Here is a 221,409-nt window from a genome sequence, read left to right on the forward strand (position 1 = left end):
GTCAGAAGAAAACCCTCTCAGAATGTGCTGGAGAAGTAACAGCGTTCCAATGTTATCACCACATTAAGTGACACATGTCAGATGAGATTTCCAAAATTTGGCCTGGGCAGGAAGGTGACAAATGGCTCAGTACTGAAGGGGTTAACCTATTCATCCAGACCTGAGGGGGCGCCACAGCCTGTCAGTCTACCTCACGCCTCTGGAGTCTCCATTACTGAGGATATTCCACCACTGAGAGCCTCTATTCTGTCCACAGCCAGGAAGGAGTTAACAGGGCTGTGACAGACAGCCGTCTCCTCCAATCAGGCGCAGGGGGCGGGCGTGGGTGTGATGTATCCTCGCTCCTGGGCCTGGTGATGAGCACATAGCCGCCGTGTGTGGATGTGAGGCTGGTTCTACACGGGAGAGAGGTGAGTGCCCGCCCTGTATGGCTGTGCCAGCTGTGCACTGAACATGAGACTGGCAGTGGCTGTGGTATGAATGGCCGTTGTGGGGCTGGGTGGGTTCGGACTGGCACTGTCTGTGTGTGTCACCTGTATGCGCGCTGTGTGCACGTCATTGTGTGTACGCTGCGGTTCTTGTGCGATACTGACTCTCGCTCTTTTGAAGGTTTCAGCACCTACCTACTGTCCACCGAGTGCGAAGAGGTGACCATAGCCCCCTCTCTGGCCGTGCCGGGTACTGCAGCCCCTGCCGGGATCAGGTAGGATGCTGGGTTTTCTCCATCCTCTGCACATCATACATAGAAAGCAGGGGAATGATGGAAATGCTTGGCTTTTCTATCTGCCAATACAGTCATAAGGAGCCCAGCAGGGGCCACACCAGCTGAATGAATCCTGCATATTACTCCCCAGCGCAGGTCTGTGGAGGCGGGTACCTGTAGGTGTGAGGGGGAAGGAAAAATGGCTGGCCCCAGTCTTCGCTGCTGTATCCCACATGTACTCTGGGCGGACTGGGAACTTAAAGTGATGTTGTGGGCGGGTCCAAACTGACAGAAGTAGGCAGGGCCAATAGAAGTGGGCGGGGTCAGCAGTACCTTCTGCAGCACAAAAGTACCGCCCGAGCAGAACCAAATACCACAGCTCAACACAAAATACCGCCCCAGCAGAGCCAAATACCAAAGTGCAGCACAAAATACCGCCCCAGCAGAACCAAATACCACAGCGCAGCACAAAATACCGCCCCAGCAGAACCAAATACCACAGCGCAACACAAAATACCGCCCCAGCAGAGCCAAATACCAAAGTGCAGCACAAAATACCGCCCCAGCAGAACCAAATACCACAGCGCAGCACAAAATACCGCCCCAGCAGAACCAAATACCACAGCGCAACACAAAATACCGCCCCAGCAGAACCAAATACCACAGCGCAACACAAAATACCGCCCCAGCAGAGCCAAATACCAAAGTGCAGCACAAAATACCGCCCCAGCAGAACCAAATACCACAGCGCAGCACAAAATACCGCCCCAGCAGAACCAAATACCACAGCGCAACACAAAATACCGCCCCAGCAGAACCAAATACTACAGCGCAACACAAAATACCGCCCCAGCAGAACCAAATACAACAATGCAGCACAAAATACCGCCCCAGCAGAACCAAATACCACAGCGCAGCACAAAATACCGCCCCAGCAGAACCAAATACCACAGCGCAGCACAAAATACTGCCCCAGCAGAACCAAATACCACAGCGCAACACAAAATACCGCCCCAGCAGAACCAAATACCACAGCGCAACACAAAATACCGCCCCAGCAGAACCAAATACAACAATGCAGCACAAAATACCGCCCCAGCAGAACCAAATACCACAGCGCAGCACAAAATACCGCCCCAGCAGAACCAAATACCACAATGCAGCACAAAATACCGCCCCAGCAGAACCAAATACCACAGCGCAGCACAAAATACCGCCCCAGCAGAACCAAATACCACAGCGCAACACAAAATACCATCCAAGCAGAACCAAATACCACAGCGCAGCACAAAATACCGCCCCAGCAGAACCAAATACCACAATGCAGCACAAAATACCGCCCCAGCAGAACCAAATACCACAGCGCAGCACAAAATACCGCCCCAGCAGAACCAAATACCACAGCGCAACACAAAATACCATCCAAGCAGAACCAAATACCACAGCGCAGCACAAAATACTGTCCCATCAGAACCAAATACCACAGTGCAGCACAAAGTACCGCCCCAGCAGAACCAAATACCACAGCGCAACACTAAATACTGCCCCAGCAGAACCAAATACCACAATGCAGCACAAAATACCGCCCCAGCAGAACCAAATACCACAGCGCAACACTAAATACTGCCCCAGCAGAACCAAATACCACAATGCAGCACAAAATACCGCCCCAGCAGAACCAAATACCACAATGCAGCACAAAATACTCCCCAGCAGAACAGAACCAAATACCACAGTGCAGCACAAAATACTCCCCAGCAGAACCAAATACCACAGCGCAACACTAAATACTGCCCCAGCAGAACCAGATACCACAGTGCAGCACAAAATACTCCCCAGCAGAACAGAACCAAATACCGCAATGCAGCACAAAATACCATCCGAGCAGAACCAACTATCGCAATGCAGCACAAAATACTCCCCAGCAGAAATGAACCAAATACCACAGTGCAGCACAAAATACCCCCCAGCAGAACCAGATACCACAGTGCAGCACAAAATACCTCCTAGCAGAAACAAATACCACAGTGCAACACAAAATACTGTCCCATCAGAACCAAATACCACAGCGCAACACTAAATACTGCCCCAGCAGAACCAAATACCACAGTGCAGCACAAAATACCGCCCCAGCAGAACCAAATACCACAGTGCAGCACAAAATACCGCCCCAGCAGAACCAAATACCACAGCGCAACACTAAATACTGCCCCAGCAGAACCAAATACCACAATGCAGCACTAAATACCGCCCCAGCAGAACCAAATACCACAATGCAGTACAAAATACTCCCCAGCAGAACCAAATACCACAGCGCAACACTAAATACCGCCCCAGCAGAACCAAATACCACAGTGCAGCACAAAATACCCCCCAGCAGAAACAAATACCACAGTGCAGCACAAAATACCCCCCAGCAGAAACAAATACCACAGTGCAACACAAAATACTGTCCCAGTAGAACATAATACCACAGTGCAGAACATAATACTGCCCCAAAAGAACCAAATACCATATTGCAGCAGAAAATATCACACTAGGACAGGCATCCTCAAACTGCGGCCCTCCAGCTGTTGTAAAACTACAACTCCCACAATGCCCTGCTGTAGGCTGATACCTGTAGGCTGTTCGGGCATGCTGGGAGTTGTAGTTTCGCAACAGCTGGAGGGCCGCAGTTTGAGGATGCCTGCACTAGGAGAACCAAATACCACAATGCAGCACAAAATACTATCCCAGCAGAACATAATACCACAATGCAGCAGAAAATACTGCCCCAACAGAACCAAACAATGCAGCAGAAAATATCACCCTAGCAGAACAAAATACCACAGTGCAGCACAAAATACTGCCCCAACAGAACCAAATACCACAGTGCAGCACAAAGTACTCCACCAGCAGAACGAAATACCACAGTGCAACACAAAGTACCCCACCAGCAGAACCAGATACCACAGTGCAGCAGAAAATACCGCTCCAACAGAACCAAATACCACAGTGCAGCACAAAGTACTGCTCCAACAGAACCAAATACCACAGTGCAGCACAAAATAACCCCCAGCAGAACCAGATACCACAGTACAGCACAAAATACCCCCCAGCAGAACATAATACCACAGTGCAGCACAAAATACTGCCCCAACAGAACCAAATACCACATTGCGGCAGAAAATATCACATGAGCAGAACCAAATACCACAGTAGCTGTCAGTCACTGATTGCTGTACACAGGGGAGGTGTTATCAGCGATTGATAGCATTCTCTGTGTAAGTGTGTATACAGAGATAGCTGTCAGTCACTGATAGTTGTACACAGGGGAGGTGTTATCAGTGATTGATAGCATTCTCTGTGTAAGTGTGTATACATACAGTAGGTGTTTCTGACATTGTGTTTTTAGCACGACAGCGTCGCGCTGATACTCGGCGACATGGTGCCGAGATCTCGCACTCACTGGGATAGTGACAGCACATCCCAGCAAGCGCGTCATAGAAGCGACGGGAGATCCGACTTGGATTCCCGCCAATTCTACACGTGTGCGGCGTTTGTTATGAATCCTGAGGGGAAAGTCCCCGCCGGATTTTAAATAAAAATCCGGCCTGGGTCCCGCCCTCAGGAGCATACCGGGCCCTTAGGTCTGTTATGGGTTGTAAGGAGAGCCCCCCCTACGCCGAAAAAAACGGCGTAGGGGGTCCCCCTACAACCCATACCAGACCTGTATCCAAAGCACGCTACCCGGCCAGCCAGGAAGGGAGTGGGGACGAGCGAGCGCCCCCCCCCCCCCCCCCCCCTCCTGAGCCGTACCAGGCTGCATGCCCTCAACATGGGGGGTTGGGTGCTCTGGGGCAGGGGGCGCACTGCGGCCCCCCCACCTCAGAGCACCCTGTCCCCATGTTGATGAGGACAGGGCCCCTTCCCGACAACCCTGGCCGTTGGTTGTCGGGGTATGCGGGCGGGAGGCTTATCGGAATCTGGGAGCCCCCTTTAATAAGGGGGCCCCCAGATACCGGCCCCCCACCCTAAGTGAATGAGTATGGGGTACATCGTACCCCTACCCATTCACCTGCAAGAAAAGTGGTAAAAACACAAATAAACCACACAGTGTATTAAAATATTTTATTTTTCTGCTCCGGAGGCCGCCCCCTGTCTTCTTTATTAGCTCTTTTACCAGGGGGGGGCTCTTCTTCTTCCGATATCCCGACGGGTCTTCTCCGCTATCCGGGGGGTCTTCTCAACTCTCCGGGGTTCTCCTTCTGTCTTCTCCTTCTGTCTTCTCCTTCTGTCTTGTTGTCTCCTTCTGTCTTCTGTCTCCGGGGTTCTCCTTCTGTCTTCTCCGCTATCCGGGGGGGTCTTCTCAACTCTCCGGGGTTCTCCTTCTGTCTTCTCCTTCTGTCTTGTTGTCTCCTTCTGTCTTCTCCTTCTGTCTTGTTGTCTCCTTCTGTCTTCTGGGTTCTCCTTCTGTTTTCGCCTCTCTCTGTTGTTGACTCGGCGCACCCCGGTTCTTCGTCTCGCGAGACTCGGCGCACCCCGATTCTTCGTCTCGCGAGACGTCTCGCGAGACGAAGAATCGGGGTGCGCCGAGTCTCGCGAGACGAAGAACCGGGGTGCGCCGAGTCAACAACAGAGAGAGGCGAAAACAGAAGGAGAACCCCGAAGACAGAAGACAGAAGGAGACAACAAGACAGAAGGAGAAGACAGAAGGAGACAACAAGACAGAAGGAGAACCCCGGAGAGTTGAGAAGACCCCCCCGGATAGCGGAGAAGACAGAAGGAGAACCCCGGAGACAGAAGACAGAAGGAGACAACAAGACAGAAGGAGAAGACAGAAGGAGAACCCCGGAGAGTTGAGAAGACCCCCCGGATAGCGGAGAAGACCCGTCGGGATAGCGGAAGAAGAAGAGCCCCCCCCTGGTAAAAGAGCTAATAAAGAAGACAGGGGGCGGCCTCCGGAGCAGAAAAATAAAATATTTTAATACACTGTGTGGTTTATTTGTGTTTTTACCACTTTTCTTGCAGGTGAATGGGTAGGGGTACGATGTACCCCATACTCATTCACTTAGGGTGGGGGGCCGGTATCTGGGGGCCCCCTTATTAAAGGGGGCTCCCAGATTCCGATAAGCCTCCCGCCCGCATACCCCGACAACCAACGGCCAGGGTTGTCGGGAAGGGGCCCTGTCCTCATCAACATGGGGACAGGGTGCTCTGAGGTGGGGGGGCCGCAGTGCGCCCCCTGCCCCAGAGCACCCAACCCCCCATGTTGAGGGCATGCAGCCTGGTACGGCTCAGGAGGGGGGGGGGGGGCGCCCGCCCGTCCCCACTCCCTTCCTGGCTGGCCGGGTAGCGTGCTTTGGATACGGGTCTGGTATGGATTGTAGGGGGACCCCCTACGCCGTTTTTTTCGGCGTAGGGGGGGCTCTCCTTACAACCCATAACAGACCTAAGGGCCCGGTATGCTCCTGAGGGCGGGACCCAGGCCGGATTTTTATTTAAAATCCGGAGGGGACTTCCCCCTCAGGATTCATAACAAACGCCGCACACGTGTAGAATTGGCGGGAATCCAAGTCGGATCTCCCGTCGCTTCTATGACGGCTCTGTCTCCATCGCGGCAAGCCAGCTCGGCGCTGGCTCCCGCGATGGGGCTCGTATGTGCTCAATCTCGCCGAGAAATACAGCGAGATTGACACAAAATCGGGTTCACCTACTGTAGATACTGTAGCTGTCAGTCACTGATAACACATCCCCCATGAGCAATGAAATCAGAAAAAGCAGACTTTTAAATATATAAATTGCAAGTTTTAGAAAAGATTATATTGCATTTTGCTGTGACAGGTTCCATTTAACCACAATGAAAAAGCCTATGTTGGCCTTGCATTATTAATGTACAAGTGTCTGAGGACAGTACTAAAACATTGTTATGCCTATGAAGCACAAGGGATTTTAATGGTACTCTTATGTTTTGTTCACATGGCAAGTAATTATTGTAATGAGTCTCTAGAGTATTCTTTGCTCTTAGGAATTTTGATTGATTGCTGTGCTCAACCATTCCCAATCTGATGATGACTATTAATCACAACCTTTTTGGCCATAACTATAAATCTCTTTTTAGTCATGTTTCTTTTACATTTTGGATCGCTGTATGGCAGTTCACAGAAGGTTCTGCACGTCTTGTGTGCAGAGCCCAAAGCATATGCAAAGCACCGCTACGCTATGACCATTTAGCATGTCCATTGTATATGGTATGTTCATTACATACTGACATTTCAGTATGGTTTTCATTGAGGATTGCCATATATGTTGTTTTAAGTTGAAATCAAAGCAAGTTAAAAAAAATGTGTATTATTTTGGATTAGGAGGAGTACATAATAAAGAAATAACTGGGTATGTCATAAAAGTCTGGATCCGTGGGCGATCATCCAGTTCCCACACAACAGCTAAATGTTATTTGAACCAGCGTATTAGGTAACGGTACTTTCACACTTGCGGCACAGTGATCCGGCAATCTGCATGCAAACGGACAGCATTTGTAGACGGACGCGGCTCCGTCTTACAAATGCATTGCAAGAATGGATCCGTCTCTGCATATGTCATCCGGGGAAACTGATCCGTTATATATTTTTTTCACATTTTTACCGGTCTGCGCATGCGCAGACAGGAAGCATGGATCCAGCGTACATTTCAATGTAAATTAATGCCAACAACTGATCCGGAATTTTGGATGGAGAAAATACTGCAGCATGCTGCGGAATTTACTCAGTCTAAAACGCTGACATTGACTGAACTGAAGACATCCTGATGCGTCCTGAACGGATTTCTCTCCATTCAGAATGCATGGGGATGAAACTGATCAGTTCTTTTCCGGTATAGAGCCCCTAGGACGGAACTCTATGCCGGAAAAGAAAAACGCAAGTGTGAAAGTACCCTAAGGCGTACCATTTATGCGCTTTTCATAGATTGTGCTGCCTGACATCAGAGATTATATTGCTAGACCTGAACTTTCATTGATTCCCCAATCCAATTGGAGGAAGACTTGCACAATTTTAAAGGGAACCTGTCACCAGGATTTTGTGTATAGAGCTGAGGACATGGGCTGCTAGATGGCCGCTAGCACATCCGCAATACCCAGTCCCCATAGCTCTGTGTGCTTTTATTGTGTAAAAAAACCGATTTGATACATATGCAAATTACCCTGAGATGTGTCCTGTACGTGTGATGAATCAGGGACAGGACTCATCTCAGGTTAAGGCCTCATGCACACGACAGTATTTTTTCACGGTCCGCAAAAGGGGGTTCTGTTGGTCCATGATCCGTGACCGTGTTTTCGTCCGTGGGTCTTCCTTGATTTTTGGAGGATGCACGGCCGTGCGGAGCCAAACGGATCCGTCCTGAATTACAATGCAAGTCAATGTGGACGGATCCGTTTGACGTTGACACAATATGGTGCAATTGCAAACGGATCCGTCCCCCATTGACTTTCAATGTAAAGTCAGGAGTTAATATACCATAGGATCTGAGTTTTCTCCAATCCGATGGTATATTTTAACTTGAAGCGTCCCCATCACCATGGGAACTCCTCTATGTTAGAATATACCATCGGATTTGAGTTAGATCGTGAAACTCATATCCGACAGTATATTCTAACACAGAGGCGTTCCCATAGTGATGGGGACGCTTCAAGTTAGAATATCCTACGAACTGTGTACATGACTGCCCCCTGCTGCCTGGCAGCACCAAATCTCTTACAGGGGGCTGTGATCCGCACAATTAACCCCTCAGGTGCCGCACCTAAAGGGTTAATTGTGCGTATCATAGCCACCTGTAAGAGATCGGGTGCTGCCAGGCAGGAGGGGGCAGACCCGCTCCCTCCCCAATATTATATTCATTGGTGGCCAGTGAGGCCTCCCCTCCCCCCCCCCCTAGTTAAAATCACGTTTCGAATCCCCCATCATTGGTGGCCAGTGCGGCCTCACATCTCCCCCCCCCCCTAGTTAAAATCACATTCCGAATCCTGATCTCTTACAGGGGGCTATGATACGCACAATTAACCCTTTAGGTGCGGCACCTGAGGGGTTAATTGTGCGGATCACAGCCCCCTGTAAAAGATCGGGTGCTGCCAGGCAGCAGGGTGCAGTCATGTACACAGTTCTCAGTATATTCTAACTTGAAGCGTCCCCATCACTATGGGAGCGCCTCTGTGTTAGAATATACTGTCGGATAAGAGTTTTCACGAAATGAAAACTGATATCTGAAAAAGCTTTTATGCAGACGGATCTGCGATACGTCTGCGTGAAAGTTGCCAACGGCCACGTTTTTTCACGGACCCATTGACTTGAATGGGTCCGTTAACCGTTGTCCGTCAAAAAAATAGGACAGGTCATATTTTTTTGACGGGCAGGAAACACGGATCACGACCGCGGATGAACAACGGTGCATTTTCCAAGTTTTCAACGGACCCATTGAAAGTCAATGGGTCCGCAGAAAATCACGGGAAACGGAACAACGGACACGGATGCACACAACGGTCGTGTGCATGAGGCCTAATTTGCATATGTATCAACTCGGTTTTTTACACAATAAAAGCATACAGAGCTATGGGGACTGGGTATTGCGGATATGCTAGCGGCCATCTAGCAGCCCATGTTCTCAGCTCTATAGACAAAATCCCGGTGACAGGTTCCCTTTAAGTCTAGGACAGTTTCTTTCTTCACTTGCCACCATGATCATGGCTCCCAGCGGTGCTGTCACACAGGGCACCTACATCATGCAAAGGGGACCTTAGTGTTCCCATGCTAAGCTCCCTATAATCCTACCTGAGCATCTCAGCTACTACCAGCACCTCACTGCACACTTCTCAGCTGCTTTGCCAGTGTAATCTTCTATCCTTAAAGAAGCCCTCCAGGATTTATATTTCTTTGCGTATATAATGCAGGATGTGCCGTTATTAATTAAGATAGAGGCTCTTGTTTTGCCTTGTGTATGCCCGTTTTATTTGATGTGTAATTTGTGGGTTATCAGCCATCTTGATTCTTTCTCCCTCCAGAATGAACCCTACATTCCCCATCATGCCTGGCTTTGCAGAGACCACACTGCACTGCTTTGAGTCCTCTGAGGGCAGCCATGGAAGATTAGGGACAAAATGTAAATGGTATGGTGTAACAGGCAACTCAACCATCCAGAACTGCACCGATATGAGACATAATAGGCAAGATATCATAAGAAAATGTGTATCACTGTAACCAATTGATTGTCTTACAATCACTTATTGATTATCTCAAATACTGTGTAAATTCATATATCATTTCAATAAAAAATTGTAGGATTTTATTAAGATATTGTATTCTTAAATAAATATATATTAGGCCTCATGCACTCGACCGTATTTTGTTTCCGTATCCGTTCAGTTTTTTTTGCGGATAGGATGCCGACCCATTCATTTCAATGGGTCCGCAAAAAACGCAGACAGCACACCGTGTGCTGTCCGCATCAGTATGTCCGTTCCGTTGCTCCGCAAAAAAAATAGTGCATGTCCTATTTTTTTCTAGTTTGCGGACAAGGATAGGCATTATTACAATGGATCCGCAAAAAAAAACGGATCCGCAAAAAAAAACAGATACCATACGGGACGTCATCCGTTTTTCTTGCGGATCCATTGTAATAATGCCTATCCTTGTCCGCAAGCTAGAAAAAAATAGGACATGCACTATTTTTTTTTGCGGAGCAACGGAACGGACATACTGATGCGGACAGCACACTGTGTGCTGTCCACGTTTTTTGCTGACCCATTGAAATAAATGGGTCCGCATCCTACCCGCAAAAAAAAAAACGGAACGGACACGGAAACAAAATACGGTCGTGTGCATGAGGCCTAATATATATTTATATAAGAATACAATATCTTAATAAAATCCTACAATTTTTTATTGAAATGATATATGAATTTACACAGTATTTGAGATAATCAATAAGTGATTGTAACACAATCAATTGATTACAGTGATACACATTTTCTTATGAGACATAATAGGCAAGATATCATATCGGTGCAGTTCTGGATGGTTGAGTTGCCTGTTATAAAATACCATTTACATTTTATTCTACTGGGTTTTCAGGGAAAACTCTTTTAACAGAGCACCAGAACCATTTGCCACAACAGGTGAGCAACCATATACCCTCTATAGCTTAGTGACAAAGCTGCTGTCCCCTCACACTGCAAGGGACAGTGTTTTCCATGTTTTCCTATGTCATACAGTTTCAGCTCTTATATGTTACATGTCGGGAGACCAATGTGAAGCTGCTTCCCATAGAAGTAGACTGCAGAGTCAGCACCCACAGATAGTACAGGCGGTGTGAGTCAGAAGGTTTATATAACTGCAGATAATATGCACTAACCTACAGTATATCTGCATTTCTGGTCCTTTACTAAGGGGGGATAATTCTATCTTGAGCAGAATACAGGGATGTACATAAGAACATGGAGGGAGGGAGGGGAGGGGCCTTAGAGTTTAGAGGAGGGATTTGAATAGTTTTGATTTCATCCTGTAGTTCACAAGAAGTCTGCCACAAGGAAAGAAGGTCGCATGACCAGATTCCCATAACCAAAAGGTTCAAAATGTATAGATGCAACCGAGGGTATAAAAAATTACACTGCTAGAATACTGGTGGTGAGTTAGTAATAGATAAAATAAAAAACTGGAGTACTTCTTCAAATGGAATCTGTCAGCTCTGAAACACCCCCAAATGATACCTAGTATAATTGTATAGTATAGTCTGATTGTGTCATTTTTGCCTTCACATTCTAAGCTGTGCTTCTGCATTGAGCGGACTCCTCCTGGAGTCCTTTCCGTGATGTGCACATGCTCGGGAGTCAGGTTTGTGGGCGCACAGCATTAGAATGTGAGTATGAAGATACAACACTTACTGTAGTTGTGGGGTTTCCTTTCAGATGACTGACCTCTTGCCTGGCTTGGGTGTTGTGGAACATCAGTAATAAAGATATCCTACAGCATATTTAATATTATGGGCTGTTAGTTTAATGGGGCCATGTTTGATAGCGTGACTGAGGGTATCTGTTATGATATCATTTGATATTTTGTTGTATTGGAGCTCTTTTTTGTGACCACTGAATATGAATAGCATTTTTATCGGCCATTGAATGAGCCTTGAAATAAAATGTCAGCTCTGACTGGGGATAGAAATGTTAAAAATAAAAACTACTTTTTGGCGTGGAAATTATTGCTTGAGTCTGTGTTGGAGTACTTTATGCCACATTTATTAAATATTGCCTTTTGTTTGATAAATTTGTCTTCTCCTTAAAACTAACACTTTTGTCTGGAAAATCTACTCCAGTTTTCCTACTCCAGCCTCATTTTTGCAACTTTAAAAAAAAGTTTCTATGATACAGATTTAGCAGGGTTAACACACAAACTCTTAAAGGGTTTCTGTCACCCCACTAAAGTGTTTTTTTTTTTTTTGGGCTAGTTAAATTAGTTATATAGCGATATATTAAAATATAATAGTGTTCCTTACTTTGATCCAGCAGTTTAGTCAAAAAACGAAGTTTTATCATATGCAAATTCGGTCTCTACCAGCAAGTAGGGCGTCTACTTGCTGGTAGCTGCTGCAGAAATCCGCCCCCTCCTCTTGTTGATTGACAGGGCCAGCCGGGATCTCCTCCTCCGGCCAGCCCTGTCGGCATTCCAAAAATCGTGCGCCCGTGTTGAATCTGCGCAGGCGCTCTGAGATGAGGAGGCTCGTCTCCTCAGAACTCCCTCAGTGCGCCTGCGCCGATGACGTCTTCTATTTCGATGATGTCATCGGCGCAGGCGCACTGAGGGAGCTCTGAGGAGACGAGCCTCCTCATCTCAGAGCGCCTGCGCAGATTCAACACGGGCGCACGATTTTTGAAATGCCGACAGGGCTGGCCGGAGGAGGAGATCCCGGCTGGCCCTGTCAATCAACAAGAGGAGGGGGCGGATTTCTGCAGCAGCTACCAGCAAGTAGACGCCCTACTTGCTGGTAGAGACCGAATTTGCATATGATAAAACTTCGTTTTTTGACTAAACTGCTGGATCAAAGTAAGGAACACTATTATATTTTAATATATCGCTATATAACTAATTTAACTAGCCCAAAAAAAAAAAATCACTTTAGTGGGGTGACAGAAACCCTTTAACTCAAATGTCTTAACTCATCGCGTTATCTTGAAACAAAAGCCATTGGAAAGCAATTGAAGGTGTTTGCTTAACGCATTCAGTTTAGATAACATGCCTCATAAAGCATGAGTGTTAATTGTACTACATCTGTAAATCTGAAATGATACTAACATACCTAACCGCACCCACTTCCCCACTCCTATTTCAAAACTGGAGTGAGTGGTGTAGAAATGCAAAAAGTTGCAAAATCTTTGTGCAAGTGAGTGCAAATAGTAGCAAAAGCCATATTTTGCGACTTTTTGAAGCCAGAATTCTGGAGTGAAGGCCTGATAAATCAGGGCCAATGTGTTTAACAGCATAGATAGAGGACAAGAGAATGCCCTGCACAGCTATAACTTTACTATATCAATAACGTTTCAACTCCTGTTTTTTAAATAGACTTAAAAGGATTAGGATTCCAATTTTGAAATAGTTAATAGAGGGGTGCTCTCTCTCTGGAGGACCCTACAAATTCATGAATTACACTGGAACCTTTGATTTGATTGGGAACTTTGTAATGCTTCATTTCTCCTGCGGAGGCACTGCAGAGAAATAGAATGATTGAACTGATCAGTGGTGGTCCAAGCAGCTTATTGATGACAGTTCCAACAAAAAATATTATCTAACATGGACAACCCATTTTTAAGACAAATTAGGGGAATGATTTTAGTTGTTTTCTAAGTCTCACTAGCATACACCTTCTACATAAACTAAGATTTCAGTTGTTCGGTTATAACCAGACATGTTGGCTGCGTAGTAGCACATCATATGGGTACTGGCAGGACTTTATTTTAGGGTCTAGAAGGTTCAGTAGAAGAAATATGTATAGACTAAGCAGTACCATTTTATAAGAGATCTGTACATTTCTAAACATTGCTACCCCTTCCAGATGCCAGGCAGATGGGGGGTCAGATTGGGGCAGATCATGTCACTATGAATTTACCACTGCACATAGACATTTAGAAACCTTTTTTAAACCTTGACATTTTCTACTGAGCAGTATCTGTTTTATGTGTTTTTAGACGTAGGTTTAATATAACAAAATGTTTGTAAATGGAACTGATCTATAAACTTAGCAGTTTATAAAATGACTGTATACATCATACATAACTTTTTGGGCTAAGCTAATACACTGTGATATGGTTGGTATTGGGCCTCAGTGGGACCTATTTTTGTGTCATGTTACATTCTGCTTTAAAAGTAAACTTTACAAAAAAAAAACTGTACTTTTCAACAAGATGCATAAACAGAATGTACACCTAGGCTTCAAGCTCCAGACCAAACCTCAAAGTTCAGACCCCAGATCAGATCCCTAAATGTATTTACACCACAGAACACCCATGCACCGCCGGATCCCCATTCACTGTATGGGGATCCAGCGGTAATCCAGCCGCTTTCTGGCATATATTACAACTTTTAGCCGGACAAAAATGTTGCGTGTAGCATTTTTTGTTCAGCTGAAAGCCGGCATGTACGCTGAATACAGTGACTGCATTACAGTGACGGAGTTCACAACGCAGATGTGAACCCAGCCTTACAATGGCTTGTACAATAATTCTCTGGCAGTAAATACTGGTCACTTGGGCTTCAGTCATGGAAGTAAGGTGTTGATTGCATTTGCATGACTGAAGCCATTAGATATGATCACCTCAATGACTGAAGCATGAGTCACCAGTATTTAATGTGGGAGAATTCTTGTACAAGCCATTCTAACTGAGACATTAGCTCTAACTTATTACTACTGATATACGATGACCTGGATGAATGTGAACCTTCACAGACATACATTAATCATGGCATAACCCTTTTAATACTTCAGCTCACTGACTTTCATGTAAAAAAATATAAACCTTGTTTTCATTGAGTTTCCTTAATTTTTTTTTGTAAACAATAATATAGCAGATTCATTGTGGAAAAATGCCAGAAACAAACATAACAGAAAGCAACTGAGGCCAAAAAAAAACATTTAAAATCAATCAGTACTTTAACTGGTATGTTTAGAGGGGATGCCCATAAAAAAACATTTCCAGAGGTAGGCAATAAATGAATGATTGCTGGGGCTCTGACTGATGGGACCTGCAGAGTCCCCAGTGGTGTAACCACATACACTATAGGGGTCTATTAGTGTTCTAAAAGTAAAGTTACTCAATAGGGCAGAATTGCTTAGCGCGTAGATGGTGTAAGCTTAGATGGGCGGTCTAGACTGGCACCAGATTTATCACAGGGGCTTATGCTGGATGGTAAATCTGGTGCAGGAATAGGCACTTTTCTCTGACTCTGTAGCAACTACAGGGAGTGCAGAATTATTAGGCAAGTTGTATTTTTGAGGATTAATTTTATTATTGAACAACAGAAAAAATGTAAAAAAAAAGGGGTAGTGACGTTTTAAAACCTAACTTTTAATAGGATAGTTATAAATCCCACCTGGGAAAAGGACCCCTACCTGACAAACAAAACATAGACACAAAAGAACAGGGGACCTGGTGTGACAGGTACACCCAATGGTCAAATGAACAGGCACGTCCCGGGGTGGGGCGGGACGTGAGTGCTTGACCAATAAGGGTAAGTAAGCAAGATAGCGCTGGTACTGAAGACCGTGGCTTGTGCCGTGGTCTATAAGCATGCCAGGGAGGCAAAAAAGAAAGGGTAGGTCTTACCGGTGGATGGGCAAGAGGACCAGCCGGTCCAGTGCCCTTGGGGGGAATGTTCGCACGTATGAATGCGTCCCTTTGTGCAGGATGATGGTCACTTGGTGCAGAAGGGCCACAGGGAAGAAACTGTCCCTGGTGTTGCCCTACTTGGCCTAAAGCTGCCCTAAAGTGCCTGCTAATACGGGGTCCGATCCCCGCAAGGGGTGGCCCCGTCCGGAACCTAGCCCTAAAAACAGTGACCCTAGATAGCCCTGTAAGGACGGGAAAAAAAGGAAAAGGCCCTATGGGGCTCAAATGGCCTGGGTCAGCCAATGAGAGAGAGGGAAGGGGATATGGGTGCTAATGTGGATAGATGTATCAAAAAATCCTACACTAGTGTAGATAAATACTCTGTGTCCCTACGCGTTTCGTTGGAGAGTAAAAGGATGCTATATATGTCCTAAAATAAAGGAACTATAGGTAATTGCCTATGGCAAACCCCACAACTCGTCGGGGGACAGGGGTAAAGGGTACAGTATACCTCCCCTACTCGCAACCTATCTGTATGATCAGGACAGATATGGGGGAGGGGAGGGAGAAAATGCAAGTGGCGCAGACTTGACGGGACTAGACAGTCCTAGATAACCCAGAATCCTATAAAATGAGAGAAAACATATAGTGGTGCAGTCAGTCTGGGGCGCGCAATACCTAGATATGGTTGCATAATATGGCACTCAGTCTGATGGCATGTTGAATGAAGTTACTCACTGTTAGGCATGGGGGTCATGTGACTTCTCCTCATAGGATGCGGCACAGCAGATACAGGTGCCGACCATCTGCCTAGCGTCTGACAGCGCAAAAGCGCGCGCTGAGAGGTTTAAATGTGAGGTAGGAGGTCCTGAACGCATGCGCAGTGGGCGCCGCCGCCGCTCACGTGCTTGGGAAGGTGTCACGTGACGCGGACGGACGCGTCCTTGAATGCGCATGCGCAGATAATAAAGCTGGCAGCCGCATCACACTGTGAACTCACTACGTCACGCCTGCCCATATTAGTCATGTGATGGGGGCGTGGCAGTGACGGATTGCTGCAGGAGCTGTCCAGCTGTAAGTATGGGAGTGGCTACTATGTGTCATAGTCCAGCCCCTACAACAACATACGTACCGATGCTGGGGGAAGAGAGTGGCAATCCACCCCAGCATGGGACCAAGAAGGGGACTTATTTGGCAGTCCATTGGCGGGCATAGAAAGAAATAATAACAGCAATATGGGCCAAACAGCGCACGGCTATACATTAGGGTAGGAGACTAACTACAGAGAGTCGCTACCGATTGAAAGTCAATCAAACAGACAATCAAACCAACAAACGGGGGGCATAGCTGGAATATAACTTCCCCCTGCTAGAATAGTGATGACATATCCCATATCGCATATCGCAGAGCGGCCCCCAGGTGGATTTGGTCCGTACCATGAGAAATCAGCCCATGGTATATCTGGCATGTATGGGGTCAGAGATGGAAACCGCGATATGCAAATTAGGCATGGTGGAGATAATTAAGGGTAAGGCTCCAAACACATATGGTCCCAGTGGGAGGGGAGAGAAGTATGCAAGCGGTAAGTGTATATGGTCCACGCTGCAGGTAGCCAATCTTAAAAAGACTGTGTGCTAATGCTGTATATAATGTACAGTAAGCTGACCTAGGAGGGGATCACAGGAAACAGCCATATTGTAATTGGTCGTTCAGGCCGAGGGGTTGGGTGGTCTTAAGTTTGAAAATCCACCAGGACTCCCTCTGGAGGATCTTTTTGTCCCAGTCTCCCCCTCTTGGTGGTCTCCTAATGTGTTCTAGGCCTATGAAAGTGATGACGGATTGGCGTCCGTCGTGGGCAGAATGAACGTGTCTTGCCACTGGGGTATCCCTGTTGTTGCGGATATCCCCCAAGTGTTCACCTATGCGTACCCGCAGCTCCCTGCGGGTCTTGCCCACATATCTCATGCCGCACTCACAGGTTAGAAGGTAGATAACCCCAGTGGTGCGGCAATTGATGAAATCGCGGATATGATGGACAAAGCCCTCCGGATCCGCTGGCAGGGACTTACACTGTATAATGAATTTGCAGAAGGTGCAGCGGCCGCACCTAAAACAACCACAGACTGGACTAGGCAGCCACGTATTTTTCTTAGGGGGATTATAGTGGCTGTGGACGAAACGGTCTCGCAGATTAGTCCCCCTCCTAAAGGTCACTGACGGGTGGGGGCTAACTGCGTCGACCAGGTCAGGGTCCATCAGAAGGGTGCTCCAGTTCCGTCCAAGAATCTCTTTAATTTTGGCTGCAGCAGTGTCAAAAGTACCTATAACTCTTAGTACATTAGGACTCTCCACTTTCTGGTCCCCAGTTGGATGCAGCAGTCTAGTGCGCGTCGTCTGCTGCGCTCGCTGGTAGGCCTGTCTGAGGGTGTTGTCTGGGTATCCCCGTGCCAAGAAGCGTTCTCTCAGTTCACCTGCCTGCCGTTTGAATTCTTGCTGGTCAGAACAGTTACGTTTGAGCCGCAAGTATTGGCCCACAGGGATACCCCGCTTCAAAGGGACGGGATGGCAGCTGTCCCAGCGAAGCAGGGAATTGGTGGAGCTCTCCTTGCGGTATATGGTGGTCTGTAAGCCCCCTTTAGTGTCTCTCGATATACATAGATCAAGGAAGGGGAGGTTGTTCTGTACAATAGATGAAGTAAACCTCAGATTAATACTGTTGTGATTTAACTCTTCCACCAGCCTACCGAAGTCGTCCTCTGAGCCGCTCCACAAGATGAAGATGTCATCTATGTAGCGGGCCCAGAGGACGATGAACTCCGTGTACCACCCAGGCACGTCACTGAAGACAGTGGTCTCTTCCCACCAGCCCAGGAGCAAGTTGGCATACGATGGCGCGCAGGAGCTGCCCATCGCGGTGCCCCTGAGCTGGTGGTAGATGCGTCTGTCAAAAAGGAAGCAATTGCTCGTAAGCACAAAGTTCAAAAGTTGGATAACGAGCTCATTGTGCGCCGTGAACTGTGAACCTCTAGCCTTCAGATAATGGGCAGTGGCTGCAAGACCCTTGTCGTGGGGGATGGAAGAATACAGGGCCTCAACGTCGATGGAAGCCAGGAACCATCCAGGTTCGAGGTAGAGGTGCTCAAGTTTCGAGAGTAAGTCACCTGTATCCCTCACATACGAGGGGAGGGATTGCACGAAGGGCCCTAATATGCGATCCACATAGATTTCGCAGTTTTGCGGGAGACTACCTACCCCTGACACTATGGGCCGGCCTTTGAGAGGCGAGATATTAGGCTACGAGATATTAACATCTGATCCGACCCCCAGACTCCAGCAGGAGCTAAGGGAGATCCTATCTAAAGCTAAAACAGATAGACTTATTAGCAGTGAGGAATTTGAATTCCTCTACCCAGCACATCCCATAATGGCCACGTTTTACGGCCTACCCAAGGTCCACAAGGGTACCTCGCCTCTCAAAGGCCGGCCCATAGTGTCAGGGGTAGGTAGTCTCCCGCAAAACTGCGGAATCTATGTGGATCGCATATTAGGGCCCTTCGTGCAATCCCTCCCCTCGTATGTGAGGGATACAGGTGACTTAGTCTCGAAACTTGAGCACCTCTACCTCGAACCTGGATGGTTCCTGGCTTCCATCGACGTTGAGGCCCTGTATTCTTCCATCCCCCACGACAAGGGTCTTGCAGCCACTGCCCATTATCTGAAGGCTAGAGGTTCACAGTTCACGGCGCACAATGAGCTCGTTATCCAACTTTTGAACTTTGTGCTTACGAGCAATTGCTTCCTTTTTGACGGACGCATCTACCACCAGCTCAGGGGCACCGCGATGGGCAGCTCCTGCGCGCCATCGTATGCCAACTTGCTCCTGGGCTGGTGGGAAGAGACCACTGTCTTCAGTGACGTGCCTGGGTGGTACACGGAGTTCATCGTCCTCTGGGCCCGCTACATAGATGACATCTTCATCTTGTGGAGCGGCTCAGAGGACGACTTCGGTAGGCTGGTGGAAGAGTTAAATCACAACAGTATTAATCTGAGGTTTACTTCATCCATTGTACAGAACAACCTCCCCTTCCTTGATCTATGTATATCGAGAGACACTAAAGGGGGCTTACAGACCACCATATACCGCAAGGAGAGCTCCACCAATTCCCTGCTTCGCTGGGACAGCTGCCATCCCGTCCCTATGAAGCGGGGTATCCCTGTGGGCCAATACTTGCGGCTCAAACGTAACTGTTCTGACCAGCAAGAATTCAAACGGCAGGCAGGTGAACTGAGAGAACGCTTCTTGGCACGGGGATACCCAGACAACACCCTCAGACAGGCCTACCAGCGAGCGCAGCAGACGACGCGCACTAGACTGCTGCATCCAACTGGGGACCAGAAAGTGGAGAGTCCTAATGTACTAAGAGTTATAGGTACTTTTGACACTGCTGCAGCCAAAATTAAAGAGATTCTTGGACGGAACTGGAGCACCCTTCTGATGGACCCTGACCTGGTCGACGCAGTTAGCCCCCACCCGTCAGTGACCTTTAGGAGGGGGACTAATCTGCGAGACCGTTTCGTCCACAGCCACTATAATCCCCCTAAGAAAAATACGTGGCTGCCTAGTCCAGTCTGTGGTTGTTTTAGGTGCGGCCGCTGCACCTTCTGCAAATTCATTATACAGTGTAAGTCCCTGCCAGCGGATCCGGAGGGCTTTGTCCATCATATCCGCGATTTCATCAATTGCCGCACCACTGGGGTTATCTACCTTCTAACCTGTGAGTGCGGCATGAGATATGTGGGCAAGACCCGCAGGGAGCTGCGGGTACGCATAGGTGAACACTTGGGGGATATCCGCAACAACAGGGATACCCCAGTGGCAAGACACGTTCATTCTGCCCACGACGGACGCCAATCCGTCATCACTTTCATAGGCCTAGAACACATTAGGAGACCACCAAGAGGGGGAGACTGGGACAAAAAGATCCTCCAGAGGGAGTCCTGGTGGATTTTCAAAATTAAGACCACCCAACCCCTCGGCCTGAACGACCAATTACAATATGGCTGTTTCCTGTGATCCCCTCCTAGGTCAGCTTACTGTACATTATATACAGCATTAGCACACAGTCTTTTTAAGATTGGCTACCTGCAGCGTGGACCATATACACTTACCGCTTGCATACTTCTCTCCCCTCCCACTGGGACCATATGTGTTTGGAGCCTTACCCTTAATTATCTCCACCATGCCTAATTTGCATATCGCGGTTTCCATCTCTGACCCCATACATGCCAGATATACCATGGGCTGATTTCTCATGGTACGGACCAAATCCACCTGGGGGCCGCTCTGCGATATGCGATATGGGATATGTCATCACTATTCTAGCAGGGGGAAGTTATATTCCAGCTATGCCCCCCGTTTGTTGGTTTGATTGTCTGTTTGATTGACTTTCAATCGGTAGCGACTCTCTGTAGTTAGTCTCCTACCCTAATGTATAGCCGTGCGCTGTTTGGCCCATATTGCTGTTATTATTTCTTTCTATGCCCGCCAATGGACTGCCAAATAAGTCCCCTTCTTGGTCCCATGCTGGGGTGGATTGCCACTCTCTTCCCCCAGCATCGGTACGTATGTTGTTGTAGGGGCTGGACTATGACACATAGTAGCCACTCCCATACTTACAGCTGGACAGCTCCTGCAGCAATCCGTCACTGCCACGCCCCCATCACATGACTAATATGGGCAGGCGTGACGTAGTGAGTTCACAGTGTGATGCGGCTGCCAGCTTTATTATCTGCGCATGCGCATTCAAGGACGCGTCCGTCCGCGTCACGTGACACCTTCCCAAGCACGTGAGCGGCGGCGGCGCCCACTGCGCATGCGTTCAGGACCTCCTACCTCACATTTAAACCTCTCAGCGCGCGCTTTTGCGCTGTCAGACGCTAGGCAGATGGTCGGCACCTGTATCTGCTGTGCCGCATCCTATGAGGAGAAGTCACATGACCCCCATGCCTAACAGTGAGTAACTTCATTCAACATGCCATCAGACTGAGTGCCATATTATGCAACCATATCTAGGTATTGCGCGCCCCAGACTGACTGCACCACTATATGTTTTCTCTCATTTTATAGGATTCTGGGTTATCTAGGACTGTCTAGTCCCGTCAAGTCTGCGCCACTTGCATTTTCTCCCTCCCCTCCCCCATATCTGTCCTGATCATACAGATAGGTTGCGAGTAGGGGAGGTATACTGTACCCTTTACCCCTGTCCCCCGACGAGTTGTGGGGTTTGCCATAGGCAATTACCTATAGTTCCTTTATTTTAGGACATATATAGCATCCTTTTACTCTCCAACGAAACGCGTAGGGACACAGAGTATTTATCTACACTAGTGTAGGATTTTTTGATACATCTATCCACATTAGCACCCATATCCCCTTCCCTCTCTCTCATTGGCTGACCCAGGCCATTTGAGCCCCATAGGGCCTTTTCCTTTTTTTCCCGTCCTTACAGGGCTATCTAGGGTCACTGTTTTTAGGGCTAGGTTCCGGACGGGGCCACCCCTTGCGGGGATCGGACCCCGTATTAGCAGGCACTTTAGGGCAGCTTTAGGCCAAGTAGGGCAACACCAGGGACAGTTTCTTCCCTGTGGCCCTTCTGCACCAAGTGACCATCATCCTGCACAAAGGGACGCATTCATACGTGCGAACATCCCCCCCAAGGGCACTGGACCGGCTGGTCCTCTTGCCCATCCACCGGTAAGACCTACCCTTTCTTTTTTGCCTCCCTGGCATGCTTATAGACCACGGCACAAGCCACGGTCTTCAGTACCAGCGCTATCTTGCTTACTTACCCTTATTGGTCAAGCACTCACGTCCCGCCCCACCCCGGGACGTGCCTGTTCATTTGACCATTGGGTGTACCTGTCACACCAGGTCCCCTGTTCTTTTGTGTCTATGTTTTGTTTGTCAGGTAGGGGTCCTTTTCCCAGGTGGGATTTATAACTATCCTATTAAAAGTTAGGTTTTAAAACGTCACTACCCCTTTTTTTTACATTTTTTCTGTCTATTTACAAGTAGTCTATTTTGGGGTAAACCCCAAGGGACCACCCTTCATTATTTTTCTATTATTGAACAACAACCATGTTCTCAATGAACCCAAAAAACTCATTAATATCAAAGCTGAATATTTTTGGAAGTAGTTTTTAGTTTGTTTTTAGTTTTAGCTATTTTAGGGGGAAATCTTTGTGTGCAGGTGACTATTACTGTGCATAATTATTAGGCATTTTAACAAAAAACAAATATATACCAATTTCAATTATTTATTTTTACCAGTGAAACCAATATAACATCTCAACATTCACAAATATACATTTCTGACATTCAAAAACAAAACAAAAACAAATCAGTGACCAATATAGCCACCTTTCTTTGCAAGGACACTCAAAAGCCTGCCATCCATGGATTCTGTCAGTGTTTTGATCTGTTCACCATCAACATTGCGTGCAGCAGCAACCACAGCCTCCCAGACACTGTTCAGAGAGGTGTACTGTTTTCCCTCCTTGTAAATCTCACATTTGATGATGGACCACAGGTTCTCAATGGGGTTCAGATCAGGTGAACAAGGAGGCCATGTCATTAGATTTTCTTCTTTTATACCCTTTCTTGCCAGCCACGCTGTGGAGTACTTGGACGCGTGTGATGGAGCATTGTCCTGCATGAAAATCATGTTTTTCTTGAAGGATGCAGACTTCTTCCTGTACCACTGCTTGAAGAAGGTGTCTTCCAGAAACTGGCAGTAGGACTGGGAGTTGAGCTTGACTCCATCCTCAACCCGAAAAAAAGGCCCCACAAGCTCATCTTTGATGATACCAGCCCAAACCAGTACTCCACCTCCACCTTGCTGGCGTCTGAGTCGGACTGGAGCTCTCTGCCTTTTACCAATCCAGCCACGGGCCCATCCATCTGGCCCATCAAGACTCACTCTCATTTCATCAGTCCATAAAACCTTAGAAAAATCTGTCTTGAGATATTTCTTGGCCCAGTCTTGACGTTTCAGCTTGTGTGTCTTGTTCAGTGGTGGTCGTCTTTCAGCCTTTCTTGCCTTGGCCATGTCTCTGAGTATTGCACACCTTGTGCTTTTGGGCACTCCAGTGATGTTGCAGCTCTGAAATATGGCCAAACTGGTGGCAAGTGGCATCTTGGCAGCTGCACGCTTGACTTTTCTCAGTTCATGGGCAGTTATTTTGCGCCTTGGTTTTTCCACACGCTTCTTGCGACCCTGTTGACTATTTTGAATGAAACGCTTGATTGTTCGATGATCACGCTTCAGAAGCTTTGCAATTTTAAGAGTGCTGCATCCCTCTGCAAGATATCTCACTATTTTTGACTTTTCTGAGCCTGTCAAGTCCTTCTTTTGACCCATTTTGCCAAAGGAAAGGAAGTTGCCTAATAATTATGCACACCTAATATAGGGTGTTGATGTCATTAGACCACACCCCTTCTCATTACAGAGATGCACATCACCTAATATGCTTAATTGGTAGTAGGCTTTCGAGCCTATACAGCTTGGAGTAAGACAACATGCATAAAGAGGATGATGTGGTCAAAATACTCATTTGCCTAATAATTCTGCACGCAGTGTATTGGCTGACTTACTTTGAGACAGAATATTACTCCAGAATTGTGGCGCTGTCTTGGCACAAAACGTTACATGTTAGGTCACACCCCCTTTCACACAATATCACACTCTTTCACAAAGCCTTGACTCCTTCAGCGCAAGTCCTAAAAATTTTGAGAAACTGCTGTTGCACTGAATTGTGGCAAAACTGTGACAATTTGCACCACTTTTTTAACATATCCAGCTTGAAATTTCACGCATGCTCTGTATTGTTGGGATCCCAGCACCTGCGCATTGTTCCCCGCTGCTGTGTACTCGTCTTTAGCAGCTCAGCGTACAGATACAGGCTCATCTGTGCACGAGCACGGCACAAAACAATGTGTGCTCCTGGTCCTGTTAGTGACATACAGTACAGACCAAAAGTTTGGACACACCTTCTCATTCAAAGAGTTTTCTTTATTTTCATGACTATGAAGGCATCAAAACTATGAATTAACACATGTGGAATTATATACATAACAAACAAGTGTGGAACAACTGAAAATATGTCATATTCTAGGTTCTTGAAAGTAGCCACCTTTTGCTTTGATTGCTGCTTTGCACACTCTTGGCATTCTCTTGATGAGCTTCAAGAGGTAGTCACCTGAAATGGTCTTCCAACAGTCTTGAAGGAGTTCCCAGAGATGCTTAGCACTTGTTGGCCCTTTTGCCTTCACTCTGCGGTCCAGCTCACCCCAAACCATCTCGATTGGGTTCAGGTCCGGTGACTGTGGAGGCCAGGTCATCTGGCGCAGCACCCCATCACTCTCCTTCATGGTCAAATAGCCCTTACTTTCAAAGTTTTCCCAATTTTTCGGCTGACTGACTGACCTTCATTTCTTAAAGTAATGATGGCCACTAGTTTTTCTTTACTTGCTTTTTTCTTGCCATAATACAAATTCTAACAGTCTATTCAGTAGGACTATCCGCTGTGTATCCACCTGACTTCTCCTCAACGCAACTGATGGTCCCAACCCCATTTATAAGGCAAGAAATCCCACTTATTAAACCTGACAGGGCACACCTGTGAAGTGAAAACCATTTCAGAGGACTACCTCTTGAAGCTCATCAAGAGAATGCCAAGAGTGTGCAAAGCAGTAATCAAAGCAAAAGGTGGCTACTTTGAAGAACCTAGAATATGACATATTTTCAGTTGTTTCACACTTGTTTGTTATGTATATAATTCCACATGTGTTAATTCATAGTTTTGATGCCTTCAGTGTGAATCTACAATTTTCATAGTCATGAAAATAAAGAAAACTCTTTGAATGAGAAGGTGTGTCCAAACTTTTGGTCTGTACTGTATACGTACGGCATTGTACGTGCACGGATGAGCCTGTACCTGCGCTGAGCTGCTAAAGACAAGTACACAGCAGCGAGGAACAATGCGCAGGTGCTGGTATCCCAACAATACAGCGCACGCGTGAAATTTCAAGCTGGATTCGTACATGTAATTAAACGGAGGCCATCAACCAAATGTGAAGGGGCGGGAAGGGGGAGCTGCGAGCTTGACTTCATACGGCCTGCAGGAGAATCAAACAGATTTTTCTGTGATTAGGTGCATCGGAAAGCAAAGCGTAAACTAACTTTAGAAACATTAGAACATTAAGGTAATATTGGTGTTTTTTGGCTGACAGATTCCCTTTTATACTTACTATTTTCAAGATGAGGTAGCCTGCACACATTTCCCACCTGTCCTCAGGACTTGTTGCAGTGCATAAGGGTAAGTTCTGTTACTCTGGAGCCCAGGATGTTTAGCCCACAGATGATTTCCCAAACAAGAATTTAAAGCATAATATATATTATATATATATACTGTATTACTTTGTGTATATATATATATATATATATATTGTAGGAAGGCGCAAGGGGCCGTCATTGATGGAAGGTATGTGTCACCGAGATTCCTGGCCTCGGTGAGGTAAGAGCCGGTAGTTTTAAGTGTCAGCAGCAGCTAGTGCTGACTGACACTGTTTTTTTGTTAGTATGGCTGTAAAGCCGATCCGGGCCGGCTCTTACTGGGAGCAGCCAAAGTGCTGGGTGGTTGGCTTCTCCCCACGCTCCATGCCGGGTTAAAAACCCAGCCAGCAATCTCAGCTGGGTGTGGTTTATCCTCCATCTGACAGAGAAGCTGGGGAATCTCTGTGTTTTGGGACCTGTGAAGTTGTGTCGTGCTAAAGGGCTGAGAGCTGTATGCCGGGAAACAGGCACTAAAGCCTGCTGAGGACTGCGAGTGGAAAACTGCTAACCAGGTGAAGATTTTGTTCTATGGACATTGCATGGTGTGAACAAACAGTAAGACTGTGAACGGTCATTTTAGTTTTTTCTTATGTGTGAATAAACACTGAACTGTTTAAGTTAAAGACTTTGTGATTGTCTCTATACTGCGTCCGCTAGCCGGTCTACCAGAGCAAAACCCCACAATTATTGGTGTCGGATGCAAGCAAACACAGTAAGGCAGGCCTGAAAGCCGAAAAGTTTTTTCGTTTTTTCTGGTCACAAGTGCATGTTCTATATTAAGCTGGCAAGGTTACGACCCGTGTCCCCGGATAAAATGGAGGAGGTCGTGAAAGTCCTCGTGGAGGCTAACATGCAGCAGCAGGAAACTAATCAGCTGCTATTACAACATGTAGTGGCGTTGCAAGCTGCCGGAGCATCCCAGAACGTCCACGATGCCCGGAAAGCTGTCCATGCGGTGATCCCTAAGATGTCCCCCTCGGATGATGTCGAGATCTATCTGGCGATGTTCGAAAGGTGGATGTATTGGTCCGGGCTCATCGGGTGCACCAGTGGGAATTTAACTCGGCTGAACCCGCCAGACCACAATATTATGACCTGCTACAGCGGTTGCAGAAATGGCTGCAGCCTGACATATTGACTCCCACTAATATGCTGGACCGTCTGTTGGCAGATGTGTTTTGGAGGGCTTTGCCGTACCCTCTCCAGCACTGGATTGGCCAGGTGTCTCTTGGTAATGCGTTTGAGATGGTCGACCTGGTGGAGCGCTACGAGGTGACCAGAAATTTTGGGAGGGGGCCAATCAAACCCTAGAAATCTCCACCCCAGACCCGGCGGCCGGTGCCAGCCAGACCACCCCTGGACATATCCCCTGCAGACCCAGCCCCGGTGGTTTGCTGGCGGTGTCACGAGCCTGGACACATAAGGGCCGACTGTCCCCATCAGGGTCACCCCATGGATACCAACTATGGCTACCGACACTCATTGTATGCCAGGAAGCTGTGTGCCACAGGTACCTGAAAGACTGTAGACCAGCGGTTCTCAACCTAGGGGTCTCGACCCCTTTGGGGGTCGATCGGCCCTTTCCGGGGGGTCGCCTGAGGCTTCCTATTGTGGGTCACCCGTACAACGGCAGCGGCCCCTTATCCTCGCGCACAGGAAGTGATGTCCTATCACTGCCTGTGCTTGAAGGAGCCTGACGTCTGGACGGGTAAGTCGGGCCGCCTGTCTGCTGAGGTCCGAGTTTTTTCGTTAATGACACCGCCGCTGAGCACCACTGCCACCAATGATTTAATTGAGCCTGGCTAATTTTATTTTAATTATTTGGCTGAGCAAGGCTAAATTTATTTGGGGGGACATGAAGCACCGCTGATTTATTTATTTGGGGGACCCTGAGCACTTCTGATTTATTTATTTGGGGGACCCTGAGCACCATTGATTTATTTATTTGGGGGGGACCTGAAGCACCGCTGATTTATTTATTTGGGGGACCCTGAGCACTTCTGATTTATTTATTTGGGGGACCCTGAGCACTTCTGATTTATTTATTTGGGGGACCCTGAGCACCATTGATTTATTTATTTGGGGGAAACCTGATGCACCACTGATTTATTTATTTGGGGGTACCCTGAGCACCGCTGATTTATTTATTTGGGGGAGACCTGAAGCCCCGCTGATTTATTTATTTGGGGGACCCTGAGCACTTCTGATTTATTTATTTGGGGGACAATTATGTTATGTTCAATTTGTAGCAATAAAAATACATCCTGCATATCAGATATTTACATTACAATTCATAACAGTAGCAAAATTAGTTATGACGTAGCAAGGAAGAAAATGTAATGGTTGGGGGTCACCACAACATGAGGAACTGTATTAAGGGGTCACGGCTTTAGAAAGGTTGAGAACCACTGCTGTAGACAATAGCCACCTGTGCCAGGTGGAAGTAGGGGACACTCTGGCCATGGCACTGCTGGATTCAGGGAGCCTGGTGTCGCTGGTAAGAGGTGCCCTGGTGCGGCCCGTTGAGTATACTGGCCGAAAGGTTGGCGTTCTGTGCATTCATGGGGACTTAAAGGACTATCCCACTGCCCTGGTCTCTATATCAACGGTGGCCGGCAGGTGGAGTCATGAGGTGGCCGTCGCCACAAAATTACAGTATTAACTCATAACTGGGAGAGACTTCCCCGGTTTCCCGGCACTATAGCCGGATACGAAAGTAACCGATACCCGGGAGACAGACGTAACCCTAGCAGAGTGGCCCAAGTCAGTGGGGAGACCATAGCCCTGGGAACCTGAGTCCAAAGGGCCAGCGGTAGGGGTGACCGCCACTTCGGTGGAAGAGGGGGAGACAACCCTGCTAAGTGTAATGGTGGGAGACATGGAGGACTTGCCGCCAGGTCCGGAGCTAGCCGACCTCAATGTCTCTGGGGATCATTTTGGTACTGCACAACATGGGGACCCAACCCTATCCAGAGCCTGGTAATATGTAATAATAGATGGGGAACCACAACAACCAGGGGCAGAGTCGGTGTTTCCCTGTTTTGTGGTTCGTCAAGAGAAGTTGTATCGAGTAAACCAGCTGCGAGGTGAATCCATTGAACAGTTGGTGGTGTCCCAGACTTATTGCAAACTCGTGTTAGAGTTAGCTCACCAGCATGTTCTCGGGGGTCATCTGGGAATGCAAAAAATGCAGGACCAGATTCTACAGCGCGTTTTACTGGCCCAGTGTGTTCAGAGAGGTAGAAGAATATTGTAAGTCTTGCCAAACCTGCCAGATAGCCCCCAGCCACATTTCCGTAGTTCCTTGGTAGCCCCCCCGATTATCGAGGTCCCGTTCGAGCCAATCGCTATGGATCTCGTAGGCCCGGTACCGAAGTCTACTAGAGGACACCAACACCTCTTGGTTGCCCTCGACTACACCACTCGGTATCCAGAGGCAGTGCCACTGCATCATACATCAGCCAAACTCATAGCTAAGGAGTTAATTGAGATGTTTTCTCGAGTAGGTCTGCCTAAGGAGGTTCTGACTGACCAAGGGACCACGTTTATGTCCAAGGTCATGGGGAACTCTGTAAGTTGCTCCACATAAAACAGCTACGGACGTCCGTGTATCATCTGCAAACGGATGGCCTGGTAGAGAGGTTTAATCAAACGTTAAAAAATATGCTAAAAAGAGTGGTCTCTAAGTATGGGAGGGACTGGGACCTTCTTCTGCCCTATCTCATGTTCGCAGTGCGAGAGGTGCCCCAAGCCTCTACTGGGTTCTCGCCCTTCAAACCTATATGGCAGACACCCTCGCGGTCTGTTGGACGTGGCCAAAGAGGCATGGGAACAACAACCCACACCGCACAGAAGTGTTGTTGAGTATGTCACCCAGATGCAAGGACTGATGTAAACAGTTTTACCTCTGGTTAGGGAGCATATGGAGGCAGTGCAGCCAGCCCAGAGTAGAAATCTATAATCGGCAGGCTCGGGTCCGGACCTTTAACCCGGGTGATCGGGTATTGCTTCTGGTACCAACTGTAGACAGTAAGTTCCTAGCTAGGTGGCAGAGGCCCTATGAGGTGCTTGAAAAAATTGGAGAGGTAGATTACAAGGTACACCAGCCAGGGAGGCGAAAGCCAGAGCAGGTGTACCATGTGAATCTGCTCAAACCCTGGAAAGATAAGGAAACCTGTACGGAAGACAGCCCACGACCAGGCTTCCTAGGGAAAGTGGTTTCGGACCCTCTGTCTGAAGCAAGGGAAGTGGCTGCCACAGTGAAAATTGCTGCTAGCCTCTCCTCTAAACAGGCTCAGGAAGCCAGGGAGTTCATTAGTCAGAACACGAATGTGTTCTCGGACCTCCCTGGATGCACTTGCATAGTCCAACATGACATTATCCCTGAGCCTCAGGCAAAAGTCTGATTAAAACCATACCGGGTACCTGAGGCTCGACAACAAGCCATCACAGAGGAAGTGCAGCTAATGCTCCAGCTAGGTGTCATTGAGGAGTCAAAAATTGAATGGGCCAGTCCGATAGTCTTAATACCTAAGCCAGACGGGACATTACGGTTCTGTAACGACTTCCGCAAACTGAATGAGGTGTCCAAGTTTGACGCATATCCCATGCCCCGTAAGCTTACCCCAGCCGAGCCTAGGTACAGTAAAGTGGAGAGAGAGTGCCTGGCCATCAAGTGGGCACTCGAGTCTCTCCACTATTATCTGTTGGGGAGAAAGTTCCGTCTGTGACCGACCACTCCCCTCTCAAGTGGATGAGCCAAGCTAAAGAGAGGAATGCTCGGGTCACCAGATGGTTCTTATCTTTGTAAAACTTCAAGTTTTCCGTGGAACATAGGGCAGATAGGTTACATGGAAACGCAGATGCCCTGTCCCGGGTACACTACTAGCGGGTGTTCACCCCCTCAGGGTTGAACAAAGGGGGAGGTATGTAGGAAGGCACAAGGGGCCGTCATTGATGGAAGGTATGTGTCACCGAGATTCCTAGCCTCGGTGAGGTAAGAGACGGTAGTTTTAAGTGTGAGCGGAAGCTAGTGCCGACTGACACTGTTTGCTGTTAGTATGGCTGTAAAGCCGATTCGGGCCGGCTCTTACTGGGAGTAGCCAAAGTGCTGGGTGGGTGGCTTCTCCCCACGCTCCAGGCCGGGTCTTTTTGGCCTATATAAAAAACCCAGCCAGGAATCTAAGCTTGGTGTGGTTTATCCTCCATCTGACAGAGAAGCTGGGGAGTCTCTGTGTGTTGGGACCTGTGAAGTTGTGCCATGCTAAAGGGCTGAGAGCCGCATACCGGGAAACAGGCCCCTAAAGCCTGCTGTGGACTGCGAGTGGAAAACTGCTAACCAGGTGAAGATTTTGTTCTATGGACATTGCATGGTGTGAACAAACAGTAAGACTGTGAACGGTTATTTTTGTTTTCCCTTATGTGTGAAGTTAAAGACTTTGTGATTGCCTCTATACTGTGTCCGCTAGCCGGTCTATCAGAGCTAAACCCCACAATATATATATATATATATATACACTCACCTAAAGAATTATTAGGAACACCTGTTCTATTTCTCATTAATGCAATTATCTAGTCAACCAATCACATGGCAGTTGCTTCAATGCATTTAGGGGTGTGCTCCTGGTCAAGACAATCTCCTAAACTCCAAACTGAATGTCAGAATGGGAAAGAAAGGTGATTTAAGCAATTTTGAGCGTGGCATGGTTGTTGGTGCCAGACGGGCCGGTCTGAGTATTTCACAATATGCTCAGTTACTGGGATTTTCACGCACAACCATTTCTAGGGTTTACAAAGAATGGTGTGAAAAGGGAAAAACATCCAGTATGCGGCAGTCCTGTGGGCAAAAATGCCTTGTGGATGCTAGAGGTCAGAGGAGAATGGGCCAACTGATTCAAGCTGATAGAAGAGCAACGTTGACTGAAATAACCACTCGTTACAACCGAGGTATGCAGCAAAGCATTTGTGAAGCCACAACACGCACAACCTTGAGGCGGATGGGCTACAACAGCAGAAGACCCCACCGGGTACCACTCATCTCCACTACAAATATGAAAAAGAGGCTACAATTTGCACGAGCTCACCAAAATTGGACTGTTGAAGACTGGAAAAATGTTGCCTGGTCTGATGAGTCTCGATTTCTGTTGAGACATTTAAATGGTAGAGTCCGAATTTGGCGTAAACAGAATGAGAACATGTATCCATCCTCTGATGGCTACTTCCAGCAGGATAATGCACCATGTCACAAAGCTCGAATCATTTCAAATTGTTTTCTTGCACACGACAATGAGTTCACTGTACTAAAATGGCCCCCACTGTCACCAGAACCCAACCCAATAGAGCATCTTTGGGATGTGGTGGAACGGGAGCTTCGTGCCCTGGATGTGCATCCCTCAAATCTCCATCAACTGCAAGATGCTATCCTATCAATATGGGCCAACATTTCTTAAGAATGCTATCAGCACCTTGTTGAATCAATGCCACGTAGAATTAAGTCAGTTCTGAAGGCAAAAGGGGGTCCAACACCGTATTAGTATGGTGTTCCTAATAATTCTTTAGGTGAGTGTGTATATATATATATATAGTCATTTAATGTACAGGGTGGGCCATTTATATGGATACACCTTAATAAAATGGGAATGTTTGGTGATATTAACTTCCTGTTTGTGGCACATTAGTATATGTGAGGGGGGAAACTTTTCAAGATGGGTGGTGACCATGGCGGCCATTTTAAAGTCGGCCATTTTGAATCCAACTTTTGTTTTTTCAATAGGAAGAGGGTCATGTGACACATCAAACTTATTGGGAATTTCACAAGAAAAACAATGGTGTGCTTGGTTTTAACGTAACTTTATTCTTTCATGAGTTATTTACAAGTTTCTGACCACTTATAAAATGTGTTCAATGTGCTGCCCATTGTGTTGGATTGTCAATGCAACCCTCTTCTCCCACTCTTCACACACTTATAGCAACACCGCAGGAGAAATGCTAGCACAGGATTCCAGTATCCGTAGTTTCAGGTGCTGCACATCTCGTATCTTCACAGCATAGACAATTGCCTTCAGATGATACGAGATGTGCAGCACCTGAAACTACGGATACTGGAAGCCTGTGCTAGCATTTCTCCTGCGTTGTTGCTATCAGTGTGTGAAGAGTGGGAGAAAAGGGTTGCATTGACAATCCAACACAATGGGCAGCACATTGAACACATTTTGTAAGTGGTCAGAAACTTGTAAATAACTCATAAAGTTACGTTAAAACCAAGCACACCATTGTTTTTCTTGTGAAATTCCCAATAAGTTTGATGTGTCAAATGACCCTCTTCCTATTGAAAAAACAAAAGTTGGATTCAAAATGGCCAACTTCAAAATGGCCACCATGGTCACCACCCATCTTGAAAAGTTTCCCCCCTCACATATACTAATGTGCCACAAACAGGAAGTTAATATCACCAACCATTCCCATTTTATTAAGGTGTATCCATATAAATGGCCCACCCTGTACAGTCAGAGAAGCTTCATTTGGGGAAGCAAATCCAGACCACTTCAGAGCCTGAAGAATCAGTGTTGCATTTATCGAGTAGCAAACAACTTAAATGGATTATCCCATGAATAATGTAAAAAATAAAAATCAGACATCATATACAGTAGCACATGACAGTTTCTTTTAAAAAAAAACACACTTAGAACCATCCTGTACTTCACATGGGTCCAGAGATCTCCACATCATTGCTACAATTGTTCTTCTACATTTATTTCAAGTTGGCAGCTCAGGGGGCATATCCTTTCTCAGGGCGCATGTCCTTTCTGCTTCAGCTGGTCTCATATGAAGGACGAAACTGAGCATGCATGTCAACGTCAGTGAGACAGACAGAGAAATTAAACAAAAGGGAAAACAGTAGGTGGCTATACAAAATTTTTTAATTACAGATACAATTACAAAAGTATTCAGATCCAGGTGCTGGTTTGAAAAGTGTGGAATATTTTTCGTGGGACAACCTCTGTAACTCAACCCCAAAGACTTGAGATGCCATTCAACAGGCACAGTATTAATTTTCTGACAAAAAAGTGTCACTTAAAGGGCTTTCTGGGATCAGACTCCTTTTTGACCCTGTGAAACTGCTGACAGTGCTAGACAGGGTCAAAACTGCTGACAGACTCTGTATAATCTCTATTAATCTAACAATAGACAACCCCTTTCAGAATTAGTTGTGCTCATAATGTCTTCAAATATAGCTCCACCCAATGCAAGTACCTGCTGTACAGATTACATGAGAATAGAGTGCATGCACAGGGCCGTATTTTTGGTCCACATCCTATCTGCATTTTTTGCAGATAGGATGTGGACCCATTCATTTAAATGGATCCGCAAAAATTGCGGACAGCACACTGTGTGCTGTCCGCATCCGCATGTCCATTCCGTAGCCCCGCAAAACAGATAGAACATGTCCTTTTCTTCTCCGTTTTGCAACCACGGTCTTTTGTGTAACGCAAAATACATACGGTTGTGTGAATGCACCATAGTCTCACACTTTACTTGCGGAGGGCCATTCCTTTCTTCTAATCACGTCTTGGTTGAAAGGTTGTGTGCAGCTTAGGTTGTGCCTGTGGATTGTGCTGAAAAGAGGATTTGAGTCAAGCTGATTATGATTTGGATGAGAAACCTTTTAATAGACTAAGGCCTTCACATTAGATTTCTTGAAGGCTATAAACATTCAACTGAGCTTCATATCAAAATATTCTCCATTCAACCTATTCTAATCATAGAGACAGTGTACCTAATAGAATCGACATGGATGAAGACTTTGTGATAGTATTGCAATGTAGGCTTGCTCTATGTCCATAGTGCTAGTTTCTCCTAACCCCAATATCCATGACATGGGTCGAGGAATATCAGATCCTGCTCCTACACCTGGTGTCCAGCACAGTGTTTCCAGGTCAAGCAACTCTGCAGTGGGGGAGGGGGGGGGGGGGGGGGGTAACAACAGCTCCCCATATCTCAGCTTCCTGAAACCATGTGAATTACTGGAAACAAAGTAAGACATATTGAGGATAACTGCAGTCGTACCTAAATGTTTAGGGTTTAAGGGCAGTTAGGCTTCAAGTCATGTTAAATTTCTAACTTTTGTGTTGACTAATACTTTTGCAAGATAACCTTTCTTACCTATCAAACATACAGTAATTGAAAAAAATATTAATAATGCAACTAGATAGAAATGTCGGATTTCTACAGAACATGACATGCAGTTATGTCTCAGGCAGATATGTATATGATTACAGGTGTGGTCTGATTAGACACTGGCTCTTGCCACAAGAGGGCATAAAAATACTTCCCCTGCTGTCCTATAAAAAGGATCAAAAGTTATCAACACAAAAAAAGTTTTAATCTTCAAAGTTCTGTGTTTTATGTTGATAATTTTTGAACCGCAAGAGATATTGCAAATCTGATTGCGTCAATCATATTCTGAAAATTCTGGTCTTCTTTATTCTACCTGACCCCCTTCCCATTGGAAAAAATTACTCTTGATCCAATATGGTGGCCATGTTCCAGACATAGTGTAAAAGATAGGCCCCCTCACCCATTACTTGCAGAGGTATTCAGATATTTCATTTTCCCATTTGTTTCTGAAATAAATGGGTGTCCTGTGATTTTTGACTCATCCTGGATAGATAGATAGATAGATAGATAGATAAACTGGCAGTGTGGGGGTCAGTATATATATATATATATATATATATATATATACAGTGCTGCCCATAATTATTCATACCCTTGGCAAATTTTGACTTAAAGTTACTTTTATTCAACCAGCAAGTTTGCTCAAATGTAAATAAAAACTGAGAAATGTTTTTTCCCCACAATAATGCCTCTTGTACATCGTCTTATTATCTTTTGGGAGACACCTATGTCATTTCCTGTGAAAAAATTACTTGTTGGTTGAATAAAAGTAACTTTAAGTAAAAATTTGCCTGGGGTATGAATAATTATGGGCAGCACTGTATATACTGGCAGTGCAAGGGTTACTGTACATAGACCGGCAGTGCAGGCATTATTACATATGTAGGAGAGTGACATGGCATTGTGGGCCAGGCGAGTCACGCACTGGGGCAGGCCAAATCGATTTGATGATTCTGTAAAGAAAAAAATCATCAGAGGCCTCAAAGGCAAATTAATCGAATTAATTTGATTAATCGCCTAGCCATAACTCAAAGACATTTTGCCCTTTTGACAGACTTTGAGAGAGAGAGCATGATTGGACTTAGAGAAGCAGGATTGTCATTTCGATAACTTGCCTGCTATGTAGGCTGTTCTCACCTAGCTGTTAGGAGGTGTTGGGAACAGTGGTTACATGGGGGCATGCACACATGGCAAACAGGCTCTGGGCGGCCCAGACAGACCACCAGTAGAGAAGATCCACCAACAAGCAGCTCCCACAGTTTCGTTGTCCACCATCCAGACACAGGTGGCATCTTCATCACACACCCCTGTCTCTAGTCAGACCATGTACAAGTGCTTAGCAGAAGGACGTTTGGTGTCATGGCATCCATTACATGTCCTGCCATCAACAGCCAACCTCTGTCGCCTTTGTTTGCAGCAGTGTTGTGAAGGAGAAACCTGGACTGCTACGGACTTGAACCGTATTGTCTTTAGTGACTAATCCAGTTGTTGTTTGGGATCAAATGATGGTTGAGTTTGAGTATTATGGCCTTGTGATGAGCGCTTCAATCTTGCCTTTGCTGTGGAGCAGCACACTGCCCCAACTGCTGGTGGGATGATTTGGAAAGCCATCGAATACCACAGTGAGTCACCCCTAGCAGTGATATGAGGGACAGTAACAGCTCAGTGATATGTGTAGAACATCCTGTGGCCACATGTGTTGCATCTCATGGGAGGGCTTTCAACTGGAATTTTTCAACAGGATAATGCTCACATGCAGCAAGGGTTACCCAGAAACGTCTCTGTCAGATTGCAGCACTTTTTTCGCCTGCCTGGTCACCAAATTTATTGCCAATCGAGCATTTATGGGATCAGCCGGCATCTACAGACCCATTGCAACACCTGTAGGCAAATGTGCCACAGGTTACCATACAGAATATGTATGCCTCCATGCCCAACCATATCTCATCCTGTAGCCAAGATAGAGGCGGCCCAACAGGGTCCTAGAGCCTACTTTCAAATGCACATTTTTCCCCAATAAACGTATCATTTTGCTGTAATATTGTAATCACTTACTATACGTATGTCAGAAAAATATTACATTCATTACATACAGATATCATACTACATTCACACAGATAAAGGTTCATTTGATTCCAACAATTCTTTCTTATTGTTTTTTTTTTTTTGCCAATGTGTGTAGCCTGGGCTCATTAATTAGTATAATGCCGGTGTATCAGCATACAAGTTAACTCACCTACAGACAATATACCCAGAACATGAACTGGGAAAATATTAATACTGTACTAATCTTTATTGAGCATATCCATTAAAATCACACAAAAACACAATACGCAATACAAAAGATAATACAGTTGCAAAAAAAAAAAGTATGTGAACCCTTTGGAATGATATGGATTTCTGCACACATTGGTCATAAAATGTGACAACAATAGACAATTACAGTCTGCTTAAACTAATAACACACAAAGAATTAAATGTTACCATGTTTTTATTGAACACGCCATGTAAACATTCACAGTGCAGGTGGAAAAAGTATGTGAACCCCTAGACTAATGACATCTCCAACAACTAATTGAAGTGAGGTGTCAGCCAACTGGAGTCCAATCAATGAGATGAGATTGGAGGTGTTGGTTACAGCTGCCCTACCCTATAAAAAACACACACCAGTTCTGGGTTTGCTTTTCACAAGAAGCATTGCCCGATAGGAATGATGCCTTGCACAAAAGAGCTCTCAGAAGACCTACGAATAAGAATTGTTGACTTGCATAAAGCTGGAAAGGGTTATAAAAGTATCTCCAAAAGCCTTGCTGTTCATCAGTCCACGGTAAGACAAATTGTCTATAAATGGAGAAAGTTCAGCACTGCTGCTACTACTCCCTAGGAGTGGCCGTCCTGTAAAGATGACTGCAAGAGCACAGCGCAGACTGCTCAATGAGGTGAAGAAGAATCCTAGAGTGTCAGCTAAAGACTTACAAAAGTCTCTGGCATATGCTAACATCCCTGTTAGCAAATCTACGATACGTAAAACACTAAACAAGAATGGATTTCATGGGAGGATACCACAGAGGAAGCCACTGCTGTCCCAAAAAACATTGCTGCACGTTTACAGTTTGCACAAGATCACCTGGATGTTCCACAGCAGTACTGGCAAAATATTCTGTGGACAGATAAAACCAAAGTTGAGTTGTTTAGAAGAAACACACAACACTATGTGTGGAGAAAAAGAGGCACAGCACACCAACATCAAAACCTTATCCCAACTGTGAAGTATGGTGGTGGGGGCATCATGGTTTGGGGCTGCTTTGCTGCGTCAGGGCCTGGACGGATTGCTATCATCGAAGGAAAAATTTATTCCCAAGTTTATCAAGACATTTTGCAGGAGAACTTAGGGCCATCTGTCCACCAGCTGAAGCTCAACAGAAGATGGGTGTTGCAACAGGACAGCGACCCAAAGCATAGAAGTAAATCAACAACAGAATGGCTTAAACAGAAGAAAATACGCCTTCTGGAGTGGCCCAGCCAGAGTCCTGACCTCAACCCGATTGAGATGCTGTGGCATGACCTCAAGAAAGCGATTCACACCAGACATCCCAAGAATATTGCTGAACTGAAACAGTTCTGTAAAGAGGAATGGTCAAGAATTACTCCTGACCTTTGTGAGCGTCTGATCTGCAACTATAGGAAATGTTTGTTTGAAGTTATTGCTGCCAAAGGAGGTTCAACCAGTTATTAAATCCAAGGGTTCACATACATTTTCCACCTGCACTGTGAATGTTTACATGGTGTGTTCAATAAAAACATTGTAACATTTAATTCTTTGTGTGTTATTAGTTTGAGCAGACTGTGATTGTCTATTGTTGTGACTTAGATGAAGATCAGATCACATTTTATGACCAATTTGTGCAGAAATCCATATCATTCCAAAGGGTTCACATACTTTTTCTTGCAACTGTACTTGTCACACATAATAATGGAAGCCACAAAGTTACAAAACACAATTAAAATCACGTCAGTCCTCACAAAAGGCATTTTGAGAACAACATAACCACAGTAAGAAAGCATGCTGTCACACCATTAACCAGTTATGTCCACAGGTATATGTACACAATTATATGCAGATTATTACATGACTGTGAAGTCTACCAGGGTGGTTTCCTGGTGCGTTTCTCTTCTTCTGTGGATACTAGTGACTAGTAACTTTCAGAATTCAAGAGGATTAAAGATTGCACATGAGGAATTGTTTCCTAAGTGCTGGCTCACATCTTAGTTGATTTTTCTATTCCATCAGAGAAACAAACAAAAAAACAAACATTGTCTGTTTTAACCCCTTCAGGACCTTGCCATTTTTCACCTTAAAGGGGTTGTCCAGGATTGGGAAGATAGGAGTATGTGTTCAACAATGCCCTAAATGTTACATTCGTGCCTGACCTACCTTTACCCGACATTTCTAATGCCCAGTTTTCAAATCTCCAACTCCCAGCTTGAAGTGCTGTGTTTCAAAGACTCAGTGACGTACCGGGTCCCTTTCTGCCAAGCAAAGCCTCTTCTTCCGCTTTGCAGGGGGCCCGCGGTGACGTCACCCTCAGCCACATGAATTATTCAAAGTGCCTGGATGGGCGGAAACAAGGCGGCAACCAACCGCGCTAGGCGTCACCGGACAGGGCGCTTTATTATAAATGAAGGAGGCAGAGCACTATGCTACTTAGCATAGTAAAAGTCTCTAGTAATACGGGCAAATGGGGCGGCAGGCTGTAGGAATAAGCAATTACTGCACGAAGGAGGTGGCGATGTGCGGCAGGAGGTGAGAAACCACGTAATGCCGCGCTGCGCTGGGAACCACAGTGAAATCCGGCAGGAAGTTAGGCTGAAATAAACATAGATGTAAAAAGTGCGTGGGGGACCGTCGGAACCATGTTGAAATGGCAAAAATACCTAAAAACATATGGGGGGACCTTGATTCAGCTTTTAATAGTGAGTACACTGAAAAAATATATATATATATTTGATCCCGGACAACCCCTTTAAGGACCAGGCCATTTTTTGAAAATCTGACATGTCACTTTATGTGATGATGACTTTAAAACGCTTTTTACTTATCCAAGCCATTCTGAGATTGTTTTCTCGTCACACATTGTACTTCATGACAGTGGTAAATTTGAGTCAAAATATTTCATTTTTATTTAAAAAAAAAATACCAAATTTACCCTAAATAGCTATTACTTTACATTTCCCATATGTTTACTTGATGTTTGGATCATTTTGTAAATTACATTTTCTTTTTTTGGGAATTTAGAAGGCTTAGAAATTTAGAAGCAAATCTTGAAATTTTACAGAACATTTCCAAAACCCACTTTTTAAGGACCAGTTCAGGTCTGAAGTCACTTTGTGAGGCTTACATAGTAGAAACCACCCATAAATGGCCCCATTTTAGAAACTACACCCCTCAAGGTATTCTGATTTTATAAACTTTGGTAACCCTTAGGTGTTCCACAAGAATTAAAGGAAAATGTAGATGAAATTGGCAATATTGGCAATAAAAATGGCAATATAAGGAATAATCTCTCAAGACAAGAGATCCAGGTAATAAAACAACTACAAACACATAATAATATCACCATTCGCCTGGCAGACAAGAGGGGAGCCATAATAGTCTTAGAAACTGAAAAATACAACCAGGTATGCAAAAGACAGCTGTTAGACCAAACTGCATATAAAAATCTGATAAGAGATTGCACCAAAGATTTTAATCAGACATTACTAAAGTACTGTCAGAGAAGTGTAGAAAATTAGATTTTGCTAGAACAGGAAGCCAAATTTATTTTAAATACACAACAAAGACTACCAGTATTCTACTGTTTGCCAAAAAAAACACAAAAGCCAAGATAACCCACCAGGGGCAGCCAATCATCTCTGGTATTGGTTCTTTAAAGGATAACTGTCATATTTTCATAATTTTTTTTTTTTTTAGCATATGTTACTGCTGTAGCAGTATTATGCATAAAGCAATCTTTAGTTTCCTCACTTACCACTGTTTTCCTTGAGTTTTCCCATTAGTTACGGCTGTTTTGAATCCTACATTACGAGGATCTTCTCAAGATGGCTCCTCTGCCAGTTCTCTGAGACCAAAACTACATTCCCTCAGGTCACATACAAACTTGCTGTAGCCAGTAGCTTCCTGCCAGCCAATCAGATTGGATTACTGAAAGACACGCCTCCTCACTCTGAAGCCTACAGGCATGCAGTGTGAAGGACCGCCCCTCTGTCGTCCTAGCTGGAGACAGATGAGCCATAGCAATGGTCTTTTAAGGGAGCAGTGGAAAGGGACAGGGGACATTAATGAAAGCTTTTATTATAAGGTAATTACAGATCTTTTGACAATCATTGACAGACTAACTCAGGTATAAATGCCTAGCTCTAATAAACTAGTATATAAAAAAAAATATTACAGTTATCCTTTTTACACTAAATCTATCACAATATATAGATAGACTACTTCAACCTGTAGTGAAGAGTACAAAATCCTATATAAAAGACACCACACAAATTATAAAAATTATTGAAGGCCTGAGAGTCGAACCCAATTGGATTTTAGGTACCCTAGATGTACAATCACTCTATACAATAATTGATCATGAACAGGGAATAACCGATATGAAAATACAACTTGAAAAAAAGACGACTATTCCGTGCAGAACAAATTGAATATTTGGCAGAAGGAGTAGAATATATTCTAATGCATAATTATTTCTGATTTGAGTCTGAGTTTTTCCTCCAAATTAGGGGTACTGCCATGGGCACCAGGTTCGCCCCCAGTTATGCAAATGTATTCATGTCCCAATGGGAGGACCACCATATTAATTCCAGACTGGGGACAAACCTGGTGCTGTGGCATAGATATATTGATGACATCATCTTCATATGGTAGAAAAGTGAGGTGGAACTTCAGACATTTTTTGAAGAAATCAATAACAATTTGATTAATTTACGTTTCTCTTCCAATATATGTAGATCCCAAGAAGAAATTTTAGATTTACAAATCAAGGTAGTAAAAGACAAACTAGTCTGCTGTACCTACCAGAAACCAACAGCAAGAAATAACTACATCTTATACTCGAGCTGCCATCTGCCTAAATGGCTTCTGAACATACCAGTGGGTCAATTCCGATGCATAAAACGAAATTGTACGAGCAATGAGAGATTTGAGTATGAAACAAAATCAATGAAGGAACAATTTGCTGTAAAAGAATATCCTACACTTAATGTAGAAGCATCCTTAATAAAGGTGAGAAATTTAGATAGACATTCCTTTTTTGAAACAGAGAATATTAACACTAAGAAAAAAGTAGAGAAAGAACATACCCTACGCATCATACTACCATTTAATGCAAATACAAAAAGTTGAACGGATTATCAGAAAACACTGGCATTATATTCTGAAGGACAAAACGATAGGTACATCGGTTACTACCATTCCACACATAATATATACCAGAGCCCCAAATTTGGGACAAAAAATTGCACCCTCCATTAAACCACGTAATAAGAAACAGGAACACTCTATGAGCGGATGGCTCAAACTGAAAGGTTTCTATAGATGCGACAGGTGCTGTAATTGCAAGGCTGCGTTTTTCCCCAAAAAAACTGAGAGAATATGTTCAACAACTAATTCTTTTGTACATGAAATAAGAGAGTTCCTTACATGTAGTACCACCAACATCATCTATATCATCCAGTGCCCCTGTAAAAAAACAATATATAGGGAGAATAAAAAGGACACTTAAGAAAAGAATATTAGACCATGTCACCAATATTAGAATATATGAGAAACACTCATTGTCAAAGCATTTCAAATTATATCACAATCAAGACCCAAAAGGTCTATCATTCGCAGCATTTGAGAAGGTGGAGGAACACTGGAGGGGAGGAAACCACATTATGAAAATGTCACGTTTAGAATCAAGATACATCTTCGACTTCAATACACTCTTACCTGAAGGTCTAAACGCTGAACTCTAACTATTTGGCTTCCTGTAGATATGGAGTGGGTGCCCTTGGCTGATGGGTGATCGAAGTCAGGCTGTTTTACCAGCACTCCGATCCCCCCTTGGCGGGGGGGGGGGGGGGCCCATCCTTACCCTCTAGCAAAACATGCACCGAGATATGCCTTACTGGAAGGGAAATAATAAAAAGAGAAAGAGAATAAAGAGGGTATTATTTAATACCACTTCGATACAGTACACAAACTAAAGAGAAAAAAGAAAAATTAGTTTTTAAAAAAATATATATATATTTTTATTCTTCATAACTTTTTCATACATGTTTGTATATATTTTTTCTTTTCTTTATTTTTTGTGATATATGATGATATGCACACCAAAATATCTATATTACCATCGATTCATTTTTAATTTTTTGTTCTATTCTATTTGACTCTATGTCGGACGCCACAGGAGGCATATGAAAGTACCTGACTGCCATTATACAGCTCACAGTACAATTTAATGAATATGATATAAAAGGATGAACTGGGCACAAGAATTTATCCAAATCACTATATCGCAATTCCGCTGAAACTATACATCACAGTGTGAATATTGTAATATACCTAGCTGAACTAACAGGAGACAACACTGACTTAAGCAATTATATTACGGCAACACAGTATCATTAACATCATTGACTGGTGCGTTCTTCTAATATGTGGAGATAATAAGATTAAATATATATATACTTATTATCTCTCATCAAAGAGAGATTGGACACCAAAGAGAGATGATCATTTGTATGACGATCAACTGTATAATCATGCGTTTTTAAATATACTGTTGAAGCTGTGATGGTGACCATTTGTGTGATTGTATGAACCCTACTATCAACACATCTGGCACATCTGGCCCCTAACCTCACAATTGTTATATATATTTCTTAGCAGGTTTATTCACTTTTTTATTTCATTATATTCTTTTTAGGGGGATTTTATGCTATTCCATTACTTGTTATGTTATTTTATTATATGTTATATTTGTATATATTAAAGCAGGTATTAATCAATTTAACTCTCTCTCCGTTTGATGCCAAATGAAGAGTGCCTGTATCTACATTAGTTACTAGATTTTTCCAGAAAATTATTGCAATTACACATCTTTTGTTATTTCCTTTGTATGTATTGGAACAACACAAAAAAAACCTGAGAAAAATGGCAAATTAGACATGATTTCACACAAAACTCCCAAAATGGGCTGGACAAAATAGTTTTTTTTTTAAATTGTTGGTAAACAACTTTGTTTCAAGCATGTGATTCTGTGGCAAGTAACAGGTGTGGCCAATATAATAATGGCGCTGAAACCAGATAAAAAGGGGAGAAGTTAACTCAATCTTTGCATTAAGGGTCTGTGTGTGCCACACTAAGCATTGAGAACAGAAAAAGAAGAGAATTGTGTTAGGAAAGGTTACAAGTCCATCTCCAGAGATCTTGATGATCCTTTGTCCATGGTGCACAACATAATCAACCCATGGCACTGTAGATAATCTCCCTGGACATGGACAGAAGAGAAAAATTTATAAAAGGTTGCAACGCAGGATAGTCCGGATGGTGGATTAGCAGCCCCAGTCAAGTTCCAAATAAATTCAAGCTGTCCTGCAGGCTCAGGGTGCATCAGTGTCAGCGCAAACTATCCGTCAACATGAATGAAATGAAGCGCTATGGCAGGAGACCCAGGAGGACCCCACTGCTGACACAGAGACATAAAAAAACTAGACTGCAGTTTGCCAAAATGTACTTGAGTAAGCCAAAATCCTTCTGGGAAAACGTCTTGTGGACAGATGAGACCAAGATAGAGCTTTTTGGTCAAGCACTTCATTCTACTGTTTTCCCGAAAACGGAATGAGGCTTACAAAGATAAGAACATAGTACCTACAGTCAAAGTTGGTGGAGGTTCAAAGATGTTTTGTGGTTATTTTGCTGCCTCTGACACTGGGTGGCTTGACTGTGTGCAAGGCATAATGAAATCTGAAGATAACTAAAGGATTTTGGGTCGCAATGTAGGGCCCAGTGTCAGAAAGCTGGGTTTGCGTCCTAGGTCAATGACCCCAAACATACTTCCAGAAGCACCCAGAAATGAATGGGAACAAAGCGCTGGAGTTGAAGGTGCCAGTAAATTTATCCAGACCATTTTTGGAGTTTTGCGTGAAATCATATTATATATATATTATTTTTTTTATGTTGTTCTAATACACACAAAGGAAATAAACATGTGTACAACAAAACAAGTGTACTTGCAATAATTTTCTGGGAGAAATACTTAATTTTCTGGAAAAATTTCAGGGGTACCAACACTTTCAGCTATGACTGTATATGTGTATTACATTATTCTCTCTGGTAGCGCACTTCGCTGTTTTTCTCCTGTAGCTGAAATTGTGGTCCACCTTCTCCTTCAATCAGTGGTGGACCCACATGCTCAGTAGCTTCTCTACTCCCTTCCGCCTCTTAGTGCATAGTAGTGATCCTATACGGTAGCAGGTGAAGCACCTTTACATAGTAACATAGTTTATAAGGCCGAAAAAAGACATCTGTCCATCCAGTTCGGTCTGTTATCCTGCAAGTTGATCCAGAGGAAGGCAGAAAAAAAACTGTGAGGTAGAAGCCAATGTTCTCGACTCCAATGAGGCAATCAGAATAACTCCCTGGATCAATGACCCATCTCTAGTAGCTATAGCCTGTAATAGTATTACACTCCAGAAATACATCCAGGACCCTCTTGAACTCTTTTAGTGAACTCCCCATCACCACCTCCTCAGGCAGAGCGTTCCATAGTCTCACTGCTCTTACTGTAAAGAATCCTCTTCTATGTTTGTGTACAAACCTTCTTTCCTCCAGACGCAGAGGATATCCCCTCCTCACAGTCCAGGGGATAAATAGATGATGGGAGAGATCTCTGTACTGACCCCTGATATATTTATACCTAGCGCAAAGCGCTATTATATAAGTATATTAAGCTTGAAGCTTTTTTTGTGTATTGGTTTGGTATATTAATAAAGTGTTGAAAAGCTAAAAAAAACTATGGCCCCTTTTGTTACACCCCATTATCGTATTGGCTTTGGCAGCAGCTGGTTTCTACAGCTTAATTTGCTGATCACTAAAATTCCTAGGTCCTTTTCCATGTCAGTGTTACCCAGTGTTTTACCATTTAGTATGTATGGGTGACGTGCATTATTCCTTCCCATGTGTATAACCTTACATTTGTCAGTGTTAGGCAACTTTCACACTTGCGGCAGGACGGATCCGATAGGCTGTTCACCCTGTCTGATCCGTCCTTCCGCTATTTTGCCGTGCCGCCGGACCGCCGCTCTGTCCTCATTGACCATAATGGGGAAGGGGGCGGAGCTCCGGCGCAGCACGGCAGTGCACAGTGAAAGGCTGCCGGACAAAAAGTCCTGCATGTTTGACGTTTTAGTCCGGCGGCCTCTCACCGCGAACTGCCGTACTGCGCCGGAGCTCCGCCCCGTCCCCATTATAGTCAATAGGGACAGAGCTGCGGTCCGGCGGCACGGCAAAATAGCGGAAGGACAGATCCGACAGGGTGAACAGCCTGTCGGATCCGTCCTGCCGCAAGTGTGAAAGTAGCCTTAAACCTCATCTGCCACTTCTCTGCCCAAGCCTCCAATCTATCCAGATCTATTTGTAGCAGTATACTGTCCTCTTCCGTGTTAATTACTTTACACAGTTTAGTGTCATCTGCAAAAATTCATATTTTACTGTGCAAGCCTTCTACAAGATCGTTAATAAATATGTAATTATATATCAGCGGCTTACATGCTCTGAACAAAGGTGCTCTGTCTGTATGACTCACCCTGTCAAAGAGATAATTATAAATAATATAATGTTATAGACAGGCACTCTTTATTTGGAACCAACCAGAAACATCAAACGTGTCTATTGTAAATCTCATATAAAATATTTATTGTTACACAGTACCCAAAATTACATAAACAATATGACATAAACCCAAATAAAGTAATATAAAAAAATACAAAAAAAATATAAAATCCCTTAACTTAAAATAATGAAAAGTTCTGTTTATGTTTGTGTATATAGTAATACTTCTCTCCACATCAAAGTCCAATTAAGGACTGTATATACTGCTGCAGTTGATGTTTATGACATATACCGTATACTACAACCATATGCCCTTATAATTATTCCAATCGTGGTGATGTTATTCCTTTTCTTCTTAATCCAGATAGTCCACTCTTATAAATATAATGTCTATATTTATCGCACACTAAAATATTTGTTCATTAGCATGAGGTATGTTTTTTGTATTTTTAATATTATGTCCACAAATTTTCTAAATTCGCCCTCAATTGTTTTTCGACCTCTATGTTAATAGCGATTCCTCCTTAATGGTATATTCCCAACAGCAGTCCATAGCATGTACTCACTGTTAGTGGTTACTTGCTCACTGACCGTAGCGTCCCCACGTGATAACAGTTGAGCTCACATCTGCCTTCACATCTCTGTGCTGGGTACCGACATTTGCCTGTGCACAGTTATAATTGCTGGATCCCGATGTTTCTCATGGTGCCTCTTACCCGATCTCGACGTTCCACGTGATGCAGTGTGCTGCGTTCAAACTACCCAAGTCTTCATAGGATCACACCTGCAATATCCGTGGGGCGCACGGGCGCAAAAAAGTGCCACACATGTGGTATCGCCGTACTCAGGAGAAGTTGGGGAATGTGTTTTGGGGTGTCATTTTACATATACCCATGCTGGGTGAGAGAAATATGTAAAATGACACCCCAAAACACATTCCCCTTCAAAACACACTCCACTTCTCCTGAGTACGGAGATACCACATGTGTGACACTTTTTTGCAGCCTAGGTGGGCAAAGGGGCCCATATTCCAAAGAGCACCTTTTCGGATTTCACGGTCATTTTTTACACATTTTGATTTCAAACTTCTTACCACACATTTGGGCCCCTAGAATGCCAGGGCAGTATAACTACCCCACAAGTGACCCCATTTTGGAAAGAAGACACCCCCAGGTATTTTGTGATGGGCATAGTGAGTTCATGGAAGTTTTTATTTTTTGTCACAAGTTAGTGGAATATGAGACTTTGTAAGGGAAAAAAAAAAAAAATCATCATTTTCCGCTAACTTGTGACAAAAAATATAAAATTCTAGGAACTCGCCATGCCCCTCACGGAATACCTTGGGGTGTCTTCTTTCCAAAATGGGGTCACTTGTGGGGTAGTTATACTGCCCTGGCATTTTCCAGGGGCCCTAATGTGTGGTAAGTAGGTAAATGACCTGTGAAATCCTAAAGGTGCTCTTTGGAATGTGGGCCCCTTTGCCCACCTAGGCTGCAAAAAAGTGTCACACATGTGGTATCGCCGTATTCAGGAGAAGTTGGGCAATGTGTTTTGGGGTGTCTTTTTACATATACTCATGCTGGGTGAGAGAAATATCTTGGCAAAAGACAACTTTTCCCATTTTTTTATACAAAGTTGGCAGTTGACCAAGATATTTATCTCACCCAGCATGGGTATATGTAAAATGACACCCCAAAACACATTGCCCAACTTCTCCTGAGTACGGAGATACCACATGTGTGACACTTTTTTGCAGCCTAGGTGGGCAAAGGGGCCCATATTCCAAAGAGCACCTTTTCGGATTTCACGGTCATTTTTTACACATTTTGATTTCAAACTTCTTACCACACATTTGGGCCCCTAGAATGCCAGGGCAGTATAACTACCCCACAAGTGACCCCATTTTGGAAAGAAGACACCCCCAGGTATTTCGTGATGGGCATAGTGAGTTCATGGAAGTTTTTATTTTTTGTCACAAGTTAGTGGAATATGAGACTTTGTAAGGGAAAAAAAAAATAAATCATCATTTTCCGCTAACTTGTGACAAAAAATATAAAATTCTAGGAACTCGCCATGCCCCTCACGGAATACCTTGGGGTGTCTTCTTTCCAAAATGGGGTCACTTGTGGGGTAGTTATACTGCCCTGGCATTTTCCAGGGGCCCTAATGTGTGGTAAGTAGGTAAATGACCTGTGAAATCCTAAAGGTGCTCTTTGGAATGTGGGCCCCTTTGCCCACCTAGGCTGCAAAAAAGTGTCACACATGTGGTATCGCCGTATTCAGGAGAAGTTGGGCAATGTGTTTTGGGGTGTCTTTTTACATATACTCATGCTGGGTGAGAGAAATATCTCGGCAAAAGACAACTTTTCCCATTTTTTTATACAAAGTTGGCATTTGACCAAGATATTTATCTCACCCAGCATGGGTATATGTAAAATGACACCCCAAAACACATTCCCCAACTTCTCCCGAGTACGGCGATACCAGATGTGTGACACTTTTTTGCAGCCTAGATGCGCAAAGGGGCCCACATTCCTTTTATGAGGGCATTTTTAGACATTTGGATCCCAGACTTCTTCTCACGCTTTAGGGCCCCTAAAATGCCAGGGCAGTATAAATACCCCACATGTGACCCCATTTTGGAAAGAAGACACCCCAAGGTATTCAATGAGGGGCATGGCGAGTTCATAGAATTTTTTTTTTTTTTGGCACAAGTTAGCGGAAATTGATTTTATTTATTTTTTTCTCACAAAGTCTCCCTTTCCGCTAACTTGGGACAAAAATTTCAATCTTTCATGGACTCAATATGCCCCTCACGGAATACCTGGGGGTGTCTTCTTTCCGAAATGGGGTCACATGTGGGGTATTTATACTGCCCTGGCATTCTAGGGGCCCTAAAGCGTGAGAAGAAGTCTGGAATATAAATGTCTAAAATTTTTTACGCATTTGGATTCCGTGAGGGGTATGGTGAGTTCATGTGAGATTTTATTTTTTGACACAAGTTAGTGGAATATGAGACTTTGTAAGAAAAAAATAATAATTTCCGCTAACTTGGGCCAAAAAAATGTCTGAATGGAGCCTTACAGGGGGGTGATCAATGACAGGGGGTGATCAATGACAGGGGGGTGATCAATGACAGGGGGGTGATCAGGGAGTCTATATGGGGTGATCACCCCCCTGTCATTGATCACCCCCTATAAGGCTCCATTCAGATGTCCGTATGTGTTTTGCGGATCCGATCCATGTATCCGTGGATCCGTAAAAATCATACAGACATCCGAATGCAGCCTGACAGGGGGGGTGATCAATGACAGGGGGGGTGATCAATGACAGGGGGGTGATCAGGGAGTCTATATGGGGTGATCACCCCCCCTGGAAGGCTCCAGGGAGACGCCTGTATGTGTTTTGCGGATCCGATCCATCTATCAGTGGATCCGTAAAAATCATGCGGACGTCTGAATGGAGCTTTACAGGGGGGTGATCAATGACAGGGGGGTAATCAATGACAGGGGGGTGATCAGGGAGTCTATATGGGGTGATCACCACAGTCATTGATCACGCCCCTGTAAGGCTCCATTCAGACGTCCGTATGCGTTTTGCGGATCCGATCCATCTATCAGTGGATCCGTAAAAATCATGCAGACATCTGAATGGAGCTTTACAGGGGGGTGATCAATGACAGGGGGGTAATCAATGACAGGGGGGTGATCAGGGAGTCTATATGGGGTGATCAGGGGTGATCAAGGGTGAATAAGGGGTTAATAAGTGACAGGGGGGGGTGTAGTGTAGTGGTGCTTGGTGCAACATATTACTGAGCTACCTGTGTCCTCTGGTGGTCGATCCAAACAAAGGGGACCACCAGAGGACCAGGTAGCAGGTATATTAGACGCTGTTATCAAAACAGCGTCTAATATACCTGTTAGGGGTTAAAAAAATCACATCTCCAGCCTGCCAGCGAACGATCGCCGCTGGCAGGCTGGAGATCCACTCTCTTTTACCATCCGTTCCTGTGAGCGCGCGCGCGTTCACAGGAAATCTCGGCTCACGCGAGATGACGCCAATCGGCGTTAGTGTGACCTGGGAGCGCCGCAGAGATGACGCCTTTCGGCGTTAGTGTGACGGTAAGTGGTTAATAAATATATTGAAGAGAATACGGCCCAATACTGACCCCTGAGGTACTCCACTAGTGACAGTGACCCAATCTGAGTGTGTACCGTTAATAATCACCCTCTGTTTTCTATCACTGAGCCAGTTACTTACCCACATACAGACATTTTCTCCCAGTCCAAGCATTCTCATTTTATATACCAACCTTTTATGCGGTACAGTGTCAAATGCTTTGGAGAAGTCCAGATATACGACATCCATTGATTCGCCGCTATCAAGTCTAGAACTTCCCTCCTCATAGAAACTGATTAAATTAGTTTGACATGACAGATCCCTCATGAAGCCATGCTGATATGGCGTTATTTGCTTATTTTCATTGAGGTACTCCAAGATAGCATCTCTTAGAAAACCTTCAAACAGTTTACCCATGATAGATGTTTTTGGACCCTTTTTGAATATTGGCACGACATTTGCTATGCGCCAATCCTGTTGAACACTCCCTGTCAGTATATAGTGCTTAAATATTAGAGATAAGGGTCTGACTATGACATTACTTAATTCTCTTAGGATATGGGGGTGTATGCCATCTGGTCCTGGCGATTTGTCTATTTTAACCTTTTTAAGACGCCGCTGTACTTCTTCCTGGGTCAGACAGGGCACTTTTAATGGGGAATTTACTTTTACATTCTGCATTTCATCTGACAGTTTATTTTCCTCAGTGAATACAGTGGAGAAAAAATAGCTTTGCTTTCTTCTCATCGCTCTCTGCATCTCCCCCCTCATTACCCTGTAGAGGGCCGACACCTTCAGATTTATACTTTTTACCATTTATATAATTGAAGAACATTTTAGGGTTTGTTTTGCTCTCTTTGGCAATTAATCTCTCGGTGTCTAGTATGGCTGCTTTTATTTTGTTATTTACATATTCAATTTTTTTCCTTATAGTTTTTCAGTGCTTCCTTGCTACCCTCCTGTTTTAGTGATTTAAATGTTTTCTTTTTGTCATTTATTGCTTTCTTTACAGTTCTATTCATCCACATTGTTTTTTTCTTGTCACTTGACCTTTTATTCCCATACGGTATGTACCTCTCACAATTAGATTTTAGCATGGTTTTAAAAATATCCCATTTTCTGGCTGTATTTTTATTTTTGAGGACTTTGTCCCAGTTAGTTAGGCCTATGGCATCTCTTAGTTGGCTAAATTTTGCTTTTTTGAAGTTTGGTATTTTTTAAGAAACACTCTTTTGAAAGACAATTGGAAGGTTATTACTTTATGGTCACTATTTCCCAGGTGTTCCCCAACCTGCACATCTGTTGTTCTGTCAGGTCTATTGGTTAATACTAAGTCTAGTATGACCGTCCCTCTAGTCGGGTCCTGAACCAGTTGGGAATGGTAATTGTCTTTGGTTATTGCCAAGAACCTGTTTCCTTTATGAGATGCACAGGTTTCAGTTTCCCAGTCTATATCTGGGTAGGTGAAGTCCCCCATAATAATGACCTCATTATGATCTGCCGCCTTGTCTTTCTTGTTTAGTAGCAGATTTTCTGTGGACTCTCGTATATTAGGTGGTTTATAATAAACTCCTAATAGTATTAATTATTGTTTTTGCCTCCATGTATTTCTACCCACAGTGACTCCTCATGTTCATGTCCCTCACTTATATCTTATATCTTTCATACATTTATTACTACATATAAATTCATAAAACACGTGGCTATTTCTCTCTCTCTCCAGAAAATGGGGGCGGGGGCATTGTATAACATAGCATTATTTATTTGTGGAATTGCTGTGACTGTGTGGGAGGGACAGGGTCGGACCACAATAGTCCAGGAGATAAAAAAAAATACATTTGCAGGTGAATTTGGAGCCAATCACCTGCCTCTATGGGGTCACATTTTTCAATTAAAATCTTATTAGACTTTATAAATAATATAAGAGTTGGGCCCCAAAAATAATTTCCTCTGCTAGACTGTTTTCTATGTAGGGGAGGAAGACAAAAGAACAGAGCTTTATCAATTATGAGGGTGGGGTTAGAAAGAGTTTATTGCAGTGCAATAATGATGTATGGTCACATGGGACTGTTGCCCGCCCACAGAAAGTGAGACCAGAGTTGTAGGGTGGTGAGTAAAGAAGACAAAAAGGGTAAACATTACACTGGAGTGTAATGCAATGTTTTCTGCACTGATATATTTCAAATATGGTTTGCATTACTCCAGATGTTTTTTTTTTCATGGGATAACCCCTTTAATCTCTAGTTACTTTTTATAACAAATTAATTTAAAACCGTCCATGTACTGACTGCCGCTCTCCTGGATAAAAGTGAGGAGCACTAGTTTGTGCATGCCAATTAAATAAACAAATGAATAATTATGTCATGGAGCGATACCAGCGGGAGTTGTTTCCAGGCAACAGCTGAGCCGGGTACCATAACAACATCTCAGAGAACTTTAACTACCGTATAAATAAGTGCAGACCTACTAACGTGGAAGTAAATGTATTCAAGTTCACTAACAGATCGCTCACTGCAAAGGTTCACGCTGCAACACGAAATAAAAGAAATACAACAGCTGTTGAGTCTATCTCTTTCATATTCAGTGGAGGAGTTGTAGTAAAGTAAAGGGGTTGGCCAGTATGTAAATACTGAGCATCGGAAGAGGGAGGAGACGCCAGGGTTTCTCAATGGACGTCTCCTTCTACCTGGCTGTGCCGCGGTCAAATCACATCGGAGAGGGTCACAGCCAGGGAGAATGTTTAAAAAAACGTGTGGCAGCATCAGCGGGGGGTACCCCGTAAGTACAGGTATTTAGCTCCTATAAGTAAAACAGATGAAAGGTCCTCTTTAAAATAGGCTTAGATTGGTGTAAACTAATAGGCTATACTCACCCTACTGATCTCCTGCCGCTCCAGCGCTTCCTGGTTCTCTGTCAGTGTCTACTTCCTCACTGTTCAGCCAATCTCTGACTGAGGTGGGTCACAGTTGTAGCCAGTGATAGGTTTAGTGGTCATATCCTGCATGGACCAGGACGTAGAAACCAGCAGGGGGTTATTTTATTAATTTACTACTGTGCCTGTTTCAAAAAATGTTCAGTAGCCAGATAACCCTGTTGGTACTGGAGCACCATGCAAACAGTGTTCCAGTATCTTCAGTATTAGATCGATTGGGATCTTACTGCTGTGACTTCTATTATTCACAAGAATGGGGGATCCCGTACCATGTGGGGATCCCAAAATGAATGGAGCGGCAGTATGAGCATGGGCTCTATTCATTTCTATGGGACTGCTGGAAATAGTCAAGTGCTGTACTCAGATATCTCCTGCAGTCTCATAGAGAATAAGTGAACCAGTGCTCAACCAGATGCTCCTTTGATTTTGGGGGCACTGTTGAGTATGGGGCCCTTGTTTTTATAATCATTGTGGGTCCCAGCAGTCAGACCCCCATCGTTCTAACGGTTATCCCCTAACCTGTTGACAGGGGCATCCACAAATCTCATAGGACCCTATAGCAAAATTTTGTATGGGCTCCTCTGCCTTACCAGTATGTGTGCATCAAACACTGGCAGACAATGCAGAATGCAAAGCACAGCACCCCAGACTTTTGTTTGATTAATGTTTTGTTTTTATTAACCCCTTAGTGACCACCTGTGCACCTTTTTACAGCAGTCACTAAGGGGCTTTATAAAAAAATAATGGCTGCACACACATATAAGCAGTAAAGCTGAGAAATAGGAATCATTCTAAATGCAAGTGGTGTTATACCTACTATAAATGGATCAATGGAAGCTCTTAGCGCACATTTTAATCAAACTTGTGTCTGGCCCTTCTACCAAGCGTCAAGGTGGCTTCTGTAGACGGGTCCCTATCACTAATATACCGCCTCTCTTGGACTTATCCAAGTCCACATTTTCAGGGCAGTGTTGGAACCAGCTACATTTGTACTTTGCTCAGAAGCCCCAGGCAGATGGGCGCTAAGAGCTTCCATTGATCCATTTATAGTAGGTATAACACCACTTGAATTTAGAATGATCCCCATTTCTCAGCTTTACTACTTATATGTGTGTGCAGCCATTATTTCTTTATCAACCATGTTTGCTTTGTGGATATGCACCTTGTAAAGGGGGAATATTAATCGCCAATATTTATGCAAATATCGATAATTAATATTCATAAATGGGAGGAGCCATCTAGTGATAACTCCGCCCATTTATGCCTTTATATAATAATAACAATACCTTCGCTATGCTTCACACTGATCACTATGCTAGCTGCATGCGCCTTACTATCACTATACTACGGCGGCGACTACTAAAAACACCATACACTGCATTATGAACAATAAGGAATATTTATTACACAATACAATTATATCAGTCTAGCAATACGTTATATCTATATATATTCATGGATCAATGGATATGAATATATATACATATAGACGTACACACCGCAGTACAGAAACAGTACTACAATAAACACAATACAAGCCTAACTACACTACACAATCCCAAATTCCACCCCACATACTATCTATACATTACAATAATACATCATACACACAAATATCAGTAACCCACCCCACCTGACTATTCACTGTCCCTACGGGGTACGACGAGGGTTAATGGTGGCCTCACAGGGGTGTAAACCGACCACAAACACAAAGGGTTAACAATGGGGATAATATCAGAACTGTACAGCAATGCAAGGGTGAATATCCTGCAAGTGTACAGTGGGAAGGGGGGGGGTGTGTGTGGCAGGGTTAGAGCAGGGGTTACCACCAGGGGTTAATCAGGGTAGGGAAAGGGTTACACGGTGGAGCAAGGGTTTGGGGGATCAGGGTGTCCAGTAACATGGCAAGGGTAAGGGGTTACAGGACCAGGGGTGATATGTGAGGGGTAGGTAGGGGCTACACAGGTATACTTAGGCCTTATCCAGGTGGTCATCATGAAGCTGCTCTCTCCCCTGCATCTCTGAATCTAGTCTGGTTGCAAGAGACCGCACCTCTGGCCGGTTCGGGGTTTTATATCCCAAAAGCAACCCCCTCCTCCTTCCTCAGGCATGTGACATCATAGTGTGCCTTAGGCCTCTTTCACACTTGCGTTGTTGGGATCCGGCATGCACTTCCGTTGCCGGAGGTGCCTGCCGGATCCGTAACAACGCAAGTGTACTGAAAGCATTTGAAGACGGAACCGTCTTCCAAATGCTTTCAGTGTTACTATGGCACCCAGGACGCTATTAAAGTCCTGGTTGCCATAGTAGTAGTGGGGAGCGGGGGAGCGGCATACTTACAGTCCGTGCGGCTCCCCGGGCGCTCCAGAATGACGTCAGAGCGCCCCATGCGCATGGATGACGTGATCCATGGATCACGTGATCCATGCGCTTGGGGCGCCCTGACGTCACTCTGGAGCGCCCGGGGAGCCGCACGGACGGTAAGTATGCTGCTCCCCGCTACACTTACCATGGCTGTCAGGACTTTAGCGTCCCGGCAGCCATGGTAACCACTCTGAAAAAGCTAAACGTCGGGTCCGGCAATGCGCCGAAACGACGTTTAGCTTAAGGCCGGATCCGGATCAATGCCTTTCAATGGGCATTGATCCCGGATCCGGCCTTGCGGCAAGTCTTCAGGATTTTTGGCCGGAGCAAAAAGCGCAGCATGCTGCGGTATTTTCTCCGGCCAAAAAACGTTCCGTACCGGAACTGAAGACATCCTGATGCATCCTGAACGGATTACTCTCCATTCAGAATGCATTAGGATAATCCTGATCAGTATTCTTCCGGCATAGAGTCCCGACGACGGAACTCTATGCCGGAAGACAATAACGCAAGTGTGAAAGAGCCCTTAGTCCCCCCCCTCCTAGTCCCAAGAATGCTGGGAGTAATGGGCATGGCCATGGGGCAGAGGTGTGGAAAAACAGGTTCTCTGATTAGAAGGTCCCCTCACAAATGGTGCCAAAGCGTCTGATTGCTTTGGGCCTGAACAAAAGGGGACTAGATGCTAATCAGCTGTTATCCTACAGGCTAAACAACTCTGTTGATAACAGTTGGAATTGCATATATGCATATATATATATCCACAGATGCTTGGGGGCTCATCTATAAACACATACAAAACCGGGGGTATGAATGGGCAGAAATAAGCACACATACATACTGTCATGCTGACATAAGTGTATATACATAGACACGTGTGCAAATACATACACACATATCTATATATACACACACCCTCGCATATATCTGGGGCATACAGGGGACATATATAAGGGGGCACATATATATACTAATATAAGGGGGATTATAAGGGGGCACAGCTTCCAGGGACCACATATTTCCCACAGGGGCCACCATGAGCCCCTGGGGATCACCATGGGCATCACCCCATGATGCGGTGGTTAATGTATGCATATATATACCATACATGCCCGCACGTGTTTGCAGGCATGCATGGATATATATGCACACGTCTCAACCGTTCCTCAACAATCCCCCTGTTGTCGGAATATAATACGACAATATAATGGGGGAACGGGTTGAGATATGTTTGCCCCCCTTCAACCCCATCTTTGGTGGAAGTTCAGGAAGAACTGTAGTGCACACTGATCTTTAGGTACTTAGACATCCCTCATCCAGCTTCCTCCGACCTGCCCTTCACCGTAACCTCCTCCGTCCACCGGATACACCGTCTTCTTCTTGACATCTTTAGGATACCACACACCCACAGTCTCTCGGTTATTCTGCCGATCTTCAGGTATCTTCGCCCCCCCCAATTCTGGAGTGGGTTCACCCTTACAGTCTTTAACTGGCCTTTCTATAACAGTCTCTTGGTGTCGGCCACCCCCACTTTGGAGTGACCACACCCCCACAGTCTCTCGGTAATTCTGCCGATCTTCAGGTATCTTCGTCCCCCCCCAATTCTGGAGCGGGTTCACCCTTACAGTCTTTACCTTTCTATAACAGTCTCTTGGTGTTGGCCACCCCCACTTTGGAGTGGCCACACCCCCACAGTCTCTCGGTAATTCTGCCGATCTTCAGGTATCTTCGTCCCCCCCCAATTCTGGAGCGGGTTCACCCTTACAGTCTTTGTCCCAACTTTCTTCTATCCAACGTTTGTTTCCATCTTGATGGGTGCAGTTCTCCCGTGGACAGATTAATAGGTCTTTACAAGGCAGGTCAAACTCTTAAGCGGTGATGTCATGGTACCTAAATTCTACTGCGGAGAACACCTCCGCCACACTACACCTCCAGCCCTTCCCTTAAGAACCTCACCGTTCCAGGGTTCAAGGTGGCAAATGAATGATGCCTGTCCCTATCGTGACCTAACCTTATCCCCATTCACACAAAATACATGCCACATCCCTCCCAACACCACCAAATTCCATTAAATGTGTGTACCCATAGAGACTAATGCAACCTGGCATATCTCTACACCTCCAAAGACACAGGTAGGTCGCAGACCCCTGTGTCAATGGGAAACTACTATAGGATGCAAATGTGTACAGCCAAATAATAACTCACCGCAATGCGTTGGGCGAGTTTCCCTGGGTATAGGCTGTCACACATTTGTACCTAAAGTTTCTATGGGTACACAATCAACCAACATAATCAATCAATAAATACAATGTGCTATGGGGTTTCAGGGTAGTACAAGTTATACGTCCCGAACCCTCATAGGAAACAAAGTGTGTCCATACAATATTTGGCTACAGGAACAATGTTTGAGTTATGTCCTGAGCCTCCTCCTCCGGATAGTTCTGTAAAGTTCTGTCTGGTTCTGGTGTATTTGGTCAGTAAGTCCCTTGACCCTCAGATTACGATGACCAGAACCAGAAGAAGTTTCACTGGGTGAAACAATTGAATAAGTTCTTCCACCCGAACGTCTCCCAAGTCTTCCTCCAGAGCCTTAAATAATGCTCCCGCTGGATTGTGGCACAGTCTTCTCTAGAACACCTCTAGGCAGAGGTCGCTTAGTTGCCAAAATCCAGTGGGATCCTCTGGAGCTTGAAAACAGTGTCAGGGGGAATAGCTGGCCTCTTCTGTGGCATCTCCTAGGTTTTTCTTCCGCTCCATATAAAAATCACACCTATGGCAGAAGAAAATACCAGGCGCTCCCAGGGGAGATTCTCCCCTAACAGTGCAATTAATGTGAAAATTCACAGCCCCAATACCTTTGACCCATGGGTAGAGAAAGGTATTGGGCTGCCCTTTATCTCACAGGACCCCTCGTTATCCCAACACTGGTGTCTGAACACCCTACCTTCAGAGGATAGAGTCCTCTGCTGCACATCCCTCTGCGCCAACAGATAAGGATGGCCACCCTACTAGGTTAGGATAACTGGAGTTCTGTGGACAAAGCACCATCTTGTTATTGATGGCACCGCATCCCTGTCCACCCATGTGTACCCAGGCTGATTTCCCCCTGTGATCCCGTCTTGTGGAGGCCCGCAGAACCAATGGCATAGTCATGCCCTGGTTCCCCAGGACCCCACAACACAAGAACACAGTCCACACTCTGCTGCCAAACACTCTGCGTCCAATCCCTATCAGAGCTGTGCTACCTGACCGGACTAGAATTAAGTGCGCAGCACAACATTACACCAATGTTGTCTGTCCGCCCCAGTCCCCAGCGCAACACAGCCCTACCGAAAACCTGGAGCACAACAGTGCTATCTGTATCGATCTGAGACCCTGGTTGCCCAGAATAATATCACATCATCCTTTGTGTGCTGCATGGAGAAGGTCCTTATGCCTTCTCCCGACCAGCAGGATTTCCCGTGTGATATTATCTGCTCGCGAACCTATACGTTCTCGATCCACAGTATAACACTGTTCCACTCCAAGGGGACACAGAATGAAACAAAGACAGCAGACGGGACTTACAACACTACATAAATCAGCATGGTAGAACACATCCGTAGACAAGGACTACCACCATCAACATCAAGAAAAACTTACAAACAGATAACAAAACACATAACATGGACATACACAGGGAACAAACGGTGTAACAAATAGTACAGGGGTGTCAAATGTTGCCTAGCCTAGCTTGGCCACTCTGACCCCTCAGCAGCTGGTGATGCTGCCGAGAGGTAACCCCGTTATGGCCAGGCTGACTAGACCCCACTGCACAATTTGTTACCTGGCTGATATTGTTGGACACATTGCAATTACTTGCACAAGGGCAATTCCTTGCAATGTGTCCTTTGTTCCCACACCTGAAACACGTGACTTGGTTTCCTGTCCTGTGTGTTTTGCAGTGTCTCACTATGTGACCTAGGCCACCACATGCAAAACATCTGATGTTTGCTCTGCATGGCCCAGGTCCATCTACACTGCAGTCGTGCTCCCTTCTCCTGAATTGTACCATCCTCAGGGACGCACTCTTCAACACAGTTCTTTTTCCTAAAGTCAGGGAAAAATCTCTGTTAGTCTGGACCGGCTTGACTTGATGATTTGACCGGTCACAGACTACTCTCCCCCCTTGTGGCCCTGCACAGGGCAACGTTTTGGGAGATTCCGACCCTGGCTTTACGGAAAAAGAAAGGGCCGGCACCAACTTGGTGATAACCTGTTGCATGCCAGACATTAGCTGGGACCTTACAGCAACCTGAGCCTTCAATTTGGCTACCGTCACGTCAGTAGAGGCAGTCCGCTCCTTGAAGGCATTGACTTCGGTATAAGACTGAGTCAACTTAGCCTCAATTTCCTCCTTCTGCCTCTGCAGCTCTACCAACTGTGACTCTATCCCAGCCACCTGCGCATCTCGGTCAACAGTAGACTGCACATTCTCTGCCAGCTGTGCCCGCAATGCCGAAACCTGGTCCGAATTACTAGCACAGCATTGGCAGTGAATGGCCGGAGGAATTGTCTCCGTTGACTGAGACACCAGCGCCACTTCCTTTGGCTTACAGATGCTAGCCTCAAACGTATGAACGAGTTTGGCCAGCATCCGAAGCCGTTTGGTGGCCTTGTTCAAAACCGTCCGTTTGTTAACACAAAGCTTGTCGTAACTACAAGCCTGTGCTAACAAATCGGACCACAGCATTTCTGCTGACTTGTATGTAGTGGGGAGGATGGGGTTAAATGTGCTGTGTTTGCTCAAGTGTTGCAGTGTGGGGAGGTCCATACTCACCGTTTGATGAGTGTCCATCTTCTTCTTGGCGCCGTACCTCGCAGCTGCTTGGAAGAAGTCCATTTTCCCGGATCGCCTCTTCCCGACCAGCCTGACTTGTACGCCGCTCCCACGAAGATGGATCTCCTTCAGTGACGTGTCTTCTTCTCCCTTGCAATCACTTGAGCGATGCAGTGACCGTGTAAAGCAAACAGCAAAATATTAATACACAGATAGACAATAGATTCTCTGCTAAAGATTTTGATCTGCGCCTGGTGCCGTAAGGAAGAGTCACGTTACCCGTCCGAATTATCAGGTCCTAGACGCTCAGCTGACCACGTCTCTCTTGCCTGACAATTCACAGGATGACTGACCTCTAATCCCAAAACCAAACACAGATTTCAAAATCTAAGCAGTGGGCCTGACTCGCCAATGTAAAGGGGGAATATTAATCGCCAATATTTATGCAAATAGCGATAATTAATATTCATAAATGGGAGGAGCCATCTAGTGATAACTCCGCCCATTTATGCCTTTATATAATAATAACAATACCTTCGCTATGCTTCACACTGATCACTATGCTAGCTGCATGCGCCTTACTATCACTATACTAAGGCGGCGACTACTAAAAACACCATACACTGCATTATGAACAATAAGGAATATTTATTACACAATACAATTATATCAGTCTAGCAATACGTTATATCTATATATATTCATGGATCAATGGATATGAATATATATACATATAGACGTACACACCGCAGTACAGAAACAGTACTACAATAAACACAATACAAGCCTAACTACACTACACAATCCCAAATTCCACCCCACATACTATCTATACATTACAATAATACATCATACACACAAATATCAGTAACCCACCCCACCTGACTATTCACTGTCCCTACGGGGTACGACGAGGGTTAATGGTGGCCTCACAGGGGTGTAAACCGACCACAAACACAAAGGGTTAACAATGGGGATAATATCAGAACTGTACAGCAATGCAAGGGTGAATATCCTGCAAGTGTACAGTGGGAAGGGGGGGGGGTGTGTGGCAGGGTTAGAGCAGGGGTTACCACCAGGGGTTAATCAGGGTAGGGAAAGGGTTACACGGTGGAGCAAGGGTTTGGGGGATCAGGGTGTCCAGTAACATGGCAAGGGTAAGGGGTTACAGGACCAGGGGTGATATGTGAGGGGTAGGTAGGGGCTACACAGGTATACTTAGGCCTTATCCAGGTGGTCATCATGAAGCTGCTCTCTCCCCTGCATCTCTGAATCTAGTCTGGTTGCAAGAGACCGCACCTCTGGCCGGTTCGGGGTTTTATATCCCAAAAGCAACCCCCTCCTCCTTCCTCAGGCATGTGACATCATAGTGTGCCTTAGTCCCCCCCCTCCTAGTCCCAAGAATGCTGGGAGTAATGGGCATGGCCATGGGGCAGAGGTGTGGAAAAACAGGTTCTCTGATTAGAAGGTCCCCTCACAAATGGTGCCAAAGCGTCTGATTGCTTTGGGCCTGAACAAAAGGGGACTAGATGCTAATCAGCTGTTATCCTACAGGCTAAACAACTCTGTTGATAACAGTTGGAATTGCATATATTCATATATATATCCACAGATGCTTGGGGGCTCATCTATAAACACATACAAAACCGGGGGTATGAATGGGCAGAAATAAGCACACATACATACTGTCATGCTGACATAAGTGTATATACATAGACACGTGTGCAAATACATACACACATATCTATATATACACACACCCTCGCATATATCTGGGGCATACAGGGGACATATATAAGGGGGCACATATATATACTAATATAAGGGGGATTATAAGGGGGCACAGCTTCCAGGGACCACATATTTCCCACAGGGGCCACCATGAGCCCCTGGGGATCACCATGGGCATCACCCCATGATGCGGTGGTTAATGTATGCATATATATACCATACATGCCCGCACGTGTTTGCAGGCATGCATGGATATATATGCACACGTCTCAACCGTTCCTCAACACACCTATCACTATGAATAAGAATGTGCCAGTCTAAATCTTGTAGTATTTATTGAGGATAGCTGTTAGGGCAAAACCCCTACTTCTATGACCTGCTGGGGTCCAAATCAGATGAAAGTACGAGGATTCTCGGGAGAGATAACAGGCTCAAGGTTGTATCAGAATGATCTCTCTCATCTTTTTTGGGCGGATACAAAATATTTATACCCTTTTTCTAGAACTCAAGCCAAACACAGATATCGTCATTTTACGTAAACATCACATGATTAATAAAAATAATAATAATAATTAATTTTTTGATGTTTGCAAGTCAAGCACATTTAATTACAAAAAACCTTATCTAATCCTTCAGTTATTCATCCTTGAAAAGTATCTAGTACCAGTTGCACTCCCAGAACATCAGGCACACATAGTTCTAAGAACTAATAAGCAATTAACTTTGTTTGTCTCAAGTACACACGGCTCAGAAATTCTCAATTCTGAACTAAAATAAACCAGCAAGTAAAATGGAACCCAGGATACAAAATGAAGGTGCAATCCCTCACAATTCCCCAATTTTGAGATATTCACTCATTGCAGGCAACAGGTTCACATACTTCAGCCGGACATTCTCCTTTGCTGCTAGTTTCCCAGATTCTGCATATCCGTACCTGCATGAGGGATAATCTCAATACATTTTAATAATCTCTCCTACTACTGGTTTTGTTACACACTTTACTCAAGCACATTAATGCTAGCTTAATCACAATGTAAATAAGTGCAGTAATCAACAAAATCTGTATTATCCCCTGCACTATGCCCACAAGCCATCCACCAATATTTTTAAACCAATTTGCTGGGTTCAAGAAAGAGAAAGTGTCTGACCACCAAGAATCTTTATCCGCACTATGTTCATCCAACCACTTATCTCTCATTTCCTTCATCTTTTCAATACCTGCCCTTATCTGGAGGTTACCTTGTGGATCTATATAATGACAGCAGGTTGGTCCTATCACTTGACACATTCCTCCTTCCCTGGCAGTGACATTATCCAGAACTAAAGTATACTGGTTAGTGACTATGATTAACTGAGATTGTACATCGTTAGTTTGGTTTACAAGGCCTAACACATCCCATATTTGGTCATCTAGATAATCGGTTGCTACTACTAGCTTATTCTACATCTGCATAATCATTGGGTAAATAAACAGAGTACTAAAGAACTTATTTGCAATACTCATCTCTACTACTCGAGGCTTCCCATTTGGTCTAGGTTTGTTGTCTGCAGCTCTTTTATATAATGTATGTTTAGGCACAGCATTTATATTAAGCTTATCATGTGACAGCATAAATGTGGCTGGAGTCAGCCGGACAAGAGTACAGGTTCTGGAAGCTCCAGGTGGAATCCACTTATATGCTGCCACTCCACAAGCAAAATACAGATCACCAGGAAGAGTATAATTATAGCAACTGCAGTAATGGTTACACTTTCATTCTCTGATCTTCGAATGGATAAAAAGTCTCTACAGTTTATGTTAGCAAGCTCTAACCACGGCACCGGATCGCTAAATAAGGCATAGTCTTTGAACTCACAGGACTGAGTACATATCCAACAGTTTTTATAATTGTCCACATCTGTCATATTCTTTAACATGACGTGATGATGCCTAATAAGGGCATTGTCCCAGTCACTTTTTAGGTTCACATGTAGAGCTTGGATGCTCAGAGCCAGGAGTAACAGTGCAAGGATCTCCATCCTCAGGGTTTGGCACTTTCTTTCAATGTGAGGTGTGAATCCAGTTAGGCTTTCCTTCCACCTTTATGAAGGTTGCCGTTTTCAACAGGACTTGGAAGGGACAATCAAATCTGGGCTCAAAGGTTTTCCTCACGTGCCTCTTTATCACCACCCAATCTCCAGGCTCAAGACTGTGTGTAAAATTTAGAGTATATGGGGCGGCTCACCCTGATTTAGGATTTCTACGGTGCTCCAACTGAGATTGATGCACCCAAATCAAAAGATTAGAAATGTTGCAGGATAGGATTATATAGAAGGGCACTCAACATATGGAGTCACATCGAAATCGGATGATTCGAATATATTACGATTTATTGAACATAATCTAAAATAGACGACAATGGCAATATAAAATCAGCAACAATGAAACAAACAACCATAAAAGATGTATCCTAGAAGCATAAAATGGTGGTAAATAGAACAATATAGATAATGTAAAAGTGATGTAAAAAAGGGGAGGTTTTCGATTAAAATGTCCAGTACCACAAAAAACGCAGGTCAACACCACATCCATTAGGTTCCTAAATCTGCAGGTGTGAGGACTTTCAATAATATCGTGGTGAATAATCGTATAATCTGAGGCGGTCTAAATTAAAACCATTTCGTGGCGTCCCACATTTTCGAATGGTGATAAAAAATCGGCACAGCAGCAATGTTCGATGAATTAGATATAGGAATCTTTACTTATCTTTTATGTATAGGAGCTTGTTTGAGGCCTTCTGCTAGTAATCGCTGTAGCAGTGGTCAGGCTTACACTGTAGGGTATGAAGATTTTGTTTTCGGCGTCCCACGTGTATCGGACCTAACTTTCGGCGTCCCATGTGTCACTACCTTCGAACACGGATTCGATAATTATCAACCCAGGCACTACGATAGCCGAGTCCCGCACATTCAATGGATCTTTTTCGGGTACAGCAAAAATAAGTGCTTGCCTGCCTCTTCCTCGATCCTGTGGGTTTTCCTCTCCAGGTACTGTGTCTTTCGGGTGATTAAAGTTCGTACTCCTTAGTCTTTTCAAATAGATAAGCAAAGACCAGTTAGTGTGGATTATAATGATATCCCCACTATGCAAGTCAATAAAATAAGCACCAAATGCGTTTTGGAGTGTTACTTTACTCCTTCCTCAGTGGTAATGCTTGCATAGGGTGTTCACTGCCTTTATATCCCTCCCTACTGAGTTCCTTACAAAAAGTGGACTGGATTCCAATTAAAAAACGCTTATAGATGGGGTTGCGATTTTGATGCATTTTTGATGCGTTTTTTGTGTTCAATCCTTTTTTTGGTTGTATGGCCCATAATTGTCCTGTACATCATAACTGATGGGTCATTTTCTATTACAAATATTGCTTTCACTAAATACAATAAAATTTATATTAAAAATTACATAAAAATATGCTGGAATTAAAACAGAATATATTACAAATGCACAAAATCTAAGAACATAAGGTATACTTTAGTCTTCGACTAATAGTTGACTCAGATTGTGTATAGTCAATGGGTGAGGGCCCTCCATCGAGGCAGAACGCCCGCGTCATGAGAGACCACACGGGGGTACCGCGTCAATGGGGGGCACCCACCCACAACTCAAAAAGCCAAAAATTTGGGCAACAGGCTTCCAAATTCAAATATACGTCTAGACCCTTGACATCCTAGCAACATGGTCGCCACCCCTCCAATGTCGGTCAATTTGTTCCAATGCTGCAAACGTTAGGCCCTTTGTTACATTGTTATGTATCATTTTAAAATGTCTAGATAGTGAATGTTTCTCGAATCCATTCTTGATATTAGTTATATGCTCTGCTATTCTAGTCTTCAGAGCTCTTTTAGTCCTTCCAATATACTGCTTGCCACATGGACACTGGATTATATATATCACATTGCAGGTACCACATGTAAGATTTTTTTTTATCTCGAATGAAAAATAATTTTGTGTTGAGGCTATTTTAGTTGTTTTTTTTAGGAAATGATGTATTCCTACAATTGATACATCTTCCACATCTGTGGAAGCCCTTCATATCTAGCCATTTCTGCATGGATCCCTCATTTGTTCTAGAATTTTTAATAGAGGGGGGCTATTTTTATTCCTAGATTTGAGGCTCTTGTATATACTATTTGTGGTGAAAGAGATATTAAGGATCCTATAGTTTTGTCTTCTTGAATATAGTGCCAGTGTTTGTATATTATTTGTTAAATTTTTTTGTATTGTATATTGAAGGGAAGGATTATGCGAGGAGTTTCTTCTTGTTTTTTCTTGGGGTTGTCTACACTTGTTTGAAAGAAGATTTTTCTATCCATTTTTTTTATTTTTTGTAAAGCGTTATCTAATATTTTTTCAGGGTAATCTTTTGTTAAGAATTCTTCTCTTATTTTCATGGCTTCCTCTTGAAATGTATCAGTTTTAGTACAATTCCTCTTTATTTTACGAAATTGGCCTAGAGGAATATTTAACAACCACCTAGGCAGATGGCAACTAGAGAAACGAATAAAGCTGTTCTTCGCGACAGGTTTCTGATATGTGTTACAGATATAATGGTCTCCATCTATTGTAATCTGTAAATCTAAAAATTCTGTGCATTGGTTATTAATATTTGATGTAAAAAATTTATTCAGATTATTACTATTAATTTCATAAAAAAATGTCAATAAATCAGATTTCTCCCCTTTCTCCCCTTTCCAGATAAAAATAACATCATCTATATACCTTTGCCAGAGCACCAGGTCTGTCCCCAGCCTCGGGCCAATGGTTTGTTGTTCCCAGGATGCCATAAATAGGTTGGCATAGCTGGGGGCAAACCTGGTGCCCATAGCGGTCCCTCATTTCTGAAGATAGTGGTCATTTTCAAAAAAAAAAAAATTGTGGGTTAATATAAAAAATACCCCTTCCAATAAAAATTGTATCTGTTTTTCTCCAAAATCTCCACTCTGTTTCAACATTGACTCCATAGCCATCATGCCTTGTTTGTGGTCAATGCTAGTATACAATGATTGGACATCCAGTGTCCCCATTGTCCATTGTTGTTCTACTTGTAAATTTTCTAAAATGTGGATAATCTGAGTCGTGTCTCTAATATAAGATTCGGTTTTCTTCAAGACTGTGTGTACCTTCTACTGAGTCGGGATCTGGAATGGAAGCAAACACTTGTTTATGAGTGTGATCTAACCTTTAAGTGAGGGCCTTCATGTAACTGACCATACTGTCAGTTTGCAACTGCAACTGTTGGGAGAAATACAATCCTAGCCTTGGGGCACTACCAAACAATACCTCAAAGGGGGACAAGCCTGTCTTCTTGTTTGGTGTGGTTCTTATTGAATACAAGGCTAGGGCAAACACTGTCCATGGTCTACCTGTTTCCTGCATCGCTTTCTAAATTTTCAGTTTTATTGTCCCATTCAATCGTTCAACACGGCCGCTGCTTTGTGGGTGGTACACCGTATGGAAGACTTGGGTCACCCCTAAAGCTTGCATAACGTCTCTCATCACTTCACCTGTAAAGTGGGAACCTCTATCTGACTCCATAATTTCAGGAACACCATGCCTGCATAACAGTTAACTGACCAGTTTCTTTACGGTGTTCTTTGCATTTGCCTTGGACACGGGATAAGCTTCCGGCCACCCTGAAAAGAGATCAATGCACACAAGAACAAACTCATACACTCCTACCTTTGGTAGTTGTATGTAGTCTATCTGCAGTCTCTGAAACGGGTAAAGTGGCCTAGGGGTGTGCTTACTTGGAGTCTTCACCACTTGGCCGGAGTTCTTCAATGCACAGACCATACATCCTTGCACAAAACGGCTGCAACTGTAGAGAACCCTGGAGCAATCCAACCAATATTTACCACACCACTTACCATGGCACCTTTTGACAGATGTGTAGGACCATAACCGGGTACAGAGGGCGTGGCAAGCAGATTTCTGTCTTTGTTTCTCCATAGTCCTTGGTCATCTGGCCTAGCCCCTTGTTTAGTCCATAGTTCTTTTTCTTTGGGTGGGGCCTGCTCAGACAATTTGATCAGAGTGTCTTTGGATATATTCACAGGTTTTAAGGCTCTTACCGGGGTGGCATCAGCATTCAGTAGCCGGAACACAGCTAGCTTGGCTGCCTTATCAGCTCTGTCATTGCCTTTTACCTCTGCCGTGGTACACCATGTGTGAGCCTTTACTTTCACAATAGCAACTTCTTCTGGCAACAGTAAAGAGTTCATTAGTTCAAGCACAGAGTCTTTGTTTTTAATGGGCTGACCTGCAGAAGTCAAAAAGTCTCTAGCCCTCCATATGGGTCCATAGTCATGTGCAATACCAAAATCATACCTGGAGTCTGTGTAGATGTTCACCTTCTTCCCTTCGGCCATTTTACACACCTCAGTGAGTGCCTTCAACTCTGCCTCCTGCGCAGACATGTGCAGAGGGAGTGGTTCAGCAATGGCTACCTCATGCTGTGTGACCACTGCATATCCAGTGTGGAACCGGCCATCCTCTTCCATAAACCTGCTTCCATCTACAAAATACTCAACATCTGGATTATCAAGAAGATTTTTATGCACATGAAAAATCAAGAAGTTTCTTTTTGCATCAACTGTATACAATCATGAGGATCGTTTTCAGCTAAATCAGACAAAAGACTACCTGTTCTACCCTCCCTTATTTCTGAATCTGTAATTGGTAACAAAGTAGCGGGATTCAGAGTAGTACACCTTTTGAAATAAATATTTTCTGGCATGAGGAAGGCACACTGGAGTCTGAGTTGTCTAGCCACAGAAATGTTTTGGTTGCACCTGTGTGAGAATGTCCTGTATGTCATGGGGAGTTTGCACAATCACAGGGTAGTCCAACACTACTTCTGAGGCTTTTTCAATCATTGCCTGCACTGCCACGACTGCCCTGATGCAGGAGGGGGCACTTGAGCAACAGGATCTAATCTAGCTAAGAAGTATGCCACTGGGCATTGACGTTCACCATGCTTCTGAGTAAGCACAGCAGTACTGTGACCCTGCATTTTTGAAACATAGAAACATAGAATGTGTTGGCAGATAAGAACCATTTGGCCCATCTAGTCTGCCCGATATACTGAATACTATGAATAGCCCCTGGCCCTATCTTATATATGAAGAATGGCCTGATGCCTATCCCATGCATGCTTAAACTCCTTCAATGTATTTGCAGCTACCACTTCTGCAGGAAGGCTATTCCATGCATCCACTACTCTCTCAGTAAAGTAATACTTCCTGATATTACTTTTAAACCTTTGACCCTCTAATTGAAAACTATGTCCTCTTGTAGCAGTTTTTCTTCTTTTAAATATTCTCTCCTCTTTTACCTTGTTGATTCCCTTCATGTATTTAAAAGTTTCTATCATATCCCCTCTGTCTCGTCTTGCTTCCAAGCTATACATGTTAAGGTCCTTTAATCTTTCCTGGTAAGTTTTATCCTGCAATCCATGTACTAGTTTAGAAGCTCTTCTCTGAACTCTCTCCAAAGTATCAATTTCCTTCTGGAGATATGGTCTCCAGTACTGAGCACAATACTCCAAATGAGGTCTCACTAGTGCTCTGTAGAGCGGCATGAGCACCTCCCTCTTTCTACTGGTAATGCCTCTCCCTATACACCCAAGCATTCTGCTAGCATTTACTGCTGCTCTATGACATTGTCTGCTGACCTTTAAGTCTTCTGAAATAATGACCCCTAAATCCCTTACCTCAGATACTGAGGTTAGAACTGTATCACTGATTGTATATTCTGCTCTTGGGTTTTTACGCCCCAGGTGCATTATCTTGCACTTATCAACATTAAATTTTAGTTGCCAGATTTTTGACCATTCCTCTAGTTTTCCTAAATCCTTTTCCATTCGGTGTATCCCTCCAGGAACATCAACCCTGTTACAAATCTTTGTGTCATCAGCAAAAAGACACACCTTACCATCGAGGCCTTGTGCAATTTCGCTGATAAAGATATTAAACCATATGGGTCCCAGAACAGATCCCTGAGGTACCTCACTGGTAACAAGACCATGGTCTGAATATACTCCATTGACTACCACCCTCTGTTGTCTGTCCCTCAGCCACTGCCTAATCCATTTAACAATATGGGAGTCCAAGCCCAAAGACTCTAATTTATTGATTAGCCTTCTATGTGGGACAGTATCAAAAGCCTTACTAAAGTCTAGATAATCGATGTCTACTGCACCTCCGCCATCTATTATTTTAGTCACCCAATCAAAAAAATCAATAAGATTAGTTTAACATGATCTCCCTGAAGTAAACCCATGCTGTTTTTCATCTTTCAAAAATCCATGGGATTTTAGATGTTCCACAATCATCTCCTTAAGTATGGTTTCCATTAATTTCCCCACTATTGATGTCAGGCTTACTGGCCTATAGTTGCCCGATTCCTCCTTACTACCTTTCTTGTGAATGGGCACAACATTTGCTAATTTCCAATCTTCTGGGATGACTCCTGTTACCAGTGATTGGTTAAATAAATCTGTTAATGGTTTTGCTAGTTCACCACTAAGCTCTTTTAATAGCTTTGGGTGTATCCCATCAGGCCCCTGTGACTTATTTGTATTAATTTTTGAACAGAACAGATTAAATTCCTCATCATGCTTTGGAATACCCAGGGCTGGAGAAAAGCATCAATTTGACTGGCCACTGCTCTCTCCTGGGCATGACTGAGGAGGAGGGGGTGTACGGAGGGGGTACTGCTTCACTCGAGGGGGCTGACATCCTGACTTAAGATACACAGTAACCGGAGACATAGTGAGTTTCTCTATGTCTGTTCATCATTGTTTTTTTTAATTTTTTTGTTTTTTTTTATTTTTTTCAACATCCCTAATAGAATCATTTCACTCCTTTTTTACCTAAAACCAGAACACACATCTCCCTGTGTTTTTGTAATGATTCCATCAGTAAAGCTGATTTCGCTTACACAGACATAAAGAAATGTTTCCCATACATTAACACACACACACAAGTCTTTGAACTTATTAACAAATAACATTTTCTGGAGCTTCATACACTCACACTATGTACCTCACATACATTGCCTTGTTATTGTCTCTTAAAATTGCCAACAGTGTTCTTGCTATTTCACATTCCAATGCCGTGACGTCACTCACCCCGTGCAGCTACGGCCCCCTGTTTCTCCCTCTGTTCTCGATCTCAACAAACTGAGTTTCTACGGGTTCTGCAACATATTCACCAGGTCACACAGATACATGGACAGGCAAGTTTCCACACTCAATTCTCCACATGAATCACATCCTGTAATTAGAGTTGTTGCGATACCAAAATTTTGATTTGATTTCGATACCATAAAAAAGTATTGCGATACTCAATACCATTTGATACCACGCGAAAATAAAATAAAAACACAAAAAAGACTTTTGATTTTTTAAACGTAAAACGTTCATTGAATTAAATAGAAAAACCTGCACCAGATCTCAGATTGTCAGAGTTCGATATTGAATTTTACAATGTATGTAACAATGCTAATGAGGAGCCTTCACCGTTTCTGCCCGACTCATCTTTAGACAAATAATTCTGGAGCATTTATTCTATACAAACTCAACTTCGTGCTATACCTCTATTATTCCAGTTATTAATTATACCTTCCGCACTAAATGGAGTGTGCAGAGGTATAAGGTCACAACCCAAACAAAATGTCAGAAAATCATGTGAACTGGGTATCTTAAAACATAACTTTTACTATGTATTTTCAAAATAGGTATAGAATAAACCACATAGTTGTGAGACAAAACGCAAATAAATAAGAACGCCACTTACTACTTCCACAGGGTTAATGGAAAAGAAAAAAGGGTGGATCTTACCACATCCAGTAGAGACTGGAACTACATCTGGTGGCGTAATGGTCCTTTTGTTGAATGGCAGAAGGACACTTGTGACCGGCACTCTTGTGGTTAACGGCAATTGTTGGTTCTCCTATTGTGCCCTGAAAATAAAGCCCTACTTATGAGGAGGGTCAGGGGCTAAACAGGTTACCTGCCTAACAAACACAGAGCAACCACCCCGATAGGGGCGACCCCGTACGGAACCTGTCCCTGTATTGGGGCCTAATCCCTAATTGTACCCTATAGACAGAGCCCTACATGCCATGTTTCGTCCCGAATTGCCGGAACTCATCAGGGGACTTCAATGAACTTTAAGGGAATACTGAGAAAGAGAAAAAGAGGGAAACACAAAATTCACAGAATGTTGGTCACTAACAATCCTAGGTGACGGACTACACATAGAAGTTTAGAACTAGTTCTATGTGTAGTCCGTCACCTAGGATTGGAACACTACGGAAGCAAGGGATGCACACGTTCGTGTGCAGGTCAGGCCTAATAGACAAGATATGAAAAGATGGTCTTCCTGAATTGCATTGAAATGCACACTGTGCAGCCAGAGAATGTAAGTATTTTACTAAAAACTGAAATTACTAAAACTGAGAACTGTCATACTTGATCAGGGATCAGCAATCTCTCCGGCACTCCAGCTATTCAGAAACTACAACTCCCAGAATGCTTCATTCACTTCTGTGGGAGTTAAAAGAACAGTCGAGCATGTTTGCATGCTGGGAGTTGTAGTTTCACTCACAGCAGCTGGAGTGCTGAAGACAGCTAATCCCTGTACTAGAGGTAGGTCCTCATTAGATACAGTGTAGATTCCCTTACGGGCTGGGTAATATCACCCTTTTTGTACATAACAAGTAGTTTAAATTAAAGGGGTTGTCAAGGTTTGTGATATTGATGGCCCATCCTCAGGGCAGCAGTAGCTGATTGGCCAGGTTCTGACGCCTGGCAGGCCCTCTGTTGATCAGCTGTTTGAAGAGTCGATGGAGCTCTGGTGAGTCTGTGCCTGTCTGGTAAATTATGCGGCTGTAGCGTTCACCAGAGTACCATAGCCTCTTCACAGCTGATCAAGAGTAAGTGGTGGTGCCAGGAGTCAGACCCCCACCAATCAGATACTGATGACCTATCTCGCCTGGCATAGGCCAGCAATATCAAAATCCCAGACAAACCATTCTATGGCACCCTAGTACCCTACTATAATAAAACTACAAAAAATAAATAGCACAAACTAAAACATGGCCAATTCTGAAATGACACACTAAGCTGCGTTTGGGAATTTCTTTGCCTGTTTGAGGTTCTCAGCCAGGAAAACAAATGTGTTGATATGGTCTTCATTCAACCTCATTCTTCTTGGACTGCAGATTAGGCTCGAAGTACTGAATACTCGTTCTGATGCACAACTAGAGGCGGGAATGCATAGATTTGCTTTTGCAAAATGGGCAAGAACTGGCAGACTTGGGGCATTTCTCCTCCACCAGGCTAGTGGGTCTTCTTCTGGACTAATTTCTTTCATCTGTTTGTACAAGAAGAAGTCATTGCAAAGCATTTCTGTAGGGCTTTTGTCAGATGATGCATCTTCGGTACACACAGAACCACCTGCTGAGGCTGCTGACCCTCTTTTTTCTGTCACAATGTTGGCCAACAAGCTTTTGAGATCTTTTTTTTTTTTTCTTAGTGACTTGTGCCACTGCCACTGCATCTTTCTGTTCTGCTCTGCCACTTGCTGGTAGCTGAAGAATGGATGCTCTCTGTAGAAGCTCTTCTTTTACTTCATCTTGAATAGACACAAATGAGTCCTTAAATCTTGGATCTAGATATGTGGCAGTGTTGAGAATGAGTTGCAACTTTTTGCTTTGGTACCTCTTTTGCACGTCATCTATGACCCTTTGTTTCATTTCTCTGGCAAGGATGCTGTCAGATTCCTCCTCCGATCAACATGCATATATTTTCCATGTCAAAGGAAGAACAGAAGACAGGGTTGGATCTTTCTCTCCACTTAACGCATCAGTAAAATCGCTCATTGGTGCGAGCACATCTCTGACGGTCTCCAGAATGGTGACATCAGTATCCTTTGGCATAAGATACCATTTTTTCCAGTTCTCTGCCAGGACAGCACAGACAGCTTGTTGCTGTTCACAGAACCTCTCCACCATATCATAAATGGAATTCCACTGGGTCGGTTCATCGTGAATAAGCTTGTGTTCTTGGGTATCTGAAGTGCCTTTTGTTTTTCTTTTAGTGATCAGCTCATTTTATTTGATCGGTAGAACGCAGAGACGGTCTTGCGTAACCTTGAGAGACACGCCGCCACTCTGTCAATATCCAGGGCTTTGTTTACTGCCAGGTGCAAATTGTGACCAAAACATGGGACCCAGCTGTATTCTTCAAACGCTCTGATGTTGTTAGAGGAGTTATCTGTTGTTATTCCAGACATTTTGGATATGTCCAGTTTCCAGTCTTCAGTTAAGGATTCTTCAAATGCTTAATGCAAACTGTCATCAGTATGATCTGTGTACAGAGCCGTACAGCCTAAACACCAAGACTGCATCTCCCATTCTTCCGTTATAAAGTGAATAGTGAGGGCCATGAATGCATCTGTAGGGGGTCTGTAGTACAAGCAAAGAATGGAACCTCAACCAGTTGCGCCTCAACCACTCTTCTGATCTCCGTGTAGAGTGTTGGTATTTCTGTATACATAAAGGAGTATCTCCCAGGCATATCATACTTTCTGTCTAACTGCTGTACCAGGTTTCTGAATCCAGTTTTCTCAACCGTATATACAGGCACTTGGTCCATGCAGATGTACTCGGCAACAGCTTTGTTTAGTCTCTGCACTTCCTTGGTGTCTTTGCCATATTTCCGCTGTCTTTCGAGCACAGATATAATGGTAGTAGCCTGAGTGGGTTTTGGATGATGTAGTGGAATGGGTTTGCTTCTTCTTCTGTGTAAGGAAAATATAAGTCAATCATCATTCATCACTTAAAAAAGGTTGTTCCACTTCAGATAATTGCATTTATCCTGTAGATAAAGTGAATACAAAACAAGACTCTTCCTATGTGCTATGATTCTCCATATTGCCCTCGTTGCTGGCTTCATTGAATTTTTCCATCACCCTATACAATGTCGTTTCCAGGGGTTACAGCCACCCTGCAATGCAAGTACGACCACTGCTGCTAGATTGCAGGGTGGTCGTGACTTGTAACCATGGAAAAAAGCAGTGTATAATGAGATGGAAAAATGAATGCATCCCGGAAAGGAGGCAATATGGACAATCACAATACATTAGTAAAAGCTTTTGCAGACAGGTTTTTCTGTGTCTGTTGGCTGCCCGTGTTCACCGGCGATGTGGGTAAAATATGCCCACACTTCACTCTGCATCCTTGCTGAGGCCTTTTTTTCTACAGGTGGCGGACGTGACAGGCACACAAGTTCTGCATCTTTCATTGACGGCGACGGTGTATCCATGCCTTCTTGGTTTTCACTGCGCCTAGAACAAGTGGAACCATTAGGGCTCTTTCACATGAGCGGATGCCGTGCGTGCGGGTAATCCACTGCGCGAAAGAATGCCAAACCCTGTTGCGGATCCGGACAGCAGAGACACGGAGCAGTAACATGATTGATAATGCTCCGTGCCGCTCTGTGATCTTTTTACTACAAAATCACAGTGAGATAAAGTTGTCACTGTGATTTTGTAGCAAAAAGGTCACAGAGAGGCACGGAGAATTATCAATCATGTTAATGCTCCGTGTCTCTGCTGTCCGGAGCAGAGCTTGGCTGTTTTTCACGCAGTGGATTCCATGCACGGGATCCGCTCGTGTCAAAGAGCCCTTACAGCATGTAGAGGTGCAGTACTAGTAACAACTCACATTGCTGCATTGTTCACAGTCTCTCTCAACTTCATAGCGATTTGCTTGTGGCACAATGGCCACATGATTTTAGGTCGGTTGTCAGTGTGGTTCTAGTTGTGAAAGAAAATCATGCATATTTTTCAATGGCTTAAACCACACCTCATTCACTAGGTGGGGTGGTGGTTGGGGAGGGGGAATGGGCTTCACAAAAATCGACACAGATTGGGGTTGTAAGAGGCTGTGATGTCAGCTGCTACATGATATACATTGTGGTGCTTGGGCCACGTGACATGATAGGGTAATTGTGATGCACAATTGCACAGGTCCAACCATTCCTAGTGATAAACCCCCCATGCGCCTCATAAATAATAACGAAAATACGAAATAACCCTCAAGTATCCATATTTTTGCATAATGGTCAACATGGGGTTAATGTATGAGCTACAACAGTCACTTGCTATTTGGCAGCACAGTCTAATGAATTCAATCTATGTGCCTCATATTAATAATGACCTGTATTCTGCAACTCACATTAACCCTATGTTGCCCATTATGTGAGATGGTAATTGGGGGTCACTTACTATTAATGTGAGGCACATGGGGTCTAGTCCAAAGAGTCCGAAAGCATGTGCCCAGCCTGACATTAAAAATAAGTGACCACCATCATGTTTAAAACATAAGTAGTGGCAAGATTGCTGGCTGTCTTATAGATATGCTTTTTGCCTGCCTTTATTTTGAGGCAGGCTTTTCATCACTCTTGCACTGGGTCTGTGGGCTAACCCCTTTAAGGGGAAGTACAGGGAGGACGGACAAGAAAGTCTGTGGTAATGTGGGGCTGTAGTAATGTAGTCGACTGCATAGTTGCTGCTCATCAGCCACATCCCACCCATCCTCTCTGTACGTCATGTCTCCTTATGAACTCCATTCCTACAGAGATTCAGCTGAAGATCATATTTTACTGTATTCAGTATCATAATCTCTGACAAGTAGGAGAGGAGGATGAGGCATCTCTTTAGCTTAGTGCTGTGAAGTAACTTGTTCTCCTGTGTGGTTAGGACAGGTTTTGTGTGTACTAATAGGACAGCGGCCATTTTATTTTTCCTAATGATTTCTCCCCTGACACAACGAGCCATTATAACTAATGAAAGGAATACTGTATATTTATAGTAAGTATTAAGTAATATTTAAAGGCATATTCCCATCACAGACAATGGGGGCATATCGCTAGTATATGCCCCATTGTTCCACAACTCTGGGACCCGCACCTTTGCCGAGAACAGAGCTGGGAGAGCGGTGGCTGGCGGCAAAAAGGGGGGATATCTGTGGAGGACACTGAGGGGGATATCTGTGGAGGCCACTGAGGGGGATATCTGTGGACGACACTAAAGGGGATGTTTGGGTGGGAGCTCTGGAAGGGGTGGGAGGTCCGATAGGTATGTGGGGGTGGGAGATCCGGGAGGGGGGGCCCATAATTTTTTTTGCTATGGGGCCCAGTCATTTCTAACTACGTTCCTGATTGTTAAAATTGGGCGGGCACTGGAGCGATATAGCGCCCTGCTGTAGGAGAAGCCGGCGGGAGATGAAAGGAGGAGGGGCCAGCTCCTGGTGGTGTCGGGCACACGGCGCAAGCATGGCGGGGGAGGATCTGACTGAAGCCTAAAGACCAGACATCAAGGTAGACCTGCAGAAGAAGGTGACAGCGCAGTATGTGATGTATACATGTGTGTAATGTATGTAGTGCAGTGTGTGATCATCACATACTGCACTACATACATTACACACATGTATACATCACATGCCCCCTCACAGTAATAATGCCAAGATATGTGCCCTCTTCACAGACGTAATGTCACACATGCCCCCTCACAGTAGTTATGCCCAGATATGTGCCCCCCCCCACAGTAATAATGCCAAGATATGCGCCTTCTTCACAGACGTAATGCTCACACAAGCCCCCTCACAGTAGTTATGCCCAGATATGTGCCCCCTCACAGTAGTTATGCCCAGATATGTGCTCCCTCACAGTAGTTATGCCCAGATATGTGCCCCCTCACAGTAGTTATGCCCAGATATGTGCCCTCTTCACAGTAGTTATGCCCTGATATGTGCCCTCCTCACAGTAGTTATACCCTGATATGTGCCCCCTCACAGTAGTTATGCCCAGATATGTGCCCTCCTCACAGTAGTTATGCCCAGATATGTGCCCTCTTCACAGTAGTAATGCTCACACGTGCCCCCTCACAGCGTTTGCATTTCTTTCTGGCAAAGCTACCGCGAAATTTATACCAAGTCTAGTGCGGCCCTCAGACGAAAAATGGTTGGGCACCACTGTGCTAAACGATTGATTTTTTACAAGCAAGATCAGCTGTCTATGCTTTTCATAACAGATTAAAAACGGTACAGTATATTTTTTTTTTGAGGAAAGTATGTGTCCCCCTGAGATGTCACTATCTCTGGAGAGCTGATGGAAAAAAAGCAGTGATTACAAAAAGGCATTAAAAAATGGCAACACACGTTGCACATGCATTGTTTTTTGAAGCAACATCAGAGTATGCTAACCAAACGCATACCAGAAAAAAATTCTTAACATAATATTTGACCTTCAAAATCTATGGTTACATTAGTGTATGTGTTGAAAGCATTTTATAGTTTTTTTTTGCCTAGCAAAGAACCCTAATGAAGTGTGAGCAGAGCCAAATACCACGAGGACACAAAGACATGGAGTGATGGCATCTGGTTGCAGCAGGCTGTAATTAAACTAATTAGGACTGCACTGTTTAGTCGGTCTGCATTGTTAGTGGCCACTCGGTATGGCTATTAACAATGCAGACCGACTAAACATTACAGTCTTAACTAGTTTAATTAGAGTCCGCTGTAGCTCGAATGGCTGCTCAATACTCAACTGCAGGACAGCCCCATGGAAACTGCAAAAAACATGACCGCACCGTGTTTGGGTGCTTATACAGGGGTAATTGGCAATTAACCCCTTAACCCATAGCACTGTATGCATACGGCATTATGAGCTGCATGTGTATTGAGCTGGCCTCTGCAGCGGGCCCGCTCCATACACTGCGGGTGCTGGCTGTATCATATCATATAGCCGATAGCGCCGCCCCTGTCATTTAACCCCTCAGGTGCTGCGATCAACACTGATCGAGACACCTGTGAGTGAAGGCAGAGGGATGAGACTCCCTCTTCCTTCCGATCAGAGCCCCAGCAGTGAAATTGCAGGGCTCCGAGCGGTTGCCATGGCAGCCTGGATGCTGCAGGTGAAACTCGAAAAATTTGAATATCGTGCAAAGTTCATTTATTTCTGTAATGCAACTTAAAAGGTGAAACTAACATATGAGATAGACTCATTACATGCAAAGCGAGATATTTCCAGCCTTTATTTGTTATCATTCGGATGATTATGGCTTATAGCTTATGAAACCCCAAAGTCACAATTTTGAGGTACCCTTTGCTCAGGGGGTATGGATTAATTAGCTGACTAGAGTGTGACACTTTGAGCCTAGAATATTTTTAGCTGCATTAATGCAATTCCTTTTAATTTGCATTACTGAAATAAATGGACTTTTGCACTATATTCAAATTTTTCAAGTTTCATCTGTAACTATGTGAACATAAAAATAAAAAAGTTATGGCTATTGGAACGTGGGGAGGAAAAATCCAAAATGGAAAAATGGAAATAGGCCTGGTCTTTAAGAGGTTAAAAGCTGTATTTTATATAGTTTTTTACATGTGGGTAGGCATTATCTCAAAGAAGGTTGGGCAAATATGGTTTAATTATGGTATATGCTAGCTTCCCTCAGAATACACATAATTGATAAATAAAATTGTTGTTAATTTCATTATATTACTATTAGCATAAAAAGCAAGGTAATATTTTATAGTCTGATCCTGGTGTGTCTATACAATACTAGGCTTTTTAAAGGGGTTGACCGAGAAAATTCGAAATTGTACCAATGCCCACGAATGCTGTTAAAATAAATAAATAAATGGCAGACCTCTGTGTGGCATGAGTCCAATCCTTTCCCCGCTCTCTGTTTACAGACCGCATCGGTGTCATGTACATATACGACACGTGACTGCTGCAGCCAGTCACTTTCCTCACTGCTGCAAACAGTGCGTAAAGTAGTGGATCACCGGCGCAGAGAACAGTGCTAGGGAAAAAGGTAAGTATGTATTCTTTATTTTTACAGCATTTTGGGGCATTTTTTTAGCATGCTACCTGCTCATACAGTTACCTAAAACACCCCCTTTATACCAGTTTAGAATGGAGTAATACAGTATATAATATAACTTTCGGACGACTGTATCCAATAAATACATTATGTGTATAATGAACCCGGACATACCTTCATTTTCACCCAGGCAGCCCCCCTGACTTAAGCTTCGGAACAGTTCATGCTCCGATGCTCTCCTTTGCCCTGTGCTAAATCGCGAGGGCAAAGGCATTTTCATGAGTCCCGGTGACGAACAGGGCTCTCCATGGGGCTGCCAGGAAGCCTGGTGACGTCACCATCACTGATGGGCGGGATTTAGCGCTGCCCTAGCGAGTAAAACAGCAGTGTGTTATTGTAAACAAAAGAGCCTGTGCCCTGCGCAATCTAGCATCAGGAGGGCTGCCTGGGTAAAAATATGGGTATGTCCGGGATCAGCTCTGAACCCGGACAACCCCTTTAAGGGCTCCGTTTTCATAGTCTCTGCTGCATCGGATTTTCTCGAGAGCAGGACTACCTCAGAGCTGTAATCACTGTATATACGTAGCACCCATAGACTTTATTTGGGACCATACTGTACTCCTAAATACCTCTGATTTTATATTGAGGTAATTTCTGTGGGATTCCATACAATTCAGACAATAAATATACTGGCACGATTGATCGGAGGACATATTACAGTGGTGTTCTCCCCTAGGCATTGCTTTTAGGGTATGGCCTCACACTGCAGCTTTGTGCTACACTTTGTTTACACTCATTTATATATCTAAAGAGGACCTTTCATGGGTCCAGACATCATAAAATAACTAGCAGGCCTGTTTTTCAATGGGCATCTCCTTCTCCCTGGCTGTGAGCTGTCCAATTGCAGCAAAGAGCGTCACAGCCACGGAGAAAAAAACCTCACCTTCTTCCTGGCTTTGACGCTCTCTACTGTGATTGGACCTTGCTACAGCCAGGGAGAAGGAGACGCCCATTGAGAAACAGGGCAGTCTCCTCCTCCCTGTACCGATTCTTATCATTAGAATACCAGCCAGGAAAACTAAAGGTGGCACAGCGGGCGAACGGAGCGGCGCCCAGACAAACTAGTCAGCAATATTACATCAGTGCACAGTGCCCTACATAACCTGCTAGTTATTTCATAATGTCTGGACCCATGAAAGGTCCTCTTTAAGCTTTGTTCACACAACGAATGTTGACACCGTCAAAATTCGCTGCACATTGCATAGCAGAAGTTTTTCACTGTGAATGCCGTGGACCCTCTAATAAACCACGAATGAATACCCGTTGCAGCTTCCAGCGGCATCTATCCGAACATCTGTCTCTCTCCATTCACATCTGTTGGAGTTCTGAGAATAGCTGAGCACAAATACTGCATCAATATTTAGTAAGTTTTACGTGTTTTTTTTTTATGTGGTTTTCTATTTAAAGTGGTTTTTGGTGCTTATATTAATACATATTTTGATGTGGTTTTTAGGCCACCCACTGATCTCAGTGGGAATCTCAATGCAGAATTCACACCAAGAATGAACATGTAATTTTTTTCCCCATGATGATTATCATTGCGTGAAAAAAAAAAAAAAACACCTACCTGAACTACGGCACGGCTTTCCCATTTAAAACAGAGGGAGGTAGATTCCGAGATGAAGACGTGCCAAAACCTGCCATGAACATGGCCTTAGGCCTCATGCACACAACCGTTTTTTTTTCCGGTCTGCAAAAACGGGGTCCGTAATTCCGTGATCCATGTCCGTTTTCTCTTCCGTGGGTCTTCCTTGATTTTTGGAGGATCCACGGACATGAAGGAAAGTAAAAAAAAGTCGTTTTGGTGTCCGCCTGCCCGTGCGGAGCCAAACGGATCCATCCTGACTTACAATGCAAGTCAATGGGGACGGATCCGTTTGACATTGACACAATATGGTGCAATTGCAAACGGATCCGTCCCCCATTGACTTTCAATGTAAAGTCAGGAGTCCCTATTATACCATCAGATTTGAGTTATATCGTGAAAACTCAAGCGGGACGCTTCAAGTTAGAATATACTAAGAACTGTGTACATGACTGCCCCCTGCTGCCTGGCAGCACCTGATCTCTTACAGGGGGCTGTGATCTGCACAATTAACCCCTCAGGTGCCACACCTGAGGGGTTAATTGTGCGTATCATAGCCCCTGTAAGAGATCAGGTGCTGCCAGGCAGGAGGGGGCAGACCCCCCTCCCTCCCCAGTTTTAAATTCATTGGTGGCCAGTGCGGCCCTCCCTCCCTCCCAGGGGTCAAGTCCTGGGAAAAAAAGTGTGGGAACTCACCCAAGTGCCTCTGCGTGATGTCACGGCGTTCGCAAAGGGCAGGGGTGGTCGGCTGGAGCAAGCAAGTACTGTATTTTTTGCCCTATTAGACGCACCGGCCCATAAGACGCACCTATGTTTTAGAGGGGGACAATAATAAAAAAATATATTTCATTACACCTCAGGTCAGACCACCAATCAGACCCCCAATGTTAATCAGACCTCAGCTAACAGCCCCAATAAGATCCCCAATAAGACCTCAGATCAGATCTCAATATGAATGACCAACAATCAGACCTCAGATAATAGCCCCTTGCCTCTCCATCACCCCCCCCGTGCCTCTCCATCAGCCCCCCCCAGTGCCTCTCCATAAGCCCCCCCAGTGCCTCTCCATCAGCCCCCCCCCAGTTCCTCTCCATCAGCCCCCCCAGTGCCTCTCCATCAGCCCCCCCCAGTGCCTCTCCATCAGCCCCCCTGTGCCTCTCCATCAGCCCCCCCCAGTGCCTCTCCATCAGCCCCCCCCAGTGCCTCTCCATCAGCCCCCCCAGTGCCTCTCCATCAGCCCCCCCCAGTGCCTCTCCATCAGCCCCCCCCAGTGCCTCTCCATCAGCCCCCCCCAAGTGCCTCTCCATCAGCCCCCCCAAGTGCCTCTCCATCAGCCCGCCCCCAAGTGCCTCTCCATCAGCCCCCCCAGTGCCTCTCCATCAGCCCCCCCCAGTGCCTCTCCATCAGCCCCCCCCCAGTGCCTCTCCATCAGCCCCCCCCCGTGCCTCTCCATCAGCCCCCCCAGTGCCTCTCCATCAGCCCCCCCCCAGTGCCTCTCCATCACCCCCCCCCCCCCATGCCTCTCATCAGCCCACTGCCCATAATATATGGAAAAAAATGCCTCTGCGTGATGTCACGGCGTTCGCAAAGGGCAGGGGTGGTCGGCTGGAGCAAGCAAGTACTGTATTTTTTGCCCTATTAGACGCACCGGCCCATAAGACGCACCTAGGTTTTAGAGGGGGACAATAAGAAAAAAATATATTTCATTACACCTCAGGTCAGACCACCAATCAGACCCTCAATGTTAATCAGACCTCAGCTAACAGCCCCAATAAGATCCCCAATAAGACCTCAGATCAGATCTCAATATGAATGACCAACAATCAGACCTCAGATAATAGCCCCTTGCCTCTCCATCACCCCCCCCCCCATGCCTCTCCATCAGCCCCCCCAGTGCCTCTCCATCAGCCCCCCCCCCAGTGCCTCTCCATCAGCCCCCCCAGTGCCTCTCCATCAGCCCCCCCAGTACCTCTCCATCAGCCCCCCCGTGCCTCTCCATCAGCCCCCCCCAGTGCCTCTCCATCAGCCCCCCCCAGTGCCTCTCCATCAGCCCCCCCCCAGTGCCTCTCCATCAGCCCCCCCAGTGCCTCTCCATCAGCCCCCCCCAGTGCCAGTCTCCACATACATGGACGCAGTCATACACGCACTCTCCACATACATGGACGCAGTCATACACGCACTCTCAACATACATGGACGCAGTCATACACACACTCTCCACATACATGGATGCACTCTCCACATACATGGACGCAGTCATACACGCACTCTCCACATACATGGACGCACTCTCCACATACATGGACGCAGTCATACACGCACTCTCCACATACATGGACGCACTCTCCACATACATGGACGCAGTTATACACGCACTCTCCACATACATGGAGGCACTCATACATGCGCTCACCATATACATAGATGCACTCATACACACAGTCACCACATACATGGACGCAGTCATACACACACTCTCCACATACATGGACGCAGTCATACACGCACTCTCCACATACATGGACGCAGTCATACACGCACTCTCCACATACATGGACGCAGTCATACACGTACTCTCTACATACATGAACGCAGTCTCCACATACATGGACGCAGTCATACACGCACTCTCCACATACATGGATGCACTCTCCACATACATGGACGCACTCATACATGCGCTCACCATATACATAGATGCACTCATACACACAGTCACCACATACATTGACGCACACATATACAATACACATATATAGACACCCAGCTTTCCTGCTGTGCCTCTCCCCCATACTCTAATGCCTCTGCACTTGTGCCATCCAGGATAGCAGGGAAGCTGGATGACATTTCATGATATAATTCACCCAGCTTTCCTACTGTACTGCAGGTCACATGTGCACAGTCTGGGAAAGCTGAATATAACCCCAGTTCCCCTGCCACTCACATCACTGGGGCAGTTGTGGCAATCCAACTGATGTTCAGCATGGTGGGCAGGAAAGTTCAGGCTGCAGGAATCGCTTTGCGGGCAGAAAAGGCGGCGGGGCTATTATAGCTCCGCCCACATCGGGCCGTCCTGATGCTGGTCAGTGTCCATCATAAGAACTAAGGAGGGGAGAGGCGGAGCAATGTCACTGATGTCAGGAGGTCAGTGACAGAGTGCAAGTGCAGGAGAAGTCAGCCTGGGGTGACGAAGTACAGTGAGTGACTGCTCTCGGGCCCCGAAGCAGCTGCTTCCCTGATAGTTACGCCACTGGGCAGCGCTCATCTCCACTCCTGCCCGGCTGCTGCCTGCCACATTAATAAAATAAAAAAACTCAGGCGGTGGCCCGGCTTATTGTGTTCGGCCCGGCCCACCAGGCGGCCCGGCCCACCGGGCAAATGCCCGGTCTGCCCTATGGCCAGTCCGGCCCTGGTATAATGCTTCTAAAATTGCTAAGTAACCATGGCAGCCAGGACTGCAGTAGCGTCCTGGTTGCCATGGTTACCGATCGGAGTCCCAGCAATTAAACTCTCCGCTGCCACCAATGATGGGGGGGGATTTTAATTAGGAGGGGGGGAGAGGGGAGGCCGCACTGGCCACCAATGAATTAAATACTGGGGAGGGAGGGGGGCCGCACTGGCCACCAATGAATTAAGTACAGGGGAGGGAGGGGGGGCCGCACTGGCCACCAATGAATTAAATACAGGGGAGGGAGGGGGGGCCGCACTGGCCACCAATGAATTAAATACAGGGAAGGGAGGGGGGGCCGCACTGGCCACCAATGAATTAAATACAGGGGAGGGAGGGGGGCCGCACTGGCCACCAATGAATGTAATACAGGGGAGGGAGGGGGGGCCGCACTGGCCACCAATGAATTTAAAACTGGGGAGGGAAGGGGGTCTGCCCCCTCCTGCCTGGCAGCACCTGATCTCTTACAAGGGGCTATGATATGCACAATTAACCCCTCAGGTGCGGCACCTGAGGGGTTAATTGTGCTGATCACAGCCCCCTGTAAGAGATCGGGCGCAGCCAGGCAGCAGGGGGCAGTCATGTACACAGTTCGTAGTATATTCTAACTTGAAGCCTCCCCATCACTATGGGAACGCCTCTGTGTTAGAATATACTGTCGGATCTGAGTTTTAACGAAGTGAAAACTCAGATCTGAAAAAGCTTTTATGCAGACGGATCTGCGGATCCATCTTTGTGAAAGTAGCCACGGATCACAGACGCGGATGACAATCTTGTGTGCATCCGTGTTTTTTCACTGACCCATTAACTTGAATGGGTCCGTGAACCGTTGTCCGTGAAAAAAATAGGACAGGTCATATTTTTTTGACGGACTGGAAACACGGATCACGGACGCGGATGACAAACGGTGCATTATCCGAGTTTTCCACGGACCCATTGAAAGTCAATGGGTTTCGCAGAAAATCACGGAAAACGGAACAACGGACACGGAACACAACAACGGTCGTGTGCATGAGGCCTTAAGGTGAGGACTTTGACTTGGTCTTTCCAAAACTTTAACTTTATTCTTCCTTAAACATTCTTTGGTAAAAGAACTTATGTGCTTACGGTTGTTGTCTTGCTGTATGACCCATCTTCTCTTGAGATTCAGCTCATGGACTGATGTCATGACATTTTACATTCTGGTAATTGTTGAATAGTCCTGCACATTGCTTGGAGGAATTTTAGCCTATTCCACCGTACAAAACAGATTAAAATCTGTTATGTTGGTGACTATTCCAAAACATTCCTATTGACTATTCCAAAACGTTAACTTTATTCTTCCTTAGCCATTCTTTAATAAGAATGACTTGTGTGCTTAGAGTCCTTGTCTTGCTGCATGACCCACATTCTCTGGAGAGAATCTATGCTTTAAAATAGGGCCAAAGAGGTTAAAATACGGATGGAGTGCAACTTTAAAATATATAGCCCATTCCGAATGGAGTATCTTAACTATGGCGTGAATTCTTCTGGATTATCATAACCGACTTTTTAAGACCAGTTCAGCCTTGAAATGGCTTTGAGGGACCTACATAATAGAAACCACCCATAAATGACCCTATTTTAGAAGCTACACCCCTCAAATTATTCAAAACTGATTTTAGAAACTATGGAGGTGAATTTTTTTTAATGCCGATTTTCCATTTATTATGAGGTTTTTTTGCAACACAGCAAGGGTTTACAAGAAAACAAACCGATTTCTGCAGTTTACAGAAACCCCCCACTTGTGATTGTAAACTGCTATATGGGCACATCACAGAGCTTAGAAGGTAAGGAGCTCCACATGGGTTTTGGAGGGCAGATTTTGCTGGAATCATTTTGTTGGCACCTTGTGACATTCAAAAAGACCCTGTGGTATCCCTACAGTGTAAACTCCCTTAAAGTGACCCCATTTTGGAACCTTCACCCCTCAAGGCGACTTTTATGGTATAATGAGATTTATATGTTTTATATTAAATAAGAATTGTTCAGTGTGGCAAACCTCTTTAAGCAGCAGCTCAAATGCAAACCTTTATACATAAGCATAAGAATATATTTTGGTATTTTTGTCATTATTGCCTCCACTGATTGCCCTTCTCCCTCAGTTGCTTTAGACTACCTTATCACTGGCACAGCCAGCAACTTTCAGTGACAGCTCAAGGGGTTAAAATAATGTATTTCTCTTTTGATCAATACACCTATCACATTTCCACTAATCTCAAGAAACACAGATAAACCACAATGATAGAAAATAACATAAAAGATAAAAAAAAAAAGAATGAAACAAGCAAACAAAACGACACCTATTAAACCCTGCAGTTGCCAGGCTACTGTCAGTGCCTGTGTATAAGTGCAGTGTGTGACACAATACTCATGCCTTTCCTTGCATCCTTTAGGAAGGCTGCATTATCCTGTGAGCAGGCAGGGTACCTTCATCTCTCTTTTGCTGGAGAGAAAAGCAGGATACGGCAGTCTCCTGGAAGCCGCTGCAATCTGGAATGGACATGGAAATTCTTAAGTGGTTCACAAAATATGACACATATGCAAAGGTAGGGATTCTTCTTGCAGATGGTTAAGGATGCACAGCGTATTTCCTTTGCGTGCATTAGGGAGGGCAGGAATCGGGCTCTTTTATAGACTGCTGCCTTTTCATTACGGCCTTTAGGTTTTAGAATTGCCGTCTATAAATAGCCACATTCGAGGGCTTCGTTTACTGCCGGAAAAGCTGGTTACAAAGCATCGTGCTTTTTTCCCCCTCTGCTTTCTTCCATCCTCGCGGAAACTGAAATAATCTTTGCTATCCGTGCTCTTGCACTGCGAATATTTCATGACTATCCTGGATAGGTTACCAGGCGTGCTTGTTATTCCTGGGAGGTATGCCGCGTTCTAAAAAAAGCTGCAGCCACTGAATGATAAGACGTAGGTGACGGTCTGGACACACTGCTGGAAGGTGTCATTTTTAATCTAGTATAAAGCATATTTGTCCAACCCTCTACTGCCATTTTGTTCAGTTTGATCTGGTGAATGATGTTTCCGGCAACTTACTATGTGCATGGAGGTACTTCTGGAAATTGTAATGTCTGAGCGCCGGCAAGTGAGGGAAGCAGTGCCTGTATAATTTGTCTGCACCCAGGTGGATCACCCACAGGCGTATATAATGTGCCCTTCAGGTATGGCATTGAACCTGCAGTGATACTTTTAGGCAATGGGCCATTTTAAAACTTCTAAAAACACCCAACAAATATAAATTCAATCTGTTCAAAAAACTTTCCTTAGGGGTACTTTACTAAAAATGTTTGGGAACTGTATAATTATCAGTACCCTAATATTTTGTAAGAGGTTTTCTTATCTACCCTCATCGATCCCCCACCTCTGCCTTTCTGGTCCCGACTTGATGCGCCAGAAATACAAGTGATTGGCTGAGCAGGCCTTTCCTGGCATTTCCTGTGTGAAGCGGTGACCAGGAAGTGAAGATCAGCAGGGATCAGACCAGCAGTGGAACTGTGGCCATAAAAAACAAACCTTAAAGGGGTTCTCCAAGGTTTTGATATTGATGGCCTATCTTCAGACCACTTTTCACTATGTATGACTTTAATCTCAGCACTCCTCCTCCGGATGCTTCTATATACGGATGTAGTAGGGTTAAGACTCATGCGTTATGAGATGTGTTAACTAAACTAAAGTTAACTAAACGCGTTAAGCAATTGCTTTTCAATGGCTTTTGTTTCAAGATAGTGCGATGAGATAATGAAATTTGAGTTAAGGGTTTGAGTGTTACCCCTGCTACATCTGTAAAAGTCTGCATCATGGCCTGGATACAGTAAATTAGTCTTTTCGTCCAGCTGTAGATACCACTGATGACTGGCTGCATATAAGTATGAAGATGTTGGTTGCCCTGGTAAGGTCAAACTGAAGAGAAGGTCAGTTAGTTCTTTGTGCAGACAGATATGTGATGGACCCCCACCTGACGTTTTAACCCCTACTGATATTGAGCATCAACAAGCTATGATGTCACTGATCCCTGTGGGTGCTTTCAGTCTACCCCTTGCCCTGATCAGGATATGACATCATTTATAAGAGTGTTTCTAAAAGGAACTGTCCTTGAGCCTCTGAAATAACATAATTAGGGTTCATAGACTCATACAACTGATTTACTTGATTTCAAAAGGGAAAAGTTTTTATTGTCTCAACAAACTTTGTGTCCTAGATTTCCCTTTTAAAAGCCCTGTCCCCACAGAGATCTCACATTGAGCTTTGGTAAAATGAGTCATCTGCCGCACTGTCTTACAATGCTGCAATCGCTAAGAAATCCTTTTTTTTAAAAAAAAACATTCTGATATAACAGAATTTATATAACACCTGGAAGACACTGGGTAGACAATTTACTTCCTTCTGTAGCTCTCTACTTCCCTCCTGCTCTAGTTGGAAGAATTTACATAATTTACGTATTAAAGGATTTGAGTAGATAACCAGTTCATAATACTATACATCTATATTTTATCCATACAGTGTAGTTTTATAATATCTAGGATGTATATGTATCCCAAGACGGGCTTAGTTGCCCATTGGTTGCTATGGGCAACTAAGCCAGCTCTACTTTAAACCAGTTTGATAAATTACCCTGTTTATGTTCTTTTGACCGACAAGGGACAGTTTTGCTAACATAGGGGTCAGGATGAAATCAGAGGTGCAACTTAAAATGCCCTAGGCCCCAATGCAATATATGCAAAGTACCCACAACTACAATGTGCTGTTTGTAATTCTGGTGCCTTCTCATGTGTATCGAAGGAGCCTTTGTTCTCACCATCAAGCACTAGGGCCAAGTTCAGCTGCTATCTGTGCACACCTTATACCTACACCGCTGGATAATATTATGGATAAATTATTATGGACTCCTTTGTAAGATGTACAGCTTCTTCCAAAAGGAAACTTAGGCCCTTTCACACGGGCGAGTTTTCCGCACGGGTGCAATGCGTGAGGTGAACGCATTGCACCCGCACTGAATCCTGACCCATTCATTTCAATGGAGCTGTGCACATGAGCAGTGATTTTCACGCATCACTTGTGTGTTGCGTGAAAATCGCAGCATGTTATATATTATGTGTTTTTCACGCAACGCAGACCCCATAGAAATGAACGGGGCTGCGTGAAAATCGCAAGCATCCGCAACCGATTCGATTTTCACGCATGGTTGCTAAGGAGATGAGGGATGAGCGACCCGGGTCCCCATTTACTTTATTATTTTCTATTATAACATGGTTATAATGGAAAATAATAGCATTCTTTAACACAGAATGCAAAGTGAAATGTCACTTCTATCTCCATTCAGCAGGACCTGCGCTGACGTCACCGCGCTCACCACATGATGAGCGCCATGACGTCAGCGAAGGTCTTTTTGCAGGTACTTCAAGAAGAACAAAGAAGAGGATCTGCGCCATCAAGTGGATGAGGTGAGTAATGTTTCTATTGTTTATTTTTTAACCCTCAATTGACATTTCACTTTACATTCTGTATTAAAGAATGCTATTATTTTCCATTATAACCATATTATAATGGAATATAATAAAATCTACAGAACACCTAACCCAAACCCGAACTTCAGTGAAGAAGTGCGGGTTCGGGTCTGGGTAACAAATTCAGTTATTTCTCAAGCGCGTGCAAAACGCATTGCACTCGCGCGGAAAAAACTGAACATCGGAACGCAATCACAGACAAAACTGACTGCCATTGCGTGCCTACTCACGCGGGTTTCCTGCAATGCACCCTGAATGCATCCGGCCCTCACCCACGCCGCCCCCGTGAAGGGGGCCATAGCCTGTTAGATGCAAGATGTAATAACTTGCATATATTTTTTCCCGAAATCCATTGGTAAACTCTAGAAAACCCTTTCTGTTAGAAGCTCTAGGCATATCAATGACTCATTCATGATTTATTAAATAATGTACTTCCATCTTGATACCCTTATTTCTTTTCTATAAATTCAGAGTGTTCCCATAATATGTTCAAAATCAGATCATTTCAACCTTGTCATATGTGCTTCATGTAAAAGAATATGCTGGTTTTGGTCAAAGGTAAATTTTTCATGATCATTTTTCTATTAATTTCAGAGATGTCATAGAGGGCACAGTCCCATGCTTGGGTTCCCTTCTATAAACCAAGGCACAGACAGGGATAGTTCAGTATCAGCAGCTTCTTTGGTGGATCTAGCGCATCTTTATATTCCATTGACTGCCATTGACTTGAATGCCTGTGTGTTTAGCAAGTTATTTAGTGGTTCTTTCCCTTTTAATTGCTTGTAATATAGTTGGTTAGTGGTCCCTGGCCACGTTTCTAAAGTCTGAAGTAATTGTGTGTGTACTGCACACTAAAGACGTTTAGGGAAGCCTAGGAAGGGCCAGGAGGCTTGAAAACATCCATAAATGTAACAAAGAGAGCAGGTCCATTTAAGACATCATTAGGGTAAGTTGTGTCTTGCTATCACCATCTCTCTTTGTATCATATGGGTGTTAACTAGGTGCCATGTTGGGAACTGGTCGATGGGGAGCTTGCTCATTTGATCATGGCTTTGGTGACTTTTACTTACTTTACTCTGTATGTTATCTTTTAGATATACAGTATATCTATCATATCCCAGGATTAACGGTAATACATCTCCATGTAGTAACATAGTAACATAGTTTATAAGGCTGAAAAAAGATATCTGTCCATCCAGTTCAGCCTGTTATCCCGCAAGTTGATCCAGAGGAAGGCAAAAAAAAACCTGGGAGGTATTTCCTCACTTTAGGGGAAAGAATTCCTTCCTGACTCCAATCAGGCAATCAGAATATCTCCCTGGATCAACAAACCATCTCTAGTAGCTATAGCCTGTAATATAATTACACTCCAGAAATACATCCAGGCCCAGCTTGAACTCTTTTAGTGAACTTTGGGGATAAATAGATGATGGGAGAGATCTCTGTACTGACCCCTGATATATTTATACATAGTTATTAGATCTTCCCTCAGTCGTCTTTTTTCTAAAGTGAATAACCCTAATTTTGATCATCTTTCAGGCTACTGTAGTTTCCCCATTCCAGTTATTACTTTAGTTGCCCTCCTCTGAACCCTCTCCAGCTCTGCTATGTCTGCCTTTTTCACAGGAGCCCAGAACTGTACACAGTACACCATGTGTGGTCTGACTAATGATTTGTAAAGTAGTAGGAATATGTTCTCATCACGGGCATCTATGCCCCTTTTGATGCAACCCATTATCTTATTGGCCTTGGCAGCAGCTGCCTGGCACTGGTTTCTACAGCTTAGTTTGCAGTTCACCAGAATTCGTAGGTCCTTTTCCATGTCAGTGTTACCCAGTGTTTTACCATTTAGTATTAGTGTTGAGCGTGAATATTCGAATCGCGAATTTTAATCGCGAATATCGTCACTTTGAGAATTTGAGAATATTTAGAATATAGTGCTATATATTTGTATTCACGAATAGTGTTGAATATTCTAATCATGAATTTATTGCAACTTTATTGCAAATTTTTTAAATATATTACATTTTTGCAATCAAGTAAACAATGACTGGAGATCACAAATTCTCGAATTTATAGCAAATATTCGGCCAAAAATTCGCGAAATATCGTGAATTCGAATATTGCCTATGCCGCTCATCACTATTTAGTATGTACTGGTGACTTGCATTATTTCTTCCCATGTGCATAACCTTACATTTGTCAGTGTTAAACCTCATCTGCCACTTCTCTGCCCAATCCTCCAATCTATCCAGATCCATCTGCAGCAGTATACTATTCTCTTCCGTGTTAATTACTTTACACAGTTTAGTGTCATCTGCAAAAATTTATATTTTACTGTGCAAGCCTTCTACAAGATCGTTAATAAATATATTGGAGAATAGGGCCCAATACTGACCCCTGTGGTACCCCACTAGTGACAGTGACCCAATCTGAGTGTGTACCGTCAATAACCACCCTCTGTTTTCTATTACTGAGCCAGTTACTTACCCACATACAGACATTTTCTCCCAGTCCAAACATTCTAATTTTATATACTAACCTTTCATGCGGTACAGTGTCAAATGCTATGGAGAAGTCCAGATATACGACATCCATTGATTTGCCGCGGTCAAGTCTCGAATTTACCTCCTCATAGAAACTGATTAAATTATGACATGACTGATCCCTCATGAAGCCATGCTGATATGGCATTATTTTCTTCTTTTCATTGAGGTACTCCAAGATAGCATCTCTTAGAAAACCTTCAAACAGTTTACCCACGCCAGATGTTAAATTTACCGGCCTATAGTTTCCAGGCTTTGTTTTTGGACCCTCTTTGAATATTGGCACCACATTTGCTATGCGCCAATCCTGTGGAACACTCCCTGTCATTACAGAGTCCTTAAATATCAGAAATAAGGGTCTGGCTATGACATTACTTAATTCTCTTAGGATATGGGGGTGTATTCCATCTGGTCCTGGCGATTTGTCTATTTTAATCTTTTTAAGACGCCGCTGTACATCTTCCTGGGTCAGAAAGGATACTTGGGGAATTTACTTTTACATTCTGCATTTCATCTGACAGTTTATCTTCCTCAGTGAATACAGTGGAGAAAAAAATATTTAATAGTCTTGCTTTCTCCTCATTGCTCTCTGCATCTCCCCCCTCATTACTCTGTAAAGGGCCGACACCTTCAGATTAATACTTTTTACCATTTAAATAATTGAAGAACATTATAGGGTTAGTTTTACTCTCTTTGGCAATTAATCTCTCGGTCTCTAGTTTGGCCGCTTTTATTTGTCTTTTACATATTCTATTTTTTTCCTTATAGTTTTTCATTGCTTCCTTGCTACCCTCTTGTTTTAGTGATTTATATGCTTTTTTTTTTTGTCATTTATTGCTTTCTTTACAGTCTTGTTCTTTACCCTTTTATTCCCATAAGGTATGCACCTCTCACAATTAGATTTTAGAATGGTTTTAAAAATATCCCATTTTGTGGCTGTATTTTTTTTTTTTGAGGACTTTGTCCCAGTTAGTTAGGCCTATGGCCTCTCTTAGTTGGCTTTTTTGAAGTTTGGTATTTTTGTTCCTCCCTGAAGAAACACTCTTTTGAAATAATAATTGGAAGGTTATTACTTTATGGTCACTATTTCCCAGGTGTCCCCCAACCTGCACATCTGTTGTTCTGTCAGGTCTATTGGTTAATACTAAGTCTAGTATGGCCGTCCCTCTAGTCTGGTCCTGAACCAGTTGGGAAAGGTAATTGTCTTTGGTTATTGCCAAGAACCTGTTTCCTTTATGAGATATACAAGTTTCAGTTTCCCAGTCTATAACTGGGTAGTTGAAGTCCCCCATAATAACGACCTCATTATGATTTGCCACCTCGTCTATTCTATTTAGTAGTAGATTTTCTGTGGACTCTGGTATATTAGGTGGTTTATAATAAACTCCTATTAGTAATTTATTATTGTTTTTGCCTCCATGTATTTCTACCCACAAGTGACTCCACATGTTCATGTCCCTCACTTATATCTTCCAGGACTGTGGGGTTTAGACATGACTTTACATAAAGGCAGTCCCTTCCCCTTCTCTGGTTTTGATAATTCTTTCTAAACAGACTGTAGTATTACATTTCCCCTGGACTAACACATAAGGCTACTTTTACACTCGCATTTTGGGCGGATCCATCATGGACCTGCAAAATTAGATCCGTTACAATAATACAACCGCATGCATCCGTCATGAACGGATCCGTTTGTATTATCTGTAACATAGCCAAGACGGATCCGTCATGAACTCCATTGAAAGTCAATGGGAGACGGATCCATTTTCTATTGTGCCGTCCCCATTGACTTACATTGTGTGCCAGGATGGATCAGTTTGGCTCAGTTTCGTCTAGCGGACAGCAAAGCCTTGCAGGCAGCGTTTTGGAGTCCGCCTCCAGATCGGAATGGTGACTGAACGGACCAAAATGATGCATTCTGAGAAGATCCTTTTCCATTCAGAATGCATTAGGGCAAAACTGATCCATTTTGCACCGCTTGTGAGAGCCTATGATGGATTTCACAAATGGAAAGCCAAAACACGAGTGTGAAAGTTGCCTAAATTATACATGCTATAAAGCTGCATAATTGTACACATTTTTGAGGAAATGTAATTTGTTTTTATTTACTGTTCTAGACAAAGATGTCACAAGTAAAACAAGTCGGACTGTTGGCTGCTGGGTGCCAGCCATGGAACAAAGATGTCTGTGCCGCTAGTGGAGACAGATTTGCCTATTGTGCCACATTGGCTATCTATGTGTACCAGGTAAGCAAGAAAAACTGCAAGAACTTCACAAAAATGTAGCACTATGTATGTATTATACTACACTGCTCAAAAAAATAAAGGGAACACTTAAACAACACAATGTAACTCCAAGTCAATCACACTTCTGTGAAATCAAACTGTCCACTTAGGGAGCAACACTGAGTGACAATCAATTTCACATGCTGTTGTGCAAATGGGATAGACAACAGGTGAAAATTATAGGCAATTAGCAAGACACCCCCAATAAAGGAGTGGTTCTGCAGGTGGTGACCACAGACCACTTCTCAGTTCCTATGCTTCCTGGCTGATGTTTTGGTCACTTTTGAATGCTGGCGGTGCTTTCACTCTAGTGGTAACATGAGACGGAGTCTACAACCCACACAAGTGGCTCAGGTAGTGCAGCTTATCCAGGATGGCACATCAATGCGAGCTGTGGCAAGAAGGTTTGATGTGTCTGTCAGCATAGTGTCCAGAGCATGGAGGCGCTACCAGGAGACAGGCCAGTACATCAGGAGACGTGGAGGAGGCCATAGGAGGGCAACAACCCAGCAGCAGGACCGCTACCTTCACCTTTGTGCAAGGAGGAACAGGAGGAGCACTGCCAGAGCCCTGCAAAATGACCTCCAGCAGGCCACAAATGTGCATGTGTCTGGTTAAACGGTCAGAAACAGACTCCATGAGGGTGATATGAGGGCCCAACGTCCACAGGTGGGGGTTGTGCTTACAGCCCAATACCGTGCAGGACGTTTGGCATTTGCCAGAGAACACCAAGATTGGCAAATTCTCCACTGGCGCCCTGTGCTCTTCACAGATTAAAGCAGGTTCACACTGAGCACATGTGACAGACGTGACAGAGTCTTGAGACGCCGTGGAGAACGTTCTGCTGCCTGCAACATCCTCCAGCATGACCGGTTTGGCATTGGGTCAGTAATGGTGTGGGGTGGCATTTTTTTGGAGGGCCGCACAGCCCTCCATGTGCTCGCCAGAGGTAGCCTGACTGCCATTAGGTACCAAGATGAGATCTTCAGACCCCTTGTGAGACCATATGCTGGTGCAGTTGGCCCTGGGTTCCTCCTAATGCAAGACAATGCTAGACCTCATGTGGCTGGAGTGTGTCAGCAGTTCCTGCAAGACGAAGGCATTGATGCTATGGACTGGCCCGCCCGTTCCCCAGACCTGAATCCAATTGAGCACATCTGGGACATCATGTCTCGCTCTATCCACCAACATCACGTTGCACCACAGACTGTCCAGGAGTTGGCAGATGCTTTAGTCCAGGTCTGGGAGGAGATCCCTCAGGAGACCGTCCGCCACCTCATCAGGAGCATGCACAGGCGTTGTAGGGAGGTCATACAGGCACGTGGAGGCCACACACACTACTGAGCCTCATTTTGACTTGTTTTAAAGGGAACCTGTTACCGGGATTTTTTGTATAGAGCTGAGGACATGGGTTGCTAGATCGCCGCTAGCACATCCGCAATACCCAGTCCCCATAGCTCTGTGTGCTTTTATTGTGCAAAAAAATCGATTTGATACATATGCAAATTAACCTGAGATGAGTCCTGTACGTGACTCATCTCAGGGACAGGACTCATCTCAGGTTAATTTGCATATGTATTAAATAGTTTTTTTTACACAATAAAAGCACAGAGAGCTATGGGGACTGGGTATTGCGGATGTGCTAGCAGCCATCTAGCAACCCATGTCCTCAGCTCTATACACAAAATTCCGGTGACAGGTTCCCTTTAAGGACATTACATCAAAGTTGGATCAGCCTGTAGTGTGTTTTTCCACTTTAATTTTGAGTGTGACTCCAAATCCAGACCTCCATGGGTTGAAAAATTTGATTTCCATTTTTTTATTTTTGTGTGATTTTGTTGTCAGCACATTCAACTATGTAAAGAACAAAATATTTCAGAAGAATATTTAATTAATTCAGATCTAGGATGTGTTATTTTTGTGTTCCCTTTATTTTTTTGAGCAGTGTATATATCTTCATACATTGTGGCAATGGTTTAAGGTTATTGTATTTTGAACATAGAGTGGCCATTCCAGGGTCATTGTCACCTAATACCTCATCTTTATATAAAGTGCAACAGACAGACCCACTTTGTTGAACATGTGATTGGCTTGATGGTCGAGCCAATCAGCATGGGCATGTCACTGGTTAAATGTGAATTACTGCAGCACAGTATTGTTAATGTACATTGTGGAGTTTTGCTACCCTTTACTAGAGAGTTATGGTGTCAAGTTACAATAGTTTCATTGTACAATGGCCGTCCAGGAACTGACTAAGTCTACTTTCACACTTACGTTTGTAATTCCGGTATTGAGATCCGGCAGAGGATCTCAATATCGCAATTAAACAGATCAATTTTGATTTTGCACATCAGGATGCATCCGTTTCGTTAGGATGCGGTTGTGTGAAATCAAAACGGAAAAAAATAGAGCCGTCACTAAATACATTGAAAGTCAATGGGTGATGGATCCTTTTATTTAGGCTCCTAATAAAACGGATCCCTCACCATTGACTTACATTGTTTTCAGTGCCGGATCCGTTTTCCTCAGTTTTTATGACTGGACACAAAACCACAACTTGCCCATACCACACATACCACAAAACGGAATGCATCCAGAACAGAAGACATCCTGGAGGCGTCCTTTTTCCATTCAGAATGCATGGGGACGAAAACAAAAACATATTTTTCCGGTATTGAGATACACTGCTGGATCTCAATACCAGAAAACAACAACACAAGTGTAAAATTAGCTTAAGCTGGTAACTTGAGGGAACAGTGTATTCTGTCTATAAAGGCGCTTTTAAATATAATAGCAGAGATCATTTACAATTATCAAAGCATTTTAAAAAAAATAGTAACATTCAGAAACATGGGAAGGAATAATGCAAATTTGATCAAACTTTTTTATGTGGGAAAAGAGGGAAGACAGCAATACTAAACTGGTAGCCTCCTGCTCTGAGAAATTCAGTTCATTTTATTGAAAAAAGTAATCAGAAAACAGATATAAAATAAGCCCAATTTTAAATAAGCCTGAGACACATTTGTACCATAAGATCTGAATACAATCACGGAAATACTAAAAGGGAGTCTGTCTGCTCTAAAAATGGTTTCAAGGTAAGCATACTACCATGTAGGGTAGGTGGCCTGATATAGAACCATACCTGACATAGAACCATACACATACCACCATGTAGGGTAGGTGGCCTGATATAGAACCATACCTGACATAGAACCATACCCATACCACCATGTAGGGTAGGTGGACTGATATAGAACCATACAAATACCCCCATGTAGGGTAGGTGGCCTGATATAGAACCATACCTGACATAGAACCATACCCATACCACCATGTCGGGTAGGTGGACTGATATAGAACCATACCTGACATAGAACCATACCCATACCACCATGTAGGGTAGGTGGACTGATATAGAACCATACCGGACATAGAACCATACAAATACCACCATATAGGGTAGGTGGACTGATATAGAACCATACCTGACATAGAACCATACACATACCACCATATTGGGTAGGTGGCCTGATATAGAACCATACCAGACATAGAACCATACACATACCACAATGTAGGGTAGGTGTCCTGATATAGAACCATACCCATACCACCATGTAGGGTAGGTGGCCTGATATAGAACCATACCCATACCACCATGTAGGGTAGGTGGCCTGATATAGAACCATACCTGACATAGAACCATACCCATACCACCATGTAGGGTAGGTGGCCTGATATAGAACCATACCTGACATAGAACCATACCCATACCACCATGTAGGGTAGGTGGCCTGATATAGAACCATACCCATACCACCATGTAGGGTAGGTGGCCTGATATAGAACCATACCTGACATAGAACCATACCCATACCACCATGTAGGGTAGGTGGCCTGATATAGAACCATACCTGACATAGAACCATACCCCTACCACCATGTAGGGTAGGTGGCCTGATATAGAACCATACCTATACCACCATGTAGGGTAGGTGGCCTGATATAGAACCATACCTGACATAGAACCATACACATACCACTTTTTGGATGGTCAAAGAGGGTCACTTAAAACTCATTTTGTGAAAGATCCAATTAGTGTCTGAAGCAAGCCAGTGATTGACTGAGCAGCATTCACAGCTGAAACATACCTGACATAGAACCATACCCATACCACCATATAGGGTAGGTGGATTGATATAGAACCATACCTGACATAGAACCATACCCATACCACCATATAGGGTAGGTGGACTGATATAGAACCATACCTGACATAGAAACATACACATACCACCATATAAGGTAGGTGGCCTGATATAGAACCTTACCAGACATAGAACCATACACATACCCCCATGTATGGTAGGTGGACTGATATAGAACCATACCTGACATAGAACCATACACATACCACCATGTAGGGTAGGTGGCCTGATATAGAACCATACCTGACATAGAACCATACCCATACCACCATATAGGGTAGGTGGACTGATATAGAACCATACCTGACATAGAACCATACACATACCACCATGTAGGGTAGGTGGCCTGATATAGAACCATACCAGACATAGAACCATACACATACCACCATGTAGGGTAGGTGGCCTGATATAGAACCATACTTGACATAGAACCATGCACATACCACAATGTAGGGTAGGTGGCCTGATATAGAACCATACCTGACATAGAACCATACACATACCACCATGTAGGGTAGGTGGCCTGATATAGAACCATACCTGACATAGAACCATACCCATACCACCATGTAGTGTAGGTGGCCTGATATAGAACCATACCCATACCACCATGTAGGGTAGGTGGCCTGATATAGAACCATACCTGACATAGAACCATACCCATACCACTATGTAGGGTAGGTGGCCTGATATAGAACCATACCCATACCACCATGTAGGGTAGGTGGCCTGATATAGAACCATACCCATACCACCATGTAGGGTAGGTGATCTGATATAGAACCATACCTGACATAGAACCATACACATACCACTTTTTGGATGGTCAAAGAGGGTCACTTAAAACTCATTTTGTGAAAGATCCAATTAGTGTCTGAAGCAAGCCAGTGATTGACTGAGAAGCATTCACAGCTGAAACATACCTGACATAGAACCATACCCATACCACCATATAGGGTAGGTGGACTGATATAGAACCATACCTGACATAGAACCATACCCATACCACCATATAGGGTAGGTGGACTGATATAGAACCATACCTGACATAGAACCATACCCATACCACCATATAGGGTAGGTGGACTGATATAGAACCATACCTGACATAGAACCATACACATACCACCATATAGGGTAGGTGGCCTGATATAGAACCATACCAGACATAGAACCATACACATACCACCATGTAGGGTAGGTGGCCTGATATAGAACTAAACCTGACATAGAACCATACCCATACCACCATATAGGGTAGGTGGACTGATATAAAACCATACCTGACATAGAACCATACACATACCACCATATAGAGTAGGTGGCCTGATATAGAACCATACCAGACATAGAACCATACACATACCACCATGTAGGGTAGGTGGCCTGATATAGAACCATACCTGACATAGAACCATACACATACCACCATGTAGGGTAGGTGGCCTGATATAGAACTAAACCTGACATAGAACCATACCCATACCACCATATAGGGTAGGTGGACTGATATAGAACCATACCTGACATAGAACCATACACATACCACCATATAGGGTAGGTGGCCTGATATAGAACCATACCAGACATAGAACCATACACATACCACCATGTAGGGTAGGTGGCCTGATATAGAACCATACCTGACATAGAACCATGCACATACCACAATGTAGGGTAGGTGGCCTGATATAGAACCATACCTGACATAGAACCATACACATACCACCATGTAGGGTAGGTTGCCTGATATAGAACCATACCTGACATAGAACCATACCCATACCACCATGTAGGGTAGGTGGCCTGATATAGAACCATACCCATACCACCATGTAGGGTAGGTGGCCTGATATAGAACCATACCCATACCACCATGTAGGGTAGGTGGCCTGATATAGAACCATACCTGACATAGAACCATACCCATACCACCATGTAGGGTAGGTGGCCTGATATAGAACCATACCCATACCACCATGTAGGGTAGGTGGCCTGATATAGAACCATACCCATACCACCATGTAGGGTAGGTGACCTGATATAGAACCATACCTGACATAGAACCATACACATACCACTTTTTGGATGGTCAAAGAGGGTCACTTAAAACTCATTTTGTGAAAGATCCAATTAGTGGCTGATGCAAGCCAGTGATTGACTGAGCAGCATTCACAGCTGAAACATACCTGACATAGAACCATACCCATACCACCATATAGGGTAGGTGGACTGATATAGAACCATACCTGACATAGAACCATACACATACCACCATATAGGGTATGTGGACTGATATAGAACCATACCTGACATAGAACCATACCCATACCACCATGTAGGGTAGGTGGCCTGATATAGAACCATACCCATACCACCATGTAGGGTAGGTGGCCTGATATAGAACCATACCTGACATAGAACCATACCCATACCACCATGTAGGGTAGGTGGCCTGATATAGAACCATACCCATACCACCATGTAGGGTAGGTGGCCTGATATAGAACCATACTTGACATAGAACCATGCACATACCACAATGTAGGGTAGGTGGCCTGATATAGAACCATACCTGACATAGAACCATAAACATACCACCATGTAGGGTAGGTGGCCTGATATAGAACCATACCTGACATAGAACCATACCCATACCACCATGTAGGGTAGGTGGCCTGATATAGAACCATACCCATACCACCATGTAGGGTAGGTGGCCTGATATAGAACCATACCTGACATAGAACCATACCCATACCACCATGTAGGGTAGGTGGCCTGATATAGAACCATACCCATACCACCATGTAGGGTAGGTGGCCTGATATAGAACCATACCCATACCACCATGTAGGGTAGGTGATCTGATATAGAACCATACCTGACATAGAACCATACACATACCACTTTTTGGATGGTCAAAGAGGGTCACTTAAAACTCATTTTGTGAAAGATCCAATTAGTGTCTGAAGCAAGCCAGTGATTGACTGAGAAGCATTCACAGCTGAAACATACCAGACATAGAACCATACCCATACCACCATATAGGGTAGGTGGACTGATATAGAACCATACCTGACATAGAACCATACCCATACCACCATATAGGGTAGGTGGACTGATATAGAACCATACCTGACATAGAACCATACCCATACCACCATATAGGGTAGGTGGACTGATATAGAACCATACCTGACATAGAACCATACACATACCACCATATAAGGTAGGTGGCCTGATATAGAACCATACCAGACATAGAACCATACACATACCCCCATGTAGGGTAGGTGGACTGATATAGAACCATACCTGACATAGAACCATACACATACCACCATGTAGGGTAGGTGGCCTGATATAGAACTAAACTTGACATAGAACCATACCCATACCACCATATAGGGTAGGTGGACTGATATAGAACCATACCTGACATAGAACCATACACATACCACCATATAGGGTAGGTGGCCTGATATAGAACCATACCAGACATAGAACCATACACATACCACCATGTAGGGTAGATGGCCTGATATAGAACTAAACCTGACATAGAACCATACCCATACCACCATATAGGGTAGGTGGACTGATATAGAACCATACCTGACATAGAACCATACACATACCACCATATAGGGTAGGTGGCCTGATATAGAACCATACCAGACATAGAACCATACACATACCACCATGTAGGGTAGGTGGCCTGATATAGAACCATACTTGACATAGAAACATGCACATACCACAATGTAGGGTAGGTGGCCTGATATAGAACCATACCTGACATAGAACCATACACATACCACCATGTAGGGTAGGTGGCCTGATATAGAACTAAACCTGACATAGAACCATACCCATACCACCATATAGGGTAGGTGGACTGATATAGAACCATACCTGACATAGAACCATACACATACCACCATATAGGGTAGGTGGCCTGATATAGAACCATACCAGACATAGAACCATACACATACCACCATGTAGGGTAGGTGGCCTGATATAGAACCATACCTGACATAGAACCATGCACATACCACAATGTAGGGTAGGTGGCCTGATATAGAACCATACCTGACATAGAACCATACCCATACCACCATGTATTGTAGGTGGCCTGATATAGAACCATACCTGACATAGAACCATACCCATACCACCATGTAGGGTAGGTGGCCTGATATAGAACCATACCCATACCACCATGTAGGGTAGGTGGCCTGATATAGAACCATACCCATACCACCATGTAGGGTAGGTGACCTGATATAGAACCATACCTGACATAGAACCATACACATACCACTTTTTGGATGGTCAAAGAGGGTCACTTAAAACTCATTTTGTGAAAGATCCAATTAGTGGCTGATGCAAGCCAGTGATTGACTGAGCAGCATTCACAGCTGAAACATACCTGACATAGAACCATACCCATACCACCATATAGGGTAGGTGGACTGATATAGAACCATACCTGACATAGAACCATACACATACCACCATATAGGGTAGGTGGACTGATATAGAACCATACCTGACATAGAACCATACCCATACCACCATGTAGGGTAGGTGGCCTGATATAGAACCATACCCATACCACCATGTACGGTAGGTGGCCTGATATAGAACCATACCTGACATAGAACCATACCCATACCACCATGTAGGGTAGGTGGCCTGATATAGAACCATACCCATACCACCATGTAGGGTAGGTGGCCTGATATAGAACCATACCCATACCACCATGTAGGGTAGGTGACCTGATATAGAACCATACCTGACATAGAACCATACACATACCACTTTTTGGATGGTCAAAGAGGGTCACTTAAAACTCATTTTGTGAAAGATCCAATTAGTGTCTGAAGCAAGCCAGTGATTGACTGAGCAGCATTCACAGCTGAAACATACCTGACATAGAACCATACCCATACCACCATATAGGGTAGGTGGACTGATATAGAACCATACCTGACATAGAACCATACCCATACCACCATATAGGGTAGGTGGACTGATATAGAACCATACCTGACATAGAACCATACCCATACCACCATATAGGGTAGGTGGACTGATATAGAACCATACCTGACATAGAACCATACACATACCACCATATAAGGTAGGTGGCCTGATATAGAACCATACCAGACATAGAACCATACACATACCCCCATGTAGGGTAGGTGGACTGATATAGAACCATACCTGACATAGAATCATACACATACCACCATGTAGGGTAGGTGGCCTGATATAGAACCATACCTGACATAGAACCATACCTATACCACCATATAGGGTAGGTGGACTGATATAGAACCATACCTGACATAGAACCATACACATACCACCATATAGTGTAGGTAGCCTGATATAGAACCATACCAGACATAGAACCATACACATACCACCATGTAGGGTAGGTGGCCTGATATAGAACCATACCTGATATAGAACCATGCACATACCACAATGTAGGGTAGGTGGCCCGATATAGAACCATACCTGACATAGAACCATACACATACCACCATGTAGGGTAGGTGGCCTGATATAGAACCATACCTGACATAGAACCATACCCATACCACCATGTAGGGTAGGTGGCCTGATATAGAACCATACCCATACCACCATGTAGGGTAGGTGGCCTGATATAGAACCATACCCATACCACCATGTAGGGTAGGTGGCCTGATATAGAACCATACCCATACCACCATGTAGGGTAGGTGGCCTGATATAGAACCATACCTGATATAGAACCATACCCATACCACCATGTAGGGTAGGTGGCCTGATATAGAACTAAACTTGACATAGAACCATACCCATACCACCATATAGGGTAGGTGGACTGATATAGAACCATACCTGACATAGAACCATACACATACCACCATATAGGGTAGGTGGCCTGATATAGAACCATACCAGACATAGAACCATACACATACCACCATGTAGGGTAGGTGGCCTGATATAGAACTAAACCTGACATAGAACCATACCCATACCACCATATAGGGTAGGTGGACTGATATAGAACCATACCTGACATAGAACCATACACATACCACCATATAGGGTAGGTGGCCTGATATAGAACCATACCAGACATAGAACCATACACATACCACCATGTAGGGTAGGTGGCCTGATATAGAACCATACCTGACATAGAACCATGCACATACCACAATGTAGGGTATGTGGCCTGATATAGAACCATACCTGACATAGAACCATACACATACCACCATGTAGGGTAGGTGGCCTGATATAGAACTAAACCTGACATAGAACCATACCCATACCACCATATAGGGTAGGTGGACTGATATAGAACCATACCTGACATAGAACCATACACATACCACCATATAGGGTAGGTGGCCTGATATAGAACCATACCAGACATAGAACCATACACATACCACCATGTAGGGTAGGTGGTCTGATATAGAACCATACCTGACATAGAACCATGCACATACCACAATGTAGGGTAGGTGGCCTGATATAGAACCATACCTGACATAGAACCATACACATACCACCATGTAGGGTAGGTTGCCTGATATAGAACCATACCTGACATAGAACCATACCCATACCACCATGTAGGGTAGGTGGCCTGATATAGAACCATACCCATACCACCATGTAGGGTAGGTGGCCTGATATAGAACCATACCCATACCACCATGTAGGGTAGGTGGCCTGATATAGAACCATACCTGACATAGAACCATACCCATACCACCATGTAGGGTAGGTGGCCTGATATAGAACCATACCCATACCACCATGTAGGGTAGGTGGCCTGATATAGAACCATACCCATACCACCATGTAGGGTAGGTGACCTGATATAGAACCATACCTGACATAGAACCATACACATACCACTTTTTGGATGGTCAAAGAGGGTCACTTAAAACTCATTTTGTGAAAGATCCAATTAGTGGCTGATGCAAGCCAGTGATTGACTGAGCAGCATTCACAGCTGAAACATACCTGACATAGAACCATACCCATACCACCATATAGGGTAGGTGGACTGATATAGAACCATACCTGACATAGAACCATACACATACCACCATATAGGGTAGGTGGACTGATATAGAACCATACCTGACATAGAACCATACCCATACCACCATGTAGGGTAGGTGGCCTGATATAGAACCATACCCATACCACCATGTAGGGTAGGTGGCCTGATATAGAACCATACCTGACATAGAACCATACCCATACCACCATGTAGGGTAGGTGGCCTGATATAGAACCATACCCATACCACCATGTAGGGTAGGTGGCCTGATATAGAACCATACCCATACCACCATGTAGGGTAGGTGACCTGATATAGAACCATACCTGACATAGAACCATACACATACCACTTTTTGGATGGTCAAAGAGGGTCACTTAAAACTCATTTTGTCAAAGATCCAATTAGTGTCTGAAGCAAGCCAGTGATTGACTGAGCAGCATTCACAGCTGAAACATACCTGACATAGAACCATACCCATACCACCATATAGGGTAGGTGGACTGATATAGAACCATACCTGACATAGAACCATACCCATACCACCATATAGGGTAGGTGGACTGATATAGAACCATACCTGACATAGAACCATACCCATACCACCATATAGGGTAGGTGGACTGATATAGAACCATACCTGACATAGAACCATACACATACCACCATATAAGGTAGGTTGGCCTGATATAGAACCATACCAGACATAGAACCATACACATACCCCCATGTAGGGTAGGTGGACTGATATAGAACCATACCTGACATAGAATCATACACATACCACCATGTAGGGTAGGTGGCCTGATATAGAACCATACCTGACATAGAACCATACCTATACCACCATATAGGGTAGGTGGACTGATATAGAACCATACCTGACATAGAACCATACACATACCACCATATAGGGTAGGTGGCCTGATATAGAACCATACCAGACATAGAACCATACACATACCACCATGTAGGGTAGGTGGCCTGATATAGAACCATACCTGATATAGAACCATGCACATACCACAATGTAGGGTAGGTGGCCTGATATAGAACCATACCTGACATAGAACCATACACATACCACCATGTAGGGTAGGTGGCCTGATATAGAACCATACCTGACATAGAACCATACCCATACCACCATGTAGGGTAGGTGGCCTGATATAGAACCATACCCATACCACCATGTAGGGTAGGTGGCCTGATATAGAACCATACCCATACCACCATGTAGGGTAGGTGGCCTGATATAGAACCATACCCATACCACCATGTAGGGTAGGTGGCCTGATATAGAACTATACCTGACATAGAACCATACCCATACCACCATGTAGGGTAGGTGGCCTGATATAGAACTATACCCATACCACCATGTAGGGTAGGTGGCCTGATATAGAACCATACTCATACCACCATGTAGGGTAGGTGACCTGATATAGAACCATACCTGACATAGAACCATACCCATACCACCATGTAGGGTAGGTGACCTGATATAGAACCATACCTGACATAGAACCATACCCATACCACCATGTAGGGTAGGTGGCCTGATATAGAACTATACCCATACCACCATGTAGGGTAGGTGGCCTGATATAGAACCATACCCATACCACCATGTAGGGTAGGTGACCTGATATAGAACCATACCTGACATAGAACCATACCCATACCACCATGTAGGGTAGGTGACCTGATATAGAACCATACCTGACATAGAACCATACACATACCACTTTTTGGATGGTCAAAGAGGGTCACTTAAAACTCATTTTGTGAAAGATCCAATTAGTGGCTGAAGCAAGCCAGTGATTGACTGAGCAGCATTCACAGCCATTTCAACATAGAAGTGGGAAGTGGGGTGCAGCATGGACCTGGCGCTGTCAGATCTATAGCAGCTGGGTTCGGTGAGGTAAGTATAAGTTTTTTTTATATTTTACAGGCCCTGGGGCAGTTTTTTGTTTTCTTGCACTTCAATATCTCTTTAAATTTGAACATATAAATCATCTGATTATAGATACTTTAAGGTCCAAATTGCACCAAATAATGAACTTGAGGTCTAATATACAGGTAGAAACTGTACAGATAGATTAGTAAGGAGCAATTAAGTAAATGTATTAATGTACATTTATTTCCCAGGTCAAAAAGAGGGACAGAGGGACTTTCTTGCGAAAATCAGGTCGAGAAATGTTACTTTTTATTCTATGCAAATAAGCTTTTCTGTGCGCGATGGATGGGGCTGCCAGTAATGTTTCCTAGCGCCTTTCCCTCTTGTTTGATTAAGGCCTCATGCACACGACCATTGTTGTGGTCTGCATCCGAGCCCTAGTTTTTGCGGCTCTGGTGCGGACCCATTCACTTCAGTGGGGCCGCAAAAGATGCGGACAGCACTCCGTGTGCTGTCTGCATCCGCTGCTCCGTCCTATGGCCCCTCAAAAAATATATAACTTGTCCTATTCTTGGCCGTTTTGCGGACAATAATAGGCATTTCTACAATGGGCCGCCTGTTCCGTTCGGCAAATTGCGGAAGGGACACGGGCGGCTTCCGTGTTTTGCGGATCCGCAATTTGCGGACCGCAAAAAACTGAACGGTCGTGTGCATGAGGCCTAACCCTGAGATTTCAAAGCTGGTAGAGCTGATGCAGGGGAATGCTACTGCGCCAAACAGAGTTCCCCTGACCCTTTTGGGGCACCTACCCTACATGGTGGTATGCTTACTTCAAAAGTGATTTCAGAGGTAACAGACTTCCTTTAATATGGGACTGCCTTTAAAGGGGTATTCCAGTTGTAGCAAGTTCTCCTATAGTATCTACAGGATAGAGGATAACTATAAGATAGGTGAGAGTCCTACTGCTGGGTCCCCCAGTGATTATGACAACAAGGCCCCCCAAAATAAACGAAGCTACAGGTCAAACATGCGCACTGTCAGTCTATTCATCTGTATGGTAGTTCTGGAAATAACCGACCGCTGTACTTGTCTATCTACTTGCTAACATTTTCATTTCTATTCTTCAGCTGGATCACCGATACAATGAATTCAAGCTTCGTGCAATCATGTCAGAACATAAAAAGACAATCACAGCCATCTCCTGGTGTCCTCACAACCCTGACATGTTTGCAAGTGCAAGTGCAGACAATTTAGTGATCATTTGGAATGTGGCTGAACAGAAAGTGGTTGCCAGGCTTGACAATACAAAAGGTAAGATAAGAAATACAAAGGGTATGGCCCAGTGGTGCAGCTGGCAGGCGGCCCCACAATTTTGTGAAATTGTGACTCTCTCTTAGACAAAATCAGTTTTAGCAGTAGTTTGTCTACTAGGCTTTCATTGGGTCGTGCAAGGTGTGAATGCAGCTTTTGCAGGCCATCTATATACAGTAAGGGCTCATGCAGATGGTTGTAGCCGTTTTTGCGGTCCAAAACATAGATACTGGCTTTGTGCATTCCGCATTTTGCAGAACAGAACATCCTGCCATCTATAGACCAGTCCTATCCTTGTCAATAAAACGGACAAGGATAGGTCATTTTTAATTTTTTTGCAAGTGCCGCGGAACGGACATGCGCCGTGGGTTGTCCGCATCTTTTGTGGCCCCTTTGAAGTGAATGGGTCCGCATCTGACCCGCAAAAAATGCTGATCGGATGTCGGTGGTCAGATGCGGACCTCCCATGCCCGTGTTGCGAACCGCCGATGGCGCTTCGCAATACGGGCAGCCTACAGTCGTGTGAATGGACCCTTATCGAAACTATATTCTACATGTATTATTTAATTGAATAGAACTGATTGCAGCTTTTATTGGTATAATATGGTCTGATATGTTGCTTTCCATTCACATATCTAGGAATGCCTGCTTCTCTGAGTTGGTGCTGGAATTCTGCGGATGCCGTGGCATTTGTATCGCACAGAGGTCCTCTGTACATCTGGACTGTTTCTGGACCTGACAGTGGTGTGGCTGTTCACAAGGAGGCACATAGCTTTCTCTCTGATATTTGTCTGTTTCGATGGCATCCAAGGAAAAAAGGAAAAGTTGTATTTGGGCACACAGACGGAAGCCTGTCTATCTTTCAGCCAGGTAAAATGTCAACAGCAAAAATAACCAAAGTAACTTCTGTAAATGCAACTTCCATAAGGCACTAAAGCAAGACGTTTAAACTTCCATCTGTTCTATATTCAGAGGTGTTCATGAAATAATGATCACTGTCTGTGGTGGCAGACAGGGTGACATGGACATATACTGTGGGTGAGATGGACTGCCATAGATAGCTCTCCGTGTACACTGACCCTTTATGCCTGTCCAGATGAGCTCCCTTCAACTAAAAATGACCCTGATATCAGTTCTGTGGGATCACTCTATAACATGGTTAATATCAGGTACTTAGGGTTGATTAGAGGGGATCAGAGTGTCAGGATCCTGACTAACGCATGAGGGGTCACAGGGCTAGTTCAGACAGTTTTTCTTTACCAAAGAACTGCAGCACCTTCACTAGCTCCTAGGTGTCCAGAAGCACCATTATGCAGGCACAAAGCTCCTTCATTCTCAAATTGAATGAGGTTCCAGATGTCAGAACCTCCCCAATCTAAAGGAACCACATCAATCCTAAGGCACCAATCCAGTTGTTTCTGAAATAGGAAAATAACAAAAAACTGGTCACATTTAAAACATGTTCAAAAAAATAAAACTAAGCAGTGAACCTTCAGATATGGGGACAGGTCACGTTTTCTCTTCTTCCCCCTCACCCCCTAAAAATGCTTGCCTGACTCCCGTAACCCTGCGATATTTTGGTCTTTTTTGCCAAACAACCTCTTAAAGGCTATGAACACCTTCAGAGGCAATTTTTATCAATGCAATTGATTCATTTTGGGCTAAAAATGATTTCTTTAATGTATTAAATGTTTTACAGTTTCTGTTTTACAGCCTTCACTTTCAGTGTATCTGCAGACTATCTTACTTGCTATTATAAACAAAATCACTCAGGAAGCAGCTCTCACCTCTCATAAACACTCATTTTAGCTAAATTCCTATGAAACTGGTAAAGTGCTTTTGTCTTGATATGTAAAGTGCAATGTGTTGTACATAGAATAGGACAATAGGGCGTCTCATATTCAGTTTTAATTTCGTAAAGCAGCTGGAAGTCTGTGGAAGCAAGAAGTGTTTATTAGTTTTAAAATATTGTAGGAAAGTTTCCATAGTGTAATCCCAAGTCTATAGCCTTACTTTGTGTCTATAGAGTTGCTATCTTACCTTTGCTAGGCCTCTAGAAGTATCAATCATTAAAATGTCCACTGTCTATTGATGATGAGATGACTGCTGGTCTTCTCCCAGTTTACACATCAAAACTGACTGTAAACAGGAATATATCAGTCAGTTGCTTCAGTCACTAGTGTGAAAACTAGATTGCTTTTTTACTGTGCATGTAAAAAAAAAAGTACCAAAAAAGTAAAAAAAAAAATAGCTTCATAATAAAATCCGTAATAATGTATTTCCCTTGGGAAACAACTGACATTAAGGGGTTATCCAGCCTTTACTGTCTTCAGGACAGGCCATCACTAGCTGATCGGTGGGAGTCCTACACCCAACACCCTCCTCAACCAGCTGTTTGGGTGTAGAACTGTCTCCAGAAGTCAGCTACACAGCTCCATCAGCTTTGTTATGGAGGGGGCTTGTTACCTCAGCACTGCGCCCATTGACTTCAATGAGAGCAGAGCTGTAGTTATGAGCCCCCTCCACTACAGGGTTGATGGTACTGTGTAGATCTGTCAACTGTGCCATACCTAAACAGCTGATTGGTGGGGATGCTGGGTATCAGACCCTCATCGATCAGCTAGTGATGGCTAGGGATGAGCGAACTGACTTCGGATGAAACATCCGAAGTCGATTCGCATAAAACTTTGTTTCAATACTGTACGGAGCGAGCGCTCCTTACAGTATTAGAATGTATTGGCTCCGATGAGCCAAAGTTATTACTTTGCGAAGTCTTTATTTATACTGTAAAAAAACATTTCCCGAACTCGGGTTCGGTTCCAAACCCGAGTTCGGGAAATGGTATTTTACAGTATAAATCAATTTTTGAAGTTATTATGCAAAGTCTTGCGAGACTTCGCGAAGTAATAACTTTAGCTCATCTGAGCCAATACATTCTAATACTGTACAGATCGCTCGCTCAGTACAGTATAGAAACTAAGTTTTATGTGAATCGACTTCGGATGTTTCATCCGAAGTCGATTTGCTTATCCCTATCCCTAGTGATGACCTATCCTGTGGCTAGACCATCACTTAGTAAAGGCTGGACAGCCCCTTTCATGAAGTGTTTTTAGTTTATGTGAAACCTATGAGAACAATTATCACTAATTTTATTATCACAATTTATCAGTAATGTAATAGGTGACTGCTTGTCATCCTTTGTTGTGTACATGATTTTTTAAAGTTTGTTACTGTATTTCAGATTTATACTAATGTACGTTTTCTATTGCCTTGTTTTATACAGTTCTATACATTGTTTACTGTGCAGAAACCTGCTTTTTCTGACTCAGACCAAAGCAATTGATAATGCTATAATTTAGTGCACTGTCACTGATACCTAATTAGCAGCTCCTCCTGGTAAAACACTGGTAATTGTAGTTGTTCAGCACTTTAATTATTGTTATTGCATTAACAGTACCGAGACTGGAAAGTGTATTAAAGCTGTAATTGGCAGATAAATGCCTTCAATAGACTTCCATTTACAGCTACTAAAAAAAACTAAAACATTAAAAAATATATAAGCCAGTAATCTTTTCCTATTCTGGATCACTCCATTTTTTAATGTGCCTACAACTTCATAATATCAGCCATTTATTTTCACAAGCACAATACGTCTCTACACATCACTGACCTTGACAGAACTGGGTCCTGTCCTGTAAGATCTGGAAAACGTTTCTGAAAGACTTCTTCAGGAAAACTTTTCTCTTTCTTACATGATGGAATCCATTCCAATCCTTGATTTTAAATGGCCACTGGCCTTTAAACAAACTTTGCATAAATCAGCAGTACAGATAAATATAAAAAACTTTCAAATGTATCTTTTCAGAGAATTTTTTTTCCTTCTCCCCCTCTTAACCCCTTCCCGACTGCCCTCTGGCTATAGACGTCCTATCTGCACATACCCTGTTCAGATAGCTTGTATGGTCAGGCAGTTTTTTATTCCCTGTACAGTGCTGGGATTAAAGCTCATGCAATCTAGCAGGAGCAGGTCGGGTCCTGGCTTTCAGACACAGCGGGGACCCTGAGAAGAAGACAGGAGCAGTTTTATTACCACTGCTGCCTTCTCCTGTGTCGGCAGCAGAGTGGTACCTGAGCACAGGGAGGAGAGCAGGAAGAGGCTGAGCCACTTCCACTGTTAGTCACGTGACTGCCGGGTGTCTCTGGGCAGGAGCAGAGCTGTAGGGTCTAAGGAGACCCTGATCAGCTCTGCCTGTGTGTAATGCCCCCACAAGGGGCTGTTTTTCCCTGTAACTGGGGCTCCTGTTGATGCCCCAGTTACAGTGGGGGAAAAAAGTCAGTGTCCTCTAGAGGTCTTTTAAATTATTTAAAATATAACTTAAAATAAAATAAATTAAACCTAAAAAAAAGGAAAAAAAAATTCTGAAAGAAAATTTTTGAGAGACAAGATGGGTTGTCAGCTCACTGATAGATCATGTTACATGATGGTCTTAGAAGTCTATGGAGAGAAGAGAGGTAAGGAGAAGTGAGCTGCTAGATGAAGAAAGAGTTTTTTTTTTTCCCTCTGATGAAGATATATTACATTTCTATATTCATCTGTACTGTAGATTTATGCAGTTTGTTGAAAAGTTAGTGACCATTTACACTAAGTACACTCCTCCTGCATAGAGCCATAATATGCCAAAGTGATACTTGCTTTACACAGTAAAATGACAAATGAATTTAGCAATTTCTGACACTGCCCATAAATGCAAACAGTGTCAGACTGTGTAGAAAAACACCCTAGCGGCATACATTTCCAGTAGGAATGACAGAAATAGCTCAATAAAAAGAAAAGATGCTCCAGAATGGTTAATTTATGGAGAAGAACCGTTTAATGCTTTTGAAATTAGACCGCAATTGCAATCACTTTTATAATAGCACTTCTAAGCGTCCTTGTTTTTGTCAATTTTCAAGGTTGTAAGAGTCAAAAACATGTTTTGAGACCTGAGTCTCTAGAGGGAACAGATGAAGAAGATCCAGTGACAGCGTTAGAATGGGACCCACTATCCACAGATTACCTGCTTGTTGCTAATCTACATAATGGGATCCGTTTGGTAGACTCTGAGTCTTTATCTTGCATCACGACTTTTAGTTTCCCCAGTGCAGCAGCGTCTGTTCAGTGTTTGGCTTGGGTTCCCACAGCTCCCGGCATGTTTATAACAGGAGGTACGTCTAACATTTTCTTACGTTCCAGTACTTTACATTAGGCACTGTGCACAGATTGGACCACATTCATAAAGTGTGTATCAGAAATACTGTAATTAAGCATGAGCAAATTTCTTAAAATTTTATACAATTTGGCCAAATCAGGTGAGCAATTATATTCCGAATAAATTCAACCCAAATTGAAAGTGCCCCATTTCCCTGGAAATCTCTCTCAATCTTCTTTTCTCTCTTTCTCTTTGATTAGTTAGAATCAAAAATGTTTAAATGTTTTAAAAAAAGTTCTGGTCAAATTTTAGAATCTATTCATTCATCTGTAGAAATAATATAAAATGGTTATGTATATCCCCTTAAGTTATACCAGGTGCATATAAAGGAACAAGTACCACCACCAATATGTGTAACTATAGGGTATGCAGAGGTTGCTATTGCACACAGGCTTTGCTGCTGCAGGGGGGCAGTTGAGGACTCCAGTATTTATATGTGGTGCATGAAAGTTGATACAGATTTTGGATAATTGAAAATCTGTTAAAAGTTTTGGTTTTTGCTACACACATATTACAATAACTAATTTTGATGAGTTTGAAATCACAGCATTTTGATCAGATTTTTAGGACCTATAGCTAATCATTCTTTAGGCATTTCTATGGTTGTCTGCACTTGCCTTCAAGCGCTTATCTGGGTTTTGGCATTGATGAGGTATTTATTGGGAACCAGCACAGCCACTACATAGTGGTCAGCATGGTGGCTTAATGGTGCCTTGCAGCCAGGCTCGGACTGGCCCACGGGAACAGGTGAATCCCCCGGTGGGCCCCTGACATAGGTGGGCTACCAGCACATCATCTCAACCAGCCTGCATGCATATAAAAAACTGGGTAGATTATTTAACAAACTATCCAATTTATTATTATACTGTAGATGCATCGGATAGCTGGAATTATTTCTTTCCCCAGGGACTCGCCTTCTTGAAGTTGTTTTAGAGACCCCCATGATCAGTCATCTTGAGGGTATTCTTGCTGTTTGTCACTCTGTGAGCAGGTAGTATCTGCATGTAGCTGTACAGTGGGCCCCCAGAATGAATTTACTGGTGGGCCCTAGGCACCGCAGTCTGACACTGCTTGCAGCACTGGGGTCCTGAGTTTGAGTCTGAGCAGGGACAACATCTGCATGGAGTTTGTATGTTCTCCCTGTGTTTGCATGGGTTTCTTCCAGGTACTCTAGGTTCCTGCCAAATTGGCTTCCTATGAAATTGACCCTAGTGTGTATTGGCAAAATTAGCTTCCTACCAAATTTGCATTGTATGTTGTAATCGAGCGCCTGCATGGCAGCCACACAACTAACCCTGCTCTTTGAGTCCCTGTGAGAAAAAGTGCATTATAAATGTTTGTCATAGTTTTCTGCTTCTGCTCCATCCACTCTGTTATTTCCGGCCTGGTGGCTCCTGAGAGCGGCTGATTTTTGGGAGCTGGGTGTCAGTTCCAAAAAGATCTGATATTGATGACCTATCATGAGGATAGGTTATCAATAGAACCCGGATAACCTCTTTAATCTCTTCCGGACATAGGGCGTACAGGTGGTATACCCCAGAGCGTTTTGAGCCCGTGAGTCCTGATTTTGTAGGCCAACCAGGAATCCAGATTTCCACAGTGGGCTTCACTGAATACGACTACTTTAGTCTTTTTTTCAGTGACCAGTTTGTAAATCTAATGGTGGAGCAAACAAACCTGTACGCCCAACAGTTTGTTGCTCAATACCCAGGCTCCTTTTTGGCTAGGCCCGGTGGCTGGACTCCGGTCAGTCCAGCCGAGATGAGGACATTTTGGGGCCTCATCCTGCATATGGGCCTAGTCAAGAAACCTAGTGTCAGGCATTACTGGAGTGGGGACGTCCTCTACCAGGCCCCACTTTACAGTACGGCCATGACACGCTCCCGGTTTGAGGCCATCCGGAAATGCCTGCTTTATGCAGATAATGCAGCATGTCCCCCCCAAGGTGATCCTGCCTATGACCGCCTGTACAAAATTAGGCTGGTAATCGATCACTTTGGTGCCAAATTTGTGCAGGCCTATGTACCTGGAAGGGAGGTCGCGGTTGATGAGTCTCTCATTGCTTTCAATGGGAGACTCATTTTCCGCCAGTATGTTCCCTCAAAGCGGGCGAGGTATGGCGTGAAGCTGTACAAACTTTGTGAGAGTACCTCAGGGTACACTTACAAGTTTCGTGTGTACGAGGGGCGAGATTCCCGTGATCAACCCCCAGAATGTCCCCCCACTCTAGGTGTAAGCAGGAAATTTGTGTGGGACCTTATGCACCCACTGCTAGATAAGGGTTACCACCTGTACGTGGATAACTTTTATACTAGTTTCCCCTTGTTCCAGTCCCTCGCCGCCAGATCCACGTCCGCTTGTGGGACCGTGCGGAAAAATCAACGCGGCCTCCCTACCCATCACCTCCAGGTACCTATCCCCAGGGGTGCGACCCGTGCCCTTACCAGTGGAAACCTGTTGCTGGTCAGATATAAGGACAAGAGGGATGTCCTTATACTGTTCACAATTCACGGTAACGGCATCACCCCTGTCCCTGTGCGAGGTACCGCGGCAACGGTCCTCAAGCCCGATTGTATCGTCGACTACAATCGGTATATGGGAGGAGTTGATCTCTCTGATCAAGTCCTCAAGCCATATAATGGCATGCGCAAAACCCAAGCATGGTACAAAAAAGTTACGGTCTACTTGGTACAGGTTGCCTTGTACAACTCTTTTGTGCTGCCCCGGAGCGCTGGCAACACAGGGAGATTCCTTCAGTTCTATGAGGCAGTCCTCAAGGCCCTGATCTTTTCTGACCGGGAGTACCACACTTCCATGGAGTACTAAATTTATATCCTAATTTAGCCACTGACAATCGGATAAAAAAACTATGGTTCTCAGACTTAAGACACTAAAACTAAAAAAAAATAATTAAAAAATATTATTTAGTAAAACTAAAATAAATAAAAAAGTAGACATATTAGGTATCGCCATGTCCATAAAAATCTTCTCTATAAAAATACACCATGACCTAACCCCTCAGACGAATAAATAAAACCGTCTTCTCATCCCGCAAAAAATGAGCCCCTACCTAAGATAATCGGCTAAAAAAAAAAAAAAAATGACTCTTAGACTATGGAGATACTAAAATGTTTTTTTTTTAGTTTATAAAAAGATAATATAGTGTAAAACATAAATAAATTTAAAAAACTAGACATATTAGGTATCGCCGCGTCCGTATGAATCTGCTCTATAAAAATACCCCATGACCTAAAATGGTGCAAAAAAAAGGTATTTTTTTGTCACCTTACATCACAAAAATTGTAATAGCAAGCGATCAAAAAGTCATATGCCCCCCAAAACAGTACCAATAAAACCGTCCTCTCATCCCTCAAAAAATGAGCCCCTACCTAAGATAATCGGCTAAAAACAAAAAAAAAATGACTCTTAGGCCTCATGCACACGACCGTATTTTTTCACGGTCCGCAAAACGGGGTTCCGTTGGTCCGTGATCCGTGACCGTTTTTTCGTCCGTGGGTCTTCCTTGATTTTTGGAGGATCCACGGACATGAATTACCGTGCGGAACCAAACGGATCCGTCCTGAATTACAATGCAAGTCAATGTGGACGGATCTGTTTGACGTTGACACAATATGGTGCAATTTCAAACGGATCCGTCCCCCATTGACTTTCAATGTAAAGTCAGGAGTTAATATACCATAGGATCGGAGTTTTCTCCAATCCAATGGTATATTTTAACTTGAAGCGTCCCCATCACCATGGTAACGCCTCTATGTTAGAATATACCATCGGATTTGAGTTACATCGTGAAACTCAGATCCGACAGTATATTCTAACACAGAGGCGTTCCCATAGTGATGGGGACGCTTCTAGTTAGAATATACTACGAACTGTATACATGACTGCCCCCTGCTGATCTTTTACAGGGGGCTGTGATCAGCACAATTAACCCTTCAGGTGCCGCACCTGAAGGGGTTAATTGTGCGTATCATAGCCCCCTGTAAGAGATCAGGGGCTGCCAGGCAGCAGGGGGCAGACCCCCCTCCCTCCCCAGTTTGAATATCATTGGTGGCCAGTGTGCGGCCCCATTCTATTGTAATATCATTGGTGGCCAGTGTGGGGCCTCCGTCGGCCCCCCCTCCCTCCCTTTATTGTAATATCATTGGTGGCCAGCGTGCGGCCCCCCCCCTCTATTGTAATATCATTGGTGGCCAGTGTGCGGCCTCCGTCGGCCCCCCCTCCCTCCCTTTATTGTAATATTATTGGTGGCCAGTGTGCGGCCTCCGTCGGCCCCCCTCCCTCCCTCCTGCAGTAGCGTCCTGGTTGCCATGGTTGCCTGGTTGCCCGATCATTGGTGGCAGCGGAGAGTTTCGATCGGAATCCCCGTTTACTCGCTGGGGCTCCGATCGGTAACCATGGCAACCAGGACGCTACTGCAGGCCTGGTTGCCATGGTTACTTAGCAATATTACAATATTAGAAGCATCATACTTACCTGCTGCGCTGTCTGTGACCGGCCGGGAGCTCCTCCTACTGGTAAGTGACAGGTCTGTGTGGCGCATTGCTTAATGATCTGTCACTTACCAGTAGGAGGAGCTCCCGGCCGGTCACAGACAGCGCAGCAGGTAAGTATGACACCAATGATCGGGGGGGGGGGGGGGGCCGCACACTGGCCACCAATGATATTAATACAATAGAGGGGGGGCGCACACTGGCCACCAATGATAATACAATAGAGGGAGGGAGGGGGGAGGCCGCACACTGTGCCACCAATGAAAATAATACAATAGAGGGAGGGAGGGGGGCGGGGGGGGCCACACACTGTGCCACCAATGAAAATAATACAATAGAGGGAGGGGGGGCGGGCCGCACTGGCCACCAATGAAATTAATACTGGGGAGGGAGGGGGGTCTGCCCCCTGCTGCCTGGCAGCCCCTGATCTCTTATAGGCGGCTATGATATGCACAATTAACCCCTTCAGGTGCAGCACCTGAGGGGTTAATTGTGCGGATCACAGCCCCCTGTAAGAGATCGGGTGCTGCCAGGCAGCAGGGGGCAGTCATGTACACAGTTCTCAGTATATTCTAACTAGAAGCGTCCCCATCACGATGGGAACGCCTCTGTGTTAGAATATACTGTCGGATTTGAGTTTTCACGAAGTGAAAACTCAGCTCTGAAAAAGCTTTCATACAGACGGATCTTCAGATCCGTCTGTATGAAAGTAACCTACGGCCACGGATCACGGACGCGGATGCCAATCTTGTGTGCATCCGTGTTCTTTCACGGACCCATTGACTTAAATGGGTCCGTGAACCGTTGTCCGTCAAGAAAATAGGACAGGTCATATTTTTTTGACGGACAGGAAACACGGATCACGGATGCGGCTGCAAAATGGTGCATTTTCCGAAAAAAAAAACGGAAAACGGCACAACGGCCACGGATGCATACAACGGTCGTGTGCATGAGGCCTTAGACTATGGAGATACTAAAATGTTTTGTTTTTTTTATAAAAAGATAATATAGTGTAAAACATAAATAAATAAATAAAGTAGACATATCAGGTATCGCTGAGTCCGTAAGAATCTGCTCTATAAAAATACCCCATGACCTAACCCCTCAGATGAACACGGTCAAAAAAATTAAATAAGAACGGTGCCAAAACAGCAATTTTTGGGCAAATTTTTAATTTTAATCTGTTTTTTTCCAGTAACAAAACAAGGGTTAACAGCCAAACAAAACTTAATATTTATTACCCTGATTCTGCAGTTTACAGAAACACCCCACATGTGATCGTAAACTGCTGTATGACCAAACGGCAGTATGGTTTCTTGGAAGGCAGATTTTGATGGCCTTTTTTTTTTTAGCACCATGTCCCATTTGAAGCCCCCCTGATGCACCCTTAGAGTAGAAACTCCATAAAAGCGACCCCATCTAAGAAACACCACCCCTCAATGTATTCAAAACTGATTTTACTAACTTTATTAACCCTTTAGGTGTTCCTCAACAGTTTATGGCAAATGGAGATGAAATTTCAGAATTTCTATTTTTGGTAACCTTGCCTCACAAAAATGTAATATAGATAAACCAAAAATCATATGTACCCTAAAAATAGTCCCAACAAAACTGCCACCTTATCCCGTAGTTTCTAAAATGGGGTCACTTTTAAGGAGTTTCTACTCTAGGGGTGCATCAGGGGGGCTTCAAATGGGACATGGTGTAAATAAACCAGTCCAGCAAAATCTGCCTTCCAAAAACCACACGGCGCACCTTTCCCTCTTCGCCCTACCGTGTGCCCGTACAGTAGTTTACGGCCACATATGGGGTGTTTCTGCAAAACTACAGAATCGGGGCAATGAATATAGCATTTTGTTTGGCTGTTAACCCTTGCTTTGTTACTGTAAAAAAATTATTAAAATGAAATTTGAGAATTAAACTTTTTGGGCAAATTTTCCATCTCCATTTGCCAATAACTCTTGTGCAACACCTAAAGGGTTAACAAAGTTTGTAAAATCAGTTTTGAATACCTTGAGGGGTGTAGTTTCTTAGATGGAGTCACTTTTAAGGAGTTTCTACTCTAGGGGTGCTTCAGAGGGGCTTCAAATGGGACATGGTGTAAATAAACTAGTCCAGCAAAATCTGCCTTCCAAAAACCATACGGCGCACCTTTCCCTCTACGCCATACTGTGTGCCCGTACAGTAGTTTACGGCCACATATGGGGTGTTTCTGCAAACTACAGAATCGGGGCAATAAATATAGCATTTTGTTTGGCTGTTAACCCTTGCTTTGTTACTGGAAAAAATGGATTAAAATGGAAAATTTGCCAAAACATTTAAATTCTCAAATTTTATCTCCATTTGCCAATAACTCTTGTGCAACACCTAAAGGGTTAACAAAGTTGGTAAAATCAGTTTTGAATACCTTGAGGGGTGTAGTTTCTAGAATGGGGTCATTTTGAGTGGTTTCTATTATGTAAGCCTCACAAAGTGATTTCAAACCTGAACTGGTCCCTAAAAATTGTGTTTTTGAAAATTTCAGAAAAATTTCAAGATTTGCTTCTAAACTTCTAAGCCTTGTAACGTCCCCAAAAACTAAAATGTCATTCATAAAATGATCCAAACATGAAGTAGACATATGGGGAATGTAAAGTAATAACTGTTTTTGGAGGTATTACTATGTATTATAAAAGTAGTTGGTAAATCTTGTATTTTTTTATAAATAAAAAATATATTTTTTTACTTCATTTTACCAGTGTCATGAAGTTCAATATGTGACGAAAAAACAATGGCCTGGATAAGTCAAAGCGTTTTAAAGTTATCACCACTTAAAGTGACACTGGTCAGATTTGCAAAAAATGGCCTGGTCCTTAAGGTGAAATATGGCTGTGTCCTTAAGGAGTTAAATGAAGCATAAGATGTATTTGAGCTATATTAATTGTAGTGCAGTTACAATTCCTGTGAAGAGACGTATTCATAAACTATAGAAAACATTTAATGAGGGCACGTGGAGTGGGAAATAGAAATGTAACAATCTGCTTGGTAATATAATCTGTAAAAGAGTGAAGAATAAAAAAGTTAGAGAATATATATAAGGACCCCATAACAAACTCCTAATAGGGCTTCTTATCTGGTGTTGGTTCATACCACAACACTGTCCCATCGCTGCATACCACCTGGCCCTTTTTGTCTCTCCCTGTTTCCCATCCATTGTGTGGACAGTATAGTCAGTGTCGGACTGAAGTGTCTTTTGCCCAACAGTAAAGTCATTGTGCTGCTGATGCTGCCTTAATAATGGTACTTGCGGGTTTCCTTTTTTTAAAACCAATGTTACCATTTTTAGCATTTTCTTATAGAATTATATAAAAAATATTAATTATTTGCCAGAGAGGCACATTTCATAAATTGAATGGCTTGAAGTATAAGAGTGTTCCAATGTGCTCAGATTCCCAGGTTGGTGTCTTACGGGTATGGAATGTCTCAAAGACAACTCCTATAGATAATTTTAAATTGAAGAAAACCGGCTTCCATGCATTACATGTCCTTAACTCCACTCCGAAGAAAAAAAGTGAGTACAAAAAGAAACTCTGAGAATGCCTAGAATATTTATCATTGAATGCATTGTGTTATTAAAGAGATGTGAAATAAGAGCAGACATACCGGTAATATAGAAACAGATTCATGTATTACCAGAAATGTATCATACTGTAAGCCACAGCTTTTAGCCTAATGGTGGCCATACACATTAGCCTAAAGTTGATCAAAACGGACAATTTCATCCAAAACAATTGTTCACGGGGTGAAATTGAATAGCTAATGATCGTTTTAGTAGACCAATGACAGACCATTATTGTCTGGAAAGACTTCTGCTGCATTTGACATTTTCATCTGATAGTCGGGCGAACAAAAGATCTTTCTTTGAATGTATGTTCCCAGCATGATTTTTCATTGAACATGTGTGGCCAGTCTGAACAACTGTAAAGCCCCTATTACACCACAAGAAAATTGGACAAATTATTGGGAACAAGCGGCTCGTATAATCGAGCAGTCGATCAGCACATAATAGAGCAAATATATGTTCATCAGGATGAAAGATGCCCGATTCTGTTCTATTCATTATTGGCAGCACAGCCCTGATTACACAGGAAGATGTGCTGCCGAAAATGAATAGAACAGAATGAGGGAGAAAGGAATCACTCCTCCCGCATTCAGTTTGCATCGCCCTGTGTAATTAGGGTGTCGATCGATGTGTTTCCCAAAAATCATGTGTGTAACACCATCCTAATGGCCAGTATGGACAAAAATGTGTATGTGATACGGATGTTCACAAGATGATTATTTGTTCAACCATCAACCAACCTCTATCTAATGTGTATGAACACTTTAAAGGGAACCTGTCATCAACTTTATGCTGTCCATACTAACGGCAGAATAAAGTAGAGACAGGTGAGTTGATTTCAGCGGTCTGTCATTTATAAGTTAACAGTAAGTGGTTGCCGAGAACCAACATCCCAATCATTACAGACTGGGCCTGGAAAAGAGTCACGGCCACCTGAGAAGAGTCCTGGTTATTCATGAATTCCTGCTCTCCTGCCCACCTGCTGATGACTGACAGTCTTCTACCTAGTTTTCTCCCTTTCTCTCTAGGAGAGAACTGCCAATCATCAGCAGATGGGTGAGAGAGCAGGAGATTATGGATAACCAGGACTCTTCTCAGGTAGATTTGACTCTTTTCAAGGTCTGGGCTGCAATGATTATGATGCTGGTTCTCATCAACCATTAACTTTTAGCTCATGAGTGATACACCTCTAAAATCAGCATTTCTGTCACTATTTTATGCTGCCTTCAGTTAGGTCAGCAGAAAGTTAATGACAGGTTCCCTTTAAGATTTGAGTATATTAAAGTTAAAAATTACAGTTGGGCCCCTCCTCACTTGCCCAGTGCTTACCCTGAAGAATGACCATCAATGATGCTGTCATGAGCTCCCTAAGAATCTGTTGAATATAATAAATCCTTCTTTCTTCTGGATGTTATATGGACTCAATCACCTTGGAACTTTACCATTAACAGTAAAGAATGCACAGTATAAAGGACACTGTACTGAAATCACTAATTCTTATATCCATACTCACTGCTGTTCCCCTGCTGTGTGCCTGCACACCAGCCATGTAATGCATAGAGGGGACTGCTGAGCACACACATATAATGGAGAGGACTTATCCTCTGTATGCTCTGGTTTGCTGGGGCATTGCAGGTGAATGACGGTGAATATAAAGATAACCATTAGTTATTTGAGCTCAGCATCCTGCATACTGTGCATTCTTTACTGCAGTTATTGCTAGTGGTCCAAAGTGACAGATTCCCTTTCCCCAGTTCAAGATTGGGCCATTTACTCCCCTTTTTTTTTTGCCCCCTTTTTCAGTGCTTTATTTTTATTTTGGTATGTTTTCATTTTATTTTTTATACCTAGGAAAATGTTACATAAGTAAGTTTGTCACATTTTTTTCATTTGTTTACTACCACAAAGTGCAACTAAAATACTTTTTTTTAAATTATTCCTCCTTTCCATAATGGTCATTTTGCTATACAGGATCTATGGGTTATGGTTGCTGGGCGGGGGTAGAAGCTGCAGTGTGGCATGTACTGTAGTGGCATATTTTTTTCCTTTATTCTATTTTGTTTTTATTTACATATTTATTTTACACCCTTTGCCCCCCATAACATCATACAAGACCTTTGGAGGAATTTAAACATAATTTTTTTTAATGCTGACTTCTCCTGTAAATGGGGCTGACATATTAGCCTCAGTTACTGTGAAAATACAGCCACCAATGCTGTAAAGCATCACTTCAGAGCTGATCTGGGTCTGCTGAGACCCAGCAGCTCATGCAGATACCCGGCCCCCAATGATTACATGACCGCTAAGACTGGAGTATGAAGCAACATTGCCACTTCCTGATCTGTATACAGTGCGCATTAAGCACTGTGTATACAGTGATGAAGAAGGCAAAGACGACAAAAACTGTCACTGATGTATAAAGTCTATGGACCACCCGGAAGCGTTAAGTTTTAAGCAGTTTCCCTGAAGGCTCATGACAATTGTGTTTGATGGTTTTATGGCATGGGGTAAAGTGCCAGAGAATTTTAGACAGAGTTCTAAGTAATGCATCCTCAATGGTGTGAGACGGGTTTTGTAGTAACCTACAAATAATCAATACTATAATATACTGTAAGTTGTGAGTTTGGGGCTCCATGGATCGAAATTTTTGTAAAGCACATCCCATAGATACTCGAAAGCCAGCCATATAAATGCCAGTACCGAAGCTTTACCAGCAAAACAAGCCCAGAGTAATACACTGCCTCTGCTGGCTTAGTGTCTCTTCTGTGGGATTGGACCAGATGGGCTAGCCTTTACTTCCCACTCACATCAATGTGCCTGGAGTGCTCATGTCCCCATTTCTGGCTCCCCAGTTGTATTTTCTTGGATCACATTTGGTAGGTACTAACCGCTGCATACCAGGAACACCCCACAAGACTTGCAGTTTTGGAGATGCCCTGACCAAGTCATCTAAACTTCACAATTTGACCCTAGCTGAGATCTTTACAAGTGCCCTTTTTGTGAATCGACTTCAAGAAGTAACTGTTCACTTGCTGCCTAGAATATCCCGCCTCAAGACAGGTGCCATTGCAATGATATGATATGATATTCACTTCATCTTTCATAGCAGTAGTCTTAAAGGGGTTATCCAGGAATAGTGAAGTTCTAGCCGATGCCCGCAGCCTCGCCTCCTCTGTGGAAAGAACCATACTTACCTGCTCCCTGCCACTCCGCTCTTGCACATTGGCTCCCCCATGTCCATCTTCCAGTCCGTGGCTTGTTTACTTTTTCCATGGCAAGTGCTTGGTCTGCTGCAGGCAACCACTCGCTTCATTGGTGACGTGTCTCTTGTTGCCAGGCTGTGGGCCTTCACTAGTCCTGGATAACACCTTTAATGTTTTGTCTGATCCATGTATTTATATGATGTATATTGTAGCTACAATATCACACTTCTCAAAATCTCATACACAGAAACAGAGCAAGCTCTTGGTTTTTTATCTAGTTTAATAAAATGATGCTTTACTAAAATAAATACATTTATTTTTTCTAATGAGCATTTTTAGGGCAGTCCCCTACGAAAAACCATCACATATCGTCCACCAGTGAGGCTGTACCACCTCCCACACTAACCCAGAATCAAGCTTTCTCATTGCCTCCTGGTCATGCCGTCTGTTGCTTCATGGATGGAGGAGTGGGACTTTATGATATGGGTGCCAAGAAATGGGATTTCTTAAGAGACTTGGTATGTATTGTCTTATTGTTTTCCATCACTGATGGTCTCTTTACACCACCTGTCAAATGCTAAATCAGATCAATAGTTTTTCTCTGAAGACAGCAGAAAGTAGAATCAATATTGCCTCAGATATATCATAGAAACAATCCTGCCTCAGATATATCATAGTTACCAACATATCCCTGGACTTTGAAGCCCCATCCTGGACAGTGCAGCACCGCCCCTGTGACCACCCTGAAACAACCAGGAAACTCCAGTAAATTGCACAATTTGAGGAAACATTCACGTGGAGGCAGTTACTTGATGTTAGTGTGATAGGAACAAAATTAGTGAAGTGTAAACCCAACCCATAAAATTCATAAAACTGGTGTAAAATTTTAGAAGCTAATGGGTGGGCTAAGCCATTTCTTTTCATCAGTGCACTGACCACCTGACATCTACTGTATGCTTGTCTGGCTTGTTTGTAGAGGTGGCATAGCGTTATGAGACCTGCTGAATATATGGCTTCATAATGTGCATATGTACTTTATGCCACCTGCTTGAGGTGGAGCTTAAAGGGGTTGTCTCACTTCAGCAAATGGCATTTATCATGTAGAGAAAGTTAATACAAGGCTCTTACTAATATATTAGGATTGTCCATATTGCCTCCTTGATTCAGTTTTCCATCACATTATACACTGCTCATATCCAGAGGTTACTGTCACCGCTGTAGCGCAGATACGAGGTGGCCAAGATGGGGGCTACTGCACATGGGTGCCTATGCACACTCCCACAGTCTCGGCCATTTTCCAGTAGTGTGGAAGCCCGACCACCTCTGCTGGATTACAGGGCGGACATAACCCCTGGATACGAGCAGTGTATAACAGGATGAAAAAATGAATCCAGCCAGCAAAGGAGGCAATATGGACAATAACAATACATTACTAAGTCCCTTGTATTAACTTTCTCTACATGATAAATGACATTTGCTGAAGTGAGACAACCCCTTTAACTGTGTCATACATATTATTCCTTGGATTATTTTATTAGTATTTTCTGTTATTCCACAGGGTCATATTGAAACTATCTTTGACTGCAAATTTAAACCAGATGATCCCAATTTACTTGCTACAGCGTCATTTGATGGTACAATAAAGGTGTGGGATATCAACACATTAACAGCTGTATATACTTCACCGGGGAATGAAGGTGTGATTTATTCACTGTCCTGGGCTCCAGGTATGTGGACCATCACTAAGATGCCAATACAATGTGTTGTATAGAAGTGTATAGTAGTTCTGCTGCAGCTCCTAAACATATACACTGATTTCTAAGAAACATTTGTTTGAGAATTTTTCTGCAACATTTGATGCAGACATTTATTAAGGCAGCAGTTATATGGGTGCTGGATACATTTGTGCCTAAATAAATTATATAAAAATGGTTTTCTGGGACTTACATACTGATGGATAGGTTTCCAAAACCTGACAGGTGGGGGTCTGACTCCTGATCAGCAGCCCCACCGATCAGACAAAACCTCTTTGTATTGTCCCCAGCACAGAGCTGTACATTGTATAGCAGCTGTGCTTGATATTGCAGTTCAGTCCTGTTCACTTGAATACGACCATGTGAATGACATGTGACGTCTCAGGCTGTAGCTCTCACCGGAGCTCTGTAGCCTATTCTAACAGTTGACTGACAGGCATGATGGGAGTTGGACCCTCACTGATCAGATACTGATGTCCTATCCTATAAGGATAAGTCATCAATATTTAAGTCTCTGAAAACCCCTTTTTTCTTAAAGTGGTTTCTGGGATTGTAATGTGGTTGGCCTAATGTTATCTGATCAGCGGGGATCTGTCCCCCTGCACCTCCACCGAGGTGCAGTTAGCAGCTCCGTCCACTACACAATGGACAGACATGTGTAGTTCTGGTGCTACTCTGAAATAGCTGATCAGTGGAGGTGTGCGGTGTCCAGTGGATAGACCATCAATGTTAAAATCCCCCCCAAAAAACGTTAAACCTCCTTTTGTCTAATACATTTTAATAAAACTCTTGCATTCATCATGTGTAGGGGACTTGAACTGCATAGCCGGTGCCACTTCCCGGAATGGGGGCTTTATCTGGGATGTAAAGAAAGGAAAAATGATAACTCGGTTTAATGAGGTAAGAGCTTATACTGTACAAAGTGAGACAAAGTAAGTGGCATTGCACATTATTGTTATCCTTGACGCCCTACATAATAGATGGGCCACCTACTAAACTGCAGCTTATAAAGCTATAAATACATTTTACTTCCAAGAATACTCATGTATCTTACATTCAATTTTTCTTTATAGCATGGGAAAAATGGTATTTTCTGCATCTCATGGAGCCACAAGGACTCTAAGCGCATTGCCACGTGCAGTGGAGATGGATTCTGGTGAGTACTGCTGAGAACATGGTGCGGTATTTGTCCTGGGTGGTTTGGTGGTTTACATTATATACTTAACACTTGACCTGGAGACATTATGAGAGTCATTTTTTATCATTCTCTCTAATTGTTTCAGCATTATCCGAACAATTGATGGTAAAGTTTTGCACAAGTATAAACATCCAGCCGCTGTTTTCGGCTGTGACTGGAGCCAAAACAACAAGTAAGCATTGTACATTGGTAGTCTTCTATGAAATACTTTACTCTTCTTTGTAGTGTGTTCCCATAATACATCCAGACAAAATGACCCAAACATTAAGAATACTTTAGTCTTCCACTGCCAGGTGCCAGGAGGTTGTGGACACTTTGCACCACTGGTAGGAAGGATAACCTTTGCATGAACAAATAAAACCGATACTACAAAATAAAAAAAATCATATTAGCCCCCTCTATAGCCATGCACAGGTGCATCTCAATAAATTAGAATATCATCGAAAAGTTTATTTATTTCAGTAATTTGATTAAAAAAATGAAGCTCAAATATTATATAGATTCATCACACACAGAGCCATCTATTTCAAGTGTTTATTGCTTTTAATGTTGATGATTATGGGCTGGCTTACAGCCAATGAAACCCCAAAGTTGTGAAAAAGTTAAATATTATAGACTCATGGTATCATATTCAAATCAGCTAATCAATACAAAACATCTGCAAATGTTTCCTAATCCTTTAAAGGGAACATGTCCTCAATTTTATGCTAAACTCACCGAGGACAGCATAAAGTAATGACAGATGCGCTGATTTCACTGGTGTGTCACTCTTCTAGGGAGAAAAGTAAGGAGAAGACAATCATCAGCAGATGGGCGGGAGAGCAGGAGCTTATAAATAACCATGACTCTTCTCAGGTAGACTGGACTTTTTTCAAGGCCTGGGCTGCAATGATTATGATACTGGTTCTCGGCAACCTCTTACTTTTAGCTCATGAGTGACACACCGTCTGACATCAGCATGTCTGTCTCTACTTTATGCTGCTCTGAGTGAGGGCAGCATAAAGTTGTTGACAGGTTCCCTTTATATGGTCCCTCAGTCTGGTTTAGTAGGCTACACAATCACGGGGAAGATTGACAATTGTCCATTGACATTCTCCACAAGGAGGGTAAGCTATAAAAGGCCATTGCTAAAGAAGCTGGCTGTTCACAGAGTGCTGTATCCAAGCATATTAATAAAAAAAAGTTGAGGATAAGGAAAAAGTGTGGTAGAAAAAGGTGCTCAAGCAATAAGGATAACCGCAGCCTTGAAAGGATTGTCGAGAAAAGGACATTCAAGAATTTGTTGGTGATTCACAAATAGTGGACTGTTGCTCAGTGGTCCAAATTCCTGTTTTCAAATGAAAGTAAATTTTGCATTTAATTTGGAGCTCAAGGTGCCAGAGTTAGGAAGAAGAGAGGAGACTTACACAAACCAATTTGCTTGAGGTCCAGTGTGAAGTTTCTACGGTCAGTAATGGTTTGGGGAGCTATGTCATCTGCTGGTGTTGGTCCACAGTGTTACATCAAGTCCAAAGTCAGTGCAGCCGTCTACCAGGAAATTTTAGTGCACTTCCCTCTGCTGACAAGGTTTATGGAGATGCTGATTTCATTTTCCAGCAGGACTTGGCACCTGCCCACACTGCAAAAAGTACAAATACCTGGTTTAATTACCACGGTATCACTGTTCTTGATTGGCCAGCAAACTCACCTGACCTAAACCTCATAGAGAATCTATGGGCTATTGTCAAAAGGAAGATGGGAGACACCAGACTCAATAATGCAGATGAGCTGAAGGCCGTAATCAAAGCAACCTGGGCTTCCATAACACCTCAGCAGTGCCACAGGCTGATCGCCTCCATGCTATATCGCATTGATGCAGTAATTCATGCAAAAGGAGCCCTGACCAAGTATTGAGTGCATTTCTGTATCAAAAATCATTTTTTAATTAGTCTTATATAATTTTCTGAGATACTGACTTTTGGGTTTTCATTAGACATAATCATCAACATTAAAAGAAATAAACGCTTTGAAATAGATCATTCTGGGGAGGAGATGTGAACGATGTCTGTCCCTCATGACGTACCATTTTATATTGGAATAAATTAAAGAAATAAAAAGAAACAAAAGGTTTTGTACCAGTGACTTGTGAGTATGACTTCTATTGGTCACTCACATACAATATTGGCATAATGAGTGTCAGTGCTGGGTTAAGCAGAGCTCCCGGTGTGGACTTGCATTTGCTAAAGGTGACTGAAGTGCTACATATTATATAGGAGGGAGCCGTCCCATTGAAGTGAACGGGAGAGTGGAGTTATAATTACATCTGCTCACTGCTGCAATGCTGACGACGAGCAGGTAAACACTGAAGAGAACACAGCGCTTGTACGATAGGTCATCAATATAGCAAAAGCAGACACCCCCTTTAATGCCTAAGCCCATATTAATACCTTGATGTCCATGCAAAACTTATTTGCATCACGAGGAAACTAAAATTGATGGGTGTGTAGGTTTTTTGTGCTTTTTAAAAAAAAATATATTATTTAGTTTTACATTTTCTGTAATTTAATGTTTATGTTATTTATTTTATTTTACTATGGGGCACAGGTTGCCGGGAACACATTATCTAAGTGTCCCCTCCTGCATGAATCTGCCAGTGGCACAACATTTGTACGTGGTACTGTGAAACTCCAAAGACATACTGATAGGGACCTTAGATTGTGAGCCCCATTGGGGACAGAGTGATGCTAATGTCTGTAAAGCGCTGCGGAATATAGTAGCGCTATATAAGTGCATAAAATAAATAAATAAACTCACCATGTAAGTTAACGGGCAGCAGGCACCAGTTCATCACCCCTTTATTTTCCGTGGTGTGGTTGCAAAAGGGTTAAGGAACCCATTATATTTGCATATTTAAAAAATAAAGAGCTATAAGTTAAAACATAAATGATTTTTGGTTCAGTTTACTCCCAAATAAAACTAAAAATAAATGAAAAAAATATTCATCTAAGAAATGTATTAATAAACAGCCCAGTGCTTCACGGAAAAGCACACCACAAATTATCTTGGTATCACAACAAATGAAAAAGTCAGGACTGTTACACCATGGACTCTAAACTGCAAAAAAGAGTCTGGTCAGGCCATCAAGGAGTTGAGAGAACAGTCCCATAGTTTTATTTTACCTTGTTCTACCTTTGCACCGCAATCTGCGACAGATATACGACAGAAAACTGGCATATATCAGTTAGTAAATGACCACCAGTCTTTATAAATGACCCCCAATATACCTGCAGGTTGTTCACCTTTTTATCTACATAAATGTGAAGATGTGATTCTTAGGGCAGCAGAAGCAATATCAGAAATAGCTTTTTCCTTCTTCCTCTGTTTTTGATCTAGAGATATGATTGCAACTGGCTGCGAAGACAAAAATGTCAGAGTGTATTACTTGGCCACCAGCTCTGATCAGCCCCTGAAGGTTTTCACTGGACATACAGCCAAGGTGTTCCATGTACGGTGGTCTCCGCTTAGAGAAGGAATTTTATGCAGTGGCTCTGATGATGGGTAGGTCAACACTTACAATTTGATGTCTGATTACTATTAATATATACTGTATATATCTGGACCATCATTGATCCATGGAACAGTGGGGATTCTTTTTGATTTAGAAACATTTTTTTTTATTTCTGGACTAGGTACCATGTATTACCAGGTATTAAATGATCGCCATTTATTACAACAAATGTGTGGCTGCCAGATCAGTTGTTATAGGGGTGGTTTCAATAGATTGTGGTGATGGCTTTCATTAGAGAACAGGTTGGAAAAACCCACTTGAAGGGTATTCCCATCTTAAGGTGGATAAGGCTGGGTTCACACGAGCGTGTCCGGATTAGTTCCGGATGCGTCCCGGTGTGTTGCGGCAAACCCGCGCGAGTAGGAATGCTATTGCAGTCAGTTTTGACTGCAATTGCGTTCCGATGTTCAGTTTTTATCGTGCGTGTGCAATGTGTTTTGCACGCGCGTGATAAAAAACCGACTGTGGTACCCAGACCCGAACTTCTTCACAGAAGTTCAGGTTTGGGTTCGGTGTTGTGTAGATGTTATTATTTTCCCTTATAACATGGTTATAAGGGAAAATAATAGCATTCTGAAAACAGAATGCATAGTAGGTGATCAGTTGAGGGTTAAAAAAAATAAAAAAAATTAACTCACCTTCTCCGTTTGTTCGCGTAAGTCCCGGTCTCTTCTTTACTTCTCAAAAGATGAACTATGGGCTAAAGGACCTTTGGTGACGTCAGATCACATGCTCCAATCACATGGTCCATCACCGCGGTGATGGACCATGTGATTGGAGCATGTGATCTTACGTCATCAAAGGTCCTTTAGCCCATAGTTCATCTTTTTAAAGAACTAAAGACTGGGAGAACTACGCGAACAAGAGGACAAGGTGAGTTAATTTTTTTTATTTTTTAACCCTCAATTGACCTTCTACTAAGCATTCTGTATTCAGAATGCTATTATTTTCCCTTATAACCATGTTATAAGGGAAAATAATACAGTGTATAGACAGTCACCTAGCAACCGTGCGTGAAAATCGCACCGCATCCGCACTTGCTTGCGGATGCATGCGATTTTCACGCAACCCCATTCACTTCTATGGGGCCTGCGTTGCGTGAAATACGCAGAATATAGAGCATGCTGCGATTTTCACGCAACGCATAAGTGATGCGTGAAAATCATCGCTCATCTGAACAGCCCCATTGAAATGAATGGGTCCAGATTCAGTGCGGGTGCAATGCGTTCACCTACCGCATTGCACCCGCGCGGAAATCTCGCCCGTGTGAACGCAGCCTAATGGTGGGCAGATTGTCGGGAACGAATGTTCCTGTGCACACTCGGTTCCGACAATCTGCCTGTCTAAACAGCAATCGGCTGCCAAGAAACAATGCAGATGTATGCAATAGCGATCCATCGTCCACCTACTGTGGAGCTGATCTTTGTATTTAAGTGCAGCACTTCACCTCCACTGAACAAGCAGCCAAATGTCAGCAACGAACGCTTCCTTCCCAACAATCTGCTGCTCTTCTGCCCGTGTAAATCCACTTTTAAACACGTATTGCATATTAGAAAAGATAAACCACTGGCGGGACATGATCAGCTACATTAAGAATAGGTGGTGCAGCCCGTCAATGCACTAAAAAAACAACTAAAAAAACTCTTAGGGTCCGGCTACATGGCGACATGTGTCGCACAACAGCAAGTCATGCAACAAGAAAAGGTACAGCTACACAGCAACATTTGTTACAATTTTTGGAATGATAGTCAATGGTGTTGCAATGCAACATGCTGCAACGCAAAATGTTGCAGCACATTGCTGCGATGCATGTCGCTGTGTAGCTGGACCCTTAACCCCTTCACGACTGTCATACGTCTATATACGTGCTATCTGCACATACCCCGTTCAGATATCACGTATATAAACGTTCTGGCAACTCTTTAATCCAAGCGCTGCAAAGCGCTTGGATTAAAACTTCTGCCCCTGCACTGCCGCTGCCAGGGACAGTGCAGAGTCCAGTAATGTCGGCAAGGGACCAATCAGAGTGGTCCCTTGTCGGCGATCGCTCCAATTGGTTAGTCTATGCAGACTAACCAATTGAAGCGCAGCAGTGTAAAAATGCTGGTTTTAGGCTCTGATCTGCACTCTGCAGATCAGAGCCTGAAATCAGGCATTAACTGATCTTTTCCCCAATCTGTGCCCCTCATCTGTGCCCCCTGCTCCGATCTGAGCCCCCAAATGCCAGCCCCTTCGTTGCCCTCTGCCCGATCAGCGCCAGCTGCCCATCTGTGCCCCCTGCTTTTAACTTTGCCGGCCGTGCTCTGCACATGCCGGCTACTGGCTTTAACTGTTCACTGCCCCCATCTGAGCCCCCTGCCCCCATCTGTGCCCCCTGTTGCAGTCCTAAACTGCCGCCATCAGCAGCGAGTGACACTCTGCTATAACCTCTTAGATGCCACTGCCATGGGGTTAATAGAGGGATGGAGCTCCCTCTCTCAACCATCTGGCCGCCGCGCTGCGATGGCAGCGGCCCGAAGGTTGCCATGGCAACCGGACGTCTTCCAAAGGCGTCCAGTGTTGCGATCAGAAAACCTGATAGTACTATACTTTGCAATGCAAGAGCATTGCAAAGTATAGTACAGCCGTCAGCTCCACTGGATCTTCAAGATCCAAGTGGGACTTAATAAAAAAAAAGTGTGAAAATAAAAAAACATAAATCGCTGCAAAAGGTGCACCACAATGATATGCAACTGACAATACTGGCTAATCCCTCAAGCTGATGTTAAAAACTGAGACTTTAGCCAATATATTCCTGTCAGGAACACAACGGAGCCCTTTTGCACCACCATCAAGATATCTCAGTGTGGCATGGGTCCTACCACTAGACTACCTACTGTGTGTGAACACGGTCTGAGAGGTGCTAAGATACAACTTACAGCCAAGCTCCCTCATACCTCCATAGTGAGATCACTCATGCAGTGGCAGAAGGATAAGGCTGCAAGCCCCACCTATAACAGGCCATGTGACACGGGCTACCAGGTGCACTAGAATGCTACCAGCATTGCGCAATGGCACATTCCATACATATAAAGAAAAATCACTAAAATAAAGTGGCCTAAATGGGAGGAAATGCTCAAAAACCCCAAACACTGTCGCATGTTTATAATCGGGGGAGCAATTCCTCCGCATGTGATCCGTTGCTAGTGGCAATCCCCAGCAAAAAAAATGCATACAATGGAGGATGTCGGCAGTGGACCATATGGACCACAAAGGCATCCTACACAAGATAAAGTAGTGTGTGGATGAAAATATACAAATACATAAATCACTGCAAAAGGAGCACCACAATGATATGCAACTGACAATACTGGCTAAAAAATAAAATAAAAATGTAAATTGAAAACAGCCTTTTCACATATCCGCTCATTTATAAGACATAAAAAAAAATTTATTCAAAAACTACACTTAATTGGTATCGCCGTGTCCGTAATGACCTGATCTAAAAAATTATTATGTTACTAATCCTGCATGGTAAACGCTGTAAAAAAAAAAAATGTAACTGGTGGAATTGCTGGGGTTTTTTTTGCCTCACCTCTGAAAAAAATGAAAAAAAGTGAACAAAAAGTCATATGCATACCAAAAATGATATCAATAAATACTACAGCCCATCCCGCAAAAAATAAGCCCTCATATAACTATGTTGGTGGAAAAATAAAAGTTGTGGGTCTTAGATTTTGGTGATGCAAAAAAAAAAAGTTTAATAAAAAGTGATTTGATGATATAAAAGTCATAGAACATGAAAAAAACAATACAAATTTGGTGTTGCCATAACCGTATCAGCCCGAAGAATAAAATCATCATATCAACTAAACCACATGGAGAACCCCATAAAGAATAAAAATAAAAAACGCTGACAGAAATGCAATTTTTGCCTGCTTCACCTCCTAAAAAATTGAATAAAAAGCGCTCAAAAAGTCATATAGAACCCAACATTGTACCAGTAAAAATTAAAGCCTGTCCTGCAAAAAATCAAGCTCTCATACAGCTACATTGATGGAAAATCTAAAAATTATGGGTCTTTGATTTGGTGATGCAAAAAAAAAAGTTTAATAAAAAGATATTTCATGATATAAAAGTGGTAGAAAACATAAATAAAACAATATAAATTTGGTATCCCCATAACCATATCAACCCACAGAATAAAATTAAAATGAAGTATGAATGGGCACTCATATAAGGAGGTATAGGACACAATTTATTTGTTAAAAATTATTAAAGCTAAAAATACAAATACAATTTCAGCATAAAATATTCTACTGGAAAGATAGAGAGCAATCAATCCTGATTTTTGGCCGTGGCTGGTACTTCAATCATCCACACTATGATTTCTGATAGCAACCTTGTTATGGGAAAGGGGTGACTGATAGCCAACCTCCGCCTAATCAGGTAATGATTCTCTGCAGTTTAATACATAAAACATAAAATGATCAACACATTTGGCCAAGCAAGATAAAATACTACGTTTTGGTCCTATATAAAAAACAAATGCACAATAAGTGCTGGATTGTCGCTGGGTAGGTTAATGTCCCGGAATGAAACTCCACATATATGACAGTCTCTGTAGAAAAGATACACTTCCTTTTGTGTCCACAATGTTGTTACAATATTCAGTCTTAAAGTGCAACTATTAATACTTTTTCTCCTGGTGTCTTGATGTTATCGTTTCAAAACTTATGAAACGATAACATCAAGACACCAGGAGGAAAAGTATTAATAGTTGCACTTTAAGACTGAATATCGTCACAATTGTAACAACATTGTGGACACAAAAGGAAGTGTATCTTTTCTACAGAGACTGTCATATATGTGGAGTTTCATTCCGGGACATTAACCTACCCAGCGACAATCCAGCACTTATTGTGCATTTGTTTTTTATATAGGACCAAAACGTAGTATTTTATCTTGCTTGGCCAAATGTGTTGATCATTTTATGTTTTATGTATTAAACTGCAGAGAATCATTACCTGATTAGGCGGAGGTTGGCTATCAGTCACCCCTTTCCCATAACAAGGTTGCTATCAGAAATCATAGTGTGGATGATTGAAGTACCAGCCACGGCCAAAAATCAGGATTGATTGCTCTCTATCTTTCCAGTAGAATATTTTATGCTGAAATTGTATTTGTATTTTTAGCTTTAATAATTTTTAACAAATAAATGGTGTCCTATACCTCCTTATATGAGTGCCCATTCATACTTCATTTTACATTTAACCAATTTTTGAGGGGTGATCTCAAATTTTGTTTGGTGCACCTACCGTGAGGGTAACAGAGGTGAGCGGATCTCTTAAAAAATTTTCCACAGAATAAAATTATCTTATCAAATATACCACATGGAGAACCCCATAAAAAATAAAAATAAAAAACACTGGCAGAATTACAATATTAGCCGACTTCACCTCGGAAAAAATTAAATAAAAAGCGATCAAAAAGTCGTATATACCCAAAAATTGTACCATTAAAAACTACAGCCTATCCCGCAAAGAAATGAGCCCCTACACAGCTCAATCAACAAAAAAATCTTAAAATCAACAAAAAAGCCCTTAGAAGTCAAAAGTAAAGGAGTGGCATCTGCATTTTCTAACGTGAAATTTGCTGAAATAGATTTTGCCATCTGCTCATACAGTAGTTTCCGTATTCAGGAGAAAATGGGTAACAAATTATGGAGTACTTTTTCTTCAGTTATCCCTTGTTAAAATTAGAAATTTGAGCTTATGCGACTTTTTCTTGTAAAAAATTTAATTTTTCATTTTCACAGCCAAGCATTTCTCAATATTATGAAACACATCTGAGGTAAAAGTGGTCAGTAAACCCCTCAATAAATTCTTTGAGGGGTGTAGTTTCCAAAATGGAGTCACTTTTGGGGGGTTTCTTCTGTTGGGGTGCCTTAGTGTGCCTTCAAATATGACACGACACCCAAAAGCCATTCCAGCAAAATCTGCTCTCCAAAAACCATATGTTGCTCCTTTCCTTCTAAACCCTGCTGTTTGCCCATATAGCTGTTTACGAACATAAATGGGGTGTGTTTGTAAACTGCAGAATCAGGGTAATAAATATTGAGGTTTGTTTTGCTGTTAACCCTTGCTGTGTTATAGGAAAAACTGGATTAAAATTAAAAATATGCACAAAAACAGAAAATTTAAAATTTTACCTCCATTTTCCTCAAATTCTTGTGGAACACCTAAAGGGTTAACATAGTTTGTGAAACCAGTTTTGAGCAATTTGAGGGGCGTAGTTTCTAAAATAGGGTAATTTATGGGTGGTTTCTATTATGTAAAGACCTCAAAGTGACTTCAGAACTGAACCTGTCCTTGAAAAAGTCAGTTTTGAAAATTTTATAGAAAATGAGAAAAATTGCTTCTTAAATTCTAAGCCTTCTAACATCCTAAAAAAATTAAATATAATTTTTAAAATGATGCCAACATAAAGTAAACATATAGGGAATCTTAAGTAAAAACTATCTAATGAGGTATCACTATCTGCCTTTAATGTGTAGAAAGTTTAGAAAATGACATTGTTTTCCAAATTTTCAGTGAATTTTGGATTTTTTATAATATTACGGTCAACGTTATCGTCCCAAATTTACCTCTAACATCAAGTTTGAGATGTCACGAGAAAACAGTTTCAGAATGGCTTGGATAAATAAAAGCATTCCAAATTTATTAGCACATAAAGTGACACATGTCAGATTTACAAAATTAAGCCTGGTCACAAAGGTGAAAAATAGTTTGGTCTTGAAAGGGTTAAGGAAGTAAAAATCAATATGGCTCCCACTCCTTAGTAACAGAAAAAAGCAAAAAACATATGTCAGACAAGCCCACTGTTAGCATGTGGTTGCTGGAGTGCTTATCTGACATGAGATTCCATCATATAGGCAGATAAGGATCTCAGATACTATCACCCATGACTTCTCCATACTTGCATATTCACCCCAGCTGCCTGTGCATAATTTTTTTTTAAAGGGATAAAAGTATTACTAAGCAATGAATATAGTACTATAGATACGATAAAAATAGTGTTCTTTTTATGTACGTTTTCTTCTGTGGTAGCGCCCCCTGCAGTTTTATCCGGTTCACCATATCTTCTGCATTTAGTGGTGGACTAGCATGTTCAGTAGCTTCCTTGCTCCCTTCCCCTCCACTCAGTGCTGGCATAGGGATCTCATACTGAAGCAGCCCGGACACTTTTCATTCACTGATCCCTAAATTCATAGAAGTCAACACAGTCCAGATGGAAATTGGGGGGCAGTCCATACCATATGTATATCTGGACCTATATATGAGGGACTATTTTCTATGCATAGGAGGAAGAGGTTAACAAGGACAAATAGTGATGTTTCCTGTGAGATGCAGGTGCTTGATAAGCTGCTACCTGCACACAGAAAGGAATGAAAGTCCTCCGGTTATGTGACTTAAGGCCCATTCACATGACCATATGGTCGTCGCGCCTGTGTGAACTCTGCATCGTGGATGCGGACCCATTGACTTAATTGGGTCCGCTTTCCACAAGATACGGCAAAATATAGCACATACTATCTTTTGCGGTGCAGATGCCGACGGAAACACTCAGAAGCCCTTCCGTGTGCTTCCTGGGTTCATGCCTCCGCAACACAAAAGATAGGATATGTCCAATCTTTTGCAGTATCTTGCAGATCGCAGACCCATTCAAGTCAATGGGTCCGCACAGCAATACGGGATTCACGTGGCCGGTGCAAGCGTTTTGCGGACCACTATTTGTGGTCCGCAGCATGGGCATGGTGACCATATGGTCGTGGGAATGGGACCTAAAAACTGTTTTACATTTGTGGGATAACCTTTTTAAAAGGAGGCAAAGGACTGAACATCAATCTTCCAGGTCATTGTATCAGTAAACCTTCAGGCAATGCTCCTTTATCATTTTAGAAACAGAAAAATATGTGATCCTTACATTGCAATATTACTTACAGAACGGTAAGGATCTGGGACTACACTCAAGATGCTTGTATAAATGTGCTCAGTGGACACACTGCCCCAGTCCGGGGATTGATGTGGAATACAGAAATACCATACCTTCTAATATCTGGAAGCTGGGATTACACTATACGAGTATGGGACACCAGGGATGGAACTTGTTTGGATACTGTGTATGATCATGGGGCAGATGTATACGGTATGTCGATTCTGTCCATCATTTTCAGTTAATATGCCATTACTTGTCTGTACTATTTACAGTCTTTTCATTGTTGTCGGTGAATATGTTGTTTTTTGAAAAAGTACTGTAGCTTAAAAGGGTATTCTAATGAAAAAAGTGTTTTATTTGCATGCCCTTACCCAGATATACATTTGACTCCTGATGTAAAATTTCTAAGTTTTTCCTGTTGTTCTGGTCCCCTGACCGTGAGACTGAAAGTTCTGTTTCTCATCACACAGGAAACCGATTTCTCTCCTTTGTCTCGAGATGTCATCTCATCATGTGACCGAAGAGGTTTGGCTTTGTTCCACACAGGGGCAGATGTACTAAGACTGGCGTTACAAATGCTGTCCAGTCCACAAGTCAGAATCCACAGCCCTGGTGTACAGCAGCTCCTGATAGTCTCTACATTGAGCCCATGAGCCCTTCTCTCTCCCCTCGTCCAGCTCCTGCGCACAGAAATGATGGAAGCTGCTGGTATGAAATCAGGGCTCATGGACACCGACCGCGTGCATGCCGTACTGCGGATGCGGACCCCTTGACTTGAATGGGTCCCCAGTCTGCAAGATACGGTGCGGAGGGGAGGCAAGTATTTGAAGCCCACGGAAGCACTACAAAGCTCTTGTGTGGGATTACGGGCTGTGCCTCCTCACCGCGAAAAAAATAGAACTTGTTTTTTATTTATTTTTTGCAGTGCGGACCATATCTTGCAGATTGCTGACCCATTCAAGTCAATGGGTGCTAATTGCAGTCTGCAGCACAGGCGTGGGGCACACACAATGGTGTGCATGAACCCTTAGGGTGCTTTCACGCCCTGCAGATTTTGTTCTAGAATTTTCCATGTCTGAAAATCAATTCCATTCACCTGAATGGGGCTTGCAGAAATTCACGTGCTTCCTCCCTACTGTATAAAAATGAATGGAACTGATTTTCAGTCGTGAAAAATTCAGCAAAAAAATCTGCAGCGTGTGAAGGCACCCTTATTCTGCATGTACTCTACAAACAGACCCTATCCTTTTATACATTGACCAGGGTCAGGGAGAAGGTCTCTTCGTATTGTAAATGCAGAGGCTGCCCAATACGTGTGCTGATCAACCCAATATACATTGCCTATTGTACCTTACATCGGCTGTACACATTGCTGGTGGGGGGAGAAGGGCTTATGGGCTCCTATGGAGATTATCAGGAGCTGTTGTACACATTGCAGGGAGTCAGGGGAAAGCTTTGTACAGCTGCTCAAAGCTGCAGGAGAAGTTAAGCTGGGCAGGGGGAGGAAAGATCCATGGGCTCTCTACAGAACTTCAGGGGAAGCACCAAAGTGGCGGCCTAGACAAAATGTGCACCAAACCCATTTGATCACAAGATGAGATGACATCAGAGGGGAGAAAGCTGTTTCCTGTGTGTTGAGAATCAGAACTTCCTGCCTGAGGTCAGGGGATCAGAACACAGGGAAAGCTTTAAAATGTTACGTCAAAGTAAGGAGTCAAATGTACTTCTAGTTAAGGGCATAAAAACAGGACACAATGTTTTTTACTGGAAGAGCCCTTAAACATGAACATGACTGGAAATAAGAAAATACTTTATATTGTATATTCAGCTGATGGCAAAATGGTCACTTTTTTGCAGAATGAATACACAAAATGAGAAATTAGAGGGGTTGTTACAGGACAGACATTGATGGCATATATCACTAGGATGTGCTGTCAGTGTTCAATCTGGGGGATAGTGAGGTATGACCAGTGAGACCAAAATGACACCAGCCTTGGAAAGCTCTGTGCTACATGCCCTCCTATCGGCCCTGCTCGACTTTCTCTGAAGGACACACGGAGCAATATAGCTGCATATGTCAACACCAATACGTCTGTAAGAAAAATAAATGTCTAGATTTTGGCTGTAATTCAGAATTATCATTAACATTTACTACTAAATGGCCAATTTTAAGCAAACAAAAATACCAAACTTCAAAAAAGCTAAATTTAGCCAACTAAGTGAGGCCATAGGCCTAACTAACTGGGACAAAGTCCTCAAAAATAAAAATACAGTCACAAAATGGGATATTTTTAAAAGCATCCTAAAATCTAATTGAGAGGTACATACCTTATAGGAATAAAAGGTTAAGGAACAATAAAAAAAAAGTGGATAATTAAAACTGTAAAGAAAGCAATAAATGACAAAAAGAAAGCATTTAAATCACTAAAACAGGAGGGTAACGAGAAAGCATTGAAAAATTATAAGGAAAATAATACAATATGTAAAAAAAAATAAAAGCAACCAAACTAGAGACCTAGAGATTACTTGCCAAAGAGAGCAAACTAACCCAAAAATGTTCTTCAGTTATATAAATGGTAAAAAGTATAAATCTGAAGGTGTCGGCCCTCTACAGAATAATGAGGGGTGTAAGAAGGTACAAGGAATAATCAAGGATGATCACCGAGGTTCCTGGCCTCGGTGGAGTAAGAGATGTTTTTTATGTGTCAACAGCAGTTGCTGTTTGACACCTTGGTACTTAGCATGGCTGTAATAGCTGATCCAGGACGGCGTAAACTATAGGCCGGTAAGTTTAACATCTGTCGTGGGTAAATTGTTTGAAAGTTTTCTAAGAGATGCTATCTTGGAGTACCTCAATGAAAATAAGCAAATAACGCCATATCAGCATGGCTTCATGAGGGATTGGTCATGGCAAACTAATTTAATCAGTTTCTATGAGGAGGTAAGTTCTAGACTTGACAGTGGAGAATCAATGGATGTCGTATATCTGGACTTCTCCAAAGCATTTGACACTGTACCACATAAAAGGTTAGCATATAAAATGAGAATGCTCGGACTGGGAGAAAATGTCTGTATGTGGGTAAGTAACTGGCTCAGTGATAGAAAACAGAGGGTGGTTATTAACGGTACACACTCAGATTGGGTCACTGTCACTAGTAGAGTACCTCAGGGGTCAGTATTGGGCCCTATTCTCATCAATATATTTATTAATGATCTTGTAGAAGGCTTGCACAGTAAAATAAAAAAAAATCAGATGACACTAAACTGTGTAAAGTAATTAACACGAAAGAAGACAGTATACTACTACAGATGGATCTGGATAGATTAGAGGCTTGGGCAGATAAGTGGCAGATGAGGTTTAACACTGACAAATGTAAGGTTATGCTCATGGGAAGGAATAATGCAAGTCACCCGTACATACTGTACTAAATGGTAAAATACTGGGTAACACTGACATGGAAAAGGACCTAGGAATTTTAGTGAACAGCAAACTAAGCTGTAGAAACCAGTGTCAGGCAGTTGCTGCTAAGGCCAATAAGATAAAGGGTTGCATTAGATGCCATAGATGCCCGTGATGAGAACATAGTCCTGCCACTTTACAAATCACTAGTCAGACCACACATAGAGTACTGTGTACAGTTCTGGGCTCCTGTGAACAAGGCAGACATAGCAGAGCTGGAGAGGGTTCAGAGGAGGGCAACTAAAGTAATAACTGCAATGGTGGGACTACAGTACTCTGAAAGATTATCAAAATTAGGGTTATTCACTTTAGAAAAAAGACGACTGAGGGGAGATCTAATAACTATGTATAAATATATAAGGGGTCAGTACAGAGATCTCTCCCATCATCTATTTAATCCCAGGACTGTGGCTGTGGCGAGGGGACATCCTCTGCGTCTGGAGGAAAGAAGGTTTGTACACAGAAGAAAATAATAGCAAAGACAGGTGCACTCTGCGGTCTTACTAAACCCTCAAACTGATTTTAAAATTGAAAGATTAGCCGACATGTCCTACGGTGTAGGACATGTCTGAACCCGAGCACCGCGCCAAGGTTTCTCAAGTAGCCCGGGACCTAACACTCTCCTACCTGAGCCGTATGGGCAATACCAGGAGCCAGTGGGCAAATTACAGGAGCATGAGGCCGACTCACAAACAACTCACCAGTTACCTCCAGCATAAAACCATGCTTGCAGTGGGAGGAGGGAGGAGTCTGCGAGTCCCACTCAAGACTGGCTGATATAGCCCAGGCTTCACAGGTGCACCTAAATGTGGCCTGTAGATGGAAAACAGGCACATTTAAATAGGAGTTTATACACCTCCAGGAATCTATATATATAAACTAAGAAGACAGGTTGGCATTAGCAGGAGGTGCTCAAACCCACATGCAGTCGTGCATATATATAGGGGAGCAAATCCTGCACTTGTGGCCCGTTGCTAATGGCGATCCCCAGCAAAAATGCATACAGTGGAGGATGCCTGCAGCGAACCACAAGTACCACAATAGACATCCTACACAAGGTAGCAATTATGTGGATGTGATAATCAATATAACAATATAACAAAATAATAGCAAAGACAGGTGCACTTTGCGGTCTTACTAAACCCTCAAACTGATTTTAAAATTGAGAGATTAGCCAACATGTCCTACGGTGTACACAGAAGAGGATTCTTTACGGTAAGAGCAGTGAGACTATGGAACTCTCTGTCTGAGGAGGTGGTGATAGTGAGTTCACTAAAAGAGTTCAAGAGGGGCCTGGATGTATTTCTCGAGGGTAATAATATTACAGGCTATAGCTACTAGAGATGGGTCATTGATCCAGGGAGTTATTCTGATATTAAGGAAATTATAAGGAATTTTTTTCCCCTTAAGTGGGGAAAATTGACTTTTACCTCACAGGAGTTGTTTTTTTTTTGCCTTCCTCTGGATCAAATTGCAGGATAAGAGGCCGAACTGGATGGACACATGTTTTTTTCCGGCCTTATAAACTATGCTACTATGTTAAAGGAAACTTGTCATCAGAAAATTACCTATTGTTTAAATCATGTTTTTATGTTTAACATATTTAATTTTTTTTTATTAAGTTAGATTTTATTTAATTTTTCATGTCAATATCTAGATTTTTAAAACACAACTAATTCCTGCAGTTTTCACAGTGGCCACTAAGCCTAATAATAGACACCACTTCTTGGTCTGTACAGATCACTTTACTGCAGGTACCTACCTGCTTATCGGTCATTCTAATCCTACCTGTAATGATATCACCTCTGTGTATAGATAAGACAGGATCCACCATTCACAATCGGCAATTTCCACAGCTTATATATTCTTTCCTTGTACAATGACCTCTGCACAGGTCACAGAGCATGCCTAGAAAACTCTCCCATAGAAGTCAATGAGGCCCCTTCAGTCCATTGTGTCTATGGACCATGGGGCTGCCGTAAAGCAATCTTTTAATGCTTTGTCAATGCTATTAAGAACAGCTCAGGCAAGATGGCAGACCCCATAATTACAATCAGAAAATAAAAACAGGATATGTGTTACCTTATGGTTTTAACTGGCAGAAAATATTTTTGGCGACACATTTCCTTTTTCTTACTGGAAAACCTTTTAAAGAAATGGCTTAAAGATATCAGAAAAGACATCTCAAACCTTTGACATAACTGATGTTTATATTGCCCAGGTCTAACATGCCATCCCAATCGGCCATTCACCATGGCGTCTTGTTCACGGGATTCCACTGTGAGGCTGTGGTCACTAACGCCATTGATTTCACCTCTTCAAATAAATATCTTGGCAGACCGTCCATGGGAAGAAATAATTGGTAACACTGGTATGTGATCATCTTAATTCTGACTGCTGGAAGACTTATATATCACTGGTTTATTTGTCAGTATGAGATTTGTGTCTTCTCCATCTAATAGACCGTGCCATGGAGCCTGGTGCACCGCCTTTACTGTGTGGGAAGGTATCTCGTGATATTAAACAAGAGGTGGACAAGTTGACCGGTAATCTGAGGAGCAAGAAACTGAGATGGTTTTCAGAATGTCTCTCTGTAAGTAACAAAGTAGATGTCATTAAAGCAGAACCATTCTTCTCCATAAGGATTCATGGACATGACCGTAAGTGTTTTGTAGTCCTCAAATCGCAGGTCTGCAAAACACAGATCCCGGCTGTGAGCATGCTGTCTTTTTTTCCCCACAAAATGGACAAGAATAGGACATGTTCTATTTTTCTGCAGGGCTGCGGAACAGACTTACAGATGTGGACAGCACACGGGCTTGCTATCCACATCTTTTGCTGCCCCATTGAGATGAATGGGTCCACAGCAGATCTGCAAAAAACATGGATCAGATGCTGACTGAAACTGTGGTGATGAGCATGAGGACTAAGGCCTTATTCACACAGTCAGTGTTTGTTCAGTGATTTCCATCAGTGATTGTGAGCCAAGGTCAAATACAGAAGTGCAGATCCTTCCTTCATATCTTATCTCTGTGAAGCCTCCACTCCTGATTTTGGCGTACAATCACTGATGGACATCACTGATCAAACACTGATGTGTGAATAAGGGCTAAGTCTGGTATCGCATTCGTTTAAATGAGGCTAAGCTGCAATACCACAAAAAGCCAATAGGGCTAAAAATTTAAATAAATTTGCCACCTATCATTAATGTGCTCAATGCCAATGAGTGAACCTATATTTTACAATTTTACTTGTATTTATAATCTAAAGCCAAAGTGAACTTAAAACACAACCAGTGACTGTAATCAATAGCGCTATTGGTGTAACACACTGTGAAAGAACTGAAGGCTGCAGGGGCATAAATAACGCCATACCAACTGCTATGGGCTCATGGTGCCAGGAAACCTGGCCTTCAGCACTAAATGTCCTGATGCTAGAAGACGTCAGGAAATTGTGTGCAGCTGCAGTACTGACATTAGTACTACCTTCAGGGCCCCAGCACAGACTAAAACAAGAGGGGCCACGGTATATTCCCATCGATGCACTGATCAGCATACCCCTGCTACTTTCCTCCTCTCTACATCTAGGTGGCAGCAATGCACAACAGAGCTGGAAGGAGGAGAAAAGCAGGTGGGACCTGAAGGCAGGAGCACTGCTTAGGCCTCGTCCACAGTCCCGTGTGGGACCTACCTATTCTGTCCGCTTTTTTTACGGACAACATATTGATCTATTAATTTCAATATGTTTGTCCACATTTCCGTGATTTTCAGTGGTTCGTGTGTCAGCAAAAAATCCACAGATGCATGCACTACTTTCATCTGTGCCCCGGACTGCACACATCCATTGACGTCTATGGGTCCGTGAAAATCACGGAGACAACACGGATGGCATCCTTGGTGCGTCCATTTTTCACGGAAGCCAGATAGAAAATATCATGAAGTTAATTTTCATCTGTGCAATGTCCGTTGATTACGGATGACACGCAGAGAGTAAGCTGACAGATGGACCAACCATGGATCCTTCAAGGATTATATAAGGACATTTTAATTTATGTATGTCATACTGACACGGAAGTGTGGACGAGACCTTACACACTGAGTACTCTGGGACCTTCGGAGAAGTGCCCCTGAAGCTGCTGTCTGCCTCTCTGCTCTATGCAGTGCAATCTTATTTATCAATTCTTTTTGACCTCTATTTAAGGTCTCGTTCACACGAACGTGTGAAGCCAGTGCCCGTGCTGTGGACCGCAAATTGTGGTCCGCAATGCACAGGCACCGTCCGTGGGGCAGGCGCATGGGGATCGCAGACCCATTCACTTGAATGGGTCCACGATCCTTCCGATCCGCAAAAAGATAGAGCAAGTTCTATCTTTTTGCTGTGCGGAAGCCCGTTCTTGCGTTCCGCATCTCCGGATTTGCGGACCCATTGAAATTAATGGATCCACATCCGTGATGCGGAATGGCCACGGAACGGTGCTCGTGTATTGCGGATCTGCAAATGCGGTCCACAATACGGTAACGGGCTTCACACGTTCGTGTGAACGAGCCCTAATTCCAACCTCCATCCTTTCCACACAGAGCCCATGCTAGAAAACCTGTTTGTATTTTCCTGTCATCTTCCTACCTGCCTCCCCCCTTAACACCGCCCCTGTCATTTACCTATCCCACCTACAACCCCACATATGCATCACGCCAGACCTGCAGGGTATTGCGATTGTGAGGTCACGGTTTTTGGGAAAGCGAGGGTTACTCACAGTTCTGTAGGAAAACCCTGGGCAGGCGTACAGCAGTGAAGGAGAGGCTGGCACAGTAGACCTCTGGGGCACACTCTGTATTTAGGGACCAGGCCTGGTGGTGGATGAGGTGCCCTGGATGTTGCAGGTGTTTTATGTGCCTGGGGCAAGGTCCCTTTAAGATTCGTGATGCCAGTGCCTGTAACGGTGGCACACACCGATTTATAGTTGTAATAAGTGAGGTACACAGATGGTATGGTGAACCAAACTTTGCTTTACTGGAAACAGTTTAACTTTATACAGTTGGATGTCAATTCAGTTCCACATATCAGATACACTTCACAAGCAGGCTTTCACAATTATGGCAGGTATACTGTTTCCTTGCAAGATACTCAGATGGTAAACAACAACACACTCAGAATCAGGCTGTACCTTCTCCTCAGAGATAGCGTACACTGTTCCTTAGAACTCCTGTCTGGTTTTATCCCAAGGCCCGGATGCCCCAATGCTGGCTTTTATCCTTGGTAACAATCTTCCTCAGGTATTCATCCTTGCTTTACATTACTACTCCTTCTGCCCTTCAGCTTACTTGTACTAGTTGGTAACACTGGCTCTGCTTGGCTTGGTGGGAATTGCAGGTTTTCTCCCAGGAGGCAAACTCTTCTCTTGGGGTGAATCTTCTGAGCTAGCATAGGCTCATGTTCTTCAGGCAGGCTATGATCCTTCACTAGCCTCCTGGTAGCAACTAGAAGCCTGGACTATCCAGCTGCATGTCAGGAGGAGGCTCAGCATATCTCTGGCTGGTGCCCTCTCACTTCTGTCTCCACAGACTCCTGACTACAGACTAACTCCTCCCTGTCTGGGTCTAAGTATTTATACTAAGTGTTCACTGGCTCCCTCTAGTGCCTAGGATGCCTAACTACACCCTAATAGGCCTGCTGCACATATCACAGGAAAATTACACATTCAAATGCATTAAAATGTGGAGGATAGAAACTGGTCAGTCCATGTGTTCTCCACAGGAGGTGGAGAACAATGTGGCCCAATTGACCCTTGTGTAGTGCCCACATTTACCTAGTGGGACACTACACATAGACCCCGCACTACCAAGGTGTGTCTCCACTATACAGACGCCTTCCTTCTGCTGTTGCTTCCCTTTCACCTACTATGTTTTGGGGTTAATCTGTAGAAACCTCTGCCACCTTGTGCCCCTCCAGCCTCCTTTCCCATACAGACTGCTGCTACTTTGTGTGCACCCTTCTGCCCTGCTATTTTGTGTCCCCTCTCCTGCTGCCTCCTCATCCCACTAAGGCCTCTTGCACACGAACGTATTTTCTTTCCGTGTCCATTTCCTTTTTTTCGCGGACCGTATACGGAACCATTCATTTCAATGGGTCCGCAAAAAAAGGAAGGTACTCCGTGTGCATTTCGTTTCCGTATTTCCGTTCCGCCAAAAAATAGAACATGTCCTATTCTTGTTCGCATTGCAGACAAGGATAGGACTGTTCTATTAGGGGCCAGCTGTTCCGTTCTGCAAAATACGGAATGCACACGGATGTCATCCGTATTTTTAGCGGATCTGTCTTTTGAGGACCTCCAAAATACGTACGGTCGTGTGCAAGAGGCCTTAAGGTCCTGCTACCTTGCTGCTATTAGCTACCTTCCTGACTTAGCCCTTGCCACCTTCTTTCACCCTGTCGTTTTCATTCAAGTGTGATCCCTGATAATTTGGGTCCCATCCTCCTCCTAGAGTTGTATCTGGAAAATCAGCACCCGGGACACAAACTCTCATTGTGTAGCTATATAACTGGGAGAAATATTATTTTATGTGGATTGTAAAGCTCTGTTCACACTGGTATTCCTGTTACACGACGAATACCAATAACGCTTTACAGATTCCACTGTCTAAAATGGAGCCCATTTGGGTTCCAGCACCTTGCGGGTGAAATGGCACCGTTTGCTGCTCTATTTTGGCTGCCATTTTTTACAGATCCTATGACACCCCCCCCCCCCCCATGAGATGTTTACATGTTTATGGGGGGGGAGCCTGACTTGGCTAGTTACACCCCGACGCAGTGCTGACCTGCAGGCACACTGACGCTGTATAAATCATATCATTAGCGCTGCACTACTGCTGCCTTCAGTTCTATCAATAGCGCTATTCATTGCAGTCATTGGTTGTGTTTTTAAATTCACTTAGGTTTTAGATTATAAATAAAAGTGAAGTTTTATTATATAGGTTCACTCATTAGCAGTGCACACATTAGTGATAGGTGGCAAATTGGGCATTTTTAGCCCTAGTGGCTTTCTATGTGTATGCAGTGTAGCTGTACACTCAGGGGTGGATTGGCCGCAGACCTTACAGGGAAATTTCCTGGTGGGCTGATGCCGAGAGGGCCGTCCTAGCCCTCCTGTCTGCCACAGGTAGCGTTCATAATGAGCGCTTAGCAGTAATTAACTCTTTGAGAATCAGGTACTCATGGCCAGCGACCACACATGCTCTGTGGCCCACATCTCACCTCTTAAGCCTACTGCTTCATATCTTAATCAGAGAGAACTGGAGGAGGAGGACCGGAAATGGGAGCCATTGATGGCCACCACAGATGGAAAGCTTTTGGGGCAATATATTGTGGTATTCTGCGGTATTCTGCTATGGTTTTGCTGACCTGGCCTATTTGTCCTGTCCCACCTTCTGTCAATTTGGACCCCCCTACAACATGGTGCCACTTTTGCCCTGGGGAAATCTCGCGCCGTTCGGTATTCTGCGCAGGAGTGGTGAGGAAGCTGGCAGCCTGCGAACGTCCCTCCCTCACCGTGCCTGCGCAGAATACCGAACAGTGCAAGATTTCCCCAGGGCAGAGGGCAGGCAGAAGAATGCGAACGATGCCTGGCCCTATCAATCAACACTTGGAAGGCGTAACTTGAGATGGGAGACGGCAGCCTCTAGGTGCAGGAGCAACGCCCCCCCTGCTCCTAGAGGCTAATTTACATATTATAAAAGTAAGAATTCTACAGTAACGGGGGCACAGATAATCATTAGAATAGCAGAGTTAGGTGCAGCTGACATTACCACATCATCAATGTCAGCCAGTTTAATACTAAAAAATTTTAATACTAAAAATTCTAGTGACAGAAACCCTTTAAATGGGTCTGCAATTCACAAGATACGGTACAACCGACGATAGAACTTCACCCATTTTTTGTGGAGCGGAGGCACGGATTGGAAGCCCACGGAAGCTCTACAAATCACTTCCCTGGGCTTTCAGGTCCGTGCCTTCGCACCACTAAAAAATAGAAGGTGTTCTATAGTTGGCCGTATGTTGCGGATCGCGGACTCATTCAAGTCAATAGGTCCGCATCCGCAAACTCTGTGCACACAGCCAGTTCCCGTACATTGTGGACCGCTCATTGCGGTCTGCAGCACGGGCACTGAGCCATTACGCTTGTGTGCATGAGCCCTAAACTAGGTGCACACCAGTCCGTGTGTGTGCCTGGAGTAAAAACAGCCCTGACTGGAGTAGTTTTCAATAATGTTTACACCTGTTTCCAGGTGTTATTTTGTTGGGCCCAATGTCATGGCCCTGGCCTGGCCCCACCACTCCCAGTCACTCCCTCACCTTTCCCAAGTGGCGAGCATGGCGCTAAAACGTTTGTACAACAAAATATCGCATGGGCGTTAAAAAAGGCATGAAATGAGGTGCTGTGACTTTTTTGCTCCAAAAACTAGCAATGTGGCCGTTGTAGATGACCCCCCCCCCCCATGAGTACTGCTACATCTGTTGAACCTGAATATCACATTATCACCTAGATCAGTGCGCTGCAGCTCCTGTGGGTAAATATGTAACAAGCAATTATAAAATACAAATATAGTTAAAAGATAAAGAATAAACACCTGCCGCTGTAAACCCAAACCGTTGCTGTATCCACACTATTCATCCAGTACCATACTTAGCAAAACAGCACAAACCCATTCTAATACTTGTACTTGTTTTAGTCTGAAGTTGCAAATTAAAAATATATATATATATTAATTAAAGAAAAAAACATTTGTGGGCAATTTTTTGCTAATAATGCAAAAAAAAAAAAAAAACTGTCACAAACTGTATTGTGTCTCCTTCAGCCTCCAGGTGGTAGTAAAAATTTATGGGACTTAGTTGCTGTGTTAAAAGGTCAAGATGACAGTTTACTTCCTCAGAACTACTGCAAAGGAATTATGCACATGAAGCATCTAGTTAGGTTCAAAACGGTAAGTACCAATATTTAGCCATGGTAATGGTACCTAATTTGAGTAGATCAGTGATCCAAATGTCTCAGTACAAGGTGTTAGGGCACATGTCTGACAGCAGAATAGAACCACTGTTTCCAGGGGCAACCAAAGCAATTTTTGAAAGCAGCTGTATGTATGAAGTGAGAATTCATAAAATAGGTACTAAAAAGTATGCATGCTTGTTACCTAGGTATGTAGTTATAAACAATTTAATGAGGACCTGTCACCACGAAATGCAGTGCAATCAGTAAGTAGCATGTTATAGAGCAGGAGGAGCTGAGCAGAATGATATATACATAGTTTTATGGGAAAACATTCAGAAAAAGCTGTAATTAAGTGTTCTTGCCTGGCAAGACCACTTAGTGTTATCTCACATATATATTCTTATTATTATAGCCAAATTTACCACCCTAACTCCTCCCACAGTTTTTACACTACATAGACAGTAATATACCGAAACGTGCGAATTGATCCCGATTGGTGTGCTATTACTTTGTGGAACGTTTCACCGAATGGTTCACAAAATATCAGCGTTTTTGTGGCGAAATTGGTCCCATAGGAATGAATAGCTGAATGTTCAAAACTAGAGTGGGAGCTGACAAAAGCTAGAGTGGGAGCTGAAAAATCAGGACATGATTTCTAAACTGCCACCACTCCCTCATTTTCAAGCACACCTTCACAAATCTTATTTTAGCTATCCTTGCTGCCACTAAAAATGTCCACGGCTAAGCCATAGTCCTGATAGTTTTCACAATATGACCATTTGTTTGCAGCTCACGCCGCCCATTGACATTCATTGAAACTCCACTCTAATTTGAAGGGCAATTTCTAAACTGCAACTGTGCTTTAATTTTTTATATTTCATAGACATACTATGTAAAATGTAGGGTCTTCGCTGTAGGATTTATAATTTTTTAACTACAACTGTTTGAAGATGGCAACCGCCAGTGAAGTGAGCAAGTTGGAGCAGTTTGTTTTTTAACCGCTCTTCTCTGCCCTTGCTGTAGAGTGAGTTGCCATAGGAACCCAGGTGTGTGAGCAGCCAGCAGAGTGTGAGCTGAAAAATCAGGACATGATTTCTAAACTGCCAGCACTCCCTAATTTTTAAGCCCACCTACACAAATCGGCTGCTAATGTTTTTATAAATGTATGTTTTAATGTAACTGTGAAGCACTTTGGGCAACAACATTGCAATTAAATGTGCTATATAAATAAATAAAAGTTGAAATGCATTTCTCACTCTATCAAGCTTGCCATGTGCACTTTTTAACCCCTTCCCGACACATGACGTACTATTACGTCATGGAAGCCACTGCATTCCCGCAATTTGATGTAATAGTACGTCATGGTGATTGGGCGGGCACCGGAGCAGTGCGTGATCACTGCAGGGGCCCGGCAGTCCCTGGTAGCCGGGCCCCTGCTGTATCCACCAGCATCGCTGTACAAGCCGATGCCGGTGGATTAACCTCTTCTATGCCCTGGTTCGCGCTGACCGCGACATAGAAGGGATTTGTGTTGCGTGAGGGAGCGCATCGAGTCCCCGCGCTGCTGTGGCGGGGACTTGATGTGTCAGAAGGCAACCCAATGCCACGCAGAGGCTTCCCAATGCCTTGCATGGCATCGGGACCTGCCTTCTACGGGTGCGCGAGGAGATCCAGCCTCAGGCTGGGTCTCCTAGGCAATCTGTTTGTGTATTACTCAGTGTAAAACACTAACAGGCAATGCATTACAATACAGATGTATTGTAATGTATTGCAGAGGGAATCAGACCCTCAAAAGTGAACATCAGAAATAAAGTGAAGGAAAAAAAAAACCAAAAATTTTTTTTTTCATAAAATTTATAAAGTACTAAAATTAATAAAGTAAAAAAAGAAAAAAATGCCCCTTTCCCCTTATTTTATAATAAAAAACAGGAAAAAAAACAATACCCCAACATATTAGGTATCGCCACGTCCGTAATGACCGGCTCTATAAACATATCACATGATCCACCCTGTTCGATAAACACTATAAAAATAAAAATGGTGTAGAAAAAAGCCATTTTTGTCACCTTACATCACAAAAAGTGCAACACCGAGTGATCAAAAAGGTGTATGTCCCTCAAAATGGTATCAATAAAACCGTCACCTCATCCCGCAAAAAATGAGCCCCTACCTAAGACAATAAAAAAATATATAGCTCTCAGAACATGGAGACACTAAAACATTATTTTTTTGTTTCAAAACTGCTATTATTAGGCTAAAGTGAAATACATAAAAAAATATACATATTAGGTATCGCCACGTCTGTAACAACCAGCTCTATGAAAATATCACATGACCTAACCCCTCAGGTGAACACCATAAAAAATAAAATAAAAACTGTGTAAAAAAAAAAGCAATTTTTGTCACATTACATCACAAAAATTGCAACAGCAAGTGATCAAAAAGGCGTATCCCCCCAAAATAGTACCAATCACCTCATCCCGCAAAAAATTAGACCCTACTAAAAATAAAAAAGCAATCGCTCTCAGACAATGGAGACACTAAAATATGATTCTTTTTTGCTTCAAAACTGCTATTATTGTGCCAAAGTGAAATAAAGAAAAAAAGTATACATATTAGGTATCGCCACGTGCATAACAACCAGCTCTATTAAAATATCACATGACCTAACCCCTTAGGTGAAGACCGTAAAAAAAAAAAAAAAATGTAAAAAAATGCTGTTTTTGTCACCTTACATCTCAAAAATTCCCAATGCCTTGCAAACACCAAGCGATCAAAAAGGCATGTACCCCACAAAATAGTACCAATCAAACCATCAGCTAATCCCGCAAAATATGAGTCCTTACCTAAAACAATTGGTCAAAAAATAAAAAAGCTATGGCTCTCAGACTATGGATACACTGAAATATCATTATTTTGGTTTCAAAAATGCTATTATTGTGTAAAACTTAGAAAAAGTAGACATATTAGGTATTGCCACGTCCGTAACGATCTGCGCTATAAAAAAGTCACATGACCTAATCCCTCAGGTAAATGCTGTAAAAATAAATAAATAAAAACTGCGCCAAAACAACCATTTTTTTTGGTCACCTTGCCCCATAAAGTGTGATAATGAATGATCAAAAAATTATATGTACCCAAATATGGTACCAATAAAAACGTCAACTCTTCCTGCAAAAAACAAGCCCCTGAACAAGACAATCGGCAGAAAAGAAAAAAAAATAGGGCATTCAGAAAATAGAGATACAAAAACCTAATTTTAGTTTTCAAAAATGCTTCATTATGTAAAACGGAAAAAAACATCAAAGAAAGTAGACATATTTGATATCATTGCGTCCGTAACAACCTGCTCTATAAAAATAGCGCATGATCTAACCTGTCAGATGAATGTTGTTAAAAATAAAAAATAAAAACAGTGCCAAAACATCAATTTTTTTGTTACTTTGTCTCACAAAAAACGTAATATAGAGCAATTAAAAATCATATGTACCCCAAAATAGTACCAACAAAACTGGCACCTTATCACGTAGTTTCCAAAATGTGGTCACTTTTTTGAGTTTCTACTGTAAGGGTGCAAGGCATCTAAAAACCAGTTCAGCTAAATCTGCCTCCCAAAAACCATATGGCGTTCCTTTCCTACTGTGCCCTGCCGTGTGGCCATACAGCAGTTTACGACCACATGTGGGGTGTTTCTGTAAACCGCAGAATCAGGGCAATAAATATTGAGTTTTGTTTGGCTGTTAACCCTTGCTTTGCTACTGGAAAAAATTTATAAAAATGTCAAATCTGCCCAAAAAGTGAAAATCTGAAATTTTATCTCCATTTTCCATTAACTCTTGTGGAACACCTAAAGGGTTAACAGAGTTTGTAAAATCAGTTTTGAATACCTTGAGGGGTGTACTTTCTAAAATGGGGTCATTTTGGGGTGGTTTCTATTATGTAAGCATCACAAAGTGACTTCAGACCTGAACTGGTCTTTAAAACGTGGGTTTTGGAAATTTTCCGAGAAATTTCAAGATTTGCTTCCAAACTTCTAAGCCTTCTAACATCCCCCAAAAATAAAATGACATTTTCAAAATGATCCAAACATGAAGTAGACATATGGGAAATGTAAAGTAATAACTGTTATATGAGGTATCACTATCTATTATAAAAGTAGAGAAATTGAAATTTGAAAATTTGGGAATTTTCCAAAATTTGGGGTAAATTTTGGGATTTTTTCACAAATAAAGGTGAAATATATTGACTCAAATTTCTGACTATCATGAAGTACAATGTGTCACGAGAAAACAATCTTAGAATGGCTCTGCCCAGTCTAACTTTTCCACAGTTACTCCAGCCACTCCAACCACACAACAGTTAGTCAAGCCACTCCACCCAATTACTCCACCCACTCCAGTTGTAGACTACTGGTGGAGGCAAGAACACTTTTCCCCAGAAATTGAAGCTTTTCTAGTTTATATATTGAAATCTCAGCTTTTTCTGACTCCAGTTATACTTGGCTGAGTTGTTATCAGTGATTGATAGCATTCTCTGTGTAAGTGTGTATACATAGATAGCTGTCAGTCACTAATAGTTGTACATGGGGGAGGTGTTATCAGTGACTAATAGCATTTCCTGTGTAAGGGTGTATACAGAGATAGCTGTCAGTCACTGATAGTTGTACACAGGGGAGGTGTTATCAGTGATTGATGGCGTTCTCTGTGTAAGTGTGTATACATGGGTAGCAATCAGTCGCTGATAGTTGTACACAGGGGAGGTGTTATCAATGATTGATTGCATTTTCTGTGTAAGTGTGTATACATATATTTCTGTCAGTCACTGATAGCTGTACATGGGGGAGGTGTTATCAGTGATTGATATCATTTTCTGTGTGTGTATACATAGGTAGCTGTCAGTCACTGATAGCTGTATATAGGGGAGGTGTTCTCAGTGATTGATAGCATTCTCTGTGTAAGTGTGTATACATAGATAGCTGTCAGTCACTGATAGCTGTACACAGGGGAGGTGTTCTCAGTGATTGATAGCATTCTCTGTGTAAGTGTGTATACATAGATAGCTGTCAGTCACTGATAGCTGTACACAGGGGAGGTGTTATCAGTGATTGATAGCATTCTCTGTGCATGTGTGTCTACATAGATAGCAGTCAGTCACTCAAAACATAGGAATTTACTGGCTGAGGCGGGTCACTGCTGTGGCCAGTGAATGACTGAACAACATTTACAGTCATGTCTTATGTGTATCAAGCCAATACTTTGGATTACAGGGTACTTCAAGATTTATCTAGGAAAATACAGGGAATCTCTTCGAGACAGCCATGAAAAATAGAAGTGAAAAGTTGTATTTTACAGAGGTGGACCTCGGAAACAATATACATAGAATAAAATTGAAATCCATCACAGAAAAATTTAGTCTAGATCAGAGGTGGTCTTCTCAAAAAAGGGTATTTTGGAGAGGTTTCACTGTATATTGTATTTCATATTGTGTTTATATTTATATGGGCTACAAGAATGGGATATAATTGACAATGCCATTTCTAAGCATAATTTCATTGAAAAGCATGGTTCAGGCTGAGCTTATGTTAAGTTCCCTACCACTGTATGTGACATAAATTGTATGTTGTTGAGTAGTACCCCAAAGGCCACACCTAAATTCAAAAATGTCCCAATATATTCATTAAGGTAAATGTAATATGTATAGTAGTTATGCAAAGCTGTTCTGCTCCGCACTACTAGAAAAACATACATTTGTGATATGTTGAGTAACCATAGATGCATGTGTCTTGACAGTCTAAAGCTCAAGAATTAACAACTGTGAAGATGTCCAAGTTTGGTGGTGGTATAGGTGCACCAAGTAAAGAAGAAAGGCTAAAGGAAGCTGCTGAGATCCACCTGAGACTAGGACAGATCCAAAGATACTGTGAGCTCTTGGTGGAGCTTGGAGAGGTACTTGTTATTACTTATAACTTAGTGACTGAACCTTAAAGCAGTTGTCCAGCTTTTTTTTATATTTTTTTATTTGCACCCCAGCCAGCTGTACCTGGTGAAAAAATCATACTCACCTGCTCCCCTTCGCCCTGTTCCGTTCTGGATCTCTTCATTTGTCTTATAGTCCCCATCAGTCGACTTCAGCAATGATGGGGTCATGTCCCATTGCAGCCAATGACTGGCCTCAGCAGTGAAGTGCCACTTGGGGAGCCAAAATAAAGTGGCAGGGAGTAGATAAGTATGAATGTTTACAGCTGAATGGGGTACAATTTTTTTTTAAAAAGCTGGACAACCTCTTTAAGGTTTGTTACATGAAATATTAGTTTCACAAATGTGCGTAAGACTGTTTGCTCTTAATTACTAGTGCTTGTAAACATGGTAGAGATCACCCGTCAGACGAGCAAACGGTTGTTTCTCTAGTAATCATATCTTGTATGCGGGCCTAAAGGTCATCCTTGTCAACAGCACATCTCGTCATGTTAACAAGGAATCTGCTGCCGACAATATGCAACTTGTACAGGGACCGAACAATCACACTAAGGGCTCATTCAGACGACCGTAGTGTTTTGCGGATCCACAAAACACGGATGCCGGACTGTGTGCGTTCCGCAACTTGCAGACCGCACATGGCCGGCCCAATTGTAGAAAATGCCTAATCTTGTATATAAAATGTACTGTAAGCATTCCCTTACATATGGCATCAGAAGGAGTGTTATACCATAGGCAATGTACACAAATGAAGAATAGGGGTCATGCATCAAGTGTTATATGATAAGTAAATGTAAAAAGATCAAAACATATGGTGGACAGGCCGTATTCTGCATTTACTAACATGTTTCTGGACTCATACATACAGAATTTCCTTCAGTTCATGCTGCAACAAATTTGTTAACTATACTACCCAATCCTCATGCATATGTTTAAATTTAAGGGAAAATATATTAGTTATGGTACAGGTCACCTGAGTGTAAAGAATTCTCCATATCAATATGCAGGTATCCTGTCAGGGTGTACAGATGCTCCTGGATCAGGGAACAAAACCACAGGATAAATGGTTAAACTGTCCAGCACTATGAGCTATGAATAAGTACTGCTCAAAATGTGTGAGCTGGACTTACTTTTGACCTGTGGATAACAAAATGAATTAATAAAATATAAAGATTTTACCTGATACATAACCACTGATACATAACCCAGCTTGTGTTTTGGATTTGTCTGTATCTGATTGGTGAGGTTCCGACTCCTGGCACCTCTACCGAGCAGGTGTTTGAATAGGCCGTGGTGCTCCTGTGAGCGCTGCAGCCTTCTGACAGTTTACCAAGCACAACGCCATGCATTGGATAGCAGCTTTGCTTGGTATTGCAGTTTAGCACTATTCACTTTGATGGGACTCAGCTGCACCTAAGCCAAGTGTTCGATGAGCATGACGTTACTGGCCTAGGAAGGCCACAGTGTTCCATTGAGTTGATCAAAATAGTTGATGGGCACGGGTATCGGGAGTCAGATCCCCACCGGTCAGATACTGGTGACCTATCCTTGGCAAGGGCCCTGAGTATAAATCACTCAGACAATCCCTTTAACTCACTCTGCTAATATCTTGTACTATTTCATTTATAGTGGGATAAGGCATTATCAGTGGCTCCTGGTGTTTCTATGAAATATTGGAAAAAATTAATGCAAAGGTAAGTAAACCACCAGTAATTACTACATTATTATTACGCCATAGAATAAATGAAATATCGATTTTTTGTCACAAGACTGACAAACTCATTGCTATAGACAACAATTGTGAGAAAAAGTGAACCCTTTAGAATTATGTATAATTACATGTGATCTGATTGCTGAATCACAGTTATAGACGAACACAATTTAACTACAGTAAGAAGACACAAACGGGAAATATCCACAGTGAAGGAAGAATAAATAAATGAATCTCTGTGTTGATGAATTCTCCAAGGGCTAATTGGCAAAGATGTTTTAATTAATGCACACGAAGCCTGAAAAGGGTGTATATTAATCCGCATTTAGGCTAGCTTCAGACGAGTTCAGTGCTGCATATGTAAGCGTGATTTCCTGTTCTGACCTCTGCTCCTCTGGCAGGATTCCACAGCATTATAATAATTTATAAAGCTTTATGTCTCTGCCAGACGGCTCGAATCTACTGAATTGTTCTGACATAATGTCGTCATTGTAAGGGCTGTTTCACACTAACGGTAAAACAGATCTGGCAGACAGGAGCGGCCGGACAAATACCACCACACTCAGCAGTTTTCGTCCACCCACTCCTGCCTATTTGAAGGGTTGCGGCTGGATCTCTGCCGGACCCCATTATAGACAGTGGGGCCGGATGGATTCCAGCAGCACATGAATCTGTTTCACCGTTAGTGTGAAACAGGCCTAATTCAGTACATACGGATTTGACAATCATTATAATGCCATGTGATTCTGTCAGAGGAGCTGATGTCAGAAGAGTAAATCATATTTACTCACACAGTATGTTTCTCACATTGAACTTGCTCATCTGTTTCTGGCCTTAACTACAAATTGAGAAATTCAGGACTGTTGTTAAACTCTCTAGGAGTGATCATCTTGTTAGGTCTTATTCACACAGACAGTGTTCAGTCAATGATTTCCATCAGTGATTGTGAGCCCAAACCAGGTGCAGATCAAACACACAGAACAGGTTCTAATCTTTCCATTATACCTTATCTCTGTGTAGGACTACTGAGTTTGGCTCACAATCACTAATCAAAATCACTCTCCAAAACAATGACCATGTGAATAAGTCCTTAAAGCGTACCTGAGTTTTCAAAAAAAAAGTTAGAAAAATGGCTGTGCTTCTTTGTACAATCATAACTGTGAAGGAACAGTTATGTTTGGGCTTCCCTAATGTTTTTTTCTGTCATATTATTGCCTGTTTCAGCTGCACAGCTAGATGCATTTTACTCAGAAGCAGGCAGAAGCAGAGGGTATCTCCCTTCTCTGGAAGTCTGCCAGCACTGTACTGCTATGACGTCCTTTCCCTTACTTCCCATTTTATTTGTTTTCAGCCCTGGAGCTCACAGTACACATAAGGAGCGATAAATCAAACTTAACCATTTCCTGACCGGGCCTAAAAAGGCCTGAATGTCTAGACAATTTTTCGTGATTTTGTCCATGTGGTGGTTTAGTGACCCTAACTTTTTTAAATTTGTTTCACTACCAAAATTATTTTTGTGTACAAAGAGCAAACCTACTTAAGCATGGAGAGAACCTATAAACGTCAAGGCTGATGTAGTGCCTTGTTGGATTGAAAGCAAAGCAACAGCACAACATAAGCACTGAGCCTTACTGCTGCCTGCCTATGATTGATTGACTTGTATGTAGAACTGTACATAAGATGTTATCGTTTGATATTTTGTAGCAACAAGTGGTACCTAAATGTTTGATTTGTCCTGGTCAATGATAAATTGTGCTTTATTTTAGAAGAGCAAGTCAACTCATTGAAGAGGAAAACGACGATGTGATTCCATACTGTATAGCCACTGGTGATGTGAAAAAACTTGTCAATTTCTTCACTTCCAGAGGACAACTTAAAGAGGCTTTACTTGTGGCACAGGTATTAACATTTTCCATATAATTAAAGGCATTGGGGGAGATTTATCAAAACTGGTATAAAGGAAAACTGTTTTAGTTGCCCATAACAGCCAATCAGATCCCACCTTTAATTTTTCAGAACTCCTTGGGAAAAGGGAAGATAGAATCTTATTGGTTGCTATGGGCAACTAAGAGTTTTTCTTTACACCCAGCTTTGATAAATCTCCCCCATTGTTTCCTAGCAGTCATATTTATGTGCACAATAATAACTCTGCAAATTCTATTGCAGTCCTATAAAAAAAACATAGATAAAAATATGTAGTGGAAAACATATTCTGTGCACATGCGCATCAGTCCTGACAATGTTTTTGAATAACAAAAAGATAGAAAGGAAATTTGGATCAGCTCACCTCCATGCAGGTATGGTGCACGCGATCTGGGCTGGCAACCCATAACAATGCAGGAAAAACGTGGATAGATCCGGCACCCAAATAAAAACAAAATTCTTAATTCCTTTATTGACTCACGTCATAGGAGAAAAAATATTAATTTATTTTAATGTTTTTCTACTATGTTCTGAGTCAATAAAGGAATTAGCTGTAAGGGTGTTATCCTGTAAATCCCCTGGTTTTCAACCTTTAACCCATATACTAGAATCTGGCCTTTGCTGCAGGGGAGCTACAGGCCACTACTTCTTGAGATAGTCACAGTGTCTTTGGCAGCTGACCCACTGGCATCAGAGACACTGGTGCAAATATTGTCACGCCTTGCCCTGTAAATGTGCGGAGATCTGTCAGACTGGCTGCACATGTCTGACTCCTCTCTTTGTTTTGGTTTTGGTTTGAGCTGGATCCACCTTCCCTCAGGTGTACTGGGTTGATTGTTAGCGACGCTATTTATTCCTCCTTCTCCCAGTGGCCTGTGCGGGTTATAGTTCATTCCTGTGGGCTTTGGATGTGTTGTGGTTCGTTTGCTCCAGCTCAGCTCAAGATAAGTCCTCTCTGTTTCTTTTCTTGGTGTCTTTTATCTAGACCTCTAGGGAGATGCTTGCTTCCTCCTGTTTGAAGAAGCAGGTCACCTCTTCCCTTTTCCCTACTGCTCAGGGTTTTCCCAGGGTGTATAGACTTAGGCACGAGGGCATGTGCATATTCACCATTAGGGTATGCACATGTGCACAGCAGTATAGGGAAAGCCTTAGGGATTGCTAGGAGGTGACCCTTTTCTCCCTAGCTTTTGGGCCTAGTCAATTGTTCTATTTGTTTTCCCTGTGTTTGGTTATTTCCCTGCTTACCTACCTACTGTGACAAATATGTAGTCAGGAGAACAGGGCAGACAGCATAGAAACAAATCCGATAAACAAGTCTGAGGTCTGAGCAGGTGGCAGCTAAATGGGAAAAAAGCTAAGGTCAGGACAGGCTGTGTGGAATCAGAATTGGCTGTCTAGCAAAAGTTCAGTATACAGGTAGATAGAAGATAGCACATTTGCTGGTAAGCTAGAGACTAGGCACCTAAAACTCAGGCATCCTCCCACTGGAGAAGGTGCCTTAAATACATAGGGACAACCAGCCATTGGCTAGGGAAGGATTTGGATGTGCGCAATCCGGCCCTTCAAGAGGCCCAAAGTGAGTGCACACTTTATAGAGCAGTCCTGAAGGCCTTCATACCGTGGTCTGCAGAGGACACCAATGGCCGGAACAGTGAGAGAAGGCACCTGTGCCCACAAGAAGGAGCAAGACGATGGCAAGCACAGGGCAACATTCATGATCTGTTTTCTAGACCCTTTTCAAAACTGTCCAGTAAGGTGTAAAAAAGTGCCTAAAACAGATAATAAACCTTGTATGATAAATATAAGAACATCTTGCTAGACATGTTTCTCTTTCTTCTACCACCTCTTGGATGGATACCTTTAGTCCAATTTTCTGCACCCAAACATTAGTGCAAATTTGGCACATTTTAAAGAGGACCTGTCACCACTCCTGACATCCCTGTTTTAATAGCTTCATGCATTCCCTATGTAATAACAATTCTGGAGCACCTATTCTTATGTCTCTGTGTTGTGTCATTCCTTTATTATTTCTACAGAGGGTACAGAGGGGTAGTAACAAGTTGGGGGGGGGGGGGGGGGGGGGTTGTACCTCCACAGTCTGAAAATGGCAGCACTGATCGGATAGAGTGAGAATGTGCAGGTACACCCCCCCAACTGGTTACCACCCCTCTGTACCTTTACTGCAGACTGTTCATTCATAACTGTTAGTAGAAATAATAAAGGAATGGCACAACATAGAGCCATAAGAATAGATGCTCCAGAATTGTTATTACATGGGGAATACATGTAGCTATTAAAACAGGCACGTTAGGGGCGGTGACAGGTACTCTTTAAGACTCCTTACAATCTGTTTTCTAGAAAGTTTTTAAAACTGTCTAGTAAAATGCGAAAAGCATCTAAAACACATAATAAACCTTGTGCAAAGTATATAGGCACCATTATTGCTCATTTACCTAAGCAAATCCCCCCCACTATGTGCAACCTGTGCAGCTGCAGGCCTCTGATCCCATTGTTCCCTTCTGTATCGTACATCACATATATGGAACTATACTTTTTCCATCTATGACTCACAGTTACTAGTCGATTGGCATACTAGTGTGATATGTTCTGGAAAGCCATGAATGAGGTACAGTACTAAATGGAAAACACCCTACTTGGCATGAATTAGCAGTTGGAAAACAAGGGTCCCCAATACTTTTCGTGCCAAAGTCCCTCTAGTTTTAGTGTCCTTTCCTGAAAAGAAGTCATCTAATATTCTTTGTAGAATGTCTACTGATTATCTGGCCTATTTACTTCTAGGCAGCTTGTGAAGGAAATATACAGTCCAATCACGTTTCAGTCAATGCTGTGTCTCCAACTGATGGCAACAACATAGAAGACTACAATGAGTAAGTCTTGAACTAAGATAAGACTTTGTATATTTCTCTTCATAAAGAGTACAGTATTTTTCATGGTAAGTGACTTTCTAAGTGTGTCTCTTGTTTGCAGACTTCTTCATGGAGTCAGTGCGGAGCTGGCAGAGTGGTATTTCCAGGATGGTCGGGCTGTGCTTGCAGCTTGCTGCCATTTAGCTGTAGATAATATTGAAGTAAGTTTTTATATTGTAGTTATGACCTAGTAATGAGGAACTAAAGAACTAAAGAAATGTCATCTCTAACACGCATGCAGTGAAGAGAGTCACACCTATCATCAGGATGAAATCTGGAGTGGGGCAGCAGTGTCAGGGAACTTACACAAATAGGAATGACTGGAAAGAAGGCAGGGCAGCAACACTGAAAGAGCCGCTATATGCCAGTTGTGTTGTGATGATGGCACCAGCAGTGCAACCATAGGGAACCTGAATGAGGCAGTTTCAGACATATACGGACAGATTTATCATTAGCTGAAGTCAGAATAATAGAGTAAAAAAGTCGTAAATTTTTGCGCAATCCCTAAAACTGCGCAAAAAAGTGCGACTTCTATTGGTTCTGCGTTATGCTCGCCAGTTTCCTGAAAGTGGGTGTGTTTTCTTATGTAAATGAATCTCTAGAAAGATTTACTATTGCGACAATTTAAAAAGTCAAAATTTTTTGCGCAATTTCACTCCAGTGAGGGCCATGCTTATCTTATGCGACTTTTTATTAGAACATGCGATTTTTTTTCATAAAGACGTGCGACTTTTGTAAAGCCGCTTACTGATGGATAAACTGCTACCGTCAAACCACATTTATTACAGTCTTAAAGGGCCGATCATAAATCTGACTTAGCTAAAACTGACTTCAGCCATATGTGAAAGTGGAGTAAGCTGTCAGAGTAATGATAAATCTGGCCCATAGTGTGTATAAAGATCTGTTCACATTTGCATTCAGAGCTTCTGTTGGGGTTTCCATCACTTTTGATGGCAACAATTGTACAATATGCAATGCTGGTTTTGCTGCCAAAATATCAGAAAGGGAACGTAAAACATAACTTTTAATAATTTCAATTAAAAAGTCCGAACAATAAAGTAAGCAACACTCAGCAATGAAGATGCTCTATGTGGTGCTTGTCCAAATTCAATAGGAGTAGGCTACTCACCTGTTGCTGCTTAAAGGGTCATGGTTCACCCTAATCAGTGCCTGAGCCTAAGCCCTAACACCGGCATAGTCGAGGCACTCGCCCTGATAAGTGACCCCGGCTGGCACTCATTTGGATATATAGTGCTAGGACATAATAGTCGGAGTAGAGGATACGTTCCTGTGCCGGCCAGGGTCTCTCTTATCAAGGCGAGTGCTTTGACTATGCCAGTGCTAGGGCTGAGTTTGCTTTGCTAATGGTGAAATCCATTAAAGCCATGGTCGAAATCCACAATATAAAATCACATCCTGCGGATTTAAAATCCACATTCCATCTAACTTAGGCCTCATGCACGACAGTGCCGTCTTTTGCGGTCCGCAAACCACGGATCTGCAAAAAACGGAAGCCGCCCATGTGCCTTCCGCAATTTGCGGAACGGAACGGACGGCCGTCAATATAAATGCCTATTCTTGTCCGCAAAGCGCGTACAAGAATCGGACATGTTATATTTTTTTAGCGGGGCCTCGGAACGGAGCCACGGATGCGGACAGCACACGGAGTGCTGTATCTTTTGTGGCCCCATTGAAGTGATGCGGCTCGGATGCGGACCCAAACAACGGCAGTGTGCATGAGGCCTTATGTGCAGTTTTTCTTGTGGTTATTGTTACACAACCAATTCTAGTCGGTTAAACTATAATTAATTAATAAGGCTAGACCCCTGAATAAACAATAGAATTCACAATGAATGGGTAGCTTATTAAATTTAAAACATAACATTTATTTATGTATGTAGATAAAATAATGGGCCCTACTATACTTGACGATACTTAATAGTTGCCACTAGTTACACTAATCTCCTGTAAAAAATGGGCGGAGATGGGAAGGGACCAAGAAAAAGGGATAGTAATAATGTAAGGAGACAGGGTGAAGGGTAGCCAGATGCCAAGGCAGAAAGACACAGCGCTGGGTCAAAATCCCTACGTAACTCTGTCTCTCTATATCCTCCCTCCTATCTACTACAGTATCCCTATTTATACCCTTCCTAATTGTGGACTGCCCAGCTTTGCCCGATAGCCAGAATATGGTCCTATAGATGGTATCCCTAACAATAGGGGGAAAAGGCAGGGAAAGCTGGCAAAAGTAAATGTGCTGAAACAGGAACAGGTAAATTCACAAATAATGTAAAGTCACCTGTAGTGCCTGAACAGATTCATACACGAAAAAAAGTATATAATCAAAAGATCATGATGTACCAAGAATGTGCATATTCAAATGGTAGTAGCGTCCCGACGCGTTTCCTCAGTGTTACCTGATTCGTCAGGGGACAAGATTATATCTAAAGAGCCCCTCAACTGGGCTCAATTATCCAACAAAAATAGAGGGGTCACAGAGGACACACTAGTATACCATACCCAATAGGCCTATACAGTTTCCCTGGTAGTGGACAACTGTGCAGCAGATAAAATGTATAGGTAGGTTATTATGTGACCTCCAATCAGCCAAACGTTGTAGTAATAAAGACCAAATCACCCTCTATTTCACATGGCCTGTGGTAGTTCCTGGTATTAGAGTTCTATCCGTATGGAAAAAGAAACGTAGTGTGTTCAATGTTCGATACACACCAGTATCCAGGTTTGAGTTTCTAAGCCTGCAAAATAAACCAGGAATAACCAGAGGTCACCAGTCTTAACATAAACCAGATTATACTTGTCAGTAAGACTTCAATCCAAGCCTAGTAAACCAATGGTAGTATATTTATGAATGCATCACAATAACTAGAAGTATCTATTCAGTATACCTCTAATAGTAAATGCATCGCGTCAGTTGATAGTGTCTACTTAATATACATTGTAGCCGATCTCCCACTAGTGATGTCACTAGCGGACATTTAGAGATCAGTGCAACGTTGCTTATCTAATGCTTATAACTATCTGATATGCAAGCATAAAGAAATAAGCGGCTTATCTGTCCAGTTGTGATGATAACTGTTCTCAGATAGGGATGGATGGAGGGTGCTCCCTGGCGTCCCGCGTGTAGCAGTGGCAATGAAGCCATGTTCGCGGGTCATTTAAAAAGCCGAGAAGCCCCGCCTCCATCCAACGCCCCCTCATTGTCAAATAGCGTCATAGTCACGTGATACGTCGGCTGTTCCGCCTATAGTCACTACATTTTCAGGTGGCCTGCCGAAGCGCCGCCTTCCCCTGTTAGGTTTCAGACGGCATATAGCCTCCACTGCGCATATTTGAGGTGGGTGTTTTAGTAAGGTGCAGAGATGAAATCAAAGGGCAAGTAAGTTCAACCTCTGCTCCCACCAAGATCTAAGGTGTTTTCCATTGGTCCGCCTGGTCTGCAGTTCACCTAATGGAATATTAGAGTTTTTAAGGTGATTCCTCAAATAACTGTCATTGCTAATTAATTGCTTCAACACAACCTCATTTTTAAAGTGCCTCTTTCAATCAGATCCCCATAGGGGGTATAGTGATCTAGTTCAGTATGTCACTCCAACAGAGTCATTTTTTATTTTTGTTTTTTAATTGTTATTACAATCCTGCCAACATTTTCTAGGGGTAGCGGAGGGGGCGACCGGGTAGTATCGTGGAATGCCGAGTGATACATTACGGTTCAATATAGCAGCCAAATGACAATTGCTCGTTTAGACCTTTAGGAGCTACAGTTTGAAGATGGAATATCCACCAAGTCTCTCTCTGCAATATTTTCCGGTCCCAATCCCCTCCCCTTTTTGGTCTCGCGGCCACTTCAATGCCCATGAATCTCAACTCCGATGCATCACCACCATGTGTCATGTTAATATGTTTGGCAATCGGTGTATCTCTGTCGTTCCTAATGTCACCCAAATGTTCACCTATCCGGCGTCGCAACTCACGGGTGGTTTTCCCAACATATTCAAGACCGCATATACAGTTGGCCCTATAAATCACTCCCCTGGTGCGACAATTGATGAAATGTCGAATTTGATGACACTTGCCGGTGACATTGGCGTAAAACGAATGTCCTTTTAGGATATCTCCACATGCCACACAACCACTACAGCGAAAACAACCGATTGGACGTTGAAGCCATGTCTCTTTAGAATCACGTGTATCGCTGTAGTGGCTGTGTACAAGGCGATCCCTAAGACTAAGGCCCCTACGGTAGGTGACCTGTGCTGTTTCCGGGATAACCTTTTTAATGTCTGGATCAATGAGGAGGACCTCCCAGTGTTTCCTTAATATCTGTTTGACCTCCGCCGAAGAGTCATCAAAAGTACCTATAAGGCGTATCAAACCAGTCTCTGTTTTTTTGGGTTTGGGATAGAGAAGATCATCTCTCTTACTCCCACAGGCTCTTTTAAAGGCGCTTTTTAGGACCGCATCTGGGTACCCCCTTTCTCGAAAACGACTTCTAAGATCGTCAGCCTGTGTTTTAAATGTATCCCAAGTGGAACAGTTCCTCCTAATGCGCAGGTACTGTCCCACTGGTATTCCCCTTTTCAGGGGGAAGGGATGGTGGCTGCTCCAATGTAGGAGTGAATTCGTGGAAGTGGGTTTCCTGAAGATGTCGGTTTGAATCAGATCATCCTTGCCCCTTGAGATGGAAATGTCAAGGAAAGGCAAGGTGTTTGCTTCAAAGACCGAGGTAAACTTCATGTTTATATCATTAAAATTGAGACACTTGACGAAGTCTAAGAATTCCTTTTCTCCCCCTTTCCAAACAACAAAGACATCGTCAATGAATCTTGCCCAAGTGACGATGCAGGAGATGTGTCTATTGGGTGCATCGCCGAAGACCAGTGTCCTCTCCCACCAGCCCAGGAACAAATTAGCATACGACGGGGCACATGAGCTCCCCATCGCGGTGCCCCTGAGCTGGTGGTAGAGGACACCATCAAAAAGAAAATAGTTCCTTGTGAGAACAAAGTTGAGTAACTGCAGGACAAAAACATTATGTGGATAAAACTGTTGGCCCCTAGTATACAGGAATGATTCCACTGCCCTCATACCGAGATGATGAGGTATGGACGAATAGAGGGCCTCAACATCAATAGAAGGCTAGGGATGTCCCCTCCTCCAAGCTGATACCCTCCAAACGACCAAGAAGATCACTCGTACAATGATGCCAATATATGGTCCAAGTAAATCCCCAAGTTTTGGGTCAAACTATTCACCCCCGAAATAATCAGGCGTCCCTTAACAGGAAAGCCACCCTTGTGCACCTTAGGTAGGATATGACGCTAGGCGTCATAGAAAGGAACAGAATCACGTGACTATAGGCAGAACAGCCGACGTATCACGTGACTATGACGCTATTTGACAATGAGGGGGCGTTGGATGAAGGCGGGGCTTCTCGGCTTTTTAAATGACCCGCGAACATGGCTTCATTGCCACTGCTACACGCGGGACGCCAGGGAGCACCCTCCATCCATCCCTATCTGAGAACAGTTATCATCACGACTGGACAGATAAGCCGCTTATTTCTTTATGCTTGCATATCAGATAGTTATAAGATAGTTATAAGCATTAGATAAGCAACGTTTCACTGATCTCTAAATGTCCGCTAGTGACATCACTAGTGGGAGATCGGCTACAATGTATATTAAGTAGACACTATCAACTGACGCGATGCATTTACTATTAGAGGTATACTGAATAGATACTTCTAGTTATTGTGATGCATTCATAAATATACTACCATTGGTTTACTTGGCTTGGATTGAAGTCTTACTGACAAGTATAATCTGGTTTATGTTAAGACTGGTGACCTCTGGTTATTCCTGGTTTATTTTGCAGGCTTATAAACTCAAACCTGGATACTGGTGTGAATCGAACATTGAACACACTACGTTTCTTTTTCCATACGGATAGAACTCTAATACCAGGAACTACCACAGGCCATGTGAAATAGAGGGTGATTTGGTCTTTATTACTACAACGTTTGGCTGATTGGAGGTCACATAATAACCTACCTATACATTTTATCTGCTGCACAGTTGTCCACTACCAGGGAAACTGTATAGGCCTATTGGGTATGGTATACTAGTGTGTCCTCTGTGACCCCTCTATTTTTGTTGGATAATTGAGCCCAGTTGAGGGGCTCTTTAGATATAATCTTGTCCCCTGACGAATCAGGTAACACTGAGGAAACGCGTCGGGACGCTACTACCATTTGAATATGCACATTCTTGGTACATCATGATCTTTTGATTATATACTTTTTTTCGTGTATGAATCTGTTCAGGCACTACAGGTGAGTTTACATTATTTGTGAATTTACCTGTTCCTGCTTCAGCACATTTACTTTTGCCAGCTTTCCCTGCCTTTTCCCCCTATTGTTAGGGATACCATCTATAGGACCATATTCTGGCTATCGGGCAAAGCTGGGCAGTCCACAATTAGGAAGGGTATAAATAGGGATACTGTAGTAGATAGGAGGGAGGATATAGAGAGACAGAGTTACGTAGGGATTTTGACCCAGCGCTGTGTCTTTCTGCCTTGGCATCTGGCTACCCTTCACCCTGTCTCCTTACATTATTACTATCCCTTTTTTCTGGTCCCTTCCCATCTCCGCCCATTTTTTACAGGAGATTAGTGTAACTAGTGGCAACTATTAAGTATCGTCAAGTATAGTAGGGCCCATTATTTTATCTACATACATAAATAAATGTTATGTTTTAAATTTAATAAGCTACCCATTCATTGTGAATTCTACAGTTTTTCTTGTGGAAAACATTTGCAGCTTGTGGATGAGATATGGTAAATGCTGTGGATTTTTGTCACACAGATCCACTATGGTAAATCTGCTATCAATGAAATGTTGGTAAAAGGTGCTTGATTCCACTCTATGGACCACAAGAGAATGACACACACTCTCAATAAGACCATATGGAGGAGAAGGGTGCAGTGACCAAGTTACTGCGATTAGTGCATTTAATCTTCATGTTTAATCTTCTTGTTCTCCACTGAAATAGTTATAGGTCCAGAAATATTTGGCCAATGACATAAGTTTTGACATTTTAGCTGTTTACTAAAAGATATTCAAGATACGGTTACTCAATCAATATGGGTTTAAAGTGCAGACTCTCCGCTTTAATTTGAGGGTATTCACATCCTAATTGTAGGAAGGGTTTAGGAATTACAGCTCTTTAATATGTAGTGGCCTCTTTTTTCAAGGGACCAAAGGTAATTGGACAATTATCTCATAAGCTACTTAATGGGCTGCATGGGCTATTCCCTCGTTAATCCATCATCAACTAAGCAGGTAAAAGGTCTGGAGTTGATTCTAGGTGTGGAATTTGCATTTGTAAGCTGCTGCTGTGAACCCACAACATGCGGTCAAAGGATCTTTTAATTGAAGGCTGAAAAATTAGGCTGAAAAAAGAAGAAATCCATCAGAGGGAAAGCGGAAATGTTAGGAGTCACCAAATCAACAGTTTGGTACATTCTGGTTAAATAAGAGCCAACTGGAACTCAAAAAGGCCTGGACGTCCACGGAAGACAACAGTGGTGGATGATCGCAGAATCCTTTCCATGGTGAAAAAAAACCTTCGCAACATCCACCCAAGTGAAGAACACTCTCCAGGAAGTAGGTGTATCAGGATCTAAGTCTACCATAAAGCGAAGACTTCATGAGAGCGAATACAGAAGGTTCATCACGAGGTGCAAACGATTAATCAGCCAGATTAGACTTTGTCAAAAAACATCTAAAGAAGCCAGTCTAATTCTGGAACAGCATTCTTTGGACAGATAAAAATTAGATCAACCTGTACCAGAATGATGGGAATATGTATGGAGAAGGCTTTGAATGGCTCATGATCCAAAGCACACCACATGCTCCTTAAAACATGGTGGAGACAGTGTGATGGCATGGGCATGCATGGCTTGCAATGGCACAGGGTCACTAGTGTTTATTGGTGTGACTGAAGACAGAAGCAGCCAGATGAATTCTGAAGTGTACAGAGATATACCGGTACTTTCTGTTCAGATTCAGCAAAATACAGCAAGGTTGATTGGACGGCATTTCACAGTACAGATGGACAATGACCCAAAACATACTGCAAAGGCAACCCAGGAGTTTTTTTAAGGCAAAGAAGTGGAATATTCTGCAATAGCCGAGTCAATCACCAGATTTCAACACAATCGAGCATGCATTTCACTTGCTTAAGACAAAACTTAAGGCAGAAAGACCTACAAACAAGCAACAACTGAAGACAGCTGCAGTAAGGGCCTGGCAAAGCATTATGAAGGTGGAAACCCAGCGTTTGGTGATGTCTATGGGTTCTAGACTTCAGGCAGTCATTGCCTGAAAAGGATTCTTTACAATGTATTAAAATGAACATTTTATGGTAATGTTAATTATTCCAATTCCTTCTGAGCACCTGAAATGAGGAGGCTTTGTAGAAAACTGGTTGCATTTCGTAAACGTTTCACAGGATATTTTTGTTCAACCCCTTGAATTAAACCTGAAAGTCTATACTTCAATAGCATCTGAATTGTTTCATTTCAAATCCAATGTGGTGGCATGCAGAGCCCGAATCATGAAGATTGTGTCACTGTTCAAATATTTCTCGACCTAACTTGTGTATGTTTGAATGGTTAAAGAAATTCAAATAAGTTAAATGTTTTTTTGCTTTATTCAAGCTAGCCATGGCCAACCTCATCCGTGGAAATGAGTTGGAACTGGCAGTATGTGTGGGCACAGTTATTGGAGAAGGTGCAGCACAAGCAACTCAATATGCACTAGAGCTCCTTTCAAGAAAATGCATGACTGTAACCACATGGTATGTATTACAGATTGACTCTGATCCCAGAGATTCAGAGCAAGTAGTTTTCCATTCACATTTTCAATAAAGTGCCACAGATTATAGGCAACATGCTTATCTTCATGGTTTATGTTCCTTTAGCTGAATGTTTTCTTTTCTGAGTATCTTAGGCTTATTTCATAAGAGTGATACTGAATGTGTCAGGGTCTGTTCAGGGAAAAACTGATGCTTTTGAATTCAAGTTTGATCAGTTTTGTCTGCAATTGCATTTAGTGTTTCAGTTTTTCCTAACAGATGTAATCAGTTTTTCCTAACAGATGTAATCAGTTTTTGATGTGTTTTTCACATGCATGAAGAAAAACTGAAGAATAGCACTAAACATCGTCTAGCGTCTATCAGTTAAAATTGCATTGCATCCAGATGCCTTCAGTTTTTCATCCAAGCCGTTTATTTCTATGAGGCAAGGGCTGGATGAAAAACGGGCAATATCGAACATGCTGTGAGTTTACCTGAACGATGGTCAATGGAAAATAATGCTCAAGTGCACATACCCATTGAAATGAATGGGTCAGGATTCAGCATGGATGCCGTCCATTCGCAACACGCATCACATCAAACGGAAAACTCACTCGTGTGAAAGAGGCTTAAGTGAAAATTAGATACCGGTATGCTTGTGCTGGGGCAAAGACCACAAAACTAAATATGTTAAGCACTTTTATTATAAACTGGCAAGTCACTACCATGTCTTTCCTGAAAAGGATTCGGACCCCTAATAAAAACATAACCCTTGAAGTAGTATCTCTGGGAGTGAAAAAGTAAAGGCTTGGTTTATTATAGGGTGTTCTTTTCCATGTGTGAGACAGTACAACTTACCATATTTTTCACCCTGTAAGATGCACCGGCCCATAAAACACACCTAGATTTTAGAGGAGGACAATAAGTAAAAAAAAATGTTTTCATTATACCTCAGGTCAGACCCCCAATCAGACCCCCAATGATAGGGTACTTTCACACTAGCATTTTTGTTTTCCAGTATTGAGTTCCGTCCTAGGGGGCTCTATACCGGTTAAAAACTGTTCAGTCTTATCCTAATGCATTCTGAATGGAGAGCATTCTGTTCAGGTTGCATCAGTTCAGTCCCTCTTACGTTTTTTGGCCGGAGAAAATACTGTAGCATGCTGCAATTTTCTCTCCGGCCAAAAATCCTGAACACTTGCCGGAATGCCGGATCCGGCATTCATTTCCATTGAAATGCATTAATGCCGGATCCGGCCCCAAGTGTTCCCGCAAAACGGATCCGGTTTTGCGGTCTGCACATGCACAGACCTTTAAAAATGAGAAAAAAATTAATACCGGATCCTTTTTTTCCGGATGACAACCGGAAAGACGGATTCGGTATTGCAATGCATTTGTGAGATGGATCATTAGTATTCGGCCCATAAGATGCAGGGGCATTTTCCCCCCACTTTTGGGGGGAAAATGCATCTTATGGGGCGAAAAATACAGTATTTCACATACATTATTTATATTCTGGCATTTCTGCAATTACTATAATTTGTGCTTGATTTTTTACAATTCGCAGCATGATCTAGTTTTTATGGTGATTTATGATTTATCTCTACTGTAGATAGATAGATAGATAGAAATAAGATGAATAAATAGATAGGAATGTGAAATTCATCTACATGTGGCCTATGTTACTCATTTGTAAAACAGGAGTGATAAAAATATTTTCCTAAATGTAATGAAGCTGTGACACTTTCTATCACATTTTGTAATATTATATCTTTCCTTCAGCTTCCCATCACCGGGATACAGGTATACACACTATCACTTCTACTAATGAACCCTAACACATACTGTAGCGTACTGTAGATGAAGCGAGGCTCACAACAAGTTTATGCATCATTTAGGCCCCTTTCACACGGGCGAGTTTTCCGCGCAGGTGCAATGCGTGAGGTAAACGCATTGCACCCGCACTGAATCCGGACCCATTCACTTCAATGGGGCTGTGCAAGCATCTGCATGCAAGTGCGGATGCGGTGCGATTTTCACGCATGGTTGCTAGGAGATGATAGGGATGAGCAACCCTGGACCCCATTAAAGTAAATTCACTGTATTATTTTCCCTTATAACATGGTTATAAGGGAAAATAATAGCATTCTTAATACAGAATGCTTACTAAAATGTCGATTGAGTGGTTAAAAAAATAAATACAAATTTAACTCACCTTATCCACTTGATCGCGCAGCCGGCATCGTCTTCTTTCTTCTTCCTTCAGGACTTGCAAAAGGACCTTTGATGACATAATCGCGCTCAGCACCTGGTGAGCGCGGTGACGTCAGCGCAGGTCCTGCTGAATGAAGATAGAAATCTTCATTCAGCAGGACCTGCGCTGATGTCACTGTGCTCACCACGATTACGTCATCAAAGGTCTTTTTGCAGGTCCTGAAAGAAAAAGAAGACGATGCCGGCTGCGCGATCAAGTGGATAAGGTGAGTTAAATTTTATTTATTTTTTTAACCCCTCAATCGACATTTTAGTAAGCATTCTGTATTCAGAATGCTATTATTTTCCCTTATAACCATGTTATAAGGGAAAATAATAAAATCTACAGAACACCGAACCCAAACCCGAACTTCAGTGAAGAAGTACGGGTTCGGGTCAGGGTACCACATTCAGTTTTTTATCACGTGCGTGCAAAACGCATTGCACCCGCGCGATAAAAACTGAACAACGCAACGCAATCGCATAATTGCGTGCGCACCCGCGCGTGTTTCCCGCAATGCACACGCGACGCATCTGTAGCAAATCCGGGACGCCCGTATGAAAGAGGCCTTAGCAGTTCACCCATTGTGGTCATTTACATTAACCTCCATATAACAAACCTGCATATCACACTTAGGCCTCCTGCACACGAACGTGTGCTGCCTGTTGCCGTATTGCGGACCGCATTTGCGGATCCGCAATACACGGACGCCGTTCCGTGGGCATTCCGCATCACGGATGCGGACCTATTCACTTCAATGGATCCACAAATCCGGAGATGCGGAATGGTGCGGAACGGAAGCACGGAACGGAAACCTGTGCTTCCGTTCCGCAAAAAGATAGATGTCCTATCTTTTTGCGGAACGGGCGGATTGCGGACCCATTAAAGTGAATGTGTCCGTGATCCGCTGCGGCTGCCCCACGGTCAGTGTTCCACAGCACGGCCACGGGAGCACACGTTCGTGTGCAGGAGGCCTTAGGCTTTGTTCTGTTGGGTTCGTTTAACTGTTTTTGACGTCATAACATTAAATATACATGCAACCATTTCATATTTTGTTTGTAACAGTCTGTCACCAACCTCCAAGTTCTATACTGCTACTATTGCACTGTTGGACACAAACACGTGATAGTAATGGTAACTTTGTTGTTATTGTCTGTAAAGCTGCAAAAACGAGGTTATAAAGATATGCAAATGAGGGATTGCAAGTGCCCACAGGCGGTGTTTTTGCTGGAAGTGCCCAGACCCCTCAGCGTTTTGCGCAGCTAACTCCTAACTCCTCCCCTGTATCATCTGGCCAGCCCTGTATTGATGTGACGTCACTCTCCTCTATTCCTGAGATCCCCCCATACGAACTTCACCACCGGGCCCGGGCATGCGCACTACGCTAACCACTGAGAGCATCGAATTTGTTTACCACAGTGCGCATGTCTATTGTCTGTTTTTTAGTATGTTTTTTAAATAAACAGTTTTATTGGAAGTTCTTCAGTGCAGTCCACTGTTTCTTCTTTTTTTCAGCTACTTTGGTTCAAATAGAAGAATTCGGGACCCAGACCATACGTCTGGAGCTCACCCCATGCTGAGAAGGGCATATTATCCATAGACCAGAAAATACGATTCAAATGCAGCCTTGTTCACGGTTTATAATTAATAACTTACATTGTTATGATCAGGGAATTCAGATGATTCTCTAGTCCTGGAAGTTTCAGCCTTGGGGAACCTGAGAATCAAATATTGGTTTCAGTTCTTCATATTTCATAAGCAAGTTTGGTGTACCCAGATTCGTAAAATTATGTTTCTAAGAAACATCTATCAAAAGTTATGGCACAATCTAAAAGTTTCCAGAGCTGGTGACTTTTGTGCATATGATTACCCAGCCTCTGGTTACATGAAAGGCTAAGTGGGCTGGGCCTGGACCCCTTAAAATGTCTCATGAACTGACACACAGGGTCAGAATTCGGAGGTATACCTAGCTGTAGGTCTGGACAATGGTTCTCCCAGCGTGGATCTCTCACAGATCTAATTGGTATGCCATTCATTATTTTATCCCTTTTATTTCTGTACTGTTTGCTTGTGTGTATGTCCTTTTTTGTCATTTTTGGAACATTTTAGCACTATACTTTTTCTGCACATTAAATCTTAAAATGTTATAAGTCGTTCCTTGCTGCTCTAAACGTACCCACACTCTTTCAGTACCGCTTTGTTGTGTTATCACTAAAGGCCAGTGTGCTACAGGTTTGCCTGTCATATGGTAGAATGCAGTGTGTTCCTGGGCATTCCACCGGCCATAACAGACAGATAGTGGCAGCATCATGTATGGACGTGTGGGCGTGTTTTGGGGGTGCCTGAGGGCCCCATATGGTCTGTCATGTGTTGCAGGGTCAAACACAGTTAAAGTGGCACTGTGCTGAGCCGAGAGCTTCTGTCCCTTTCTTTGAGCAATCAGTGGGATTTACAAGGCCCGGACATCAGCAGATCAAAATGTTACTCTTAAAATGGACTTTACCAATGATTTTTGACAGATAAGTAATACGGTACACAGTTAGTATACAAGTGCATCTTTTCACTTCACATAGGGAATAAATGTGATGAAAACAAGTCTGTCTGTTTATACCTCACCTGCTTTCTATATACTGTATATGGCTGCAGTGAGCAGTTCTGAACCCTGCTGATAAAACATATGTGAGCAGAATTTATTTTCTTTCACAGGGACTTGGCAGCAGATCTTCTCAGAATGATTCCTGACAATGATCTCTTCTTAGTCAAGCTGTGCGCATTCTACCCAGGATGCACTGAAGAAATTAATGACCTACATAGCAAAGTAGGTCCCGGAATTTTCTGTTTTACTGATCTTATCGCCATGAATATTAGCTATTAGTAAAAACCATGATACATACCCAAAAAATCACGTTAATGTTCTTGTTATTTGAGAATACATTTTTTTGTGGCAGAGAAGATCATGGATATAACCTCGTCTCCCTGATAACATAGAGAGAAAAACTTTTGAAAATCCATTTAGCAAAACAGTTCTATGGATAATGCTTTCTAAGGGGATTGCTAGAGGATTAAAGATATTTAAAGAGGACCTGTCACCACAAAATGCAGTGCAATCTGCAGGCCCCATTTTATAGAGCAGGAGGAGCTGAGCAGATTGATATATAAATGGGAAAAGATTCAGTAAAACTTGTAATTTATACATTTATATCTCAGCTTTTTTCACTTCCTGTGAAGTACAGGAGGGAGGGGTTATCAGTGACTGATATAAGTGAGCATACAGAGATAGCTGTCAGTCACTGATAACCCCTCCTCCTGTACAGATAGCTGTCAGTCACTGATAGCCCCTCCTCCTGTACAGATAGCTGTCAGTCACTGATAACCCCTCCTCCTGTACAGATAGCTGTCAGTCACTGATAACCCCTCCTCCTGTACAGATAGCTGCCAGTCACTGATAACCCCTCCTCCTGTACAGATAGCTGCCAGTCACTGATAACCCCTCCTCCTGTACAGATAGCTGTCAGTCACTGATAACCCCTCCTCCTGTACAGATAGCTGTCAGTCACTGATAACCCCTCCTCCTGTACAGATAGCTGTCAGTCACTGATAACCCCTCCTCCTGTACAGATAGCTGTCAGTCACTGATAACCCCTCCTCCTGTACAGATAGCTGTCAGTCACCTATAACCCCTCCTCCTGTACAGATAGCTGTCAGTCACCTATAACCCCTCCTCCTGTACAGATAGCTGTCAGTCACTGATAACCCCTCCTCCTGTACAGATAGCTGTCAGTCACTGATAACCCCTCCTCCTGTACAGATAGCTGTCAGTCACTGATAACCCCTCCTCCTGTACAGATAGCTGCCAGTCACTGATAACCCCTCCTCCTGTACAGATAGCTGTCAGTCACTGATAACCCCTCCTCCTGTGCAGATAGCTGTCAGTCACTGATAACCCCTCCTCCTGTACAGATAGCTGTCAGTCACTGATAACCCCTCCTCCTGTACAGATAGCTGTCAGTCACTGATAACCCCTCCTCCTGTACAGATAGCTATCAGTCACTGATAACCCCTCCTCCTGTACAGATAGCTGTCAGTCACTGATAACCCCTCCTCCTGTACAGATAGCTGTCAGTCACTGATAACCCCTCCTCCTGTACAGATAGCTGCCAGTCACTGATAACCCCTCCTCCTGTACAGATAGCTGCCAGTCACTGATAACCCCTCCTCCTGTACAGATAGCTGCCAGTCACTGATAACCCCTCCTCCTGTACAGATAGCTGTCAGTCACTGATAACCCCTCCTCCTGTACAGATAGCTGTCAGTCACTGATAACCCCTCCTCCTGTAAAGATAGCTGTCAGTCACTGATAACCCCTCCTCCTGTACAGATAGCTGCCAGTCACTGATAACCCCTCCTCCTGTACAGATAGCTGTCAGTCACTGATAACCCCTCCTCCTGTACAGATAGCTGTCAGTCACTGATAACCCCTCCTCCTGTACAGATAGCTGCCAGTCACTGATAACCCCTCCTCCTGTACAGATAGCTGTCAGTCACTGATAACCCCTCCTCCTGTACAGATAGCTGTCAGTCACTGATAACCCCTCCTCCTGTACAGATAGCTGTCAGTCACTGATAACCCCTCCTCCTGTACAGATAGCTGCCAGTCACTGATAACCCCTCCTCCTGTACAGATAGCTGCCAGTCACTGATAACCCCTCCTCCTGTACAGATAGCTGCCAGTCACTGATAACCCCTCCTCCTGTACAGATAGCTGTCAGTCACTGATAACCCCTCCTCCTGTACAGATAGCTGTCAGTCACTGATAACCCCTCCTCCTGTAAAGATAGCTGTCAGTCACTGATAACCCCTCTTCCTGTACAGATAGCTGCCAGTCACTGATAACCCCTCCTCCTGTACAGATAGCTGTCAGTCACTGATAACCCCTCCTCCTGTACAGATAGCTGTCAGTCACTGATAACCCCTCCTCCTGTACAGATAGCTGCCAGTCACTGATAACCCCTCCTCCTGTACAGATAGCTGTTCACAGGATGTGAAAAAAGCAGAGATATAAACGTATCATTTACAGGTTTTAATGAATCTTTTCCCACATCAACCTGCTCAGCTTCTCCTGCTCTATAACACGGTGCTTTCAGATCGCATTGCATTTTGTGTTGACAGGTCCTCTTTTAGCAAAATTATTATTAATTATTTGAAAGCACTGTAAATTCCCTGCCACTGTACATCTAAGAATGGATATACATACATAATATAACACAAGTAACACAATAAGCATGAAACATATGAACAGATTCTCTTCTCAGGATAGGTCATCAATATCAGACTGGTAGAAGACCACCACCTCCTGTCAACTGTTCTGTTCTACGGTTCTTGGTATGAAAATGGAATTATAGGAGCTGAGCTGCAGTACCCTGGCATGGACACTACACATTGGTTGGAGCTTTCTGCTTGTAGTCCTGTCCACTAACACAGTTTCTAATGCCGGTGGCTGCTGAAAATATCTGATCAGTGGAGGAGCCAGATGTTGAATCCTCCTGCTCTATACAATGCTGCCTGTAGAGTGCACTGCATTTTGTGGTGACAGGCTCTCTTTAATATCAGTAGGAAAACAGACCTGATCTTCAGAGTTTTCTTTATGTTGACCTCAATTCACAGCCAGGTTATGTGTTCAATGAGTTTCCAACTATAAAAAGCTTCCCTGTGCGCTGTGTGCATCCTACTTTCATTTTGTGTCGGTCATCTAATAACCCTTATTTCTAAATTACTAAGAGGTCATAAACACTTATTTAAGCCACATTCTTATCAGTAAGTTAAGGGTTGAGCTTTGATTAATGTTTATAAGGTCTGAGAGCAGAGATAAGGAGCCCATCAGCTAGCTGTCTGACGGAGCAGAGAGAAAATTCAGATCCTGCTGGTAGAGCATCTCAGTTCTGTACAGAGAAAAGAACTCCATATAAAGACCAACTGAAAAAGGATTTTTATCTCACAATGAGTACAATGCACTAATTTAAAAAAAATTGCCCCCCAAAAGTGTACATAGCCTTTAACCATTTCGCTACCACCGCTGTACATGTACGGCACTGGAGCGATGGTTAAACATGGCACCCGCTTGCGTGTGCAATGGGCTCCATTCAAACAGCAGAGACCAGCAGCTAATGACCCCGACCGGCAATAATGCAGATCGCAGTCATTAAAGCCTTTAGATGCAGTGATCAAGTATGATCACGGCATCTAAAAGCTAAAAAACACGGAAGTGTGCGCTTCTGGGCTTCTTACCGGCATCCTCTGCAGCCAATGAAGATGCCTGTAATTGAATTCAATATGCTGGGTTTCTCTGCAGAGACCCAGGGTATTAGTTTAACATAACATAGTAACATAGTTTATAAGGCTGAAAAAAAAAAGACATATAGCCATCCAGTTCAGCCTGTTAAATTATTGGAGCTGCCATTCTTATTTTGGCTAGTAGGCCAACATAGGAACGGAGCAATTCTGCTCTCATCATGGATCTTTATGAAACATGATGGTACAGAAAAAAATAAAAAAAAGTGAGTCTTGTAGCTTCAAACATGAGCTATAAAACCATAAAAAAGTTAAAAAAAAAATATATAAAAATCTTTTGTCGCACTGGCATTTAGAAAAGTCGCAAAACTTGTAATTTTTTTATGCCATAAAATGGTGTGGCACTGTAAGTAAATGACCCCTAAACATAAAAAGTCAAGGTTTATTCACATGAACACATACAGCAATGTTTCTGCCACTTGGGTCTTTCACAGGCTTGAGGAAAACCCAGGCTGGTTGAAACATCAGTGTACATGTTCATGTGAATATATGTAGAGTGATGTGACTTTATCCAACATATAATCGAAAAGCATCATTACTGGTCATCTGTCACAAGAGAGACCCTGTTGATAAAGGATCTATGAGATGCCAATTGCCAAACAAAAAACGCATGTCTACAGCCTATCCACCAAGAAAAAACTTGCAGAAATGCACGTATTCAACCTTGTCTGTAGATATTCCAACATGTATTTACAGTGTAATTTGCCAAGTACAGAAGAGTGCTCACAACTTGCAGAGAACTGCCATGGAGAAGGAGACATCTTTCAAGCTGTCAAATATTATCTGCTAAGTTCAGAATCTGAAAAGGCCCTGCCAGTCGGGATCAATTATATAAAAGGTATTGAATAATTGTTAATCTATTATCTAGTATCAGTGAATGTTACAGCTGAAATTAGCTATTCATAGGTGTGTGTATCCTATTTTCACATCAGGGGCACAGGCAACGTTAGAAGGACAACATTTATTTCGTAACATACCGTAATTAGACCTAGTTCACACGTCAGTGTTTGGTCAGTGATTTCCATAAGTGATTGTGAGCCAAAACCAGGAGTGGAGCCTGCAGAAATAAAGGTATAATGGAAAGATTTCTCATAATCACTGATGGAAATCACTGACCAAAACACTGATGTGTGAACCAGACCTTAAGGTCTTGTTCACCTTTTCATTTTTCACTGACATGTGCTATCTACATTTTCCATGAACATCACATGTACCCATTGGCCCAGATTCAAGAAGCACTTGCGCGGGAACAAGTGTGATTTGCGCCGCGCAAGTACTGATTTGCTCCTATGCAAATTTGCGGCTGATTCTGTAAACCAGTTAAGCCTGAAATGCGGCCATTTTCCCGCGCACGCAGCCTAGCTGTTCCTGCGCAATTTTGCGCGGGGTGTAAGTTGCGCCTTCATGGAATTCCCTCAGCGAATATGCAAATTAGGTACTGCCGATGATTCAGAAACATGCGCGTGTGATGCGCATCTTGCGCTGGAAGCGTGCAAGCTTTTTTCCCTGGGCAAACTTGCTCCTGTTAAAAGCAGGGGCAAGTTAGCAAAAGATGGCCAAATGTCATCTGAAGGAGCGCGCAACTTCAGCAGCACCTAGACAGACGATCTGAACAAGCAGAGCACCCACATTTTCGGGACCTCACATCTGTGCACCAACATGCCAGGGGCAGCTATGGTTCTTGATATTCTATTGACTGAGCCGACTCGTAGGAGGGCACGGGAGAGGATTTACAGAGGGCGCTACAACCTTTTTCAGATGACTGAGGCCTCATGCACACGACCGTTGTGTACATCCGCGGCCGTTGTTCCGTTTTCTGTTTTTTTTCGCGGACCCATTGACTTTCAATGGGTCCGTGGAAAAATCGGAAAATGCACCGTTTGGCTTCCGCGTCCGTGATCCGTTTTTCCAGTCCGTGAAAAAAATATGACCTGTCCTATTTTTTTCACGGACAACGGTTCACGGACCCATTCAAGTCAATGGGTCCGTGAAAAATCACGGATGCACACAAGATAGTCATCCGCGTCCGTGATCCGTGTCCGTGATCCGTGTCCGTTTTTCCTATCATTTTCAATGGAAACTTGACTTAGTTTTTTTTTTCACTTTTCATGTCCGTGGATCCTCCAAAAATCAAGGAAGACCCACGGAAGAAAAAACGGTCACGGATCACGGAACAACGGAAATCCGTTTTGCGGACCGCAAAAAAAACCGGTCGTGTGCATGAGGCCTGATACTGAGGTGTATCGCATGTTTCGCTTTAGCCCTGAAGTCATCCTTGAGTTGGTAACAATCCTGCAGGATGACATCAGCAGCCCGACCCAAATCCAAATCCCAAATCCTGAGCATATAGAAAAATAATAAAAAAATCATATTGTGTTGAGCAAAAAAATGTCGACATAAAATTATTTTTTAGTTTTTTTCTTTGGGCCAAGGGTGCCCCGGCTCTGGCTCCTCAATCTCCGTGGTGCGGAGGAGGCATGGGGTGGGGATGCAGGGGTGGGGGGAGGAGGGGGGGGAGGAAAAAGCAGGATGAAATTCAGCAAAGAACCTGCGCAAGTCTGCTCCTATTTATTTGCTCAGTGCAAGCTGCTGAGCAGGATTTGCCCTGAAATTATGCTAGCAAACCTCTGCTGAGCCGAAAATTCCTCATTTACATAGGGGCACACCCACTTTGACTTGCACGGCCTTGCGCCCTCAGCTTTGCCTTAAACAGGAGCAAATTAAATGAACAAACGATTCCTGAATCAGGTGGCAATTTGGCAAAATTGCTCCAGCGCAGAGAAATTCAGCTGAGCGGCTGAGGTGTAAGTAATGGGCAAATCTACCTGAATCTGGGCCATTGACTTTAATGTGTCTGTTCACATATCAGTGGTTTTGCACTGACTGTGGGTCAGTGAAAATATCACAAATACATGCTCTACTTTGGTTCTTGATGCGATGGTCTCCATGTTCTGTCAGTGTTTCACAGACCTTTGGTAGGAGATGCTCTGGAAATAAATTTTCAGCTGAGAAGTGTCCGTAGAATACAGATGACACATGATGGGCAAAAAACAGGCACACGGACAAAACGCGGATTCTTCGGGGGTAGATATTTCCACAGTTGTCCAATAGACACAGAAATGTGGACTAGGCCTAAGGCTTCAGTAGGCATGCCCCAAAATCTATCACTTCTGTCAGATATACGTGTCAGCTTGGAACCATTCAAGGAATTTGGAGCATGACCTGTAAATTTTGCACCATTTTTAGCCCTGAGATGTTCTAAGTTAGGAATTGCTATTTTTTATTCTACTATATGTACATTTTGTGTATGACAAAGGATCATTTTACACTGGTCTATGTGTTTTATTCCCTGTTTTTTACAGAAGAGATTAGCAGTCTGGACTGGACTTTGGATTCCATATGTCCCATTCTTGATCTTCTCAGTTTCATTAGAACGGAGAGATTAGTACTACATAAATGTAGTGAGTGAGTATTCTTATTCCTGTCGGTAGGCCTCTTCAGTCACCCACCGAATAAAGTAGTGTCTATTGTCACTTTGGGGGTTCAGTCAATTAAGTTTAGGGGAAGGAAATTCTACAGCCTGAACCCCTGGGAAAGATAAGACTGATCGGATGAACAAAGTGCCCTAGAAGAAATGATGCAAACAACCCCATTCTAATATTCATGGTGGAGATTATACATAGGTTAAACATTCATTTAAATCATTTGTAAGGATTTTGAAGTTTTTCATTCAGATAAAATCAGTGGTCTGGTTATACTGTTCCCAATAAAATAACCTTTACTGAAACCTCTGCATTGTGCCGTTCCTCTGTCATTCCTTCTGGAAATGTATGGACAGGTCATTGGGTTCCTACACACATTGATACTCAGTGTAAGACTGTGCGAGTACATACATTTCCAGGAGGAATAACAGAGGAATGACACAACACAGAGTTGTAAGAAAAGATTATTTAAGAGTGTTATGTTTTGGGTGGAATACAAGTATTTACTAAGGCCTCGTACACATTTACGTTTTTCATTGACGTGTTCTGTCCGCATTTTCCACGGACAGCACACGTACCTATTGATTTGAATGTGTTCACATTTCAGTATTTTTTTACTGACATGCACCACTTTGATCCGTGATGCGGACCAACCACGCCCATAGAAGTCTATGGGTCCATGAAAATCACGGACACACCACGGATGGCATCCGTGGTGCGTCAGTTTTTCACTGAAGACTGATAGGAGTTTCTTTGAAAATTAATTTTCACCTGAGCAACGTCAGTGAATTACAGATGACACACGGATGGTAAAAACGGACACACGGACTAACCACAGTTCCTTCACGGGCATCTTGACGAATGAAACACGTACGCTTTTTTTTTCATGGACGTGTCACATGAAAATGTGGACGGGGCCTAAAGTAGCCATGTCATAGGATCCAACAGTGGTTTACTAGATGTCCCCTCCTTTCTAGATTGATTGTCACCAATGTTTCTCTACAAGTGGGGGCTCATATAATATTCTAATGTTTTCTGGGACTATTTATTGTATCTTTCCAGGGTCCGCAATGAGCTTCTCATACTGTGCGGCTACATTGGGGCTTTAATTGCTATTAGAAGACACTATACAAGCATTGTGCCTGCACTTTATGAATATACAAGGTTGGTACCTCCTGGTAATTGTAAAAGAAAAGGACACACAATGGAAATGCCTACAGGAACTTTACAACCAAAAAATATTACTATATGACAATGAATTGCTATTCTAAAATCTTTACTAAAATCATGTTTCTTATTAGTGGCACTATTCTTAATTAACCAGTTTCTATTTAATAGAGCAAGGTAAAGACATAACATGGCTATTAAACGTTTAACGCCATTACGTAATATATCTTTAAGAGGGTCGGATATCCACTGCCCTTCCTTCTATTCACACAACCATGTATGCAGTGCACTCCCCCTAGTGGTGGTTTGAGGCTCTGCAGTAAATGTAGCACTATAGAGAGCTGACCACTATAAAGATGTATTATGTATTATTAAATTTATATCTATTAAGCTTAAAAGAAACCAAAATGATGTTTTAAAGGAGAGGAGCATTCAGTGTAACACTTAATGGCTACGGAAGACATTCAATGAAAGTGCACTTTATGTCCATGAGAAGATGTGAGCTGAGACTCCCACTGATCGCTAGAATGAAGAAGCCTTGTGAGCACTTTGGGCCAGATTTTTCATTACTCTGACAGTTCACTCCACTTTCACATATGGCTAAAGTCAGTTTTAGCTAAGTCAGATTTATGATTGGCCCTTTAAGACTGTAATAAATGTGGTTTGACGGTAGCAGTTTATCCGTCAGTAAGCAGCTTTATAAAAGTCGCACATCTTTACGAAAAAGTTGCACGTTTTTACGAAAAAGTCGCATGTTCTATTAAAAAGTCTTATAAGATAAGCATGGTCCTCACTGGAGTGAAATTGCGCTTTTTTTTTTGCGACTTTTTAAATAGTCCCAATAGTAAATCTGTCTAGAGATTAATTTACATAAGAAAACACGCCCACTTTCAGAAAACTGGCGAGCATAGTGCAGAGCAGAAAAAAGTCGCAAATTTGTGCGCAGTTTTAGCATTTGCGCATTTTTTTGCGACTTTTTCACTCCATTATTCTGACTTGAGCTAATGATAAATCTGGCCCATTGGTTTTTGGATCGGAGTGCACTGAAATGGTCATGTACATGGAGAAGAGTTATGGATCCCTTCATTCTATTTCTCAGTCAAGGTCCTAGCACACAAGCCCAAAATGAAGCTTAGAATTGAACGAACTTGTGTTTTCAAGTTCCGCCTACAAGGTTCGGATTAGGCCTCATGCACATAACCGTTGTGTGTTTTGCAGTTTGCGGATCCCCAAAACACGTATGGCGTCCGTGTGCGTTCCGCAATTTGCGGAACGGCACGGACAACCATTGATACTGTATAACTGCCTATTCTTGTCTGCAAAACGGACAAGAATAGGACAGGTTATATTTTTTTTGCGGACCACGGAACAGAGCAACGGATGCGGACAGCACACGGAGTGCTGTCCGCATCTTTTGCGGCCCCGTTGAAGTGAAAAGGTCCGTATCCGAGCCGCAAAAACTGAGGCTTGGATGCGGACCAAAACAATGGTCGTGTACATGAGGCCTTAGGCTACTTTCACACTGGCGTTTTGGCTTTCCGTTTGTGAGATCCGTTCAGGGCTCTCCCAAGCGGTCCAAAACGGATCAGTTTTGCCCTAATGCATTCTGAATGGAAAAGGATCCGCTCAGAATGCATCAGTTTGCCTCCATTCCATCTCCATTCCGCTCTGGAGGCGGACACCAAAACGCTTTCTGCAGCGTTTTGCTGTCGGCTTGACGAAACTGAGCCAAACGGATCCTGGCACACAATGTAAGTCAATGGGGACGGATCCGTTTTCTCTGACACAATCTGGCACAATAGAAAACGGATCCGTCTCCCATTGACTTTCAATGGAGTTCATGACGGATCCGTCTTGGCAATGTTACAGATAATACAAACGGATCCGTTCATGACAGATGCATGTGGTTGTATTATAGTAACGGATCCGTTTTTGCAGATCCATGATGGATCCGCCCAAAACGCGAGTGTGAAAGTAGCCTTATCTAAGTATTCCGTTATGGATTCCTATACCACGGATCATAAGTTGTCTGTCTAAGGCCTCTTGCACACGACCGTATGGCTTTTTCTGTATTTTGCAGTCTGTTTTTCACGGATCCATTGTTCCGTTTATTGTTTCCGTTGTGTTTCCGTTTCCATTCCGTAGTTCCGCAAAAAATCTCTGTATGGTTTCCGTATGTGATCTGTTTTTTGCAGATCGCAAACTGAAACATAAAATTTGTAATCATTACTGTAATGTACAGTAATGTTTGTAAACAGTAAACACGTGGGCATGGATCCGCAAAAAAACGGATGACATACGGATGTGTTCCGTATGCATTCTGTATTTTTTGCGGACCCATTGACTTGAATGAAGCGACGGAAAGTTATTTGCGGGCAATAATAGGACAAGTTCTATCTTTTGGCGGAACGGATATACAGAAACGGAATGTATACGGAAACTATTGAAATTAATGATTCCGCATACGGACCGCAAACAGAACCTGCAAAAACGGAACAGAAACAGAAAAAAAAAAAAAAAAAGTTCTAAAAGTAACCTTCACATCAATGTCAGTTTACTGTCAGTAATGCCGACTGGGACATACGGGCAGAGCGGACAGCTACTTGGTACAGTAGTTCTGTACCCGGTAAGTGTAGTGACGCAGTAGTAAGTACCCTTTACTTACAGTATGTAACATCCACATGTTTCTCAGCACTGTAAATCCGGGGGGAAGGGGATTTATCAAAACTTGTGTAAATGAAAAACTGGCTTAGTTGCCCATAGCAACCAATCAGATTCCACCTTTCACTTTCCAAAGAAGCTCACAAAAATGAAAGGTGGAATCTGATTGGTTGCTATGGGCAAATAAACCAGTTTTCCTTTACACCAGGTTTGATAAATCTCCCCCGGTGCCTTTTACATCATCACTGTCTCAAGCTGGGCTTACAATCTCCTTTAAAAACACTGTAGCATCACAAGACTTTCTGTGGTTGTTACTTAAAGGGGTTGTCTTATCTGAGACGCTGGTGGTATATCACATCTATCTCCAAAACAGGACCCCCGAAGTGAGCGGAGTGCAGGCACGGATGTGTGGCCGTTTCCCCTTCCTTTTCATGGGACTGCTGAAGATATCTGAGCACTGGTTTGGCTGTCTCTGGCAGTCCCATCGAAGTGAATAGAGTGTTGGGCTCTCCACTCATTTCTCTAGGGCATCGGAATATAGCTGAGCGCAGCATAGAAAGCGCATGCGCGGTGTGCTCTCCTTCACTTTTGGGGGCCCGTTCTGGAAACAGTTACAGCACCTATCTGACATTGGTGCCATATCCTAGCGATATCCCACCAATGTCTCAGATGAGACAACCCCCTTTAAAGGGTAACCAACCATTTTCACAACTTTACTTGAAACTATTCTAACTGGCCCAAAATGTTATTGATTTTACTGTATTACTGCCAAAGTAGGCCCCCAAAGATCAGGCTGTCTATAGCGCTTTGGAATCCACACACCGATGACAGGTTGGCAGTATATAGGTGTATGGATTTTATAGTTCTCCGGGAATAAGGGCCTTTAGAATAGTTTAAAATAAAGTTGTATAAAAGGTCAGTTACCCTTTAATGAATAATCTTCTCTTTCCCTGATCACTCTTTCTTTTTTTCTTGCAATCATTTCCAGCCAGCTTCTAAAACGTCGGGAAGTGTCTGTTCCTTTGCAGATTGAGCAGCTCTCGGTGGAGTTAGATGCATGGAGAGCATGTACCCTGTCCACCAGCAAGTAAGAGATTGACCAGGAAATCTGGTGCACCCTCTATACATTGTCTTTGCTGATAAACATAGGGTGTTTAGGGTGACCTTGTACTATGTTTGATATAGTTTCCCATAGTGTACGATATAGGGGGAAGTGACCACAGTTTTGTGTGACTTTCAGTATTTTCTGTTGAAGGTCGGCAGAAAAAGGCACAATATATTGTGTACATCCTCTCCCCTTGTGGTCTCTTTTCATCTGAACAATATACAGTATATGTATATATACTGTAAGTCTGCATCACTGTTGAGGAATTTGAAGTTACAAGTCAATTGATATTTAGATATATTTTCTGTTACGGTTTGTAAAGAAGCTACGTACTTGCAGGTCCAAGGAGGGAGCATGCACAGGCTGTAAGTCGACCTGTCCCGCTTATACAAACAAGCTTTTCTGTCTGAATGCTCCCTCCCATTGAACTCTACTGTTAAGTCTTCTGCTCTATAAGGGCCCTTGCACACGACCGTATGGCCTCCGAGATATACGGTCCGTGAGCGGGCCATATGTCCCGGAGAGGCATTGCTCGCGTGCATGGTAGCACACAGCATCATAGAATACAATGCACGTCGGGCCGCCCGCGGGACTATTGTCCCACACTCATAAGATTGTATGAGTATGGGACAATAGCCCCGCGGGCGACCCAACGTCCACATCATCATTGTAATCTATGATGCTGTGTGCTCCTTTGCGCACGATCAATGCTGCTCCGGGACATATGGCCCGCTCATGGACCATATATCTCGAAGGGCATACGGTCGTGTGCAAGAGGCCTAAGGGTGCAAATTGTGGATCTGCAAAATGCGTATAACAGCCGTGTGCGTTCAGCATTTTCCGGATCAGCACGTTTGGCCCCTTGTTAGAAATGTCTATATTTATGGGAGAGGCTTAACTGTGATAAGAGGGTGAAGCGCTTCCCCTGACCTAGCTGGCTGTGTTGTGCCGGAAGCCAGGAGCGAGGGTAAGCCTAGTAGTGGGCATACCCTAAAAGGGAGTGTTTGAGAACAGGGGGGGTGGGTGGGTGTGAACAGAAGCGCCCTGAGAAGCTGGGGGCTGGAGCTTAAAAAGGTAATATGCCCCTCCCACAAATTCAGGCTGACTTTTCAGCCTTCCACTTGTCCGTAAAACAGACAAGAATAGGACATGTTCTATTTAAAAAAAAAATTTGGGACATGCGGGACAGCATCTTTAGTGGCCCCATTGAAATGAATAGGTCCACATCTGAACTGCAAAAAATCTAGATTGGATCCAGACCAAAAATACTGTTGTGTGAATGCTCCCTTATCTAACCAACAAGCAATGTATATGTTTTTCATTGTTTTACAATATGGGTTTGGCATAATATTGTATGTTACATCCAACTTTTTGAGCACTGCTTATGCTTTTTATATAGGTCTGGTGATGATCTTCCATACACGCCTCCTACAGAAACACAAAGAAAGATTTATTCTAGTATAGTCGAAAAAATAAAGGAGGAACCCATTAAAGGACTGATTGGACCAGACTATGTCACAGGTTCTAATCTACCTAGTCATTCTGACGTCCACGTGTCCTGTTTAACAGGGTTACGAATACAGGTGGGTTACTTGTTTATGCTGTTCAACACTAAACAAATGGTACAGGCACCCAGACATTTCACATGTAATATAATTCATGCGCCACCTTGTAATACATGGTTGCAACAAGCCCCTCATAGTGGGAGCTCCTCTTTCCTGGATAATACAGTGGGGTCACATGGGGGGACAACCGCTCAGAGATCCTTGAGAAGACAAGAATTCTAGAGAAAAAGCAATCCAAAATACAACTCTTGTGTCAAAAGTAAGAGCTGATCTGTGAGAATTATACCACTATGTATTAGATGTAACAATGGTTTACTTTCACGCAGCAATTCTAATTATGTTTTACAGCATATCTACCGTATATATCTACAGTATATAGTGCATTCAGAAAGTCTATACCTTTTTCACATTTTTCTTATGTTGAGGGCTTGTGCTACAATAAAAAACAAATTCAAGTTTTGCCTGTCATTCTGCACTCAATACCCCATAATGAGAGAGTGAAAACAGAAATTTAGAAACTTTTTTTCAAAAATTATTAAAAAGGAAAAACTTAATTTTTCCATGGACATAAGTATTCAGACCTTTTGCAATGACTTTTGAAATTTAGCTCTGGGGCCTCCCACTTCTCTTGATCATTTTTGAGATTTTTCTACACCTTGATCGGAGTCCACCTGTGGTAAAATGAGTTGATTGGGCATGAATTGCAAAGGCACACCACTGTCTATATTAGAGTTGTTGCGATACCAAATTTTTGATTCGGTTTCGATACCATGAAAAAGTATTGCGATACTCGATACCATTCGATACCACGCGAAAAAAATAAACAAAAAAAGCCACGTGCATTCCTCATTTTTAAAAATGGCGAATCGCGCAGTTTTTATTTTATTTTTTCTGTTCCGGCATTCACCACCTAGATTTTTTTTTTATATTTTAATAGTTTGGACTTTTCTGACGTGGCGATGTAATATGTTTATTTATATATTTTATATGTGAAATTGGGAAAAGGGGGGTGATTTATACTTCATATTTTAGTGTTTTTTTTTTTTTCACTTTTTATTTAATAACTATTTCCCCCCTTAGGGGCTAGAACCTGGGATCTTTCATCCCTTTTCCTATTCACCCTGATAGATCTCTATCAGGGTGAATAGGACTCCACACTGTCCCTGCTGCTCTGTGCTTTGTGCACACAGCATCAGGGATGTTACCATGGCAACCAGGGCTTCCTGGCTGCCATGGTAACCGATCGGAGCCCCAGGCTTACACAGCTGGGGCTCCGATCAGAAGCTGCCACTGCACCACCAATGAGGGGGAGTGGAGAGGTCCCTGTGGCCACTGCCACCAATGATTTTAATACTGGAGGGCTGAGAGGGGCCGGCGCACTGTGCCACCAATGATTTTAATGGGATGGGGGGATTGAGGGGGGGGGCACACTGCACCACCAATGATTTTACCCCTTTATACAGGAGGCGGGTACTAGCAGATCAGCGGCAGTTAACTGCCGCTGATCGCAGCTCCCTGTCAGGGGCAGGGTGCCGGCAATGCGATTCTGCTGCCGGCACCCGCCTCCTGTATGTGTTAAAGACTACTGTATATGAGTCCAGACTTTCACTATTAGGCCACACAGAGCGGCGCCCAGCGATGTCTCAGCACTCACCATTTAGTCCTGGGCGCCGCTCCGTTCGCCTGCAGTGCCCCATTACTGTCTCCTCTCCTGCTCCACATGCTGCTGATTACTATCGGAGCGATGGGAGGAGACATCAGCTTCACTAGTGGGCGTTCCTTCTCCCTGGCTGTAGCGCTGTCCAATCGCAGCGCAGGAAGAAGGAACGCCCACTAGTGAAGCTGATGTCTCCTCCCATCGCTCCGATAGTAATCCTATCATTGGTGGCGCAGTGCGCCCGCCCCTCCTCCGCCCCTCTCTTCTCATTGCCGCCCCTCCTCCACCCCCTCTCTTCTCATTGCCGCCCCTCCTCCGCCCCTCTCTTCTCATTGCCGCCCCTCCTCCGCCCCTCTCTTCTCATTGGTGGCAGCGGCAGCAGCACAGGGGGAGGGAGGACAGCTTCCTTCTCCCCATGCTGCTGAGAGAGAACATGAGCGCGCCGATAGCAGCGCGCTCATGTTCAGAGATACTAGACTGCGCAGAAGCGCAGCCCAGTATCGAAAAAACGGAAATCCCGGTATCGTATCGATACCGGGACAAAAGTATCGATTGGGTATCGAAATTTCGATACCCGCAACAACCCTACTCTATATAAGGTCTCACAGTTGACAATGCATTTTAGAGCCAAAACCAAGCCATGAGGAGGAAATAAATAGCTCAGAGACATGATTGTGTGGAGGCACAGATCTGGAGAAGGGTACAAAAAAATTTCTGCTGCATTGAAAGTTCTCAAGAGCACAATGGCCTCCACAATTCTTAAATGTAAGAAGTTTGGAACAACCAGGACTCTTTCTAGAGCTGGTCGCTCCACCAAACTAAGTAATCGGAGGAAAAGGACCTTGGTAAGAGGGGTGAACAAGAACCCAATGGTCACTTTGGCTGTGGTTAAAAGATCCCATGTGCAGATTGGAGAAACTTCCAGAAGGTCAACCATCACTGGTTTAGGGAAAGCTGAATGGTGCAAAGTATCGACTAAAACAAGTTAAAAAAATAATAATAATCATCCCCTTTCCACAAAATAAAGACAAAAATAAACAATCCAAAAAAATATATCAAAGGCATCGCTACATCTGAAAGTACCCATGCTATTAAAATACTTTTAAAAGTCTATCCCATATGGTGAATGGCGGAATGGGGAAAAAAATCAATAGGAATGATTTGTTGTTTTTTCATTGCTTCACCCATTTATTGAAAAAAAAAATAATAAAAAGTGGTCAAGAAGTCATACATAATGTTGTCAATAAAAACTGCAGATTGCCCTGCAAAAGATGAGCCTTCATACAGCTCTGTGGACATAACTATAAAAAAAGTTATGGGTCAGAATATGGTGATGAAAAGAAAATCGTACTGAACCAGAAAATAAAGGGCACCGGTCAGTTTTACCGCATAGTGATCACCGTAAAACAAAACCCATAAAACTGGCTGAATTGCATTTTTTTCCAATTCCACCCAATTTGGAATTTTTTTCAGCTTCCCACTATATCATACGCAAAGTGGTGCCATTAGAAAGTACATCTTGTCCCTCAAAAAAATAAGCCTTCAAATGGCTATGTAAACAGAAAAATAAAAGTTATGGGTCATGAAAGGCAGGGAGTAAAAAATAAATACACAAAAATGGAAAATTGTGTCAGGAAGGCTTTAAATTTGAAGGAGCTGCAGAAAGAGAAATGTAACACTTAACCCCTTCACCCTGGAGGGTTTTTTGTTTTTGCAGTTTAGTTTTTCTCTCCCTGCCTTTCCAGGGCTATAATTTTCTTACTTTTCCATTCACGTAGCCGTATGAGTGCTAATTTTTTGCAGGATAAGTTCTATTTTCTAATGGCACTGCTTAATATTGTATACAATGTAGTGGGAAGCTGGAAAAAAATTCCAAATGGGGTAGACTTTGAAAAAAAAAGCCACAGTTTTATGTGTTTTATTTTTATGGCATTCCCTATGCAGTAAAACTGACCTGTTACCTTTATTCTCCAGGTCAGTATGATTACGGCGATACTACAATAAAAAAATATAAAAAATCTTTTAATCTCCATATTCTAACCCCCACGGACCTGTGTGAGGTCTCATTCTTTGGCACCTATCTGCTGCACTCACTATCCGGCTCCTCCGATCTCCACTAGGGGGAGTCAGTGCAGCCCGCGGAGCGCTCTCTCACGGGTTTTTTAGCTCCCAGATGCCATGGTCAGTAAAGAAGACTGGTGGCTGAAAACACTGCATAAGGTGCTTAACCCCTTAAGGACATAGGACGTACCGGTACGCCCTATTTCCCGAGTCCTTAAGGACCAAGGACGTACCGGTACGTCCTAACTTTTAAATCGGGATTCCGGCGCCCGAGGGGTTAAACGGAACGGGATTTCGGCTGAAATCCTTCAGCCGGCATCCTGTGACAACGCCAGGGGGGGTGATGTGACCCCCCCGTGTCGGCGATCGCAGCAAACCGCAGGTCAATTCAGACCTGCGGTTTGCTGCGCTTTTTGCAGTTTCTGATGCCCGCGGTCCCTGACCGCGGGGATCAGAAACTTTTGAGTGCCTATAATCTATATTTTTCACCCCCCCCCCCCTGCACCCCTGCATGATTTGATGCCGGCGGGTGGTGCGGGGGGGGGTGTCGCAGGCGGTGGGGGCGTTGCGGGAGGCGGGCGGTGAGGCAGGCGGGATCGCGATCCCCCGCCCGCCTCCCCATGAACGATCGTTGGCTTCTAGTGGTTATACCAGGGTGCCAGCACATTGCTGGCACCCTGGTATAAACGGCTGACATCTGTGCAGATGTCAGCCGTTTAACCCTTTCCATACCGCGGTCCGTACGGACCGCTGTATGGAAAAAGTTACCGTATCTGTCATCGGTCAGGGAGCTCCCTCCCTCTCCATCGGGGGGCTGCTGTGCCTTTGCAGCCCCCCGATGGAGAGGGAGAGAGCCCCCAGAGAGCCCCCCTTAGCCCCGTGCTTACCCTTCCCCGTCTGCGAAGTTCTGAGCAGACGGGGAGGGTTCCCATGGCAACAGGACGCCTGCTCAGGCGTCCTGCTGTCCATGGTGCTGAACAGATCTATGCTGAAAGCATAGATCTGTTCAGTGTAAGTAAAATACAGTACAGAACAATATATATTGTACTGTACTGTATTATACAGACATCAGACCCACTGGATCTTCAAGAACCAAGCGGGTCTGGGTCAAGAAAATGTAAAAAAAAAGTGAAAAAAGTTAAGATAAAAAAAAAACATTTATCACTGAATAAAAATTAAAAAAATAAACTAAACTACACATATTAGGTATCGCCGCGTCCGTAACGACCTGATCTATAAAATGGTCATGTTACTTTCCCCGCACGGTGAACGCCATAAAAATAAAAAAATAAAAACTATGAGAAAATTTAAATTTTGCCCACCTTACTTCCCAAAAAAGGTAATAAAAGTGATCAAAAAAGTCGCATGTACGCCAAAATAGTACCAATCAAACCGTCATCTCATCCCGCAAAAAATGAGACCCTACTCAAGATAATCGCCCAAAAACTGAAAAAACTATGGCTCTTAGACTATGGAAACACTAAAACATGATTTTTTTTGTTTCAAAAATAAAATCATTGTGTAAAACTTACATAAATAAAAAAAAAGTATACATATTAGGTATCGCCGCGTCCGTATCGACCGGCTCTATAAAAATATCACATGACCTAACCCCTCAGATGACCACCGTAAAAAAATAAAAATAAAAACAGTGTAAAAAAAGCCATTTTTTGCCATCTTACGTCACAAAAAGTGTAATAGCAAGCGATCAAAAAGTCATATGCACCCCAAAATAGTGCCAATCAAACCGTCATCTCATCCCGCAAAAAATGAGACCCTACTCAAGATAATCGCCCAAAAACTGAAAAAACTATGGCTCTTAGACTATGGAGACACTAAAACATTTTTTTGGTTTTAAAAATGAAGTTATTGTATAAAACTTACATAAATAAAAAAAAATGTATACATATTAGGTATCGCCGCGTCCGTGACAACCTGCTCTATAAAATTACCCCATGATCTAACCTGTCAGATGAATGTTGTAAATAACAAAACAAAAAAACGTGCCAAAAAAGCTATTTCTTGTTACCTTGCTGCACAAAAAGTGTAATATAGAGCAACCAAAAATCATATGTACCCTAAACTAGTACCAACAAAACTGCCACCCTATCCCGTAGTTTCTAAAATGGAGTCACTTTTTTGGAGTTTCCACTCTAGGGGTGCATCAGGGGGGCTTCAAATGGGACATGGTGTCAAAAAAACAGTCCAGCAAAATCAGCCTTCCAAAAAACCAAACGGCGCACCTATCACTCTACGCCCTACTGTGTGCCCGTACAGTAGTTTACGGCCACATATGGTGTGTTTCTGTAAACAGCAGAGTCAGGGCAATAAAGATACAGTCTTGTTTGGCTGTTAACCCTTGCTTTGTTAGTGGAAAAAATGGGTTAAAATTGAAAATTAGGCAAAAAAATGAAATTCTCAAATTTCATCCCCATTTGCCAATAACTCTTGTGCAACACCTAAAGGGTTAACGACGTATGTAAAATCAGTTTTGAATACCTTGAGGGGTGTAGTTTCTTAGATGGGGTCACTTTTAGGGAGTTTCTCCTCTAGGGGTGCATCAGGGGGCTTCAAATGGGACATGGTGTCAAAAAACCAGTCCATAAAAATCAGCCTTCCAAAAACCATACGGCGCACCTTTCCCTCTACGCCCCGCTGTGTGCCCGTACAGTAGTTTACGGCCACATATTGGGTGTTTCTGTAAACGGCAGAGTCAGGGCAATAAAGATACAATCTTGTTTGGCTGTTAACCCTTGCTTTGTTAGTGGAAAAAATGGGTTAAAATGAAAAATTAGACAAAAAAATTAAATTCTCAAATTTCCTCCCCATTTGCCAATAACTCTTGTGCAACACCTAAAGGGTTAATAATGTATGCAAAATCAGTTTTGAATACCTTGAGGGGTGTAGTTTCTTAGATGGGGTCATTTTTGGGTGGTTTCTATTATGTAAGCCTCGCAAATCGACTTCAGACCTGAACTGGTCCCTAAAAATTTAGTTTTTGTAAATTTCTGAAAAATTTCAAGATTTGCTTCTAAACTTCTAAGCCTTATAACATCCCCAAAAAATAAAATATCATTCCCAAAACAATTCACACATGAAGTAGACATATGGGGAATGTAAAGTCATCACAATTTTTTGGGGTATTACTATGTATTACAGAAGTAGAGAAACTGAAACTTTGAAATTTGCAAATTTTTCCAAATTTTTGGTAAATTAGGTATTTTTTTGTGCAAAAAAAATAATTTTTTTGACTTCATTTTACCAGCGTCATGAAGTACAATATGTGACGAAAAAACAATCTCTTATTAGCACTTAAAGTGACACTGGTCAGATTTCCAAAAAATGGCCTGGTCCTTAAGGTGAAAATGAGCCCGGTCCTTAAGGGGTTAAAGGGGTTGTCCGGGATAAAACACATTTTTTTAAACCTGCAATATCACCTTGTCTAGCAGTTTCAATGTCCGCCTGTTGGTTTTCAATATTTTCAGTACTACTCCAGTGCTGCTACGGTCCCCTACGGAATGTTTACATTTCTGAAACTGGGATATGTAATTTCCGGCCGTAGTGCCTTGTGGGTCCCATCGCCGCTGCTAGGCTATATGTCACAGCAGTCTCCACTCCTCCGTGTATCCCTCCCCCTCATTGCTATTCCGCCTCCTGCCACTCATATGTAAAGTAGATGGGAGGTGTGGACTATGTTAAATAGCATAGTTCTCTGCCTCCTTCTTCAGAGGATAGCGCTCCTGAATGCCCGGCCCGGAGGCCGGGCATATCGGCGCTGCCGCCTACTAACCTCCCTCCCTGCGCTCTGCACAACGCCCTTGTGTGCCTGTGACGTCACCGGACTCATTCGAAAGCGGAAGAAGGGGCTTCACTTTCCACAAAGGAGCCCGGTATGTCACTCGCATTTAGAAAATCCTCACTTCCGGCTCGCGATTTAGATCTGATGAATCAGGGGATCACAATAGAAAAATAAAGGTAAAACACATATATATATACACTTAAGGTGACTTTGGTGCTATTAAAAAATTTTACCAATCCCGGACAACCCCTTTAAACTAAGTCCTGAGTAAAGGGTCTGAATACTTCTGCCAATGTAAGATTTTAGTTTCTCCTTTTCAATAAATAGGCAAAGATTTTGAAGATTCTGTTTTCACTTTGTAACTTTGCAACATAACAAAATGTGAAAAAAGTGAAAGGGTCTGCCGACTTTCCGAATGCCCTATACTTAAATATATATATTCTGCATAAAGAATACAAAGTGTATGTATTATATGCTTTATCTGCTACATTTTCTGTTGCAGGGCCCTGTGTTCTTCCTAGAAGATGGGAAATCAGCTATTTCATTGAATGACGCATTAATGTGGGCAAAAGTTAACCCATTCTCACCTTTAGGGACCGGAATACGATTGAACCCTTTCTGAATGTTGATTATTCTGCAACGTTTGGGGCATAAAGATGCTTATCACAAATTACTGTAAAAATCCGAGTGCGAATGGGACAGAGAATAGGCAGCTGCAGATGATGCCCTAACTGATGCAGCCATTTTAAGTCTGGACTTAGTAATGGTAAAGTCAAATCTTTGTATATATAAAAGAACCCGAAATGTAGTTTGACTAGCCAAAGACCAACATGTTCTGTCCTTCAGTCTCCATAATCCTGTATGCAGGATATTACCATGTCATAAGGTACTGTATATGTCAAGTAATAATTACTAGCTTCTATTCCGACAACTCAGTATATAAGCTGCTTGGTGGTAGTTCCAGTGCTGTACATAGGCCAAGAAATGAAACTGTGAAATTTACTACCATTTTTAAGTAATGTAAAGATTTAGCACACAAATTTGTACTGTAACTTTACTGTGTGTAGTAAACCACTAACTGTAAAGATATGCATTACTGAAAGCTGACATTTTATCATATATGTTTCCTTCCGTTCATGGTTTATACAGATGTTCTATTTACAGAATAAAGCTGAACAAATAGACCATGGCCTGGATTTCTAATAGAAAATGCATGTACCGTAGCTATAGGAGTGTGTCGCAAAGGTCCACTACTACAGCCGATCACCTGCTGCTTTTAATCCTTTAAACTCCTGCTTGGTATCATATTAAAGCCTGAAATCTTTAATGATACCAGGATCTAGGTGCAGCACCCAGGGGAGCAGGAGGAAAAGTTGTATTTCCTGGTTCTGTAGCTGTAAGGAAGGAGGAAGCTGCAATTGATATCAAGAAGAGAAAGATCACAGCTTGTTCCTGTTACCTCTCCTCCAGTGACCACAGGGAGACACAAGAAACTTTCTACAGGTTATCACCCCTTTTACCAATCAGTGAGCAGAATGTTGACATTTGTCATGAAGATGCGTGTAGTTGACATAGACACGTATCACGTTTGAATTCTGCTCATCTTCAACTTTTAGGTTTAGGATTTCTTGTACATTTCAGTATCGGTTGGGGTCAGAATTTTAGCTACAAACATAATGTTTACCCACTTTTTACAAAATGTTAAACGTTGGTGCGAAGTTGATTATAGGTATCCATGAGTGTAATTTGGTGGGTGGCAATTTCACAACATGTCAAATGTCAAAAAAGGTTTTCAAAAGTGTGAAAACTGTCTATACAGATGCTACAGAAAAAAATGTGGCATGTTTTGTTGGACTCTGTATGTGCTGTTTCTTTGAAGCAGGGTACAGATTTAGAGCTCATGCAGACATCAAAGCCTTGTGTATAAAGTAAAACTACAGCAAAAAACTAACAAAAAAAAACTCTCATGTGAATGTGCCCTTTAGGTTACATTCACATGAATGTATTTTGTTTCTGTGTCCGTTCAGTTTATTTTTTTGTGGATTGGAAGAGGACTCATTCGTTTCCATGGGTCCACAAAACATGGGGACAGTACACCGTGTGCTGTCCGCATCTGTTAGTCCGTTCCGTAGCCCCGCAAAAAATATAGAGTATGTCTTATTTTTGTCCGTTTTGCGCATTGTTACAATGGATCCACTAAAAAAAACAATGCAATATGGATGCCAAAAGGACGTCATCTGGATTTTTTGTGGATCAGTGTTTTGCGGATCGCAAAACACATATGGTTGTGTGAATGTAGCCTTACATAAAGAAAATGTTCCCCTATCTCTCTCTATCTCACCCTAACAAACAGCAGCAGCGTAAAGGACATTATATAGCAGTACTGAGTAGTGTAGCTGTGAATCCAGCACTAGGGGTGAAGTAGAAAACTTACTAGAGCCAGCACAAGTGTCTGTGTGTATTTGCCTCTTTCTCCCTCCAGAAGCTCACTTTCCCTTCTCCCCTCTCTATGAACTTGTATGGGCAGTATGTAACCTGATTCTTTACTGCTTACTCACGGAGTCCATATTGTGACTCAAGATGGATTTTAGCTGTGAATTAAGGGTGAAATTTCAGTTCCGTAGGCAGGAGAGGAGAAGAAGTGGCTCATAAGTGGACAAAAGAGGCATCTTTCTCTAAGATATATTACAAAATTTCTTATATTTATATGTACTTTTCATGCATTGCGGTGATATTCCCAGGAAGACACAAGAGGAACTAGCTCATAGACATTGGTCACGTTCAGGATTCTATTAGAATGTAGCTATTGATTCCACACCTAAATCCATACAGAATCTGCTAGCATCCTGGAGTTAGGATATTTTATACTCCAGTCACATCCACTGGAACAAATGAAAGAGCTGCAGATTTTAATATCTAAATTGTGTACATTATTGCTGCAGTCTCCCCACAGAATTACAATGGGGCTTATCCATGGGCCAGTGATGGATAACCTCCGGCACTCCAGCTGTGGTGAAACTACGACTCCCAGCATGCTCCATTCATTTCTAGCCATCACAGATATAGGCTGATACAGCAGCAGCAGAACCCGGGGTCTTATCTTCGGATTTCAAATTCAGATTCTTTGAAAAAAAAAAAAAATAACATAGTGCATTTGCCTTAGGCAAGTCTGAAATGTCTGAACACAGAACTTCACAAGTAATGTACATACTATATGACCAGCATGGTTTAAGGAAGTTAGGAGTTTTCTTGCAGTTGACTGGTTATTGGACTTTATGCGTATAGCAGCAACTTACAAGACAGTACATGGCACTGGGATTTTCTCTTCGGTGTTATCTGAATCCGCGAGTCATGCGCTATTCTCAGGCCTTGCTCTAGTTACATCATACATACTTATAGGTGGACCTCTGCCGCCGATTTATAAAAGCAGCTCTGCTCTAAGCGGAGTAGCAGTGACGCCCTGATCAGCACTAAACTTCCATAACGCTAATATACTTCAAGAGAGAGTGACCACACGTGCACAGCCAATATTCACTGCAAACGGGGATGCAGTAGGGAGAGAAAAAAAACTTTTAAATTATTTGTGCAAATAAAATCACAGCATTCCAATTTCATGGTCACTGAATTTATTTTTGGTGCTTATACAGAATGTGGACTTTTGAGGACAATCTGCATGTTTTGTTTCAATTTTATGTAATACCTTAAAGTATACTATTTACTTTTAGCTTTAGCATTTCATAAAAGGATAAGTAATACACCCGTAGCATTAACATGAGACCGTACATCACTGAGGAGTGCTGGACAAATCAAGGTGCACTCCGTGTGGACGAGAGCGACGTTGTTGAGCTCACGCTGGAGGACACGTAGCTTCTATCTCCTTGTTTCACTTTGATCTCCTTAAAACTGACACTTGTTTTACTTCTGATATCAGTCTGACCTGGGGACACAGAAATGAGAAGATACGGAGTTATTATAGAACATACAGTATAACAGTATAAAGACTTCTTACATGTTCTTGTTAGGTTGTTGAGGATCTACGTCTCTGTATATTGCATGTTATATGTGTCCCACCAGAGAAAAGCATAAAAAGAACTGATTCAAAAGAATTCAATGGTGAAGGTAGCAGGTTGCCATGTTAGGATAGTGATTTAGCTTAGTAGTGTGGCATCCAATGGTCTGTTAAGTATGAAACATACAGGGGGTCATTTACAAACAGATATACACAACTTTTTGGCGAATATCTGTAGCAGATTGCGACACAAAGGTTATTTGCGCCGCAATCTGCAACTTTTCCCCGCTCACGCCAGGTCTAAAAAGGGGGGAGTGACATGGGCAGGGAAGCGGGCGGGTCGGCAGGCCCGTCTCATTTATTATTTTCTACACCTGCTTTAGGCATAGAAAATGGTCTAAATCTACACCATCAAGGGAGCTGGCATAGATTTAGACAGGCGGTCTTAATAAATGACCCCCACAGATTACTTTAAACCAGAATTCAGCACACTTTGTCCCGCCAGCCATCTGTGTGGAAGGTCTGTATCAGGCAGGGAGTGCTGTCAATGGCAAACTCCAGGACTTAAAGCCATTGGGGTCATTTATTAAGAAGTCTACACCAGTTCTTGGTCTAAAAAAAAATGTTGCAATAACCCACGCAAGAAACTTTTGTTGTAAGGGGTGTTCTTGTTGCTGGAGACAGGTGAAAAGGAGGAGTGAAAACTACTGCAGTCAGGGGCCTCAGTAGTTCTCACTCCAGGCGCACGTACTGCCGGAGGTGAGCCTAATATATGGCGAGGCCTGCGCCTTGTCATAAATTAGATGCTTCCTCCTCAGCGCAGGGGCAATCAAAGGCCACCGTTAAAAAGATAAATGACCCCCCCCCCCCCCCCCCCCCCCCCCCCCCATTGTCTCTTCAGATGCAGACCCTGCTTCCAGCACTTTTGACTGACCCCTAGATTTATCTGGGGAGGCCATGGCTAGACAGGCATCTCCTCCACAATGGTCGCTATGGGCGATTTCACCTCTGAAGTACGCATAGTTGTATAATACAGGTGGTCCGCATGGTAAACTTAGATGTGTCTATATTCACATCTGGTCTAGTATGATCACATGCAGCCTATTCACTGTCTCCTACCAGATTTCAGAAATGTGTCAGTAGTGCCGTTGTAAGTACTCACTAGAGCTGGAGGACAAGGAGGAAGATGACCGATTGGTCAGACTGGTCTCGCTTTGGTTTTGATCAGATGAAGGCATAAGTCGAATGGCGCGCTCACCAAGTGATGGTTTCACATTAAATCTTTCTACATGAGAAAAGAAACAATACACGAGTTACCTGAGGCACCTCCAGAAATAGAAACCTAAACTAAAAGTGTATAACGACCTAGTAATGTCTTATATCACTATTACAATATGTTGGATTATCAAAATTTAAAGGGAATTTGATATTGATGGAATATCCTCAAGATCTGATTGATCCCCATCAATAGCTGATTGATGGAGTCTGACTTCCGGGACCCCAGCGGATCAGTTGTTTGAGGAGGCCACAGCTCGCCAAGCACAGTGCCGTACTTTGTATACTGACTGTGACTGGTACTGCAGCTCAAACCTATTCACCTGAATGGGACTAAGCTGCGCCCAGGTCATGTGACCAATGGATGTGACGTCACTGGCTTATGAATAGGCCGTCATGGCTTCTTCAAACAGCTGATCAAATTTTCCATGTCTCTTTTTCCCACTAGGCCAAATTTTCAATTCTTTAAGAGTAGCCATTTAGGCCATAGACACAATGTACAGGAGGGTGTTTACTCCTATTGGGGATTTTCCTACACAAGCTCTGTGACCTGTGCAGAGGTCAGGAGGGAGGTGGCTCCTTTGTTAACTATGAACAAGTGATATCTTTCATTGTAATTCAACCTGTGATGATAATGTGATGGCTACTAAAAAGTTGCCTGTACAGAACAGGAAGCCTCAACATTTTATTAGGCCTAGTAGCCAGTGGGAAAACGGCATGATAGTAGGTATCCTGTTTTACAGATAGTAACATGGAAAATTAAAACCAAAATCACCAATAATTGTAAAAAAAAAAGTGTGTTTAAAAATGTGATTTAAAAGAATAGGTTATTTTCTCATGACCCATTCCCATATGTGGCAGAGCAGTCAACAGTATTTTCAGGACTACAGGTACAAGCAGAATTTGAATGCCCCAGTCCCATAGCATACTCACTTGGGTCATCAATCCTCTCCTGTTGTCTCTGCTGTTTATGGTAACTGATCACGGCTTGGACCTTCTGCTTGTTGACATCAATGTCCGGCTCAGCCAGGATCTCACTCAAGGTGATATTGCTTTTTACAGCTTTTGTTGTTGTAGATCTGGCCACCATAGGCAAGCCATCTTGGTAATGTCGATCTGTGAAGTCTACTTCATTATCCTGGATGGTTTTAACCCTTTATGAAATATTCTCATCAGTTGTACATTTTGTTATAATCATAATTGTTTATCCCTGATCGCTGGATGCTTCTACTATATTTGTAACGTTTAGGACTTAATCACACAACCCTTTTTTCTCTTCCCTGTGCCTGAGACAAAACGTTCCCTGATGAACAGAAGACCTGCGGTCTACACTGTACAGTAGAATAAAGCACATGACCTAGACCTGATGACGGGTGTCCTTCCCACCAGTCTACCTGAAACTGATGCTGTGTCCTGAGTTACCGATAGACCTGTATTTCGGGGACCCGCACCAATACCATAGCTCACCTTCTTTGTGTTAACATTACAAATATTTCTTGCAGCAGGATTTCAGCTGCTCCAGGTTTGCAGTGTATTGTCCCATCAATTAACTCCTTAGAAACATTCAGTTTCCTCTTCATAAAAAACTGTAAATGATAACAGAGCACAGGTGAATAAGATGTGCTGGCTACATAAATGCTGGAACCCAAGGAACGATAAAATCTCACCTTCTCTAGTTGTGACCAGTTGCCTAATTTTGTGGTGAGTGATGTCCCATTGTCAAATGAATGCATTTGGATGTCTTCTGGGTAATACCAATAGAAGATCTCTGCTGGGATGTATCCATTTGAAAGGTCTCTGAAACAAGTGATCCCATTAATAATAGCTACTGTAGGAATAATATTCCCAGTATCATTAACACCTTCATGAGCCTAATTTCACAAATCTATTGTGTCACTTTCTGTGGTAATGCTTTTACATATACAAGCGATTCTGACAAGTGATTTTTTTGTGACACATCATACCTCATGTTAGTGGTAAATTTTGGTCGATATGTTTTACACTTATTTGGAAAAATAAATTTCTATTTCTCTGCATTTAAGACTTTAAGGACCAACTCAGTTTTCAAGTGACTTTGTGGGGCTTACATAAACCAGTCATAAATAACCGCATATTTAAAAACTACACCACTCATTTTATTCAAAACTGATTTTACACACTTTGTTTACTCTTTAGGTGTTCCACAGGAATTAAAGCAAAATGGAAGTAAAAATTTAAAAATGTAATTTCTTTTTGTGCAAATTTTCCATTTGAATTTATTTTTCTTGTAACACAACAAGGGTTAACAGCAAAACAAACCTCAGTATGGTAAACTTTAATTCTGCAGTTTAAAGAAAAAACCCATATCTGCTTTTAAACTGCTGTATGGGCACACGGCTGGGCTCAGAAGGGAAGGAGCAACAAATAGTTTTTGGAGGGCATATTATGGAATGGTTTTTGGGTACCATTGGCATTTGAAGCACAGATTTTGCTGGAATGATTCTCAGGTGTCATGTTACATTTGCAACGAGTACTATGTAAAACCCCCAAAAGTTACCCTATTTTGTAAACTAAACCCTTCAAGAAATTAACCCAGGTGTTTTTGATAGAATTTTTTTAAGATTGGGAAATGAAATTCAAAATGATATTGTATTTCAATTATATGTAGTTTTAGCCTTAAAATGTTTAATTTTCACAAGTGGTAGAAGGATAAAAAGCACCCCAAATGTTGTTGCATCATTTTTCCAAAGTACGACAATATCCCCTGTATCGTCATAAACTGCTCTTTGGGCACATTGCCGGTTTCAGAAAGAAAGAGTCCCATGTACATTCAAGGCCTAGTTTGGGGATTTATACAGCACTGGCTAACAACTTGAGAGGCTCTGCAGTAAAGTAAAAAAGTGACCCTATTTTACAAACTACACCCCTCGCGGAATTTCCCAAGGGGTGGTTGTGAAAATTTTGAACCCACAAGTGTTTTGCAAAAATTTATGCACAGCAGATTTTTCCAAAGATCTGCCATTTCAATGCCCAATATGCTGTTTGCAATGTGTTCCAGTGTGAAATAAGCCTCTTATTATTATAATGCTGTGTTTCCTGGTTTTACAAACACCCTACATGTGGTCCTATTCTTTTATCTGAATGTATGAGAGGGTTCAGGAGTAAAAGATTACCATGCGCATTTTGAGATCTAATGTGGAGATGTACACTGCATTTGCTGACAAATTTAGAGTCTCCGGAGTGAAATAATACAGTGAGGAACACAAGTATTTGAACACCCTGCGATTTTGCAAGTTCTCCCACTTAGGCTACTTTCACACTAGCGTTCGGGGCTCCGCTTGTGAGCTCCGTTTGAAGGGGCTCACAAGCGGCCCCGAACGCATCCGTCCTGCCCTAATGCATTCTGAGTGGACGCGGATCCGCTCAGAATGCATCAGTCTGGCAGCGTTCAGCCTCCGCTCCGCTCAGCAAGCAGACACCTGAGCGTTGCTTGCAGCGTTCGGGTGTCCGCCTGGCCGTGCGGATCCGTCCAGACTTACAATGTAAGTCAATGGGGACGGATCCGTTTGAATTTGACACTATATGGCTCAATTTTCAAACGGATCCGTCCCCCATTGACTTTCAATGTAAAGTCTGGACAGATCCGTCTGAAGCTACTTTCAGACTTAGAATTTTTTCTACAATATAATGCAGACGGATCCGTTCTGAACGCTAGTGTGAAAGTAGCCTTACAAATCATGGAGGGGTCTCAAATCACATTGTAGGTGCATTCCCTCTCTGAGAGACAGAATAAAAAAAAAATTTTTTCAGGAAATCACATTATAAGATTTATTTGTCTTGCGCTGCTGAACATAAGTATTTGAACACCTGAGAAAATCAGTGTTAATATTTGGTACAGAAGCCTTTGTTTGCAATTACAGAGGTCAAACGTTTCCTGTAGTTCTTGACCAGGTTTGCACACACTGCAACAGGGATTTTGGCACACTCCTCCACACAGATCTCCTCTAGATCTGTCAGGTTTCGGGCTGTCGCTGAACAACACGGAGTTTCAGCTCCCTCCAAAGATGTTCTATTGGATTTAGGTCTGGAGACTGGCTAGGCCACTACAGAAACTTGATATGCTTCTTACGGAGCCACTCCTTGGTTATCCTGGCTGTGTGCTTCGGGCCGTTGTCATGTTGGAAGACCCAGCCACGACCCATCTTCAATGCTCTGACTGAGGGAAGGAGGTTGTTGCTCAAAATCTCACAATAAATGGCCCCATTCATCCTCTCCTTAATACAGTGCAGTCGTCCTGTCCCCTTCGCAGAAAAGCACCCCCAAAGCATGATGTTACCACCCCCATGCTTCACAGTAGGGATGGTGTTCTTGGGATGCAACTCATCCTTCTTTTTCCGCCAAACACTACAAGTGAAGTTTAGACCAAAAAATTCTACTTTGGTCTCATCTGACCACATGACTTTCTCCCATGCCTCCTCTGGATCATCCAGATGGTCATTGGCAAACTTCAGATGGGCCTGGACATGTGATGACTTAAGCAGGGGAAACTTCCGTGCAATGCATGATTTCAAACCATGACCACGTAGTGTTCTACAGACAGTGACCTTTGAAACTGTGGTCCCTGCTCTTTCCATGTCATTGATCAGCTCCTCCCTTGTAGTTCTGGGCTGATTCCTCACCTTTCTTATCATCAGTGATACCCCACGAGGTGAGATCTTGCATGGAGTCCGAGGGAGACAGTCGTCTTTAGCGTCTTTCTATTTTCTAACAATTGCTCCAACAGTTGATCTATTTTCACCAAGCTGCTTGGCAATTGCCCGTAGCCCTCACCAGCCTTGTGGACGTCCACAATTTTGTCTCTGGTGTACTTAGACAGCTCTTTGCCCACGGTAGTAGTTGGCGTCTGACTGACTGTGGGATGGACAGATGTCTTTAAAGAGCTCAGACAGGTGCTACTAAGTTAGATTAATGAGTGGAGTAGAGGTGGACTTTTTAAAGGCACAGTAACAGGTCTTAGGCTACTTTCACACTAGCGTTCGGGGCTCCACTTGTGAGTTCCGTTTGAAGGCTCTCACAAGCGGCCCCGAACGCATCCGTACTGCCCCAATGCATTCTGAGTGGATGCGGATCCGCTCAGAATGCATCAGTTTGGCCTCCGCTCCGCTCAGCAGGCGGACACCCGAACGCAGCTTGCAGCGTTTTCGTGTCCGCCTGGCCGTGCGGAGCCAAACGGATCCGTCCAGACTAACAATGCAAGTCAATGGGGACGGATCCGTTTGACATTGACACAATATTGATTCTGGATTTCATAAAAGTCATTGTAGAAGTGAGAGAAACCTCAACCAAAGACTCTTCTGAGGCCTGCTGCAGTGCTGAACACGTGTTGTTTTCCAGTATTTATATCCGGCAGAGGATCTCAATACCAGAAAACCAGCTCTGTTCTTAACGTTAGGAAATCCCTTCCGTCAGCATTCTGCTTTGTGACCAGATACAAAACCGCTGCAACCTGTGGTAAAAAACGAATCCAATGTGAGTCAATGGTGACGGATCCGTTTTTTAAGAGCCTAAAAAAACTGATCTGTCACCCATTGACTTTCAATGTATTTAGTGACGGATCCGTTTTTTTCTGTTTTAATTTCACACAACCGCATCGGAACGGATGCATCCTGATGTGCAAAATCAAAATACGGGAATTAACAACACAAGAGTGAAAGTAGCCTAAGGCCTCATGCACACGGCCGTTGTTTTGGTCCGCATTAGAGATGAGCGAACTTCTGTTTTAAGTTCGGCGTCTAAAGTTCGGCTTCCGGTTAGCGGAGGATCCCGATATGGATTCCGAATTCCGTTGTGGTCCGTGGTAGCGGAATCAATAATGGCCATTATTGATTCCGCTACCACGGACCACAACGGAATTCGGAATCCATATCGGGATCCTCCGCTAACCGGAAGCCGAACTTTAGACGCCGAACTTAAAACAGAAGTTCGCTCATCTCTAGTCCGCATCCGAGCAGCCATTTTGGCGGCTCGGATGCGGACCCATTCACTTCAACGGGGCCGCAAAAGATGCGGACAGCACTCCATCTGCTGTCCGCATCCGTTGCTCCGTTCCATGGCATAGGCATTTATATTAAAGGATGTCCGTGCCGTTCCGCAAATTGCGGAATGCGCACAGACGCCATCAGTGTTTTGCGGATCGCAAAACACACCACGGTCGTGTGCATGAGGCCTAAGGCTTATAAAATCTCCTCTAAAACCTCCACCAATTGAGAAATCTGCCACCAAATACAACTGCTGACTTTTCTGTAATGGATTCTAGCAGTGTGAACCCTCACAGACAGGACCTGGGAAATCTGTAAGAAATCTGCCACGTGTGAACACAGACTGAAGCGGTTGTCTCATTTACAACTCCTATTGCTGGGCCCCAGCCAATCACGTGGTGGCGGTCGCACTTGTCCCCTGGCACTGCTGGAGCGGTGGTGACACTGTGGTCCCTGTAGCATTTCTCCATGCAGGACCAGGAGACAGGCTCCACTGTAAGCCTATGGTCCTTCAGAACACAGCTGAGCTAAAACTACATCTCCCAGCATGCATTGACCGGCAGCAGATAGGATAGCTTGCTGGGAGTTGTAGTTACATGAGACCAGGAGGGCCCATATAGGAGGCACTCGTCTTTGCTCCCAGCATTCCCTGCTGCAGATACCTTCGGAAATTCCTAGGGGAGAAGCTGAGGTCCAGGCTCTGCAGCCATCTCAGCACCTCTCTGGGGACGCCGGTTCTTCTCGGGGCCTCGGGATATGACGTCATGATGAGCGGGGACACAGCGCTTCAGCAGCTCTGGACTCTACAGTCGGCGTCCTGTGTGGCCGGGCAACTATTACCATGACTACGGGTATACACACCAAGGACGAATCCCGCGCTTTGCCTTAGTGACGTCATCGACGGAGGCTGGGCTTACCTGTTAGATAGAATGCAGCCGTGGTGCCCGTGAGTGCCCCCTGCTGGTGCATGATCTTATCGCGATTGGCCGCAGAAAATACAGCAGAGGTCGCTATAATGTCCGGGGTGATAGGACCAGAATGCCTGGCGCTGGTTTAACCCTTTCGCTGCAGGCTCAAATTGTGCTGTTAGATTTCATTGTGCTGGTGTTTCAGGTTAAAAAAATATTCTGGTATGAGAACGGATGATAATTTTTTATTTTTTATTTCCAGCATGTCCTGAAATGTCCTTAACCCCTTAAGGACCGGGCTCATTTTCACCTTCAGGACCAGGCCATTTTTTGCAAATCTGACCAGTCACGTTATGTGGTGATAACTATAAAACGCTTTGACTTGTCCAGGCCATTCTGAGATTGTTTTTTCGTCACATATTGTACTTCATGACACTGGTAAAATGGAGTAAAAAAAAATCATTTTTATTTATAAAAAAATACTAAATTTTCCTAAAATTTGGAAAAATTAGCAAATTTCCAAGTTTCAATTTCTCTACTTCTATAATACATAGTAATACCTCCAAAAATAGTTATTACTTTACATTCCCCATATGTCTACTTCATGTTAGGATCATTTTGGGAATGACATTTTATTTTTTGGGGACGTTACAAAGCTTAGAAGTTTAGAAGTAAATCTTGAAATTTCTCAGAAATTTTCAAAAACCAACTTTTTAAGGACCAGTTCAGATCTGAATTCACTTTGTGAGGCTTACATAATAGAAACCACCCAAAAATGACCTCATTCTAGAAACTACACCCCTCAAGGTATTCAAAACTGATTTTACAAACGTTTTTTTTTTCAGTTACAAAGCAAGAGTTAACAGCCAAATAAAACTCAATATTTATGGCCCCGATTCTGTAGTTTACAGAAACACCCCATATGTGGTCATAAACCGCTGTACGGGCACACGGCAGGGCGCAGAAGGAAAGGAATGCCATACGGTTTTTGGAAGGCAGATTTTGCTGGACTGGTTTTTTTGACACCATGTCCCATTTGAAGCCCCCCTGATGCACCCCTAGAGTAGAAACTCCAAAAAAGTGGCCCCATTTTAGACTACGGGATAGGGTGGAAGTTTTGTTGGTACTAGTTTAGGGTACATCTGATTTTTGGTTGCTCTATATTACACTTTTTGTGAGGCAAGGTAACAAGAAATAGCTGTTTTGGCAGCGTTTTTTTTTTTTGTTATTTACAACATTCATCTGACAGGTTAGATCATGTGGTATTTTTATAGAGCAGGTTATCACGGACGCGGCGATACCTAATATGTCTACTTTTTTTTATTTATGTAAGTTTTACACAATGATTTCATTTTTGAAACAAAAAAAATCATGTTTTAGTGTCTCCATAGTCTGAGAGCCATAGTTTTTTCAGTTTTTGGGTGATTATCTTAGGTAGGGTCTAATTTTTTGCGGGATGAGATGACGGTTTGATTGGCACTATTTTGAGGTGCGTGTGACTTTTTGATCGCTTGCTATTACACTTTTTGTCATGTAAGGTGACAAAAAATGGTTTATTTAGCACAGTTTATATTTTTTACGGTGTTCACCTAAGGGGTTAGGTCATGTGATATTTTTATAGAGCTGGTCGATACGGATGCGGCGATATCTAATATGTATACTTTTTTTTATTTATGTAAGTTTTACACAATAACAGCTTTTTTAAGACAAAAAAAAAAGATGTTTTAGTGTCTCCATATTCTGAGCCATAGTTTTTTTATTTTTTGGGCAATTGTCTCAGGTAGGGGCTCATTTTTTGCGGGATGAGGCGACTGTTAGATTGGTACTATTTTGGTGGGCGTACGCCTTTTTGAACGCTTGCTGTTGTACTTTTTGTGATGTAAGGTGACAAAAAAATTGTTTATTTGGCAGTTTTTATTTTTTACGGTGTTCATCTGAGGGGTTAGGTCATGTGATATGTTTATAGAGCTGGTCGATACGGACGTGACGATACCTAATATGTCAAATGTATTTTCCCTATTTTTTACAATTCTTTTTTACTTTATTTTTGGAAAAGGACGCTTTTTTTTTTTTTTACTTGTAACTTTTAATTTTTTTTGTAAAACTAAAATTTTATAAACTTTTTTTTTTTCACTTTATTATTTGTCCAACTCTGGGACTTCAACATTACAGGGTCTGATCCCTGTTTCAATGCAGCACGATACATCTGTATTGTGCTATGTTGAACTGTTAGTGTCTTACACTGTAAGACGCTAACAGTTGCCTAGGAGACCCAGCCTGGGGGCTGGGCCTCTTAGGCTTCCGTATATGCTAGGCCCCAAGCCTTGGAATGGCTTGGGGCTGCCATGGCAACCATCGAGTCCCCGCCACAGCAGCTCGGGGACTCGATGGATGAGGTGAAGGAGCGCAAACCTCCCATATGCTGACCGCGGCATATTTGGGGTTAATCCACCGGCATCTGCGTTATCGCCGATGCTGGTGGATGCAGCAGGGATCCGGCTTTCAGTAACAGCCGTATCTCTGCCACTGATCGCGGCACCGGACGCGGGGGAAAGGAACGGCTGCAGGACGAGAACGCTCATCCTCTAGCGCTAAGTGCCGGCGAGCATTCTCGTCCTGGGTCGTTAAGGGGTTAAAATGAAATATAATTTCTCGATTTTCCTAAAAGTATATGGGAACTGTGGAATTAATAATTAGCATGTTTGGTCATCGGTATGTCTATACCGAGTACCTCTACAAGCGGTGACAGCCAGTCCTGCTCACATTTTAGGACAAATTGCTGGCGGCCATTTTAAATCATTCCCCAAGAACCCCTTTAAAGGGGTTATCCCACTTAGCAGTTTCATACTTACCTGCTGCCACCGCGCGTTCACTTCCTGGATTCTGGCTGGGGGCGGGCTTCATCTTGATTGAAGTCTTCTCCCGGCCGGGCCGCGCGCTGGACTGAAAGCGCACGCTGCCGCGCATGCGCAATGTGACTTATTTCTGGCCAGTATAGTACAGAGCCGGCGTGCGCGTTCGCAGCTCTGTACTATTCTGGCCGGGAAGAAGTCACCGTCGCGCATGCGCGGCAGCGTGCGCGTTCAGGACAGCGAGTGGCCCGGCCGGGAGAAAAGAAGAAGTCTTCTGGGCAAGCGCGACCATCGGGATTTTGCGTAAGAGCGGTGGTCGTAACCAGGGGAGACCGAGTCACAACAATAAGGTAAGTGGGGATGAATTTTCTCCTAATCGGTGGGAATTTGTTAATAAAGTATATTTACAAAAATGATCACTGTCAAATCATTAACAGATTTAACAGTGATCATTATGATGGGATAACCCCTTTAAGTACAGTAATACCTGTACAGTACACCTGCGGCTGACTCCAGATCAGTAGTTTATATGTGAATACCCCCATACCCCGGCTGTGCACCCCCTGCTATAGAAGGCATAGAGAACATTTCTGGAGTCCTCTCGGTAAGTGCGCATACACAGGAGTCCTCTCAATGCATTCCATGGCTGCACAGTGGGGGTGAGTGCTGACATACAAGGTACTGATCTGGAGTCAGCGGTAAGTGTTCTCTACATGTATTACAGAACACCAGCCCCCAGCTGATTACATGGGAAACCCTTCAGGATGTTCTCCTCCGTCCTACAGCCGTAGTAATATTGGATTAAATGGGTGAATGGGGCCCCCGGGGAGGACTGGGGACTTAAAATAAAAATAAAAGTGGCCCCATGTTGTCGGCGAGTCCAAATTTACAGAAGGTGGGGCCACCAATTCCGCAGAACAAAATACTGTCCTAGCAGAACCAGATAGGCAGAGAAAATCTGATCTTTATGTCCCTGGCTGGTGGCCAAGAGGAGGGCTTGGGTGGACTTCTGGGAATCTGCCCACTGGAAAATTTCCCTGTAGGGTCTATGGCCAGCCCACCCATGGGAGACAGATTGAACAAAGGGGGCTCTGGGGCTCTTTCCTAAATTATTGGCTGGTATATAGGTATAGATTTCTGTGTATCTGAATCAATAGCATTGGGCTCCCACTGACGTCAGAGATACAAGCAGATGGGGCCACACGTCTTCTGTATCCCCCGAGATCCCTGGCGTATGAACAGTATTGGGGAACTTGCTATGTGAATCTTTACTCCATCTTTAGGCCTAGTTCACATGAACGTGTGTGATCCGTGGCCGTATTGCGGGCCGCAATACACGGCCACAGTTCCGTGTGCATTCAGCATCACGGATGCGGACCCATTCACTTCAATGGGTCCGCAAATCCGGAATTGCGGAACGGCCACACGGAACGGGACCCCTCGGAAGCACTACGGAGTGCTTCCGTGGGGTTGCGTCCTGTACTTCCGTTCCGCAAAAAGATAGAACATGTCCTATCTTTTTGCGGAACGGCCGGATTGCGGACCCATTCAAGTGAATGGGTCCGCGATCCGATGCGGCTGACCTACGGCCGCAGCACGGGCACGGGTCACACACGTTCGTGTGAACTCGGCCTATACTGTAAAATACTTCCCAGTAACAATGGAAATCTTCATTTTCAGAACATGGCTGCTGATGATTGTAGTAAAAAGTCTTCATATTCTTCTCGCCGTCCAGTTACCAACTACAGAAGGCATGTGTTTCCTTTAGGATCCATTTTCAGAGTGGAGCTCCACGTTGAACGCTACTTTACATACGGTATATGATTCCACCGCCGGGAGTCGGCAGGATGTCACTGTAACGCCTTCATGTCAGATGCAGAGATCCTGCTATCGGTACGCCATTAATCATCATCATGTCTGCAACTCCTTAAGATATTGTTAGAAATGACTTCAGCGGTGGAGTGTCTCTGTAATGGCTGCGTGGTATACAGTCATGTGGTGGAATAGTAAAGACTCCTCGTATGTAGACATGTTAATATTAAATCTTCAAGGAAATAATATGTAATGATAAAGGTGACGTAACAGAACACCTGACTGGAAGAAAACGAGATGTCCTGTAAGGGAGTAGTGTGATATAAGGAAAGTTACCCCCAGTATACACCCCAGGGGTATTCATCTTCTTGCCGCCTGCATGTATAGGCACAACCTCATGACGCGTTTTTGGGTGACTTTCAATCCTCAGATGGTATCTTTAGCTTGAAGCCACAGCCCTCTATTAGAGGCCAGCTGTTCTGTTACGTGTCCGGTATCCGTATTTTGCAAATCTGCAATTTACGGACCGCAAAACATCCAACGGCCCACGGTGCATGGCCCCTTACATGTGTGTTTGTAGAAATATAACTTTTTATGAAATCACATGTTTTTTTGGACATGATTTATGCCTGACCAAGACCCCAGTACTGGGTTGAAATGCGTTGTATGTATTGCAGCTTGTTCTTATGTATACCCCTATGTGTTAGTCAATGACAGGAGTACACCTTATATAGTCTGTATTTCTCCAAAACACAGTCGGGGGGATTTATAGGGGGGCATTACAGGGGCCCATGATACAAGGGACACTACAGGCAGGCATTATATATACTGGCACTACAGAGGAAAATATAACACGGGGGAGCTACTGGGGGCAATTATAAATACTGGCATTACTGGGTCTCACTATAAAGGAGGCACTACAGGGGGCAATATACATACTGGCACTACAGGGGGAATTAAAATACAGGGGCCACTACAGGTGAGTTATAACTGCAGGGGAGCATTAGAACTGCAGGAGGGCAATACAAATACTGGAGGTACATGGATGGCATTATTACTATTATGGGTACTGTGGGGGCATTATTATTGGTCACAATATGGAAGGCATTATTAATGAGGAAGAATCATTACTATTGATGGGACTTTGGGGAGCACTATCACTATGTGGGGGACTGTGTATGGCACTTCTATTTCTGCAGTATAGCACAGTATTGGAGGTAGCAGCAGGATGACAATGTTGGAGTACCAGGAGGAGGAGGAGGAGAATGATTGAAAACTGTTGAATCTAATATGTCTTTGTGGCAAACTGTGCAGAGACGAGACATGGTGAAAGAACTCATCATGGTGGTCTGCTCCCGGGGGAGAAGATGAAGAACGAGAACGTCTACATTAGAGGAGACATTACTGTACGTAATAGGTATGTAGTGCTGCGTTCTCCCGTATGGTAGTAATATAATGTCCATCCAAATATGTCTTAAGCAGAAAACCTAGAAGCAGCCCTTGGTGTGTGGCTTGTAACAGTGTCAGCGTGCATGAGTGTACCATTAGGAAAATTCAGAAGAGAATAAAGATCACCACTGTGCTCAGAAAAAGAAAGGGGACCCATTTGGTTCATTTATAGGGGTTGTCCCATGAAAAATATTCTACAGTTTTCAAACCAGCACATGGATCTGAATACTTTTGTAATTTCACATATTTAAAAATTTTGCATAGCCACTGAGTTACAGTATTCAATAAAATGTATCTGTATAGCGCCACCTGCTGTTTGTTTGTTTACTTATTTCTTTGTCCTGCTCGCTGAGGAGGTCGCACATGCTCAGTTTCATAATTCAACTGCATCCTGAGCTGTGATAGGGAGAGCTGAGACACGCCCCCTGAGCTGCAGCAGAAAAGACACGCCCCCTGAGCTGCAGCAGAAAAGACACTCCCCTTGAGCTGTCAGCTTGATATAAATCTAGTAGAACAATGGATGTCGATATCTCTGGATCCATGTGAGGTACAGGGCTGGTTCTAGCTTTGTTAGAAAGAGGTTTGTCCTATACTATATGATCTCTCATTTTAATTTTTTACATTAGTTATGGGATAACCCCCTTTAACACACCATGATTATTATGTTACTGAGTTGTTCAGTAACAGCTGCCTATCTCTAAAGTCACTCAGTGCTCTGCTGTACAGACCTAATGTCATACCCAGCTTATCGAACCCGCTGTTTGCCCTCAGAATGTATTACTGTTACTACAGACTGCAGGGCTGCTTTCTCTGGGGGAACAAGAAGCTCTCAGTACTCATAGTATTTTGTACAGAACAGGAGGTTTTTGAGGAGCAGTTTCATCAAATAGTTGGAGAGTGATGTCAGAGATGTAGTTTTGGTGACTGCCTAGTAACTTACTGCAGTAGCTTTATAGCTTTAAGGATTCATCGTGTACCGAGCACCTTATATTCGGGGGGGGGGGGGGGGGGGGGGGGGGGCGGCAGAGTGACATAATTAACAGTCCAGGTAGGTTACATGACCCTAGTAATTTTATTTTCAAGTGGTTGAACACAAATAGAATAGAAATAGAAAAGAGCCAACCCAATTATCTGCAGAAAGTAATGTCTATGCACAAAGTCAATCTGGTTCTGCTCAGGGCAGATTGTAGACGCACTGAATTCCTCACTTATCACACAATAA

The 221,409-nt window shown here is 43.3% G+C and overlaps 2 protein-coding genes across 5 annotated transcripts; one reads left to right on the forward strand and one right to left on the reverse strand.

Annotated features, from left to right (window-relative positions):
• Positions 1-351: 351 nt before the first annotated feature.
• WDR17 (WD repeat domain 17) lies at positions 352-202,945 on the forward strand. Of its 4 annotated transcripts, XM_040418688.1 has the most exons (31): positions 352-410; positions 610-703; positions 96,180-96,308; positions 110,685-110,868; positions 111,508-111,738; positions 115,822-116,073; positions 124,056-124,178; positions 127,763-127,950; positions 128,991-129,159; positions 129,995-130,086; positions 130,260-130,342; positions 130,470-130,556; positions 133,757-133,921; positions 141,916-142,118; positions 147,590-147,739; positions 147,831-147,961; positions 154,221-154,346; positions 160,141-160,296; positions 161,956-162,020; positions 163,804-163,936; positions 166,760-166,848; positions 166,949-167,048; positions 175,630-175,769; positions 177,549-177,569; positions 180,727-180,838; positions 185,065-185,206; positions 187,731-187,833; positions 188,913-189,014; positions 192,667-192,765; positions 194,183-194,366; positions 202,368-202,945. In XM_040418688.1, the coding sequence occupies exons 3-31, from the start codon at positions 96,186-96,188 to the stop codon at positions 202,485-202,487; spliced, it is 3,873 nt and encodes a 1,290-aa protein (XP_040274622.1). In that variant the 5' UTR covers positions 352-410; positions 610-703; positions 96,180-96,185; the 3' UTR covers positions 202,488-202,945. The 4 variants fall into 4 exon arrangements, 3 of the variants coding, with proteins under 3 accessions (XP_040274622.1, XP_040274619.1, XP_040274621.1); XM_040418685.1 differs by lacking the exons at positions 352-410; positions 610-703 and adding an exon at positions 88,446-88,552; XM_040418687.1 differs by lacking the exons at positions 352-410; positions 610-703; positions 177,549-177,569 and adding an exon at positions 88,446-88,552.
• Positions 202,946-205,480: 2,535 nt separating this feature from the next.
• Positions 205,481-214,013, reverse strand: SPATA4 (spermatogenesis associated 4). The gene is made up of 6 exons (XM_040418689.1): positions 213,829-214,013; positions 208,817-208,946; positions 208,617-208,735; positions 208,083-208,303; positions 207,037-207,159; positions 205,481-205,802 (listed from the first exon to the last, which is right to left on the reverse strand). Exons 1-6 carry the CDS (start codon positions 213,930-213,932, stop codon positions 205,672-205,674), a joined length of 828 nt encoding a protein of 275 aa, XP_040274623.1. The 5' UTR covers positions 213,933-214,013; the 3' UTR covers positions 205,481-205,671.
• Positions 214,014-221,409: the final 7,396 nt, after the last annotated feature.

Source organism: Bufo bufo, chromosome 2 (genome assembly GCF_905171765.1).
Source record: "Bufo bufo chromosome 2, aBufBuf1.1, whole genome shotgun sequence".
Classification (NCBI taxonomy): Eukaryota; Metazoa; Chordata; class Amphibia; order Anura; family Bufonidae; genus Bufo; species Bufo bufo.

Bases quoted from the DNA above. Each gene is read 5' to 3' on its own strand.
- WDR17 (XM_040418685.1), top strand. From the start codon at position 88,502: ATGGACATGGAAATTCTTAAGTGGTTCACAAAATATGACACATATGCA. The intron at 142,119-147,589 runs GTATGTCGATTC...TATATTGCCCAG, and splicing joins TCATGGGGCAGATGTATACG to GTCTAACATGCCATCCCAAT. The intron at 167,049-175,629 runs GTAAGTTTTTAT...GCTTTATTCAAG, and splicing joins TAGCTGTAGATAATATTGAA to CTAGCCATGGCCAACCTCAT.
- SPATA4 (XM_040418689.1), bottom strand. From the start codon at position 213,932: ATGACGTCATATCCCGAGGCCCCGAGAAGAACCGGCGTCCCCAGAGAG. The intron at 208,736-208,816 runs GTGAGATTTTAT...TATCATTTACAG, and splicing joins ACTGGTCACAACTAGAGAAG to TTTTTTATGAAGAGGAAACT. The intron at 207,160-208,082 runs GTGAGTATGCTA...TTTCTCATGTAG, and splicing joins GGAGAGGATTGATGACCCAA to AAAGATTTAATGTGAAACCA.